The sequence below is a fragment of the Cinclus cinclus genome, chromosome 12 (assembly GCF_963662255.1).
Source record: "Cinclus cinclus chromosome 12, bCinCin1.1, whole genome shotgun sequence".
Classification (NCBI taxonomy): Eukaryota; Metazoa; Chordata; class Aves; order Passeriformes; family Cinclidae; genus Cinclus; species Cinclus cinclus.
In genome coordinates, this window is record NC_085057.1 from 13707444 (window position 1) to 13994763 (window position 287320).

Sequence of the window (287320 nt, forward strand, 5' to 3'; positions counted from 1 at the left end):
CTTTGGAGAGAAGTGTTAAATCATCTCTGCTCTTGGTCATATCTCTATCATTACTGCAGAAGGCGACCAGGAGCTCTTAGCTTTTATGAAACCCTGCCAGACGATTGCAAGTCCCGTTCCTATTGCTAAACGTGGCAGAGAAGTTCCCCAGCACCGGAACCGCTACAATAAATCCATTTTATTTTAGGGTGAGCAGATCCTGCCGCTCGGAGGGAGGAGCCGCCCCGGTACCGGGGCTCTGAGGGGAATCCCTCGGGAACAGGGCACTGAACCTCCTTAATAACAGCGGCTGCTCAGGGGGACCCCGGGTGCAGAGCGGGATCCCCGGTTAGCCGAGGGTTACTCGTTGGTACCAGGGCTGCTGGCAGGGACCCCTCGAGTCCCCGGTCAGTGCCGGGGGCTGCCCTCACCCAGCGCGGAGGGAACACGGGAGCCGAGCTTTGAGGGAACACGGGAGCCGAGCTCTGAGGGAACACGGGAGCCGTGCTTTGAGGGAATACGGGAGTCGAGCTCTGAGGGAACACGGGAGCCGAGCTTTGAGGGAACACGGGAGCCGAGCTCTGAGGGAACACGGGAGCCGAGCTTTGAGGGAACACGGGAGCCGAGCTCTGAGGGAACACGGGAGCCGAGCTCTGAGGGAACACGGGAGCCGAGCTTTGAGGGAACACGGGAGCCGAGCTCTGAGGGAACACGGGAGCCGAGCTCTGAGGGAACACGGGAGCTGAGCTCTGAGGGAACGGCAGCCGAGCGCCGCCCAGCGCCGTCACCGTCCGCTGCCCATGCGCACGGCCGGCGCGCAGGCGCAGTGCGGGGCCGGGCCGGGCCGGCGGGCAGCCATGGTGTACATCTCGAACGGTGAGGGGCCGGGCCGGGGCCGGGGCGAGCCGCGCTGTGTGTCCGCAGCGGTCCGGGGGCTGGGCACCGACCGGGGGGCACCGGGCCCGGGTCCCAGCGCCGCCGCTGCCGGGACGGCCTGGCAGGGTCCGCCCGCTGCCGGCGTCGCGTCACCCCGCGCTGCCCTGCGGCCTGTGGCTGAGCCTTGTCAGCTTCCAGTTCGGATTTTGGGACTCGGACGAGTCCGAGTGCGTGCTGCAGACACCGGGAGCGGCACGGGGGCAGCACTTCGCCGCTTACGGGGACTCAGACGCTGCGCTGGTACTTTGTGTAGGTTTCCTGGACGTAGAGCCCCTGTGGCGGTGCTGATTCCTTTAGTTCAAGTACTCGGGCAATAACCTGCAGAAAATGAAAGTCGCTGCCACGAAGTGCGGTTTCACCGTCCCAGCTGCAAATCCCGGACTTAGCAGATCTGGTTTTATGTAATGTACTGTACAGTGTCACACACTGAACGTCACTGGATGTTTTGTATCTGGATGTGTTACAGGACAAGTTTTGGATAACCAGAGTCGGGCTCCCTGGAGTTTGTCGTCTATAACAGATTTCTTCTGGTCGATAGCAGATTTTGTGGTTCTGTTGTAAGTAGAAGTTAATTATTTTGGTGAGCTTCATTTTAGAGTTGACATAAGTTGACAATGCTATCAGTAACACAACAATAAAGTGTTATATTTACTCTCAAGCATTCAGTATGTATTATGGAATGTATATATTGACTGCATATGTATTATACCAAATGCTTTACTACAACTGTGTGGTTTTGTTTATTAAGCACAGTATACTTAACAAGAAGTGCATGAAAAGTGACACTAACTTACTGGCAGTTCAAAGAAATTTTCTTACATTTCATCTATTTAGATACTGCAAAAAGAAAATCTACACTTTTGTTAAAAATCATCTACTAACTGATCAAATAATTAAACCGTTTGGAGAATTTCTACTGGTGACAGTAGACTATGTAAAAGTAATCACACAACAGTAAACACAAATTTGTGGCCCAAGATCAAAGCCAGTTAACAAACAGAAAGTTCATATGATGTATTCAAGAGTTCTTAGTGATTTCAATTACAAGTTTATACTTTATGCATTTCTTGCATATTAACAAGAAAACTAGATTTTATCGTTTAAGCTTCCCTGTAATTTGGAATTATTTTGGGTTTTAGTTTTTCAGGCTATTTCTTATCTTACAATCAAAAAATTCAAAAACTATAGCTAGCTATCAATTCACATAACTCGTTTTAATTTTTCAGTTTCCAGAGCATTATTCAACCAGATTTGAGAAGAAGAGGCTACACATCTTCCTCCTATTCAGGATACCATGATGGAAGAGGGTATTTTTTTTTTCATATTTACACCAGTTTTTTTCCCTGCCTTGGTGAAGTGACATGAATCTGAGTAGATTACAGTTGTGATTTGCATTGAATTGGGTTGTGCAGGAAGGCTGAAATGGAAGGCTGAAATCTGCACTATTGTTGGTAACAATACATAGCTTTGGACAGCTGCAATACCAGTACAGACCAACACTCTGAAAATATTTTTGAAGCCTGCCTAGGAGACAAGATATACCTTTGGTAAAATTCTTCATTTCTTAGACATGTTTATACTCAATTTACTTGAATTGGTGCAGTCATTTCATGTATTACATTACCTACAGATAAAGCAAAACACTATTATGGGGTATAATTTCTATGAACACTACAGCCTAAGTGTTTTGTAGGACTGTGTAAAAGCAGCAGTGATCTTTAGCGTCACACAACAGTAATGAAACAGGAGAAGATTTTCCTGAAAGTGGGCTTGGGGTTTTCTTACAACTTTTCAGGTGAAACTCTGCTTTTTCAGAGGTTCAGACTTTCTCACTACTGACATTTAGAAACAGTGTTATTGTGTTTCTAGTTGAAAAGTTTAATGACTGTAGAATTCCTTTCTTTTCAGGCCTCCAGCACATCCTCGCCGTAGGATGGGCCGAATAAATCACTGGGGTGGAGGCCCCAGTCCACCACCAATGGCTGGAGGTGGATGAGGAAGGTAATTCCAGATTGCTGTATCCTGCTTTGAAGGATTTGGGTCTTCTTTTTAATTTCAGTGTTCATTCAGAGTTGTTAGAAATAAGTGTTTTGTCCTCTTGCTGCAGAGGTTACCAAAACAAGAAAATAATCAAAATTAATCAGTAACCAAAGAATTAAAGATATTTCCAGTAAAGGGGAGAAAAAGCAAGGGGGGAGGGATGTTAAAAAGGATTTTGGTTTAAGAATGGTGGGCTTTCAATTTGTCTATCAACTTCTGTGCAATTAAAAGTGTGGCAAAGATTTTTGAGCGCAGCTGATAAGTTATTTATAACTTCTCATCTTTTTTGGCTGCTAATTTAAGATCAGATTTTTAGAAAATGAAGCATTGCATTTCTAATAGTTACATGACATGTGAGGAGTTTTGGTTGCAGTCGATATTTCTCAACAGAATAAAAATAAAAAAAAATAAAGTTGTTACAAGACAGTAAAAAAGGGAGGGGTTTTCCCTGACACAGCCATACCAATCTTGAATTCCAGTAAAGTGTAAACATCAGAATTGTTTAAAAATAGAGGTAAAAGAGCTTTTAAATTTCTTACAGCTGCCTGATATTTAATTCTGTTTAGTAATTAGTTTGGCTGCTGGGAGTTTACAGCTGACACTAAGTGTATTTACAGTATGGTTTAATTTACTTTAAGACTTAAGTAAACAATCTTTGTTTTTCATCAGTCATTCCCATGGTTACTATAATAAAAGTTATAAGGAAAAAAATAACCATGCAGGAGGTTAATACCTGTAAATCTTGTAAGAAAAAGTTCATATACCAGGAATCACATACTCCAGTATTTCAGTTCACTAGAACAAGGATGAACTTCTTCCATGTGGGAGAAAAACCCCGGGACATTGTGGTGGTTTTTTTCTTAAGTAGACACAAGACCATCCAAGACTGTGGAGATGGTTTTTGGGTAATCACAGCAATGTGTAACCTGCTCAGAAATAAAGTTGGCTAGTCTTTAGCCTGTCTCATTTAGCTAAATTAAAAACTATAATATTCTTTTATGTTTTTTACTTAATTTTATCTCACAAAGAAACGCCTCTTTAAATGTACTGTTACTACTTTATCTTTTAGGTAAATGCCTGCTGAAGAGGCAGGCACAAGCATACACATCTGCCAGATGAAAAGAAGAAGAGTTTAGTGGAGGACCAAATGGGGATGTGTATGCCTGACTGGAAACTGCTCTGTGATAGAAGCAGATTAATGAAGTTGTACTGGGAACTCCTTCAAGGATCCAGTGTAACTGAACCACAGTTTCATTAAATACATGTTTACTGTCTAAAGTCTTTGTATAGTTTCTGAATATTTTACTGTAGTTGCAAAGTAATAAGTAAATTATATTTGGCTTGTCACAAGTCTGATTTTCTCATCATTTTTAGAAACTGAAAAAAAACTGAAGTACAATATGCTTGCTGCTATTCAGATGAGAAAAAAAAGCAGTGTTTATAGTTGATACAGATGGTCCATTAAGAGTCAAAGCAGCACTTCTAAGAGGTTTTGTATTCACTCTCTCAGGATGAACACTCTGTACTTTTCTGTATTTTCATCGTATTAATAATACTATAAAACTTTGTTTTACAACCCTTGCTTCGCTAAGGCCCCTAATGGGTTTTATAACAGAAATACCTCTTGAAACAGCTTCACCCTCCACTATAAACTCACTGAAATGTATAAACAAATTCACTGTAAAAATGTTGGGGTTTTTTAAGATTAAAATCTGGTGATGCTTTTATTACATGAAGAAAAAAGAGGTCAAGTCCAATACTGACAGCTATCCCAGAATTACTATTTTATTTCAAAAAGCAATCATCTTTTATCTCTTCTTGGAGTTAATTTGGGATTCGTGGGGGGGGTTTTGTTTTGTTTTTTTTCTTTAAGAAAGCTGCATCTATTTGAGAAAAAATTAGTTGACAAGAATCTGGGTTATTTTCCACATCGTGCCACTTCAAATTTTTTACTTAAGCCTCATTAATAACTTCTTGTTAAGGAAATGTTCCTGTTTGACCATCCAGGCACCACTCTGGCAGTAACATCCACACCCCATAAACTGAAATCAAAACTTGCCCTGCTTGACTCCCTACACCCATCACACTCACAGTCAGAGCAGGTTTCCCAAAGCAGAGTCTCTGTCATCCAGATGCTTAAAATAACGTAATCTTTGTGCAATAAGTAAATAACGACAACTGGTGCCTCCAAGGAGGGACCCCGACCAAAGGAGCCCCTGGGCTTTTACACCCCCAGTGTAAGCATAGCAAAGGCTGGGGGTCGTGCGGTGCTGCCGTGTCTGGGTTCCGTCCCCCGGCTGTGCCACAATTCCAGGGGCCCTGTGCTGTGCCAGGGGCTGGCAGTTCTCACCTGGGGCTCCTGCTCTCCGAGCAGCTCCAACTGCAGCTGCAGCCCGGGCTACCTGCACTGGATGTATTCCTTAACACGCGTTAACCCGAAATTAATCAACGATGCCCCTCAATTACCAAGCCGCTCCAGCAGCTCCCACTCCTACCGCACTTACTAACACAAAGTTCCGGTCTTTTAGACTTGGCTGCGTAACAGCAACTTTCAGCCTTTAAAAACCACGCCTCCCGCAGCTCCAGTCAAACATCCTACCTGCACGGTTTATAAAGGAGCTCGCTGCCCACGAATAGGGAGGCCGGTCATCGTCTTTGCACTGTACTCTTCACAGCTGTACCACGTACACCAGCTGTACTACAACCAGCCTTAGTGTATTTTAAGTTGTGGGAGGGCCGTATCGCCCGTCCTGCAGCTCCGCCAGCAGTACCAGCCCAGCCGACAGCGTTTGGCTGGCGCTCCACCAGACCCGCGGCAGCGGCGGAGCCGCTCCCCGGGCTCCGTGCCGCTGCTGGGCTCCTCAGCGCCGGGGCAGCAGCCCCGCACTCCGCTACAAGCGGGGCCGTCCCCAGCGGCGCCCGGGAGCCGCCCGGCCCTCCCGGTACCGGCTCGAGGGGCGGTGCCGGGCCAGGGCCCGCCCGCTTCCGCCCCGCGCCGGGCTCGGCGCCGCTCGGGCCCGGCAGACGCGGCTTCCGCCCGGCCGGAGCATGACCCAGGCGGAGAAGGGCGAGGCGGAGAACGGCAAGGACAAGGAGCGCGACAGGGAGCGCGAGCAGCGCGGCGTGAAGCGGCCCATCGTCCCCGCCGCCGTGCCCGAGTCCCTGCAGGAGGTGAGGCCCGCAACCCGGCCGCGCTGCCCGGGCGCCGCTCCCTCCCCGCTGGGGCGGGCCCGGCCCGGGCTCGGCCTTTTAAAGGTCTGCGGAGGGGGGTGTGGAAGCGCCGGGAGGGCTCCCGGCGGTCGCGGTCTGACTCCGTGCGCGTTGTGCTGCTTTCAGCAAATACAGAGCAACTTCATCGTGGTGATCCACCCCGGCTCCACCACGCTGCGGCTCGGGCGGGCCACGGACACGCTGCCCGCGGGCATCCCGCACGTGATCGCGCGGCGGCACAAGCAGCAGGGCCAGGCGGCCTACAGGGACAGCTGGCTCCTCAGGGACGGCCTCAACGTAAGCCACAATCCGCCTCGCCAAACCCGCCATCCATCGCCTGTTCTGGCCCGGTTTGGTTTGTTGTGTAGCGCGTGTGTGCCCTTCATCCTTCGTGGTTTCCCAGAGGAGATTACATCTCCAGTCAGATTTTTTCTTTCACCGTTTTGAGGACTGTAGACGCTACCTGCTGAAGTCAGTAGGCTTGGAGCAGGCTGTGTTTGCATTTTATTTGATTTGTTTGCAATGAACTAAATCTAAAGAATTGGTAAGTTGAGGGTTTGTACATGTTGATTTCTCTGTGCTGTGGTCTGGTAGCACACTCGGTATTTCTTCGCATGGAATGCCAGCTTTAGGATTACAATCAGACCTCTCTGTTTGCAAATGTGTTCCTTACTAGGTTAGCTTGTGACTTGCGTAACACAGCAAGTCATTTTAGTCTGGTCAAAAAATATGTGTAATGCTCTTATTTGTCATCTAAATCTGTAAAAATCAAATTAACTTCTCTGATATTAAACCTCACCTTTAAATAATTAAGATCTATTTAAACATTTTTGCTCCTACTTCATATGTTTGTAGTTAAATAGATAATGGTCTGAACACATCACCAGCAGTAAAGTCCAGCAGCCGCTAAGAGTCACTAAAAGATTCAACTTGACTTGAATAGATGTTGAACTCTAATATAAAAGAGAGTTTATTTAAAAATAATCATAAGTCTGTTTTGCATTGTACAAACATCTGTCCTTTCTACAGTCTATCAACCGCAGTAATGATTTCATTGTTTTCTGACAGCTTCAGTATTACTAGCATACAGACATGGTTTGAAAGTATTTACATTGCATATTTGGGTTTTTCCTTAGAAACCTGAAAGTACTGAACAGAGACAAAATGGCCTTAAAATGGTGGACCAAGCAATATGGTCCAAAAAGATGTCAAATGGAGCAAGGCGCATACCAGTGTCACCTGATCAGGTAACTCATCTCTAAGGTTGTATTATTTCATCATTCATACAGTCCTTGGGTGTGATGCTGTCCCTCAGTGGACAAGAATAGATGCCCTTTCGAGACTAGATATGGATGGTGCTATTGTGCTACCTAACTCTGAAAATGTGAGAAAATTAAGAGTTAAAATATTTCCTCAAGGGCTGGATTCAAAGAGGTGTTTTATTTTTCTTCCACGCATAAAAAGGTAAAATATTTATCAACGGGATTTGGTTTGGTTACATTTCAGGCCAGGTCATACAACAGACAGATGAGGCCTGCCATTTTGGATCACAGCTCTGGGGCCAAGTGGACAAACACATCAAATCATCCTGAATTTTTGGTAGGAGAAGAGGTAAGATTGATTTTCCTGCTGAATGAGGCTTCATGTGTTTTAATGCAGCCGTTGATCAGTTGCACTCTGCTGTAAGTGAGTATGCACTGAAGGGTGTGTAAAGCTAACCAAGCAAAACTGAGACCCTTTACTGTGGAGTAACTCAGTGTTTGTCATGCAGCAACACAAGAGGGTATCCCCCATTTGCTTAACAAGTATCTTGGATCCCTTGCTGCTAAGAATCAGGGGTTTTGTAGGGAGTAGGTGAGAGCTTTTACCCATAGGGCATAATTCAGAGAAAAGGCAAGAAACTGATAAAAGTATCACTACATGGAATTGCTGCTGAGTAACTTGATAGTTGTGGGCTTCAAAGTGTTTAAATTATTTTCGTTTCTAATATGAGGTAATGGAAAAATATGCCATTATGTTCACTAGATGTCTATGGGTAAGGACATTGAAACAATTTAAATTATGTATTTGCTGTCTTTTTGTTTTAATGGTTTATAATGCCCTGTTACAAAAAAAACTGCTGTACTGCTGTTACATCAATCTGAACTCTGCAGTGTCTTGTACCTGCTTCTGAAATACTTTTCTTTCCAGTTCTTACTCATTTTGTTACTACTTTTTTGGGACAAGCAATGCCCAGACTGTAATCTCTTATTTTCAGGCACTATATGTTAATCCATTAGATTCTTATAACATACATTGGCCCATTAGAAGAGGGCAGCTGAATCTCCACACGGGACCTGGTGGCTCCCTCACTGCAGTACTGGCAGACCTGGAAGTTATATGGTCACATGCAATACAAAAATACCTGGAAATACCACTGAAAGACCTAAAGGTGAGCTGTGTACAGCACACCTGTGTGGTGTGGGCTGTATCTACTCTCCAAGTGTTACTGTAAAAGAAAAGAAACTTGCTGTTGTTGGTGGCCTCTTACTGATGCTTTTCTTAATAAATACTTCCTTTCTGCTGGTGAGCAGTGTTCCCAAGACTTCATCTGGAATTTTGTCCATGTCTTTAAGACAAAAGCTGCTGATAGAACTTCTAACAAGGATGTTTAGTAATCACATTATAGACATTTCACAGTCTTTGTTTGGGGCTTTTTTTGTTGACTGTAAAGGAGGCACCTGGGGAGGGGTTACCTAATACTTGTATAATTACTTATCCTTGCCAAGTAGGTGTTTATCTCATGCCTGATGTACTTTTAAACATTTTAATGGCTGTAGACTCTTGGCACTTACTTTGAACACATTTTTAAAAGCATTAAAAGCCTTCCCATTTCCTAAAATTTTGATTTGTTAGTAACTTGTATATCAAACTTTGAGAGGTGGCTTTAATTTACTCTTCTTGTCTTCAGTATTACAGATGCATTTTACTAATTCCAGACATCTATAATAAGCAACATGTGAAAGAACTGGTAAATATGATCCTAATGAAGATGGGTTTCTCAGGTAAAAAACATAATGAAGCAAGTATTAAATGATTAATTACATAAAAGTTTCTATTTTTTTTAATTTAAAGGCACATTTTTGCACATCAGTCCCAGGTTACCTGGGACTAACACCCTCATCTTTTGCCAATCACATAACTGCTGCCTCTTTTAAAGGAGCAGAATGGTTGGCTAATATTGAAACAAGTTTTTTGGTTTGTGTTATGCATTCCAGCTGTGGATTTCTCATTCAGGCTGAGGTACAAGTAGCAAAAGTCTGACTTCTTAAGTATTTCTAAAATGCATGATTGTCTAGAAGGACAGACTGGAATTTCTGGTACTTCCCAGGTTTAAATATGGGCTCGTGACACAAATGTACTCTGTAAAGGTGGACTGTAGGGAAAACAGGGTTGAATTGGACCTTACTTCATAACTATTTAAAGACCATATCTGAAATGGTAATAATAGTGCTATTTGATTACAACCAGAAAAGAAAGGAAAACAGTTCATGTACATCTGGTAGCCAAGATCCTGCACTATCAGATGAAAAAAAATAATTAAAAATTGGAGACAGTACCTTTAATCTTGTAGAAAAATGATCATTTGACCTGCTCTTAGCATTTTTTCAGGATTTATAGAGCCTTATCCAAGAAAAAAAAAAGTCTCAGAAGTACCCCCCACCCCATCTTCACTACATATACAGGATATCAGTGCAGAGTCAGGCTATTTAAAGATCTTCACAAGACATTAAAATGTCCTTTAAATGTCAGCAACATGACTGTCAAGTTTGGCATGAATTTAATATCATTTTTTCTGTTGTTGCTAGGAATTATTGTACACCAGGAGTCTGTCTGTGCCACCTTTGGAAGTGGTTTAAGCAGTGCATGCATTGTGGATGTGGGAGATCAGAAGACAAGTGTTTGCTGTGTAGAAGATGGTGTTTCCCATCGCAACACCAGGTACCTTAGAGTGTGCAGAATTATTCTAATCCTGGACTTATTTGCATACCCAAGATTTGACTTTTAAAAGGAGACCAAATTTCTATAAATATAGGGGTTTTCTTACTCTAAGGCATTTAACAGAGTCAACTGTCACAATATAAACCTTAAAGAATTATCTCTAAAAGAATAAACCAGAACTGATCAGAGCTAATACTGTGTTCTGCAAACTCTGTGGAAGTCATGATCCCAGGCTGTCTAAAATCTTCCTAGCATTCCTCTCCCTATCACTGCAATCAGCCAGTATTTCAGCAGCTACATAAAGAAATCTTTTCCTTCTCTGCTTTAGGCTGTGCCTGGCATATGGAGGATCTGATGTGTCAAGGTGTTTTTATTGGCTTATGCAGCGAGCAGGATTCCCATACAGAGACTGCCAGCTAACTAATAAGTTGGATTGCCTGCTGCTTCAGCACCTAAAGGAGACATTTTGTCATCTAGATCAGGTGAGAAGGGGCAAATGTGTGTTATCCAAGTGATTTCTTTTTTTTTTTTTTTTTTTTTTTTTCTCCTTTACAGACTGTTACTCTGGGGAGTTTTTTTAGTGAGTCTAAAGTAATTGTAAATATTTTATTCAGGAGAGTACTGCAAAAGCTGTAGAAGCTTTAGACTTGAAATATTTAACTCGGTCTGTTTTTCCTCTAGCTGAAAGGAATCCCGGCCGTTAGAAAGATAATTTCTTTGTTCTTTTTGCTGAAAGAAGCTGATAATAATTGCATACTTGCTGGTTTTCAACTTCAGTTCTGTGAGATCTGCCAGCAGGTCCCTTTTTCCTGCAAAACCCTCACTGTAGAGGCTTAGGCATGTAGAAAGCTGTCTGGCACATCATGCTGCATGGAAAAGACTTTAAAAAACTCAAGAATAGGTAAATAAAATCCGTAGTTAGAAGAGAGTTTTGTTACTTTTTGTTGTTTTCTGTAGTTAGATTATGCAGCTTGATAAATATAAAAGATACTTTTGTTTGTTTCCATTGTTTCTGACTTTAGGATATTTCTGGATTACAAGATCACGAGTTCCAAATTCGGCATCCGGATTCTCCAGCTTTATTGTACCAGTTCCGATTAGGGGATGAAAAATTACAGGTGATTTTTAAATTAAATTACAAATATTGAGCATTCAGACTCAGAGCCTCAATTTGTCAGCCCAGTGCTACTAAGCCCATGTGATTTATGGGTTGTTCTTAAACTATGCTTGTAGATAAAATTAATTCCTATATGGATGAGTGGGCCTAATGCAGCACTGGTGGATGCACAAGACTTTATAAGCTTTAGCCACAATGGTTGTTGCTTTATCTAAATATGATCATTATCATATCTGGACAATAATTATCATCAGTATTTTAACATTAATGTTAACTTTGCAAGTTTTTTGGCTCACCATTGAATTCTCTATTTTTGTAACAAACTGCATTTCAGTACTTATTTATCATACAATGCTAAATTTGTAAAGAAACTTGTGTATTTCTTGGGAATTTTTTTTTTAATTATGAAACACAGAAGACACTTTATTATTTTGCGAACTACCTGGAAACAAAACCCACCTATATTTAATTTTGAGTTGTGAGAGAAATAGAACAAGACTTTTCTTTTACCTGTAGTAAATGCCAAATGAAGGAATACTATAGTAAAGTCATGCCAAATCTCTCTTCAGGCACCCATGGCTCTGTTTTACCCAGCAACTTTTGGAATTGTTGGACAAAAAATGACAATTATGCAGCACAGGTCACAAGGTGACCCTGAGGATCCTCATGATGAACATTATCTGCTAGCCACACAAAGTAAGCAGGAGCAGGTGTGTGATTGCTGGTTTTATTCTTCATTAACTATCACTTAATTGGGGTATAAAATGAGGACTCATTAGCTCATCTCAGAAACCAGAGTTTGTTACCTTGGTCAGAAGTATTAAAGAAAAAAATTAGATAAGTAGTTACAGATGCCTAAACAATTCTTTATTTAGAGGTCTGTCTTTTTAAAGTCTAAGGAAGCTTCATATGATGGCGTTGATCAATTTGACGGAGTTCAAAACAAGCTCTTAGGATGGGAGGATTAAAATGAAAATTAGATGAGGTAATAATGCACGGCTTAACCTTGCTGTGCAAAAAGGTGCTTAGATAGGTATTTGTACTGTTCTGTAACCTGCTGTGACCTTTTTGCATTTTTCATATTTCAACTTGTTTTCTCAATTTTAAGTCTGCAAAAGCTACAGCTGACAGAAAATCTATGTCAAAGCCTGGTGCATTTGAGGGAGAATTGAGAGGCCAATCGTCAGACATTTCAGAGAGGATCTACCCACAAGAAGTAGAGCTGGGATCTTCCCAGGGTGACTGTATGATACCTGGCAATGATTCAGAGGAACCTCTAACTGCACACATGTCCAGGAAAACTGCTATTTCTCAGTTTGAAGGCAAAGCCTTGGGCCTGGACAAAGCCATCCTTCATAGTATCGACTGCTGTGGTAAGAATTACATTTGTAGGAGTTTGTTAAATAGACCTCAGGGTGGAGTTAATGTAACTCCTATATTTCACCAAAGAAATATGTGTCTCTAGGTCTTATCACCTGGAGAGTAGCTACACTGTTTCTTATGCTTGCATCTTTGTTAATGTTTCCCGAGGTACATGTCAAAGGAACAGAAAAAAAAATTTGAAAAGCAAACCTCAGTTTCTATCCGGTTTGACTTGCACTAAATTAATTGTAATGCAAGCCATTAACTTTAAAAAAACATATATAGATTTCTATATATTCATTCATTCCAGCATCTGATGATACAAAAAAGAAGATGTACAGCTCCATCTTAGTAGTGGGAGGAGGCCTTATGTTTCATAAAGCTCAAGAGTTTCTTCAGCACAGAATTCTCAACAAAATGCCCCCCTCTTTCAGAAGAGTTGTTGAAAATGTTGAGGTCATCACAAGGCCTAAGGTAAGGGTTAACTGATAGCTAAGTAGTTAGTAAACTATGGTTGGTTGAGATCTCTGAAATACTAAAAGAAAAAATTATTTCAAAATCCCAGAGTAATTGAATATCTGAGATTTAAGGGAGCTTTCAGCCTATAACATAGCAGTGGCTGGTTAGAGATAGAGATGTAGCAAGAGTGTGAGTGGTACAGATCACTGAAGTGTTCATTAGCTCAAGGCCCTGTTTGTAAAGAAGCAGTTAATACTGGCCCATGAAGGTAACCTGTCTCCCCAGCAAGAAATTGTGATTTTTTTTTTATTATTTTTTTTTTAGTATTATCAAGAGAGTAGAAAAACAGGCATTGAGATTTTCATTTGGCATTAATCAGGCAAAACTTGTAAATATGCTTCCATCTGTTTCAGAGCCTCCATTACTGAAAGCAAGATTTTCATGATGTGCTTAGAAAGTATCTTAAAACAAAAAGTGACTTCTCAAAACTTCTTGAATATCAATTAAATATTTTTATCTCACTATTTTTTCCTGGATAATACTGAAAATCTTTTGTCCTCCCCTACCCCACCAGATTCTAACTGGTGAATACTGTTGGAAAAATAGGATACAACTTTGGAGAACTATGCAAAATGAGACCAATAGTCGTGTACAATCTGTGTTTTGAATTTAGGATATGGATCCACGTTTAATTGCCTGGAAAGGAGGTGCAGTTTTGGCCTGTCTGGACACCACTCAGGAGCTGTGGATATACCAGAGGGAGTGGCAGCGTTTTGGTGTCAGGATGTTACGGGAGCGAGCAGCGTTTGTGTGGTAATGGAGGTGGTTACAGAGGAACCTGTAGGAACTTCACTAAAGATTCCTTTCCCAAATGCCCTTTTTTCCCCAGTGCACACAAACTGATCTTCTGCTGATAGGTATTTTTTGTATTTTATTGACTTCAACTGAGATTTTTATGGAAGCGTTATAAAAAATCAAAAAACTTACTGAATTCACTTGGCTTCAGCTCCCCTTTGTCTTTTCAATTGTATGCATTGAATTCTGCATACCGAGTATCACTGTCTTCTCCAAAGAAACTCTATTTATATGATACAGGTTACCTATGTTAAAATTGCACAGTGTAGGAACTTAAGTTATAAAATATTACATGACAGTTTTAAGCCAAGATTCATGTCAGAAACATGCACACAGAAGCAACAGTTTAAGAGTGCAGCTGTGGATTTAATGTAATATTCCTACTCTAATGTTAACAGGAGATGAAGTTGTTACATAAGTGATCGTTAGGGTAAAAGTGAAATGAACAACTAAAACTACACTCACTGTTTGTATTTTACTTACATAATAAATTATTTTATTCAGTGGGAAGACAAAGAATTTGGAAGTGCAATTTTTTTTCTTGCTCTGTACTTATCAAATCCTCTTGTTAGCTTTTTATTATCCATTTCAGAGTCCACTTTTTTCCCCATTTTACAAAAATCACTATAATACACCCAAAAGACCTAGCTGCAATTCTATACAGCCAGCACATTTTCCAGTCTCATTGCACCTGAGGGCAGTGAGGCTGTGCTCCACAACCACCCTGGTTTGGTCAGGCAGCTGCCTTCAGAAACACTGGACTGAATTGAGTTGAAATATTGAAGCTGGAGCTTCCTGAACAAACTTGAGAGCAGTCCTATTGCAATAATACCTAAAAGGCAGTCTCTTCTATATGACCTTATCTAAAAGGATGCTTGCAGCAAAACTCTACAGAATACAAAAGCTCAAGGACGTGAGAACTCTTACCTCACTCAGCCTGAGATGGAACGAGCTGTCACAGCAATGAGACTCAGTCACAAGCAGAGCAGCAAGGAGAAAATGCATCCTCCAACTGAGTTGATTGTGATGAGCTCTAAAAGAGAAAAAAAATCACTTTGAAGCAAGTCTCTAAAAGCTGTCATCAGTTATCATAATAATACTTAGCATTCTATGGTATTTATGGATTTGTTTATGTGTATTTTAATAGAATTTAGAGAATATGCACACGGAATTACTGAAATTATCTTTTCCAATGTCCATACATAGAAAGTGGGATAAAAAGGAATGCAAAATTATTGATCATCAATGTTGGAATTGTTGATTACTTGATTTACTTAAATTTTCTTCCCTACTTTGAAAGAAACAAGGTATGTCAGTCTGTATCTGCTTCCTGCCAATTCCTCCCATGTTGCTGGAATGTAACCCTGCAGCCTGATGTCTCATCAGTCATTATCTCATCTCCTCTTTCCCTTTTTGTTTAGTTTTACCTTGAGCAACAGCTCCTGTGGTGCAGCATTATTTTAATTAGCATAAAACTTAAAAGAAGGAAGGTGAAACGCAAAATTTACCAAGGCAAATACAAAAAATTCACCTAAGACTAAAATAATTTGTTTTTCCCAGATTTTTGCAGACAGCCAGGGGAAAATTTGCTGAATATACCTGATGAATAGTGCAACAGGAAACAATTAATAGTTTCAGCTTAGTTTGCAGTGAGTACTGACTTGAGAATGATAAATAATCAAGTATCTGTGCATTAAAAAATAGCAAATTCACCTGCACAAAAATCTCAAAATTTCTGTTGAAATGCCATATGTATGATGCAGCTGGTAACAAAGGGATAAGATATCATCACCAATTTCTAGTCCTTAAACCCATGAAATACTGGACACCTGCAGGCGCCCTTTCAATTAAGTGGCAACTCCTTTGATTTTTTTCACATTCCAAACAATGAACACACTTAGAATTTTGTGCTCTACATCTACCCTTCCTTAACTGCTGAAATTACTCTTACTTCTTGAACCATCTATAGTTTTATACATATTTAGTGCATATTTTTATAGACTTTATTTGCTTACCAAATAACAGCATTGAAAATGTACAAAATTATTTCAACTCCACAAACACACATCAGTTTGGTTTCAAGCATTCTTAATCACTACAAAGATTAAAGACCACTTATATCAAGTGCACATTTACTCATAGTTCCACAAGGAACAATTACTCTTTTCCATTAATGAACAATTATTCAGAAGATTGCAGTAAATAACCAAGCACCCAGAGACAGTCCATTATTTTCTTATCTGATTAAGAACAAAAACATTAGCAAGCAACTAAGCTAGAAAATTATTAATGGTTTAATACATTCTGAGAAGAGTGATTAGGAAGGACTTGAAAAAAACCCAGCCCCTACAAGCAACATCAGAGATACAGCAGCAGAGACCAAGATGTCCCAGTACTCTTGATTTGTCTTCATATCAGCTTTATTTCTGCCATGAGCATTCTGAAAGGGTAAACAAGACTCCTGGGTTTACCCTCCAAGAGTAGCACTGAGTCTTCACACACAATCCCTGGCCATTTGTCAGGCGAATTTTCTGAGATGCTCTCACCACCAGCACCAGTTTTAATGCAGTGTAGTCTACAACGAGCACGCACGCCATTAGCATATACTGAAGATATCCAGACAAAGCCAATAACCAAGAGAAGTAACCTATCTGAGTTATACTGTGGAACTATTAGTTCTTCTGCCTACCCAGTGGGAAACTGTTCAGAAGTATGTTTGAACACGCACTTATCAGTGATAAAATCAAACCCAAAAGCCGTCACTGCTGAGGTAAAAAATCCGTCAGCCCAGACGGGCCGGGCGGGACAGCGCATTTGCTGCTCCCATTTCCAAACCAAGGCTTTCTCCTGGAAACACGCGTTGCACAGGTATGGATCGCAATTAAAGCCTTCAGCTGCAAGTTCCAGCTCAACCTTCCGACTTTCACGGGCTGCCCTCGAGCCCTGCGCCCAGTGCTCACACTCGCAGAGAACCCTCCCGTCAGTGCCGGGGATGGAGCGGGGACACCTGGGCTTTCATCCCCAGCCGCGTTGCAGCTCCAAGCGCTCCCACTGGAAAGCGTTTTTGCAGCCGAGGGTGGGGGAAACGATTTTTTCCGCCCCACTAAGAGCGGGGTGGAAAAGTTGGAGCGCTCGGGGAAGGAGCGGGATGGGGTCGCCTCAGCGCGGGGCTGGGTCTGCCCGAGCTCCGCGGCGGAGCTGGGGGAGCCTGACACCTCTGTCCGGGGGAGCCTGACAGCCCTGTCCCGGGGGGAGCCTGACAGCCCTGTCCCGGGGGGAGCCTGACACCCCTGTCCGGGGGGAGCCTGACAGCCCTGTCCCGGGGGGAGCCTGACACCCCTGTCCGGGGGGAGCCTGACACCCCTGTCCCGGGGGGAGCCTGACACCTCTGTCCCGGGGGGAGCCTGACACCTCTGTCCGGGGGAGCCTGACACCCCTGTCCGGGGGGAGCCTGACACCTCTGTCCCGGGGGGAGCCTGACACCCCTGTCCCGGGGGGAGCCTGACACCCCTGTCCGGGGGGAGCCTGACAGCCCTGTCCCGGGGGAGCCTGACAGCCCTGTCCCGGGGGAGCCTGACAGCCCTGTCCCGGGGGGAGCCTGACAGCCCTGTCCCGGGGGGAGCCTGACAGCCCTGTCCGGGGGGAGCCTGACACCCCTGTCCGGGGGGAGCCTGACAGCCCTGTCCGGGGGGAGCCTGACAGCCCTGTCCCGGGGGGAGCCTGACAGCCCTGTCCCGGGGGAGCCTGACAGCCCTGTCCCGGGGGGAGCCTGACACCCCTGTCCCGGGGGGAGCCTGACACCCCTGTCCCGGGGGGAGCCTGACACCCCTGTCCGGGGGGAGCCTGACAGCCCTGTCCGGGGGGAGCCTGACAGCCCTGTCCCGGGGGAGCCTGACAGCCCTGTCCCGGGGGAGCCTGACAGCCCTGTCCCGGGGGAGCCTGACAGCCCTGTCCGGGGGGAGCCTGACACCTCTGTCCCGGGGGGAGCCTGACAGCCCTGTCCGGGGGAGCCTGACAGCCCTGTCCGGGGGGAGCCTGACACCTCTGTCCCGGGGGGAGCCTGACAGCCCTGTCCGGGGGGAGCCTGACACCTCTGTCCGGGGGAGCCTGACAGCCCTGTCCCGGGGGAGCCTGACAGCCCTGTCCGGGGGAGCCTGACAGCCCTGTCCCGGGGGAGCCTGACAGCCCTGTCCGGGGGGAGCCTGACAGCCCTGTCCGGGGGGAGCCTGACAGCCCTGTCCCGGGGGAGCCTGACAGCCCTGTCCGGGGGGAGCCTGACAGCCCTGTCCCGGGGGAGCCTGACAGCCCTGTCCGGGGGGAGCCTGACAGCCCTGTCCCGGGGGAGCCTGACAGCCCTGTCCCGGGGGAGCCTGACAGCCCTGTCCCGGGGGGAGCCTGACAGCCCTGTCCCGGGGGAGCCTGACAGCCCTGTCCCGGTGGCACGGGCGGAGCACGGGAACGGCGGGGCAGAGCAGCTGCCCGGAGACTCCGGCGGGATGGGCGAGGCTGAGGACTTCGCCCGCTGCTCCCCTCGGGCACATCCTGCACTGCGGCCAAAGGCTGCATTCCGAGGGGAAGTCCCAGCCGCGCTCCTTCCCCGCCGCCCGCACTCGCAGGGACCACCCCGCGCTCCGCCCGCCGGGCTGGGCGGCGGCTGCCGAGGGTCGGCGGCAGCCCCCACACAGGAGAGGCCTGGGCTGGCAGAGACGTGGCCCGTGGGTGCCCCGTTCTGCCGAGGGGACCGGGGCAGAGCCGTCTCCGCCTGTTCGGGCGGGAGCGGCCGCGGTCCCGGTGCGGGTCAGGAGCCCCCAGAGCGGGGTCGCGGGCAGCCCCGGACCCGCCGGAGCTCCCAGACACGCTTGTGCACAGAGGAAGGGGCGAGGTAAGTCGGCTTGAGCACTTTCACCCCTGGAAATGAAACTCACCGCTAAGTTTTCGAAAGTGAATGAAATTTTGAAAGTGAATGAACTTTCTCCCTAGCAGGAGTGAAGGGAAAGTTAGTCCTAAACATGCTGCAGCAGATATATTTAAACCTGTTACACAGCCTGCAGCAGGGTAAAACAAACAAACAAAAGGCAAGATCTGCTTTAGCCTGAGGAACTCTTCCTCCTGCACTTTGCACAGTCGGGCCTGAAAGCATTTGGTGGGAACATGAAGAGTTAACGTCCTCACAAAGCCCCATTGCTCTGCTGCGGTATCTCTGGGAAAAGGGTTACGTCTTACATCTGCCAAAGAGGATATTCTTCTTTTTCCTCTGTCAACAGAACAGGACGTAAGTATTTCAGGTACAGTGACCTTCTCTTTTTTTGTTTCGGGATCAATTTAGAAGAAATGGTGTAGGATAGTGCTCATGCACAGGGACCACTGGAAGAGGAGAGTGGATGTGGAACAATACGGCAAAAAGAACTGTGCATTGAAACTAGTATTTCAGTCAATTGAAGCTGGTGTTTTAATCCATTCAATCAAAACATGTGTGCTAGTTTTATATTAAATCAGAGTGATTTAATTTTTGACCTCCGCACTTAGAACAGAAAAGCCCCAAGCTTTGTGAATCATCTACACACTGACTGTCAAAGTCACTTGGCTGTTATGGCCAGGACACTGCTGACTGACTTCACTCCCATCTCTCTTTGCAAGATAAAAATTCTCTCAGATGTTATTCTGTCCGTCCTGTTCCCTTTGAAGTAAAACAACAACATAATGCAAAGAAAACCTTGAAATAACATCTAACTATATAGCTGGAAAACATACGGTGGCGAAGATTTGAAATATACTACTTAAGTTACTTGAAAGGAACATTAGGTTTAGCTTTCTTGGTTGGCTCTTCAACCTTCTATCCCAGACAGAGTGATAGAAATCTATCTGTCTTGAGTTCCTTAAAGAAGTTTTTACATGCAATCCCAGATAGAGTTGCAATTGTAGGTACCCATGGATTACATCAGCCTGATACTGCACTCAGAAATGTGTTGTAATGACTCAAGGAGCCCTAACACCTGGTTTAAGAATTGCACTGCCCACCTCTAAATAACCAGGGTATGAGTAGCTGTATTATTACATTGTAGCAGCAGAATTTTCCTACTAAGATGCTCCTGCTCTCCTCAGTCTTGTACAAACACCAGCCATAAACCTAGCTGAATGGCAGCTTCAGAAACACAAACCTTTTTAAAACAAGCTCCCGATTTTGAAGCTCTAATGTAATACAGGGAATGTATTTCATGTTGCTGTCATATGCATTTCTGCCAGTCTGCCCACTGATTACTGAGAAACATTTTACTACATGTTCATAAAAAGGTCATGATATAGGAGGAACCCAGATAAAGACTTGCAGTAACATCCAGTAAGGTCCAAAAAAACTTTTTTTGTTGGTAGTGAGCACAGAGCATCCCAGTAGAACCACCATGTACAAACCTCCCTACTTCAACCCATTTCCTTTTAACATAACTACAACAGCATTTGCAAGAGTTGGCCATAAAACTATAGTTCCCTACTGGGACGGAGTATCTTTCTCAGATCATCAGGGCCCAGGCTCATATTCTACCAATCTGCTGCTCCTGGGTCAATAAAGTCCTGTGGCCCACCAGTTCTGCAGGGTAAGCACAGGTACTACAAAACCATGACCCTCTTCATCACAACCAAAACAAGCAAGAACAGCTCTACCTTTGCATCCTCTGCTGCATCACAAGAAGCTGGTAAACCTTTTTCCTCAAGAAAGGGTCCTTCGGTAGACTGCACCAGCAACAAAAGTGACGTGTCCCCATCTTCAGCTGGGAACAATTTTGAGTTATCCATGTAAGGAGAATCAGCTGTGTGAACTTGAGGCTCAGACACAACCGCAGCATCTCTTTTTTTTTTTTTCCTTTACAGAACAAATTGTCCTCCATGGCTGGTTGCTCATTTGGAAGTTTTGGGGTTTGTACAGCCCTGAACATGTTTATTACAAGTTTTCCTAAGAAAAGTCAGAGAGTTATGCTTCCTCCCGTCTGTTCCAAGAGTAAAGGAATATACTTTTGCAAATGAGACAGTACATAAAATTGTATAAAATTTTAATTCTACATGGAGAATTTCAGACATTTAGCAGCAATTCACATCTAATTTTGTTGCAAATGAGACAGTACATAAAATTGTATAAAATTTTAATTCTACATGGAGAATTTCAGACATTTAGCAGCAATTCACATCTAATTTTGTTGCAGAGGATTCAGTGTATTTCTGGAATATACTTGCTTATCTCTTTCAGTTGGGCAGTGCTGGAAAAGATAAGTGTAATGGACCCTGGATAAGTTGCTGCCTCTAGAATACATTACAACATCTTGGACAGCTGTCATGGGCCAGGGAGAAATACTATTTAAAGTCCAAGGACATCCCATTTCACTAATTGTTTAGACCAAAAGGAATGGTTTCAGGGGGAGAGAACAGGAAAAATCCTGGCCAGCAGGATCAGTACCTGTGACACACAGAAAATCTGGCACTGAGTCCCTGTTCCTGAACTAGTGTGACAGAGCTAAACCTGTGGTACTTCCTAGGCCCCCAAGCTTCTCTGAAAGTAAAAATTTTGCCATTACTACTCAGCCTAAGGATCTGGTGGTGTTAGATACTCAGAGCACTCTTGCACATCTGGGTTTAGTAGCAAAGTAGAAGGGCAAAGGTGAACAGATTTTGTCTTTCCCTGTGTTAGGAGATACATCTGAAAATCCAGCAGTTTTCACATTAGGGATAGCTGGAAATCAATTTGTTACACGTTTGTTTTGTGGAAAATGGCAGAATGTGCAGTGAGCATACTCATAATTTCCACTGTGAATTGCATTGTGTGATATCCCTGTCACAGACTTACAGAGAAGTTTTTGAAATTGTTGTTCTTAAATTCTCGCCTATTAAAGGTGGATAAAGAGATACTACAAGGAACGCAATAGTTTCCACCTCTTATGGGTTTGGCAAATCCTTGGAAATGTTCATCTGTCTCAGGAACCAGAAGCAAATCAAAATCAGACTACATATAATATAGGATAGTATATTTGACTGCTGCATTGAATGTTAAAAGAATAATAAGACAGTAAATGTTTACTGGTTTATTGCCATTGTTGTTAATTTTTCAGTAGTGAAAATGGGTAAAGTATGCCATTGTCACCTGAAAATGACTGACGTTTTAGAGGTAGCAATGCTTGCATCTTAATTAGTATATTTTGGTTTTTTTCTAGGGTAAACCACTGGATTTTGTCAGAAGTTCTGCAAGACTAACTAACATCAGTATCAGTAAAGATGTCATATTTAATGAAAGGATTTCAATATCACAGTCCCGCGATGTGCAAAGTAGCAGGAAACCTGTTTAAAGCACACACATTAAAGAACACATTAGTCATCAATGAACAACAATTCAAAATTTCACGCGCCTCATCTCAACTGAGCTCCGAAAAGGCAAACTCTTACAATTACATCATTGTAGGAGCTGGGTCAGCAGGCTGCGTGTTGGCCAACAGGCTGACAGAAGACCCGCAGAGCACCGTGCTGCTGTTGGAAGCAGGTCCCAAGGATACCCTGCTGGGCAGTAAAAGGCTGATGTGGAAGATTCACATGCCCGCTGCGTTAACGTACAACCTGTGCGACGAGAAATACAACTGGTACTACCACACCGCGGCGCAGAGGCACATGGACCACCGAGTCATGTACTGGCCCCGGGGCAGGGTGTGGGGAGGCTCCTCCTCGCTCAATGCCATGGTCTACATCCGCGGGCACGCCGAGGATTACAACCGCTGGAGCAGGGAGGGGGCTCTGGGCTGGGACTACGAGCGCTGCCTGCCCTACTTTAAGAAGGCGCAGACACACGAGCTGGGGCCGGATCAGTACAGAGGTGGGAATGGGCCGCTGCGCGTGTCAAGAGGGAAAACGAACCATCCTCTCCATCGGGCATTCCTGGAGGCAGCCCAGCAGGCTGGGTATCCCTTTACAGATGACATGAACGGCTATCAGCAGGAGGGCTTTGGCTGGATGGACATGACTATACACCGAGGTAAACCATAAAGGGCTCTCCCCAAGTAATTTCTATTTCTGCTCCAGGAATAATTTTGGAATGTGCACATATAATCTGCCCTGAATGCCATTTGAGTGTTTAGATTACTGCCCAGCTACGCACTCTGTATTTACACCCTATTCGTTTCTCAGCAGCTTGCTATCAGCGTACTGTGCATTTCATTGCAAGCTGCATTGGTAGGAAAGTCCTGATTCACAGTTAAATTGTGTCATTGTGAAATCTGCTTTGTTAAAATAACACCTTTAATTATTATAGCAAATCGCATTTGCTTTGAACTCTATAAACTCTATGAAGACTTTCCCTCTGTAGGCATCCTGGTGATTATTGGCCAAAATCTGAAACATACTGAGCATGACTGTTTTGATGTTTAATGTAAATATACATTGTAGGTCAAAGATGGAGCACAGCTAGTGCTTACCTTCGCCCAGCCATATCACGCCCAAATTTCTCAGTTGCAGAGAAGACACTTGTAACAAAAATCTTGTTCCAAGGAACAAAATGCATTGGTGTTGAGTATGTGAAAAATGGGCAAAGGAAAAAGGTAAGAGATTTTCAATTTCCAGTGTGAAAGGTATGAATCAGAGCTAAATTATATATATTTTTAAAATATGTATATTAAACATGGCACTTTACTATGCAGAATGTTCTCTTTTTTTAAAGGTTATGTTGTTCCTTAAGGTGTACGATTCCTTGTCAGTTATTTTACAGTAGATTATGTTCCAGTTGTATTGATTTAGAGATTAACTTCATCACCGCATTTCCATCTCCCAGTGCTGAGTGGACAAGCCATAACCTGATGTTACCCAGAGTGTTGTGTAAGAAGTCTGACTGCAGCCTGTGGTTCAACCATGCCCTGTCGAGCACATTGACCAGAGTGCTGCAATGGGGATGTTTCTGAAGAAACAATTCTGGCAGAGGAAAATCTGTAAAAGCCAGATACTGAAATCTGAATGGCTCAAGGGATAAATGACAAATCTTGCCTTATGGTTGGCTGTGCAATGAATATTTCTCAGTTTCAGTCCAACTTCTGCTGAAAATGTGGTTGTGTGGAAGGAAGCTTGAATTGTCATTACAGAACTCTCTGGATAATGGGTTCCTTTTATGCCTCTACCAATCCATTGACTTCTGTAAGACCTAAACCATCCTCATTTCCCTTAACAGCTGATTATGGACTAGTCTGTAACTAGGATGTTACCTAAAAGGGTCTTGTATGTTAATAACCTTAGATATTTAGTCACAAACGATTATAAAACAATTACAGTGTAATAATAATATCCTAGAGAGAATTGAGTAGAAATCTTGGTGGTTTGAGTTCAGTAAGCCTTCTAAAACTCAGCAGACAAGTTCTGTGACTGAGCACCTGCCAAAGTTAAAATGCAGTATAAATAATCTGTTCTTTGATTTTCTAAAGTACAGATCAAATCTGCTGCTTTCTAAGTGGATTGCAAATGATAATCATTTAACCAATATCAAACAGAAGTTGCAGAACCTTTAACTGATTTCATAAGCTATTAGATTTCTGTGAAAACAGTACACCTAATTGCTGTTCTTGTGCCATTATCGAGATCAATTTAGTTGAAGAAAGTCTTGGAAACCCAATTACACATGATCAAAGACTTTCTGAATACTGGACCATTTAATTGCAAAATTCTTCAACTGCTATGAATTTTCATATATACTAATATATGTATGAATTCTACACAGTGAATATACATTCTGAATAGTGAATAATATATATTTATATAATGTACTGCACAAAATACACCTTCAAAGTATTTCCCTTCCTTCCCTCCCCCTTCCACCCCTGCTCCCCCAGCATCAAAACTGCAAGATTACTTTGCTTTTACTTTCTGGAAAATTTTATACCTGTCACGATGGAAGAACTAATAATTTTATTGCATTATGAACATCAAGATGAAGCAATTGACTACATTAAAGTGTTTTTGTTTTTATAGTCCATTTTAGATAGAATCTCTTTTACATCAGTCATCAGCAAAGAGAAAAGATCATCAAAACCTGATTCAAAAATTATTCAAAATCTGTTCACCAGCCAGTGACTTGTTATATGTCTAACACTGAAGTTTTAGAGTTCTCCCAGGACTCCAGTAAACCCTCTCACAAAAGTAGGAAAGGTAGACTGAACATTTCTGGAGTTTTAAAGTTCAGAATCAAGCAGAAAAGTATATATATATTTTATATTTCATATAAAGAATGAAAATGTTTTAATGTATTATAACTCAAACAAAACTAACTAGACTAACTCAAACAAAAGTGTATCAAAGTCACTTTTTCCTCTTAGCATGTTTGCTGTGACATTATGAAAAACTTTATGTGGGCTAGGAATAACTACAGTGCTGACTTTGCAGTGGGTTTAGATTGAGCAAGCATCATTTGAATGCTGCTCTGAACAAACTGGTACCAGTTCTGAATGTACCATAGAAAATGTAAACAAGTTAAATTTGTATAACATATAAAATGCAGGTCTAAGTATTGATTCAAAAGGCTCTGATATGGTGTTTACTAGTCTTAACATACTAATGATTGCCCAGAGCAAAACAATAACAAATAAAAGATAACAGCACTGGCCATCTGTTGGCCATATGAGATAAATAGTCTGAAAATGCTTTTTGTTATTATCACACTTGGATGCTACTGAAGCAACAATCTCATTTGCCATCATTCTGTATAGCTGAGGTGTCATTCAAAAAGGACAGGATTAAAAGTTAATATACATTCCATGCTAATCTGTTAAAACTCTGAGTCAAAGGAAGAGGAATAATTTAGCATCCTGTATCATGACCAGCTCAGGGCTCAGACCTAACCACTTGATGAAAATTCTGCCAGCAAAACAAAATTCAATCTATGCCTGCAGCCAATTTTATCAGTAGTGCTTTAGTGAATGGGGGGAGCTTTTGTGGACTACCATAAGCTAAGAAATCAAACTTTAGCCTTGGCTGAATTAAAAAAAAAAAAAAAAAAAAAAAAAAAAAAGCTCTTGAGAATGTTTGAGCTGCCATGTCTGTGAATTCCAAATCTTCCTTAGGAGTTTCAGTTTTAATTGACAAAGGGTTACTGAAGATGGCAGAGAAGCTTAGCTGCCTGATGTGAGTGCCACAGGTACAGTTCCCCTGGCAGTAGCTCAGGGGCTGGGCTCAATGTCTCTGTGCCATACAGTTTGAAAGGATTGTAAAGATGGGAATAAATAGAGGAATGATCAAAGTAAAAACTTGATTCCTTCTCTCTCTGGAAAATTCTGACAAGACAGGGATACATTTAAATGAGGAAAATGTGAGGGAAGGGTGTCTAATCTGGATCAGAACAGCATAACCAAAGAGCAGTTCCTGATGCTTCTTGCATTCAGCTCAGGCATAATAATCTTAGGGATTTTGTGCTCATTTCCTTTCAGGTTTTTGCCAATAAGGAAGTTATTTTAAGTGGAGGTGCCATAAATTCTCCCCAGCTGCTTATGTTGTCTGGTATTGGAAATGCAGATGATCTAAAAAAACTGGGGATCCCTGTTGTTTGCCATCTTCCTGGTAATTTTATTTCTTCTTTCCTCTTGCTATGGATGCAATTGAACGAACATTAAATTAAATTAATAATGGAATTGAGTTTTCTTTATGTCAAGTTGTGAAGACTGAAGCACATGTTGAAAACAGGTTTGTTACAAATCACTGGAAAGATGTATTGATTTTATACAAATAAGTGGAAGCTAAGCAACAACCTCCTACCCTTTCTTCACCACATTTGAAAGTGAAAAATGCCTTTCTGAAGGGATATTTTTATATTTAGGCAGCACACTTGTCATTAAGAGTTTTGAATTAGTTTTGATCTACAACAGATTTTATAAACTCCCACTGTCATAAACATTCAAATATAGAAGAAATAACATGAACTTTTCCTTAAAGCTAAAGAAGTAAACACAGTATTTAGAAGCCATATCTGGCAATTTTAGAACAACTGATACATCTGCCATTTAACTTCCTATTTTCATTCCATTTATGCTCTGTTTATGTAAAACCATATTCCTACACGAGCAAAAGGCTGATGTGACTGATGGCCTTGCTCTGTGTCATCACTGCCCCTGAAAGAAGTTGGTTTAGTCCCCACTTAAGATGGTCTCAATTTGGAACACGGTGGGTAACTTTTCTGTGTGAAATAACATTTTTTCCTCTCACTTTCTTCTCCCTCCCCCTTTTTACCCTCTGCAGGAGTAGGCCAGAACCTTCAGGACCATTTAGAAATCTATGTCCAGCAAAAGTGCACCAAACCTATTACTCTATACACTGCACAAAAGCCACTTAACATGGTGAGGATTGGTCTCGAATGGCTTTGGAAATTTACAGGTATGAAGCAAAGTATGCAATCACTCTACCACTGACTGATTTAGAATTATGACAGCCTTTTATCCATGAGTTTTCTAGTCTAGGGGCCTTAATATAAAATCTTCCTCATGCTCTGGAAAATAACTGGAACTTGCAAATAGATTTGAACAATTTCTTTTCTTCAATACCAGAATATTTTAAAGTTTTTATATCTTGGGTAATGGAGGAGGTTACTATACACCACTTTTAACATTACTATATCTCATGCAAAGAAAAAATTCTACGTTTGAAAATCAGTGCTATTGCAAAAAAAGATGGAGAAAATATTCTGTTTTAAATCAGTGTGATGCCAATAAAAACATATTGTTCAACTCACTTAAGTTTTCTGCATAATTGTCTCAAAAGAATTTGTTGCTCTGATCAGAATTCTTTTGGCCTGCAAGTAAATGTGAATTGACTTTCCTTAAGATGAGACACACATTTTACAGTACTTCAGTCAGAAGCTGTAGCTTAGAAAGGATCTGTAAATATAATCCTTGATGTCAGTTAATTAGCTTGGCCAAAACTGAGCTCCACATCGCTTGCTGAATTATGTTATTATTTGGCAACTTATTCTGGGTATACGTGGCTTTTTACCATGCAAGTAAATATTGAGGGCTAACTTACAGTTTTAAACAGAAATGAGAATAACATAAGGCACATTGCAGGGCTTTCATCTTCCCCTTCAGGGTAGGCACCGTGGATGGCTCTGCCTATTCCATGTGACTGATGGGATAACTGGAGTGCACGTCATGGAGCAAGCAGTGCAGGAATATCAGGATGTTCAGCCAGTTCCCCTCCACACCTGTTAGGAGCCAAATCTGCTTCTGGAGTCAGACCCTTGGCCTGCCAGTTACAGTGAGATAACTGCAACATCCCATTCTCAGATCAGTGGAATTTCCAAAGTTATGCATATTTACATTTATCCTGGAATTAAAAAGCAGATCAAAGTGATGCACACTGCTTAAACCACGAGCTGTTCGTAATGGATTTACATTCCTTGCAATCGATCCTGGACATATAAATTATTCATAGTAGTGCAACTAAGGGTTAAAAACAAGTGGACTTGTTGCTCTTCTGAGGTATTTAATGGCATCTTCTCTCTCCTTTACCCTCTCTAGGTGAGGGAGCCACTGCCCACTTGGAATCTGGTGGTTTCATCCGAAGTGAACCTGGGGTTCCTCACCCCGACATTCAGTTCCACTTTCTTCCCTCTCAGGTGATTGACCATGGTCGGGTTGCTTCCACAACAGAAGCTTACCAGGTGAGTTGAAGAGAATGTTCCAGTAAGGTTTTGTAGCCATTAGCAAGGAGGTTTATGTTCCATTATAGATGTTGATAATTTGGCTACATACTGAAAAAAGACTCTGTTCGGTATAATATTATATATTATATATGCTTAACCTCCTTCAGTGGGGAAAAAACCACAGCCTTGTTATTTGATATTGCCACAAAAGTTATGTTAGTTTTTATCTCTGGGAAAGAGGGCAAGCACTGAATCAAGTATTCACTCTACTGAAGTGCCCTAGTGTTGTGGGTTAGGACACTATTTTGCAGTGGAACAAGGTGTTCCCTGTTCCACTGCAGTTTAGACAGATGTTTAAGTGGAAATGTATAGAAACACTCATTTATTCACTGGCACAAATCCAAGCCCCTTTTTAAGCTATCGTCTTGATCCAAAACTCTGAATTCTAATTCTGGGAAACTGTCACTGAACATACTTGCTCTTCCTTGTTAATCTCTTTCCTTCAGAGACATAGTAATCTGGTCCAGTTGCTGATTGTATTAGAGTGCTGTGATACTACTAAATTGGAATGGTTGTGTTTTAAATGAAGAGAACACTGTGAATTGATGTGACAGGCATATTTCCTCCCTGCAATAAAATTATATATTTACAAAAGAGATTCTATAAAATGGAAAAAATGTTCAATGGTGTTTTCCACTATCTCTAGTTAATGTTTACATTTGCTGAATTTGTAAAGTCTGTTTAAATTTAAATAAATAAATAAATAAATAAAGCCATGCTGAATTTGGAATTAGATCTGGTGGCATTGTCTCACAAGTACAGTGTGGGTGTTGCAGGTCCATGTGGGACCCATGAGGAGCACAAGTGTGGGCTGGCTGAAGCTGAAGAGTTCAGACCCAAATGACCACCCCATCATTGAGCCCAACTACCTGTCAACAGGTGATTGCAGCCTCTCCTTGCTCTGATGTCAGCTTATTTCCCATTTATTTCAGTAGCTGGTTTTTGTACCTACTCAGCTTCAGAAGTGCTGGTTGGTACATTGTTACTTATTTCTCATTTATAAAAGTCAACTAGTATGAAAAGAGGATATTGTGCAAAGCTCTGTAAACTAGAAAGAATTCCCTGTTGGGGATGAAGTCAGAATTCTCAATATTTTTTGTGTCTTGCTGTTCATTTCATCACTACCTCTGCTGGAGAAGGAATGAATTTCTTTTTCTTCTTTGTGCTGAGACTGTTTTCCTTTTTCTAGACAGTGGGTACAGCAAGAGAAAGTGTAATTCCTCACAGTTCACATCTTTCCTTTTGGGCTTGTGCAATATAAGCGACAGTTTTGTTCACAATGGATGTAAATATCTCTGACTTTGAAAAATATTCTGCTTTATCGTGACTTTCAGCAAGAACAGAGAGACTTTCCTTCTAGCCTTTTTTTCTGTAATGCCCTTTTTTTTCTGTTTTGCATTCTTTATATTCTGGTAAATTAAATGTGTACTTACAATTTTCTTATTTTCTCTCCATACAGAAAGAGATATTTGGGAATTCCGCCAGTGTGTCAAGTTGACCAGAGAGATCTTTGCTCAGAAAGCTTTTGAAAAATTTCGTGGACCTGAAATTCAACCAGGAAATCATGTTCAGTCTGACAAAGAAATAGATGCTTTCATAAGGCAGAAGGCTGATAGTGCTTATCATCCTTCCTGCACCTGTAAAATGGGTCAGCCTTCAGACAGCACTGCTGTAGTGGATCCCCAAACAAAAGTAATTGGTGTTGAAAACTTGAGAGTAGTTGATGCTTCAATAATGCCCAGTGTTGTCACTGGAAACTTGAATGCTCCAACTATCATGATAGCAGAGAAAGCTGCAGATATAATTAAGGGCCTCCCATCACTTCAGGAGAAAAATGTTCCTGTATACCAGCCCAAGACCTTGGAAACACAGAGATAAGTAAATATTCTCATTCTTTCATATTATTTGCTATTTAGGCTTTCATCCACGCATTGGTATCTCATACTGAATATGCCAACATGATAAATATGCAAAATAACATATCCTATTAAAATAACTATTAATTTGAATAATTTTTTGGTATTAGACTACCTACTCTTTGTTTAATCAGCTGGCTTAAGTTCATTTTTTTAGAATCATAGAATATGCTGAGTTTCAAGGGACTAATCAGGATCATTGAGTCCAACTCCTGGCCCTGTGCAGGACACTCCGAGAATCATAAATTTAGTTAAACATGACCTTTTGTGGTAAATTCAAGTTTTCTGTTGAAGAGAAGCTGTTTCTAAATGCCAAGATGGTTGTACACATCAGGCAGAAATACGTGTGTGATTGCACGAGGAATGGAAGAGATTAAGGTGTGCTATTTTGAAAATGATTATGTTATTTGAAGAATTTTAACTGCTATGAGGTTGTTACCTAGGGTAACAGATAATCAGTGAACACCACATCCTGCAAAGAATGGTCAAGCAGTTGTAAGCACTTATGCAATGTCATATTCAGGAGCTGGATTCGTTTGTATCAGAATTCATAGGAAAGGGAGGAAACCTGCATGTGCTCAGAGTTTGTCAAACGTGGTTTTTATGAAAGGAATGCACAGTTTAAAAAGCCTCACTCAAAGTTTGATTTCACTAAGCTGTGTAGTCTCTAACTGTATAGAATTCAGGGAGAAGACATACAGTGTATTTATCCGCAACTTATTTTTCTAAAAACATGCAGAACTGGAGTAGATATTTATAAAAATCTACTAGAAATAGATATTTCTCTTTGTTTTATTTTTATTCTTATTTTTTTTCTTTCCACAAGGAGCTTAGTATAATCCTGCTCACAATTTCAGCTGATGTAGTTGTACCACTCCAAGCAGTAGGAGATCTCCACTCTGTATAACGTCCTTAAAGTGATTGGTCTTGGCAAGATGATTGTTTGCAAAAGATATTTACCAGTAAATATTCTGAATGGTGCCTTGCTATCATTCAAATTTTATTTAGAAAAATTACAACCAAACTATATTTAAAATAAAATGTTACTGAAAATAAATGTGTAAGGTCAGACACTGATGAAATGGGAAGAGTTCTTTTTAAATTAGAAGGCAAATACCTTATTCATGAACCAATGCTATATTTTAGTTAGGACTTAAATCTTTGGTTTTTTAATTTTCAGATGTGTAAGTTAAAATAACTGAGCTTTCATGGCTGTTTCTGGTGTCAAACTAGCTTTTGGGTACTGATTTAAAAAAAAAAAGCTGAAGAAACTGAACTCACAGAAAGAAATTTATTCCATTGATTATTTTCTATTTATTAAGTATTCCAAAGTAATTTCTGACTAAGCAGATGTGAAATCATAAAAGTTTCTGTAGCCTAAGATTGCTCAGGACTTGTGGCAAAGAGAATGAACTTCTTTTCAGAAAAAGAAAAAAACGGAATTTTACACCATTGTAACAGATTGTAGAAATCCTTGCTGACTCAGATGTTGGCTGGAGGGACAACTGCAGATGTTTAAGGCAGATACTTGTACCTGGTGCTGCTCTCTGTAAGGCACTGACTGGAAGCTCTGCTGAAGGAAAGGACTTAATTCCTCAGAGCATTTGCCTAAGCACAAACAAAACCACTGAAGATGGAAGATGACAGCAGTGAACTCTGCTCCAAAGGGAGACAGGTAAACCCTTTCTATGTATGTGATGCATTCTTTTGAAATGAGGGGAAGAACAAGAATATTTCACGTCATAGGTGATCGATTAGCTGAGTTAAGGAAATTATTCATCTGGTGCAACTGTTTGAGAAAAGCATGGATTGTATATTCTGTACCTCCTAATGGAAAATAATTATTTCTCAGCACTTATGCTTGTGAGATTTCTTTTTTTAAAGTACTTAGTAAGTTCTGGTGTCATTTGGAATCCAATAAGGATATTTTAATTTATATACACTGGTGAGACTTACCACAGAGCTGTGCAGTTGAGAAGGGAGGCAATTTGGGAAGATGAGATACTGAAGTTCCTGCATGTGCAGATTTACAACGTGGGTTTCCACTCCAGGCATGCAAGATGGGAATTGTTATTATGCAACTGCAGAGGATTAACCAGCCAGTGTCTTACATAACTTAGCACTGAACATGCACAGACCTCTCCTCTGCTGTTATGCCAAACTCTAAAAAGAGGAGTAAATAGCAAGGTTAGGTATCCGTGTGTCTTATATTCAGGAGATATTGCTGTACTGAGAAATCAGGTAATCAGGTATTTCTTCTGAAACATCATCATCTTTTCTTGCAGTTCTAAGCATCCACAGGCATCTTGCAGATTCCTCCCCTTCCAAACACTTAAACACTTTCATTGCTGTGAACTGCAGTTGCATTATTAATTCCAGCCTCACTGCTGTAGAACATAGAGGCTCCTCCATGAGATTCCTTTGATGCAGTGTTGAAGGATTTGTTGCCCTGGGGAAATCTTTAAGTAGCATCAATTTACCATTAGTTTCTCCTGTGTTGTATCTGGTTGCTGATATTGAATTCCTGTTAATTTTTTTTCTGACTTCCAGCAGAGTCAAGTCTGCTAAAGGGTCTTTAGAACAGGTCTAGGTTATTCTAACACATCCTGTGGAGCACTGGCAGTCTCATAGCTAAAATTATCCATCTTTTACACCTTGTTGGAATGCAGAACACAGGTTGTAATTCCACAGTTTTACCTATTTAACAAAATGATACAGTGTGATTATTCCCAATTCTAGATAATCAGATACACTAGATAATCAATCAGATAATCTAGATAACCCAGATACAAATTCTGTAAATATACAGATGATATATATTATGTGTTCAAAACCAGTTAACTGTAAAAGCTGTTTGATTCAAGGATTACCAGACTTGCCAGCATGGCTTGGACCAGCAATGGGAGTGCAAGAGAGAGCACCAGCATCTCCATGGAAATGGCTTGCTGCAGATGCCCCGGGCTGTTGGAGGTCTCTGGCTGGGGACAATGAGATTAAGAAAGAAAAGTGACCAAAAACATTTCTTTTGTACACCCATTTCAGCTCAAGTTGTTTCGGTATGAGAAGTGCTTTTAAAACCAGCAGAACATAGCAGTATTTGTAAAAATGCTTCGTATTTAATTTATGTAAGATTTTGTACACCATAACCTTAAAAATCCTTTCCAAGTGTCTGCTTTCAATTAGTCTGCAACCAAATTAGGCAGCTATATGAACACTGGAAAAGTAGGCTTGGAATATGCATTTTCTAGAAAATAAACATAGAAACAGATTTTGAGGAATAATAAAAGCGTTAATTAAATAACATAAAATATAGATGCATCATACATAATTAAATCATAATCAAAAGTAATTAAATACTTCTAATAGTATTGTTAAAAATAAGAGAGAACACAAACATATCTTATTACACTATTATAATTTTTAGTCTCAATTCTTCCGTCAGCCAGAAAAAGACACTGTTCAAATACAAATACTTTTTATAGGTTCATTTTTCTGTGAATTTACTTCACTATAGGATACTTACCAATGTTCAATTCTTTACTAGTATTTTCTCTCATTAAATATATCTATAAATGAATTTAGAGTCCCATAAATGATTATTTAATTGTTGAGAGAGCTTCTAGGTTTTTGTACTAGTTACTATGATTGGTAGTATTCTCAGTGTGCCAATTACCACATAATTATGCATATATTGATTACTTGTTACCACATATTTCTGTAGTAAAACTAAACAAGTATTCTTTGAATCTATACAAACGTTCTCTCCTGAGCCAATAACCACATAGAACATGGTCTGCAACTAAATATCCTTCATTGTTTCTTTTTGCAAACAGTTCTCTCATGAAATTTCTTTTTTTCCCTTAAGAGTCTCCCATCACACTATTAAAGGCTGAGGACAAAGAGCATGGAAGTACAGCGAGGTCAGCATATTGTTTTCTGTCTCCTTGGAGAAATCACTAATTAAAAATCCTGTCGCTCTGCTCAGTCTGCCAAGCCTGACGCTCTATCCAATGTCCATGCTGGACAAAATACAAGTCTGAGATTGTTTTTTAAAAAAAAAGGAGGAAAACAAAGTTTAACTTCAGTTGCCTTGAAAGTGGTTATCAGAAGTGGGTTTACCACGGTAGGTAGAACTTGGAAATCTACTCATTTATATTTCACAGGGATAGCTCCATTTTGGCCTCCCAGATTTTGTTTCTGCAAGCTGGGAAAATCTAACAAAGTGAACATTGCTGGGTAGCCTACCCAAGAGCTTCCCAAGACAGCATGGAAATTTTATTTTGATGTTTCAGGGTATTTTAGTCAAATTTTCCTACACAGTTTCCATAGGTCTGTCTCTAGGGAAGTAGTAATCCCTTTTGCACATGAACACTCTAATTGCTTTATTTCTTCGTGCTTAACAGCAACCACTCATAAAAGACTTGCAAAATGTGATACTGAAGACTGATACCCTATTCCACACATTCCCTCCCATTCTTATAACATTGCAAATAAAAGGACTCCCAAGTATAATAAAATTATTACACAGTTTTATTTTGAAGAGCATTTTGCATTTGTTTTAATACAAAATGATGTAGGTCAATAAATAATTTACAAACTTTTAAGTTTTTATCCTGGCATTGGAAATAAGAATGATTTCAGAGGAAGTTTGTAAGCTATTAATAGGAAACTGTCATTATGTACAAAATGTTTATTGACATGTTTTAAACATCACATTTGTAAAAATGTGAACTGGATTGCTATCTAGCATAGGAACTACAGGTAAAACCTGATAAGATAACTTGTTAGAACAAGTCATTGTTATCCAGTGTTAACAAAATAGACAGTAGCTTTCAGGGTGTTTTAGTTATCCTCCAAGGTCATTTCAGCCTCAAAGACATTTCAGGGTTTTACTGCATTGTGAACAATATCGAAGCCTTCTCTTGATTGCATAAAAATAAATCTTTTAAATAGTATACACAGAACAACAGAAAGGTAGAGGCAATAAAATATTGTTTATACCAAGGTTTTTGGTTCTGTCTAGATTCATACTATCACATTTCTTCCCTTTCCAAGCAGAGAAAGTAGTATTGAAGTAAAGCATTTTCATTTACCTGTGAATTATTTTCTGCCTCAGATATTTCCTGGGTCAATGTAGGCTATGGAGGTATTACACTTTGTCAAAACTAATTGTCTCATGACCAGGAATACCCTGGCATGAGCCTGCCAAGTGTTTGGGGTTTTTGCATGGGGTTATTATAAAAATAAAATTAGAGCTTACTTTTCAGTCAAAAAAAAAAGTTCAAACTAGTTTAAATTTTTTACCTTTCCAAGTATAAGACTGAGTAGTCAACTGTGCATCCCTTTTGCAGAGAGATTCTTTTGACTCAGGTATTAAAAAAAAAAAATCTGATCTGTTGCCAAGTTCAAACTTGACACTTTATCCCAAAAAGAGATTTACACTGAGAGGTGGCTCTATTTAAATATTTATGCTATAGATCTATATATTCCAAGTAAAAATACTTCTATCTAGAATTCTGTGGAGAGTTACAATAATTAGGGTCCATAAATATTGCTGCAGTTCAATTACGGTACAATAATTACAAAATATAGAACATCTCTTTACAAATACAAATCATTGTATATTACAATTAATTTACAATATTTTCTACTATATAATTTTTAGCAAACTATCTTATCTAATTCTACTATAACCTGGTTGCAAGTGCATTAGTAAGAATGCAATTATTCCAGTATATTTTGCCCTTAACATGATAGTCATAAAACAGACCATCTGAATGATATTTTCCTATGTAAACTGACGTTACATATGACGGATTATTCTTTATATAACTTCTTTTTCCAACGATCTCTAACAGGTAGATCATGACAAATTGTATTTTAGAAGAGCATTAAGAAAAGAAATCAGGAGGCAAGTTTGAGAACAATGTTAGAATGGATATGCAATGGGTAGCTGATATGCTTTGAGCACTGAGGTAATGACACTACTGGTTGTCATCACTCATCTCATGTTGCTGTTTCCCACACAATCCTGTGGAGACCTGTACAGACATTGTCACTGACAAGATCCTGCTCTGCTAGGAAGGACAGCAGCACAAGGTTGAAAGACAGGCAAGATATTACACCTCAGAATCCTGCTCTAGCCCTCAAAAAACTGATTGTCACAATCTTCTTAGTTTCAAAGTAACCTTATTCCTACAGGGGAACTGAAGATTCTGTGGGAGGAGGCTTGACCTACTGCAGCTCTGTTCACATTTCGGCAACCCAGAGATAATAAATTTATTAGTTATGGCTTCCTTGAGGTGTGACATCACTCATACAAAACTTGGGTTGGTTATTCACTCCAGCTAGTGCCTAGCATCTTAAAACTATGAGGCACTTTTTCTGTTATTAGAACATTTTCCTTGCTAAATACTATAAGCTTGTAATGCATATCATTTCATCAGCTAAGTCTTCTTCGTATCGTCCCATTTCTGGCTCTTCGTCACTGTAGCCAGGACCAAAATCTTGAAGTTCATAATCTTGTCTGCTTAAAATTGGAAACATATCACCATTGGTCCCATTGCTGATATTTCCATTGAGAAGGTTACTTGCTGCACTCTCCATCTCGTCAATAGTCATGTCACATGCATCAGCAATCTCATGTTTTGTAGCTGAAACAAATTTAGGGTCCTTTGCATACCTTCCCAGGCCTTCAGATATAAGAACCTGGCAGAGGGAGGGGAGAGAGTGAGAATGTCAGTGGAATTACAGAACAACAGACAGATCATTGCACTGCTCATAGATGGAAAGCACTAGAAACCCCATGCTGAATCACTTGAGCAGCCCACAGCCAAACTGTACAGGTAAATAACAATTAAATCAACAATGAAAAGCCTGCAAAGCACACCACGATGTGTGATAATGTAAGTGGTGCCACAGTACACCTGACACTTCTTAAGAGATTTGGCAGGAGTCTTTGCTGAACATAATCATCCCACTAAAGACAACAGTTAATACATCTCAAATGGTACAGTTGGAACAATTGCCTGAAATACAGAATTTTATACGTTCTCAGTACTTCAGAGTACATGGGGAAAAAAGAGACTGAATTCCCGTTTGCAAAAACATAACAAAATGTGGTTTAGCTTATAGCAATGGAAAGGAGGTAATGAATGGAAGATACAACATTAACTATGATTCAGAAATGCTGCACACACTTTATCTTCAAATCTTTTCCATATAAGAGGGAATTCTTAGCATTCTTTAGTACACCTAAAAATCAACCCTTGCAGTTGCTATTCTCCTCTGCATTTAGTACACTGATTCATGGAGTTTTTGATTTTTTTATTCAAATTACTGCAGAAATGGGGATTTATTTCAATAGAAGAACAGAAATTACTTCCTTATCGCCATTGTGGAAGGATACTTCAGAACCGATGCTCATCTAGAAAACTTAAATTTCAGAATTCTGAAGTATCTCAAATTCTCTGATTAATCTCTCTCTAGTGTGAAGATCTGGACTCAGCAGAAATCCTTTGCTACACAACAGCTATGATTAAATTCCCCTCTTTACCTAAAACCAGTTTGTGGCTATAAAACTAAGAATCCATTTTCAGAGAGCTGATGTGAATTTTATGTGCTTTTAAAAGTGTACCCTAAAACTGCACAGACAGGCACTCTTGGCTCCTTCAGGGGTTCCTGCAGCACTCACCGCTTCCACCAGGCTGTCTGCGCTCCTCTGCTTGTCACTGTGTTTGTGCCTGAAGTCGTTGGGGATGGTCAGGCTGGCTGGTGTGAATGTCCTGTAGGAAATGTCGGGGTCATCCGTGTACCAGGAGCTCCTGTGCAAGGAAGGCAGGCTGCCATTCATGTGTTCTGTGGAGTCAGCCCTGTCCACCTGGATCAGGGGGGTGTAGTAGGGGGAACGGTCCCTGTTGGGAGGGGTGGCAGGTGGGGTGGCCCAGGAACGCGTTGAACGACTCGGTGAATGTTTATGAGCTTTGCTGGAATCCAGACCTGCCACAGCCATCACCTGGTAAAGGGAAGAATTTTCGAAGTTAGTGATTTCAAATACTCATTTGTATTCATTTCACACTTTAGCAGTTAGCTCAAACCGATTTCTCTGGCAGCAGCTATGTAAAGTTAACATTTTCTGATGTGTAGTAGCTGTGTAAGAGAGGAACAGGACTGAAACTAGTAAATTGGCACAACAAAATGGTATTTTTTCTATTTTATTCATATCACAATTTTTTTTTTGTACAGTATATTAAAGAAAACAAAGTATAGAAACATTCCTTCTATCCAGGACAAGATAGGAAGCTGTCAGCATTTGCCAAGCTGAGCCTCAGAAGGCGTCTATCTTGTACTTGCAAATTGTCACAAATGGAGTAGAGACAGGCAAAGATTAATACACAGCTGCTGTATTATGGAGTCCTGGTCAAAATTTAGGGCATGGAGACTCATTGTGAACACTCAGAGTCAAAGGGGCAGGCAACTCATCCTGTGTTTTGTACCAGGTCCATGTTTTAGAAGCCTTGTTTCTAGCAACAAACACACCAGTACTGCTTCAAACAGTAGTGAAAATTGGGAGTGCAATGTAGAGGCTGGAAAGCTGAAATTCACGGTTAGTTAAGGCAGAGTTTGGGTTTACCTGCTGTTGCATTAAGTGAAGTGGCAAAGCCGTGCGATGGTGGAAGTTAGGAGAGAGTGGGATGTTGTCTTGGCTACTCTGTCGGCGGAGGCATTCGAAGTTAAAGGAAGATCGTCTGTGTGCTACAGGGAAACCATAACTCATTAGAAAAACAAAATATTTTCCATGAAAGCCTATTATTTCCAGAATTCCAGGGTGAGTGAACTATGATACAAATAAAAACAGATCCTCCAGTAAGAAAGGAGCTGTGCTAATAGGAGCAAGTGGCTGGTTATAAGATAAAGGACAGATTAATCATGTAAGCAAAAGTAACCCGAGGCAGAAATCATAGAAGCAACTTAACATGTCAGAATTGGAAGTAGCTGTTTCAGAAAACAAGCTTGTCTGATGCAGCTGACTGGCTCAGACACTCAGCTGCAGAGTTTTGCCATAAACTGCTGCTGAGACTTTCTTCTTTCCTCCCCATGTCTTCAAGCTCTTGATTCTAATAAACCAGATTTCCCAAAGGATTGGGAATTTCTAATTCTTTGGAAGCAATATGTAATATGTAAAGCCATATCCAAGTCTGCCCAGGTTGTCAATTCCTGATTTTTATTTTGTTTCTTAGGACAGTGATCATCCATGGTCTCTGCTATTATGTGCACTTTCATGATAGGAAAGAAAAAGTAGAAATCTGAACTGAATCAAGATGTTTGGCTGATGTGGAGATGTTTCAGCTGATCTTGTTGAAAGCCTGCAGAATGATGGGAAGCACATGGGTATCATTCCCCTGTTCCAGCTTCAATGCACAGAAAGCCTGGATGCTGAACTGCAGCTGGAATCCAGATCCACCAGGAGTTATGGCACCCCATAGTTATCATCAGACACTTCATGCTGGATACTAACAACCAAAGAGCCACTGAACTAAAATAGGCACCTCCACAAGGTGATTCTGTCCAACTAAAGCAAACTTTGTCTCTCTCCCTTGTCTCTGTGGCAAAGCCAAATCCAGGAATGTAAGCCTTAGCTCCTGATCCCAATATGCTAAACGTCCCAATACCAAAATGGATAACAAGCAGCCCAAAAACTCCCTTCATCCAAAACAACGTGCTTCTTTGCACATGCTTCTCTGCAGAGAGGAGGCTGAAAAAAATCTCAGTCATTCCTCAGTACACTTCTGGAAGCTGCTCAAATACTGTGGTGATGAGTTTGGTACAGAAACATCCAGAAAGCTCGACATGGAGCTCAATTTACTGACTGCAGTACTCAGCCAAGGTACTGCATGTTATGTTCACTGAATCAGACGTTAGCTTGAACTGTTTAGTGAAATGCTTCATGTCCGTTTTTCTTCTTTTTTCTTTATTTATGTCAGACAAAGCTTCTTCCCCAGGCCAAGCAGCCTGTAAACTAGTTACAAATAACAGATTTTAGATTCTTTTAAAATCTGCTCAGATACTGCTAAAATCTCTTAACTCTTTTCCTGAATATTACATAAATGGTTATGACAGGAGGTCTGACACTGATTGCTCTTACGGCATTACATTGGTGAAAATCAAGGACTTCCTAAATTACCCTTATGCAACTTTGATCAAAACTAGGTCCTCTTATCCTAGGATATCAAATCTAGTTTCCTGTAGATTAGATAAAAAACATAACTTCCTCTTAAAAAAATGACTGCCAAACACTGTCATTAAAACTTTATCTCCAATCCTGCAGTTAGAGGAAACCTTCAACCCTCCACTCAAAACACTTTCATGGACAGACCCAGGACAATTTTTATATGAAAGTTTTTCTCCTGCAATCTGTGGAACAGACATACAAAGCATCTATCTATTTCTTTGGCTTAAAATTCCTCTGCTATCAGAAAAGCTTGTAGAAAGATGTACAGGGATCTCCTTTCACAGTTTCTCCTTCATCTGATGCATTTCCCTTCTGCTACTGAAAGACAGCAGCGTTCTGTACCCTTCACCATTGTTCAGCTGAGTTATTTACTCTCTGTGGTGCAAGGTTAATTCTGCCCCGTGCCCCTTGAGGGCAGAAAGCCAAAGAGCAGAGAGCATTGCCAGTCTTGTCCTAAGGAGCTGAGTGCCTAAACTGCGGATACAATACTGCCAGTATTACTAGAGAATTGCTTATTTTGTTATATAAAAACATATTTTGCTTCTGCCTTTTCCACAGTTTTCTATAGCTTTAAACAGTCTGAGACCGTACCTCAGATATAAAATGATCTCAATACACTTGAGACAAGAAGAAGCCTTAAAAAGAGGGGTTTTTTTTGCACTTCTAGTGCCACCCCAAGTACTTCCTCTCTGTGAAGTGTCAAAGGTCAAAGACCAAACCCAAGAATGTTGAGTCTGTGCCTAGTTTCACCAGAGGATTAGCTCTGCTAATCTCTGCAATATGGCCTGGAATGTACAGAAACAGAATTTCAGGATAAGAAGCATGACATCTTGTAGAAATGCAGATAAAGTAATACTGTTCTTCAGATAAGGAAAAATCAAGGAATAGATATAAGGAAGAGAAGAAATTAAAGAAAAAGGAAAAAAAGACCATCTGTTGACAACGCTAAATCTATCTATAAATTGAAACATCTTCTCCCTCAGAAGAAACAGAATTTTAAGCAGAATGAAATACCAATGTCAATCTGAAATGAGATGCTTAAAATCCACGGTTTTTTTAAAAGCCTTTTTAAACTGGAATCTGTCTAAATGCATTTGGCTTATTTCAGATTTGCAAACACATTGTCCTTAATGTACTTACGTGGTGGTGTTGGAGGTAGCAGCCGTCTCCTAGGAGATCTTTTTGTATCATAACAGATCTGTGAATCATCTTCCTCAAAAAAACCATGTGGGTGATGGTAACCTTTTGGTCTCTCAAAATCTGAGTCATGGCAGTGATATCTACAGTGGTAATCATATCTATGCCTGCATTAAAAAAACAATAAAGAAAACAGACTTTCAGTAAGTTTTTGTAAACAGTTACAAAATTGCTTTCCTTCTACAAGATTATCAAGTCTACTCTATCTCCAGCAAGATAATTAAACAGTGCATTGTATAATTGCACAACTCAGATTTAAAATCCAGTTTCTGTAAGATGTTGAGAGAGGGCATATACTTTTGTACTAGTACATTTACACGGTCAATTCTCAGGTTAAATTTTGAATCATATTGTATTTTCAATGAATTTATTCTTACCAGTACAGGCAAGAATGCAAGATCTCAGTCACACACTGCTTAAAAAATAAAATAAATACTCTCTTCTACTCCTGACATGCTCTCTTGAGAACCGTGGGTAAAGTGCAGGATCACAGAAGCTTAGAATAGATTTAAGCCTCTTACGTTCTGGATATTCTCATGTTTAAAGTCTGATCTTGGAAGGGTGTTACTTGATGCTAACTATCATACAAAAAAATCAGTGACCTGAGAATTTAGTAAAATACAGCTTTCATGCAAATCTCAGTTTTTATGCAAAGCAAAGGGATGCAGATAAGGGTGCTGATCCAGCCAGAGTTCAGCTGGTGAATGTTGCACATCCTGCAGGAGAAGGAGGAGGAGAATTAAACGTGTCTGGCACTTGAGCATATGAACTTATGGATCTAAGATAAAATTACAATAAATTCCTCTACTTCTGGGCTGGACTTGAAAAAGTTAAAAAATGGACGGAAGTGGAGATTATTTTTGAGATTCTCCTGAATGTATTCAGTAGAAGGGAAATATTCCATCTTTGGAATACTCTCCTACTGATCACTTCCCATTTCAGCAGTTGTGGAGTATTAAGATCATTAGAGAATTTGCAGCATGAGTGTGCTTAGTGAAGCCTTTACATCTACGTACTTAAAATACTGAAATACTTTTGCAAGCCATTTTTTTTTAACAAATACTTTCATTTAACAAATATCCTCACCTGTTTCCTGACAACATACTGTCATCTTCATAATATTCTTCTCCACTGTAATAGTCCTGCTCTCCCAAATAATGATCATCATTGCAATAGTCTTGGACTTCATGTTCTTCCCGGCGAATGGTAGGTCGGCGCCCATCACCAGTGTCAGATCTGTGAGCAGCAACCAAATAGTTGTTTTTTGTATTTATATCAATTATATACTGTTTATTTTATGCACAGTTCTCTAAATGTGCTTCAAAGAAGAAAATAAAAAGACGAGCGTTAACAACTCTCCAGTTCAGAATGTGGTGTTACAGCAGTGCAGAGCAATTCAGTTCAGAACATAAATGATGTATCTGTTTCTTAAAGATGGCCTTCCTGTATTTCCTTATGGTACAACAGAAAAACAGTAAAAGGATGTTCAGTGGAATCAAATACATTCAAGACATTTTTACATGATATACCTTGTCATTTGGAAAAACACAGCCTCTCTCCAATACCTGAAGTTTGCCAAACGGCTCAAATATTAAGAAGTTCTCACTGAGGTATTCAAAAAGAAATCTAAAATGGATATGCAAATCTAGACATTAATAGCACCACTGAGCATCCATTTACCAATGTACTTCAATTAAAACAATAGATTCTGTATTTTAAAAAGTGTCTTAGAAAATATTCAGACAGAAGACCAGGAAAAATTATCCCTATAAAAGGAACTGTACACATTAACATTTATCAAAGCTACCACCAGTGGTTTTTCCAGTCTTGGTAAGTCAATTTTTAACAAGGGTTACAATCAGGTGTGATCTTTAGCCTGTTGAAAACAGCAGCAACCTGCCTGGACTTTCTATTGGGCTTGAATAATTTTGAACTTTACCAAAAGTTTGTCCTTTTAGAACTGGCAGTAAAAAAACTGACTTAAAAATTGTCACTTCAGTTACCAAGCATATGCATTATTATTTATAAAAGAAACAGGCAAGGAAAAAAAAAAAATAAAAACATTCTGTCCACTTAAATTATGTCAGAACAATATCAACTCACCTGATATATGTTTCATAGTAGCGTGCTCTATCCAGGTAGTCCATGAAAATGAGAAAAATATTTTAAGAACAAGTCATTTAGAAAAAATTTTTGGTGATTAAAATGTCTGTGCTGTAGCTAATGATTTCACTTTAAAAAAAAAAAATCCTGCTACTTTCAAATCCTAGTGAAGCTTTATGCATTTCCCATTCATCAGAGCTAGATTTTAAATACAGCTCATACATTGGTAGGCAACAGAAATTGAGATTCCAATTAATTTCACTTGCTCAAGTTTGCTATTAGTGTATTTATAAATTTATTTAAAAACAAAGACATATTTAAGTTTACCTCCTACTGCTTGGCCTTCTACGCTTCTCGTGGTCAGTCCTGGAGTGTGAACGGTAACTGTTTTCAGATCTATGCTCACGATTCCCAAAACTGGTGTGTTTTCCATGGACTTTGGACACGTTGGCATTATTGAGATTGGCGTTTGTTGAGTTTGGGACGTGCTTTCCTACCGAGTTGTGATTATGATGGTTGTGGTACACAGAGTTTCCTGCCTGATGATACATGTTTTTCTCAGTATCACTTGCAGAGGGAATTGAAGGCCGCTGGACATGTAAGGGACGGTGTGTGGTGTTGATTTGCTGAAATGAATCTCGTCTGTCACTGCTAATGTGGTTTATGTGGTTGCCAAAGAGGGCACCATTCCTCTGTTTCAGGGGAAGAGAAAGAAAAAATTATATCAGATAGCTTAACAGAACATACTCTTGACAGTGACAACTTATTTTTCTCTCCTACATGCACAGAAAAGTAGCAATTCAAGTAACCTGTGATTTTTCTTTCTAATTTTATGATGCTTCAGATGGGATCTCCTGAAGTGACGGAGATGTGATCGTGGTGATGACAATATTGTATTTCAGAGTCAAATCAACAGTACGCTGTGATCGTTATTCTTTTCCACACAACTAAAAGTGACATATCCAGCTTTCTCCACATTTTATTATGCAGGAGAAACCTAGATTCCCATACATGAACATGCACCAGCTTCCTCAGAAAGAGATGCGTTTGCTTAATTTTTGGGAAGGCTTTGGTGGAGTTCTCGCCTGCTGTCCCAGAGCACGGGTTTGCAGCAGGTGTCACTCAGACAGGATGGAGTGCCATGCAACAGCTTGCAAGCAAATCCCAGGAAGGGAACATTCAGCTCCAGTGCTTCTGTTCTTTCTTCTCACAGAGGTACAAGAAAGAGTAGTTTCTGTTTGTCAGCCCTGGGAGTGTAATGGATGGTGAAAGAGAGGATGAGGTGCTAAGTTATGACTATGACATGCAGCTCTCTTGGACACCTGACCCAGGTTAGGGAGCCTCCCTGTCTAGCCAGGTGTGGGTCCTGGATGACAGCAGTCTGAGTTGCAGCTCAATCTAGAGAAGACAGGAGGTAATGATGGTTGGCAGAGAAATGCATCTACTGGTGGCAGCTAGGCACTGTCTCCAGTGCCACATCCTCCTTTTTGCAAAGGACAGGAGCAAGCTATGGGGCTTCTGCTGTAATTCCTGCAGAAGCACAATTTTACACTTGCTTCTTCTGAAATGCTTGGGAAAAAATAAGTTTTCTTGCTGCCTGACAAACAGTTTGCAGACTGCTTCTGATTAGAACACCAAATTTACACGTTCACCATTTAGGACTAAATAGCATAAAGAAGAAACCTAATCTTTTTTCTGATTGATTTTTATTGATATCCCTCATGGGATTGAAAATGGCATTTATGTTTAGTTGCCCTCTATGTAACCCCATGCATTAATTTTAAAATACATGGGTCTGTGTCTTTTGTGGTTTGCTTGCACAGGCTTTCATTCTCTTCCTATCTACCTGTGCAGGTTAAAACCAGTCTCAACCTTGCCACTATCAGAATCTGAGACGGCAATTTTCATACCATTTGATAGGATTTGCTTAAGATAAAAAACAAGAATTAATGAGCAAGAATTAGGGGCAGGAGAATCACCCTGCAGGAACTGCTTCCTAAATTTTTGAACAAATGCAAGTGTCCTGATACTACCATTTTTATAGATTTATGCATAAAATATACTTATTTAGAAAGTATTTATATTTTATGATTTTAGGGGTTTAAAAGTATTACTATTACTATATTACTTCATATTCAAGGATAAGGTCATTCTTTACTCTCATATTATACAAAAAACAATTAACATGGCTGTGTTCTGACATTACTTTATAAACATCTTCCTCCTCCTCCTCTGGATTGTTTTCCTCTGGTTCATCATCTTGCAAGTCACAGGATATAGCTCGGCGTATTTCTGGGCCAATATCATGAAGTGTCCTTAGTCCTGCCTAAATCAATGACAATACCATAACACATTAGGAATGCAAATTCTTTTTCGGTCTTTAATTACAGGTGTTACATTTATTTTGAAGGAAAATTAACAGTTTTTGTATCCTGACATCCACAGAGGATGCATCCTGCTGTAAGTTCCTTTACTGTTATTAATAAAAGGTTTATGTATTCCAGTACCACCCTGGTAGTACTGAGGTGATCATGTCTTTATTATCACAGTGTAGGTACTGACTAAAACACCACTGATGTTTATGGATTCCTACAGAAGAAAAACCAAACTTATTAAAAGTTGTAAGTAATCAGCAAGAACTATAATAAAATGCATTTCAATGAGATGTATATTTAATGTTCAAAATATGTTTGCAGCCTGTGTCAACAAAGGAAACACAAGGAGATCTTTGCTATAGCAACAGCAATTTTAGCAGAGCTCAGATGGAAAAGAAAGCAGTGAAATAATTCCAGCTCATCTGTACTGCACTATAATTTGCAGATATTTGGTTTAAAGCTTTAGTTTAGGACAGAAAACCATTAAGTTACAGCAGCAGAGGCACAGTGTACATCGGTTCACATTCCTCTCAAGTTTGCTACCACAGGCAACATTGAGGAAAAGGGATAATGCTGAAAGTGTCCAGGACAGACCTGCACATCAGGGAGCAGAGAGATGTCATACCCCACGCCACGAGCTCAGCGCTTTGTACGGACCTCACTTCACAAAGGAGACATTTTTCCTGATTTAACTCTGGCTGTTACGGTCCAAAACAAGAAGCACAAGCTCAGTTCTTCCCATCAACTTTTACCTCCTCAAGTTCAGATGAAATCCAAGATGTGTGTGTTTAACCCTTTACTACCACTATACTTACACTACTAAAAATCTTGCACTACACTGGCTCAGTTTTTGATTATGATCAAAAAAATCTGATTTTTTTTTTTCTTTAGCATTTTGAAGGATACGTGAGACCCGTCCCAGCACAACACTGACATTGCACATTGTTACTTGCCTGGGGTAGCACAAGGGTGTGGAGAGAATTTTGTGTGTTTTGGAGCTGCAGAAGGAGCAGAGAGACCCTGGAGGACCCCAAATGTGGTTTGGTCTCATTCATGCTGCTTCCTCACACATTCCCAGCAGCATACTCAAAGCTTCTGCTCAGAACAGAAACAGCTGCTTTGCTGGGGAGAAAAATGGCATTTTTGCAGTGTGGGAATCAGAACCTGGAAAGGGATGAACCAAAAGCTTTGAATCTAAATGGTGGAGATTTACTACAGGCTCCACTTCAGGTTTCACTCACTCCAGTATTTCCCTTCCTGGAAATGGTGCCTGACTAATCACATTATCTACATCAATTTGGCAATTCAATTTCCTTCCTCAGGGATGAACTTTGAGAGTTATGCTATAATTGAACAAGGCTCTAAAAATCATTTACTAGTGAGTTAATATACAATACTCATTTCATGAATACACTGTGCTTTCACCTACTTCTTATGTTAATTGCATAGTCAAAACCTCAGCAATGTTGCTAATGTCATCATTTTTCAAGGTGCTAAAGGGAAGCAAAATTAACACTTTAAGGTACAGCTATTCAAGTGGAAGACCATAAGCTTCTATTTATTTAGCAGAGACAAAAGCAGTACTTATTTACTAGAGGACTGCTATTATATTTCGGTTATTTGACCATTAGTTACAAGAGCCACTTGCATTTCATACTCACTTCCTGCTGACTTTAGAGCAAAGAGAACTAAAAAGAGCAAAAAAACCTCTACTGGCTCTTTAACCTTAAAATAAACTGAGCGTATAAAAATAAACTGAGCTTAGTATGAGCAGAACACAAATTGAAAACTGCTAAAATAAGGAAATCAGCATCCAGAAAAGTACCTGAATACACCTACACTACAGCACTGAACATAAGAGACATAGCAAAGTCTTGGTTGTCCAGAGTTATTCAAGCTTGAGGAGCCCAGCTCTCAGCTCAGGCTGAGTGTGCTCCTCTACAGCTGCACAAAAGCTCTGAGTTTTCTGCCAGCCCAGGCTGCCTTCGAGCTGAGCCTTCTGTGAACACAGCAGTGTCAGCAGCACCACACAAAATTGAACTCTGACCAAATCTACTAGCTCATCCTCCCCTCTGCCAAATTGTGACAAAGCCCCACAAATATATGCCTGGAAGCTGAGAAAAGGCACGTGTTTGACAGCAACACACTGAATAGTAATTTAATTTTGATTACATTTCCAACTGCCTTCTGGCTTACTTCTTGGTGAATTACCCCTCCTTTACTCAAGAGAAAGCAGGCAGCCTTTATCATCTCATCTGTCTCCAGTAATGCTCATTTCCAAGTAACAGACCTCTTGCATTTACATGTCAGCAGTGGAAGAAAGAAACCTGGATCACCATATACAAAGGTAAATGTTTACTGCACTAGAGCCAGCAGATTTATTCGCTCACAGCCAGCAGTGAAGTTCTCAAGCAACACCAGTCTACAGAATTGAAATATTCCTCAGTTTATTTGCTCTAATGAATGGCCTACAACAATTTTGTGAACTCTCTCCTTAAAATGACTACTCCCACTTACTATCCCATTTTACCTGTTGCAATCCAACAGCATTCTAAGAAATCTAAGAAATATTTTTATGACAGGGAGCACCACATAATGATATAAATGCTCACACTGAGCTCTTACTGATAAGACAATTCTTCATTAGATCAGCCAGCTACCACTAAAGTGGGACTGACATAAAACACAGGAATTGGTACTTTTATGACAGTAGGAAAATCCCTTCTTTGAACCACACTTAATGTCTTCCACAAACACTGAAGAGGCAACATGATCAAACATTTGGCTTTGCCTTCAAGCTCTTCAAAACCAAAGATCTCTTAAACAAGAGAGCACACGCAAATATCAAACCAACCTTCCCCACACCTTTTCTTCAGTTTACAGGGAAGAAGGGTCCCCCAGACACATTCCCTACTCAATACTGCACATTTTAGTCTACCCTGCAAGAGCCCCGGTGACAATGTAACACACAAGAGAGCAATGGGAGCCACGTCCCCCATTTGTGAGCTTCTAAAATCTGCTACATTTAAATCAGAGATAAAAATGAAAGCTGAGCAGATGAGGCTCACAAAAGAGAGCCTGGATGGTGAATTGTCTACCCTTGCCAGAGGTGTGCTTGTTTCTTTTTCACTAAGGCTGCTAAAGTTCTTAGGATGTAGTTATTACCCTATGTAGAACTTCATAAAACTTTTATTACGTACAGAGATTCAAGATGTGCCACATACCTGAAGCATTATATTATAATGACTTCCTAAAAAGTCAAATTTGAGTGTTATATAGCAATTACTTCCTCACAGTCCTTGACCATGGCTCTAACTGTTCTACAGATTTCACTAGAAGCTTGCAAAAGAAGTTATTCAGACATTTTTTTTAATCCAAAATTTATTTTTTGATTCTTTTCTTGCTTCATCTTTTTCCTCGTAGGTGAAAGATGAGAAGTATCAGTCCAAAGGTTATTTAGCAAAGCAGTGACACACAGAGTGCTGAACAACATAATTACATGAGAAACCCAAGCATATCTTTAATTAAGCTTTCCCCATAAATGCCCAGGATGACTTCAGATGAACATGGTAATTCTGTGCAGCTGTGCTCTGGAGGCACAACAGCAACTGCAATGTTTTCTGGACGGCACAAGGCACTGATACACCAGTGCTGGGTCCTAAATAGCATCTCAAGAGACAATGACTGATGCCCCTGTCTCTGACACACCATTGAGATGATACAGATGTGTTTTCAAAAGCAGAAATAACAGAAATGTAGGAGTCCCTCATCCTCAGTGAGAAAAGATATGATGCGACCAATAACTGTACCCCTAGACAGGTCATTTAGATATGCCTTAAGAGGCTTGAAAAGCACCTCACACCAAAGCATCTAAACATTTGGAAGTTAAACATGTAAACATTTTGAAAAGACTGCTTTTAACAAATGCCAAACAGATTTTAAATCAACTTCCCAAATCTACACTATGCATAAAAGAATAACAGCATTTAAAATATGTCTTATATTAAGAAATCCGTGTATAATGCAAGACTCCAGTCATGACTTTCAGAAAAAAAAAAATTCAAATGCTTATAAATACTGGAAGTACAAAAAGATAATTTTCCCTGTACCTGAACTCAGTCCACTACCATTTTAATGTATGGTCCAACCTACATATAGATGCAGCTTAAGCTTAGTTCAAGGAGTGCAAACACAACCCCCTATTTAAATAATATCCTTGTCCCCTACATTACTTCTAGTCAGTAAAATACCCAGTGTTCCCTCTTTTGAGGTGTCTTAGAGTGATACCAGGAACTCAATGGCAAGCTTTGCTTCACAGACTTCAGAACAATGATGTTTATTTATCTATACTGCTATATAAACTCACTAGATCTGGAAAAAAAGCACAAATGTTAATTCTAAATGCCTAGCTTTTCAGAGCTTCAGAATCCTGGAAGCCTATGACTCTAAAAACATTCCTGCAAACCATTAGATTTATAGGCAAACAACATGTCTTTACTATTTGCTTATTTTAGAGCAAAGAAAACTACAAAAAGTAAAAAACCTCGGAGCTACACTGATACTTTAACATAAAAATAAACTGAGGTTTATATGAACAGAATACAATGACAGAACTACTTTAAAAGGAAATAAGCATGCAGAAAAATAGCTGAATAACCTACACTATAGCAGTGGACATAAGAGACATAGTAGTCAAGCCTTGATTGCCCAGAGTTCTCCATCCTGGCAGAGCCTGGCTCCCAGTGCTGAGCTGCAGCTGCACAAAAGCTCTGAGCTCTCAGCCAGCCCAGGCTGCCAGAGCTGAGCCCTTCTGTGAGCACACGAACATGGGAGCACAAGTAAATGGAACCTGAGCAACAAATTAACCCCTCAGCTGACGCCTACCAGAGGGTTTGGCTTTTTCTTTTTTCTATTACCATTTACTTCTGGGTTAATACGTTTGCAGAGAGAAAAAAAAAAAAAAAAGCATAATTAGTTTGATCTGAAACACGTTTCCAAAATCAGGTTCAGGTCAATAAATCAATGGTTTTATGTACCTGGGATGTGAAAGAAAATATCCTTTAACTTTTATTTGTGTGTATTAACAAAGAGGGCTACACATAAATAAATATTAAATATAGATGTGTTACATAGTTTAAAGTGTTTTCCATAGGAAAAATAGTGTAGAATTAGTTAACTCCCTCTCTGTGCTAGATGAAAGTAATTTAAATTGTTCATGCTTCACTTAACATCTATTTTGCAGCAATGTGACCACTGTTTGGCTCAATACAAGTTTCCATCATTACACAAAGACATCTCTTTCTGACCCAGAAAATTTATTTGTTGTCACTGCGTAAGTATCAGCCAACAGTGCAAGAAAGGCCATGGAAACCCTTTTTGTTGGTGACCTCAGAGCATGTGTAACACCACAAAAAGCTGACTCCAACTGGTCACCCATCATTTCAGAGCCTCTTGCTCTCCTGCCTTCATAAGGGTGCGAATTCCCCTGGGTCTGCAGAAGAAAAAGTGTGAGCTTCCAAGGGACGTTGTTATCGCAGCTCTGGAGATGGTTTTGGTGACAATATGCAAGTTTAAACAAACTGCTGCTGGTTAGCATTTGAAGTGTCCTTTTCTGAGTGAGGAGAAACTTGAAACTTCATGGCAGAAAGGCTTCCTTGACTTAACAGCATGAGCAGATAATCATTCCCTCTTCACTTTCTAGGCTGCTGCCTCCTCTCTGCCATGTACCCAAGCAGCAGCCTGGGTTAGGCTAACAGCAAATGCTACACCCTTGAGCAAAACCTGAGCTCTGCAGAATAAAAATCACCCTGAATGAAGTTACTGTGAGTTAGAAGAGGAATTCCTCCCTGCTGCATGCTCTGGCATACACAAAGCAAATCTAGTTTTGCCAGGATCTCTGCTCTAATTTTCTAATTCAACCCAAACCTCCATTGTTTCTTCCCCTGCATCAAACAAATCTCAAATCCAGTGTCAGGAGCAGCTGCTTCCTTTATTGGGGTTGGGTGGAGGCTCTGGCCCCTAAGCATGAAGGGGCTGCCAGGAACATTCTTGTGACACAATTCACAAATTTTGGGTTCATCTAACCAAACAAAACTCAGGGAAAGGATGCAAGTTTCAGTTGCACGTGTTAAAATGCCTAAGTCTTCATGACACAAAAAAACCTATTCTGTATATTCTATTGTTCATTCACCCTGAAATTAAATGCTCTGTCTCTGAAGATAACATCTTGTAACAACAGTATTTTTACACGTGCTCTTTTGTCAGCCTTCCTGAGACCACAAACTGGATCTTTAGCTAAGTTATGTGGCTTCCAAGGGAAGATTTATTCCCACACCTGGTGAAACAAACTTATTAAAACAATACCTGTAGGCCACCAGAAAGTCTCACTGGACCTTCTGAGCTCACAGAATTTTACCCTGTGTTATCAATTCTCTTCAGCTAACTAAAGACAGTGAGGATGGCTCCCTGTCTTTCATACTACAGTTTTTCCTGGAAGTGCTTTTCTTGCTGAAAACATTACTTTTTATTATTTTGAACTCTAGTTGTAATATTGTGGAGACTTTTTTACAGTTGTAAAAATCTTTTTCATCTTGCATGTAAAAGTTCTTAAATTTTTCCACCTCACTTTTCTGCCTATGTTAGTATAAGTCATTCTATCAGAGGCAACAGCATAAGAAGTGCACGTTTTAAAAAGTTTTAGCTAAAAGAAAGGCATCCAATCTAATATCCTAAGTGACAACTAAAGGACTAGCTTAAAAAAAAAAAAAGGGGTGTAATTCCCTTAGCAAAACAGGGCCTTAGGCCATTTGACAGCTACAGGGTTTCCCTTCAGTATATTCAAAAGTACTGAATGAAACAATTGCAAAAAGCTCAGCCTTCTGAGCATGAGGAATAAAAGAGGGCAAAGAAATTATCTGTTTATAAAAAGGTTGTTTCAGTCTCATAGAACAGGGAAAATGGCAACATTCTTTTTTTTTTTTGCCCAACAGTTATGCTTTGAATTACAACACCAAGGGTTCTGTCACAAGGAGCCTCCTGTCTCAGAGGGGCTGTTTACTCCCTGAAGAAGAAAAGTGTGACATGGCCAGCTGCAGAACCAGCAGGATTGTAAAGGTTAGGAAGGGACTGTAAATCTTGAGAGCATGTTTTCTTCCTCTCTTGCAAGAGATAGGAGATAAGGAAAGCCAGGCTAGATAATGCAGAAACTGCAGGGTTTATTGGATCCTTAGGAACCATGTTCTTCAATGATTAACTAGTTCTTTCATCCCAAGAGAAAGTCACAGGTATCAGCAAACATACAGGAGCATTTATGGCTCATAGGGCTTTTGACACAAATTAGAACAGGTGACATTGCTTTTATCTGCTGGTTTGCTTAAGGATTTTGCAGCATGACAACTGGTCTGAAATGAGTGAGATGTGAGCTAGAATATGAAAATACAATTGCTCTTTTTTTTTTACCAATAGAAGAATGAGATGGCTACAAAGCCTTTTCTTATTAGCCTGGTAAAAGTGCTTTCCTCATGTTATTTAAAGCTCTAAGCAGCATGCTGCAGTGCCACAACAATCATCACAACTTCCCCGAAAAACTGGATAACAGACTGATACTGCATGGTTCTGCTTTTCTTAGTATACTGTTTACCAGAGAGCTATGCAAACATTAATTTACCTAGAGCATTTGAGAGAATAAATGGAAAAACATTTACTATTAGCTCTCCAAGAACTGAAATAATATTTTCATAGTTACAAGGTTTTCATGGATCATCTAACAAAATTTCTGTACTTGAGACACAAGCTGGATCATGTGCCCAAAAATTATGCTACCAAACTGGTTGATGAGAGCAAAGGCTTTTGAAAACTTTGAAGATTTACAAGGATTTAAGCTTTGGACAAGGCCTGGAACAAAGAAACTGAAAATGGAGACACCCAATTTTTATACATTATAAGGACAAAAAGATTCTCTGTGATCATTTTTACTAAACTCCCTGTAACACATCCCACAGGACTATTCTCAGGGCCATTGATCACAAAAAATCAATCACTTGTTGAAGTAGAACATCTCTTTTAGCAAGATATCCAGCTTTGTTTTAAAGCTGCATCCTCATATAGTTAATTATTCTAACAAATACAGCATTATGAGTTTGAATTTGACATGCTGTAGCTTCCAATTTAAAATTATATTATTAATTTATATGCTGGACTGGGCTTTTTTTTTCCAACCATAGGTTTCAGGTCTCTTTGAAATAGTATTTCCATTTTTATTTGGTCAATGAAATTGAGTTCCTACTGATTTGTTAGAAAGGCAAAAGCAGAAAAGAGGAAGATGGGGGAAAGGAAAGCAATAATCTTCCCATTTACTGACCCGGCTCATTTTAATACCATGGGAGCATTGTTTTAATCAGAAAAAAAATGTTCCATGCCTCAAATCCAATTGGCCTTTGCAGATTTCTAGTAGAAATTCATGGTCTTTTTTTAAATTGAAAAATATTTGCCTAAGGAGAGAGGAAGAGCTGAGTCTTTCCATTTTTCTTGCCCTCTGTCTTTGCCATTGAACAGGACCCAGAGCCTGATAATAAACGAGAGCACACTCACATTTGAGAACTCAGTGGTTTTCTCTACATTCTTATGTGTGCAACTGCAAAAACACAAGTTGAAACCTGCAATACTGAGGATCAAAACCAACTCTGACCTCTTTATGCTCAATTGCTTCTGCAGTAAAGAAGCCTAAAAAGTTCTTCCTGAAAATCCAACATCTTTCACTGCCCTCTCAACTGATTACAGCCTTTTTATGAGTTCCATTACCAATAATCTTCTCTTCTTTCGTGGATGCAAATACAGTTCCTACATCCCTGGCAAGCCAAGTGGACAGAAATACACAGCAAGGATCATGGTGAATCTCTCCCTGCTTGCTGCATCTCTTGTGCTTGTGGTGATTTGGAACATGATGGGAGTCAGAGCTGCCAGCAGAGACATTCTTAGGAAATGGGAATGAACCAAATTATCCACTGAACACAACAAAGTTCATTTTGCTAAACTGAAGTACAAACAAACAAGGGTTTAACAAACAGTATCTGAATCAAGTTCACACAGTTTTCTTTTAAAGGAATTTTCAAAACATATTCCTAAATTTTGGCATCAGAATAAAAAACTATCAGAAATATAATTTATAGTTTGTAGCAAACTGCTAATCATTCATTGAAATTCACAAATTCCCAATCCAATAAAAATGGTGCAGTATATGATGTCTGGAATTATTTGAAAACAGCTTTCCATTTGCCTGTTTCAAAGTTCATCCTACAAAGGTACCAGTGGAAAGAAGTGGTCAGAATTTGCTCTTTAGATCACATGTACTCTATGGACTGCTTGCTGCAGGCCTGTTGAGAGACTGAAGGCCAAATCTATTGTCCTGGTTTCCATGTGATAGCTTGTTTTAAGAGATAGACAGAAATGTGTGACATTAATGCAGTATGTTAATACTTCCTATTAAAGGAATCAATGGATGCAAAATTCAGAATTTACAAATAATAAAACATGAAGATACTTCACCATATCTTAAGTGGAAAAGAAAAAGAAAAATGAGAATTAAGAAAAATGATACTGCATAAAAACCTCTTCACTATGAGATAATGCACAGTAGGAAGTTCCCTGAGAATTGGCTTGTAGCATTTTAGGTACACAAGAAATAGAACAGTTAAAGTAAAACAAAGAACATAAATGATAGCTCAGAGCTTTATTTATCCAATATCCAGTCAGCAACTTTAGACTGTGATTTACCTGCTAGACTTGCTAAGAAATTTCATAACTATTGCTACTGTTTGAGTAATCCATAGAGAATAAGTTTTTGCACTTACCTTGTTATAGACAGAACAGCAGGATTAGCTTTTATTTTTCTGATGAATAAGGACCAAAAGTGACCCAGCTAAATAAAATCCTGGCAGCATAGCACAATCATCAACATTCATCTACCTGCTATTTCAAGTAAGCTCACAAAATGGTTAGTTAAAAACAGAAAAATCACCTGCAGAGCAATCGTGGTGTTCTTCGCAGGATATTTCCCCACCAGTCCTTGTTCTTTGCGTTTCTTGAATTTCCTAAAGTAGTCCTGTATCAGGAAGGTGGCATAGAACTTCCCCACGGTTACCTCATCATCTAAATGAACAGACCAGACAGATCTCTCCCAAGTCAGCACATTTATCAATAGCCTGTACACTCACAACTGATCTGGGGGGGAGATGATGGGTGCAACAGGTACTATGCTTTTCCAGCTTACAACAGTGGAGCCTGTAAGGGGCTCAAAAGCAATGTTTCAGCAAGCAGGTTTGGCTCAGTCAGTTAAGTGAACTCCTCCTAATAAAAGACAAAATGAAATACTTTACCAAGACTCATGTACTTCTAAGTAAATTGGAGTAAACAGATTAAATAAAATCTACTATGTGTCAAATACACTGATGTTCATAAGAGTGACTCTGCTTTTTTTTGTCACTGCTGAACCAAATTGGCTTGTCAGTGTATGTATTGGATCAGTTCTGTAACGCTGAAAGGAATAAAAATAACTTCCATCAGTGGATTTAGTACAATTCAAACAATAGGCAGACAGCCAGGGCAGTAAAATGTAGCATTTTTACAGAGTCACTGTTGTGAACAAAATCCAAATTGCAAAGTTTCCAAAGCCCTTGTGAGAACACCAAAATCACCTGGTTCACAGCAGGTTAAGAATGAATGGGCCTGTTTATGAGTCCATTGAATCATTCAGCAAGTTTGATGTCTCAGTGACTAAGGCTTGCCAGAAAACTAGAAACAGTTTTCTATTCAAAAACATTGCTTTTGTTGTCACATACTTTTTTTTCCCCCTAGAGTTATCTGTCATGAAGTTCCATTTCCCTTCCTGCTGTAGTGTTCAAACTCCTCATGTTTTTCAGTATCCAGAGGTAGATTTTGGCAACAGGATTTCCATCTCCTGCTGCACATAAAAAGGGTCTGGTGTGGTTTAGGCATCAACTGTTATTCTGCCCAGTCATGACTTGACTGAGCAAGAAAATCTAAAAAGCCCAGACATATTTTAACACATTTCTGTTAGAAATTATGGGCTTTTTGATTAAATTTGATTCAAAGAGAATGTCCACGTATTTTATCAATCATATATGGAAATATATCTCACTAAGGATAGTATTTGTAGTACTGTTTTTACCTGTATAGACTGTTTTTTCTAATTTAAATTGACTTTGCTTCTTTTAGAGACTTGCTCTCATCACAGAGGGTGGTGAATCTATTCCATGGACAATACTTTTTTAATCCATTTTTACCTCTCTATTAAAATTTATCTTAAAATTAAACCTCTACCATGCAAAATCAGCTCCTCTCATTATAATGTCTGAAATGGGCTGTATGCATGTGAACAAGTAAAACAGTCTTTAACTACAGCGAAAATGCACCCAGAATGTCTTCTCTCAACAGTTTGTCTTTAAATATATCGAAACAAAAATAGTTATAACAGTTGCTTCAAAAGATACTGGTTGGGAGACCAGTCTGTCACAGGAAATATCTTAGCATAGTGAAGAGCCTGCTCTGCCAAACTCTGACAACTCCTCAAGGGTCAGAGCCTCCCAGTTCCTGCTTGGAAAGGAGGAACTAGCAGGAAATCCAGTCAGGAACAGCTCACAAGAAAAGCTTACCAGCACATGGATTCCATCTCGGCAACAAAAAGCTTTTAATTGACTCCATGAATCTCATTAATAAACTTTTTGTGAACATTTGCTTTGATGTTCACCTGTAATCATCCTTTGCAGCTCTTCAGGAGACTAATGGTGCATTGTACTAGGATGAGACTTCTTACACAGCATGCACTGTAAACTTGCCTTCCCTAGTTGAGATCTGCAACATAGCTCTGGTTTAACTCCCCAGATAAGCCTTTCCCCATCCTCCATACTATTCCATTTCAAGTATTTGAACAGAACTTCGAAGGAAGTGAGTGAGCAAATGGCTCCCAGAAAGAACAAGCACACAGAAGTGACAGACTCAATATAACAAACACTGCTACGGTCACACTCAGAGCAGGTCTCACGTCAGGCCAGGACACTGCACCACCACTGACTGTGCCTGGGATGACACCACCTGTGAAATACCAGGGTGCAGGAAGGAAGGGCCCTCGTTGATCACTCTGGACACGCACCAATTTTTCATAAGCACATCAGACAAAGGCACTGCCAGTTTGCTGGACTGTGTGTGCCAGTCTGTGTGCCCACGGGGCTCGTGTGTGTCACAGGCACAGCCAGGCACGCTGCAGACACGAGCACACAGGGACTGATGCCTGGCCAAGGGGAGCCAGCCTTGACTCTGCTTTCTGAGTAGCACACGCACAGCCAGATATAGACAGGTATAGGAAGGCAGCTAAGCATAGCTGATCACAGAACAGACAAATCACTAACTACAATTAGTGATGGCAATAGGAATCATTTCAAAAGGGAGCTCTTGGAAGAGGCAAAAGGTACTAGGCAGGATTAAATGGATTTGCAGGTAGAGACTGGGAAGTTTAGAGAATACAGGTGAGTCCTTAGTGAGTTTTATTTCTCCTGCTCTCTAGTCTCATTTATTCATCAGACATTTGACTGTCATTCTATGTTTTTGCAAAGCAGTTTCACCTTTCTATACTGAAAATGTGTTGCTAACTATTAACAATCTCACTGAGTTATAATAAGGAGTTATTTAATCAGTACCAAGAATTAGCTGTTTATCTCTAGCCCATCTATTTATAATCCAAGGTGGAAAAAGCCTCTGCTACACAGATTATTTTCATCCATTCTTAAATAAGTGTTCTGGAGACAGAGCCAGGACACACAAAGGACCCAGCATTCAGTAATATCAGCACAAGCAGTACTGGAGCAAACTACTATAAAGTGCACCTCTCAATAATTTTAAGTGCAAGTGATTGTAACACATTGATTTTGAATATTTCGTTGATTTATATAGAAGAGAATTCTCCATCTCTTGTGGAGTTATTATCAGCTGTCACTGGTGCTAATTCACAGACAATTTTCCATTGAATATTAAATATCAAAACTAATTTCTACTGTATACTAAGCTATTTTACCCTCCTATGGCATACGAATGTAAAATATCTGTATTCCTCTATTTTCTTAAGTGGTTTACAATATTTTCAAATTTCAGGTAAATCATAGCAAGGTCCACAGAGGAACAAACTGGAACTGAAAATTCATAAGTCTGCAGGACTTCCCAACACATTCCCATTTGTACTGAGTTGCCAAAGCCATCCTATTTGCTACCAATTGATCACATCCAGGTTTTCAGCCTTCCAGCTACACTGAAGAGCTACATTTGCAGAATAAACATTAGCAATGAATTTTAGTATAGCTGAAAATAAATACACAGCTTATACTCAGCAATGAAATGAAGCTCAAGTTAAGAGTGAATTACTACGTGAGATTAGTTCCAGGAATGTAATCTGTACAGGTTCTTTGTCAGATTGATTTAGGCAGGCAGAGCTCGCTATTCTGAAGCATGCGTCTCCATTTCAATAAAAATGTAGGGGAATAAACTTGGCAAGAGGCAACACTAATTCCATGCCACCACCCTAAAACAGAATTGCTTCAGAATATTCGGAAAGACCCATAGTTGAAAGGAACAGAGGCTGCAGAAAAAGCTCAAGCACATAGTTACAACAATAACAAAGCGATTCATCTATGCCATGCAAGCACTTAGGTGTAAGGCTAAAAACAACAGAGTAGAACACAAAAGTTGTTTTAAACGTGCAGTATCAGTTCCCCTTTGGAAAGCCAGTTTAGCCAGATTTTTGGCTTCAGCCCCATTATCCAGCAGCCACCCCACCAACAGCAAGTGGCTCCTCCTAGCACAGAGCTGCTGCTGCTCCTGGGTGATGGCAAGAGCAGTGCAGGCAGTGCTCCTCCTCCTCCTGGCACTGAGCATCCCCTTCCAGGCCAGGGGCTGGAGTCTGAGCAGTCCTGGGAGCTGCTGTAATGCTGTGAAGGTACAATAAACTACAACAAACACCAGGGGATTACAGTGGGTCCGAGGACTGGATGTCTGGGTAAATATACCCTGGGCATTAGTGACAGAGACAGATCCTGCACCTTTAAAACTTGAAAAAGCAAGTAAAAAACAGTCAACCTAAACCTACACTGCAGCGTATTAATAAAAATGTATGTATTGAAAAAGGCTAAATATATATATCAGGATATATATATTTACAAAGAAAGAGTAACATGTCATTTTATTGCATGTAAGAACGTTTAATAAATGTGCCTTGTAGTTCTCACAAATGCTTAGTGTCATTAGAATTCAGATATTTCTTTAAATGGGCCATATTCATATCTCAGTCCTATTGACAGAAATCTGAACCATTTCCATCATCTGTGGAACGGCTCTGGTTTAAAATAGTGAAACTGAGATAATTTAGCTTCTTGCTTTATTAATTTAGCAAAAAAATTTAAGCTGGCAATTAATTTTTTTCCTCACAGAAGTATTCAATATATACAAGCAAATAAGCTATAATGTAGCATAGTACAAAACATGGTGTTTTGCTCAAGGCATTGAAATCAAGCTAGTTTATTTTGCTGAATGATTTGAAATCAAGACTATTCTTAGGTCTAATAAGGTATTTTTTCAAGCAAGTAAATAAGCATACTATTTTTCTCTCTGTCTAGTTTTGATCCAAGCTTCCCTTAGCAGTCCTCTATGTGGTGTCTATTGCAATAGGATATAAGTGTCTCAATATTTATTTTGCTATCTTTTTGTTGTCCTTAAATCACATTATGATTACAAAATTCAGCAGTTTTATTTCTTTGGTTCCTGACACTCTAGAAAGACCAACATGAACAGAGAACAGCACATGGCAGAGTTTATCAGACTGACCGCCAGCAGGAGGGACAACTTGGTCAAGTAATTTCATGCTTGTTTTCTTCCATATTTTTTTTATGACTGCTCTAAGTTCTTCATTGGCTTGCTCCAGGTTACCTGTGGCAAGGAAATGGCAAAAAAAGAGGATGGCAATTATGGTTCATCCAGCTGCAGTGAATGATCCTTTGGTTATTAATTAGCTGTATACAATTAAAGACTGATAGAGATCCTTTAGGGGCAAGCCCATGCTATGTGATGTAGCAGAAAATGCCACAACCAAAGAGAAAAAAGACAGCAAAGACAGCAAATTTCTGGTGCTTTCAAATCCAGCTCTGGAGCACTGCAGAGGTCACAGGTGACTTCCAGACCTTGGCCTCACTCTCTCACTCCTGCTTAAATTGTCCAGAAAGTGATGAGCTGTTCTTTACAAGCCACTTCTTCCTTGAAGCAAAGCTGGGCTCTTATTTACTTAATCACAGTAATTACTCAGTTATACAGGCTTGAAAGTTCAAACAACTGAGTACTGAGCAGTTTTTAATCTCTTGCATTGCTCACACAGCAATTCCTGAGGGGCCTTAATCTAAGTTTGTTATAGCCAGTGGAACCCAAATTCTCCTGAGAACAGTAGAAGAAACAGAACCAAAAGCAGTAAAGGATGGCAAAAAAAATTGAAAACTGTGTAAAAATAGAAATATCTTTGAAGCAACCCACTATTTTTAAAAACCTTTCCCTCTTCAATGTAAATGAAAGAAATCTATTCAACTCATCCAGAACTGGCCTCAACCAGACTGGAAATGTTGCTTTCAAGCATGCAAAAGTTGCAGCTGCTGCACTGTGGGATCCAAGGCACTGAGCTAAAGGTAATGAGGAAGGAGCACCTGTTTGGGCAGGAAGGGAAATTCATTCATTTCTTGCAGTAGAACTCCTGCTGTGCCAGTGCTGCACATTTTTCTCTGACCAGATGAAAACATAGAATAATTTCTGAGATATCTTTGGCTCTGGCCTCACTATTCCTTTCCTTTTTATTTTTTTTTTTCCTAACAAATCATTCCTAGCAACAGTGAATACAACCCATGAACCAAAAGCAAACCGGATCCAGTGAGACCAGGGCAGCCCTACTCACATCCAACAAAAGCAATAAACTGTAACTTTTCCTCATTGTGCTTCCTGACAAGAGCAGTAAAGGCTTTACAGTGAAGAGCCTTACCTTCTGTTTTTATCTTTAGAGCAGTCCTAACCAAAGCAAATAAAGTAGCATTGAACATGACGGTCCCATCACTGTTTAGTGGCATATTCATGGCTACTAACCTCTGAAAAGGAGAAAAGGAAAACAAATTTTGATGCTGTTCTCTTTGAAAACAAAAATCCTGTAACATTAATTTTTGAAAAGCTGATGTATTCAAAGAACAGTATTACTGAGAGGAATATAAATTATGTAAGTTCTTCACAACAAAGTTGAGCTTTCCATTCTGGCTGTGCATAATATGCAGTAATTAAGGACAATATTGCTGCTTTTCTATATTACACATGTATGTTTATACACAAGTTAAAACAGAAGTAAGTACAGAAGATTTCCAGAGTTATTTAATGAGCTAGCTTTCAAACACTGGAGCCCAGTTTTTGACTGTCACACTGTGCCAGTACTAAGGACAAATTCAGTTATTTGAGGGCAAGCACTCCAGCTGCAGTTGTGTCCCAGGCTTCCCAGAGGCTCCTCATGCTCCATAAAGAACCAGAGCACCAGGAGGGAATTGTCTCGGCCCATTCATCCCTCAGGTAACTCTTCAGTGATGTTGTGACTCTCTTATGCCAGCTACACTGAACTGCTGTGAAAGGAGCTTTTCTCTTTGGGTCAGTCCATCCCTGCATCAGAGTTCTCCTTCTAGAGCAGCACTGCTGTGACCCTGTCTGCCAAAAGCACACCACTTCATCTATCAAAACCTTTTCCTAATGTCTGACTTGGATTTTCTTCTATTCTAGTTTAAAAGCATTACTCAATGAGTAATTGATGCTAGCATGTAGGTGGATAGAGGTTTGCTTTAAGTATGCCTTGTGACATTGAATTCCAGCCCAGAGGTTTACATGCCAACTTTACCTATTTATAACACAGATTTACAAGGAACCCAAATGACAGTACTGTTATAAAAATTCTTCAATAAACAAGTTTGAACTTATTCCCAATGAAATGGCTAAAATCTCAATACCTATAATTCTGAAGTCATCTAATAATGTAACAACCATTCAGCTCCTTTGTATAGCTTTGCAATTTTTATATTAAAATGCCATTAATTACACAATTTGCCTAACAGATTCTGTAACATTTTAAATTCCCATTAATTTTCTGTCTTCTCATTTGCTGCTACATACTGTTACACAATGTTATTCACTCCAGCCTGGTTTACCATCTTCCAGTCAAACAAAATCAGGTGAAACCCACCTTGCAGGCCACTCGGTGAGGGCATAACTTGCCAAAACCAAGTGGTGGCTGAATCCGTCTCAGCAATGTCACCACATCAAGGTGCTTTATCCTTCCCCTAGAACCAACACACACCAGTTAAACATCCACTCCCAAAAAATACACCCTGTTCTGCTTGTATTCTTGTTACCAAATAAATTACATCAGAGAAATTATCTAACTTACTTTGCTTCAGGGTCATATTCTGACCATATTCTTTTGAATTCATCCAAATGATGGGGGCCAAGAATAGACCAGTCACGTGTCAAGTAATCAAAATTATCCATAATGACAGCCACAAATAAGTTTATAATCTAAAAGAAAAAAAAAAAGTAATTCAGAACCATCTTCCTTGATTATTTTGAATTTTTATCAATCCAATATATAGTAGCCAAAGAACTCAAGTAAATCAATTGTTTTTGGCAATTTTGTTTGGCAAATACCACTGAAAACATTTGCAAATTTGCTATTGCATTTAACTAACTGGAAGTCTATCAAATAATGACATGACAAGAATGTGGTTCTGTTTTAGAGTAGTCAACTTTTTTGACACAGGCTATAACATGGTTTTGTTTCTCTTCCTCCATCTACCAGCTCCCACTACACCAAATTGAAGAATGGATCCAATACAGACATTATGACACAGTGTGTATCTCAGGAATAGGGTTCAATTTCATGACAATACATTTTGTTAACACAGAAGGTAATACAGAGCAACAGAACATATGTTTACATCAGTTCACAGAATTTTGTTGGACCATTCTCCTTTTGCAAGGAAACACTGTGAATAGAACAAATCAGTCAGCTTATACCAGACACTCGCAGTGAGGAAAAACATATTTAAATAAATATTTCAGAGCAAATAATCAATTTCTGCCACACATTAGGGTGAAAGGCTATTGTTCACTTTTCATGTGCCACATGTGAGGACACTTGTAGAGACACAAATCCAAATTCTGCTAAGTTTGAACAAAACAAACAGCATTGCTACTCAGCCACAGGAATTGCAGCTCCATTATTAATGAATATTTAATGGTACCATTGAGAAATGCATGAACAGCTATGAAAACACTTCTAACTCAGCCTTCAAACGCGCAGCCAACCACCCTTCACACATGTGCAATCAGAAGAAAACCTCACACATGAGAATTTAGAATCATAGAATAGTTTGGGTTCGTAAGAACCCCTAAAGATCATCTACACCAATTCCCTGCAATAAGCAAGGACATCCTCAGCTGGATGAGGCTGCTCAGGGTTCTGTCCTACCTAACTTTGGATATTCCCAGGGATGGGGGTCATCTACCACCCTTCTGGGCAACCTCTACCAGTGTTTCACCACTCTCACTGTAAAAAACTGGTAGAAAATATAGGATTTAGGATTCTGTATGGAAAAAAACAACATTGCCAAAATATTTTGGATATGGGGTTTTCAGTCATTATCTCAACTCACTACTCTTTGTTCAGAAGAAAGCCAAAATGTCAAAGCTCATTGCTGTTAAGAAGCACGAGCTAAACTCACCAAAAATGCACAGAGCATGTAAAAACTGATAAAATAAATGATAGCAAAATTGCTTCCACAGGTGTATTCTTCCCCAGGATTATAATCAGATTCTGGATCACAGCGCTTCCCAGGCAAACATGCCAGCATGATTTCCTGCCAGGCTTCTCCAGTTGCACACCTTTATAACACCACAAAGATAAATTCAGCATTATTTGATCAAGATGGATTTAAAATTTATTCATTTGTTAAATTCTGAGAAAATACTGGAAGCTGTACAAGCACGAATGTGAAGACAGACTATGAATATTTCAGAGCAGGCACTAATTTTAAAAAAAGTGCAGAGCAAGTTTTAGAACTGACATGCATAATCTGACATTACAGACACATTTTATAAGTTACACTAATGCACTAAGGCTTGCATGTAAAAACTGTAACCCCAAACTGTGATTTACAAGTTCAATGCTTATTGCAGTGGAGTTACTGAGCTCAAAAGCAGTGTATGAAAATCTGTCACAAAATTTCCAAGTACATATTTCTAAAAGATGAACTCTGTGGTTGAAGAAATGCCTCTCTCTAATTTCTGCTATTAATGCATTTTTTTCACGGTTCCATAAAGCCTGTGTACAGTCCCACAATTGCAGACTTTTAAAAGACAATTACATAATTCTGACCTCTTTAGCTGTGTTCACTGTCAAAGGCATAAAGTGACTTCTATCTCAGTGGGTGATGCCTTGGTGCCAGATAAGGAATGTCCTGCCAGTTTTTCCAGCCAGGTGAGTAACAATGCACTGAATTACAGAATCTCAGGCAAGAGACCATTCAAGGTTGTCACCTTTAGAGGCATCCCTGTCCCATGTCATTCTTTCCTTGTTCCAGGACATTTTGAAGCACTCCTGACAAACGTTTTTCTTCTTCCTAAATTCTCCAGTGATGGAAATCCCATAATCCCACCCCATTATGAAGCTTTTCCTATGGATCATCTGGTATTTCCCTTCTCCAAGTTACACCCACTTCAGCAAATGTAAAGAACACTTTAATTCTTTATATTTGCAATAACTTTTCATTTCTTCAAATTACCACACAAGTTGCATTTCTAAAGATACCATTAAGGGCAGAGTCTTTTGCAGCTTTCCCAATGCTCAGACAGATTGATATCTGGGCTGACTCGGTTTGGGCACTGCCAGGAGCCAATTGCTGCCCAGAGGAGGAGTTTCACAAGAGCTGTAATGAGTTTAGGTCTGCATCACCTCATTAGAACCTTGCTGTGCCAAAGGACACAGCACACAGCCACAAACAGGAGGTGCTTGTTGAGATGAATTGATTCTCACTTGCAAACACATTTTGCACATTTTTCATAGATCAGTGAAATGGGATGCACTGAGTGACGATTAAGGTTTACTCACCTGAAGAGAAGAAGCACAGCCTGGGGAAAAGTCTGAAAATTGTTGTTTCTGTTTATTTGATTGTTGTCCCTCATGGCCACTTTCCCAAATACCTACAATAAATCACAATTTTGACTCTCGTTTCAGTGACCTGTGCTTGTCAGAGGCTGTAGGTCTTGCAATCTAAACTTCCTTCAGGGTGCATGAAATTTCAAAAAACCACTTTTTTTACATTTTTTTCATGACAGTCATGTAAGTGCAGTACATATATCACATATGCAAGGGAAAAAAAACCAAAACAAAACAAACAAAAAAACCCAAACAAACAAAAAAAAAAAGCCAAACAAAAATACCCAGCACACCAAGTTCTTCTCTCTTGTGTCCTTTGGAATTTCCTGATCAAGAAAATCAGAGCCAAATAAAGATTTCTCCATTACTTTGAATGCTCTGCCTCATACATAGCACCACTATCAAAGGAATGTTTCAATAAGCAACTTAAGAAACAAGTCTCAGAGAAATCTGTACTATTGATTAGGGCTAAAAAAATTCTCTAATTACCTGCATTCCAATGACAGCATAGATGAAGAACAGCATGGCTATCAGAAGGGCAACATAAGGCAGAGCCTAGAAAGGGACAGGTGTATTGTCTTTTAATAATCTCACACCATCATTTCTATTTCTATTTGCAAAAGTAATTTCTCTGTTCAATACTGATTTTTCCAAGGTTTTTCCTCCTATGCAAGTGTTTAAAATGCTACTAACTGTCACTCTTAATACTTTGCTGCATGCAGTGAATACCAGCTTTATTGCACTTTAAAATATTTCTGCCAGCAATCCATAGGGAAGGATCATCTTTAGAATTTTTAATTTTATTTTCGCTACTGATTCTGACAACACAAAAATACTTCATTCTATACAGTTACAGGCTATAATTGACTTCACATTCATCAGTTCTCAGGAGCAATGATTCAAGTATCTGTTTTACTTATGAAATTGGTTTTATGTAAAATATGTGTTAAATTCTTTTCTAGTAATCTAATAAAAAAGTGTGGAAGCATGAGATCTATGCATGTCAAATCTATCCCATCTCTTTTAAACATGCCAAATATTTTTTATGGAAGTACCACAGAAACCTCACCCTAACAGCTAATATCAAGTGTCAAAGAATGACCCTCAGACTCACAGAAGTAATTGGTGAAATTAATTTTGGCATCAGTATGGAAATCTACTTAAAGATGTCGTTATTGATAACTTTAACTTAAAAAAATATTTTTGCATTCTACAGGGTATTGCTTCATAAAATTTGGTGCATAAATAGTTGCAATTATGAAGCAAATTTTAATAAATCGTGCTAACCTGAAATGACTTGATAAATGTCCAGAGCAATGTTCTGATTCCTTCTCCTCTGCTCAGCAGCTTCACCAACCTCATCACACGGAAGAGACGGAAAAAAGTGATGGAGATCCGAGCGCTGTCCTCAGAGTTCTGAAGAGCATCATGGACAAGTCAAACCAAATACAAACTCAAACATGCAACACTTCCAGAAAAAGAACATAAAATGCAAAGGTGGAAGAGGTAAGATTTGGAAATGTATCTTGAGGGCCTGCTCACCTTGATAACCATGATATGGAAAGGAAAAATTACATGCTGAAAACACAGGACCTGTAGAAATGCTTCACACACCACATGCATTTCCAAGTTTTCTGCTTTGTTAATAGGATCGTATTGGGTTTGTTTGTAATAGACTCCAATAGAACACTGACAATGAAAGCAAACCACTGCATAACACCTTTGCAGTCAGACAGGAATGAAAAATACAGAAAAACTTGGTGGAAAAAAGACATGGCAAAAAGAATAAACTCAAGTATAGGTAAAACCACTGGGGTCACTTTACTGATCTTACCCCAGACTCATCAGTTGTGACTGTTTCAGTTGGCTTTGGCTTTAAGAAATTAAGAACATTAAATATTAAAATCAAATAAATGATTAAAAAATTTAGCTTAACCATAAGTAAAATTCAAAACATTTTTAATTTCTAAATGTAAATTAACATCTCTCAAAACTCAATATATGTTCTGAACAAAACACTAATTCCCTTATTAAACCATCCTCTTATCCCCTCCTGTTGGCTAACTCATTCTAAAACAGTTTTGGCCGACTGATAATAAAATCTGCTGGTATAAAACATGTTTTAAAGATTCAATGGAAAGTAAATACAAAATAAAATATCTGGTCCTATGTAGGCTGAAAGAAGTCAGCCATCAGTTTTTGCAGGTTGTATGATATCATAGCAGGAAGCCCAGCTAAATCTCAGGAAAAAACTTTGGGGCCAAACTTGCCTTTCAAGGTCCTTTTCTGCTCTGCCCTTTTTGAAGATTAATTACTCCATCACTGGAATCTAACCATAGTCAAGGAATTGTGTCTTCTATCACCCCAGGACAAAGAAGGACAGACAACCATTCTCAGCCCCATGCCCTGAAGGCTGACCCTGCCCCAGCAGTGCACCTGAGGAGGCAAGACTTGAACTCTCTGGGCACACCTGAGCTGAGCTAACAGGATCAGGCATGGAGAAAGGGATCAGGATTTGATTGATCCCTTTGGAACAGATCTGTGCAGCCCTCAGGAGCCACAGGAAGCAGAGAGACACACACAGCTTCTTGTTCACAAACTGTGTGCTGTGAGGAACATCTCACTTTTCTCCTTTTATTCTCTCTGTCTGATTTTGAAGAAACTTCCCTGAGATCCTAAATGGTCATACACTTTGCAGAGCAGGCAGCAAAGCTTAAAAGACCAAAGTTCTCTGCTTGCTTGTGCAATGACAAACTTGCAGCAGCTTCTTCCAAAACTGGAGTGTCTTTAAAAACATTTATAGCACTAGAAAAAACAGGATTCTGGATGTTAGATCCCAGTGATGGGTCTTACCCTCTTGCCTAAAATATCCTCCTTTTAAAGGGGCACCTTTCAACAGCTCCTGTCACACAGAGCAGCAGTGAACACGATGCCCCCCAGAGCTGCTCCCAGCATGCTGTGGATGCACCAGCCTCACTCAGTGCCACACTTCACCTACTCAAATCTCACATACTGCTGGTACTCAAGAGAAAACTTGAGAAGGAAGGGAAAAGAAAGGAGCTGATTCTGTTAAAAATACATTATGCAAATATATTATGGGAAAGAAAAGCAAAAAGAGGTAGTGTTTTTTAAAAATCAGACTGTTATTAAAATACTAATTGTGTTCTCTATTACTTTTTTTCAAAACATATTTAATGAAAAGGCATCACTAGGGGGAAATGAGGTAAAAATAATAGTTTGTTCAATTATGTGCAAGTTACACATGGATACATTACTGTCCTGCCAATATATCAATATATTCTGAAACAAAGAGGTTTTTAACTGTATAGGGGATTATTACTAAATTTATGCATTAAATTAACCAAAACTCAGATCTCCTTGTTAAACTTCAGCAAGCACAGTATTTGTAAAACTATCTGTAACATCTAAACTTCCTAAGAACTTATATAAAATAGATGGAAAATCTGCTGCTAAGGGAAGACAACTGCTTCATTAGAAATTCCATGTATATTTCAACAATTTGAAATAAGATCATCAAAACATAATTAAGGAAAAATTCATTAACACAAACATCATAAATGTCAAAATATCACAGGTCATGGAAGCTATCTTGCCAAGCTACCTACCTAAATCAATCCCAAACCTGCACCAGTGCACTCTGACCCGCACTGCTACTGACTTTTTAGCACAGAAAAAAAGAAATCCTTTTAATTTGAAGCTTTAAAGAAAAGAGGTTTGATTACACCTTCTGCAGATGAAGCCTGAAGTGTCATATTAACCTCTAGTGACTGACTTATGTTGGGCTTGATACTCTCTTAAATAGTGAGCAAATTACTTAATTTGCTTCGGTATTTTGTATGATCAAAAATGGAACATAGGATTTGACAGATAGAGATCAGATTAAATTACTGTATCATCACAAACTGACACCAAAAAAAAAATGAAATGAAATTTTGGGGTTGGCATTTGGGAATTATTCCCACTGTGTTTTATGGGAGCAGGATGGGGCACCAAATAAGTTAGCATCAGTATTAGGATGGCAATATATAATGGGATAGATAATAACAGAAAAAGGATACTTTGGTCCTCCATATTTTTATTTAATCACTTTTCCAAATGAAAAATCAATGAGTTTGCATTATGACTTGGTTATGAAAAAAATTCTTTAAAGTCAGTAAAAACAACATTTTCTTCATATAACTCTCTGAGTAATTACTTCATTCTCACTTTTAAAAAGGCAGAGGTCATCACATTTAAAAATGTGATCAGTTCTACTGGAGCTGCTCTGGAATGATGATCCCTCGTATTAATTTTTGTCAGGAGGTCACTGGAGGTCTTTGTGTTTGCAGAGTGGTGTATGCCCAGGTCTGGCCAATGCACACTCCCCTTACAAATCCCCCTTTCCCAGCTTCTTTGGGCTAAGAATTCCTGATTGCCTGTTTCTCATGGCTGATCTGATGCTGCTGGGGAGTGTGAGGATGTCATGTGCAGGAGATTACAAATTATGGACACTGGGAAGTGCAGGCCAGTAATGAAAAATAAAAACACTCCCTTCACAGAAAGCAAATTGTGCAATAATGCCAAGGTGGAGATAAATGCTAGGAACAATGTATGAACATGAACTCCTGATACAAGAGGAGTTTTTCCTACTGAGGCTGAAAATATTCATCACTGGGCAAGTGTTTTGGATTTGACATTTTATAGTGCATCCAATTTTTTACCCTCTGGCATTTCCCTCTGCTAATACAGCATCTTCGTTTATCTTAATACCATTTTTAATGAAGCTAATGTAGTCATATATCACAAAAGAAAACTTTATTCATAATTATTTTAAAAGGAAATGCTCATCTGGGAGACAATGTTAGTTAATGGCTATATGTGTCCAGCCAGCATGAAGCTGTGCTCAGATCTGGGAAACTGAGATAAAGATAAGACAATATTCAGCAACAATAACAGAGTGACAAAATCAGAGCATCTGCTTCCTAGAGATAAGGAAAAACCAGACACTCCCCAAGCACACAACCTTATTTGCAGCACCAGTGACATTACGTGCATGTACGCTCGCTAACAAGGGGTGCATTTGGATTTTGTAACTTTTGTAGGGAAGCATTAGAATAGACTTGAGACTGAGGGGGACAGGCCGAGCAGAGGGATGAGATCTGCTGACAAGAAGACAAAAATATTACCTGTGGTCAGACAATCTACCTCCAGCCTCCTCTGCCCTCATTTTCCACCAGTCATTCCAGTGCTACTTGGTCCCAAACGCTTTGGGACTGGTTGGTCATTATTAGGATTATTTGTCCCCGAAAAACTGGGACTGTGTGATTCCTAAGATAACAAGTGTGCTTCTATCTGCTAGAAGTCTGGTAATGTCCCAGCTGGAATAAATGAACAGCTTCTGCTTTCCCTGCTCTGATGACAGACACAGTGCAATGAGGGGAATGAGCACGGACACTGCCCTCATTGTTCTGCCTGTTCTGTCAGCCATGGACCAGTTACACGCAGAGCCCAGGCCAGCAAAGCACTTCACAACCACGTAATTTTGAGCCAATCCTTAAATACTTTGAATAGGCAGTAATATATGATTTTTCTCTTTTACTTAATTGAAGTGCAACAGAACAGTTTTGTTCCTCAAACAATCCCAATCCAATCCGATGACCAACCCAGATTTCTGACTCACTGATTAAAATGTTTGCAACCTACTACCAATTTTGGTCAAGTACTACTGCTGCTTAAGAAAAATTTAGCACATTTCCTAACCAGGAACTCCTTGTTACACAAATGTTTGCAACAAATGTTCAAAATACGTATCCTGACTAAAAGAACTTCAGTGTCAAAACTGTGAACGGTGTGAAACAGATTGGATGGTGCATTGGAAGCAAACTCTGTGTTTAAACAAAAAATAAACATGGTGAAAAACAGTGATGTTAGTAAATGGTGCTGGTCAAAAGCTTCGTTTTTTACATATTGTGCCAAAGGATCCAAGAGTATGTCAGAACAAATGACACATGATGATAATTGTCCTCATCACCATAATTAAAGAAGGAAGCATTTGAGTGACAACACATATGATGACAATAACATATATAGCAAAACATTCAGGTTGCCAAAATATCTCCAGAAATGTGCTGTGAGTCCGTGTGCATAAACACACACAGTTTGTTCTGAGAATAGTTACTGCAATTCAGATGTGAGCAAGAAATTTTCTTCACAGTCTTATCAGTGCTTTTTATATTCCCTGTTCAACATGAACCAAATGCCCATAGACGTCAAGTAATTAAAATTTTAAGTCAATGTGAGAAACCCCTGACAAGATTTTTTATAAGTGCCTCTTCCCCTTTAAAAGATGTATTTTCACAATTCACAATTAATATGTTGGTATTATATGATAACTAATGGATATTCTGTTGTACAATAAAGTAAATAAATTATTTTTCTTTAACATGATGAAAGCAGCTCAGAAATTTATTTCTGGCTCCAAATTAGATACTGCAACACTATATACTTGCAGAGATTTCAAAGACTTCACATCAATGAAAGCAAAGCTGTATGAGAACGTAGCTTCCTGACTGACCCTTAAGCCTAAAGAGAGATGTTTGCAAAACTTTACAAAATGTATCAACAGTATTCCAAAATACAAATTACTAGCTGCAACACCCAAGTTCTAACACATGATAGGGGTGCATAAAGTGATACTCAAACTGAATTGGACTGCTCTTGTTCAAAGATGAATCCAGAATGTCTTACAGGAGGTAGACATGAGGCTTTACTCCACTCCTCCACACAAGCTCAAGACCAAGATTCAAGGCAGATGGATTTTCCTGAGGGGCTCAGGAGGAAGATATAAATTCTGTTCCTTTAAACCTTATTTCAGCAGAAAACCTGAAGTTCTTTAAATGTCAAGAATAAAATCAGCCCCATAGAGATTGCATTAATAATTTCCATAAAAGATGGGGAAAGGGAGCTCTCCATTATTTTGTCAACATTTTGGCAGCATATGAATGGTAAAAGAAACTTAAATAAAAAATGTGAATTAAAACCTTCACAACCACTACTGCACCAATGTGATCATGCTTCTAAGTCATTCAATGTTGGTCATCCAAATGGCTTCTGAGCTGAAAAATAAGATCATTTCTATACAGTCAGGCCGGATTGAAACTCGTATGTTGTTTCCTTTTAACAACTTACTTATTCAGATTTTTATTTCCAATTTATTTCTCTCTCATTCTCATAAATTATATATGCCCCTCTCTCAGACTGGACTGACCACACTTTGTGTCTGCCAATCATTACTCTGCATTTTTAATTGAAAAAGAACCATTTCTATGACCACACGAGATCTGGCATGTCATGTGAAAGTTTCTGAAAACAAAAATCCAAAGAAACCAGAAGCAATTATATAGGTTTTAGTAGTGGTTTTAATTTTTTTTATTGCTATACCACATGTATATTTACTTATATATACTTGCCTCTAATAATTTCTAAAAATAAAATGAACATGAAAACCAATTAAGTTCATAAAAGAAGGAGGCTGAAGGAAGGGATATTAAGAGAAAGAGTAAATTTAAAAGATAATCACAGAAAACTTTTTATTTCCAAAATGTATGCTGCTCTGAGGTGGTTCATTTCTGGAGCTGGTCACTGATCCAGCCCCTAGGAATGCTGAGAAATCCTGTAAATTGCTTAATACATAAAAGACTGACTTCCACAGACATCAAAGATATTCAAACCACAGGAATTTCCTGGATTATGTGGGAATGTGAGGTTACTGGATCAGAAGAATCAGCCTCAGGGAAGCATATATATTCTTATAAAATGTTAATTCAATTAACAACAAAAGAAAAGAGATGACACTTAATTTCCAGTATTTAATAGTGAAATCAAGGCAGCAGTGTACCTAGACAGCCCAATCCAGTCTCCTGTAAAAACTGGGTCAGATGCAAACTTGTTGTTTGCTAGAGGAACTCCCTGGCCTTTGCTCTGGATCTAAGCATCCCCAGCTACAGGTTCAGAAGGATGCTGATGCTTCCACAGCACGGGGCAATCCCATCTGTAACCCCATGGCAATGTTTGGTTCAGGCTAAGGACATGAAGTGTCACATTCATGTCTCCTTTGCACTGCTCAGTCGAGATGGTTCTGCCCCTGCCATTAGAACTGCAGCAAGACCTGATTTTCTGTCAGTGCTGGTGATTTGCCCTGCTCCAAATCAGCTCTCAAACAAGGCTGAGCTTCCTCAGCTTAAGAAGTTTCTATAGTGGGAATTTTCACAGGTGCTATTTCAATCATGCTTGAAATCCCACTGGAAACAAAGTCTTAGCATCTCAGCAGAGATGTAGATTTCCCAGGATCACTGCCAGTGTTAGATAATGAGTACAGGTGGAATGGCACAATTCAGAATGCTGAAAAAATACTGAGGAAAAGATTCTGAAATACTGGATTTGGATGACAGAAATTTACACTAAACTAATCAAGTAAGAATAGTTCAGTAGAATCAAAACAATAAAAGTAAGAATCTAGGAAATTTCCCTGGACACTCTGCAACATTAAATGTTTCATGTTGAAAATGGGAAATCAAGGCCAGAAATATATTGAAACCATAACACATTGTTGACTTGCACAAACAAAGCACAGAAAAGTGGCAAGACCAGAAACAGACAATGCTTAGTACGCAAAGAGTCTGCTGTGCAAAACTAGAAGAAATCGAAGATGAGCATTTTTTTCTCTTGTGAGAATAACACAAAAAAACTAAGAAATGGCAATGCTGGCTGACTGTGGTGTGTACTTATCTTGGAGATTATTAGTTGGTCTCCAGAATATTTTCAAGACAAGTGTGAGAATTGCTAAATCACAGTGTTCTTCACAGCTGACAGCTCAGCAGTGACCAGCTACAAGTAGTGCTGTAAATTAACACTGCCCATACACTGCTGAATACACACACATCTGCTTTGGTCATGGAAGTACCTCTGAGCTATCTTTCTAGCTCTTCACAATCAAATCCCTTTTGCAGTTATGAGGGAAAGCTATTCTAAATAATTGGCTTTCCTATTCTCCTCAGATACTGTGGCTCAGCTACACCAGTGCTACTGTAAATGGAAATTGTGGGTAAAATACAAATATTTGAGCTGTAAGTATAAATGTAGAACATTTCTGGGGAAAAAAAAAAACCAGCCTTAAACTAAACAAAACAGAGGGGGGAAAACCAATCAAAAATAAAGCAGAGGCAGCTTATAAAAATGTGGTCCATGAAGAATAATTATACTTTAAGAAAAGTCTCAAGGGGACACTGTGGTTCTGGGCTGACTGACCCTCCCTGTCAGCTCAAGTTCTTTCAGCTCACAGAAAGATCAATCCCCACAGAACTGAGAAAAATCAGTCTGAAATCTCAAGGTCAGGATAAAGTTCTTCTGCTCTCATGTTTTCTCATTGCTCCTTCATTCTCTTTCCAGAAATTCCATCAGTCATGAGATTATCACAGTTTAACACAAGACCAGGAAGCAGTTTGAAGGTGAATTTGTTGCCCAAATACCTCTTATGTGCAATGGCCATAAGACAAAATTCTGGTAAAAGATGGAGTTTTCCAAGTACTTTAAGAGTAATTCAAACTTCCAAACACTTACTGCAGGATATGAAAAGCAAAAGGACTGGGGAAAAAAATAAATATTCTGTTTTCCACATCATGGAAAGCCTGACTTTCCACATGCCCTTCTTCTGCTACCTTATGAGATATGAATGCCAGCACACTTCCAAGCCCAAACCTCTCACAGAAAAAGAAAACCATCATTTGTTAAACCAAGACATTGAAAACTTACAGAATCTTGAATTATTTTGATCAAGCTACCTACAAAAAGCAATGGGCCTCAAGTAAGATGGTAACATAAGCTTAATTCCATTTTAAAAATATTTTCTGTGCATATATGGAAAAATAATTTTTATTGTCTCACTGCACTGTCTGCATGTGCAACTATAAAAGTATATAAATAAACAACAGCAGCTTGTACAAACATCTGTATCAGTGTTTTGGTGTTTGATTCCAGGATTAAACGTACTTCTCTAAAAAAGGATTTTTTGGGATTAAGTTTACATTTTCTGTATTTCTTGATGACAGCAATTACTTTTTAGTGCATGAACAATTGCTACTTACATTAACTTCTGTTATAGCAATATCAACGACGCTACCAACAACAATTAAGGCATCAAAAGTGTTCCATGCATCAGTGAAATAGTGCTGTTAGGACAAGCATTCAGCAGAAAGAGAGCAAGAGAAAAACACAAACAGAAAAAGAGAAGAAAAGGACAGTGTTATAACACAGAAACACTCTAGGCTTTTCTGATGTACCACTATACAATCTAAGCTTCCCTTTCATAGCTAAAAAGAATTGGTAGAAAAAAAAGGCTATTTATTTCCCATATCAACATAATTGACCTATGACTGGTCTGTACTCAAAACTTTAGAAATATCAGATCAAAATCTGTGACTTGTCCAGATGATGGAAATAGTGGGGAGACAGAGAAAGAGAAGTAGGGACTGGGGAAAGTAAGCTGGGATATACTCACATCAGCTTCACTGAGAACGACGTCTACTATGCTGCCAATAACGATGAGGGAGTCAAACGTATTCCAGGCATCACTAAAATAGCCCTGAACAGAGCAGGCAGGGTGCAAACGTTTGTGATTACACATGAAATGTCAAATATTTGCATACTTCTGTTTAGTTTTGCATAAACAGAAATTAGTTAAACAAAACCTGTGGTCTAATGAGAAAACAAAACAAAACCAAACAATATTGCCTACTGAAGGAAAAGCAACATATATGTGCATGTGTGTGTATATATATAGTTATATATATACATGTACAGACACACACACAGACACACACACACTCTACACATGCAGAACACACCATCAGATAAGCACGATGTTGGCAAGCAAGCCATCATCCAAAATTGGTTTTGGGCTTCTAACGAGGCTGAATAATTCTAACATGTATATAAATATTCTAACCCTAATGAGGACAACAAGATCCCTTTGGTTACATTTCTGTAAGACCAAGCCAATAGAAACCTCCTTAGCATCAAGGATTTTGTGATCATCTTATCTAAGTAATTGGTAAAAATATTCAAAGGGTCAAGTCACATCACTGGCTAAACATGCACAGTTGTTAATGTGAAAATGTGCTAAAGATTAGAGAACTAACTTAATCTTCTATTCATAAGCTAGGTCTAATATAGGAACCCATCCTACATTTGGAGTCAGAGGCTGATTCTGCAGCCAGTGAAGCCAGTGCAGTGAACCACAGCAACCTGAACAATTTCTTAATGCTTTTGGTTGGTGCAGCCAGTCCAGTGTCTGAAAATTCATTTTCATAAATTGCTTCACCACCCTTGCGATGTTTTATACCTTTAAATATATTCCCCACAAGTGTGTTACTGGGACATGGCTGCAAAGGGTTATAAAGGGCTATCATGCAATTAGCTGACTGTGGGCACAAAACTACATGTTTGAGCAGAGAGGTACTTCAGAAGAATCCTCCAGGTAGGTTCCAGTGTGGAACAAATCAAGATGTATTACAATTGTTAAGGTCACTATGGAGACCAGAGTTTTCTGCAATGCATGGCTTTTTCCTAGTTATTATAGAAATCCAGAGCTGCAAAAATCACTGGACTTGCCCTTCACCTCATTCAGATATATTAAAGTATCAGCCTACCATGACTAAGGAATGTGATTAACTGAGAAAAACTGAAATGTACATTTTGTAAATGTACATTTCTTGGTAATTAATTTTAAAATACTAACTTTTAAGCCGCTATTGAAGCTCTAAAATAAGACATTTAACAAGTTTAAAATTACAAATGTGCTAATCTAACCTTATATCTAGTTACACTTTTTTATTACACAGTTTGCTCAAGATAATGTTTTAGCTGAGTAGTTTAAGTTATTACATGAGCTGTTAGTAGAGAAAAGCAAAATCGGTTCCAAAACCGATTTTAGAGTTGGACTGGAATTTTTCTCAATATTTTAAACTGTTAGAATTTCTAGTAATTTCACAGTTTAAAGTAACGCTCCTGAGTCCACTAATATTTGAAAAAAAGGCTTAATTTAAGTGGAAATTTGATCTTGGAGACTATGAGAGAACTGCTACAGTAGACAACAGCTCTACATTTCGTTCTCAGAGAGGAAGAAGGGTCAGGAAAGGCTCATTATGTTTCTAATGCCACTCTTTTATAACACAAATTGCTACAATCATTTCTTTGTCTAAGGAAGGGGCTGTAAGAGGAAAATAGATCAGAGTATTGTTTTCTCTACAGCCCTTTGCACTACTCTGGTTCTTTGGGATTAACTATCAATTCCAGTTTTGGGGCAAAAGCCACTGCTCATGGATTTGGCCTCCTGAAGAAATGCCTCCACTCCAAAGAGCTCTTGCACAATTCCCTACTGCTCCTTCCTTACTCTTCCTGCTCATGGGAACAAGCCATTCCCAAAGCTTTACTAAGAACCACACTGAACCACCCCAATACTGAAATTTAAAATCCCAATGAGATTAGCAGCTGCCAGCCAGAAGCTGCCAGAAAGGGCGCTGCTCTCATCATATTCTTCCTGATTGTTCACATTCCTTATTTCTAAGTATCTTCCATGATTTTAGAATAGCACTATTTTATCTATATATACACAAAATAAGAGGCTACTGGCAAACAGCAAACACACAGTCAGCATGATCCTGAGCTGTGCTATCCATCTACCTCTACAATGGGAACCAAAAAAGGTCCTTCAAATAAAGGATAATTTCAGCTACAGAGAGTTACTTTACTAGACACGCTAAAAGATAAAGCACTAAAATAAAAAAAAAAATCACATTTTGATACAATACAGCTAAAGCATTTTACAGCTAAAATAATTTACACATTCGTTTATTTTATGAAACCTTTTCCATCAGTATAGACAAATATTGTTCCAACTAATATGTAAAGCAAAAGCATACAAACAAAAAACTAAGAGAAAATAAAGATGGTTTTGGAAAAGGGAGGAATGGACAAGTCACAGCAAATAAACATCATGCAAATAAGTTGTTTTCACCACTGCAAGGACCCAAGATCAATTCACTTACTAGCCATCTTTCCTTTTTTCTTACAAAAATCTGATGTAAAACGACATGGAAAATCATTACAAGTTTAAGCAACAACTGACTACCAGGAGGCTGTACATACAGTATGTGTGGATGGATTATTTTTTATTCCATAGCTGTATTTTGTTTTGAAAGGCACTGAACCATGCTGAATAACAGATTTTAGCAAATGTGAAGAAAAACACCTGTTCTTTTAGCTTATTTTATGAAAAATTTGCTCATTGAGAAATGCCAAAGGACAAAAATCAGAAATCCTGGGGAATATGTAGGCATAGAGAATTAGCAACAAAATGTATTTCCATACATCTACCACATAAATATTTTAGTCCTTTTAGTGCTGTCTTGGAAAATTTAGGGCCTCATTCTGCAAAGCCTTTTGTGATCAAATCTCCCAGTCAAGTGTGCCAGACACTCAGCATCACCTTTACTGCTGAGCACTTCTCCAGGTTTTATGTATTTCAGAGCTGGAAGGCAGTCTGCAGTGCCTTGGTTTTACACAACACAATATCATAGGAAGACTATCAATAAGTTTTAGTAGCCTTAAGTTTATATGATCAGCAAAACCAAAAGATCACCATTTTCACAGGACTTTTGTCGACATATTAAGGGGACACTGTCAAGCAGATGAGATAAAAACTAACAGGCTTTTATCCATTCTTATTTTCACAAAGTTAAATGGAGTTTTTATTTGATGCTTTGAACATCTCTGAAATAACTTTTTAAATGAACAAAATTAATAAATAAAACTTTATTCTGTCAGACTAACCTAAAAGACCCACCCACCAGTGACAGACATAGAAGAAATTTATCAGTCTTCCCTCATGGACCCTAAAGCAAAGCATTACGTTTGGTTTCAGATTGTTCCTACTATTATTAAACCTTAATATGAGTTAAAGCAATTAATTGCTGTTTTATGCATGCATCTATTCTGAAATTTAGCTTAAAGACCTTAAAATTCTGCTTAAGACTGCTGGCTGATTTGTTTTTTATTAAAGAACTACGTAATATGAGTTGCCAATAGGTTTTGTTAAAGAGTATCTGATCATTTAAAAGGTTACAATCTCCAAAGAATAAGAGGAACAACCTTTAATATACTTTATTCCCTTCCTACTCATTACTCTCTTCCAAAAGTCTGATAATTATGGTGTTTAAACCTTGTCCTGCTAATTAAAAAGTTTAAGATGTTCTGCATCTATGGGGGACAGAAATTCAGGAAATGAGGCCCTTCCACTGGCAGTGTCTGCTCTTCAAACTCTCAGGGTTCAGATCCAGGGATGTCTCACAGTGAAAGCATCCAGTCAGATAGAAAGCATGTTGCAACAGAATTAAAGCTCAAATTGTACAGAGTCTTAGAGACCAGTTTTAAGACATTGCATTTGCTAACGAGTAGGAAGCCCACAGTACAAATGGAGCACTGTGATTTGTACACTCATGATCAGACCACTGTGTTTGGCATTAGCTGCTATTTCTGACTACAGTCACAAGTGCATGGAGAACCATACAAGGATTCACAATCTTCTTTCAAAAAGCAGATGGTAAAATGCAGCAAAGTCCTCTGTGCAAAACAAGGATATAGAACAGGAAATACAGATCAGGAAACACAACCAGCATACTCATGACACTGTGGTCCACACAGCTGAGCTACCTCCTCTGGGGCCTCATATTTGTGCTATTTTTAATGTGAAACCCTTAGCATTTAAATAAGATAGCTGACACAAAAATACAAATAAATTCATTAGAAATGTACAAGGGACTGGACAGTGCAGAGCGAGACCACGGGAGAGCGGGTTAAACATTCACCCCGAGCTCCACAGTTCACATCTCAACACCACATCTCAAGTGAGGGAGAATTTCTTCACTTCTGCAGGCAAATACGAGCTGCCTTTAAACCAAGTAGCTCAGGCTGTACAGCCAAGCTCAGGACTAAATACAAGCTGAATAAACTGTTCTGTAAGTCTGGAGAGCTGCTGTCCACCTGCTGCAGGCTGACGTGCTGCGAGCACAGAACAGCCCAGCTCAGAGCAGGAGCAGGGCTGCTCACAGAGCCAAGGGCACAGCTCACAGCCACATATCCTGGCTGCTTGAAAAGAAGGGCAATGGAAAAGAAAAAGTACCAGTCTTGGATGGTGACAGCAGTAAACCTCAATTGGCTCCCCTGGACTTTTTTAAATTCCAAGTGTAGCAAGTGAACGCATTTTACTTATTTACATAGCCCAGAGTAAACATTAAATTCATTGTACTAAAAACAAATTAGGCTGTTTTTTCATCATTAACTTCTGCGCTTCATAAATGCTGTATGAAAACTGAAAGAAAAGGTTGCATTAGCTGCCACAGGATAGTTTTATCTTTTTTTTTATCAATTATAGTTAGCAGTTTCTCTTGCAAATATACTTTTGAAAATGTGTCTTCATCATTCATATTGACAGTGTCCCTTTAAAACAAGGAATCAACCACTCAGTGTAGGGCCTTCTACCAAATATTATGTATATATAACTGAAAACAAAAATCTAAAAAGGCTATTGCGTATGTAAATTATTTATGTGTGTGTTTGTAATACTTGGCTATATTTTATAAATTAAAGAAATTATTCTGCATTTTGGAGTAGGAAATTATACAGGATACAGGTCTTTACTTGAGATTAAATTAGTGTCAAGTAATGAACGTAGTACCCAGAACAGAAGACATGGTAATGCTTGTTACAGGAAATGATTTATCTGATTTAGAAAGGGACATTTCCATTACCTCAAAATATTCCAGATCTCATCAACCACTTTGTTCAATTTTTTTGTCTAATATCTGCATTTCATTTTCTGGAGTTACACTTCTGTTTTAATTTCTCTGATAGATAAAGGTAGGAAATGTTGGTTATGTTTGTTCTTTGAATAATATACAAGTGTGAAACTCACAATACTTAATTCCTGTGGTGATGACCTAATTAAAGCATGTCTTAAACTTACCTTGGGTTTGAATGCAATCAGTTTCAAAACCATTTCAACAGTGAACACGCCTGTGAAAACCATATTCATAATATCCATCGCGTCATTAAATAGCTTAGACTGTCCATAGTGCTGTGAATGAAAAATAAGATGTTTAGAAAAGTAAAGGCTTTAAAATATTAAGTGAAAGCAAGGCAGCCTAAGACAAAACTGACAAAAATGCAGCATGGAAAAACATTTTCTGGTAACGTTTATGAAGCACATCTACATTGGTGGAAGATTAGCTGAGTATCTCTGGCCAAGCTTGGAACTGTTTAAATCTATTCCGTTAATGCACTGAACAGAACAAAACTGTCATTCCTCAACATCCTAAGGGAATCTCCAAAAAAGAAAAAAAATTGTTCCCTCAAAAGAGGAGTATTAGGTAACAACATTTCCCCAAGTTTTATATGCAAGGCTTTAAAATTACACAAGCCTGTGTCGCTCCTGCTTAGAAAGCCAAAAGTATGGTAGTCACAAAATAACACAGTGTGTAGGAGGCATATTTTTAAGAGGATAGTACTGAAAAAAGCAGAATGGTTTTGTAAACTGAATTCAAACCATGCTTTTTCTTACCAAAATCTGAAATACTAGGAAAAGAAAGAGACAACTAAATATGTCACAGAAAAGTACTGTGATCAGAAGTGCTTTCTTTAAAATACTACTTCATAAAAAATATACAGGTTACCATAATTTAAAGGCATTATATCACCCATATCCATCCCCTCAATTTATGCCAACAGCTTCAAGAGAGTTTCTGCTTTTCCTACCTGCATAGCCAAGCAAAGAGTGTTCAGCATGATGAGAACAAACATGATGTATTCAAATCCAGTAGAATTCACCACATACCAGAACTTGTACTGGTAAGGATTTTTTGGGATATATCTACGGAGAGGACGTGCCTTCAGGGCATACTCTACGCACTGACGCTGAAAAATAAATACAGCAAAAACTGTAAGACAGTAACTGAGCAGTTAATCAACTCCTAATACAATGATTAAGTGAAAATCGTTAAATATAACTCTCAAAACCAGTCTGTTTACTCAATTTAGAGCCTTTTATTATCAAGCGTTAATAAAGTGCACAAAGATCTCACCAATCCTTACTTGATTATTTACAACTGTATCTAACCATATCCACTACACAGCCATATGCAAAAATCAAATAATGCTCATGGAAATTGTGGAGGGTTTTGCCTTTACACACTAATATATTATAGTGTGTAAAGGTATAGTACATAGCAGGATTCTCAAATCATCTATAAACCTTGTTTTGTCTTTACTCCCTTTTCAACCACCAATGGACCTGCGTAGCACAAAACCCTAGAATTAGCAAAATAAATACTGCAGAGGTGTTACTTCTAATAGCTCAGTTAAATTGCCCAGCAAAATCACATTTGTAGGGATGATGAATATATTATGAGTGCCCAGAACCTCCAGGGCTGGGCCTCCTACTTGTCTCTGGAGGAATTCTTAGAGGCCCTGATTAATGGGGCACATGGTGCAGAAAGAATCCTGGTTACAATCTCATGCTTGGCTTTCTTTAAATGAAGTGTGTTACAGTTAGCCAAAAAATACCTGAAAATTTGTGACTTATGAGTTTCTCAGACAAAGGATTAAACAGTAAATGGGGACAATTTTTTGTAATTTTAATCTGAATATCCCCTGTGAATTTCAAAATAAATTGGTGAGAAGTTGAACATTCTGAACACTTGAACTTTGGACACTTTCAGACTATTCAGAACACAAAAACTATTTTCCAGTTCTTAGTGTAAAACCTGTCTCTGCCTCAGGATAACCTGATTGTGTTCTTATTAATATGACATCAGAAAGTGAGATGCTAGGAGGATAACAGGCTTAGTGGATACCTTTCATAAGAAAAACACTGGTGAGTTGGGCTCACAGAAAGGTACAACAACCTGAATACCCAGTTAAATAAATACCCAGATAGTTAAAAATTGAAATTAATAAATACTAAGCTATATGTTTGGTGCCCTCTTCTGCCCCAAAGCAGAAAGGAAGCTCTTCATGCATAAACAAACAAGGCTACTCTCAAAACTTCAGAATTCATTATTTATTTTAACCTGATTTTTGTCCAGCTCACAGTTCTTGTACTCTTGTTCTCCCTGTTCTTGGAATGTAACAATCACAAAACCAACAAATATGTTCATCATGAAGAAAGCAATAATGATGATATAGATGATGAAAAAAATGGAGATCTCCACTCTGTAGTTGTATACAGGTCCTACATTCTCGCCATTCGAATCAATGGCTTTGTATAGCAGCCTGAAAAACAAACAAAATTTTATCTTTATTACAATTAAAATGAGAAAATGGTAAAAAATGCAGACTCAGGTGACAGGTTTCAGAAACAGTCTGATGTTCACTGTTATCTCCATCTATTTACTGACAGTGCTTGCAAGAATATAGAAAGCACAAGAATCACAGCACACGTTGTTATATTTTTTTTCTGAAAGAATTAAGTTAATGACCCAATGGTTGTGGTTTTCATTAATTGATTTTCCCAAATAAAATTTTCTCATTTAGGGAAAAAGTGAGTGGCAGTTAGCTCTTACTAAGTTTCTCTATGAGTGTACTGCTGCCTGATATTTTAGTAAAAAGTTTACTTGAAGGCCTAAAACTTCCAAATTAGCTTTATTTAAGGGCTTGATGGATAAGCATCTAAAATAGTCACTTCCATTAGTCCTGAAGAGTAGCTTCTTATAGTAAATGTAGCAAGACTGGGAATCAAACAATATTTTAAAGTTCACCATTTCTTTTCCTGAAATATGGGAAAAGTGCCCAGATTCAGGATAATAGGTTTCTTTATTTCCTCCCTTTTCCCACCACCACTTAAAACTGCTTTATTGCCCAAAAATGTCTGGTAAATGATAGTGAATTGTTCTGGAAAATGCAACTCTCATATCAACGCAGTGCAAACATGGGGAAGCCACTCACGCTGGCCAGCCTTCAAAGGTGGAGACTGTGAAAAGGGCCATCATAGCAGACAGAACATTGTCAAAGTTGAAATCACTGTTTTGCCAGACCCTCTCCTTGACCATGGGACTATCAACATCTCCATCCTTATAAACGATGTAAATCCCTCTGTGGGAAAGAAACTGTCATTAGTGAAATACTGAACTGACCTCAGAGCACTATTCAAAGATGTTTCTTATATTCCTCCTGTTTGTTTTATTTCCTTGCTAGCCTGTGTTTTCTGGTGGGATTAAGACGACAACTCCAATTTACATAGCCCTAAATGGCCTGACACGTGCCTGCCCATACACAGTTTAAGTTATTGAGAACGTAATGTGTCACATTCTTAGACCAAAGTTCTCCTCACCGGCATTCCTCGGGGTTCTGTTTTGCCTCATCAGTGCACTTGTAGAATTTTCCCTACAAATAAAAACAAAAAGCAATGACAAAATGCAGAATATGCAAAATACATTCTTTTATACTATGATTAGTTCAGGATGGGACCAGCCCAATTCCAGTTGCAAACCACCAAGAATTCAATCCAGCTTTTGTTTTATTGATGCCCTGTAAGTTCTGAGAGTTTCTTACCTTAAAAAGCTGCACCCCAATACAAGCAAACATGAATTGCAGCAGAGTTGTAACAATCATGATATTACCAATAGTTCTAATAGCTACAAAGACACATTGAACAACGTGCTGGAAAGAAAGAAAAAAAAATATGTTTCAATGCAATTTGTGATGGACTACATACCATAAAAGTAATTTCTGCATTGTTCATTAAAATGACTATTTTTCTGTTGCCAGCATTATACCTAACACGGTGATTTGTTTTCTGAATTCGTCTGTCTGTTCACACAGACCCATCAACATCAACTGGCTAGAAATTACATGGAAATTACATTACACCCACAGGCACTATGGATAAACAACTAAAATGCACTGATGGCTTGGTTCATCACAGCCCAGATCTGCTCTCAGTGGCAGCTCCTGCACACACAAACTGCTCTAACTGTGGCCAGAGCCTCAGCTGGTTAACACCAGATATGCTGAAGGATCAGGAACTGACTTCTGTCCTTCCTTTGTGGATTTCTGCAGACTATTTCTGTTAAGCAAGAATTTTTAAGTGAAGGCGGAAGTGAAGGATCAGGCAATTGGAAATATAACTTTAAAAATAAAAATAAACACCTTAAGTCCTTTTGCTCTGTTTATTGCCCTTAAAGGCCTCAAGACTCTTAAAACTCTGAGAATCTTCACGACTGAGATAGCACTTGATCTAGAAGAAAAAAAAAAAATTATACTGTTAGTGTTAAGGTAATTGATTGTATTACAGATTAAAAATATCCCTGCAAATTCCTGAAATGTGAAATATGAAAAAAACCCCTTCAACTAGAACCCTCAAGATATGTATATAAGGCTTTTTTATTCTTTACTGATTCTTCACCATTAGAAAATAGTATTGACCTCATAAATCCCATAAGAATCATTTTGATTTCTGAAGCAAATTTGGAATGAACAGCTCAGAAGCTCATCTAAGACTATAATGGAGCAAAATAGTCTCCCAAGTATTTTTCAGTGTTAAAAAGCTCTTTTGAAGACACTCTGTAAATCCTGTAAATCAATGAATCCTTCAATTTCCAACGAACCTGAAATCAAAAGATCTCAAATGGCTTTAGTTCTCTCTGTATAAGTAGCTAGGAGTGCATTTTGAGGAACTAAGAGTGCACAGTGTTTTAAAGAGCACTGTGAAACTGAAAGCTTGTGCAGTAGGAGTTCTGGTAGCAGCAAAGTTCAGAGTGGGGAGCAGCTTCCTGACACCCTCCCCTGCTTTCCTTAAGTCACCAAGGCTTTCACAGATTATCTTTAATATGCAAAAACCACGCAATGAATCAAGAGCACATTTAGACTCTTTTCCTGTGTTTAGTGTGACAAACAAAACAAACAACAAAAAAACCTATCCACTACCACTTACAGTCCTGATTAAGGTACAATCTCTCCCCCCTTCAAACACTGTCTAGTTCCATATCCCCACAGGTCTATACTGAAAAACCAAGCTCATAAAATTAGATTGCAGATGTGACAATAGCTGGGAAGAAGGGATTTAAACCTCCTGAAGCTCCAGGAAATACCTGCTGTACCATACATGGTGCTCCTCCTTGTTCTCTTGGTAATTGTGGGAAGTAGTAATTTGTTTCCAACCCATATTAGTAATGAATTACAACATTCCTCATGAAAAGCACTCCCTGTTGCCAGCCCCATCCCTGAGCACTGACACTCCACACCCACACACCGTGGGGGAACAAAAGGAGCTGAAACACTGACTTCAGTATAAAACCCCAGAGCAAAAATAAATCATTCACGTTATAAGTATAGTACTTACTGAATCCCAAATGATACCAGAGAAACACCCACGACCAGCAAATCCAGCAAATTAAAATAATTCCTGCAGAAGGACCCTTTATGAAGGAATGCTCCAAAAGCTGTCATCTAAAAATAGAATTGTTACACACTTAGTCTATATTTCAATTTATTCAAATTCACATTTAGGCTGTTTACAAGACACTTGCCTAGAGTGTGAATGCATACAATACTATCTCACTTTCTAAAATCCTTTGAGATATAAAACAATCCCTCTACACACATTAAACCTTTCATTTAAATCAGAAAAAATTCTGTTCAAGCAACGTCAGCAAATACACTAATAGTTATTGATGTAAATGTTTTATTTTGTGTAAGAACAGATTTTGGACTTTCTCTAAATTTTTTGTTTTCTGTCTCTATATTTAAATGAAAAGAGCTTACAAAGGGGATCTTGCATGCATCATTTGCAGGTTTCATTAGGAGCCAGTGATAATGGCTCTATTAATTATGGCTGCAGCCATTACCTGGGCAGATGGATTTGGGTATCACAAAGCTGGATTTGACTCCTAAATCCATGAATTTAACTTCCTACCACAGTGGTAGCCAGTACCATTTAAAAAATTTACAGAGGAATCAAATTAAACCATTGGATGCACAGACTCACCAGCTGAAGAGAATACTGAATTAAGTCTTTCCACAGGTATGGATTAAGTCTGAAACTAAACTGAAACTAAAACACTGAAACTACAAACCCATAACAAAAATAAGGATACCTCTGAAAAACACCTCGTGGTCAGCTCAGTCATATGAATTCTAATTTCTTCAGCCTCAAGATCCTCTTAAAGAGCCTGTATACTGAAATATTCCTTGTTTTCCATAGGTAAGTAAATCTGATGCCATCTAGAGAATATCCCATATGGACTGCACGTTTTAATCCCTTCACTTTCTATTCTGATCCTCAAGGAGTAGGGAAGAGATTTTATTTTGTTTCCCCTCACAGCAGATTACTGCAGCTTTCAAGACTGTTCCCCAAGGTAGACCAGAGCTACAGACAATGGGCATCTCAGTGCACTGCATCCCTATTCAATGTGCAGACATTTCCTCCTGCACAGCAAACTATCACAGCCAGTAAAGGCTGAACCTCTGCAAAGGAAAGATGCTTTTTTTTTTTTTTAAGCAAAAATTAATTATCTCCTTATTCTATTGTTAAAACCTCATTTTTGTGAGCAAAATACTAAATATTCCCAAAAGCTAGAAGAGTAAAAATGTTAAAGCTTTAATGCCATGCCTATGCCATGGCATGATACATACAACATAGTTGTATTATAAAATTTCCATTCAATTAGCTTGTTCACTAACAGCATACAGAGTCCATCTAAACTCACCAAAATTGGTGGGAGTTGAACACTAAAATAAGCCTGAATACCAAACTAACATCTACCTACAACTACCCATTTACACTGTAAATGATATGAACAGCACACCAAGTTTCATGTAACGACTCCCACAAAATTAAGTCAATACTTGACATTAAAGTACAAGTGATGTGTATATCCCCCCCATCTTCACATGGAGACCCATACTTCAATCTCCACAAATCCCAGTGGAAGTATTGGCTAGAACTCTCTAGTAAATTTATGTGGTGTAGGATCAGAACAGCAGGGGAAGGTGGAAAGCACAAATCCCTAACCTGACCTTTGCTCTGATGTTTTTACCTTTCCCAAATTGTCCAAACGGGATGATAAACTGAAGCCCAGTGTCATGCAGGGTTTACATAAGAGAATTCTCAAATGCTTTGAAGTGATGTTGCAATTCTCCCGTTATTCACATCCTCGTTCATGCCCTCAACACTGTACAATGTAGGAATCCTTGTTTGAGAGCAGTAAGAGCACAGGGAGACTCCCTGCATGCTGAGATTATTCTGGTTTAATGCTTGTTTTTGTACAAGTTTCTTCACTACAGCTGATAATATTGCCTCTGCTTATTCTAATTTCAGTTTCATATATCTTTTGCCTGGAAATTCAGGAATACTATCATTACTGCAGCTCTAGTTTTGCATTTTCTCCTTGCAGAACACAACTTCTGTACAGCTTGGAGATTGTGGGAAGCGCAGCAGAGGACATGGAAGGCCCCAGCCATAAGCAAGCAAAGCCAGAGTCTGAGACATGTTAGTAAAGCAGGCTCTGTGTCTGACTGTCCATGACATTGGCATGGTACAGTTTATTTTCCTTTATGTGTGAATGCACTACAGAGCTTCCTGGAGAAACCAGAGTCAGAAGCATCAACATTTTTTGGCTGTGATGTAGTTTCTTGTTTCCTTGTAATCTTTACAATTCCAGATTTCAGCAGCCCAAGCTCTAGAGTTTCCTGCTTGTCTTGGATAACTCCTAAATTGCTCAGTGCCAAAATCTTTTGCAGTTTGCAAGAATGCTGTTTTGTTTTTTTTTTTTTTAACACATCCAGTTATGCCTCTTTATCCTGCTCTTTGTAATTCCTCTGCCCCCTAGAACAGCACAAATGGAACTGCAGGAACTGGAGAACCTGCCGTTTAGAGCATGTAGAAGTTTACTGACTCTCTTCTGCCACAGGTACAATGATAACATATTTTTACGGCTTCTCAAATTCAGAGTTGATTTAATGCTACAGCTCTTTTCAAATGCTTCATTCTCTCCTTTAGTTTGACCTTTCTCTAGCAGCAAAACCCCTGGATATTTATTTTAGTGTGCTACAAATAAGAATAATCAATTCTATAGCAAGCTTCTCACTGCTTAAAATATGAAAGAAGGGGATAAACATTAAGCCTGGGAGAAAATTCACAAGCATAAAAATAGTCAGTTACTTACAGTACAGCTTATCTTGTAAACAGCCCAAATATTGCACCAATTAGTGTTAATAAAATTGCATTGTGAAGAGTGTGCACAGCAATATGAGCAAAAGCTGGGAGAAGAGATTTTGTTAAGCTTAATCCTCAACTGAAAATGCATAGTTTATGTACAGATTCTTAGTACACCAGTAATTTTTAAGTGTATAAATCAGGGTTACTCAACTAAAAATTTGTGGTGAGAATAACCACAGCATAAAACACTTATGAATCATGTGTAAATCTCTGATAAAACATTTTGCCATTTTCAAATGAAGTATTTTATTTCCTTGTTGAGCATTTTGTTTCATGGCAATGTAATTTTTTTGTTATTTATCTTCTTTACCAGAGTAAATCTTGCACACTGAAAATCTGAGTAACCCCAATAGATATTCTTAATAATCAGTACACAAACTGTACATTAAAATGCCATTTTTTGGCTCATGCATGGGTAATACATTTAAGCAAGCATAATTATGCCTGTCTGTGAATTTAAATGTATGCCCAAGATAAATGCAAAATATCTTAGTGTATAGATAGGTAAATGCAAGATATCTTGCAAGTCCTATTGCAAGAAAATAGTTATCTACTATTTTAGCTCTGTGGATACAGTTCAGCAAAATAAATGAGAAATTACATGCTCCCTCCTTATAAGACTGATTATCTCTTCCAGAAATGCCAGAGCAAGGAGAAGGAAAAGCTCATGCGCAGTGATTTATTTTTCCCTTTTCTGACAACTGCAAGTTTAAAAAGGGTAAAAAATGAATTCTTAAACTGATGTAATGATAAAAAATCAGCTTCTTCATGCACCCAATGGCAAAAAAATGACCAATCAAAACTATGAGGAACTGTCAAATAAAAAAATCCTCTAGTTTAAAAAAGTTTAGCTTTGATCGCTTAGAGAAAAGGCGAAGAACACTTCAAGTGCCTTTTCTTGGCAGGTGACACACAAGGAAAATCCTTTTAAACAAGCTTCCTTTAAAAACCTGTTACCTTCAAAATGATCTCAAATGTAAACATACTAGTGAAGACATAATCTGCATACCCTAGGATCTGGAAGGTAAACAAAAAGTTACAAACATTATTGCTAAAGCTGCTTTTGAGCTAACAAGGATCAATTAACAATGCATTACCTTTAACAGGATTTCAACAGTAAAGATGGCTGTGAAAGCATAGTCAAAGTAACCAAGTATCTGCAAGGTATAATACGTGCCACAGTAAGAAATCCATTTCTTAATAATTTTTACAGCTTAGACCACAAACACAAAACCTGAATTAATCTAAGTAGACAGATGGAGAATTTAGACAAAGTAGTTTAAAATTCCACCTGTTGTTTTTTTTTTTACAGTTTTTATTTGCTTAAAAATTTAACAGATGCCACTGTGCTCAGGTATTAGGTTTCACCCCTCAGTAATTGACAGGACCCAATAGGCAACAATTTTTGACAACTCAGAATTTCCTCTACCAGCTTTCACAGATACTTTCTTCAGCCTTTAGCAGAGATATAGAATCTTAAACAAAGAATAAATATTTATTAATAATGTCTGTGTTTTTTACAAAAGTATTGCATCACAAAATAAAATGTCAGGGGTTACACTTCTAGAGCTCAGATCATCCCACACTCTGCTACATTATACTGTTTCTGTATAGGCTTGTCTAGAGTGTCACAAAGCAAATTAATGAATAACTAATCACTTCAACCTAACACCACAACCCTTTTTTCCTTGAAGTGGGAAGATACAGAAGTGATTTATTTGAACTCACAAGAGTTTCACAGTGATATGAAATTTCTAAGAGTATCGTGGCTGTGGGATTGATTGATTCACTGCTGTCAACAAGCACATGAACAGGTATTTCAGAAACAACCAGAGCTGTGGCCACATCATAACACCTAAACCTGTGAACTGCAGGAGGCTGAGAGTTTAGTCTCAAGGACCCAGCAATCCACCTAGCCAAGAGTTGTGCACAGTAACATCTTTCCTGGGGTAAAACAGCTAACCAAGTGGGAAGGAGAAATAAAATAAACAGATAACACACAAAGAAATTAGTCATGCTAGATCAAGTAAAACGAAATTTTTTTTTCTCCCATATTCCCTTGAATATCCCCTCCTTCTGTGTGGCTGAAAAAAGAAGTAAATATTAAAGCCATATGACAAAGATTAATCAGTAACCAATTCACTCCAGACTTAAAATATTTAAGGGCATTCCAGTTTGTAAACTTTCATTCTGTTGCTGACCTGGCTGATGGAAGGAATGTGAACTGTCAAGGCAGTAAAAAGAAAATTATGCAGGCCTGGGGCCTCTGAGAGTACTTACAAGAGGGCAATGCTTTCCTGAAATCCCTCACAGTTTGTCTGTGTCCCAAACAGAAATAATATTTTCAGTTACCACCACTCCACACTTACATTTTCCCAGTGCTCCTCTAGTTACAAATACAATTATCAGCCCTTGAAGCCATTTCTATAATAACAATTTCAGTATTCTCCACCAGCTCTCTCTTTTTCCTACCCATTAGTGTGATTTATTTATAGGATTACATTGGTCCAGCTTTATAGATATGGGAAGTACACTGCTCTGCTGAATAGTGCATGAAGAGTATCTTTGTGCTTTGGCCTCTTTTTACCCCTGGAGAAAGTTTTAGCTTTCTGGTTTTTACTAAACTCACTGGAAAAATATTCAGAGAATGCCAACAGCCAAAAGAAGACTTTCGGAGGTTGCATCAACAGCAGCAAGAACTGGAGAGACACAACCTCCGCAGCCTCAGCAGACCCAGCTTTCCTGCAGGATGAAGAGTTTCTCTAACTCCGTGACAATCTCCAAAGATCACTTTGTATCTAAAACAGGCGAGGGCTGAAAGTTCTGTCACAGCATCCCCAAAGTCCCCACGGACCCCTACCAAGTTGCACCACCTCAGCTATTCCCCACCTTATCTAAAGCAAACCCAGCTCCCAAGAACGTGAGAGTCTTGCTGCACAGCTGATACAAGTGCAACAAGGCCAACAAAACCTGTGGTCATGAAAGTGCATTTATTTTTATTTCTCTGTCTAACAATTGTGCTTTTGAGTAACAGTTAAGTCTTCCACTAGCTAAGCATTTAAAATGGGGGATTCAGGAATTTGTTTTGGGAGAGCCCATGTGTTTAGTCCCCACATAAACTACAATTTTATTGAGCAATAGGGACATTACTAGAATTAATGAATCAAGGCAAGAGCTGGGCATGTTCTGATCCTCTTCTTACATGTGAGTTTAGGAAAAAAGTGAGAGTTATTTAGTTTCTGATACAGCCAACCAGGAATCCAACTATCTTCGAGTCCAACGTGGGGGCAACTCAAACCCCTCGGAGTGGCCACACGAGCTTCTCTGAGATAGGAGGTAGCACCCTCATGAATCCCTACAGTCACTAACAGGGGGACACTCCAAGTGCCCCAAGACCACATAAGAGAGGCAATGAAGAGAGGACACATCAGAGTCTGTTCCAAACATGATAAACAGTGATAATTTTAGCTGGCATTTTAAAATCAGCATCAAATACTGTGAGGCAGTGATTCAGTAATTGCACATCAGGTACTCCGGCTGCAAAGTAGGAAAAAATGTGAAAATTATAGCTATTACATTTGGGTTGAGAATATTTTATCCTGATACATTTATGTCACAGAAAAAAGCATTATGTAAATAATAAACACTTCTAATACTAATAATGTTACATCAATAAGGTTAATTATCTTTAAAGATGTATGCTTCTTAGAGCAAAAGGAACATAAATGTATAGCTTGAAAGAGGAGAAGGAATGTTTTTTAACATGAAAATTAAAATCCAGGCACTAGGCCCAAAGGATTGTATCCTGTGAGGGTATATTTATCTTCAGACATAAAAATGAAGGGCTTACATTATTTCGAAAAGAGTGGCTGCGAATTGGATCTTCTGCTGCTAAGGAAACACTGCTCAGCATGATGAAGACAAGGATGAGATTGGTAAAGATGTGGTGATTGATAAGTCTGTGGCATCCCACTCGAATTCTAAAGAGAAGATACAAAAATACACCATTTTTGCACACAGAATTCAGCAGATGGTTAATACACAACATGTTTTCTGTTACTCTGCCAACACTGATGGAACAGAGCACCAGCAGTTAGAAGCAATGAAACTGCTGAAGCCATTGGTCTGATTCCTCAGAATGTAAATAAATTCAAAATCCAATTCCCCACAGTGGAGATGCACTTAAAGCAGTCTGGGAGGGGTTGGTTTCCATTGAGTTATGAACACCACAAGTTCCAGTGCTTGTACCACTGTGCATGTACAGTCACAGGTCAGAAAGACCAAGACTAGGTAAGAAATCATTCCAGATCCCAATTTTGATTTGAATCTTACTAAAGTTATCAAAATTACTCATCCTGTGAAATGCAGCTTAAGCTGCAGATCTCATTGTGCTACTTGGGACCCAACTCAGATCAGAATCTCCATGAAGATTTTCTTATAGAATTACAGGACAAGTGGGTGTTGAAGGCTCCTGAGCTGTCAGGCTTTAGCCACATGACATGAAGTGTAACTGTGCATATGCTTAGAGTCACTGAGCCTGAGGTAATCACAAATACAGAGCAGATCTGGGATTAAACTGACAAAAAAGGCAGAATCAGGTTCATAACTGACTAACACTGAAGTTGTCTAAATTCTGCTAAAGACTCAGAAAGTTCTGGGCTAATTTTTTTTTTTTTCCTGATATTAAGTAGATTGGAGTGTGGTGTATCTTAGTTAAGCAAAATTGGCCATTTTAGACCAAGAATACATAGTGTTAGTTGAAGCTGAAAGCAAACTGAAATGTTCAACAAACTTACTGGTTTTGCAACCAAAACATTTTAACTTGATCATCTTCTAAACTTGATGACTTCTACCACTGAAAGGCAGCATTCTTGCATGCCAAGTAAATATTAAGAAACTATTTCTACTGACTAGTCAAGCTTGCTGTCTTAACCAGTGTAGAACCCCAAATGCTCTGGAGTTAGACTAAGTGGTGAAAGATTCCACTGCCTCCCCAAAATCCAACTATTACAGTTCCTGATTTTGTGAAATAATTTGTCTTTATCTTTTTCTCTGATGCTTGTTTGAGTCTGGGAAATGCTGTTACCCTAAGAGGAATACATATAACCTTTCTCCTACTTTTCTCTTTTTCTGGTTTCTCCTCCCCAAAGATTACTAGGGTTACTAGAAATTCTGTCTCATGCAGAAGATATTCAGATTTTTTATATCCAGTGATTAACATAGTACATAGATAATACACCTTAAAGGGTACTTTCCAGATATGTGAAAACTCAGATTATATGTACAAAATGCTTCTATCGTCAACAGTGGGAAGAAAAATAATATATTTTTCAAGTTCTTCTCATTTACCATTTAAATCAGAAAATTTTAGGAGGGAAGCCAATCACTTTTCTGTTGAAGACACTAGATTTCTACTGCTGATCTCCCTGGAAGGAGATCTGTTATTTCACTGTTAAACCTTGATGTCTAAACCAGTACTTTTCAAAATTATATTTACGGGTTGGTGCTGCTGAAAATGAAGAAGGCACTCCCTTCAGGGATTGGTGTTATCTTCTCCTTCATGTTGAGCTCTGATATTCTACGGGGACGTGGGCCTGCTGGCACCTCTGGTTCATCCTCCTCATCTTCTTCATCTTCACCTACTTTAAATTTAACATTCTTTTTACTACAAACTATAAAAATATCGAGGTTTTGTTCATAGCAATACAAAAGCAGAGCTTCTCTGAGAATACACATGGCTTATAGGAAATACATATTCGTGGCACGACTCTAAAAATCAATAAAGCAATATGTGAACATCCAAATGCTGTCACAAGCTCTCATGCAGGTTGTTGTGCATATGTGGGTGTGTGCATGAGTGTCCTGAGGGCATCAAGAGGCTTTGCTGGTCCTGAGCAGCCTCAGCTGGGGACTCCTCCGGAGTCCCAGTTCAGCTCAGCCCCATCCATGCCTGAGCTGAGAGCTGAGCTCTGGGTACTGGGTGAGCGCTGTGCGCTCAAAATTCAGGACAGATTTTTGTGACATACACCCAGACAATCAGGCAAAACTGATTTTTAGATAAGTATGTTCACTGGGCCAAATAAAAACTGACCAAACATCATCAGCCCTGGAATGTCCTCTTTTGCCAAATGTTTGAGAGAAGTTTAGAATTTGCTCTCCCATTCAGGTAGTGCTACTGAAACAGTCCTGAGGCTCACAGTATTAACTCTCAAATGCTGCTTGTACTCTCTAGAAAGCTGCAGAAAAAGATAATACTTAGGCCCATTTATCCACTGATAAGAGAGCACAACTTCACTGACTTCAAAGGAATTGATTCATCAAGAGCCAGTCTGGGATATTTTAGCAAACACACTTAATTGTGTTTCTAGCTAGCATTCACATACCTGGTACATCACAGGGGGGATAGGGATCTTTATCCTCATCCTCTCCTTCTCCATATTCACCAATTGTCACCTACAGCAATGAAAAGGATGCACAGGAACAAAAATGAATTTTAATATAGAGCACAAAGCCCACAGTAAGCAAACCAAATAAGCCTCTGAAGTCAGAGAAGTGAGTTTGCTGAAGCAGAGTAACTCTGAGAACACAGGAGAGCTGACATTTTATTACTTATTACTTATTTTTATAATTATTATAAGCTTTAACAATAAGTATACTTATTATTATTATAAGTACTTGTAATTACTAATTATTATTACTTATTTTTCAAAAAATATTTTTCTATAGTATCCACATTTTTCTGATTGTATAAATCACAATAAGAATAGAACCAACACACTGATAATAGCTACCAAGAATGTATGAACATTCTACTCAGTTTTTATTATTCACTGATCTCATTTGATTTATCAAGCAAAATACCTACAGGGATCCTAAAAAAAAAAAAAAAAAAAAAATCACATTTTTCTAATATAAACTATTTTCTTCTCTAAGAGCTTCCCCCTCTCAGGATATCCTGGAACAAAAAGGATTTTTCTGGTTTACAATATACTGTGAGGATGCAAAGCATCAGAACTAAGTTTCCTTTGCCTGGAAAAGAATGTAGGGATGAGTGCCTCATAAAAATAATAGTACAATGCACAATACAAAGTACTCCCTAGCAAAATCAGTATAATTGCTTTTTAGAAAAGAGACAAAATTTAGGATAAACACCTTACTATCCTTGGGCTTCTTTTGGTCACCTTCTGACTTCTCACTTTTTTTATTTTCCAGACTCTCCTTTCTATAAAACAATACAATAACAGTTACAAAACATCCCATGTAAAGACAGACAATTTTAACTGAACTATACCAATTCATTGAAAACTTGAAAGCCTTATAATAAAATATTTGCAATATTTTGTGAAGCTGCAGGTGTCAGAGCAATAAAATCTACTGCATTTGAATGCAATGATCCATTTAAAAGATTATGATTTTGAATATCATTCCAGAGGCTAATCCCTAAAACATTCAATGCATGATCATTATTCCTTTCTAGAGGGATAAACTGTGCCCTTGGACTCATGCAAACAACTTTCATTGACTTCAACAGGCTTGCACTGATTTCAAAAGAAGGTTTTCTACTTGTCTATATAAGGCTTAGAGAACTGATTCCACAGGGAGCCTTGCACTGGCAACAACAGATAAATTATTGTGCTAATTGCAACAATAGGATTTATTGTGCAATGTTTAAATATCAGTTGGTTTATAAATGCATTCTTAATTCACCCCAATTACTGCCTAACTTTTACCTAAAATCATACTGTTTTTCTATTATTTTACTGTCTAAACAAACCCTCCTATTTTTTTTCCTGAGTCCAGTACATTTTGAAAATGGTAAAGACATTCATATAAAAAAATCCTATGCAAGAATTCATAGTTCATACTTCTTGTTCCCTCTCTTGCTGGTTCGACATTCCCATCTATTTTACCTCGCATTCTTTTTCCTTTCCTTTTCTTCAGCTTCTTCCTTCTGAGCTGTATTTAGACTTTCAGCATCTGCCAAGTTATCCACAGCAATGGCCAAAAAGACATTTAGCAAGATATCTATTTCAAATCATTTTAAGGACATTACGCCTTACCATACTTGTGTGGTTTATTATCAGCATAAACACTGACAATGTGAGAGATATAAAACACATGTTCCCAACCTACAGCGTGGAGGTTTGTGATGCTGGAGTGTAGTGCAAATAACACCCATTTAATGGACCAGACTGATACTGGCTGTAAAGTGAGCAGAGTTCCATTAGGGTCACAGGTTTTAACATAGCAGAATGCTTGAAGTATTTTTTTAAATAAATGAAATTCAACTTCAGGCTAGCTTGAGCAAGCCCAAATATGAAATTGTCTATTATACATGACTACTGTTCAGGCATTTTGAAAAATTCATTTTTATAATGCACTGCCTTTCATGCCTACAACAATCTATATCAAATTCACTTCTTCAGACCGCATCAGTTAATCAAAAACACTGATACAAATCCCATATAGTGCAGAAAAATACAATGGCTAACCCTTTCATCACCTCCTGACCTCTTAAAAACTTCTGGGACTGGCAGTAGTTTGTTTCTACATGGGGCCAAGGAAGCATTTCCAGATCACTGAAGGCAGGGAAAGGGAAAGTTCACCAGACTCCTCTGCCCTGCAGAGGATCCCTGTCTGCTCTCCCAGCCTGGTCAGAGCCCACAGGGCAGCCCTGAGTGCTGGGGATGGGTGGATGGATGGATGGATGGATGGATGGATGGATGGATGGATGGATGGATGGGTGGACGGATGGATGGATGGGTGGGTGGACAGATGGATGGATGGGTGGGTGGACGGATGGATGGATGGATGGGTGAGTGGACGGATGGGTGGACGGACAGATGGATGGGTGGATGGACGGACAATCGCTGCCCCACTGCCCAGACTCCAGCCCTGCACTGCCAGGGGGCACAAGCAGCAGGCAGGGTAAGGCCGTGCTCCCAAGGAAGGAAGAAGGAAAGAAAACATTCCCTGCTTTCTGCCATGGAGGTGACCTGGAGATCTCCTTCCTCAGGAACAGGGCACAAGGAAAAGTCAATTTAAAGGACTTGGCACATGCAGAGAGCACTTGCCCGTGGCCACTTACCCCTTCCCAGAGGGATTCTGTTCAGGTCCCTGGCACACAGCCCCACTCCCAGATGTCTCCAGCCAGTGTAAAGGATACAGTTACCACAGATGAAGAGGATAATGAAATATATACAGACAATCATGCCTGAGGATGAGGGACCACCGTATGCCATTATGCCATCATACATGACAGCATTCCAATCTTCTCCTGTTAGGATCTAAGGAGCAGATATTAGGAGATTAGCAGTAACTCAGCATCAGAAGTGGAAAAACATTTCCTCTGACCACACAACACAGCTAACCCTCTGTATGCATAAAGCAATACCATGCTCTTTTCATGCATTGTTTTAAAATTCCCATTTAAACAAACATCTCCTGAAAGCTTGGGTTTAACTTTAACAGCTTTTATTTTGTGCTATGCATTTATACGATTGAACTTCAAAGGCAAAAATAATAAAAAATTAAATTTTATTGATTTTTTTTTTTTTATCTTGGCATGCCAAAATAACAGCCCTGGTTTTCAGTGAGGCCACATATGTACCAATGCCAAAAAATGTCCATCACTTAAAAATAAAGTTAGTCTGTGTTTTAGGATTCCTTTTTTTTTCTTTTCTTAAATACTGGCCATTAATCTGTACTACAATAAAAATTCTGAGTATTGCAATGCAGGCTTTAGGGGCACTTCATGTATTTCCAAGTACCTTCTTAAAAAGTATCAGTTCTGTCCTGAGAAAACATGTAATACTTTCCTTCCAAGCAATTAAATGGTTGTTTTGGACAATTAAATACATGCCATTTTCTGAAATCCTTTTTTGGAGAGGTGAACTTATCCAGTTAATTCTCATTGCTGGTGGGCACCCAACAGGTTGGTTGCTCCTAAGTGTCTTCTAAAACTGAAGGAACCTTCATTCCTTTGAAAATGAGACAGCCTAAAATCTGAATAAAATCTAACTCAGCTGAATTGGAAAGCACAGCCTTAAGTTTTTGTAGGGGCAATGTCAGTTCAAGTGTGAACTCTTTTCCTCATAAAGAAATTTCTCATTAATATTTTCTTATTTTAAAATTAACTGGAAAGATTTTTCTGCTTGCTCTGGGCAGCCACCAGATGAGACAAAGGTGACAAAGAAACACCAAAGAAACAAAGGTGACACCAAGGTGAATCCTGCAGGGATTTAACTCTGACCTATAATGGCTGAAACCAAATACTGTGGCAATGTACACAGCCAAATGTGAAAATGGTGAGCAAGATGAAACCAAATAGCCTAATTCCAGTATCCAAATCGGGGAAAAGAAATTTTTAAAAAGCATCACAAATAAGTGAAAACTCTAAGTATGTCCCTACCATTTCCCAAATAGCAGACAAGTTTGCCTTAAGATTGCAATAAAGTTTTAATTTTAATGGTCTCTGAAGAAATTAACGCTTATTTTTATGTTATAGTGATATGTCCTCTATGTAAACATGCATTCTTTAAAGGCTTATTATTTTTTTGTGCTTGAGAACAGCTGAAATGTTACACAGCTAATGAAGTTACAGAAAAGAATTTGATCAAAATAAATATAACACTCCACCTCTTTTCCTAGTCATGTGTTTGATGGACAAAGAAGATTTAACTCTGTGAAGTAACATGACAGCTGTGTTGCATAGATAGATCAAAGAAGATACGAAACAAATGGTACAAATGGTGCAAAGTTACTAGAGTACTGAATTTAATGAGCAGAATGCTACTTAAAGCAAACTGAATAAATCGTATTCATGATTTTATTTTCAGGCAATATGATCACTTAAACAGTTTTGTTGATCAAAGGTAAAATGTCTCATACAGGATGAAAGAAAGTTACCTGGAATACAGTTAAAAGGGCTTGTGGAAAATTATCGAAGGTGCTCCGTTTTGTTTGAGTTTCATCAAAATTAAATTTGCCTCCAAACAGCTGCATTCCAAGCAACGAGAAGATTATGATGAAGAGGAAAAGCAGAAGCAACAGTGAAGCAATGGACTTCATTGAGTTTAACAAGGATGCTACCAAGTTGCTCAGGGATGCCCAGTGCCTATAAATTAAAACGCGTGTGTTAACACACACCAAAAAAAAAACCCAAACAACACAGTAAAAGAGCAGTGCGTGATGAAGTATTACAAAACAATTGCTGATCACTCTTCAGCTATCCTTAGAATTAGCAGTATTAGATAATCTTACCTTGTTACTTTAAAAATACGCAGGAGACGAACACAGCGAAACACTGAAATTCCAAGGGGTGACATAATTTCCAACTCCACCAAAATGGTTTCAACAATGCCACCACAAACAACGAAGCAATCAAAGCGGTTAAAGAGAGAAACAAAATAGGCCTGCAGGCCCAAGCTGTACATCTTTACTAACATTTCACAGGTGAATAAAGCCAGAAGAACTTTATTTGCGATATCTGGAACAAAATATTAAAGAAAAAAAAGATTCTGAATTGCCTCGTAGAGTCCATTTTTATTTTAATATATTAGTACTGTACTTCCTACATGAGTCTGCAGCTTTTTGCTTAAAAAGCAAGTACTGCTTTTTTATGTTGACTGTAGTTGATGCTTAAGTGGCAAAAGTTACACGAGGATGTAAAGTTTCCTGCCAGCTATAATCTATTCATCTTTCCAATCTGTTGTGCAGCCCACAGTTCCTCAGCTCACAGCCTGAGTCCACACTGTAACTCAAGCAACCAGCCCACGGCAAGTTCTGCTGTGCCAGTTCCCACTTGCTCCTCATCTTTCAATCACAGTTTCTTGATAAAAGTACAGGTATTTACAATCTAGCGTTGCCAGGTCTGTGCTGCTGTGTTACAAAGCTGTGTTACAGCTATGGAAATCAAAGACCACACTCAGTCCTTTCTTTTATCTCCCTCTGGCTGGGCTGAATAGCCTTCAGACAGAAACAGCAAAATGGCAAAGTACAAAGTAGCCCCTGATAGAATGCAACTATCCATAGTCAAGACCAGGACAAATAAGTTTTGACTGTACCTTGGATCTGGGTCAGCCAGTCAGGTTGATTGTAATGTTCTGATGAGATAGTTAACGTGTTCAAAAAGACCAAGACAATAACTAGCCAATAAAATGTGACAGATTTTACTGCAGCCCTACATTTTCTTCTGTTAAAGCGGTTCCAGCGACGCCAGCGTCGACTGAAAGTTCAAATAAAAATAAATTTTTTATTATTGTAAGGAAAACACATATTAACTTAAGGAGAGTTTCTTTTTTGTAGAAAGCAAGTACAATTGTGTATGTGTGAGCAGGTGTATTGTCATAAATATGTGTATAATACTTCAATAGCTGTGTAAATCATTACCAGTTGCAGATTAGGGACTGCTAACATGTTATTCCTTTTTTTTTTTAATATATTTCCTTATAGATTTCTAAATGTAAAGCACAACATTTGGAGACTCCAATTGCCTGTTATAAAACGAAAATGAAATAATTAGAATAAGCTACATTTAACATTTCACTGGGTAACAAAATAAATCTGTCTCTCCAAGTCCCTATACACTTAATAACAATAAAGAAAAGTCAAAGAATCAACTCAGGATCCAAATTAAATTCAGTCTAAAAATGTAGGCTTTGAGTTAAACCACAAAGAGAATTCTGGCAGGATTAAACAGAATAGGAATGCTGAGGTCACCTTTTAGAAATCTACCCTATAACATCAGTTATTCAGTAATTCCTGGAGATTTCTACTGATGTGCCCTGAAATTGTGTCAGTGGGCAAATGTCTGTGAAATAAATAAGACTGACAAGTTGAGGCTGTACCTAGATATGAGTTGGATTCACAAGTGAGGATATATCTTTGGACTCAAAACTAGATTTCTCTGCTTCACTTCAGGGAACTCTGTTCAAGCATTAACCAAGTTTTTCTTTATGCACCTTAAATTTGTACTTGTAGTAATGGAAATTAATACTGTTTTTAGATATCAAAGTACAAAGATGTTTCAAGGCTTTGTGGTATTCTAGCCATATAAAGGAAAAATATCCTGTCCTGACCTAATTCAGCGTGGCATTCAAGAACATTCTTATCCTGCCAATCCCCTCCTATAAGGGCTGTGTCCATGGCCATCACAGAGATGCCTCACACCCTGGGTAGGTTAAAGTGACTTTTTTACACTTACAGAACTATCATTGAAGCCCATGAGACAAGAACAATAATGGTGGGATATCTCTACTTATAAGACTCACAGGCAGGCTCAAACTGTGTAACTCCAAGTTTTCTAAAGCCAATGGGGCTATTCTTTTAATTTCCCCAAATAGATGTATGGAACCAGTGCCAAGAAAGTATAGCTAACTGGTACATATATGAATGTGTATGAATAACATCGGCATACACAAACAGACAAAAAGAAAACAAAAATTCAAAAATGAGAACAGCAGTAAATTTCCCCATTATATTGATGCCAGTAAAGGCATGTTCCCAAAGATTAACTTCTATTTTGTCTTGTAGTGCAGCAGGTAGGCAAGCTTGCAGTGAAATCATTTTCTGTTTTGATCCAATGGCATTTTGATATAGTGGTCAAAACAATATCCTTCATAAGTTATGGCCTGACTTTGTGCTCAAACACAGTGCACTGACATTGCAGAGTAAAATTCCAGAAGCTGGAGTGAGGATCAGCCCAGAAGAGTGAGAATTGGACCAAGATTTTGCATTTACCTTAGAATGTGATGATAAGAGAAAAATACTGACCTGAACTTGGATTTTGAGATGGTTTGACTAGAAGAAAAGGAAAACACATTTTTAAGAAAGGAGAAAAATTAATTAACAAATTATTTTCCTTTGGAATTTTTGCATTGGCATTACATACACATAAAACAAGCTTTTAACAAAATTCACTGTGAATGCTGAAATTCTTTTCCCTGTTATTTGTTTTCTGAAATACCATTTCTAAAGCCTTACAAATTTTCTCAGTGAAAGAAAGGAAATATCCTTTAAAACTCAGTAAAAAAATCTTGAATAAACAGGTAGAAGCTGCCTGGAAGTCATGAAAATCTGAGCAAATAAAGACTGAACACCATGGGTTATAGAAATATTCCCATATACTTAGACAGTTATTGTCTAAAAAATACACATTCTCCAGGTCATGCACAGTTTAACAGAATTTTTATTTTTACATGTCATTAGAAACTTCCATTCTTTCTTATCATTTTGGACAAAAATTGTATTTTATAAAAGCTTTCAGGAAATCACAATACCACTGCGAGCTGAGTTTGAGTTGTTCTACATCTTCTTCACCTGAGAATTTGTGGAGCGCTTTAACACTCTAATAATCAGTCTAACATCAAACTCCTGCAAGTGCCGTACAAAGCCTGGCTATTTCAAGGCACTTTTGGCAAAATAACCAGCGGGGAAAGAAGGATCCTTTGAAATGCTGGGGTGATGAGGTGGGAGCTCAGCCCCCATCCGTGCACTCACCACAAACTCCCGCAGCACGCCGGGCTCTCCCCTTCCCCGCTGACGTTCTCCGTGTTCACCGACTCGGTCTCGCTGGTGGGCATGCTCGCTGTGGGGACACAAAACTGCTCAGACCCAGCACCAAGCAAGGCACTGCACACCTGGGCTCTCCTGGCCCGTGGCAAGAATGCCTCCAGCTCTGCTGAGAGCTTGGAAGATGTGATGAGTCGTAGATGAAGTCAGACGCTTCATCAGTTGTCCTCTCCCACCAAAAAGAAGCACACGGAATTCCAGAGAGAATGGTGGAGTTTTTTTTTTTTTTGTTTGCTTCTTTTTAGTGATTCAAGGTAATTGCTTACAATTCACTGCAGAATGTCAAGTAGAGGAGCTTTGTACAAAGAGTATGCTACCCCAGCAAAGAAATTAACCTGAGCTAGATTCTGTAACTTTTCACTTTGAGAAGTGTTCTCGCTGATTCCAAGAAATATTATCAAACTTCTGAAAGGAGGAACAATCACACCGTGGTCACACTGACCACTCTTTGCTTTTACTGACATCTTGAATTTTCGAGGCAAGATGCAAGAAAATAAATGTGCCTGCAAATACTGTGTGAGCAGCAGGCAGGAGCATGGGGAATGGGAGAATGGTCCTTCAAAACATGACGAGAATTACTGCTAACAAAAAGGGGACAATTACATTCACCACAGAGTGAATTACCACTCATATAGTGGATCATTACTGAGGGGTTAGCAATTGTAGCTGATGGTTGTTTAGACAGAAGTCATTTTCAGCTGGGTCATCACCATTTGTCTTCAAATCAACTGAAATATAGAGGGAAGACACCTTAAGTCAAAAAGAGTTAGGAAATGATGAAAAGCCAAAGTTTTCATTATGTCCTAGGGGAGAGAACTGGTTCGATGTCTGCAAAGCAAGTATGAAAGGAAAACCTCAAGAACAAAAAAAAAAAAAAAAAAACGTAAATTAATGTTGCTGGTCTATATAGTAGAAATACCATTTAAAGTAGGAAACATAAGAAAGGTGCAAGATGCACTGAAATTACTGCCAAACAGCAAGAATAAAAGAAAAACAGAGCATTCTAAAGGCATTCTGCTGTGTATCTTCCACTGTTTTGATGGTTTGCTTATTTGGTTTATTTTGTTCGGTTTGATTTGTTAGGAAGGGTTAAAGCCAATATCTGTGGACTGAGAGTACTGAGGGAATAGGGGCCACACTGCCAGCTTCTGTCAGGGAAATCTCACTGTTTTGGTAGCCTAAAGGATGACATGAGGTTTAACAATCAGACCCTGAATTTTCTGATTTGTGTACAAATCAGGTACAAAGTGGTAACTGTTAGAAACAGTCTCTCTGCACAGCCTCTGTATTGCCTCAACACTGACATGAAGACAGAGGGAGTGGGAAGTGCTGGTTTGGTTTCTGTGCCCATCAATCCCATCCAAGCTGGAGACTGACAGGTCTGGGCAGGCCAGGTGCTCAGCTACTGTTTGCAACAGCTGAGTATCTGTCCCCATAAGCAAGTCAGTGCTATATGAAATGTTAAACAGAGTGGCATAACAAAGAAAGATCCAAAATGCCCATGCAGGTGTTTGAATAAACAAAGCACTTCAGGCAGTAAGCACAGCAAAACCTTCTTTCACAAGGTTCTTCTGTTCTGATGATTTTTAAAAAATATTACTGTAATGGCTTTATATATTAAAAGTCACTGGTTAGCACCTGCAAGTATCTCAATTCTAATATCATGCTTCCCTTTATAAATCAGTTTTAAAATAATGAATTTTGCTAGTACTGTAAGAACTTCACAGCTTAGAGTAGGAGTTCAAAAGGAATTTCACTCAAAAACAGAGAGAAAAAACATACTTGATGTTCAAATTCAACTATTAAAATTTCAAAGGGTTAAAGAAAAAAATCACAAAACTATTTCAAACATAGTCTCAGGACTGTGAACTATTCAGAACTAAGAATTTTATTATAACATGCCAATGTGTTTTGAAATAATATAAGGGGTTTCCCTGTCTGGTAAAGAACTAAACTGGTTGCCTTGTGCCAGGTGACTTGACTGCTGTTAGAAAACACAGCATTATAGTCAGCTAATGATGAACATTTCATCACTTGTGATGGGCAACTGCAAAACAAGAGTGCAGAAGTCTTGTTTCACACACTGTTAAGAGCTGCCAGGAAAAAACAGCTAGGCCTACTTCCATGATTACTGCATATGTGTTATGTGTCCCACACCTGTATTTCAAATTTATCAACCTTTCCTGCCCCTGAAAAAAAAAGTACCTAGAATCCAGTTCTTCATGAAGTATCACTCCACTGTGTGACAAAAAAACTACATTTCATGCAAGTAATATAAATGCATGTAAAAAGTGAAGTACTGTAATTTTAATTCAAGTCTAGCCTGACTTTATGTGTTAGCCCACAGTAAAAAATAACAGCCCATTTTGAACAGGATTATGTGAAGCAAAACAAAGTAAAAATATCTTTGTCCCTACTGAAGTGAATGTCAGTTCTGCTAATTATTAAATACATCAGGATGTTACTGTGTCTCAGACACCACAGGGCTGTTGCTCCATCTCTATCAGTGACTTGCAGGTGCTGTATTACAAACAGAAGAGGGAAAAAAAAAAAGAACCAATTCACATTAGAAACTCAGCTGTCATTATACTGTAATTTATATGTCAAAACTGAAACTTGACAGAAGTCCTGAGAAAGGCACCGTGTGGAAGTCCAGCTCCAGTAATGCCAGCAAGTCATCAGGTCTTTAGCCAGGAGAACAGAGCAGCACTGCATGTTCACATCCACTCTGCTAATGCAAGCAACCTGCCACGTCTCAAAACAACTCAATTCCACGGCCACAGCTCCATAAGGGCAGTTAGTGTCCATGAGGCAAACACAGCACTCAATTTTGAGAGACTTTTGAGAGACTGATCTCAGCAGGGTCAGCTCTGAAATCTGTACTTACACCCCAGTATTGAAAAGAAAAGATGATGCCAAATTTTCTCTTTTCTTTATTCACCTTTTGCCCTTATTTTACTGGCAAGATTATCTAGATTTCTAGATCTAATAATCTCTTCAATTAAGCTAACTGGTTTCAAACGAAAGAATGCTTGCATTAGACAATATAAGCAACCCATACAGCATGCAGCTTAATACTTTCCTGAGTGGATAGAAAACAGGTAAAATATATCAACTACTACATTTTGCTTCTGTGGATAAGAATATAACATGAGAAAAGCAATCCACTGTATTCACAAGGTACTCTATGGAGTTTTCAGACTTTAGGGAAGGGATTTCCAACTCCACTCCAGGATGCAACATAACTAATGCACAGTGAAGAGCAAGCCACTGTCTATCAGCAGTGATGTGCCCTCACCAGGTAATCCAACAATTCAGTGTCACTGTAGAATCCAGAAGCAGGCTAAACTACAGCCTGAATTACTAAACTGTGGTGTCAAGTATTATTGTTAGAAATGTTTTCCTCTCTAATGAAAATGATGAAAATTTTAACCTGTTTCAACTTTAACTGTACCTTTTCAATCCATAGGCTGATGTCATTTTCACACTGGTGCATGTTGGACAGCCTTGTGGTTACATGTGCTGAAGGAAAAGTGCTGCAGAAGTGGAGTGATTTGCACAGCTCGTCAGTATTGACTACTGCAGAGAATCTTGGCATTATTTTAAACCAGCAAAATGTTGTATCGGTCTTACAAAAAACATCATCTTCTGTGTGCTAGTAACAGCCAACCAATTCCTTGAACTCCAAAATTTTCCTAATTCTTTCTCAGATTAGTACATTAATTTTCTGAGTCCTTTTTACCAAATCTTTGAGGTAGTCAAACAGGAAAATAGTGTGGAAAAAAAAAAAAACAAAGTGACAACATTATTATTGCAAATTCATCTCAGATTTTCCTAAGTCTGCTGTATGCCCAGAAAACACTTCAGAAAGAAGTGGAACTATCTCTTCTGACTGTGAAGGTTCTTGGGGTAAATTTAGTTTAAGGAGAGCCTATTTGGAAGATGTTCTCCATGATAGTGTAGCAAGATATCTTTTATCATAGTGCAGATTTAATGTTGTTGTATATCATTCTTATGGGCTCTCTCTTTTTATAGGCAGTCCATGGAAAAGCATTATAAGGTTGCCTGCATAGCAGTGGAAGGAGAGCAAATTAATCAAGTTTTGTTACAGTAGCATCATTGAACAAGCTGCTTAAAGCCTGAAGGATGACACTGTGAACCTTGGAAATGTTGCACATTCTACACACATGTTGCTTTTAATGGAAATCCAGGTAAAGGGAATACAAAGAAAAATACTTAGTTTGGTGTTTCTAATCTAGAGACAGTCTAAACTTCAACTCCTCAGATCAGCATAATCATCTCATGAACCCGGGAAGAAATAAATTGAGGCCATTAGTTTGTACTTTGAAAAAAACCCTACTCACGAAAGGTCCACCTGCCCTGCAAGGCAGAAGAATCCAAGTCTGTGCCCATGAGTTTGGGATGCTTTTGACTTGCAAGGTCAGGCACCAGTTGTGATACAGCAGCCACTGCCAGCAGGTGACAGCAGGTTTTCAGCCAGAGCCAGGCTGCTTCCTGACAGGTATCAGAACCTGAACCTGCTCCTTCAAGGGCTGTGCTGAAATACAGAGTTCAAAGTATACAAAGTATATGAAGCACAAAGTTCAAAGTTGCAGCTGTTTTCTCACCATTTTTATAGAAAAGAACTACTTCAGCAGGTAGAGCTGAGTGAGCTATCAGACAATGTATGTAACAATTGCACAAACAATTTCAAGCAGACACAATGTACAAAATGAGTCTGTTGGGTCCCAGCAATTTCTGATTTAGTCTTCTGCATTCTTTAAAGTAACTGGATGAGAGTTTTCAGCCTCAGTCTGGGCCACAATAGAGATTTTTAGGACAGCAAGAAAGCCAGTTGGTCAAATAACTTAGTTTCAGGTAGGATTAAAACTAAATCTCCTAACTACTGCAACTGTACTCATGTCAAAACAGGACATTTTCCAGTATTAAAACAGGCAAATTTTAAAATAACTATCACACTCTAAATCTCCTGTCCATCTCCAGTGTGGGTGGGGAAAAGTGAATAAAACAAATCACAGAAACAAAACTATCAATAGCAAGGAGATAGAGTAAAAGCTTGTTGTGTTTTGTTAGAGTCTACATTGTAAGTATCAAAAGTAAATGGTAAAGGTTGTCATCATGATGTTCTAAGCTTACGTTACAATGCATTTATAAAACTTGCAAAATACTTCTATTGCTTTCTTCACACCTAAAACACATCTTTTTGATCTGGTTTATCTGACTTCTGGAAGAGAAAACCTATTCTTCAACAGCAGCCACAGACAAAAACACTTCAGTGGAAATCCAAACGGATTAAACACTCTGCTTTATGGAGGTAGAGCAGCAGCTCGGTTTCAAACATGCACTTCAACCAGCAGGAAGATCTGCATGCACAAGGAGTTCCATGCTACAGAGGGCTGAGCCTCGGTTATAGAAATGCAAACAATCTGTGCTCCCGAAAGCTACCACATCCAATGCAGTATTGGCACAAAGGAAAAGTTCAACTGCAAATCCGAGCACGTTTTACCATGTTTATTGGAAGAACGGCCAAAGCAGCTAAGTCTGCTTTTCTTCTTGTCTTCCATTAAGTCAGCCAGTGTAAGCCCTGGGGAAGCACATGTAATCCCAGCAGTGACGCGGGAGGTGGCAGCAGTCGCAACGCAAAAAACAAAAACGTGTCCGTACACACAACACAGGCAAGGTTAGGCAGAACAAACGGAAATCACCGGCAGCACAACTGATCCCAGCTAAACCCCTCACCTCTCACAGATCCCTTTGGAGCTAAATTCACGGTGCTTTGAAGGCAATGGAAGTTTTTTCATTGGCTAAAGGACAATCAGCTATTGGTTCATAATAAAGACTTCCAACTTTCACTAAAGGCATGTTTGTAATTCTAGTAATTCAAAGGTATTCTGTTACTCAACAGCGTTGAGTACCTGCCCGTTATCAGCAACAGAGATGCGCAACTGTGTAGGAGTCATAAATAAATGACTCAATAGCTTCTCTGATTAAGATTTTGCAAATGCGGGGGGGGGGGGGGGGGGGCATTGCAGTAACCTCAACTACAGTTTTAAACTATTATGTGAGAAACTATTAATCACTGGCTTGACCATCTTTGAAATCTCTATCTTTGCCTGCCATAGGGATCTTCTGTCTTCTGTATCCTAAACTCAGAGCTCTTCTACATCACTGAAGAGCACCCTGGTGATCTTCCATCACCATAAACCAGCAGTGATCTGGATCACCCAGAGGTTTAAATATTCAAAGCAGGGGTATAGTTGCCTAGAAGCCTGAAAATTATTATTATGTCTTGGGACCTAGCTCTACTTCATGCTTCCAAGATGGCTCAAGAAGAAACATCACCAATGTATTCCAACTAAATTTATTTCCTAACAATATCTGAAAGGCAAAGAGGTGGAGCAACTCAGCAACCCTTCCTCCTTTACAGGCTGCTGCAGTTGATACTAAAAATGAAATACCAAGCCACATATTTAAGGACACGTGCATAAATCCAGGAGTGCTAGGAGATTGCCTATTCATTGGGAATTTCCACACAAAAGCATATATATCTGCCTGAAATTAAATTCTTGGCACTTCTCTTAAAACTCTTTTAATTATTTTCCTTCTATTTTCACTCTGCAAGTCTTCCACAGCCTTCAACTTAGCCTAAAATTATGCCTAAGTTAACAGTTTAGACTTAAAATTTCTTTCAAACTCAGTAGCTATGCCAAACATTGTTTTTTATCTGTATGACCTCAAAGCTGTTTAAGGAATGTCAAAGAAAACAGGGTCTTTTGCAGCCTATTAACAAACATCCAATTTGAACAGGAACAAAGAAGGTTCCTGGGACTTCATCTGCAAACCCGGTCCATTGGCACCACAGCTGACATCCCAGTCATCCAACACTCCATGCAACCCCAGCATCACCTACAATTCTACACAGCAGCCTTGGACAAAGTGTATTTACTAAATAAAATGTGCCATCTTTTACATCTCGGGCTTAGGATTTTATACTGCTACTCAAACCCACAGTTTACATACTCCTTTCACACATTAGCAGCAATAACTAAGTATAGTGAACTCTGGCTTTTTTCCTCTGTTCTAGATAAAAATTCTATTTGTGCAACACATTTTCCAAGAGACATAAATTATTCCTTTCCAGTAATGCTGGAATCAACACCAACCCACAGGTTGCCTTCCAGCCTCTCCTAAAATCAGTATGCTTCCAGACAGTAACACAATTCCATACTCCCATACTCTGCTTTTATTGTGAACTGAGGCACTAATAAAATTCTGAAACTCAGATTTTGAAAGACTACTATCTCTGCAATATAGAGATAAGCTTAAAAACAGATATTTCAATATCAAACCACATAATTTTTGTCACTTACTGCACCTGAAAAGCACTGTGAACAGTTCACAATAAATTAGCAACACTATAAGAAAAGGAATGGCAATAATGTGTCATTTCAACACAGAAAATGCTATTCTGAGTTGTCTTTGACAAACCATTTACCATTATAGATACTGTATGGTATCTAAATGGGCACATACCATGACTTCCAGAGCATAAAATTAATAACAAGGTGCTAAGTAGCATTAGAATATATACTGAAATTTAGACTTTAATCTTAGATTTAATATTAAATCAGTAACCACATCCTAAATCTGTTCTCATTTATGTACTGCTCTAAAACTTCTCATGAAAATTTTAACTACTACTCTGCAAACATGAAAAAGAGGCTAAAATAACCCCTGCTAAATTATGACATTCAAATATTGCTGTTACTAGAATTTTCAGATGTATAGAAATCAATTATAACTTTAACAGTTTTTATAGTATCATGAAATTAACTTCTTCTTATACCTTCGGACTTGGGTTAGAAGCACAAGAAGGTCACTACAGGATAAATTACCTGTTTATAACAGCCTACTGTCAAATAAATACATCATAAAATACATTTTTTTTTAGTGTCAAGTGAAAATCCCACAAGATTTCATTTATTGCACACCCAGTTAAGACAAGCAGTAAAAGCCATTTTATATTGTATTCTGAATATCAAAAAAAAAAAAATCCAGAATGTCATTTTCCTACTTCAACAATAACAAAAAATCCCCAGTATTAGCAAAAGGTTATTTCTTGACTGTAGCTTTGGCCATATTTTTAAGCTCTTTATACCATTATTATTCCCCTTGCATGCATGCACCCACAGGAAAACACATTCCCAGGATTTACGATGACACTTATTGGCACATGGCTTCTCTGCACTAACTCTTTCCAGAACACAGTGAACTTTATAAGTCTCAACAGTGACTGGATGCACACAGTGATTTATACATAGACACCCCAAGCAGAATTTTGCTGTAAGATTCCAAATTATCTTCCATGACTCTGTACCTCCACATTAACAGACAATTGCTCTGCTAACCAACACTTCTGCAAGTTGGGAGGGGGAAAGCACAGGACAGGCTGTGTTCCCTGCAGTGTAACACCCCCAGGAGGAGTCAAACTGTCCCCACACAAGTAGAGAGGAAAGAATACATACTGTTCCTCTTGCCTTCTTCATCAGCCTCCTCATCGTTCTCGGGGTCAATGTCTTCAGCCTGGGTTATCCAGTCTAAATATCCCTTCAGATCTTCTTCTAGCTGTTGTTTTTCACGTAGCTTCTGAAAGTCCCCTCGGGCCTTGGCTTTTTCCCTCTCTTTGGAAAATTCTCTATCAAATGCAGATAAAGCAGAGAGAAACCACTGATTGACAATCTCCCTGGCATTTGGATCCAAGTCTTGACACCGCAGATTAACACAGCAACATAGAAAACACAATGAAGATTTGAGCTTTGAAAACAAGGCAGAGGTGCAAAGAAATCATGGCAAATCCCTACTACATTACATCTCAACTTCCAGAGCTTCTATGATTTTATCAAAAATTAAGCAGTATTTTTGACTCAGTATTTTTTACTCCCTTTCCCATCCATTCTCCCCATATAATTATTGCTTTTTCTATACAGACTTTAAAATTGCTTTTATCTACAAACAGAAACTGACTTGCAATAGTGAAGCAATTTCACATTTAAGTATTAAGTTTCAGTGAAAAGCTGGTAGCCAGCTCTAAAATCATTCCTTTCCCAGGCACAGTTCATTGGCCATGTCCAAACATACAGCATTCCAGAACTCCACTGCTGGTCTCTCCTTTAGCTATATCACACGCAGACTCCTGTGCTGTTGGAAAGTTGCTCCCTGAAACAGAACCTAGAATTCCTGTTCTCACAGCTCTGAAACAGAAACTCAATCCTCTATCTCATTGCCCCAATCTCAAGACAATGTGTTGGACTGTCTATCCAGTTTAGTTCATGATTAGGATGAATCCCTAAATTATCATGGAATGATAATAAAAATAATGGAATCATGCTCTTTGATAAGGAGAGTGGATAAAATAGCTTCCTAAGGTATTTTACAACATGAACTACCCCATAAATCTAAGATTCCCTGAATGACATATGGCTCAAGACAATTAACAAGTATAGTCTCCCCACAGAAGTGTGCCAACATTATTACAACTTCTGGTGTGATCCAAATGAGTAACCCCCTCTGCTACAAGGATCAACACATTCCAATTTATCTGGGCATCCATATGTAGCGTTAGGGGCAGGCAAGGATCTTTTGGGCAGTATTTTAAGTACACAGAATTTAAAGTTAAGCTTGTTCTGACTAACATGTTCATGACTGAAGGGTTGGGAGGGACCTCAAAGCTCATCCATTCCATGTTCCTGCTGTGGGCAGACACACCTTCCACTATCCCAGGCTGCTCCAAGCCCTGTGCAAGCTGGCCCTGGACACTTCCAGGGATGTGGCAGCCACAGCTTCTCTGGGCTAGGGCCTCACCACTCTCACAGGGGAGAATTTCTGATCTAAACTGCTTTCACTCACTTTTAAGCTGTTTACCATTTTTTTTATTGCTACTTGCATTCATCTTAAAATCGGGCTTAAGTAAAACTTTAAAAATGGCAAGAGTAACTTCATTTACTATGAATTTGTAGCTCCTTTATTTATTGGAAAAATTCGCTTGAAACTATTCCCTAATTAATGTGCTCTTAAGGGGAAATTTATCAAACCACTCAATAATATCCTTTTTCAAGTGGAAAATACCACAAAACTAGCACAAGACAGAGAAATATTTTAAGAAGGTGCAATGATTAGCAATAAGAATGTTGTCCTAAGAAAACAGAACAGAATAACAGAAAATCTCAGTTTTTCAATATAATATTACAGTTTGGTGACATACACTATTTATTTAGAGTTGCAAAGATATAACCTCACCAGGGGGCTCCTTATTTATTTATATTAGATTTTTAGTCTTTAAGCATGTCAGAGCAAAAATTTAGTGCTTAGAGAACATCAGTAAATTTAAGGTTAAGCTGTTTGCGTACAACTACAGAGAACTGGAGGTTTTTTTAATGTTATGTTGCAGAAGTTACACAGCTTTTGCTGCAAATGCTAAGAGGCAGGCACTACATCTTTTACAGCTGAGGACTTAATCCAACAGCATTTCAGCTTGGCACACGGGGATCATCCTGTTCCATCTGATGGAACTGTAATGAAGCTGAAGAATGCCAATGCTAACTTTGCATTTACTACCCTTCCCCTCCCATCCAAGGAGATCATGCCAGAGGCCATCTCCTCACAAAAAAAAACGCCATTAAAAGAGAGAGCTCTAAAGATCTCTGTGAAAGATAATCTCTCTGAAAAGCCCAGAGTAATTTCACAAGTCAGTAAGAAACTGTTGGGTTTAAGGAATGCCGGGTTTAAGTTTCTCTCAGAGAGAGGATTAGAGACTTTACTTTAGGTCCTTTACACCTGCTTGAGGAAACTCCTGACTCACTTCCCAAGGCAGTATCTTGGGAGAAAGAGCTATCACGGCAGAGTAGGAAATTAAAAGTAACAAGTCTTGCTGGCTATTATCAAGTATTCATGTTTTTTTAATTTAAAGTCCTTCAAGTATTTCTCAGTAATTCAAAGGAAATGTGATGCGGGAGCCTGAAGTAAAACAAAAGTTGCTGTTACTATGTAGAGTGAACAAAATAAATTTTTAACTAATCAGCTGGCAAGGTTGATACTTTGAACAGGACTTCACCCATGGCTGAACCACTCTGACTTCACATTAAAACAGCTGCATGCAGAGGATTGAACTTAGGTTTTTTTTATGTACACAGCTGGTTCTGACCTTTCCCTTTAATGCTGCACAGAAGTCAGATGCTGCCTTGCTGCAGACAACTGCAACTTATTAGTAGGGGGAGATGCAAGGGTGTTTATTGACATTATATTTAAAAATTTTATTTTTAAAATTTGTCTGTTTATAAGGAACTATAAAACATGAGAAGACAATTTTCTTCAGGAGAGGGAAGAATTTGGCTCTATGGTATTTTTTTTCTATCATACCTACAATGAAGGGATATCCCCTAGATACATATATGCATACTCCTTTTAGTGAAATGCCACGCATAAGAAGGAGAATTTAATAGAATTGGAAAGTAATGAGTTTCTTGTTGGCAAAACAAAAGCATCTCTTTTTATTGGCCAAGAAACAAGTAATTTGAAAAATATGATGGAGGTAAGAAGAGGGAGATATGTTGGCTCTTTAAGGTTTCTGACAAAGTCATCTGGGCAAAAAGATACTTGAATCTTTAGAGATACATGGACATTGGCTGATATCCTGGAGGGAGCACTATGGCAGCTGTTTGTGCAGCATTCCATGGCTATGGAGTGGGAAGGGTTGTCCAGGGCAGAAAAGAAAAGCTTTCAGCTCTGTAGGCAGCACAGGGATGTGGCCAGGCTGGTGGCCTGAACTGGCCTCCCTGTCATCAACCCAGCACTCAAGGCCAGCAGCCTCTGAAGCTGACAGGCTCAAGAAACTGCACATTAATTGCAGTAAGTGGATTTAAGATCTGTAAATATTTGGTTTAACAAATGCCTGTGCTAAGAGCTAACTTTGAAACATGCATTTCATTCTGGTTTGATGAAATGACCTGGATTTACATTTGAAAGTATTTTGGACAGGGGTTGCTGCATCTGCAGCACAATAGAAACATCACTTGCAAAATAAAGCATTTGATGAGACTAATTTACATAATCTCATTTACTTTTAGTGATAACTAACCTACTATATAAAATTCAGGGTTTATTTCTGTTGCCCAAAACTTCCTCGTCTCCTAGCAGAAAGATGATCTCATTTCTCTGTTCAGGCACACCACCATCATCATCAATGGTTGTTGAGGCAGAAGCATATAAAATGCAGGGCTTGAATTCATGCTTCAGTAGTCTGGGGTAATCATGCCAGATTTTCCTTTCTTCAGTGGAGTGAAATAACCCCTGCTGGTGTGCATCAGTTGGGAATGGACGGCTTAATGCAACAAGGTGGAAGTGGCAGCAGGGAGTGCCTGCTGGGACTCAATTACATCTCCCTGGTTCTCACACCTTCAGCTACAGGCAGGGTCATATTAACCAAAATCCTAAGGCAATTTATTGAAACGCTCTTGGTATACTCTTCCCTTCTCTCTGTGTATTCACAGAAGTAATAACTAGAGACACCTATACCAGCCTCCTGCCAGCTGAAAGCTTTCCCATGCTAAAGGCCAGGGACATTTCACCAGGGGGCCTGCACAGCACCATGAGTGTTGCTGAAACTCCTGTGCATCTCCAGGCATTGATGGTATGAAACAAAGGGGTGCTTTGGATAGCAAAGCATAAACCAGGACACACCAAATCCTTCCTTAGCCATATTCCTGTCCTTTTGTGTCACTGCAAATGCAGTGGGAGGGAGAGTGAATCTCCTGCAGTACACAGCTCACTGCACACAGGTTATGTGGAAAGTGTTAAGCCAATTCTATATCTAGAACTGCCATCCAGACATCCCAGACTCATTTATTCACAGAGAACAGCCACATAACAACAAAAATGTACTCATAGGAGTACAGTGTTGGCCACCAGACCTGCAGGAGGGGTTTCACACAGTGGTAACCATACCAACCAACAAATTAGCAGAATCAAGTCAGAAAACTAAAACTACTTCAAGTGTACAGCTAAGCACAGACACAGCAGCTCATGGTTGGGTGTAAAGTGTAACAGATGTGGAGAGACATGCAAAAGGTTAAGTAACATCACATCTTTAATTACAAGAGATTTGTATGCATTGTTATCACCCCTTCTTTTAGGGAAAAAACAATTCACAGGCTGAACACTAGAATTATTACTGTAGGACAAAACCAAAGAAGTCCTAGCAGGAATTTTCCTTGAGCAAAGAGCATTGGGCTCTTGATGGGGAAATACAGATTGGTATTACCTACCCATGGCTCTCTCTGTGCAGCTCCTTAGCAATTAATAAAATGTGCAGTCAACAGCTCCAGCAGCAGCTCTGTGGAGCAAGGGCTTGAAGAGCCTTACTGTGCCAGCGTGCCTATGAGTGCTCTGGGATCATCAGGAGGAACAGACAGACAGGGAGCAACAAAACTGAGATCTGATGTTTCACACCACTGTTAATTATATCTGCATATTAAGATGTGCCCCTTCTCTCCTGGGTCAAGAGCCATGTGGCTCAGGACACTCTGGATTTCATGTTAGAAGAAGGGACAGTTCTGCACATCACCTAACATGGGGACGTGCCCTCTCAATGGAGTTTCTGAAACTGCCACGGTTTGTTCTCTGCCAGGGCTCACCACCATGCACCCCCCACAGCACTAATCCCTAAAAAATCTTGGTGTGGTAAGATCAGACAGGACTGAAATAAAATCAGTTCCCTCCAAGTTCTTATTCAAGAGTACAGAAAGGTCCACACTGACTTCAGTGGTTTGTGTCTAAAGCAATGGGTTATTTACTGCTGTATACAGCTGAAAGTATTTGCTGATTAACTACTAGTCAAATATTCAATTGATTGATCAAATGTAACATTTCCTTGTTTTTAATTTATGTGAGTTTTACTTCACCAGGACACAAATTAAATGAGCTCGCTTCAGCTTACAACTTCCTGTGATCTACAGCTGGAATCCCTCCCCTTGTTCTCAATGTATATTCAGTTTATCTACTGGAAGGAATTAAATTTGCAGCAATAATTTTTTTCTATATTTTTCACTAGGCCTTCCTGCTGCTTTAAAAAGGAACACTGTTAAAACCAGCTCCTTTTCCTTTTGCTGAAAGGCTATGGATGACAGTTTACTGCCATTTTCTATTTGCTGCATCATTACTCAAATGTCTTTTTCTGTGATTAGTTCCATATATACTGTAGACAACAGTTAGCTGTATAAGATTATCTGCACCAACATATTTTATGACATTGACAGATATTGCTGGGAGACTGGGGTGGATGATTATATACCCTTGGCTTTTAGAATCACTATGTACATACATTGCAAATATTACTGGGGGAAAGAAGTGGAAAAAAAATTAACATTCACTTAGTAAACCACAAGATCACATGTAGGAGGATATAAGGACATGTCAAAGCTTATGTTTTGGTGTCCTTTTGCAAGGCAATAAACTCAACTTGGAGATTTATTAAGCTGTGTTTGAAAGGTTTTACTTCTTCCCATGGCTATGCAAAGAAATACTAATACCTCGAGCAGAAAATGCCATCAGCAGAACCCATCTCCTAATGATAAGGACTATCTTCAGAAATAGATTATCATGCATCATTAAATGCTATGCCTCTTGATAAGTTCTGAAGTTTCATACTTTATTTCTTCTGTTCATAGCATACCAGTTTAATACATGCTGAACTACTGACATGCCTATATTAACTTCTTTTTTATTTTTATTATTATTTTAACTCTTTACACTTTCAGGATGGATGAGTATCTCCATCCTGATCTTTATTGGTTAACTTTCTAAGATCCTTAACCTTATAATTTCTAACTTTCAATTTCAGGTCACTCTTTTGCCCCAATAGCCATGATATGCTCTGGTCTTTTACGCTGGAATATCTGGAGGAGGCCGGTCCTGAGCTCCCACCTTCTGTGCCTAGTACTTAATGCCTTCAGAGAATTCATGAATTCATTATGTGAATACTTCTAGTGTCTAATACAGAGTAAATAGAGTTTTTTAGAGCATTTTGAAAAAGCTGAATTAACACAAGCCTATGAATTCTCTCCATCCTTGTTATTCAAGGGAATTACTTAGGAAAAAATCCCCACAGTCAACTTCCATGCAGAAATTACAATTTTTACCACATGCAGATTCCATACACACATTGCTTCTATTCATTTACACTGCTGTTATTAAAAAAAAAGAACTGTATTTTTAAGAATGTCACCTTCTTCAGGCAAGACTGACATGGATCTCCAGGAAATACTCACCTTCAGAAAGAGCTAGATGTAAAACAAAAGATCTGCCAAATCATCATTCTCATCCATTTTACAGTATCTAAATACAGCAGACATGCAGTACACAAGAGGCATTACAGAAATACAAAGGGGCAGATGGTCACAGAATAACACAGGAGTGCAAAGAGAATAACTGAATTTTTAAAACAACAAACAAATCAAAACCAGCAAACAGATTTAAATGAACATGGCATAACTGGATATAAAGGAAGTAACACTTTCATATAGAAAAGGTTTTAGGCATTCAGATTCCACTTTCAAAATCTGTATGCAAAGCCATGCTTTTCTAGTACATTGGCATAATTTCTGCATTCTTGATATTTGATTGGTTTAGTAAAATTTAACTTAATGTGTAGATTTATCACAAACCAAGTCTTCATGTAACAGTTTGAAGGGTATAAAACATAAAAGCTGATAACTTTTAAATGAAACAAAAAAAATTTATGTGTTACATATTCAATGCTTGGCTCAGAGTGAAAAATATCTTTCTGCTAAGAAACACTAAAACGTCCATTGGCTTTTACTAGTACATCAAATTTATCCATAAAATTTAGACTGGCTCTAAACAGAAAGCATGGGGAAAATTATTTATATACAACTGTCATATACTGATCAAAATAAATCAGAGGAACAGTATTCCACATTGGCCCTTGTTTGTCATAGTTTCAAACAAGTATGCCAGGACATTCTCTTCACTTCTGTACCAAACATCAGTTTGCTATGATAGGTATCTTTTAGGACTACCTCCTTTGATTTTGTCCTTACACTTTCAATGTCAATCCTTGGTGATATTTATACACCTCAGCTCTCCAGTGTCATTGTCTTCAGAAAGAAAACAAAAAATGGGACTTTTAGGAAGGCTCTTTCATGTATTTAGGGCAAACATGGATTCAGACAATTCATCAAGAACCCTGAGCACTCAATTGACCCTGGCTGACACTACGGCAGCAAAATAAATTTAGCAATTAATGACTTGATGAATATAAGGAGAGTTCACATCCCATTTTTCACTGCCATTTCTGTGCACTGAAAATCCAAGGGAAGCCAGCAAGGATTGTGAGGAGCATTAGAGCTTTATGGATCATGCAAAACCTAAAAATCAGTGCTGATTTCTTGTCTGCAGAAAGGAATCCAAGGACAAGGGGACAACTCTTCCCTGTATTGGAATGGCAGCTAAAAAACTACTCCATGTTGCAAAAAATATATGTATCATAATGTTGAAAACATCACACAGTATTTTAAATGTATTAAATCAAATGTTAAGCTGGTTCATGAGAATACCTCTGAATTTCCATGACTTCAGGAAAAGAAATTAACACATGTAACAAAACATCAGTTTTGGTGTCACTTCCCCTGTAAATTTTTTTCTTTTTTTTTAACAGAAAATTCTGAAAGCAATAACAATTCAGGTCATGGAAGGAAAAATAGGAACACTGATTATCTGTTACCAGACACCTTCATGGGACAGGAAGAAAGCTAATTGATGCTTGTGATGCTCTTAAGGGCCAGAGAAGGAACTGTGAGAGTCTAATCCTGTAATGACTTCAGTGGAAAGGGCAACACAGCAACCTCAGCTAACAGCACCAAAAGAAGAAATAAATAACACTGTAACTACCCTCATTTATCTGTCCTTCTCCTTCTCATTTCATTTCCCAGCTGAAAGCTGGGCCCTTAGTTTTGCAACAATTTACACATTTGTCCTTGGATTAAAAAAGCTGATATGACTGTATAAATCTTGGAAGCATGAGATTAAATCTAAAAATCTGCAGTGTTTTTTTAGCACTACCATTTTTCTTTTAAACACCTGCTTTATGAAGCAAGTCTAACAGTAAGGTAAAGCTTTGCTTTCCCTGCTTTCCTGTGTGCAATAGTAATCTACTACAGATAACTGACTAAATATTTTTTAAAAGCACATTGTAGAACCACTCATCAGAAAAAAGTGCTCTTGTAATGAAGTCACATCAACACCTAGAAATCTTATTTGCTTATCTGAGTTCCAGGAATATAATAATGCCTTATCATTTCTTTCAGATACAATGGATACAATGTGGTATAACCATGAATAGGGCTGCACACACTACCAGCATCCTGATGACAGCATCACCTGCACTGTCAGTCTCCTTTCCAAACAAGGGAAATTCTTCTAGTGGCTAACAAAGATGGCACAACTTGCCTGACATTGCTAGAACAATAATTTTTGCTGCATAACTAAAACCTAATGCATACTACCATAATAATTTTCCTTTCAGGATTCGAATGATAGCTGGACCCTTTTATATATTTATGAAAAAATATATTTACCATAACTGGAGTATCCCAAGCTAAAGTGTGTTAGAAATCAGGAAAATGGCAAAGGAAATAGGGTTGTAACTTCACGTAAGGGGACTTTATAATAAGAAAATCTGAGAAACTCTTGCCATAAACTAGAGTATTAAAGCACATTATTCAGCTAGAACTGACATAGCTTCAGTTCTTGGCTGGAGCCTGGAGTACACAAACCAACAAAAAGCTGTGACAACCTCCCACTGACAGCTAAATTAACATGATATCTTATTATTAATAAATTTATCAGTTCCTGAGCAGGTTGTCACAGCAGTTCACAGCTCTACAACCCAGGAACCACTGAACACTGTGTCAGGGTAGTGCAGCCACACTCTCTGTAAGACAGGTCTTGGAGCACTTATTAAAAATATTTTGAGCAAAATATGTGACTGATAAACAAAAATAACAATTCAACTGCACTATGTCTCTCTGAAGAAAAGCAAAACTGGTCTTTCAGAAAAAGACACTTGTATATAACAGGTGTATATAACAGGGGAGAACATTTGTATGGGTGCACCACCCAGCTCTGTGCACAAAATCCTTTTCCCTGCAGGAATATTATAGAATAAGGAGATTAGTGCCTCACTGAATGAATATTTTTGGCAAGCATGGTGAACATGATGTCAAGACAGATACAAGCACTAGAATAACACAGTTCAATCCAAAGAGCAAACACTGGCAGGATGACATAAAAATCTCAAGTGCATGCAAAAAAGCCATTGCTGAGAAGCTTGAGTAACTAAATGCAGAGGCCACCTTACAAGTAGCAGTAGCATACACAATGTTAACTCAACTGCTTACCCACTAAGTACACCAAGAACCAGGTTAAGTACGAAAAATGAGCCAAGGATGATAAGACTAACAAAATAGATCCATGGCCACTCACATCCTATTGCATCATTTACCTGTAAAACGCAAGGAAATAAGTTATGATTCAGTCATTCATTAAACAGCAGAGTCCTTTTTGCAGCTGCCAGATCACGTAGGTTTGACTCAAAGTTTACGGCTTTGCCCAGATCTTTAAAAAGTGAACGAACAAATGTTTAAATTTACTTACCCAAATTTTGTTGCAGATGTGAGGTTTTAGATGATTAATTGAAATAACATCTGAATGAGTGCATGAGAATTGTTAGCCTTGTTTTATAACTTTGCCAAAAGGACATGAAGAATATGATAGCTCTAAACTCCAATTTTGGTGTTCGTATGTTATTTATATGAGAGCTACAAGAAAACTTTTTGTGTTCTAATTAGAGGAAGAAGCAAAAGAGGTTTATTAAAAGATGTCATCCTAACTGAAGTCTCACCTGTATGGGATAACCTGTGTGTTCATGGCAACTGAATTCAGGACTCTACCTTCATGATGAAAAAGGTGTATGCTTACCCGCTCAATACACCAAGAACAAGATTTAGTACGAAAAATGACCCAAAGATGACGAGACTGACAAAATACACCCATGGCAATTCAAATCCCATTGCATCATTCATCTGCAAGAAATAAGATGATCTTATAGAGTAGATCACTGTATTAACAGCAATGAAGAGTCAGAGAAAGGAGAATTTGATCATTCAGGTTAGATAACATTCTATGCATTCCTTCAGAAATCAAAGAGAAACAATGACAGCAAGAAAAGGCAATGGCCACATTCACTTTGCATTTCCAGCACAAACCCTAAAATAAAATGCTGAGTGAGTGAACCTAGCATCTGGACCAGAAATAATATCAAACATAAATGGAGCACTGCAACAGCTCTGTTCTTTAATGCTGAGAACATGAACTAAATTTCAGATCTCCAATTAAGATGATGATCACAAAGTATATTGAAACATTAGGATTTTTAGTTCATGTATACCCTATCTACATGAATGATCATTTGATAAACAACAATGCATAGCTCAACTGTATCAAGCAGTGTTACTTTTTGTAACACAGAATTCCCGCTGGTTTTTTCCTGAAATAAAGCAGTCAAATACAGCCAGACATTTTAAATCAATTCAAAAATAAATAAATGAGAATGAATTTGTATAAAATGTGTGAACACAACTTCAGGAAAAACAAAATCTGAAAAGAAATTTTAGAAATACAATGGAAACATTCCAGGAAAACTTCTGAACATAACTTGTATCCAGATCAAGGTTGAATGAAATTTAAAAAGTTGCTGCTGAGTTGTTTTGTTGTTTTTTTTTTTATTTAAAGTGAGGTTGAAATCATCGAGCTTTCAATACACTCTTGACAGACTCACACAAGGTTTTCTATAAGGATTTCTCCCACTTGCTATTCTTAGCCAGCTCATCATACCTAACAAAGGATGGACTTGTGAAACATAACCATGGAGATCTAAAATGACTGATTCAGAAAAACAGATATTTTAAAACAGGGAAATTTAGTTTTGTGTGTAGGATTCAGGTGCAAAAAGACATTTTTATAAGTCACAAACAGAATTCTGACATGAGGCTTCTTGGAAATGGCTCTCCTTGAAGAGGAATTATTCTGGCTTTTGCGCTGGATTCCTCTTAAAATGTTCTATAGTCATGAAAATTCAGCAGACAATAAAATTACATATGATACTGTAGAACAATCTAATTGCAAATGTGTTTTCTTTTCTGTGAAGGCTGCTGTGTTTGTTGCATCTGAAATCTGTGATTAAGCTTTGAGTTCTATTGACAGTCAAGTTTGACACCTCTCCTTAACATCTCTGTTGGAATAAACTTACTAAACTTGGGAGCAAACATTTTTCGAAATTACTTTTTTTTTTTTTCCCCCGGTCCTTAGATAATCTCAGTTTCTGCCAGGGGGCCCAATGAATGGTTAGACAGGAGGTTTAATTCTTTGCTGGTTAAGGCCCAAAGGCACTTTTCTTCCATGGTGTTCTATGATAGCAGCAGGTTACACTTACTAAAGTAAACAAACCTCCTAAGTAACCAAACCAGATGAGTTTACACAGTTACTTCATGCACCTTTTAAAAGAGTCTATGTATCATACTTTAAAATGCTTTTTTAACTGAACTGAGGTACTAAAAAGTAACTTAAAATTACACTTGCTACAGAAAAAGAAAAAAAAAATTGAAAACATATTTTATTTGGAATTTTTTTTCTCTTCCAATAAAACTGTGCTTTGGAGAAGTTAAAATAAAAGAGGGTTTTGGCCATTCAGCAAGACTGGGATCATTATCTTCAATTTCAAGAGATCCAAAGCTTTCATTGTTCAGTTCTGCAATACTCTTATGGCAAAGTCTTTCACAATGCTGCCATCACACCTACTTAGTCTCCTGAGCAAAGCTTTCAACAACCCTTGGCACTTCAGGGCCTTCTGTTAAGGACAGTGGCTGTGAAGTCTTGGGTTTTATCACCTACATCCAACTCTGTCAAAGCAAATCCCCTGCATTTGGGAAGTTTGATCAATGAAACCCCAAAGTTAGAAAGTAGAACATTCCATTGCCCAGACTGAATTTCTGCCTTGTCTCAGTGGATGCTGCCCTTTGCATCTTCTTTCACGCATAGGCATCTGGCCTTATGTTTTAAGAATAGTATTTACTTAATGGTTTTAAAAAGCATACTCATAATTATTTTATTACTTTAGAAGCTTGTTTGCTTCATAGACCTGACTCATACCATTCAGGCCAAGTGTTTTTCTAGCAATAACACATCCCAGCAAACATTTTAATTAAATTTCAAATACATCTGAATGCATTTTGCATCTAACAACTATACAATTAGCAAAGAATTGCTTCCAAGTCACTAGAGTTCAGAGTGAATACATAAATTCATCTGGTATTCGTGCCAACATTTTTCTGCTATGCATCATTTTGAAAAAACTGAGAGATTAATATTTGCAATTCTACTTTGAGCAGAGCTCAAAAAACAGAATTCTGGCAGTCACTGCAGTACAGCTCCATGCTCTGCTTTTGCTCATAAAGAGAACATTTTCAGGCAGTCAGGCACTCTGCTAACTTAGTTACCCAGAAGCAAAGCTGAAATTCTCATGCTCTGTCACAAAGGCTCTTTTAGTATGAGCAGTTGTGATTTGCATTCACTTTTTCATGTGCAACATGTAAAAAAAAAAATATTTCTCATTTATGCAGCAGGATTTTAAGCCCAGTGTTTTAGGCTAATCTATCTAGGACTAATTGCTTTGTGAAGCAAAAATTGGAAACTTCAGCTAATCAGTACTAGAAGAAATGCTTCTCTTTGGCAGATGTTGAACTATTTCAAAAGCATTCCATTACTCAGGAACATCTGAACCTAGAAGAATACCTTGGAACTAACCTAAGATTGAATTCCTAAAAACTACTCAACAACTTTACCATTTAGTTCTAGATACAATTAAACTCTAATCAAGTAATGCACTGTAATTTCTGTTCACGAAGTAATATTTCAGATTGTATTAATACCAGACATCAAAGTACAAAAAGAAGTCCTTTGCTTTTGGAAAACTTTGCTGCTCATTTCATGCATGTCAAATGGCATTTTCTATAACTTCCAATTAAAGAAAGATTAAAGGAATTGATTTGCCTTCTGATTAAAAATAGAGACAGCTTGGTTAATATATAAGAACAGGAAAATCTCCATCCTCAAAACCAAGTTTTATATTCATTTGAAGGGATTCGTGCTGACTTCTCACCCAAAATGCAGAATAAGGAGTCAAAGTCACAAATTCCAGATGTGCTAAAGCAACACCAGCAATTCAAGGACATCTCACATCTGAAATCCTCAGCAAAATGTCTGGCAAGCATCTCCTGCCCCATGCCTCAGGGATGCACTGTGCCAAAGGAGGTGTCATATTTAATGGCCCTCAATGGACTTGTTCTGTCTTTTTGAGTCCATGAGGCTTTTGGCCTTCAGAGCACCTATGGCAAGGACACCACCACGCACCATCTTTCTTGCCCCTTGCCTTTTTAAAGATCTAGTCTTACTTTTTGAATGTCAGTTCTCAGCAGTTTGTCCACCACATCAACCAGAGGGCAGATGAGATAGTGGACAATATGAAGGACAAAGGTTTCTTCAAATCCCCTAATTCTGTTTCACCAGAACAGTACATGTGCACTACACATTATTTATTTGTCTCTATGTTTGCACGTATATGTTGGTGAGTCTGCAATCTTGAAGAATTATCTTGAGCTGATTGGACCAACATGATACAGTCTGAAACTGCCTCAAGTGGCATTTGTATGAATTATTTTGTGAGCTGTGCTGCAGCTGGAATCAACTATCATTACAACGCATCATAAATGATTAGACACCAAGACTGAAGTGAAACAGGGAAAGTCAAGTTTTCTGCAGATATAACCTTAGTATTACACAGTAGCAGATGGCAAACTTCAACCTTAAACATGAATTAGAAATCATTAAAATCTCATTTATCCCTATCTATGATAATTGTGAGTAAAATCCTCATATGCAGTTACTTGCAAATCGAGGTCTTTTCTGTACACCTGGTATTCTTTTATTGAAAACTGTTGCAAACTCAATATGCAAACAACATAAGCTCTACCTGGGATTAATGATAAAATAAAACCTCTAATTCTGCATTTGTACCATTACAGATACAACGTGCTGACGCATGAACCTATTTTGATTTTCCACAGTGTTTCAAACCCTCTTAAATTTGTTGAATTTCTTAGCTTCCTTAAGTTGTAATTTTACCTTCCTCTTTTTATAACATGCCAACAGACACATAACTGGTGGGTTTTCCTAGTGCTACCTGTAATCTGCCTCATCATCTTAAAAATTGTTCAGACTGACAAACTCAGTCTCTTGACAGGCGTAAAAATTCAGCAGACATCAGTGTTTTGTGAAGTAGAACTATCTCTGCACTCTTGCAAGCATGGAAGGGAGGTTCACAAAACCCCAGATCAGGCTATTTATTCTACTCAGTGAAGAGCACACCAGAGAGCTTTTCAAAGCTGCCTGGCTTCAAAGGTTTTGTCCGGAGATATTCTTGGCTGAATTGGAGTTAACTTAAAGCTGACTTAAAACAGGCTGTGCTTGAAGCACAGCACCCTCCAGGTTGATTTATAAAAGCATTGAATTTTATATTCAGTGTTCTGGAGCCAAAGCACAGATGTCCTGGTTGGACAGGCTCAGCTTTGTTGTGTTTCTGTCACAGAATATGGAGATGCCCTGGTGGGATGTGCACTGAGACCAGCCTTTGTTAAGCATTTCAGCTCAGCATCACCTGGAAAAATGAGAGTTCCATGGCTCAGGCATCAAGGTAGGCCTAAAGAGAAAGATCCCATTGAGAAGCACAAAATTGTCACAGGACCTAGAGAGCCTCATAGTTGCTTAATCACTTCATAAATTTGGCCTCTGTCTTCTGTATGTAAACTGTACTGTGCAATTGCATACAGGACACAGAAGTGATCCTCTCAAGTTAAATCTCAGCTTGGAAAATGCTGCTTTGGCTTAATGAATTTGCTTTGATCAAGCTGAACAGACCTCATTTTCTTCCTTCTACTGGTTTTATCCATTCATATCAAATGAATTATAAAATTCTGGTATTCCCACAAATCATCTACTCTTCAGAACATGACTGTTTATAAATTCTTACTGTGATTATTTGGAAATTAGTTTAGATGCAGGTCTTTCTCTTTCATTCAGACACTGTATTGTACCTAATACTATTTTAGCTAATTCCTGGTAGTGGCATTCCATTAATCAGCTTACTGTCTTTAGCTGGGTGAGGGGCTGGGCGGAAATCAAGTAATTGTTCCAAGGAAAGCCAAGATGTCAAACGTGACTGTTTAGAAATTGTGTTATCTTTTTCAGATAATTATGCATCCCTGCTTAATCTGCAGAGCAGATGGACAGGACCACAACAAAATGAAGAGCACAACCTCTACAAAACAGTAACCCAGAGAAGGTTTGCTTTGGAGCACTACCAGGTTTAACAAAATCTGTATTCCAGATATAACAAAAAACAAGTGTTTGACTCCTCTCATAAACAGCAGCACATTAATTTCAGATTAACAATCTGTTAGTGTTCGTACCTATTTCTCTGCATTGCCCAAACTTATTTCAAAAAATTTATAAAACCTATGCATAGATTTGGCTTGCTAAACCTAAGGGCTGAAAAAACTAAATTAAGTAACTAATATGATCAACATTGTGTTTATTTTTTATGTAGTTAGGTATATTATATGAAAATGAAAAATTATATATCCACACAGGTGCTCTGTACTAAACACCTTCTTTCTTTTGGAGTCTGCTCTTTTACCTATATATGTACCATACATTATACAAAACTTGGATGGGTTTTATATTTCCCACATACTGGATACAAAAAAAACCACAAGTACAATCCACTTACTATTCAGATAGATGATCTAAAATTATTACCTTCGTTTATGTAGCACCAACAAGCAAAGCCTCAGTACTCAGGAAGATTTAAATTTATCAACTAAATTGTTATCCTGGGACAGACTGGGAACTAGGATTGTTATAAAATAATTCTTGGCTTCTAGTGGCAAAGTTTTTGGAAGAAACTCTGGCTGATGGACTAATGGAGTATGTAGCACTACTCCAAGTTTAGCCTCTATTTCCAATCCAGTTTCGACCCAGTTTTATTTAAAATTTGTGGAGAGAAAGAATAGGTTCTTCTCAGTATTTGCAATGATCTGTGACAAGAAATTAGTTCCATGCTTTGACTGCAGTACAGGTCAGCAGTCAGCTGAGGCTGAGATACCAGATATCCTGTCAAAGTCAATCAAGTTCACCTCATGGGAAAGATATTTCCCTGTGAGTTTGTTTAAAATCCTCCTCAGGAGAGGTCTTTGTGTTAAGATGCTAACTGGAAAAAATTATACTATAATCATATATTGTGAATTTTTCATTTTTTTTTATATCACATTCTTTTTGATCCTAATTTAAACTTTCAGTCTGCATATTCCTTGGCTTGGTAGCTCTATTTGCATATGTGAATTTGATCATTCCCTTTTTCCTCTTTCAGAAATTAAGTTCTGTCTCTTTGGAATCCAAACCTGGATGACTCCAAGCTTTTAATAACAAAGGAATATAAAAAGGTAATTAGTCCAAATCACTATGTAAAAGGCAGGGGGGAGTTAATCTTGATTTTAACATGCAACCAGATTCAAGTAGTTAACACTCAAACAGAAAAAATACTGCCTGCAATCCCTGGCTCTTTAGGGAGATTTATGCAGTATATTACTGCTGGCACCCAAAATTTCTGTCACTCTTTTCCAGCTGTACATCAGGAGTTAACTGTGTGCCTATGTAGCCACGGAAGGCTGGGAGCTCTGTGCACACAGCACAGGGATGCCTTTGGGGATGAGCTGACTTGTTTCACTCCAGAGCCTCCCTCAGATGACCTGCGAGTGGTGCTGAGCAATGCTAGCAGAGCAGCACTAAGCTTTCCCTAGGTACAAAGGAGGAAAAGGCAGGAATAAGTATTTTCTAAGATTTACAGGGACGTTTCCTCACCATTTTTAACATTGCTAAATATCTGCAACTGATTTACAAATGGAAAAAAAAGCAGTGAAGCATTCTTTGACTTCTCTGAGACAATAAGCTGAAATTGATTGCTTTGCATCAAGTATTGTTTGATGCAGGAACATGCCTTCCTTTTCTGCTGGTGGAATGGGACTAACATGGCTTAAATCACCCTAATTAGTCTATTCCCACTATCTTATTAAATCATTCAATTCAAAGCTCTAGACTATTATTGTTTATTTGACTCTTGGACACATTTTTGGAAAAGTGTTTTTAGGAGACTCCTTGTCAGCAGTCCGATGACAGTTCTGATAATACTTCAAACATATTTTGTAATTTTTGTTCATAGCATAATAACACATGAGCCAAGGGATTTTATTGTGCGAGATGCATTTGTAAAACGTTTGTTTTTAGGAAATATCTTTGGCTACACATCAGCTGGTCTCAAGTACACTATATCTGAGTCTACCCTTAAATATCCTTGAATAGGAGCATTCTAAAAAGTGTTGGGAGTAGAGACTGAGCTCCCGACCTGATTGACAGCAATACACTGGCTGTGCAGGCACTTATGCAAAAGTGCATGTAGACATACACAAGAGTGCAGTGCAGCCTGAACAATCTGTGTTACAGAAATGATGGATTTTCTTTTTTTAAGATGTTCTAAGATTCTTCAAGGACTATATTGGGGAATATAAAGTTCAATTTCTTAAACAGAAGACAGGTTCCTACATGCACCCTTTTTTGTTATAAAAGCAGAGGAACAATGAAGGAAGAATTTCTTTGATGATAATATATGTTATTAGCAAAAAGTAGTAACAGTTTTCAAAAGCTGACATACAAGTAAAAGGTATATTTCTAAAAAACTTGCCATCCCTTTCCTCGAACCTTATGTGAGTTTTAGGTACATTTTAGATTGCCTAGACATTCCAAGTAATGATCTGAGTATTTTAAACAAGAATCCTTTGGAGAATACCTTGTTAACATAGCAGTAGGTGCATGAATAGGCAAAACCATGTAAGACACCAATGTATCCCTACTCAGCAATTTTAGCTCGAGTGCTTCAGTCTCAGAAATTCCCAGTTCACTCTGAACAATGCTAGACAGGTATTAGAAAACTGGGGAGCTTTAAAATTGGACATCATCTGACCATAAAATTGACCTAGTAAAGTTCAGTTGCCACTACAACACTTGTCACATCTTTGAAGCAACGGTGCTGGCAACCCACCCCAATGATTACTTTATTTCTCAGAGGTCCTGACCATCTCTCATTCAAGCTACAGTTGGATTATTCAAGTGTAGTAAGTCAAGATAACTTCACTATGGTGAAAACAAGAAGAATTAAATGAGATCACTTTGGTGCTCATGGGAAAATTGGGAGTTTTGCTGCCAGTATCACTGCTTGTTTTCTGTGTTCCCATGTATCAAGTGACACAGCTAAAAATAAAAAGCAATTTACAAAATATGTGTTTGCCATTAATAGATTATACATCGAGATGTTTCAAAGGCACGGGACAAATCTGGAGCCAGATACGCAAAAGAAGATTCGAGTTCTGCAATTCTTGAGAGCTTGCTAGCATAAATTGGAAATGAGGCAAAGAGTACTATGCTCTCAGCTTTAGAATGTGAGCCACAGTGTTAAAAACTTGGGCACACAGAGGCTGCCACTTGGCTGATAACATGGACGGCACCAGGATCCCAAACGAAAAGCATGAGCCTGCATTGAGGGCTCCAGAGCAAACAGAAAGGACCATGAGTGGGAATAAACATGGCCCAAATATAAATGGAGAACAAACGCACACACAATTTGGGAGCACACGTGCTGTGCTGGCTGCTCAGAGCAAGGACAACACCCCTTAACCTCTCAATTCCAACCTTTGGCACTAAGGAGTTGTATTTTTTTTTTTTTTTTTTTTTTTTTGGATAAACGTTGTAATGCCTGCTATCCAGTGAGTTACAAGTAATTAGAGGGAGAAAAGAGGCCAGACAAGGGCACTAAAACCCAGCAGGACACACAGGACTGGGATGTAAACTGGTGAGCAGCAGGATGCCCACGCGAGTCACCACGACCTGAAGGGTGCCCAGCAGCAGCAGCAGAATCAAGGCCTGGACTCACAAGAGATACACATAAGAGAAAAATCATTATTGGTGCTTGCAGAATTTTCAGAGCAAGTTTACTGCCATTAGCCAGGTGATAAAGAGCTGTGCCAGTGAGTGCTGTTGGAATCTGCCATTTTCAGCTGTCATCCAGAATGCCACTCAACACAACGAAAAACACAAAACAGATTTCACCTGCTCACATTACACCTGCTAGCAAGAGAAGCCTACATAAATTTATTTCACTGTTCACACAGTGACCAAGTGAAAAGTGAGAATTATGTGCTGTTTCAAATATTTGTGGGCTTGGTTTTATTTGTTTTGGGTAAAACTCATTCGGTCTGTGTATTAATAACAGAGTTATAAGTAAAAAGCAACCCACAAACCCCATGCACATCGAGCTAAAATGGCTTCCCCAGATTCCTTTGTTACAATTTGTTATGCCCCTAATGCTTTTAGAGTTTTCAAATGAAATTAAATCCTTCCCAATTTTTAGCTAAATCTACCTCATCTTGATCCAGTGATAGAATTAAAACATAAAAATTGTCATTCCTCTTGTCCTCAGCAAGTAATTTCAGTTTGACAATGACCAACTTGTTGGTCTATAAGAGAGAAAGAAGCTGAATTTATAATTGTATAGGCATCAGTTACGATAGATTCCAAAGCCCCCTGAATATCCTATTTTGATTATATTTTACTAGGTCAATAAATATTTGCTTCACTGTCTAATAATCCCAGTATCATTGGAATAAAATGAAAAATGACACCTGTGTACCAGTAAATATATTGTATACTGGAAATTCCTTATAGAGAAAGAAGTAAAAAACATGTCATGCAATTTGTTTTTTCAATTGTTCAAAATTTTCTTATAATTTTCATTTTGTCTGATCATGAAAATATTCAATATCCTATTTTAATGATTTTCTTAATTCTGCTGTCATTGGAGAGACTGCAAAGGTTTCTAAAGGGCAGCAGATTAATGAGGGCACCAAATCCCAGGGGAAAAATGTTTAATTCTGAGATATTCCAATTGTTTCTATATGTTTTATAACATGTTATAAACACAGCAACTCTCCAAAGCTTTTATATTCATTTCCTTTGAAAAAATTTGAAGGAATTATCAACTCCTGAAATGCAGGTATGCTTTTACCTCAAAAGATATTGAAGGTGCAATTTCTTTCTAGATAACCATGGCACACTTTCCCTTTTTGGGAAGAATTAAAATAATTACCATCACCATGAACATAAACCATAAAATAAATACTAATTCTATATTCACACAGTCTCCTAGAAAATTAGGGAGAGTTGGAGTGCAAACTCCAAGGAACAGAAAAACCTTCACAATGGTAAATCATGCAATAACCAAATGTAGCCATACATAATTGTTGGTCAATGTTGAAGGTTTGTGTGTTTCTAGCCAGTTTTTTACCTGATAACAGACAGTGGAAAATATTCATAGTTGCCTTTTTTTTTTCTTTCAATCCTAAAATAATGCCATTTTACCATACTAATTATTTTTAAGAACTATATTCTCTTAAAAACATGCCCATATTCTATACTTCAGTATCACAGATTTTATCTGAGACTACACTCTGTGTTACATGTTTTAGCAATAGCTTATTTCACCTTGATTTGCAACAAATGACCACATCAAATCATATGGTCATTCACTGGATAATACCACATTGTTAAATGCATCCAGCACTCCACAACAGATGCACTATTAGTAATTAATCCCACTTGGCCAGACAAGCTTGAACAAACTCACAAAGTGAGCTGCTCTCAGCAACAAAACCTGAAGTCCCACTAAGATACTCCTTGAGACAACTCAACCCTTTTGAACAGTTTACTAACAGTGATCCTTACCAGTAATCACTTTTCTTCTTCCATACATATTTTCTAACATTTGAACTGTCAGAATTGTGTTTTTTAATACGGCCCTAGTAGCTGCAAAGACTTACTGCTGAGCACCAGGTAGTACAGAATATTCTCACTGATGTTCAGCACCTGTGGGAGGTTCTGCCACAGACTTCTTGAATGGCCTTGGACAAATCACTCAGACCAGATATCAAGATACTCCAAGATTCACAAAACAACATCGTGTCACTTAGAGTGGAATGGGGTTAAGCAGAGAAATGCCTGTTTTTAGGTGACTATTTTTTTAAAAATCTGTGTATCCATTTTCCTCCATTCTTCAGTTTCCCAGTCTGTGTCCAGCTGATGTTGCAAGATTATGGAAGTACCATACCTTACACCAAAGGAGCATTTAAAGGTGAGAATTTACACAGTTAGGTTTTTGAATACCTCTTGCTGCTTCCATGGATTTGATGCCAGAGCCACAGCTCCTGTAAATTTGTAGTTTCTGAACGGTTAGCATGATTTTCAGTCCCCATGGCAAGCAATGTCAGTTGAGAGCTTGCTTTGTTCTAATTTATGTTAACATTGTGAAAAATTCTGCACAAATACTGCAAAAAGAGAGCTCTTAAGCTTAATCAGTGACGACATACTTAATATCTGTAGGCTCACCCGAAAAAATGTTAGTCCAAAGGACATAAACGCAGTTTTACATTTATACAAATGGAATAGGCAAAAAATACCCCTCAAATAAGCAGTGAATAAATTTGTTTCTAAAATGTACTTTTAGCCTGAGGAATGCAGTAACAGTCTGTGACTGAAACAAGAATACAGCTGAGCTGGTCTCCTGCAAAACTCACCAAGATTTCCTGTTAATGGTACAGCTCAATCCCCACTTGAATAGAGAAGCTCAGTGATGTATGAACTTACCCAGTACAACACATCAGTCCATCCTTCCATGGTTATACACTGGAACACAGTCAGCATTGCAAATGCAAAATTATCAAAGTTGGTTATGCCTCCGTTTGGTCCAACCCATCCACCCTTACATTCAGTGCCATTCATGACACACTGACGGCCGTTCCCTGAGAATGCACAAGGTGCTGGATCATCTTCAACTAGTATATCTGGAAAAGAACCAAAAAGGAGAACTCTGAGCCCTTGAGTTTTCAAGAGTTACCCCTACATGTAAGGAAATATCAATGCTATTGTGAGATAAATCCAGATCTCAAGCTGAGAAAGGTGACACAAAAAGAGCTTTGATGTTTTTAGTGTCTGTCAGATTTGGGCCTTACAACCTCAAATATAGGTTAATAAAAATAATTAAGCAGTGGGAAGAAGCACAGTGTAATAATACATCATTTCTTAGAAGCTCCTCATGCTGATTTTTTCTTTCCTCTTCACTGCTGTTACTTTTCTTCATGGCACTTCACACCAACACATGGATCACTAAGGAAAAATGGATCTAATTCCTATAGAGTCATCTTCATGACTTAGTTGAAAGAAAAGCACCTTGAGCCACCAGCTAAGATGGTTTCACTATTTCAGAGCTCTCCCACAACACACACTTCCATTTCATTTTTTCACTGGACAGAGGAACACTGTTTTGCTTCTTCACTCATTTCAGAGCTGCAATCCTCACCACACTGCCACATTCTGGATTTGTCCCTCATAGGTAATGACCTTTATTTCTTCACTACTATATTCAGCTACACACATCAGAAATGAAAACCTATTCAGAGCATGATCTAGTGTCTAAATAGTTTGATTTTTTGGTGACTTTGGTATTGTTTGTTTTTTTTCATTTAATGCACTCTACCTCCAATTGTGAACCAGCGTAAACTGGGGGTTACAATAGCTTTAGTCCTTTGGTCCCTAGTTGTATTTCAAACTGAAATTCCACAGATTTGAAAGGAAACATCATCAAACCCTAATTTTAAAGAACAGTTTAATGACTTACCTGAATCAATAAGAAAACAAGATTTGTGCATTTTTCCAATAAAAAGTTCCAATCCTATAATAGCATAGATTATGATTACAAACAATACCAAAAGGGCAATATGGAGGAGGGGGACCATGGCTTTTATAATGGAGTTCAGGACAACTTGTAAACCTGAAAAAAAAAAAAAAGAGGATATAAGATATGAACCATATTTCTATGTCTTATTCTATAAAATTTTAGTAATTACACATTATTAGGACTTAACTATAAAGACATGCAGAGAAAATAAGATTTTTTAAAAACATCTACTACCCAGAATCATAAAATATTCCTGCAACAAAGATCTTTATAAGAATCTGAAATTTTCTGTCTAATCAGTTCCTCTGTTAATGAAGTTTATATCATAGAAGTCAGTGCTTGAAATGTGTCACAAGAATATATGGGTGCTTCTATAAAGAAAGGGCACATAGTGTGCGCCTGTAGGTCATTTTATGTGACCTTTAAGAAGTTCTGTGCTAAACCAAAAACTTTGTGGCAAATTCTGAGAAATTGTACACTCAGTCAATTGTAGACCGGTCTTCTTACTCTGGGGAGAAAATTATAGTTTACTGGGAAAACACATTTTTAATCTGAACAAACTTAGTCTTTCATCATTCATCCCTTTCAAAACTGCTCTACTTTCTTTTTTGCAATTAAATATTTATCCAAATTTTGGCCTTACCAAAATGACCTAATCCTAGACTAATGAAGCTGCCACAGAACCAATGAGAAGAAAATATGCCTCTTTCTTAATTTGCTAGACTTCCTCTCTGACATTCCATAGGTCTGCTCTGTCCTCACTGAAGCCCTTTTGCCAAAAATCACTCATTTCCATGTAACTGTCCAGGATATAATGCACACAGAATTAACTTTCTTCCTTTGAACGCCTTGGTAATAGCTGAACTGAAAGTCAATACCCTCATATAGCCCAAGTATCTTCAATAATTAATAAAGCGTTAAAACAGGAAATATCAGAAAATTCAATTGCTCTCTTAAACAATATTGTTCTACTTTTTAAGTTTCTTAATTTATCTGTTAGCTCTGCTGAGATACACAGAAGGCATTCATGTGCATTGGAGGGGGCAGGAAACACAAAATGTGTAATCTGCTCTGGCATACACTTAACAACATATAAACTATTTTAGGACCACCTACACTTTCAGATGCAGGGGTTTAGAATAAAAAAAAAATCTGAATTTTATCTTCTGGTGTATATGCATTTTAACATGTAATGTACTTCTATATAAAGCTTCTAAAAAGGAAGTGTATTCCCCTGTCAGTTTATTGAGCTGTGTAAGGAGATCATACACTGACTGAATTCACAATCACTTTTTCAACATGAAATAGGGTATCATTCATCTTGAAATTCACTGTATATACATAGCCAGATAACAAAAAGTCAGCTTTATCCCATCTCATTTCCGTAGTGTCTGGAAGAAGACAGTTCAATGATCAGAGCAGTCACATTCCTGATTGCCATGGAAATAAAGAGAGCAGAGCTTACTGGGCACTCCTGATACGAGTCGGAGAGGTCGCAGTACACGAAAGGCTCTTAGGGCTTTGACATCAAAGCCACCAGGTTTGCCACCTGAGTGGCTGCCACCGTCTGTTTCTTTGGTTAATTGTTCCAATATTACACTAAATAATCTAGAAAACGAGGTGAAAGGTAAAGTCATCATTTCCCATTTACCACACAGACAGCCACCTTACTTTGGAAATCAGTTGAAGTGCAGATCATTCTGCAGAGCTGTTCAGATGTCAAATTGAGAGGTATATTTACACATTAAATCATGACAGACAGAGCTATAAGTGCAAGACTATAATCCCTCTAGAGAATGAGGATCACACAGTTTCAAATAATTTAGTATTCATCTCATATATACAGACTGCTATTTTTAAATAAATGAAGCTACTTTGCCACTTTCGTTTAAACATTTTAGCTTTAACATTTGGAGAATTTATCTTGCCTTTAGAAAAAGAAATAGATAATAACTAAAACCATCTGGTTTAATTTTGGCAGAATATATAAACTCTAGGGGGAATAGCAGTAGAATATTCTACATACAGTCAGAAGAAACTGAATATTTAAAAAATAATTAAAGTTCACCATTTAATAACACCAAAAAGATTTGTTTCTTACACATCATACCTCTGAGGAAAAATATATTCCCAGATGGCTCATTTATTATATTGTAATTTTTCCCTGCAGAAACGAATTAGTCATTCATTAGAACAGTTTGCAAGACAAGACTTTTATTTTGCTTTCCCACTTATAGCAGCAATTTAAAGTGATGCATGTTCTTGAAATCTAAATTAATCTTAGGTTTATTTTAGTTTGGAGCTCCATCTCAGATGCATGGGTTTCTAGACTATCACTAGACCACACAAACTGTGTTATCCTCTGCACAGAGTCTGTAGTTCAATAGTTGCAGAGCTGCACTTCTCCTGAAAGGATTATCCAGTTAATGTTTCACACTTACAAAGGATGCCTGAAATGTGCAGGGTTTTGGTTTGGTCATTAAAATTTTTCACAACTCTGCTTAAGAACTTGGTCATGCTGGATAGTTACTTGAAATCGTGTATTATTTAATAGGTTGCCTAAACCAGATTATTGAAGGCTTTACCCTCCCCCAGTAAGCAGCTGACCCACATCAGTCAATACCCATCCCTAGACTGCTTCGTTCTGCTCCAGAGAGGAACTCAGCCCCAAGGACTCCACAGACATTACAAGGAACATCAGCAGCCCACATACTGTCACACCAAAGCCAGACATTGATACCTGGTCCTGATTCAGCCCTAGAATTTAACAGAAACACAATTGCAGGAAAACAAACACCTCAGTGATTTCAAGAGTGACTGTTTGTGCTTGAAAGACAGACATTATTAAAATCAAGTCTGAATTCAGAGAACCTTTCCAGCCTGCCAGTTCATACAACACTCAGAAAATTAAAGGCCATGGGCAGGTGCTATGAAAGCTTTCTCTACCAGGACCTTATTCTTTCACAGAAATCAATGGAAATTACGTGAGAGACCATACAGCTAAGTAGAGTACTCAGAGTAATTGGAACTCTGATGGGTTACAGGGAGAAGTGACAAATAGTAGAAAGCATCACATTCACAGCTCTGTCATTTTGTGTAGTCCAGCTGAAACCAGGACATATGTCATTCCTAAAAAGCAATTAAGGTATATAACTATTGATCTTCTTTATTGAAATTTAGATTCATATTGCTCTACAGTTTAGCAAAGTTTAAAGGTTTAATTAAGGTCTGATTTTAAAAACATCTCTATATGTGTTTCCCTTTTGCTTGTAGAGATTTCTTTAGGTATAATTAAGATTAATGCAACTGGATTGCTATAGTTTCTGCTGAGAGAACAAATTTCAATACATTCAATATAGGACATCATGGCAGCTCTTCCAAAGTTATTAGAATACCTAATGAAATTTCCCATTGAAGCTGGTCACATAGAATCAGGTCCAGAAGTGATTCCAATATCCACCTTGGGTTATATATGAAAACCAATTTTTCACTGGGCTTTTATGTATTAATTAAATAAATGGGTCTCATGCTGGCTTAATCATGCAGGTTGCGTTCTTACTGAAAAAACAAAAACATTGCTCGCAGTTCTTTCAGTGTGTGACATGTTAGGAAAGGTCCACCTTGTCTTACAGGTAGGCTGATGACAATCTGCACACGAGTTTCTATTCTAAACTTTTGGATCTGAATTACAGCTTAATCTTAGTGTGATATTTTAGGCTTTTGATAAGATATACTCCTTTTTTATTCATATTTTCAACAAATTCAGTGTGACCATTTGACCGAACTACATTTAGCCTCCAATAATGAGTGTTTCAGGAATTAGTGGAAAATTTTTTAGTTATCATGTATTTAGGACACAGCCAAAGATAGAGGTCATGTTAATTAGACTGCTCCAGGGTTACTGTAACTCAGTGGTCACTTGACAAAAGGGAAGAGGTCTATTCAAGTGACTGCTTGGCAAGGCAGCAGAGCTCATGTGTGACAATCTCCAACCTGCCCACCAAGCTTCCCCTTCAGGCACAGAGACCAATCTGCTGAGAATGACCTGACCTGATGAAAGATCTGTTTATGCACAAATTTTAGTCCTGGACCAAAACTGCCTGCATGCCAAAGGACTGGCCCAAATACAACCTTCTCAGTGACATTTACCATCTCATAATCAAATAGTTACAAATCAGGCATTTTCACATATTCACAGTACATCCCCAAATTTAACAGTGCTTTATCACAAATTCTTTTACTTAGCATCTCTTTCCTTCCCTTAAAGCAGTGACAACTTAATAGCAGCACACACTCTAATTTCTGAGCCTTTTCCATCACAGGCAACTCTTGATTCCCATGTTCTAGATGATATATACTTTTAGCAAACAAAATTTACAATACTAGTTAACATTTGCAATAACATATTCCACAACATCTAGGAGATTGGTGAATATACATCTCCAGATGAATTCCCTAGGTGGCTGAAGGTAGGATCTAGTAGCACTACCTAGGATCTAGGTAGGATGACGTAGCACAACCACTCAGATAGAGTTACTGACACAATAATGATTTATCAATAAGTAGGTGCATAATGTAAGTTCCACTCTTCTGAACCTGTGTAAGGCCCAAGCAGTCCCTTCTCTGGGGCAAAGAACAAACTCCCCAAGGTTTCCTGGTACAGCAAGGTGCACAGAGTAAAGAAAAAAAAGGCATTTTTAACATACATTCTACCCCAGGCAAATCAAAATCATATCTGTATCTGGGGCCTGACATGCAGCACCCAATTTTACTCAGATTTTTGGAATATCATGGAATCACTGTTAATTCTGTCTCCCCAACCATCCTTCACTTTGAAACATGTGGGTCCTCCCAGAGGTCTTTGTGAAACAGATGAACTCCACATAACTGCAGTGAATGGTTAAACAAATAAATTAAATAATAACGTGTGGCCCTTAACAGACTAACATATGGAAAGGCACCAGGACTTTACCTTGAAAAAAATCAGATGGAAAAGTTTCTGAAAAACAACTCTGGAAATGTCCAGCAGGACTCAGAAATCCCTGGGAACTTCTATTATAAATGCAATGCAGTCTATAGCCCCAGATAGCACTGAAAATTTTAGGACATTTTGAATTTTCTTCACTCAGTTCATTCTTTACTTCAAATAAACAAATACAGCATAGGCTGCTACTCAGAGTCAATCAGGTCTATACCTACCTCATTGTAAAGAAAAAAAATAAATATTTGTATAATGGAAGATAAGCTACTTACCCTACTATTACTATTACAAAATCCAATAAATTCCATCCATTTCTAACATATGCATTGGGGTGCAATAATAATCCATATGCTATAATCTTCAAAAATGTTTCAACTGTAAAAATTATCAGGAAGGCATATTCTACTTTTTCCTGTGAAAGACAAAAAAAGTACAAAGAAATACAATGAATGTAACAGCTCTTTTTACTACTGATTTTGCAACAAGTGGGTACTGATTAGGACGAAGGAAATACCTTCATAGCAGTTTTTTTCACAGGTTTTAATTGTATAGCACTTAATGATAACTGTACTGGACAAGGTTATAATTACAAATTGCATGAGGTTTTCTTGTTTACACATTTTGTGAGAGGAAAAAAGCTGTTTTTGCAAACATGGAAGCATACTATACCTTTGTTTAAGCAAACAGACCCATCCAGGTCAATAGGAATCTCTGCATTCTATATTTTATAGATATATTATTTAATATTCTTATTAATTTTATGCTGATATTTATTAAATATTTATTAAATATTCTTATTGTTTAATATATAATATTAAAATAGTCTATTTTCTATAACCAGAAAATTCTGTGGGACAGAGCACTAGAAGTATCCTTGGAAGGTAAGCAGTGGCATACATCCTTTCACTATTCAAAATGTTTTAATTGTTTAATATTAAATTTTACACTGTCCTGCAACTTTTTAATCTTGAATTATTCTTTCCCTTACACATCACCAGAATTTCTTTTAAATACCCTACTATGTTTAAACAAATGTTAAGGTACTATACCACCACCTCATATCATTGAGGCTCCAACATCAGATTTGATGGGTTTTTTTAATGCTATTAGTTTCTGCATTTTACCAAAATTCTTATTTCAGAGCTATATACTGAATATCTTTTCCTAGCTAACTAGATACTCCAGAAAGAAGAAACCCAAAAAATATTATTAGCAGTCTTGACTTGGTAAATTGAAAAAGCCACCTCTATTAAAACAGAGCCATTAACACCTCTGTTCTTTTTATCTTCAGACATTACCATTTCATTATTTTCTATAATATATTGTTTAGTTATCTTTTACTACTCAAATATTACAGCCAAGAATAAAAAGCACAAAGAGTATGATTCATTTTTTAAACTTGTTCAGGAACACATGATGCTGCTCATTTATCACATACAAGGTTAACCACATGACAGTAACTGCTCTGTCAGGATTACCATCTTCTACTATCATTACTCAAATAGAACACCAGCGTCACACAAAAAAATACATTATCCTTATTTATTACACACAAAAATACACATTCCTTATTTGTCACACAGCTTGGCACTTTCTTCCGCAGCCAAAGGAAAAACCAGACCTTAATCATTTGCAACTTAAACAAAGGTCCTAATAGTCTTATGTGTGAATCTTTAATTTGGGCAGCTAGATTTCTTATCCTGCCAAAAAGGCCATTTAGGACGGTTATGTATAGGATGTGATACATCCACTTATAAATCTGACACTGGTGACTTGAGAGAGGCACAGGCTTATCAGTAAACTCCTCTCCAGGTCTTTCCCTGCAACAAGCAGCACCCTGGGATCACTGTGGCAGGTGAGGCTCTCCTACAGCAAAGCAAGGATTCCTGGATCTCATCTCCTGCTCAGCTCAGTCCCATATCCCTGCCTTTCCCCCCCTGTTTTGAGTACACTTCATAAACACTATGGAGCTTCATCCAAGACTCCTCAGCTAATTTCCATTTTGGGTGAAATCTTCCAGCCCAGTGAAACCAATGGACATCCTCCTTCTCCTCAAACTTCCTAATACTTCTTTCAAAATTGTCCCTTCCACTTACCCATCAATTTGTCACCAATCAATGAGGACAGCTGCTAGATTAACAAGAGTGAAGTGGCCTCACACAAGAAATGTGAATGTCTCGCGCACCAAAATCCATCAGATCTCTTTGGCTGGAGAGCACCACAGAGAATACAGTAATATCAATTATCAGCATTCCAGAGAAACACACTCAGAAATGCTTCAATACAAGAAGTGGTACCTCATACACATTCCACATAACAGCTATTTCTGTCTCCCTGCATACAATTAAATTTGCATCTTGGTTATAGGAAGAAAAATAGAAAAATGTAGGAAAACATAAGGAAGACAAAAATATTATGGTTGTAATTTTGCAATGGGCAAAATATATATCAGAATCATACTAGTAAAAAAAAAAAAAGTGAGACAAAAAATATATGTTTCATACATGCCAAATTCTAATATCTTCTTTACTTAAAAGGGTGGGACCTTCTGAGCCAAAATAACCTCATGGGTCCCTGTGTCCAATGTCCTGTTTCATAGGCAACCATGTAATTTAACTCCATCCATTAAAGTACCAGTTCCATACTAAAAACCACCTTTGCTCTTCACTGTTTCCCTTCAAAAATGTCAATGCTCTTCTGCTCTTGGCCACATACCAGCCCCAGTGCCAAAGTTATACAACTTCTTTAATGGTCACATAGCCCTGCAGCTCATTTTAATGGGACAGATCAAATCTGTACAGCTCTGCCCTATCATTTACCATCCATCCTCAAAAAATAATATTTGTCTCAGTCCTGCTTATCTCATTTCTTTTATGGAAGCAGGAGTGTGTCTTATTTCCTAAGCATAATTACAAACTTTCCATTAGAGCCATACAGAATGTAGGACAACCTCGTTTTTAAACCCACCAGTGGGCTTAAGTGTGTGTCACTTCACAGATGGACCATAAGAAACCTTGACAGCTGCACCAACAGAAGTCACATGAATCTCAGCAAGGAAAATGAGAAATGCTGTACCTTGGGTTAAATAATCCCACACCAATATGGGCTGAGAAAGGAACTGGAAGTCACAGTGGGCACCAAGTTAAATATGTGCTCATTTAAATCAGACAAATTTCATATCTTCACTCTTTCATTTTTCCTCCCTTCCTGCTTTCCTCCCTTTCATGTTCTCACACACTCTACTCATTTATTTCTTTTTAAAGCACAACCCGTGTCATCCATGGAGGCCAGACAAATGACTTGGCCCCACAGTGAACAACATTCAAAGTACAGACTGTGCTTTCTCTACAGACTGTTCAGCTCTTTAATAAGTAGGCAGCCAACAGATGTTCTCACACAAACTGCAGAGCTGACTACCTGCTCACCCTCAGGAAGGTTCTGGAGGTCTCTTCTCACACTTGGATCATTTGTTGCTGGTCACTATCAATATCAATTTTTGCCTCTGCAATCCTGATACATATTTGGCCACATACTACTTTGTATGTCTAGAGCTTAAGCAACCACTATTCTGGAGTAAATAACATTTAATTTTCAGTATTAATGAAAGAGTTGTAGAGGCAGGGTCAATTTGGGAAAAAAACTAAAAAGTAAGAGATAAACTCAAAATACAGACTCAAGACTGCAGTTTTAGCAGGACATGATGCACATATTTATCTGCTCTTTTTTCTCCACAGTGGAGCAACCATATTTTGTTCAAATCAGTTGATATCTTTAAGTGAACACTTAATTTCATTCAAAATGGAAGTAGGAACATTGAAAAGGAAGGTAACGAAACAAAGTAATAAGGAAATACCTAGAAGGATGAATTGAATGCTTGCAAAAGAAAACCTCTATTAAAAGAAACCAAGAAGGCAGTTTTGGTTAAAGCAGAATTTGCACATAATTTCTAATATCTATTACTGCATTTAGTTTTACACTGCATCATAAAATTAGCAGAAAAATGTGACAGCTGTAAACCTAAAGAAGATACGTAGCACAACAATATGTCTGCATTCTGAAGGATCTAATCCTGAGGCTGTATAGATTAATAGTTATTTGTTCACTGATTTGATAAAGCTAGGTCATCTCTCCTTACAGGCAGCTGATTCCAGCAAGGCTGTCTGACACTTCTGTTAACACAGCTCAAAATCTTTCCGTCTCAGCAATCTTTTTCTGAATATATGATGCAACAGGACATAAGATAAACTGTCTTTCTCATGGAATCCATGGAGTTTACCTTTCATATTGGTCATGGAGCACAAAAAAAAAAAGCTACTCTTACCCTATAAGTTTAGGTGGAACCATCAGAACGTCATTTTCTCAAAAAAAAAAAAAAAAGTCATTCAAGCATTTGCTTTCTTATTTTAAGTAAATCAGCTTAGCAGAAACCCTGTTGCTCAGGAAATCTTTTCCCCCCACCCTAGCCAGATGGTGTACATTAGTCATCATTTATTATCTTCATATTTTCAAAATCTCTGAAAGAAATATGCAAAGCTACAGCTACATGTCAGAAGGTGACCAAAATTCTGCATTTATGTTAAGATGTTTCACAAGATAACTGTTTCAAAATTGTAAGCCATTATTTTGCAAAACCTTGATCTGTTATGCTAGGTAATTAAGTCTTACTATACCAAAACTTCTATTCCCATGACATCAGAGATGGAAATTACTTCTTAACCGAAGGAATGCATTTCTGCATCCAGACTAACAAACATGCACTACAGTAAAAATTGCTTAGCAGATAAAGTGACTCAATTTAAGCAAATTAAGCAGGGTGATCAACTTTCTGAAGTTTAGACACAAGATATTTGACATCATTGATTTATAGATAAAAAAAAAAGAAAAACCAAATGCTGTCTAATAAGCTGTGTGACTGATGTTTTGACAACATATATATAGGCATTTATCTTTTTGACAATCAGCCATTTTTTCAAGTTCTGCCACTGGGAAAACACTCCATCTATAAGACAGAAAAGTAGCTTGAGTTTTGAACATTAAAATACAACTATTTAATTTTTCACTCTGTATGCCTGTATTCCCCTGAAAATCATCCATGACATGCAGCACAGTAACAATTGAAAAAGAGCAAAATAAACCTATTTACTCCCACGTGTGAAAAAATGTTATAGCAGTTTCCCAATACAAAAATTAAACACAGATTTTGGATCCATACACCTGGCAAAAAGAAATCTATATCCTTGCCTTTATTTCATCAACTTCAAGAGCAGAAACAAAGTAACATACTGCCAGGTTTAGACATGGAAATTGCTGTCTATTAGAAGAATTGGAATTATTTATCACTCAGAAATTTGGTGATAACTGTTGGATTAACTGTGCCTTTAGATACATAACAACGAACAAGGAGGGTGAGTTTCAACATTTTCAGGATTTGTGTTCTGATCAATCCAATTAAATCATATTCCACCATCCTCATCAGCCCTGACCCACTGGAGGGAGTAAAATCTTGCTCTCTACTTGTCAGATGTCTGCATTGCTATCCTTGTAGTAAATGCAGCTTTGCTTCAGACAGTGCTCTGCTTCAACTTTAGAAAATATAATTATGTACACATAATTATACTCCTTTAATATAGACATGGGTAAGAGACATTGTTCCCAGACTTCAAGTGCACATTTCATGTACATGAGACCCTTTTATGTTTGAATACATTGAAGACATGTAAAATCCAGTGCAAGACCGGGCAGGAATTTGGCATAAGGCCCAGAAACATCTCCAGTCTTTTGAGGAGCTTTATAGGAATCCATCACATTACTGCAGATCCAGATGCATTTTGGGCTGGTGCATCTGATGTTAAGGCTGACACTTGAAAGTCAGCACCAAGTAAAAACTCCATACTTAAGAGTAGAAATAAGTAGGTGCTACACAGCAAGAACATTCTTACACCAGCTCAATACTAAATGAATGGGGTTTCACATTCCCAGTACCACTGCCAAGCTACAAATTTCACTCAATATTTTTACTGTTTTCAAAGAGAACACAAAATCCTTTTATCTTTTTTGGACTGAGCATTCATAATCCCATGGTCTGGGCGCAATTAGCAACAGTTGCACTCTCCAGATCTCAAGCAGGCATTTGTGCTTGCAGGAACAGAACATGCAATGTGAGCATCTCAAATACTGAGCACAGCAAAGGAACAAAATGGATGTGCAAGCTATATGCTGAGGTGTAATTAAAATTAACTGCAATTAAGTTTCCTTAAGTCCCATTTTATCAATGCAGTCTGAAGGAATTTGAATAACTCACATCGCTGAAATAGTATCTCAAAGACAGCTTTAGTTTTACTTTCATCTGACAGGTTCTGGCAGCCAGAGGTAGATGAATAAGCACAGCATATTTAACACTGATTACTTTTTTTCATTATTTCCTGCAATCACTTCCTCTAAATGCACTGTAGACCTACATTCCATCTTTGAGTGCGATTGCTTCTCATATTCTTAATCATGTATTTTGCATTTTACACTGTAACACAATAATGGAGACGTAAACACCTCTGTTCTGTAAATAAGCATTATAAGAGAAAAATGTTGCATCCAAATCACAATTTTCCATACAGATCACAGGCACCTGTGTGGAGCCACATTGGTTTTATTCATGTAAAAGTTCTATTTAGTACACATTAAGTAAGTATTTCCTGTTCATAAACAGAAAAAAAAAATATCCAACCTCTTGGCTTTTTCCTGTTACATTTAGGCAAAGCTTTGCTCAGGAACAGCTGAGGAAAACACCAGACATCCATTGTGTGTGTACATTATTAAATCCAGTGCTAGCACTGTCCTGCACACCCTCCTGGAGGTACAGGCAACCCTTCTGCTTCATATTGCTTTGAAGAAATAAGGAAAATGGTGTGATATTGAAAATTTGATCACAGACAACTAAAAGCAAAACTGAACTCCTGCAAACTGACCATCCACTAAAAAATGATCAAGAAAGGGCCCATGAACCAAGCACTTGGCAGTGACTGCATTCTTGCAAGGTGTGGAAGGCAGGTTGTAGAAATGCCAGCAGGCAATGACACTTGACCTCAGTCCTAAATCCCCTTGAAGACTGAAGATAGTGTTCCAAAGAATTGCACAAATGAAAGCAGGCCAGCTAAGCAACAAACAATATACCTGGAATCAAATCCAATTTACTTCAGCATCTTTCTGCCCCCATCTAATTGATGATATTCAGGAAAAGAAGACCAGCACAATAAGTGGAAGAGAATATTGGTGACATATGTATGCTCTCATCATTTTCCTTACATAGTTGAACAGAGTCAGTGTCAAGTGATTAATTAAACCTACATCTAGTCATAAAACAGCATTCATTTTAAATACACTTTGATACTTACTAACAATTTTATTTTTATAAGGTACCAGGTATTAGCAAGAAACCAGGGTATGAGAATATTAGTAGGTCTAAGATAGTTTAGTGAACATATTCAAATTCTGAAAAATTTGAAAATAAAGAGAATTTTGCAATCCTTATATATTCATTCTGACCATGCAGAAACCCACAAGTAGAAAATAGACAGAAGCACTGACAGCATTAAGTCCTCTACTGAATTTAGAGCAAGGTAGGTTTAAAAAAAAAAAAAAAAACCAAAAGCTGAAAGAAATTATTTTACCTTAAAAGAGAAAAATTGCAGAAGAAAATCTTACCAATCAAATCAAACTGTAATTATTTTGGCATTTCACAATGAAACAGGTGAAAAAAATCTGCTCTAAAATACTCCTGTGTGAGCTCTTCCTCTTTTTTTTTTCTGCTAATCATACTTCATAAACAGATATTGACACCACTTACACGTTTCTTAAAATGCTGTCATTAAAACTTTCAGTTGTCATAAAAAACTTAATTACTCTGGTGATGCTGCAGCAGCCTGGATTTAAACCTACCCCACCTACATTACTACTTGTTACCTACTACTAACAATATCCATTTTTTTCCCTGGTTTTCCAACCCATGTACTTCCTTCTTTAACCAACACAATCCTGAAATGCACAGGAGTGGCTCTCACACCAGCTCTGGTCACTCTGCACTCTGATTTTCTGTAGGTGAGCTTGCCAAAGCAAAATCTGTCCCAACAGACCAACAATTCCCCGAGTGGCTCTCAAGGAATATGGCATCCCAAATGAAAAAAAAAAAAAAAAAAGGGAAAAGACCAAACAGGTAAGGTTTTTTGTGTGATAGCTATCCATTCACAGTTCTGTAACAATCCAGTGCTGTGTTTTAAGAATGTCAAGGGCTTTCTGTAAAAAAAAAAAATAAATAAATAAACAAAAAAAAATTAAAACAATCTGGAGAACAGATTGGGTCCGTAGTTCAGCACTGAACAAAGACATTCCTCGAGTAGGTGTTTTTTCCCTTGATATATTCATCTGATTGCAAATCTAATTTCCATTTTCATTACGAAAGAACCAGACAAAACTGATAGAACAGTTTCATCACAATGCTTTACTCATTAATCTGTCAGATATATGACTCCATTAGTTCTTTGCTTTTGTCAGTTTAAGAACTACAGAATGATTTGTTAAGAGCCTACCCAGTGAGATTATTTGTTTTTCTGAATACCTTAAGTAAGGTAGAAACTTGCCTTATGTAAGCCTTAATAATTTAGCTTGGTGGGGTTTGGTTTGAGTTTGTTTCATTTGTTTGGTTTTGGGGGTTTCTTCGTTGGTTGGTTTTTATTACAGTGGAAATGATTGAACAAGCACCCACCAATAAGGCTTACAAAAACTCAAACACACTATACCTTGAGGTGAATACAAATGGAGGACATGGTTAGGCCTGTTACTTCATTGGAATTTTTCTAATCATCCTTCTCAAGTTCCAAATGGAAGAACCCCAGACCAGTGGTCAATCTGGGAGCTATGTCCTACAGTTGTGGTCTACTACTGCCCCTGCAAACCAGCAGCAACAAGAATATTTTCTTCAACCCACTCCTTTTGGAGAGCAATCAACTTCCACGACCAGGACTGGGTATCTGTATGAGGACTGGCTAGAGAATTAAAATATTATTTTAAAAAAATCTCAAGGGCTTTAAAAAGTACTGGAGAATGTGAATCCCTTACATTCGTGTAACAACATTAAGAAATTTCTTCAGAGAAATCTGTATTTAGTTCTGACTTCCTTTTTAATACATCCTAACATCAGCTCGGCACTAGAATTTCATACAGAGAACAATGAATGCAATACACGACGTGGATATGATGATTCTATACTGAGATAGGTATGATTGCTAAATAAGTTCCAGTGTGAAAGATCTAATGCCTTTCTGAGAACTGCATGTTGCACTATTACCTCTTCACAATCCATTTCTTTTTGAAAGAATTTTTTAACTCCTTAGATGCACTTTGATTTACTCTATGTATTTGTGAACTGGTAAAACACAGTAATGCACTAAAAACCACTCCAACAAATCTAGAAGGACTGTATTATTTATGAGCACACAACCTGCCAGAGGACTAGAAGTCATAAGCTACAGAAATGTCAACAGCAATGTTGCTGATGAAATATATTTTCAACTAAAAGAGAAGGCAGGATAGAATATTCCAGGTAGATGCTGCCCAGAATAATGTAAGGACCCAAAAAATGCATTTATCCAAACTGACAGGAGAATGGTCTGCAGTAGCCATGAAAATGTTAAAGCACAACTTTATCCTTGATTGTCTCTGCTGATCAAGTTCTCCTCTGCAGTTTTCTTCCTGTGGCAGATTTTGAGCCAAATGCTTGAGGTATCTATTTAATAAAAATTTCATTTAACAGTCAAAAAATCAAATAATGCACTAACAAAAGACTTTATTTTGAAAGAATATCTCATAGTGAATTCCAGATACATGAAATAAAATGTGGCTGTAGAAACTGGTATTTCCCTGCAGCAATAAAATGCAGGAAGAATTCCCATTCTGTGCATCCACTAAGTATTCAGATAATTACAAAAGGGAAGCCCTCTATGTCCTTTCAACTTGAACACAAGGCTAAACGAACATAGAAACATTTTCATCACACGTGAGGATTAGATTGCTCTGGCTGTTCCATAAGAAAATTAGGATTTGCAGAGAAAATACAAGGAAAACCTGCTCTTTTGCCATGACAGTGTTTGGAAGCCCTTTGCTCCACTGCAAATATAGAGCTCATGGACAAGTAATATTAAAAGGTGGAATGGCTCTCAATCAATACAGAGGAGTTGTATGAAAAATTTAAAAAACAGTACAATTAAACCAACAATTCTTATCCAGTCCACAAACAAGACCCATGATACACCTGCTTTAATTTCAGCAGTACTCAGGTACAACACTGATTCACTCTTATGAAAATTCATTTAAAATTCAAACATTTAGCTGGTTTCTAGAAACAGGACCACCAGGAAGCTTTCCTGTTTTCTTCATTCTAACCATGGTAGAAAAGAGTTCAAAGTAACCCTAAACATACCAATATTGAAATAAAAAAAAACCATGGAATACTACTGATATCCACTGCTAAGGTATCAGGAAAACTTGTCACAGCAGAAACAACTGAAATGCACAAATAAAGTTGAAAATATTCTCACTCATTTCCTCTGATCTTCAGATAAAACCTTAGTGATAATAATGTTAAACCCTGATAGAAAGGAAAATATGAGTTTGCCTGCCCTAAAGCCACATTTCTTGCTTCTTTATGGATGAATCAATTTTCCCTTTATCTTGTGGAATGTTGCTAACATAATTTAGGGTCTCTCCAGTACCTGCTACAATTACAATTCCAGATTCTGCAAATGCTTCTAAGTGCATCTTTGTAATCTCTAAATTACAATGCAAAATCATTTTCTTCCTTTCATTCCCATACCAATTGGCATCCCAGGAGATGTATTTAGGTTTTGAATGTCTTATTTCATTTTCCACTTCTCCACGCAGAACACTTGATCAAGAAGATTATTTTGCTATTATTCCCATCTGAACTGCATCTAAGCCTATTTTAATTTATTCCCCTCTCTGGAATATCAGTTTTGATTTCCAGAGAACTCACTGTCCACAACAATATATTCCTAAGTGCTCTGTCATTGTTTCAAGTTCACTTCTGTTATAAGACAGTTTGAGTACACCAACACCTGCTTTTCTCCATCTATAAAAACTGCTTTCCAGCTGATATAGAATGCCATAGTCCCTGTAATTTTCCTCCCATCTATTCAATCTAAAGCACAGTTACAAACAGTGTTCTTCAAAGTAATTGCATGAAACAAGAGCCATTGGAATGACAGAGCCCTTTTGGAAAAATTAGGCTTTCTCCCTAAAGCACCCAACTCTCTCCTATCCTCATGTACACAAGAAAAAAAAATACATTATTTTGTTCAGATAAAAATCCCAGAGAACAAGAGCCAAAACCAATTTTTTTTTTTTCTCTTTCAGCTATATACACAGAATTTTAAAACCAAGTGTTTACTGAAAGTCAAGAATCATGAAGGTTGGAAAGGACCTTCAAGATCAAATATCAACCCACCACCACCATAATCACCCCTGAACCATATTCCCAAGTGACACTTAGAGATGCTGACTCCACCACCTCCCCGACTAGTCTGTTCCAAAGCCTAACCACTCTTCCAGTGATTTTTTTCCCCCAATATCTAATCTGACTTTTCCTGACCCAACTAAATGGCCATTTCATCTTGTCCTTTCTCTTGAGGTAGAGGACAACAAGCTCTTCTAAGGGAGTTGTAGAGAGTGATAAGGACCCCCAAAGCCTCCTTTTCTCCTGACTAAACAACCTCAGGTGTTCCTTGCAGGACTTTCTAGACCCTTCCCCAGCTTCACTGCCCTTCTCTGGACACACTCCAATGCCTCAATCTCCTTTTGAAATGAGAAGTCCAAGACTGGACATAGGCTTCAAGGCAATTTGATTACCTAAATAAAGATATTTCACAGCCAGAAGAGCTGAACTGAAAATTCTATTAGTCTCCCACTGTTTCAGTGATTTGAAGACAGCTATAAAAACTATTTGATTCTACTTCAGTCCTTAATGGCCTGAGAATTGCTGACATATGGAAGTCAGGTTATACTGCTTATTGGTCTTTAAAATGACCACTGAAATGCTTACTAATATTTTCACAGTCCAATACTACACATTGAACAGACGGTGAAAACACTGGAAAAATGAAGGACTGAAAATTAGTCCTTAACACGGGAGGAAGACTAACAGGAATTTACACTCCACTTCAGAATCACTTGGGAGTCAGCAACCACCAGTTTTTATTTCCTTTTGCAAACTGACCATTTGACATCACAAGTTTTCTAGTCTGATTCCAGCAGCAGTCCCTCAAATTTGAAAAGAGGGTCTTCATCTCTGCAGAAAATTGCCCAATACTCTGCAAATCAAGTCCTCAAAGTGCAACAAAATGCTTTAATTAAAGCTATTTCCTTTACTTAGTGCTGTTTCTAATTTATGATTTGCCAAAGGCACTGTTTTACTCGTGTTTCAATGGAATACTTAGCATAGCATGAAATACATGGCATCTCCTCTGTAGCAAAAGTGAAAGGTTGACTTCTGCCCTGGGCAGCTTTTTTTTTTTTTTTTTTTTTTTGTGAAAGCTTAGAGGTGGAAACTGAAGCATGATAATTGAACCTTGAAGGAAAAAGTAATGACATTATAAGAACTGCTTCAGTCAAGAGATAAATATCCTGTGATACGATATACTTAATTTGTACAAATAAATTAATCAATAAAGATTAAAAGGTAGTGATGCCATAAAAAATGGGACATGTTGCACATGCTGACAAACAGTAGACCACACTTAACCATTCCAAGTAATGCTGCAGGTTACTCTTGGATGAAAATTAAAAAGATAATTCATCTAATTTTTTTTTAAATAATTCTGCATTTACATTTATTATACAGGGCATAATTAAAAGGTGGTTTTCATATTCTCCAGTGCCCAAGGTATAAACCCAAAAGTGCCAGTGGAAATGACAAATGATGTAATAGAAGTGTGTAAAACCTGAGGCAATAACATGTTGCAGTCAGACCCCAATGGCTCTGCTCAAGCAACACACACATTTGCACTCAGAAGTTTCGCCTTTTTTTTCCCTTTGGTTAAAGTAACCACAGCAGCATTCTCCTAGTGAGGTGTGTCAGAACTAATGCAGCTGAACGTAGTTCTCTGTAATTGAAAGTAATTCATGCTGTCACATTTACTGTAACGAGAGGTCACATCTCCGGGGCCATAAATGTTGTTCACATTAATCGTAACTGACACCTTCCTCCTCCTCCTCCAGGGAAATTCAGCCATATTACATGGCTTCCTTCACATTCTTTTGAAGCATCTGAACTTTTTTATGTTTGGCTGGTTTTGTGGTTTGTTTTGGGTTTACTGGCTTTTTAAGCTATAAGAGGCAAAAATACCAGCAACAAATTCTGCCTTGTGCATGGTGATAAAGTTATCTCACAGAAAAGTATGTAACAATAATTATAATTACCCCGATCTCCAAAAATCCTACAGATTACTATAAAATATGACCCAAAATCTGGCTATTGTGGAAAGAAACAGAGTTCTTGCATTATAAACACATATAGGCCATATTCTAAAAAAGGAAGTAAAATACAACACTCTATAATGACCCCCTGACTACATACATTAATTTCTTCCTAATATTTACATATATTATGATTTAGGAATAATAAATCCCTAAAATAAACCATATACTTATTTTGGAACATTTAAATTCCACGATGACATGCCAGGGAATAAGCCCGCATTCTCAACTTGACTATATATTTCAAACCTGATAATTCAACTAGGACACCATTTCCTTTTTAAACATTAACTATTTATTTGGGGGGGCTTGTAGCGTGTAAGTCTAAATCTTTTGGTCTCTATTTAACAAAGCTACACACCCAAAGAAGGCCCCTCAAAGCACTGAATGCATGTACACTTTGCAATGACCACAGTGTACAGAAAGTGGAAAGCTCATCTGCATGCTTAGTTTATCCTGAATTATAGTTAAAAGGTGAAAGATGCTGAAGAAGGAAAAGTACAATGTCAAAACACACTGGCAAGAGTACGATGTGCTTGTTGGCAAAACAGTAATGAAAATTTCTTACTTTTGTTTTGGTTGGGTTGACCAAGAAACTGGGTTCTCTCCTTAAAAATTAAGCGACGTCTTAACTCAGAATTAAAAGCTCAGGGTTTGGTTTTTTTCTAACAGATCCTTATGGGAACACAAAATATAAGTTTTCATTTACTCACAACAACTACTGATAATATTAATTATGAAAAGTTTCACTGATGACTCCCAGAATTATGTATTAAAGAAGTGAAGAACATAAAAATAGGAGCACATACTCATTTCTATAATAGCATGAAATAATGCTATTTTTTGAAAAGCAGACTAGCCTTAAAGTTACAATTACTTGAAACTGATCATAACTCCACAAGAAAATCAGTTGTTTGATTTCCTCTGGCATAACTCTGTAACAATGCTAGTGAAACCAAATAAATTAGATGAGTATATGAATTTTTGAAGAATAAGTGTTGAAAGACTCCAGACTCACTATCACAGAACACAACCCTTTAGCCATAAATAAAATTGATTCTTTCAGAGACCAATTTTTCTGCTGTCTGACAATGTCACTTAATTTTGGTGAGGCATTCAGCAACCGTGCAATTTCCTACAGTAGCATTTGGTGTAGAGACACATAAAACACTGCTGTGAGCCCTGCAGTAAATGTTTGCTGAACAACCTGAAACACCAAAACAACAAATGCACAACCTCACTGCAATAAAAAAAAATCATATTATATTTGTTGTTCTTACCCATAATTAATGTTAACTGTCATATTTTTAGCAACATCACTCAAAATTTCTCAGAAATAAATCTCAGTTTTGCTTCCAAGCAGGTAAGTACTTCATGTTTCATTATTACCACACTATTGCATAATATTTGTCCTGCACCAGTACCTACAACAGCCTTGATGGTGCTTTTTGTACCAAACACTAACAGCATGGATAAAAACATGATTTACATTTAAATTAGTTCCCCATCTCAGCCTTAACTGCATTATAAATCCATCAGTTTCTTACTCTGTAGAAAGGCATTTCAGCACTTCTGCCCAAGTACCTCATTTATTCCTAATTTCCAAGATTATCATTAATCTATATTTTTCCAATATATTACCACTTAGGAAAGCAGCTCAAAACTCATAGTGAAACTGTGTTACAAAAAAATCATCATTGCTATTAATAACTCAGCACCACAAAAAGTATACATAATTAAATAACTATGGGCTTTTCTAACTAGGGAACTGACTTTTACTTTAGAAAGACTCTTTCATGTTCTAGAAAGAATAAGTCAAAGTAAAAATAGGTTTAGATAATAAGACAAGTACTCTTATTGAGTCCTATGAAATAGAGCTACTCAAAGCAAGTCTATTATTTGCTTCGGACTCTTCATATACTTCAATAAATCATCAATCACTAATTTCAAAGATTTTGGTGAAAAGAAGCAGCAGCACTAATTAATCAGACCGCCTAAACTATGAACGTGGTTTTGCAGATATTCTAAAGCTCATTTTTGTACAGTAATTTCACAAGGAGTACACGGTCTAACACTTCATAGGATTGGGTGTAAATCAAGACAACATTCCAGGGAATTCAAATTTTTGTCTTTTTCCTACTTTATTTCTTCCTTCTTTCTGCACTCTTTTCCAGCAGATTTGACATCACTGAGATGTGAAGTTGTGGGGCCAAATCCTGCCAAAACTGATGTCCTGTTCACTCCTACTGGAAGTCTGTTCCCGTATCTCAGCCCTCTGGCATTTAGAAAGCTCTTCTAATCACTAATATAACTTTACCCACAGCTAGTTGATACCCACTTGTTCTGTGCCAACACTACCCTTTAGCTAGAGCAGCTTTCCTCTCCCCCTCATGTTCCCCCACTGAAATTCTCTCTCATCCTTCGATTTTCCACGCCAAAAAATGTCATGCTGTTAGTTCCCTCTTATGAAATAAGTTTATTTCACACAGTCATCCTATTATCCTTCCTCTGCACCTATTTATTTGAATTGATCCAGAAGAGGATGATTAATTTACCCTCTGCCAGAAAGCAATTTCCACACTCTGACGAAACATGCACATAAATCATTTATGTAACTTTAAAATATTAATTTCTTATATGTCTGTTTCTATGAATCTCTTTAAACTCCATACCTTCAAACCTTAGTTTAGATTCAAAATAGTCACTACTTGAACTCCACCAGAGAATCAACACTAGTTTCTCCATTCACATCTGATTGAATTCCACTGAAATCCACTACATTAGTTTTTTAAGCTCCCCAGACTTCCATTTCAGTAGGGCAACTTCAGTATTTCTCATTTCTATATAAGCACATACAGCTTCTTAACATTTCACATGTGGGAGCTCCTTCCATAGGGATGCTTAAAAGACATCACTTTTCTTGGAGAGGAAAAGGATTATTCTGGCAGGTTCACATAAAGTTGTCTTTTCCCTTGTTACGTAAGCCTTGATGCCTGTGCTCTCAAGTATTTATCATGTCCAGAGTTAACCAGCATTGGCTTTTAAGTCAAAAGGAGTAGGCCTGAACCCAGAATCTGGAAAGCATCCAATTGTAGTAATGTTTTCTTTGGATGAAATATGTTGGACAAATGTAAAGCCTTTTTGCTACTGTTGCAAAATATGGTTGGGTCTTTGGGCTACACACTTTGTCATTTAGATTCTGTGACAGCAACAAGCCATGAGAGGAGCAGAGAGAAGTTAGTCAGGCAATCAGCTCCTGTGATTATTAAAAACTTGACATTTCTGTAAAAAATACTTCACACTGAAAATAAATAATTTTCTTAACCTTTACTTCCAGTCTCCTAAAAGCGTGATTAATCGGGGACTGTGCTCTGAAGCTGTTTATTTTTCTGGTTCTTACTACATGTACTGTCGCAGGTCATTTAAAAAGCTGTCACTTGTTCTTTCCCTGGCTCTTGAATGTGCACCCTTTCACCTTAACTTTCCCAAAAAATAATACACCTACTTCAGACAGAACCATTCTGATAATAATTAGCCCAGGTGAAAGTACATATTTTGAAAGTTATACCATTAATTATTACAACTATTAACCCATCTACTAAACAGGAATACCAGAGTACCAATGACATTTTGTGTCTCAATTAGGTTTTGGTTCATTACATAAGAAAGTGCAGCACAGTTGTGTTATCAAATAAAATTAAGTTACAGGGCATATTTTAATTCTGAAGAATTATGTGTTCAGACATAATTTATTCTCCCACACTGGAAAAGCATAAAAAGTCTCAAGAAAAGGCCACTACAGGTTAGTTGAGCTTCTGAATGATCCAGGGTATTCTCCAGACCAACACCCCCACCCCTGGCTAAGCAGAACTCTGCTTCGTTGGAAGACCTGAGACACCACAAGCCAAGTCTGAAGTCAGGCAGTAAAATATTAGTACAGTAATGGCACAATGAAAATCGCTTGACACCCTCAGGACAGAAAACTGATACTAAGCTTTTATCTCCCTAGTTTCTCTTCACCTCCAAGTTTCACCAAAATCCATAAAACACCAGCACAAAGCACGTTTGCAAAGAGGAAACTAAAAATACACCATAATTGCTTATACACATTCTTGAGTGTGCTTGCTCTAAGCTAGAGAATAATACTTTGTGCTCACTTGGTGTGATGTTACTTTTGGCCGTCTACGACAACAGCTATTTTATTTCTAAACTCCCACTAAGCTTCAATCACATTTGTTAATTGGTTCAATGGAGTCAAAAGTAATTATACACATGTATAATATAAAATGCATCAGGGACAGATGCATGAAGATGTATTTATCTTATGAATAGCAAAGTGACCATAAGATTAAAAGGCAGATTAGTATCAAATGGATCTAGCTGAGAAATAGCCTTAAAATGGTAGGAGCAAGACACCAGCACAGGTTGATAACCTGCATGCAGACTGAGAGGGCATTCACTGACTCTGCAGCTGCACTGATCTTCATGCCCAAGCAGTGAGCTTTAAACCCACCCTGCATATTCTGAAATGAAATCGCTGGTGGCAGGGAACACCAGGTGGACCCAGCAGTTCGACAGCACCTTAAAACCTGGTATTGGCTGGCAAATCAAGCAGGCTGATCCCTGACAGCATTCTGGCTGTCCAGGGTTTCTATCCCAGCATCCAAGAATTGTCTGCAGAAATACAAACCACACCACCACATACATGGCAGGGATGGAATCGGACATGGCAAAGGAGAGCAGGAACCCAGCCCAACACCACTCTCTGGAGCTGGGCCACCTGAAAGGCTGCTCTGTGCAAATTCTACGTGCATCTTGTTTGCTTTAGCATTTCAACGGTAGCTTAGAAAAAAATACGTAACACACAGCCTGTATATTATGGACTATATATGCACACAGCCTGCAGTCTGCTTATATGTAGCATAGTTTGTATACAGGTAATGCACAGACTACTAAAAGGAAAGTGCAGCACTTTCCAGTTGCTGTAACTGCAGTGCCTCCTCACAGCAGCTGTGGGGAGAAAGGGAGATTTCAAGCCAAGCCCCTCAGCTGGGCTTGTTCCCAAATGCATCTAAAGAAAGGATAAGAAGAGCATTCTCCTGCCCTTCAAAAACCAAGTAGGTCGATATGACCTGGCTGTGTTTCCTGACATGTTTATGCTGGCCAACTATTGCAACCCACAATGAAGACATTTCAAATATATATCCATCAGAAACTTCTCCATATGTTTGCTGCACCCTAACATATAGGGCCAGAGGAAGCAGGCAGAGGTGAGACACTGAAACTGAAAACACAGAGCTATTTTTATTTACATGTAAATTATCCCTGCCCTGTTATTAATCTAGACAATATCTCCTTGCCAGACCAACATAATGCTGATGAATATTTCTTTTTTAAAAAATTCTATTTCCTTAATTTTTGCTTTCTACTATATTATCTTTGCTGTTTAAAAACAAAAGGTGAAAATAAATCTTCTCCACTCCAGATGTTGTTAACATTAAAATTACATCACTAACATTCTAGTCACAGAGATTTGCATGAAGTCTGGTTTTCAGCACAAAAATGGGCATAAAGTCTGAGAATCCTGTGGGTGCTCAGTTTAGGATAAGCACAAATACAGAAAGCTCATGTAGGAAAAGATTAATTGAGGATTAAAACTTTGAAACATAGGTGAAGAGAAGGTTAAAACACGATACAGATCCTATCACCTTTGAATCATTTGTTTAAACTCAGTTTAGGTGCATAAGGGTTGAAAGTGGATTCTTTGGATGCTCTTCTGCAGCTCCACTATAACCAACCACCACACTCACAGCAAATCCTACCATGAGTGCCTGCAAAACAAACAGCTGGACAATCTGTTTGGCAGAAACTGTGAAGCCAACAGCTTCAATCTACTGACTGAACTATGGGTGGAGCTATTTTCCACTTAGCAAATATTAAAATTAACTAAAACTAAAATATTAATATATACACTGAAGATCAGATACTGCATTTAGCTGTGCAAAGATCCAGATTTGGTGCAGGTAGAGGACTAAAACTTGAACTGAAGTGGAAATAAAGGACTATACCTACACTAAAAAAGGAAGTAACTTTGTATATCATAATTGCCTATTTTCTGTTCTTCTATGAAGCATGAGGAATTCAAGGAAAGAGTTGAATCCTTCCAGTATGCTGAATGAGATCTGCCCTAAATTCTGGATCACAGCAGGAACCATGTAATCCTTACACTGCGTCTACTTGGAAAATGTTAATTTAATAAAGTTTAGGTCAAGTTCTTCAGAATTCATCCTTGTATCTGTCTTCAATCACTTGCCCAACTAGACCAAGTTCTTAGTAGATAACAGTAACTACAGTACTTGAGGCTCACAATGAAGCATCTGACAACTTGCATGAAGTCTGCCTGGATAGTATCATTTTGTAGATAAGGAAGTTCAGTCTGCTTCAAGCAATAAATTCACTTTCTATAAAGAATGCAGATGGCTAGATACCAACAGGATGAATGCTCTACTGGCCTTACATGAAAGATTCAAGCAAGCAGTTACTCTATTCACCAGCTATGCAAAAAATTTAAATTTTTTAACATTTAATTTGGAAGAGAGACTTTATTACTATGGGATCACACACCTAAATACATATTTCACTGTTTCACTGTAAAAAAACTGCATTAGTTTTTTTGTGTGCTACCTTACCTCAACTTACCAAAAAGCGCACATAAAAACATTCATAAAGCCATGATTAAATTTAAAAATGTAGTTTAAGACTTTCCACCCCTCAGTAGTATTACATACACTGAGACTACATCCTTAGCTTCATGTAGAATGGATGCTCTTACACTGATCGTAAAATCACATAGCAAAAAAACCTCAAAGTGTTAAACTGGGATCCTCTGCCCCTCAATATTTTTATAACTACCCCACAGGAAAGCATTACAATACCTAAACACTGAATGCTCTGCAGCACTTGTGTAGTCATTACAACACTTTGAGTCACTTGACAACTGTACATGATATTTGCACTTCCAGTGACAGAAGGAACCATGATAATGTACTTGCAATCAAACTGGCAACACCAAAAATCAGTTCCAAATTAAAAGTCATTAGCCTACAAAACTTGAAGACTGAGGAGAGGAGAAAGAAATATTCAAAAATATTCATTAAAATGTTGTGCCCCAAAAGAATTATTTTTACTGTGGCTTTTGGGGAATATTTTTGTAACATTTTCACATTCCTTCATTCAAGCTCCAGAAATCCACAGCTGGGAGACCTGAACTCACAAGGCCCCATGTTCTCCTAAAATTCTGCTCAAAGAATCCAAACCCAAGAAAAATCAGGGGGCTGAGGCTGTACATTTAGAGCATTCATGCCAGTTCGCACAGCAGTAAAAATTTGATTCACGTCACACATGGACACGATCATGCCCATCTTCAATTATTCGACATGGAGCTTATTACAAAGTTAGACTTCTAGAGCATGTCAGATACCTTAATAGGCCAAAGAGGCAATACCTGTGATGGGTGAAGTCTCACTGCAAATTCCATCAACTGAAAAAAACATTTACCAAACTTGAAAGAGCTGCATGAGTCTGCACAAGTTGGGACTACTATTCCACGTGCACATGACATTTCTGGTTTAGCACTTTCAGCCCCAAACCAAACTCTGTTTGCTAGATGTTGATTTGGAAGCTACGTTTTCCTCAGGCCCTCATTTTACATTAATTCTTCATACAATGAAATACTTATGGTTGTACATTCAGCCTGCAACAAGATAAAAAATTACTTCCATCTTTTTACTCTCTTTCTCATAAAAACAAAGACATTTCAACTACATGAGAACATACTGGGCATATGTTGATCCAGTTAAGTAAAAAGATTCATTTAAAACAGCTGTGAGGAGTCATTTTCACACAGATTTGTTCATTGATTGGTCTCCCCTCACACTGTACAGTTACTTCAGCACAGTCCAAGCAGAAAAACATGCACTGGAGGATGAAGGTAATGCTCAACTAAGCAATGAGATTGAAAACTGTTCATCAAGCTAAAATCTTACATATCCCATCTTCAGAGGTGGTGGGTGGGGGGAAAATAAAAATAAAGAAGGAGTTTCAGAAGAATAAGAGTCCATACACAATATAAAATTACAGAAGTGTAACAGAAGACATATTTAACATATTTATCAGGGAAATTGCTGAAGAAGTATCAAGGGTTAGATCCTCTAAATAATTTTAGCAGAAGGAGAAAAGCAAAGTCAGCTTGATACCAGACTTCATCTTCCGGGAAATTGAAGAAGGGACCATGGAAGTTACCAATAACAGCAACACAGCTAAAAGCCCAAGCAGAAATTATAATTATCTGACCTCACACAACAAATGCTTAGAGTGGTTTTGCCAGCCTGAAATAATGACTGCCAAGGCAACCCAGGGAAACATTTTATAATCAGACTTAACTTTATAGCTATAAAAACAAGAACAATTCAACTCCATTAATAAAATCTCCCTTCCTTGGGGCCAAAAAGCAGTGCCCTTCAAGCAACCTAGAGGAAAGAAATTAATTTATGAATAAAGATGTGTTCCTTAATAAGTTTAGTAACTCCAAACATACGTCTGACCAAATCTGCTCTTTCTTGTCTGAAATCCTATGTAAACTTGTCAGAAGAAAAGCACAACACATGAAACTGTGCTTAAGTATTAAGAGTGAATACCAAAAACTGATGTTATTCACTAAGGAGCTGGATCAAAAGCTCTGACTGGTTCCAAAACACAGTTTTTCTTCAATTCCACAACTGTAGAATTTTCTTCTGCCCTCTTTGTGCAGCGAAGACCATCCCATCCAGATTACAGGCTGGTCAGATGCACATGGGGCATCTCCTATAATCACTCCCATACTGTTGTGGTGCTATTGCTCAAAGTTTCTACCTCAAACTTTGTACAGCTTCACTATCCTTCATTAAGATACTCAGTATCACTATATCCAAAAGGTTTAGGACCTGGACAAAAACAGAGTCATAATACAGCCCAAGTGTTTCATGGCCTATCCAGGACTCCTTCAGTTCTATTAAATGCAGGCATTGACACATGCTAAAATGGCCTTCAGAACTCTAAAACAGGATACACAATAACCTACCTAAAAACAAAAGTAGAAAGAATTACAAGATTAGCAAAGAGCTGCATGATAAAATGAGAGGTAATGCAATTAACGTTAAAGAGGATACAAATCTATCTCTAACTAGACTAGGAAGAAAAAGAAAATCTGATTAGTGAAACAAAACGTAATGAATTAACACAGTTAACTGCAGTCACAACTAAGTCAGCCTACACAGAAGCAAGTTTGGAAGAACTGAATGAGCCTACCATAATTTTGCAGGCAGTAATTTGCTCTAGACAACATCACAAGATCTAAAGTACAATGGGAACAAATTGGATTAGCACCAATTGCAAGGAAATCAAATGCAGGCATGCCCAAAGAGGAAAGAGACATAGAAATTGCTTCCATAGATTATGATTTTCTTTGGGACTGCAGAGATTAACCCATCTTGCTTCAGGGGAAGATTAAAAGTTTAAAAGAACCTAGTTTTAATAAAGAAAAGTGAACATTTTTAGGAAGACTTTAAAATGCATTGTTAAGAAAACGTGATGAGAAAGATTTTTACAGCTCAGTTGGAAAGCAAAAGTTAGAATAGACAAGACTTCGACCAAATTATTTTTTCTTTGAATTGTCCTTCCATTTTTCCCCACAAGTCCACAATACCTGCTCCTGCAGGTATTCCTGGAGGTAACCTTGTCCAATCTTCTAATCTCATAATGAAGAGCTCCACAAAAGTTCCACTTTACTCAAGCATAGAGTTCTTTGCTTCATACTCACTGTACTTAAAATTGCACCATAGAAAATCAAAAGAAAAAAAAAAGTAACTAGTGGCATATGCTGCATGTTCTCTTCAAAAACAAATTTTGCACTAGAGTATTTTGCTGTAACAAGTTTGTTACAGATGAAATAACCATGTTTTTAGAACACTGATAAATCATTTGCAGCTTGGTTATACAGTGCTGATTTTATTTTTTTAAACTAGCAAAAACTGTTGAATATTCTCTATAGTCATGCTATGGAGAATGGAAAAGGAGAGTTCAAGAACGCAAAGTCATTTTAGGTCTAACAGTTCACACTAGTGAATCAATATTTATGTCAAATGGCTTGAAGAAAACAGCTTAGTTGGTTCAATAGTTTATATAATTCAAACAAATAGATGCTTTTTCTACTAGATTAAATTTTACTCTACTACAGTTTAATGAAGGTCTCTTAGCTATAGCATTTTTTCAAAAAATTCTTTTAATGAAGATATTTTCAGTAAAACTAAAAACACAAATATAAAATTCAAAATTGATCAGAATTAATTTCTCTTATATCTGTGTCATTAAAATATTAATTTTCTAATACTGTCTCTTTTTCCTGCAATGAATACCCAAGTACAAATAATCAGAAAAATCTGCTCACAAATGTGATCAAAAGACTGTGGGGATGGTTTGGTGAAATGGATACAAAATAAAGTCTCTGTAGGCTTTGCCCAGCAGTGAAGTCGGCAAAATACATGGAAATCACCAGTCCCCGGCAATTATTTGCAACATATTTAAAGCTTGTTGCCTAAAACACAGCAGGCTAAGAAAGCCCTTTCAGGAGTAACAGAGTACGTGTAAATCACCTTCTGCTTTCAGAGGCTTCTCTTCTCATACAGCAGGATTCTTAATTCCCTCCTTACAGTCATGGAATAACTTTCTAACGAGAATTCTGGCAGGACTTTAGAAGGTCATGAGCCTCAAACTATTTCTTGTTCACTACAGACATGTTGCTCAAAGAAAAGTAACACATTCTCCACTGTGATCACAGTCCCTTCTAAGGAAATGATTGAGAACATGTTGGAATCCTAAAATATTTAACAAGGATGTATTTTAGAAGCTGCTGCTGACAACTTTACTATTTCTGTGAGTATGTTTTACAGCATGAGTTCCTTCCAGTTTTGAAATATTACTACCTTATTTAGGAATACTGAGATCAAAATCTTACACAGGAGAAAAGTTCCTAAACTGTACAGAATGGAATGTAGGTAAACGTTAAATATTCTTTCATTACCTGTTATATGAATTTTAATTTACAGCCTGATGACAGAAATGAAAGCTTCAAAGGGCTGAAGAACATCAGTACAAGTTACTGCCTCACTAAAATGGGTAAAAACCTCAAAAACCTGTGCTTTATCAGCACGAGGGCAGTGCAGAGAAACACACTCCTGCCAACACCTGTTAGGCAAGCATTCATTGAATGATACCAGTGTTCACAAAAACCCCAAAACTGCATACTCAAAGTCTCTATCTCAGCATTGTTATATTTTTCATCATCTAATTTGACTCTAAGAAGTTGAACAAGTCACCTCTCATATTTCTGCAAATATACAGATGCATGTCTGTGTACATATTACATAAAATATCCCTGAAAACCACCAACAAGCTAAAGAACACTGGCAATGGCTGTATTAACAGCCGTGTTTTCAAGTGGCCATGGAAAAAAAAAAAAATGATCATGCACCTGAAACCAAACAGGGATCTGAAATTTCTTTGTTTACATTTATGTCCTACTCTCACTTCCCTGGTCACATTCAGTAATAATATGGTCTAGAAAATTCTCATTTCCTGATAACTGTGTCCAAAAAAGTTATGCTATTTAATCTACACTTTAGAATACCTCCAGAGTAAAGACTCCTTCCTCTGTCAACATATTGGGGGTCCATTTCTTTTCAGTACTATGTAAGAACATAAATATCTACTAAAAATAGTTCAGCATGAAGATGAGTCACATCATCATGTCCTTGGAGACCAATTAAAAGTGGAGTCATTCTGATCAAGTGTTACAATAACCATCTAATCATCAAAACAAATAAAATTACACCTTTACTAAGTACTATTTAATGCAAGAACAGCTGGATCATACCTGAAGTTTTAAAAGGTTACATTGAGTTAGAAACAATGTCATTACTTACAACGAGTTACACATCACAATAAGGCTTGAAATATGGGTTCTCACTTTTGGAAGGAAGTTAAAATGTGTGTGGGACATGAACTTAATCAAATTTTGCTAAAGATCCCATTTATCCCAAATCATTTGCTGCATATCATGAATGAGAAAAATTGGCAGGAGTAGGTATTGCTGCCTTTGGGAAGGAAACCAAGCAAAGACCAGTTTTGGGGAGAAATTTTTTTGACCTTGGCTCACACAAGTCCATAGGACTGTGAGCCTGGTATCCCATGTGTAAGGCTTGTGAATAAAAATGCCAGCAGAAATATTCCAAGCCATAAATCTCTCCAGTTAATACCAAATGCCCCCAAAGAATGGTTAGAACCTGTCCATTGGAGGCAGGGTGATGAAAACCGGACACTTCCCTTAAAGGATCAACTTTAACCCTCAGATTAACTGGAATAAGACCAAAGAATATTATCTGGGAGCCATGAGCAGATACAGAATGATGTCAAGCAGTCGCTCTGCATTTTACTTCTGCCCAAGACCAGAAGGCAAAAGATTTTCTCTTTTAATAACTCAGTGAAAAAAATCTGATACTTAATGAGTAGAACTCAGTTTTCAACTCAATTTTCAGAAGACCAATATGTATTTTGTAGTGCCTCAATTTCAGATATTTAAAATGAGCAACCACCTTTAAAAAAAAATTCTTTTCTTTGCAGAAACCCTGCTCACAATATTTAATAAACAAATCATTGATACCTTACAAGTACATTCCTACCCAAAAATCTAATTTAAGGATCTGCATTAAGACCTCTTAATGAGCCTAGCCACAACTGAGAGCCCAACAGGCCAGCATGCTTTCAATGAGCTCCTCTATCACAACTGCCAAAATGAGTGAAAAAAATCATTATTAAAGCCTTCCCTGAATTTCCAAGACCATTCCACAATATTTAATATATGTAATAAAATCCTTCTTTTTTTAATTAATTTCTTCAAACTTAACAGCACTTCCTTATTTGGAAGGGACATGGAATATCTACATGGGGTTCAACAGATTTATAAACATGTTTTATTTGACATTCTGATAGTCACAATGCTTCAAACAAAAAACAGCAAAAAGCCATCTAGGGAACAACTGAAAAACAATTGCCAAGATTTTTGACTGTATTGCCCTCTTTAAAAACTTGTGAACAAGTTCAAGAACTCTTTGTCTATACTAACGCTACTATAAAAGACTAAATCATCAACGAAAAAGAAAACTGTCAAGATTCAATTACACTTTTGTGAACTCAATATGACAAACTGTTCTTGTTTTTTTCTCAATCAATATTCTGTCATTATTCAGGTCAGAAAAGTTTTTCGGATACCTCAATTTAAAAGAACACCACAATAACCAAGTATTTAGAACAAAACTGGTTGAAATGGATTTTCACACCATTGTGTGCCCATAGACTGTGCTTCTGTGCCCATTTACATTTGAATACTTGTGCTGATGACTAAGCAAAGTCCTATAGAAACTGTCTTATTTAATAAAAGCAGTTCTAGCAATTCTAATTAGAAGCATTTGTTATTTTACAGGGATACAATTTACAGTAGGGGTCATAAAACAAATCACGATAAAAGCCAGGATAATGTTCCTCTACCAGCTCAGCTTGATAGCTATTGTACACATGAGTTAATATTTAAACTCCTTCTCCAGCAGGAATAGTCATACTCCTGCTTTAGCTCTTTTCATGCATAGAGAAAAGACAAAGGTAAAGTACTAAAAGTGGCCAGTCCAGGTTCAGAATTTTCTTGGCTGAGCTCTTGCTACAACACCCATATTGCTGCCTACAAAATAAAGTGTAGAACAGTTAAGTAAAGTTAACTTGGCATAGTTGAGCACTAACATGAGCAGTTTGGGGGCTTGCATGTAACACTAGTTAACACAAAGCTGAAGAGAATACTTAGATGGGTAGCACCTTCTCCTGACCATCTCTTCTCTAAATTCAAATTAATACAGGTAGTAAATAAAACCAGGTATCTTTAAGTGTGACCTAAAATATTCTGAATCAATAAATGGTTAATAAAAAATAAGCTTGCAATTAAATATGGAGCATATTATTCCTAAATTAGTAAGGTATCTATCAACATACATGTCTACCTAACAACTCAGTATAAATGTGCCTTTTCTATAAAATTCTTGATTTGGTCATATGTTCTACTCATTTGCCTACAGTCCAAACATTTTATACATATGGAAGCACAAAAGTACCTTAGAAAATCCAAGGGATAGCAAGCAGATCAATTCAAAGATTTTTCCTAATCTGGGCTAGACCAAAAATATACAATGAGATTACAAAATATAAAATGATTACTGCTGCCAGAAAACAAAATAGGTGACCTACTTTGATAAGAACAATTTATAGTTCTTAAGTAATTAGTAAATGTAATAACACTTGAAGAGCAAAGAGTCATCTGTAACGAAGTAACATTTGAAAACTGCATCTAAAGCAACTTCCCTTACATAATTAATATGGGCCTGCTTCCTAGATTAGTACATCCACAAGGGAAGTTTTCTTTATATGGAGCTCTGATTACAAGATTGCAGGGAAGCTAACGAGTTCCCAGGGCATGTGACTTTGGCATTCATTGTCTTCGTCTTCTAAACCTCCACAAGGCAAATTTCTACAGAGTACCTACTGAAGGAGAAATGCAAAGTAATTCAGACCAGAACACATTTAAACAGTCTTGATTTACCATGTCACTAGATAAAGCAATTTTAAACATAAATCCCTGAGAGTCTTTAAAACGATGCTCCTGCAATTTCTTAGCTATTCATTTTCAAATATACAGAAACACGAAGCTCAAAGTATCCCAAAATGTGCATTTCAAGAGCATTCAGAAATCAGAAAAGGATTCTGTTCCATAATAAGAAACATGCACGTGCCATGCATAATCTTTTTTCTAGGTTAGCAACACATCCTCTTTCTCTTAGATTAACTATTATTAATAGTTACCACTTGTATCACAGTTTCCTAATCAGAAGCTTAGTAATGCCTCAAAGCCTATAAAGGTCCTACATGGAATTATTGTTTCTCTTTAAGATGCAAAAGTGTTTCCTCCTATAACCATGTGCTGGGACCAGAATCCGGAGATTCTTATTTTCAGACGTGATCACAATCAAAAGATTCATGCTTCTCATTCCCCCAGTACATGTTAAAAGAGTCCATTCCAAAACATTACATAATTAAAAGATACTGCAGAAGGAATGACAGTTTTATACATTTTTGTGACCTGTGCTAGCGCATATTTCCATTGATCAAAACCTGAAAGTCTTCCTGGAAACATCAGTTCTTTGCCAATAAGCCAGATGAGTTTGGATTCACATGCAAAATATTCTTACAATTTTACAGTAGCCTGTGATAAAACCAGGATTATATAATTGCATTCCTGGTGACTGGCTTGCAAAACCATAAACAAACAAAAACTGAAACAACAAAAGCAACAAGACAAACAAAAAATCCCAATTAAAAGAGTGCACTCCATTGAGAGCAATCTAAACTGCTGCAACAGCTGCTGTCTTTGAACTGCTCAAACTTCCCTAAGAAATGCTTATATGCTCTGTAGAAATGCAATAACTTCCTCACCACTTTTTTTTTTTTTTTTCCAATCACAGGCTTCTTTCTTCTTTTAACTTCTTCCTAATTCCTTCTTTTGACCTCTGTATCAGACCCAGAATTAACTGAGCTGATAGACCTTGTCAAAATAGAAAATAGAACAGGATCTCTTGTTTTTCAACTCACAGTGATGAGTTATTTGGGGTTTTATAATTCACAGTAAAAAAACAATGTCAGAAGCTTTGGGTAAATATAAAGTTGTAACACTTTCCTATACAAGTCTAGCATCTTACAGAAGGGAACTCCAACTTTGCAGGGTGTTGTGATCTTACATGAGGTGCAGTTCAGTTCCTTAAAAAGATAGCCTGACCAAAAGGTTAAAGAAGAAAGAAATTAAAATTCTAGGAAAAAGGTGTTCTGCCAGTGAATCACCATGCCAGGCTGCTATGACACACTTTCCAGTCTAATCAACTTTACTTTTAATGTGATTTCTGTAATTGTACAGAACTTTATAGGCAGAGTCTGTACCAAGTATTCAAAGCCATCACTTCCCATCTCCTAAGAAGATCCAGCATGTGAGAATGCATAAACCAGAACCATTTTAACATTAATATCTTTGTCCACTGTCAGCAAAAATTGTATGGATCACATTACTTAAACACAAGTTATTCAAGATGATTCATTCCTTCTTCTGATACAGAAATTCCAATAGCAGACTTCTAAATATAGATTCCCAGTAGTTTCCAAGTCATTTTGGAACACACTTGAACTTGAACTAGAGCTACTGGCATAAACAGGCCTAGGATATTTATTTGGCAACAACCACAGTATTAGTTATAACCCATGTTTATTGATCTGTACCTTTATTCCGGTATAACAAAACAATTACTTGATTTTTTTATCATTAAAAGTGTAAATAGGCATTTTAAAAATCCTAAAGGATAATGCTACTAAACTAATGGCATTCTTAATCAGTATTAATCTACCTGGTTATACTAAAAAAAAATGGTATCTCAATTCTTCAGCAATATAAAGCAGGTTCAATACTAATTATTATTATTGTATTAACAAACTGTCAACTAGTCATAAAACATTTCAGTATTTTCACCCCCTATTACTGCAATAGCATGGAAATCTTCTACAGAGGGGATATATAGCCCTGGTAAGGTCACAGAAGACAATTTAGGGACTGTGTTTATAAATACTAGGTACTATTTTTTTTATTCAAACTGAAATTTTTCAAGTTTTAGTTTTTTCAGTACTCATTCAGTCCACAGTCATGCATACCACACACACAGATTTCCTCTTTTTCCTACAAAGTTTCAAAGTTTCCACATTTTTGTGTTCTAAATTCATCTGGTGTAGTAAGATGGACATTTATTAGTGATCAATATTCCTATTATTCTTGACAGAGAAAAGACACTACTTTTGAGAATGGGCTTAGGAAGCAGTTCTCTTCTCAAGCTTATATTCTTCTTTTACTCTCTGTGACACTAAAAAAAACCACTCAGTTCAGACAAGAACCACTCTCAGCTAAGGAATAGCTGGATAAAAAAAAAAAAACAGGTCTAAATAATTTACTTGCTTGAAGAAAAATCCTGTAACCTCATTTTGTTTGTGAGAATTTTCATACAGTGCAGCCTTTACTCTGTGCATGTACAACACTTCATAAGGACAAAAAACCACAGTATTTGATCCAGCAAACAATCATGACAGCAATCAACAGGTGAGAGGACAACATTTATTTTGCTTTGGGCATGGACCTTCTGTTCCATATGTACATCCAAGCCTCTGACCGCATCAATAAAGAAGTAAACAGAACCTGATAAATTAAACACAACTGTATATAGGAACCCTGTTTTATTTATCATCTTAATCTCTTTTTTTTTTACTTTTGTTGGAGAAATGAAAATTAATACTGTTTGAGCAGCAAAACACTAAAATTGCTGTTTTCTGTCATTTTGTGTGAGTTTTAATTTCTTTAGAAGATGAAGAATCTGATTATCATATTAAAAAACTATGACTGTTGGCAATTTTAATTTAGAAAACTATTGCAGCAACACTAGGAAGTTATAGAATTATTCAAGAATAACATTGCTGCTTTGACTTAATATTCAAGTAAGGAATCTGACATAATCTAAGATTCAACTGTTCTATTAATCTCTGGACATCTCTGAAGAAAATCAAGGTTGTTGCCTAAAAAAACTCTCAGGACAGATACCTGCACCACATGTTACCCATCAGCTATGCAAGGATCTCCTGGGTACTCTGAAACCTGTGTTCAAAATGAGAACACGTAGGCTGAACACGTCAGATTTCACTGTATTAGCAGTTTGTTCCCATTTAATATTTAAATAGTTAACTAGGAAGTTTTAATAACTTTATTGGCAATGCTGTGGCAGAAAATATTTCCCTCAGGGAGCTGCCCCTAACAACACGAATTTGGCCATGAAGATATGCCTGCAAATCTGTGGGAAAAGGACAAAGATAAAGAGCAAGAAACAGGATTATCTTCTGCAAACTACACTTGCTGAGGGTCATTCTCTAACCAAGCTCCACATGCAGACACTCCTGCATTAGAGTGTCAGTGTAAAGGACTGCTCCATTTCTCCTCCCTGTAGTGACCTGACCCCAGAGGCACCGACCCAAAAACACATCCAGTGTTATCCCTGCCAAATCCTGCAGCACATCTGGGAGCAACAGTTCCAACCTCACTGGATCAGTTCTAAACTCTTCTTCGCAGTTCACACACAGGCACCGCACTTCTAACGTATAACTCTTAGTAGAGAAAGAATTTATGTAACATGTAATATTGTACATTTGTACACCCAGTAACTACTGCAAGTGTTTGTAAGCACGTGCTCCTCCGAGCCTGCACACCCCTCACTAGTCCCCAATGGTTTCTGATCAAGGAGAGTTTTGGGAAAGCAGCTGCTGCCAAAGTAACTTGCACAGCTCCTCACAACCACTTCTTTGGAGGAACATTTTGGAAACTGTACGGGTTTTCAACCAACAAAAAAATTTAAATTACTCTTATAATTGGAACCCATTCTCATATACCAGCTTCTCAGGATTACTCTGACTTCTGTCACATCACAAAGGCAATTATAGCCCTTTAAACACAGTACTGCCAATGACAGGGCACATGCTCTGTACCCAGTGTGCTGGGTCTGGATCAAAGCTTGTTTCTATCACCTGATGCTTTCCTTTCACTCAGCTTAGCTCAAACAATTGTTTCTAACAGCAGGTAGCCACGCCTGGTTTGGAGTGGGACAAATCAATTGGAGGGTAATGGAGAGCAAAGAATATGACTTTTGCCAAAATACAGGTTATATGTGGTGTATTTTACACAGCTTACAGACCACTGAAGAAAGAACAAGATCTGAAAGTACAAGCAAGCTCGTAAAAGTGATCCCCAAGCAGATACTGGAACAAAAAGAATCCATCAAACAGCCCCCAGCTCACACATGAAACACCATGTAAGCCTGAGCTCTGCAGTCCCAGGGAGAACTGGCCCTGCCTTGCCAGTCAGCAAAAGTTTCAGCAACACACAGAAAAGTGTCCAAAGCCTGACACCCCCAGTACGTCAGTATCCACTTTTCAAATGTAATAAAAACATTTACCTAGCACAGAGGAACATGAAGAGAAATCAGTAAGACCTTATTATACAACGTATTCAGAAGATCCCTGGTAACACATTCCAACTCTGCACACTTTGCTTCCATGACCAAAAGCAAGCCCATGGTGTGTGGGCACACACCTCCACTCTCCAGGTGCTGCTGCAGCACACCAGCAAAACCCACAGCTCTCCACGGGGGCAGGGAACACATTGCTGCAGCCAGATCAGCTTGCAGTACCACAAATTAAATTTTGGTACCATTTCAGAGAGGCTGTGCCTTGCTACCTAATGAAGAGCACTCATATGAAGTTTAAACAGAAACTGTGCTTAAGATGCATTATTGATCAGAGAGTATCAAACTGGAGCTGCTTTAGATTACCAAAACCACCCCAACAAGAAATGTTACTGGTAGTAAACCATTCAGAAGCAAGATCTAACAGGAAACAGATTATTACACAATAACTTAAAGTTTTATGTGCCTCCTGTAATTAAAGACTAACATTTTAATTAAACACAAAACTCGTGTCCTATTTTTTCCTAAACCTGTTTAATTAAATACACCTTAACAATGAAAAAGCTCTTCTGGTTTACTACTAAATCATTAGAATTCTGTTACACCAAAGGAGAGACTAGTGGCAATTTCTCATTAGGAAGGACAATTCAGTTTCTCATGTTTTTCATAGAAAGGTACAAAGCACATTCCTTTCTGGTACAGTATTATTAGCAATGCTTTCAGTGGTACAGAAACATCTTTTAGGTTTCCTTTCCTCCAGAAGCATCAGCAAAATAAGACCAGCAACACACATTTTTTCTGTGTGATTTGCTTTGGCCACAGCTTTGCTGCATCAGCAAAATGTCACTAAAACAATACAAGAACAGCAACAGCTGATCACATCCCCTTTGTGCTGCCCACATTATACCTCAGCTTCCTGTCACCCTTGTAGCTCTCTGATGCCTCAAAGCCTCCTAAGTGCTCCTCTGCAATACCCCAGACTGTCACCTCTGTGATATCATCTTTGTGAGCACAGATCTCTATTCCCAAGGCCCAAGCTTCAGAATATACACTGCAAAGATGAGGAAGTTATCCTGATGATCAAAGGCATCCAAACTCACGAGAAGTGTGCCTGATAACACCTTTTATATTTTATGATATAGGAGCTCTCGGATCTCTGAGAGTGTAGTAAAACCCATGTGCACATTCACCCAACCACAAACAGCAGATTTTTATAACCAGACACGTCAGTGAGTGGTGGCAAACACAGCTCACAAAACACGTTAGAGACAGAAAAGCTTTCCCCTGCTCTTTGCTAAGTATACAGGAGATCATAATACCATTACTGACCTCGACCTCTGACAATGTCAACAGAGAGCAGATGCTCTATTACTGGCAGAGCACTCTGCTCTTTGAGGTAACAGCAGCTTGACTCAACACGCTTTAAATGACATCCACACTTGTCACATGGAAGTATGCAGATTGTTAGAGGCATTTGTCAGATTACCTTAAAATACCAAAATAGAGAAGCTGCTCCTAACTGAAAACCTCACATGTTCAATAATGCAGAAATAAAATAAAATAAACCCCAAACAGGAGACTTGAACTCACCTCATTGCATTCACTTCATAGTGAATTTTTCACTACAGGGTAAGTTAAATTCAATAATTAAATCATCTGTGTGCATTGAGTCTTGGGGGAGCAGGGGGAGGGAGAGGAAAAAAAGAACACACTATTTTTCAGCTGCTATGTGTATTTTTTCCTCCCAAAGCCAGGGCTGAATTCAGATATAATTCTAGAACTGCAGAATTATAGTCACAATCAGTATAACTAAAATAAGAACTTGGCAACATGTCTCTTCATGCCTTGTATGGCATTAAAGGTACCATCTGTGTGCTTAACAAATTGATAATAATGTCTTGTTACCAAATGTTGCATGCTCATGTATGTATTAAGGCTTCTACTCTGCAAATGCATTGAAGCATAAAAAGAGACATTAATTCTGAATTACCTGAACTAGTACAATTAACATTTTGGCCATGTGCTAATGTAAGTACCATTTATCCACAAAACAAACAGTCCACAGAGGGCAAAACAAAAACAAACAAGAAAATCTGGGTTTCCATTTCCAGAATTTTAGTTCTTTTTCTTCACCCATTCTGAAATTGCATTTCTCCATTTGAAGGACCTGCATTAAAACACCAATATAAATTTATTGGAAAACTGTAGATTGCAATCCATTATGGGAAATTCCATGCAAGTCCCTTGCTCAAGTACTTCTGTCTGCTTTGGTCCTAATCCCTGCTGCTGCTATGTGATAATAAAGTTCTCAGCCTCACTCCCCTCCTGTGCTTCAACAAAAGGAGGGAGGATTCTGGTTGCAGAATCCCTCACAGAGGAGAACAGTTGTTAATACTGTATGTCAAATGTGGAAACAAAACATCTGGATCCAGCTGTAGAGCAAAAAGGAGACCCCCATTCAGTGGATTCTTAGCTGTCCATCACTGCCTAGTTTAGGGGGGGAGAAAAAAGTGAATTTATTATTAAAACTATTTCAGTTAAATTCACTTTGAAACATGAGGGTAGGGAAGAACAGTGACAGATTGCCTGGAAGATAAGAGAACAAGTTCCCTCCAGAAGGGAAGAGGAGACGGAGACAGGAGCTAATGATGAACCTGGTTTTTAATACATTTCTATATGTTTTTAAAACTACTTATAGCATCTCATATGAATAATGAAACATGACTTCAAATCTGAACATCAGTCCTAACAGGTTTCTAAAACCTCTCCACAAGTTTATACACAAGACCTTTATCCCACCTTTGCCAATGTATTCTATTCTTCCAGCTAAAGGTCATGTTAAATTTTAGAAGTGTTTGGGTTTAAGAAAAAAAAAAAAAGTAAGGCCTTCCATAAGACAGCATCTGAATATGTTATTCTAAATATGCAATCATAAATGCTTTATGTAACACTTGCATTTATAATAGTCATGATGCAAATAAGTCCTAACCTTTTTGACAATTCTGAATGTCCAAAATTTCATAGGTTTTTTTTTCTTTTTTTTTTTTTCCACCTCAGCCCCAGAAAAACAATTGAGTCAAGATAAGGTCATTTAGTTTGCCAAAGTCAAAGCCAGAAGCCAGGCAATAAGTAGTCTTCACTGCTAATCAAAATCCTTCCACATCCCTTGTTTCTCAGCTATGAAACTCTCCAGATTACATTCCTGAATGATCCATGGATGGAAAATTTAATGGTATAATATTCATTTACTCTCCTGAAGGGTAACCCCCCTTCCTTGTTGTTAAAGTAATGTCACATCAAGCAGTGAAGTCAGAAGAGTCACTTCACTGTGTCATCATAAAATAAATAAAAATAAACCATAGCACAAATGTGATATTTATATAAAGCAACCCAAATCTATGCTGGCATACTTGGGCCTTTTAAATTGAATTACAATTGTTAATAAAGCCAACACCAACAAAGACTTAGTTCAGACAAGAAAAAATATTTTTGTATATAGACATCTCATGAATAAAGTCTTAGTTTATATGACTACATATGGAATCAATCCAGGTGTTAATGTCAAAAGAAACAACCTCTCGTCATATCAAGTAACAGAGTTTATATAAGAACATAGTTGCTTCCTGCTACATGCCATGTTTCTGATTAATACTTAAATACTATCAATATTAAGATCTCTGTTGTGCCTTTCAACACTATTCATTAAAAACATTTTCATTTCAACAGCATCATGAACAAAATATCCAAGTTCATTAAATCCTTGACTTTCAAACCCAAAAATATTGAACACAATTCTCACCAAGTATCCAGGCACAAATTTAACTTTAGTAAGAATGTTAGGTTAGAAACAATACATTCTGTTTGCTCTGAATTCATTCACAAATAACTGTCTCAGGCTCACCTCTATCACCCTTCAATTCCTTATCACCCATTTATAAGCTCTGCCCTCTGTTCTGCAAGGAAACCTCATCATTTTAATTATTTTTAATGCCCTTGAGACTCTGCACATCAGATTCCCTGGCTGTGCAGGCAGAGTTCTCTTGCTCAACCTTCTTAGTCCCAACCTCCAATGTGCCAGAAATGTCACTCTCCAAAGACACAAAAGAGCTCCATTCTTACATCTCCATTGCATTAGCAAGTGAACCGATTTTTCAGGAAAAAAAAACACACACATACACTGCTACTTTCAAATTCTAGAAGAAAGTACCAAAATTTTTATAAATATTACGAATCAGAAAGAAATCAAGTATCAAAAAAAGAGTTAGGAAGTTAATAGCTAGTGAGTAAAACAAAAACTGGGACCCCTAACTCACATGCACACAAAGCCACCTTAGGTGGCACAGCTCAACACCTGAAATCTACAATTACATTAAATCCTGCAAGTCCAAAAGCAAATTCAACACTATAATCAGAAAGCACCTACACCTCGAGTCTGGCAACATTCTTAATAAAAGACAGATAAAATGATACAACACCATTCCTGTGCACTGCCTCCATTGTCAGTCAAGTAGCCACATTTTAGTATCTTTCCATCCCTCCTTACCCTAGCTGCAGGTTTGGGTACTGAAACCCACTGAAAACTTGCATGTCATTGACATTTCAACTGTTGAAAGGTCATGAGCCCCATCAGCCTGGATAGCTGAAATCAACTGGCAAATTGAAGGCTATAGCACTAAGACAGAAATTAGGACTTGGAATATGCATTTACTAGTGACTTTTTAAATCCTCAATTATATAATTTTAGAATAGACTACAGTATAAAAGCACTTGCTTTATGAAGGTCCAGCTAGGAGCTCCCCTTTGCAAATCCCTAAAACTCATGTTGAATTCAACATATTATTGCCCTAATTTGCTGTATGAAGTTATTGTTTAAAATATGACAAATGCATCATTGTACCACAACACATTTTTACCTAAGGATGTTCCATAAAGCAACCAAAGTAGCAAGCAAGCTCTGTGACACTAGTGTTGATTAAAGGTGGTATTAAGGACCTAATTTTAGAAAAAGACCCAAAGAAAGAATCATAGGACACATATAAGCATCTTGACTTTGTATAACCTGGCCTTTAACAGATTTTGACACCACAAAACAAACATCTAGCTATAGAAACCTGATCTTTCTTTACAAGCCATCCAGAAAAATCTTCATGTGGGCCAAAGCTCTGACCCGAACTAAAATTTTGAAAGTGTTCTGGTCCAAAGCAAAAAGCTTTGAGACTACAATTTCAGATAAATGAGTTCTATATTCACCATTGGGTTTATTGCATATGACCTTAATACTAATTCCACCCAAAGCATCCACTAAGGACTCAGCTATTTTCTTCCCTCTCTGCAGCCCAGACAATACTGGATTCATGCATAGAGTTTAAATCCAAGCTCACTGTGCAAAGCAAGGGATAAAGTGACTTTATGGTAGCTGAGAATAACACTAAAAACCTTCTGCCTTATTCTTCCAGAGGTAGTCAGCAGCCTTGCAACAGATAACTAATGCTAATGAGACACAGTAAATCTTCCACACTTTCATAGAAGGACAGGCAACAAAGCAGGACTTCAGCATGAAAGAGCCCTCTCTTTAATGATTTTTGAAGTATTTATCAGCAATGAAAGCAACCCTGAGCGTGCCTTTCCCAGCTGTTGTCTCCATCTGAAGATAAAAAAAGAGAGGTACAGCTGACTGATGAACTAAATGAAAAGGCTCTTCTCACAAGTACACAAACTATTACAGACATCAGCCTTCAGCACAGAATCGTTTTCTACTTCAAACAAAGAGGACAAGCTGTACTATATAAAAATTACGGTATCAACTTCAAATGTTGAACTAACCTGCATTTTGGAGGCTGACAGAAAACATAAAAGCACAATAAAATATCAAAGTGCTATCAAACACACTAATTTATGCGACTGAAAAATGGTGTATGACTTCCAAAATGTATTTCCTCATTTTCCTGCACCTCCACAGAATCATAGAATTGTTTGACTTGGAAGGGGCCTTTAAGACCACCTAGCTCCAACCTGCCTGCCATAGTTTCACTGGTTTTGGTCAAAATGAGACCCCATCATTATGAGTCCATCCTGCTGTAAAGGTTTTTGATGGCTGTTTTACAATATGCTTATGTCAGCAAGCACCATCCTCACTGTTGGCTGCCAGCACAAATGCATCAAGTGTCTGGAGTTCCTACAAACCCCATTTAATTGAGCTGAGCTCAATCTTTTTATCCCCACAACAGGAGGACATGAGATGGTGCTGAAGGAGAACACACACAGTTAGGTTCCCAGTTTCCTCACCCATGTCCAGGTGGAAGCCTGTGACCTGTGTAGGACAGGAAAACCATGACCAGCTGCTCCCAACCTGCCCCTGGGGGCTCATTCTGGGAGCTTTCCAGAGAGACCCCAACAGAGCAACTGTAGGCATCCTGCATAGAAGCTTCCTTTTAAACTCCATCATGCCAATATTATTTTGCCAAAGTCCTGCACGCTCACAGTGTGGGCACAGCAAACAGACCCAGTGACTCTGACTCCTGTCCAGCCTCCTAAGAAATGTGTATTTAGAAACAAGTAAATTTACAGAAAAAGTCACAAAGCTCAGCTGAGAGAATCTGTGGCAGACACTCATCCCTGAGCCTGCTGACCTTAGACAAGCAATGTAGCTGCTCATCAGATGCCTCCTTACTTAGGAATCTGCACCACTTGGAGACAGAGTCTCCTTTGGGAACTCATAGAAGTTCTTATCAGTGATCCAAAAGCATCTAATGGAAAAAGAAATTCCTGTAGCATAGTTTCATCTTTACTGTACTGATTATTACATACTCCAGTTGAACAGCAGCAGCTAAAGAGAATTCTTTCCAAAAGAGTGGAATAAATCTCCCACTTAATTGAGTTACATTAAACAATTAAGGCAAGGGAAAGAATGCATGGAGGTGTGCACAAAAAAAGAAAAAATCCCAGGGTTTTAGCTCCTAGAGTTTGGAAGACTTTGAAGTTAACAGTTTTACAGAGGCATGCTCTCAGATGACTGCATCCCTTGCTTGTTATCCAGCTTCTCTGCTCTATTGCAGCTGCCTTTCTCAGTCAGTTAACTGAAAGGTTCTGCATAATAGAGAAATCTGAGAAGAAATAAATAGGCTGTCCACTCCTCCTTAGCATCTAGGAGACCTGAAGGCTAACATAACTGCTGGACAAGCCAGGAGAAAAGTTTGAGTGGAATCATCTCTACTCACTAGCAGGACAACGCCTCTTTTCATATCTTGGCTGGATATTTATTAAAACTAATGCAACACTGCAGACAGACAACATTTGGCCCAAAGGCAAAAGAAGGCCCTGATAATGGAGGCTGCTCCCCAGAGGAATTTCCATTCCTCCTTACTGAAGTGCTCCTATTAGCAAATATAGCTAATATTGTAATAATGAAAAATGTGCCTGAATAAGATCCCAAACCTCTTCTGATGTATAATTATAAAGATTCCATCAATGTGTACCTCATAAAGAGACTTTAGTCAATCCCACTGGAAAACAGAAGTGTGATGCTATTGTTGTCATCATCATCTCTTACAGGACTGAAGAAAAAAAGCCCCATGAATCAGAGTTGAAATACTGTCCTTTTCCTGCCTTCAAGACTACTACAAAGATTTTTATTTCTAGGAAATGAAGAGCGAGGAGAGCTTTCCAAACAAAAAAAAAACCATGTTTTTCCAGCAAACATGTTTTGGCACTGAGTAACTTTAACATTAGAAAACAAGTTCAGTTGAAGTATAATGTCTTATTTTCTCCTGCATACTCCCATGCTTACTTGATTGGCTAATTCACCATTTATCAGGTAATGAAGACAGTGTAATAGTTAATTTTGTTTCTGCTGCCTATTGTTGAGCAATTTCAGTCCAACCATGTTTTCCTCCTACTTCAGCTGAAATCAGCAGCTTCTTTTACCATCTTTCAACATTAAGAACGTCATTGATTTTTTTTTTTTGTATATGCATATTAACTCAGTAATCTGGTAATAGAAAAACTTGTTTTCAAGAAAACTATAAACCAGTCAATTAAGGTACAAAATTAGACTAAAATCTTGGTACAAGAAAATAAAGCAAGACGTTGTTGTGTCCACCACACATTTTGATTTGAGAAAATTGTTTGGATATTCTATAGTTTACTTCATCACTGCTGGCTGCCTTCTTCACAGAGAACACCAGAGAATGTGAATAAGTTTATGGTAGCATGATACAGAATATTTTTCTATTTACTAACACAGACTAGAGAGATACTTATAATACTGTGAGACACTTTAATGAGAAATACTGCATGCAACAGTGTACTTGGCAACAGCGTTCTGAGCCAGTGTTATGTGTTGGCAGTATGTAATGTGTTACCACTGCCAATACTGCACAGAAATTATATTTAAATATCTGGAGATAAGCTGATTTACCTAAAGTCATTACTAAAATCTGTCTGAGACCTGCTGGCTTTAACTTCTACCAAAGAAATGACTCGGAAGTGCTGCAATGAAATGTTTGAATAAAATGAGAAACTTGGGGCAGTGTAACATCTGAGAGGCACAGCTGACACAGCTTTAAATGCTGTTGTAACCTCCATGTGCATATTCTGTTTACTTGTGGTACAAAAGTAGATATATTATTATCACAGCTCCTACACTTTCTCAAAATACACCTTTCTTACCAACCCTTCCATTATACAAGAAATACCACCACAATTCAGAATCTCAGCAGCACAGAACATGAAATGTTGGGGGCTAGTTGTAGTATCCAAAAAGTAACTTAAATTGGAGGCGTAGCTGAGGGGGAGAGAATGAGATTTGTATAGGGATCAAATTTGTTGTTGGCTTCTGTTTAACATCTGACAATTTTGTCTACTTTGAACTTCAAAGTTGCCAAAATAAGTATTACAATAAACAAACAAAACGCTACTGAATACACAGCTTTTAAAAGGCACCTGCTAGCATAAAATACTCCATCAAAAATAGTATCTGTTCCTGAATAAATAGTATCTATCCAGTACACACTAAATGACACTAGAAATGCTTCACAGGCAGGAAAAAAGCCCAACAACATTCTGGTAACCCAGATGATTACTTGGTAAATACTGGGTCAGACTCAATCTGATGCAACTCTCCAGTGTGACACAGTGTACATGACAGCACCTCAGATCATCTCTCCAAGCAATCAAAAAGTCATCATGTCATGATGTGTTCTGATTCAAAACGTTATTTCTGAACAATACCTTCACAGCAATGACTGCATTCTAAAGTTTTACTTCTAGACAGAAAACATAAATATCTACTACAGTGATATAAAAGGATAAAATAGCTTGTCAAAGGAGAAATGGAAAGAGTAACAAAAAAAATTGCAGGTGAGTTGGAAAGTGCTCCACCATCAGGTTTTTTATAGGCAAGATGTTAGAACATTTGTCTCTGCTGAAGCATCTTTAGAACCAAAATGACACCAATTTAGCACAATGACCAGATTATGTTCTCTCAAAACACTTAAACAAATAATGGTGTGAACTGTCTCATCTAAAGCCACTGAACACAAAGGCCCTACCTCTGGCTCAAAATTCTTGAGCTGAGGATTACTGGATACGAATTGGGCATTTATTTTGTTCCCTAGACATCCTCTACTGGCCAGTGTTAGAGCCAGGATTGAGGGGTTAATCCTACAGTATCACTACAGCTGCCATAATTTGCTGTACCTACACTAAGGATAATCTTGATAAAACACAAGTTGCTTCTAGCATGCCCAAGAAAATTTTAGGGCACAGATAATTCCTGACATTTAGCTTCCAAATAATTACAGTGCTTCAAAAAAAAAAAAAAATCACCTTCTAGATCTTTCCAGAGGTGTGCATGCTTTCCAAATTTACATAAAACCCATATATGCCGACTAGAAACCTACAGCTCAGAACGAACACATTGCTCTATTTTAGGCATATATACACACACAGTATTGTAAAACAGAAAAAAACTGAGTGCTTTGCTTGTCCCCTTTGGAAGATCTGTGCCTGCCCAAGCTGAAAAGGTCTCCAATCACTATGCACAATTAGGACAGCAGAATACAGGCCAGATTTAGCCCTCCAAACAAAGAATTTCTAAGCATGTCTTTGATTTTTATTTTTTTCCTGTGATTTGTCCAACAACGAGGTCACTGCAAACCACAGAGAACAGATTTTAATGCTTGTTACAGCTTATACAAAGCCACAACTAGCAACTTTAAGCTAAAATATGTGCTATTTTTCTTAACTCATGCAGAGCATGCTTGTATAGATATAGCACCAAATTATCAAGTAATCATCATCTGTATCAGCGGAAAATAGAGCAGCATCCAACTATTACTGAAGTTGTGGGAAATCATTCACCAATTTTAATATATTTCAAAGTGTTATTATTTTCATCATCAAAATATCACTGCTTATAAAAGTGTTTTAGTATGGGAAGAAAAACTGTATTGGGAAAATAGAATAAAACGTGCCATGATCCAACTGTTGTGGTATAGTGAAGATGCATGCCACACACGGCTAACTTACAAATGAGGGAATCAATCCTCATAAATGTTTATCAACCTAACAGCTACTGACAGAGTAAATTCCATTATGAAGTCATGGCATTCATAAAAACATTAATCCGCTCTGATTTTTGCCTCTGATTTTTTTACAGACCTGCTGCAACATGTAGCTATTTATAGGCTTCCAAAGATGAGTGAGTTCTTCAATCAGACAATTCCTGAGAACCACAGCCTTTTGTCATCGGCCTTTAGCCTTAGGAAAGAGTTCACTAGATGCAAGAAAAAGTATCTGTAATGAAGTTAATACCACATATGGCAACATATTAAGTTAGATAAGCTGCTTCTGATTTGAAAACAGGTACAGTAGTTAAATTACCAAGCTGGATACTTCAAAAGGCAGGTTCTATGTATATATCTACACTCCCGGCTTGGCTTAAAAAAAAACTAAAATCCCTTGAGACTCTGCATCCTACTTAGAGTTATAACAATTCTAACATTTAATTAATTACAATTTGAAAGCTAAAAACTTCTCTGCTCCATGGGAGTCAAGTATTTTCATGTGATCATAAGATCACAGCAGTTAATCACTCATTAGCTCAGTCATTATATTTTTAGAGTTCATGGTTAACACCTCTTATCTGCAAGTAAAATGCATTAACTTAAAATGCAAGGAGCCATGAAAAAGTGGCATTAAGATCCTTCACCTTGCAATTGGGGCTGTCTCAGAACACCACCTAGTCATTTCTAATCAAGTCAATACATGAAAAGAAATACATAAAACTCGATCTTTGCATGAGTACACACAATTTTAAGATAAAAAAATCTGTTTTGTCTTCTAGATAGAATGAGAATGATAAGTCCTTTTAACTTCCCTTTCAAATCCAAGTTAAACGCCTCTAATTACCCTTTTAATTTTCCAAGAAATAAATATTCCACCACAAACTTAAATTTGTAGAGTAATATTCAAATCCAAGGATTCAACTTCAAGGATTTTCTTTCATTCCAGTAGAACTTTAATATGCACTATTCATGGCTGCAGCCACAGCAAGGAAAAGCAAGGCAGCATTTGAAGTTTTGAACTCTTCTCTAAAATACAGTCAGAGCTTGATAGGGAACATCCTGAACTGTCTCTGCAAACAGTAAACTCTAGACTTGAAACTCACCAGCTTTATTACTCATGGTTACTCCTCCAAAGTCTTAGAGGAGAAAGGATAGGATGTGCTGTTATACCCTAAAATTTCCTTCTCTTCAGGCACTGCAAGGAGGTTCTAAACTGTGCAGGAATAGCTGATGTTCAAGGTCCCCTGCTCAGAGCTGGCCCTGTGCTGGAGTGTCTGACACTCTGAATGTTGCCTGTCAGCTGGGGAAATGCCTCCTTCAGACAAATGTGAGTCCACATATCTGCCTTTGCCCAAGAAAACAAAGTTTCTCTATTATTAGTGACCTCTCGAATAGCCTAGTGAGCAGCAGGCATCAGCATTCTACTCTGTAATTATACAGACTGTAAGTGTGCACACAATGACTCTGAAGAGACACCCAAATCCTTTAAGTTCATTGACAGCTGATGAGGTTACTTTTCAGTTCATATCACTCAAGATCTAGCTCTCAGAACAACAGATAAGCTTCCCAATATCCATCAAGGTTAAAAAGTATATTATTATGTGAAAACATCAACTTAGGGCCTCCACTACCAGCTTTTTTCCTGTGAAAAATAAGAAAAAGTGGAAGAAGAAGAATTCAGCGGAGAACAGCCTGAGTACCTGGACCTCTGGCACCTTAATTAGTCCTTCACACTTGCCAGAGACTTACTCTGAGATAACTGGCTAATTATAAGACATATATCTCAAACACAAACTCTTCAAAATTCCATATGGGAAACAAGAGTACTTTTCTGTGTTGTGGGATAAAGTGGACACATTCACTTGAATTTAATAGTTCAAAGATTTAAGTAAGACTTCCATGGGTTTACACTTTTTCTTCCTCATTCTGCAAAAATGTGGTTTACACAGCTGTTGAAAAATTTTATAAATCTCTTCTAGAGAACAAATCTTCTTCACATGACAAATATCCATCTCACAAAAAAAAAAAAAAAAAAATCTCTGAACTCCAAAGATCCCAAATCCAAAGACTGAATTACCTACATGCAAACTTTGTTCTTTACTAGAAGTGAAATTTTTGACTAAGAACATTGGAAGCTTTATACTTCTGTAAAAGGAAATTCAGTGCTATTTCATTTGTTTCATGGTTGTGAAATACAACAGTGAGGTATTTCATGGTTTTAGTAGTATTTTACAAAGTCATCTATCAAAGACTATAGCATCACTGGAAGTGTTTAAGGACAGGTTGGATGGGCTCTGAGCAATCCCATCTACTGCAAGGGGCACTGGGACTAGACCATCATTAAGGTCCCTTCCAACCTAAGCCAAGATTGTGATTCTGTCTTTTTATTGCTAAGCGATGAAACGCAGAATTTAAAGTAACATTTCTGAAGACAGACTCTTGCAATTCAAAAACACCTTCAGTGGTACTATTCCCACCAGTTGGACAGCTCCCATTATTTGTGAACACTGAAAACATCACCTTCTCTTTTGCCATGTGCAATTTCTGCTGAATGGGGTGTGGCCTGTCTTGGTTTCATTGGCAGATCACCTGTTCAAGGTATCACTGAACTTCCCAATTCAATACTGAGGAGTGCTTTTGCCACCAATATAACAAATAGAGGCTTAACATTAGCATTTGCAGATACACATAAAATACCGTATGGAAGCTTGCTGTATCTTCTGAGACATCTAACATTAACTCCCCCAAATTTCCTGTCCTACTGCTGTTTACCTAAATGTCACTGCTTTTGCTGCATCACTATGGGAACAGTGGCTGTTCCTTCTGTTCCCATACTGCCACTACCAATCACTTTTTCTTCGCCAAAATTTGCTGCCAAACACTCTATGTACTCAAATTTAAAATATAGCCTCTAACAACAAAATTCTCCAGAAAGCAGTCACCAGAACATCAGCCAAATCATTTCCAGATAAAGTAACTGTTTTAAGAAAACTCCCTTGATATCATTCCACCATCTATACAAACCCTATTTACCATATCTGGATCCTTCACAGCCTCAAACTTACTTTTCCTTTCAACAACCTTTTAAAGAAGAAAGCTATTTTATAGGCAGGAAACTAAAATTCTAAAAATATTAATATTCTGTCCAAGAATACCAAGAAGCTCAGGGCAAACTAAAACACCTAATGTTCATCACCGAACCTCTTGGCTAAAGCCTTACCTATGCTCTCTTATCCTTTCCCTTATGGCACCAAACTGTTTGACTTTCTTAGCCCACATAGTTCAGTGTTCCTTTTAAAGAAAACAACCAGTTCTGTAAGTATGAAAGTTAATAAAGCCTGATCCCTTCAGCCTGCCATTGTTTGAGTTTTGGGATAACAAGTGGCCTGCATGTGGGGGAAAGAGGGAACACAAAGTTCCTCTCCCTGTTCTCAAAAAAATCACATAAAAATAACCTGGAAATGTTTGTTTCTGCTTTATTTGGTTGAAATCAGATGATCTCAGGAGCTGAAGCTAAATCAGCAGGCAATGCATTTTTCATCCACACTGATATATGCTCTCAGCCATGTAGTGCTTAGAGAAAACAGATGTGGGAAGCAGTCAATAGTCTTGACTACAGGAGACAAAGTCCTTTACAGAAGTCACAAGGCTAACCCATGCTGACAGGCCAGGTCTGTGCATGCTCAGTCTACCTGGGCTCAATCTGCATTAACTGTGGGTGTTAAGACTGCAAAGCCTCCAGTGAGTTTCTGAGTTCAGGGTAAGGTCTTCTTATGGCATTAGGAAAGCAGATGGCACAAGTGCCCAGCTTAAGGTGGGCTGGCACCAACAGCCCTGTGACCACACAACCACAGCACTGGCCAGCAAAACAACACGGCCCTTGCCAAAAACATGGTTTAGTGACTTTCACTTAAATGAGACTGTTTCATTATGCTTAAGAATAAAATGTAAAACTTTTTAAGTACCATTCAACTTGGTGCTAGAATGGAGGAAAGCTTTCTGGTCTACACTGTGCCTTGAGAATTAGAGCAGCTGAGGCACTTCAACAGGAACAGAGCCAGTCACAGACTTTGTGTCTGGAGCTATTCATCTCTAGCTTTCAAACTAGGAGTCATCATTTAATACCATGAGACCTGTAGGTACAATTCAGTTAAATATTGTTCCTTTTTAACACTGAGTTTTTCATTTTGTTTTTCTGAAGTCAGTCATGTCAAGAGATTTTGAGACCTTATTTTAATAAGTATACAAGAGGTACATAATTCTGTAGGTTGCTTTCTTTCAGATTTTTCCTTTGCTAAAGCAAGAAATACATTTCAAAATAAGTTACTTGAATTCAGAAGTATTAAGTATCCTTGTGATGAAAATAAGCATATAATCACTTAAATATCATTCCATGATGAGCAACATTTATGCCACACATCACTGGTATGTGTTTTAAAAGATTCTGGATGAACACATGGAAAAAAATAAGTAATGACATCATAATAAGTCCAACAGAGTGAAAACTGCACTAACAAAATGTCTGATAAACATAATACAGCTTTGGGGTATTTGCTACTCAGTTCCTTGGAAGGACTGCATTTGTCTGATTAGCTGAGCTGCAGAAGATGCCATCTTGCTGGAGGCTGCTGCACTCTGCAGCCACTGTCAGCAACCCAGAAAAGTATAATTACCAAACTACTGAACCTTGTTAAACACTTCTCATGCTCATATTCTTACATCGTAAAGAGATTTCCTTTGTGCTGAACAAATGTAAGCAGCTCTGTGGGCTCCTTTGAACCACGGATCTCCCACAGCATTTCACTGAAATGCTGACTGGTAGCTCAGCACAACATACATAAGCTGTCAGGTGTGATTAAATTCAACATATCACCTGGTTTGCATCACATGAGAAAAGGATAACTAAAACAACTGGGCAAATGCACCTTTGGGCTGAACTACTTCCCCTCAAATTAATATTTGATGTATCTAAATTACTGGAAAATTTTCAACAAAAATTAATTCAGAGACTAAATTCTGAGCTTCTGTAGATTCTCTGTCTACTGTGATCCCTTCACCTTTAACCAGTCAAGACAGATCATGGCTTGTATTATGTGATTTATCACATTAACAAATTGCAAGATTCAAGTCCTTAATAACAGCATCACCCAAAGGTAGAATTCTACAAATTGCAAACTGGTAACAGCTCTCTACCCCCTTGAATAATGACCAGTGTGAAAAAATCATAACAGCAACAGAGTTAGACACTGCCCAAACTTCTAACTATGCATCTACACCAAAAATGTACTGGCACAACACCTTTTAATGTTAAAGAAAGGGGGCGGGGGGGGGGGGGGGGGGGTTGGAAATCTTGATTCATAACTAAAATCCATGAAAAATCAATCTGCCTAAAATTTCAAAGTTCAATCAATCCCTAAAAACATTGAAAAGTCAAATTCTGTATCATGGTCAGCTGTGCTGACTTCATTGAAAAATCACTGAATTATGAGCATTCATTTCAAATCTTTATTTAAAGCTTGTTTCAAATGTTGAAGTCAAGAAGCTACATTTCTGAGAAATACCACACTGAATAAAAAAAAAAAACCCACACACTCTAAAAGCCCTTTTCTTCATAAAAATAACCATGAAGAAAATCACAAGCAATTGTAACTACCTAATTGGCTTTACCAAGTGAATTTTATACAAGCAGAAAAACCACTCAGTCTCAATCTCTTCGGAAGCATGCAGCAGGGAGGAAATACAATGATATTCAATTTGCAATTCATTAAATAAAAATGTTATCACAAATGATTACACAATGACCAAAAAAAAAAAAGTTCCATCCTAATTAATAATCTCCCACTATCTCTATCTATCCATTTAACCTTTCTTTGTGGCCCTATTCTTCCAGATGGCCCTGCAAAAGAAAGGTTTTGGTACATGACAGAAGGATAACCAAGTCTGAGTTCTTGCAAAATGAATGGTAAGGCAAATCACACATTCAGTTAACCATGACTGAAAACAGTTTGTCATTAAAGCTCACCAGATTAGAAACTGCATTTCAGTTGATTTAACAGCTACATGAATCTTTGGAAGTACTCGGGGACCAGCTTTCTAAAAGAGCCCAGACCTACTCCAGTTGTGCTCAAATTAAGCAAGCCAGCCTTGACCAGCACTTTCAAAAATCAACTCTGTGGCATTTCAAGACACAGCACTCACACACAAACCATGGTAAAAACAAACAGTTCTCAAAACCTAGAATACATCTAATGTGAACATCTTTTAAAAAGAAAGTAAAAACCCTTACTCTGCATAACCTAGAGTTTTAAAGCAGGGTTTATTAAAAAAATCCAAGTAATATTCATGGCAATCTGTGTAAGGTGTGGCATTAACACATGGCAACATGGAAAGTTTTTCAATTCTATGGTGTTCATGTTTTCAGTAAAACTGTCAGAAATTGCTTTCAGGGTTTCCTCTAGCATAGCAGCTATTGTCAAGGCATAAAACCATAACTAGAATTTTGTTCGATGTACATATTCAATATTGGAGTAAACAAGTAATTCACATGCTTTCTGTAAAGTCAGTAAACTAGTTTTATCACCAGGATTTTTGATGGGTTTTTTTCAGAGTGTTTCAAAATCTACTTTTACTCTATTCCAACAGTTTGCATATAAAGTACAAACTTCTCCCACTTATCTTAAATGCTCAATTCAGATTTCAATTACAGCTATTTTAATACCGAATTTAACTATTTTCCCCACTGACCACTCAACTGATACAGTAACTAACATGATTGTTCTATGTTTTTAAATGAACACGTTTATGTTTATTACAACCAATCTATACTTCAACATTTCACAGGCGTATCTTCATCATGCAGGGAGTAAGGGGGAAAAAAGAGTGGGGAATAACTGCTCTCCACAGCATAAAGGAAAAAACAAACAAACAAACAAAAACAAACAACAAAAACCAAAACACCAGTCTTCTCTACCAGTGCAGCACTATTCTGTTTGGGGAGACTGACTTTAGGCTGTAACAGAAAAAGAACTCATTCTGGTGTGTGCTCTCTCCCCAGGCAATTTGCCAGAAGTGCACTACCAGCAAATCTGTTTAAGGAAGACAAGCCCTTAGTAGGAATCCCCACAGGAGCAAGCTTGCAACTTTGAACATGGAAAGAATATTTCCTTTCAAATGGGAATGATGAAGTACATCTTTTTGTAAGGCCTTTTGGTCTGGACAACTGGGAAGCTCTGTCTTGCATTAAAAAAAAAAAAAAAAAAAAAAAAAAAAAAAGTTTTGTAGTGTCATTAACTGAAACCTGTAACACCACACTGCAAATCCTCACATACCCTTCTACTCCAAACAGACATTTTAGGACCCACAGCACAGATTAAGCTGTACTGGGACACACAAACTAAAGAGAACAAGGACTTGACAGTGTTATTCCCAAACCTCTGCAACTCCAAATGGCCTTTCTACCAGTTAAAAATTGCCAGTCATCCTGGTCATATCTTTCCTTTGGGCATGTTCCTCTTCCTAAATCAGAGTGTGAAATAAAAATTCTGTTTCATTCACGGCTAGAGATGGACTTAATACACATAATTATATCCACCAGAAAAATTCAAGAGCTATGTCATATTACTGGGGTAGTGCAGCACAGACAGTATAGGCTCAGGAACGTACGAATTGTCATCTGCATGGCAGAGGTGTGCATTACAATGTGAAGGAAAAAAATTAATTCTAAATTCAAAATCTGCATTGAAAAAAAGTAATCCATAATAATTAGCTAATGCATATTACTGAAGTTTTGGACTGACAGTAATATTAGACAAAAAATATAATTGAACTAGGAAGATAGGGATGAGTACTAAATTACAATATTTAATAATCCCCTTGCAGAAAAGTCATCTATTAAGAAATTCTTGCAAATGTGCAAAGGTTACTTACTGATCCAGTCTATCTCACCTAATAACCACCAAATAACTTCAATAATAATTTTCAGAAGGATAAGGCATACTGTTCGTGTAGTTAAATAGTCATTTCATGGGTTTTTGAACAAGAACATACATGTCAGGGTATCAATGTGCATGAAAAATAGCAAAAAAAAATTATCAAAATGGTCCCTCAGAGCACTTGCACACAGACAAAAAATACTGACCCAATGTGTGGGGATTTATTTTTTTTTCAAAATTGAACTAATGACTTTCTCACAGGTGCCTCCTATTCACATACAGACACGTAAATAAATTTCACTGATTTAAATCAATGCACGATGTAAAATTCCTGTGATATATCAGAATAAGATCCTGTATTTTTGAATCTCTCAGATGAAACGTAATGATATTTTCTCTTACAACAAATTAATCTGTTATCTTTAATATGGGTAGCTTGGCTAAGTATACACAAGTCATTATAAGGTCTCCACCATGTTTTCCCAGGCAAAGTGAAGTATTTTCAGCAGAGTCTAAATTATCTTGCATCTTTCCTAAAAGGTTTACTTGGGTGACTTCTACACCAGCTAGCAGAGACATTAGGAGAAGGCATTAGCTAAGAATCCAAAGATAGAAAAATATCAGAAACACAGTATCAAGAAGTTATTTAGATTGGAAGATTTTCTAAGTGAGCGGAAAGAGAGCCAGGCCTTAAAGACCCTTGAGCTGAAAAAGTAAACACAGCAAAGACCGTAGATAAACACAGAAATCCTTCTAAGATACAACATCGAACACTTAGCAATTAAACAAAAAATCTTTAGAATTGTTTACTAAATGAGATTAAAATTTAAAGAATTCTACAACAATGTTTTCAGATATGGAGGAAAACTGGGTGCAAGGTAAAAACCTTTTCAATGGATGGATTAATTAGTCATGTGGCCCAGAACTGAATGAGTCATCGAGTTGCTAATGAGATAAGGACAGGAAGCCTGACACCTCTAAGTCAAGAGTTCAACCGGTTCTTCTCCGAGCACTCTCCTGCTGTGCCCTAGATTGAAGGCACAACCCTGGCTATCCTCCTGCTGAAGGGACTCAGAGCCATGTAAAGCTACTTACAGAGGAAATCTTGGCCTGAAAGTAGGACACAAACATTACCTTCCTGTAGCAGTGTCCCCCACCATGGCTCTCCCAGTCCCTTTATCCCAGCAGCCTGGGATAAAGAAGAGGCATCCAGGACCATCAGCACCTGCCCTGCCAGCACAGGCTGGAGAGAAAATGCTGAGCACAGAGCCCCACTGAGGGTTCCCCACAGACAGTGGTACTCAGACAAGGCTCAAGAATCCTGTTATCAAGAGCACAGAGACTTCAGTGCACAAAGGGCCCTTAATATCAATTAGAGGCAAACTCTTTACTCATGGGACTTTGTAAATTTGCTGTAGTTTATACAGCTGGGTCTCCTGTCCCCTGAATCTGCTGTCAATCTCTTCTCAAGTCGAACAGCATCACCACACAAACCTTGGGGGTCCGGTCACAGGAGATGCAGCACAAAGAAAGAATCAACTCAAACTCCAGGGGTGTCATTTTCAGCAACTCTGGATAGATGGATGCCTTCTTAGAGTTCATCTTTACTTATCGAAAAGAAGGAATGAAAAATAATAACCAGAAATGTCTTGTCCACAGCCAGAATCCAGACTTGTGTTGTGCTGGTCTGCCAGCACATGATAAAGAAAGAAGCCCAGTGCAAGTCAGGGCAATAGGAAAGGCAGCAGGAGGCAAAGCACAGAACAGAATATGGGACACCAGGATGATACCAGAAACGCAGGTGGGAGAAGGAGATAGAGAAAAGCAGGCTGTACAAGAGGAAAAACAGAAGAGAAAACAGAGGGAAGCCAGAATGTAGAGGCAAAAGATAAGAAATAAATGAGTGGGAAGTTAAAGACAAAAGACATGAAGGGAAATAACATACCACAGGCAAGGAAAAAAAAGAAGACAGAAACAGAAATAAGATATGTATACAAGAAGCCCTTTCTGCTAGAAATTGCTTCTTATCAAGCTCAGACAAGAAACACTTCCAAAGAGAAGAGCTCAATCAAGCATGGAAAGTTCGGATCACCTGAAACTCCTGAAGGCAGATGAAAGAAACTACCTTCAAATATGAAGCATGATTTCATCCCAAAGCACATTGCCCCTACTCTGCTCTAACAAAAGACTTCTCAGTTCAATGATAGTTTCACCCATCTACTTGGAGAAGAACAGGACCCGCTTCTGTCAGTACATTCAATAATTAGGGACTAATTATTAATGAAGTAGAATTCAGGCTTAAGTTCATCAGTCCATACTGCAGTCCATGCAAGACACAGCCATGAGAGAACTACTCCAGTCAAAACACAGAAAAAATACTCCCTCCTCCTGCTTCTCCCTGCACACATCAAAGACACATCAAGGTGTTTTAGACAAAGGATTACATAAAATTTCCCAGAGAATACAGGACTGTAACACTTGGCAAGTGGTCAAGCACAGCCCAGTCTGAATTTGATTCTGCATTTCTGCTTTGTTTGAATGCATTGTTCTGTATCACTTGCTACTAACACCTCTTTCCTGACAGAGAATAAGCACAACCATTAATCCATTGAGCAAGGAGGTAGCTGTAGTGCACCCTTGATCCCAGAGACAGGCAAAGAAACAAAGCACAAACCAAAACTTGCGCATTCAGAACACAAAAAGACATACCAAAAAAACCTAATGAGACTCCTATTCCTACAACATCACGGCTTATTATTACCATCTGCTTAATTCAGAAAAAACCTTTTCTTGCTTCCCTAAATTATCATAAACACCACATAGCATGCTGCTGGCTCTGTTACAAAAACATTGGTGATCTCAACTTGCAAATCAAAGACAAATGACCGACAGAGAAACAGACACTTGAACCATCCTTGCACTATCAGGTTTCTATAAACAGTCTACTACTCCAAAAGGAAGGGTTTGGAACCCTCTCACAGACCTTTATGTTAAGATAAAGCCATAGGATTAAAGATAGACTTATTTCCAAGAATAAATGATACCCAAGATATGGTCTATTTTTAAAAAATACCTAAGTACGCATACATTTGGTTTACTATTTCTCTTAAGACACATACACCTGTTTCTTAAAATGTTTGTTATATATTTGGTTATAAAATTTATTTTGCCATTACTACTGCAACATATAACTGACTTTACATTGGTTAGGCACCACATGTGGAAGCATTAATAAGAAAGGGAGAACAGGGCTCACAATCAGAGTCTGGGTGGTAGATACAGGGTCAGTATTTCACTGGCTCAGCCACAGGAAAAGACAGACTCAGAAACCCTCTCAGGTTTCTTTTACAAGTCTTGGAAACTCCATTATGCAGACCCTGCCTTCTAACCTCCCACCACAGAGAACAGTGGATACCTGCTCTGCACATACATCCTTGCACTGGGGTTGCAGCTGCAAACTTTCCAAGTCATAAAGGATGAATACTTGGACTGCTCAAATTCTCACATATGTACCTTTTCATGAGCCCAACCAAAAATGGAAAAGTTTACATTTCTAGTTCCCATTTACCAGTGTTCCACTGGTTTTTGCTCTCATATCATTGCTTTCTCACTCTGAGGCTGATTACAAATGGTCTATTTTGTATTCAGAGAAAAATCCCACATGTATAAATACTTCATTTTTCTGTTTACAAATTTAAAAAAAAAGCCAGTTCAGCTAGCTGATGGAAAGCAATTAATCTACTCAATTCAGTGTAGCAACATTGAGAGAACCAAGTTAGATATAATATCCATATGCAAACCAAAATTTGTGAAGCTGAACTTGAATTAAAGCCAGAGTGGGGCAGTCTCCTAGCAAGACCAGAGTGCAGGGCTCAGGTCAGGCATCCACGTCTGCATGCAGGGAGCCAAAACCCTGCCAAAACCTCTAAGGTTCAATGATGGTTAAGATACAGTCTGTTCACAAACCAGACAAAAGATCTGAACATTATTAATAATCCCTGCTCCCACTGTAAGACAGTCCTCTCTCCAACACTTGTTGACACAAGCACTTCAAGCAGCAGGAAACACAGGATCCAGCAGGTTCCCCAGCAAGCCTCAAGGTTTCTACCTCAGCTTTTCTGCTATATTCCCTCATAGTGCACTTAAATCCACACAAACCAAGGAAAATTGTCAGTGAAATACCAGAGGAGAGACACAAACCCAGACCACTGGTTAACATACTTCGTGATAGAGAACCTCAGTCATAGGAAAGGCCAATGCTGCTTATTCCAGAACTATTTCTTTTATTAGACTGAACACACAGCATCTGTCTGCATGCTCCCTTATTGAGTTTAAATCTGTCCCAGCAGCTCAAAGTACACTGCCAGCACAAATTCTGTTCCTTGAGCAAACTTAGTGGAATGACTCGACTTCAGGATAAACAGGATGCAAATTTAAATGTGAACTTGAGATCATTTAAATGGCCAAGAAAACTTTTTATACAAATAATTGGAGGGGTTCTAGAACCCTTCTACTTAAAATAGATAAGGATTAAGAATCTCTCACATTAAGGAGGGAAAAAAAGACAAAATATTATTGCTTAGACTAGCCTGGCCACATTAGATGAAAAAAGAAAAATCATCAGGGATGAAAATGCCCATGGTCTTTCTAAATACGAGCATGTTGTAGAATTGAAATTGGGTCAGACCAGACAACAAGCTACCAAAACTAATGTTAGAAAACATTTTTCAAAATGATTAGCCTCTGACACAAGTGACTACTTGACCCTTTTCATGTAATGTTTTCTGAAATCAGTTATTAGCAGATCTCAGAGTGGATTGACAGATATGAAGATTTGTGCCCTGAACATCACAGGGGAAAAAAAAAGAAAGTCTGTTGTTTGGCTGGATACACAGCTGCATAACTCTTTCTTTACACTGACCTGAGTTATTCTGCCTTTCATTAGCAATTTCTATTGTCCATATTTACTTAATCACAATTTAAAAAATTTAAAATGGGTCATCTGCACAAAATAATTACATTTAAAGAAATAAACCAATACACACCATAAATTATAAAAACATGCTTATAAAATAGAAGACCTCATATCAACCCTAATTTTCCAGGTAAATGAATCCAAAATTACCTACTTCTTGGTACCCAATTCTTTATTCCATGAACTTTCTTTCCCACCCAAAGAGTCACATGCAGATTATGAGTGCACAAGACCACTCAACTCCACTATTTCAAGACAGAGTTTAATATAAACAACAAAATCATGGCAATGTAATTCAATATTACCCTTGAGTAATAGCTTTTGTAAGTTTTTACAGAATTAAAAACAATTAGTTTCCATTTTACCTATTCAAGCACAACCCTAGTATACTATTTTCAACCAAAGAAATACATCTCTACACACCACTTACTCCAATACCATCCCTTTTTTGAAGGGATTTATACCAGTAGCGACTACTTTGAAAATTCACATTGATGTTCCTATCATTTTAAAATATATTAAAGCAAAAATTCTCACCATCCTCTCATTAAAAATTAAAATACCCAGTAAAATAAACAGCCAAAGAACACCATTAAAAACTGCAAACAGAACAGACAAGTACACTAGAAAAAGCAGTAAACCTTCAAGTCTGAAAGAAGTGTCAGGAACAGTAACAGACAGTAAATATTTGTAATCAATATAAGCAATAGAAACACAAATTAAAAATTTTATACCACGAAAACATATGATCAGAGCACAATATTAATGCACATTTCTCTCCAAAGAATTTTACTGATTAAAAACCTCATTTTCAACACATGACAAAGTAACACTTAATACTGGGGGAAAAAAAAGACCACAAAGTAATTCCATATACACTTTATATCACTATATACCAATTTCTTTCACTGAAATTACCTGCATTTAGTGCAGTCTCAAATACTGGCAGTTAATCACGTTAAAAGCATAGCAAATAAACATGAAATAAGAATACCAGAGTACTTACCAAATTATGATTAGTTGAATTAGAATCATCTTCTGGGAATGGGATGTAAACAGCTAAGGCCACACAATTGGCAAAAATAGACAGTAGTATAAATATGTCAAATGGTCTGGAAAATCTTGTTAAGGAACTCATAACTTATGAGTATGTACAGACTTAAGTCTAGTCCTCCTTTCAGCTTCAGCAATGGTAAAACAAGTCTTTTCTTTAAGGCAATATTTTGACTGGTAACTCTGACAAACACCCCATCACCTTTAGTTAAAGCACTATATATACCATATTATTTTCCATCACAATGATCCTTCAAAGTCCTCTTCCTTTTGAAAAGAATGAAAACTATTACTCATGCTGTCACAGAGCACTTTAAATTAAATTCCAATGATGATATAATTATCTGCTCTTAAATCAACACGCAGGTCATCATAATGGGCAAGGAATAGTTACAGAACTGTTCTATCTTCATATGCAGGTCTCATTAATATACATTTGTCCAAAGTAGGAAAATCATTTGAACTATAGTTCATAGTAGGATAAGAGAAAGATTCCCAGAAAACCACAACTATTCTCTTATAGGAGAGCTAGAAAGCTGTACAATTGACACAGGAAAATTCTGAGCCACTCCATATATGACAGTTGTATTCCTGAATCCTGGCTTTGGCCAGGACAGATGAAATTTTAGGCTACAGACTTCCACACTGACAAGAGATGGACTGCAGCTCTGCTTTCTATACTAGAGCTGGGCAACGGCAGTGGGAACCTGGAGATACCTCCTGTCATCCAGAAAAAAAAAAAAAAAATCTTCCTTTTCTTAAAATTCATGTATATGAAGCCCATCCCTCAGTTTGTCATTTATTTCCCTTTCCCACAAGGTATTTTACCATTCTCAGAGACCAGAAACATGGAGGTACTGAGATGAACATATCTGTAGAAGTTTGGAAAATAAGTACTTTGGATCTCAGCTATGATTTCTGGCATCCTTTGTTGCTTTAGATGCACAACTTCTGGATTTATTTCCATAAGAGTCCCATAAAAGACTGGGGTAAGAGTACAAAACACATTTAAAAGCATATTTTTGCCAGTTTAAAAAGTTCCCGGGGAGGAGGGGGGAAGTCCTACAAAGCCCACATGTCCTATAAGATGTGTTAAATTTGGTTTGCTGGCCTATAAAAAAAGTTTGTCACCTTGAGGGTCACGTTCATGTCTACAAAGCAGATCAATATCAACAGCTGCTACATTGTGCACAAAAGAAAGTTAGAACATTTTCCAGAGTGGAGCGAGCAGTTGATATCATCACAAAACTGACAACCTTGTTTTATGATGTGGTCTTGCTGGGACAAATTCTCGCTGAGTTATTCCAGTCCAGATCCATAGTAATTTCATTTACCTGACCTTAGCCAAGGAGAGGCCAATTTACTGAAATTAGTTGGACTTGTACCAGTTTAAATGAAAGAATGAAGAATGATGAAATGAAAGAAGAAGCCATTTCACTATCTTCAATTTGCAATTGAACTTTGTACAAAGAACTGAGAAACACCAACCCTATAAATGAGTAACAGCACTTATTGCCAGGTTGGCTGTTCTGTTTATAGTAACAAATTGAGTTTTACTTCAGTAATCTACTGTCTTGAACAGCTGTTTCCCATTACAGGGATGTTGCCATGGCTATTAGGCTAACAAATTTCTCCTTGTACCTCAGCAAAACTATTTTCTATTTCAAACCTTTTATTGCTAATTAAATAATATACCAAACCAACATGCTATCCATTCTGTCAGAGGAATGCACATATTTCTACATCACAACCAGTGAACTAAAGGAAAAGCCATCCTTCCCATCATGAACACAAGGCAGCATCTCTCATCTCACATCTAGATGTACATGCTTCCAAATATTTTTGGTGGTAGACCTAAGTTGCACAAGCTCAGAAGATTATTATATTTCAGACATTTATGAGTACTTAGAACATTTCCTTGACTTAAGTATAAATCTTCCCTAGTTTTAGTACTGGGAAAAATAGTCTTCTTAAAAAGATTTCTGCATCTAATTCACTTGCCCTAAAGGCAACACCCCAAATTCCAATACGGAAGATTCAGGGTTTACATCTTTGGCCATCTCCCTAACACTGGAGGGTTAAATACATTCCCATCCATTCTTCCTTATTTGGAAAGGCAAATAATGCAATGCAGAGATTTGCTGGAATATAATGTTAGCTTGAAAATACTCCCCCAGCTTCTCCCAGAAAAAGAGGAACAGCTATGAACTCTCCTCTGACTTTGAGCTACCTACTTCAGTAAATGATATTCTGTGTCAATATGACACAAGAAACTATCTTTAACAGCAACTGAAGCCAAATTAACTCCCATTGACATTAATGACAGTTTTCCACAAGTACAAGTGATGTAACATCTAAATTGTGACGCTCCAAGAGATTCTGTCATACAGTCCCCTTTATACAATCAGAAAATGTAAGAAAAACGCTTAAAAGCCAACTCCGACAAAGGATACTTCCATTCTACTAGACTAATGCAGGCTCTTCGTATTGGATTGTTGAGGGATAAACAGAAAAGGGCACGGGGTGGCCGACTATTGGACGTATTACCCTGTTTTTTGCTCTTGGCATATTGCTGGCGTTTTCTTTGGGACAGAGATCCTACAGGCTGGGCTGTGGTGGTACTCATGTTTTGGGCAGCCTTTGCTTGTCTAGCAGCATCGATTGCAGCTTGCCAAGAGAGAACAGTTTGCTTGGATGGTGCTGAACTGTTTGACTGAATAGCTGGTCCGTCACCAGGGAGAGGAATCCTGGTGCTACTTGCATAGTTCACCTCTGTAGGACAAAAGAAAAAAGTACTCAGTTATAATTGTTTTCCACTAAAACAGGTCTAATCCAAAAAGATTGTTTTAAGACCTCCTGGCAGTGTGATGTTGCCATTACATATACAAATATATATGCATATGCTTGTACTATGGCATCTGCAATTGAATGGGAGAAAATATGCACAGGAATCACGTTTACAACTTCAAGATAGATCTAAGTATTGAGACACAAACACTTCTCATTTTGATTCTTCCACTTACAACGTCTTTTTCTAACTGGATGGAAGCCTTTCTGTCCTCAAGTTTATTCAGTTAAAACATGTCTACCCCTTAAGATCAAGTTTGTTGTAGCACCTTAGCATTTACTACTCTCTCTCTATTGGTCAAGAGAATAGTTGTTTACAATTCTTACATATTGTTCAATTAAGAATAAGCAGCAATGTAGAGAGGTAAGTCCTGCAAGCAAGTTAAATCTTGCCCCGCTTTGCATTCTCAAAGAAAAACGCGTGGATGCCTCCCACAAGAGCAGATGCAATACTGTCTGCAATAAACATGTTCACAAAGCTCTGCTGTCTTCTGCACTAGGAATCACAACCATGAACCCATTGTAAAAGGATAAGCTTTGGTTCTGTAAAAGGATGGTATTTGGGTTTGCTCCTTAAGAGAATTTAAAAAACAAACTGCGCCTTCCAAATAATAATTGAGTGCTCTTTATGCAGATGACAGCAAAGAGGCAAAACACCACCTCCTCTCAAGGATCCTTCCTCGCGAGCTCTCTGACTAGCGCAACAGTCTACTCCTACATGCACCTGTAGGAAGGAGAGGCTCCTGAGTGCGATTCAAAACTTGATGCCTGGGTGGGGAAAAAAAATGGAGGAGCGGCACGATATACGTGCTGGGAATTCGGGCTAGCAAGAGAGATAACTGTGAAACCGATCTACCCAGGCAGGGGAGGAAAAACATCGCTCCCCGTCAAGCAGCGGAGAGGCAGGGAAAGCACAGCCCCCCGGCTCCAGACGGGAGGCACGGACCGCGGGAGCGCCGCGAACGCGCGGGGACGAGGCCGGAGCCGGAGCCGGTCCCTGCTCCGGGGGGGAGGGAGCCCTAAGATGGCTCCCCGGGATGGCGGCGGGGAGTGGGGGGGTCACGGCGGGGCCCCCACGGAGCCGCCGCGGGGAGCGGCCCCGGCTCGGCGAGCGCTGGCCAGCGGCGGCGCATCAACAGCTGGGTGACACGGGGGGCAGAGCCGCCGCAGGGGCAAAGGTGGCACTGCTACCTCCAACATTTTCCCAAAGCATCCCTGCTCCCCCTGCCGCCCCCTCTTTTTTTTTTTTTTTTTCCTCCCCCACATTTAAATGCAACGGCACAGCCATCTCTTCCGCCTGCCCTTCGGGATGTCATGAAACGTGGCTCGGCGCAAATAAACCACCCACCTACCCATCTACCTATATAGCCATAGTCTTTTAAATAGATCCCTGAAAGGGAAACAAAGCCCGGGTGACTGCGTTCCTCGGGGGCAACACTAACTTGCTGCTGATTGAGGAGGGAGGAATTATTTATAAACAACAGCGGGGGCTGTGGCAGCGCCGGAGCCCGTCGGCGGAGCGGATTAACGCCGCGGAGCCCCGCGTCTCGCCCCCGTGCGCACCGCCGGGCAGGGGCCGAGAGCATCGCTCCCCGCCGCCCTGCCCTCGGCCCCGCCGCGGGGCAGCCGCAGCTCCGGGCAGGTTCAGCCCCAGTCACACACGGACGAGGCAAACGCAGCCCCAGCCGCGTCCTCCCGCAGCTGATATTAATGGCCCCAGGACAAGGGACAGACGCGCATAAATCCACTCGCACGTTGGTCACACGACGAAGGCAGCACCTTGTCCCGCCTTCGTATCATCCCTTGCCCTTCCCGGTCCCCCTTCGAACACAGCCGCCCGTTCCCTTCCCACCGCAAACCGACCCCATCCTCAACCCCTTCTCTAATCCCACCCCCCCCCAATCCCCGACTCCCAAATCCCTCATAAATCCTCCCCCGCGCCCTCCCTCCCCTCAGCCCCAAGCACGCCGCTGCCCTTGGTGGGCGCCCCGGCTCTTACCTTCAGGGTGCTGCTCGGGCTGCTGGTGCATTTTTCTCACTTTCTCCAGTGTGTGAGAGGAAAATGAAAAAAACAAAAAAGGGCAGAGACGCCCCCCAACCCCCCCCCCCGAGCCAGGTGCGCGCTGCCCGTGCGCTACCCGCTACCCGACCCCCATGGTAGTGACTAGAGACGTGCGAGGGGCTGCCGCTGCTCCTCCTCCTGCCGCCGCTGCTGCTGCTTCGCCGCTGCCAAATCCCTCAGAGTTTGGGCCAACATGACACTCACATCCGGGTGACACGGGATCTCTCCATCCCTAGCAACCCGGCTGCTGCTGCCGCCGCCGGCTCCTCGGTCCCCTCCTGCCGCTGCCGCCTGCTCCTCGGTCCCCCTCCTCCCTTCGCCGCCTGCTCCGCCTCGGCCCCCTCCTCCCGCTGCCGCCGCCCGCCCGCTCGCAGTCCCCCTCCTCCCGCCGCGGGCTTTAACTCCCTCGCTGCTGCTGCTGCCGCCACCTGCTGCTGCCGCGGCCGGGCGGGGGCGCGGGGTCGCTCCGCTCGCCCGGAGCTCCGGCGCGGCGAACGGACCCGCACCTGGTCCCGCCCGAGCCCCCGCCTGTCCCCAGCCCCCTGCCCAGGGCAGGGACGGGGCCACCGGCCTCGGCGTCAGCGGCTTTAGCGTCCGCCTCTCCCCGCGCTCCGGACACCGCGTCCCCGGCTCAAGGCTCCCGGCCGCTCCGTCCCTGCCCGCACCCTCTGCATTCACCTCCAGGAAAACTCCCGAGTTTTTACCAACCCCGACCTCTCCGCTGACCTGTTGAAATGCCGTCATTCTGACTTCAAGCTAATACTGGGATCTTTAAAGTTTACCCAAATAACTAAATAGGCTTTGAAAAATAGAATAATTTTGGCGGTACCTTTCACTGCAGAGCCCTCAAATATTCATTTAGGTTTTGTCTTGTTGGTGGTGAAGCTACCCCACAAGTGCCGTGTACTGATACACGTGGCTGGAGGGATCGTCAGCTGTTACCACAAAGGAGAAAACTCGGGACAGCCACCTTCCCTTACGGCAAGGCAGTGTTTCAATCGCTACAAAAAGCGATTAATCAAGTCAGGTGAGAATTATAGACATAAATTTCAATTTGAAACAGAACGGATGCTTCAGAATTACAGTTTGTTTTCTGTACAATGAAGGTTTATCCATATTATTTAAGAGTATTTCACTGTTTCCTTTGAACAAGCCACAGTCAAACTCAGTGGGTGTGAATCCTTATCTTTGACAAAAAGTGGTATCTTGTTAAGAAAAATCTTTTCATTAAACTATTTCTACTACACCTTTCCTCTGCCACTTTCCCTATTCACACATCTACCCGCTCTTTCATCCATTCTTCATCCACAACGTTCTCTACCTAATTAACAATAAATAACATCTACAGACAGTAATTAGAAGAACAGCAATAAAGCCCTAATACTCCTGATATTCTCAAGGGAATCCAGTGAAGAACGCCCAGCCAGCAGTTGTATAAAAACCTCTCCATTAGGTAGAGCCTACCCCTTTTGGTTTTACCTTTGTTAATTAAAGAAATAAAATTTAAAAAAAAAATTAAAAAAAAAATTTAAAAAAAAAAATCAGTAACGCTGATTTAGAGAGCAGCCTTCTACAGAGTCTTCTTGACCTTGGGTTCAGAGCTTCCTCTTTTCTAATTTTCTGACCTGACTGGCTCAGCTGTTGCAGGTTTGGTTGATTTGGGAAGGCACCACACCCTCTTCACAGGTGTCATTATAGCGCAGGTGTTTCCAGTTTCAACAGTCTTAACATACTTAGGTACTTGCCTTACATGTCCAGAAATTAACGAGGACTTCTACTCTTAACAGTCAGATGCTTAGGTGTCAAAAATGCTTGGTAGATTTCAAAAGTCTCTAAATCAAGATTAGTTACCTAACAACCACTGCAGGCAGTGAAGAAGGCAACTCATATGCTTAGCAGGAGTTAGTGCCTAACCCAAGTACCTAAGAAGTATCTTGGCAAAGCTGGACTCCAGCAACCAAATTTTTTTTTTTTAAATGAGGTTTATTAATTTAAACACTGAGGCACTACTGAGAAATTCATATCTGATAAGGCCTGGATCCAACACAAACAAAAACATTCCCCAAAAACAGCTGCTTCCCTTGCAAAAGTTTTCATAAGTTTCCTGATTCTAGCCTCACCAATGTCTATTTTCCAAGCCCCAGTCCTTATAACAACCAGCAATATGTACTGGAAGCTACCGAATACTCCTCAAAACCAATAAAACCATGAAACAGAGAGAAAAAAATTTCACAGTTGGTCCAAATTTGTAAGCATATAGTTGTGCATATTTCAAAAGCTAACTGTCCCTTTATTGCTAGATCAAAGAAGCTACTATATTTTCAAATCAAAATTAGAGCTAAAAAGGAAATGCAAGTCTGTCTAGAAACTTTTGAGGAAGTATTAATGAATACTGATAGTCTTTAGTTGCAAAAGTGCTAATTACTGAAGCCATCAATTCTTCTCTGAACAGCTGCTTTCCCTCCTAGAAATTGGCGACCAGTTGTTTCCCTTAGAGTGCTTCACTTTTATGTCACTTTGATATTGGTTACTCATTCCTGAATGAAATGGCCAGCATTTTGTGGATGTCTTAGAATATGTCCCAGCTACTATAACAAGAGATGACATTTTGAATGGAGGTAATCGTTTTCCAGAGAAGAAATACAGATGTTCCCATCTGTCATACCTCTGTGCCACACTACACTCAGTGTACCTCATTCCTATATTATAGATTGGCAGAGTAGGGACTAGATACATTCAATATTATAATACATTTATTGAAGATTTCCAACTAAATTACCATCATTCCCCTCTTGGTAACATTTACTGCTTCTCAGGGATTTATTTTGTGTAAGGGAAAGAGGCAGATGAAGAAATTGCCTCTTAGGGACATCATAGGAGCAGAGTCCATTATGAATTTCGGGGTGTTGTGCAGAAGAATAAACCTGCTTAACCAAAATTTCACACACTATGAACTTGTGGGGTGGAGCACAACAATACTGTGCAGCAGATCATTGCAGGAAGCAAAAACAAATCCAGTTACAATGCATCTGGGAGGAACTTACAGAACAAATATATAATTTTATAAAAAATGGGAATCTACAGAAGTAGCCTCATCCTTAACAAGGGAGGGATTCTCACTCATGTGGGTTAATCCATTATTAATTCTAATAGTCCATCTGAAGTTATTACTATGCTAATATATACTAAACTATTACTATTACTTATTCATGGCAGGAATATTTTAAGGAAACATGGCTATGTTGCAAACAAGGATTTGAAGGATTAATTCTTGTCCATGTTATGCACTTCCTTTTAATTTTGTATATATTTCCAGGTGCATCCTCTCTTCTTGTCTAAAGACTTATTATTTTCATTCTTATTTTTTCCATCCTCGCTCTAGAACTTTATAGAATGGTACCCAGATAGCAAGGAACAACTGCAAACATGATTTTGAATTAAACACTTTCTTTTACATGTCTGCAGCTATATTTTTCATTATCTCTACATGCAAGTATAAACAGTGTAATCTGCTCTGAACACAGTGAAAATCTGTCCAATTTAAAATCCAGTTGGACTTTTTCAAAACAAATTACTAAGAATGTAATGAAATGTGTTTTCCTGACTAATTAGATTCTTTGGCTTTGTGTGGCTTCAAATTAGGATGCTATTACTCAGCAACACAGTTTATGTTCTTCCAGTAGTTCCTTCTTCCAGCTTCAGTTCTTCACTATTTTCAGTGTTACCATATCTTTTCACTAACTTGCTTCGACTGAAAATACAGCTAATTAAAAGTTGCTGGAGATTCCATTTTTCTTTGTCTCAAAGCTTAACTTCCTAGTAGTCAAAAATCAAGAAATCATCTTCCTCTTGTTCCCCTCTGATCTACAGTCAAGGATCGTCTTCACATTTTTCTCCAGGGATCCCCTGTTACTAATAAATACTTTCCACTCCATGTGTTATCCACCTTCCAGAGCTCTCGCACACCTAAACCAGTTCTGCTCCTTTGAGGCCCAAGTGCTTGGCTTTGGTGGGCACCAGAGCAGGTTTCCAGACAGAAATTATTTCCAGCTCTATTACTGTGCTAGCAAGGTGAATTGAAGTGGTGACAGAAGGACTACATCACCTTAAATTTAGAGTATCCATATTTAGGATAGAAAATATTTAAACTGTTGACTGCAGGAACACATTTCAGACTGTTATTTAAGTAGATTCAAAATTTTCTCTCAAGAGTTTCATCTCTATTTTTAGTGCTCGGTAGAATGATGATTTCACAGATGGGCAACATAGCCAGCTACCAAAAAAAATTCCACTACACATAATTGTGCTTGAAAATGTCACAGCAAAATGGATGGGTGACTCACAGTATCAGCACATGTGCCTCATGCAAACAAATAATTTTTATATATACAAGCCACACTCCAGGTTTTTTCAGAATGTTCTGCCGGTGGCTTGTGATGGAGTTTCAAAACCCCACACCGGAGGCTGGAAGACTACTAAAAACTGCGCAGACTTTAGACAAGCAAACTCATTGGCGTGGGGGCTCTCCCCCGGCGCCTGCAGCAGACAGGAGCCAGGCTCCGGCAGCGGGGGCGGCCGCTCCGACCGCCTGCACTGGGAATTCCAGGATTGCAGCCCCGGAGCTTCTCCCACCGCTCCCGGGGGAGCTGCCCCGGGCGCTGCCCGAGCAAGGAACACTCGCTGTAGGGCAGAGTCCTGGGCTTCCTACAGAAACCCTTTGATGTCTCCCATGAAAGCTCAAATGAACCCTTTCAAGTGTAAACTCGGTTTGCGCTTTTAAACAGACTCTATCTGGAAGTCTTTTTTGCCAGAACAAGTAAAATTTATTAGCGCTGTATGAAATATTAACAAACTGACACAGGTATTAGGGAATATGTAAAAATGCACATGTTTTAACATTTAGCAGAACACAGAGTGAAATCAAATTCTCAGGTTACTAATAAAATCCTTCAGTTACTAAACATCACACATTACCTGGGCTTCAAAAAATGTTTCTCTCTTGGCAGATAGAAGAAACTTGAATTTAGCAAATTTCTCTGTAGGACCTTTCCTAAACAGATTTTAAACATTACTTTGAGAGACATTCCTTGTCATAAGAAGACTACAGCTGCACAGCTGAGCACACCAAGGTCAAGAAATGTCCTACTTCATTCTGGGGCTGTGTCATGACAGGGTTTCACATGATCCATTCTGCCTCTTGCAGAAATACACACTACACCATGTGCGAGACAGCCAGAAATTACAGCCAGAAATGAAAGGTAAATATTCATATTTATCTTTTCAAACCTTTAATTAATTTATGTATTCAGCAATGGATACGACACAAAATGTATTTCAAATTCATTTTGTTGGAAGGTAATTTTCTACTGCAGCAAAAGCACACAGGATTTCTCCATACTTGTTTCACAATGAGTAGGTCTAGAAATAGGCACAAACTGGTTTTAAAGTAGGAGTTAACAACTGTAAGAAGAAAGCTTTCTCTCTGTGCTAAATGGTACCTACTGGGGAAAATGCAGTCATGTCTCTTTGCTGGCATTGGCAGACCACACTGAAACAGGAACCACAGATAATGAGAAGATCACAGGCATACAGAATGAGGGGAGAGACACAGTAACTGCATAAGAGAATGGGGGAAGCAAATATACAGTACTACTGAGGAGGAACACAAGTCTAGATTTTAGAACTTAGAGCAGGTGTTTAAGGTAATTTTTCTTTAAAATCTATCAGTCTTACAAAGAGATCCAACAAGCTGCTTTACTCACAGGAGTAAAATATTGCAGTTAAATAATTTAGGAAGCGTTGTATAATCTCAGTACCAAATGATATGACAGTAATTTTTCAAGTGCCTCACCAGGTGGAACAAAAGTCACATAAAGGTCCCATCTTTGGCTTTAACATTAACACTTTGAATAAATGATCAGTCTTTGTTTTTATGAGTATCTAAACACATGTATGAGTAATGTATTATTCAAAAATTCCTTTCCCTGTCTCTCCAAATGCTGTAGGATGTCCAGATTTCTACCCTTCCAAGAAGTTTTCTTCCTGGCTTTATGGTGACATTCAACAAAACACAGGACCATGTCAGGTCAAACCTCTGACAACGGTGTTTTCACTGGAGTTCAAAGAGCTTGAAAGGACAAAAGCATAAATGAGGAAGCAAAGCAAATATCCCATCATATCAAAGACTTTACTGTGTAGCTCTTGACAACACAAAGACCAGATTAATAGACATGGGAAACAAATCCCTATAGAAAAGCGCAGAGGGTTCACGTTAATAGTAGACAAGGCAACAGAGGAGCTTTCAATCAGTAATAGAGGAGATGCAAATAACAAAATTCCTTCAGCACACCACGGACTCTCTCTTTATGTATTTCAGTAAGCAGGTGCAATTACTGAAAGGGGCTTATGAAATACACTTTGTCATTTAGAGGGTTTGGGGATTTTTCTGTCATCAGAGACATCACTGCCCAAGCACATCAAATGAGGATGTGCTGTGTTTAATTCCATGGAAATATTCCAGGTTTGCATCGTATTAATATTTCTAAAACAACTAACAAATTCTATCACACTTGCTTTCTTCTGCATGCCCTTGAAGCTAATTGAAAATCAGTGAGTGCAGCCAAATCTCAATATTTTATAATCACCTGCCTCACACAGTTGGCTTGTTGATGCAGTTCTCTTACAGCTTTGAATTTATGTGTAAGGCTCCTTTCAATGACTGTGGAACGGATGTCTCAAGGTAGGGTGCCACTTCCCAGAGAAGGGGGTGTATCCCACCATGGATAAGGTCTTGAGACAGCTGACAGAACTGTCAACACACTCTGCAATTTCAAACACAACAGAGCTCTCTTAGACATGCAAAATAAAACTTTAGATCAAGTGGATTATGTCTTGGGGCTTTTCCAGTTTGTTATTGTAGAGAATTCTCCAAGCATTTCTCTGGGCAGGAACCTAGCTAGGCAAACATTGGACACTAATACCTTCAGTCATTTAATATACACATTGCCTTTTTTTTTTTTTCCCTGGGGTCTTTATTTCCTGTCTAATAAAGGGATTATTCCTGAAAATGACTCTCACTAGATTCAGTAAGATTTTTATCCATTTCTACATCTGAAAGGTTTGCATCATCAAATAAGAAACTAGAGATTATGGCTATGAAAATATGTGAATAAAAGCAAAGGGACAGATGCCGAATCCATAAATATTACTAAGGCATAATCTGTGTTTGCTGTTCCATACCAATACACAGTTAAAAAAAAAAAAAAAAAAAAAACACAAACAAAACCAACATAGAGTAAAATCTCAACATTTATTTTCAGCTTCTAGCCGATTTAGTAGATGAGGGGGTTTTGTTTTTTTCTATACAAAGGCAAGTGATTGAGCTTATTTATGGGAATATTTTAATTCTTTAAAGATACAGACTGCTTCCCCTTGCCTCATATTGAATTTAGAAAATTGTAAACAAACTAAATAGTGAATTTCCCTTAAAGGTTCAATTTAGATAAGTTGATTTAGGTTTAAGGGCTCTGCAAAGCTGCAGCATATTTTGACCTACTTTGTATACAATACAGTGGGTTAAATAAGACTTGATGACAGTGAAATAACTTTTATCATTTTTAGCCCCCTGAGAGCTAATATAGCTAATATATTAGCAACACAAACCACATGTGTGTGCCCCACATATATAAAATCCCATTCTAGTGTCACACAGTATGAGCAGGTTACAGCTGTACTTTGCATCTTCCACAGTCTTTCATAAATTCCAGCAAAAATATATTTAAAAATTCAATGTATAAACAAAGTTGAATGAGAAAAACACATTTCTTTTAAAAATTCTAGGAAAGACTTTGTCTCAAGCATCACTATTTTTGAAATTTTTCTGTTTCAGAGGAACCTAAGAACTGCTTTAGCCCTCAGTACACTGTGTTCTCAATGGAAATTCAAATGATTGTGACCTTGCCAAGGAGATCCCTGGCTAACAATACAGTTTCTTAGCATCTTGCAGTCAGGCATATACTCTAAGGTAAATTAAAGCATGTCAGATATTAGACCAGCCCCTAGATATAATCTTGGATTGCCAGAATGTGAAGACATCCACTAAGTACCTCTTTCCATCCATGCCTTGTCTCCATAGAGCAGCTCTAATTGAAGAACAAACTGTAGTTGAAAGTTTTCTTTCATAGTGGAAAGGAGAAAAAAGAGCTCAAAAATATTTCAGGCAGTTTTGACAACAGGAAGTTTAAAAAAAAAAAAACGAAGATGATATACTGCTTTCAGTACTTGGCACAAGAAAAGGTGGCTAATGCTGCCTTCCCCCCCCCCTCCCATATTCCTGAACTGTGGATCTCACCTGGGAATGCTCTGAGGGAGGGGCTGAGGAACACACAGCTCCCATCCACCCACACACGGACACTCACTCCAGTTAGGGAGTAGCTGATTAAAATGAGGCATTAAACCATTCCTCATTTGTGGCAGTGAGGCATGGTGCTGCGATGCCCGGGAGGGAGAGCTTCAGAACTCTGGAGAAAGCAAACTGAACAGGGACTTCCAAAAAGGGTGGTTGTGAGCATATTTTTTAGAATAATAAAATGTTCAGCTACATTGAAAACATAGGGAACAAGCTATACAAAAACAGACAGGAAAGCTTCATTAGGCTGAATTTTTATCAAAAGTCTACCCTGTAAACCCACGTGAAACATTCTTTTTCTCCATCCTTCACATCTAATTTTGTTTTCAGATAAAATATTACAATGTTATAACTTCTTCAGAAACACAAATTATATTCAAATATGAAAGTTTGGGGTTGGAGTGTGCACAGAAAATGGATTTGATCTTGCCTCTGATGGAGAGGTGCCCACTATAAAACTAGATGCCATATTTCATAGTGCATTAGCTGACACACTCTGCAGAATGACAGCGTTTGGCTTCCTAGAAATACAGCACATAATCTGAAAAACACAGCAGTTTATTTTTTTACCTCTGCCTAAGCATCCTGCTTACGTACAGATTTACCTTTTGGCAAGCAGAATCTGTATCTTTTCAGTCTGTGCCTGTTGCATCACCAAGCACCACCTTCTCTGCTGTGCAAATGAGCCAGCAATGCAGCACTGGCCTGGGGGCAAAGGCTGACTCAGAACCACTGAAGCCAAACATCAATGCTTCCCCGAAATAGGCAGACACTCAATATCATCGACTTCCATGAGATCTGGTATTTCTTTCAATCCAGCCATATCCAGTGGTAAATAATGGACAAACCAGGAGTTGGGGCAAGGAAGGGAGGGCAAAGGATTGCAAGAGCATGAGAAAGATCAGCTATTCTAAGCATAAAAGGATGAGACTGATGTGGATGACTAAGAGTTCTTGAGGAAAAATAGAGGGTATATGACATATATAAGAACACGAAATCCGAAGAGGATTAAGAGAACTATGAACTGGAACTGAAAGGATGCAAAAAAACCCCAAACCAAACAACAGTACTGTAAGGCTGCCAGAACTGACAAAGTGAGAAGACTGCAAAGAAAAACAATAAAGGATCTCAAAATACTTAAGTGATGTGAGGATTAACAGGGAAACAGCTCCTGACCTGTTAAAAGAACCTGTGCACAGCAGGAGTTAACAAAACAATAATATAAAGCCAGAAATGTAAATGCCCACTTCTATTCAATATCTACGCAGCAAAGAGAAGTGAAATGCCAGAAAAGAGAACACAGCTTGCAGAGGAGGACACTGAATAAACAAGATTTTAGGAAGAATAAAATAAGTTATAGCCTTAGTGCCATCTAGAACAACCAGTAACACAAGGAATCAGTGAGGATAGATTATTTGCAACAAATATACTTAAAATGTCAAACAAGAGTGACCCTTTAATGGTGATTTTGCAGAAAGAGCTCAGGCTGAACACAAAAAGTGAGTGAATGTTACTCCAACCTTCAGAAACAGAATTTGAAAGAGCTGGGAAAGCAAAGACAACTCATTATAACCTAAGTGGCCATTGATCCTACTGATATTGAAGCAGAAGATCAGCAACCAGATATGGCATTTGGAGAAATAAAAAGTATTCCACAGCAATCCACAATGGGACATCCTTTGCAAATATAGGAAGTTTCAAATTGCATTTTCCAACTTTACTTTGAAGTTAAGTCAATCTAAGGCAACAGTTTGCAATCTTCCTTTGATTTCTGTCTTTTTTTCACAGAAACCAGTGGCTCACTACTTAGGCAGAACCAAAGCAGAGTAGCAGTACCCATATTTTCAGTGGAAATCTTACTAAAATCTGACACCAGGTGTGAGAGAATGGATGCTTCAGAATCTGTCATGAGCCCTATTTCAGCACCATAAAATAACCCCAAAGCTGAAAGTTCTTCACAACAGAGTTATTTATCTTGTATTCTACTTATTTTTTGCATATGAGGTCAGCAGGCTTATTCTGCATCAGATCACTGGCCTTAGAATCAGCAGCATGAAGGAAAGAATCCACTGATCCTCTTAGATTCACAAGATATAAGACAAAATTGAAGAATGTAATTTTTTTTTTTTTTTTTGTAACTTAAAGTTAATTTAATTAAACCCTTTGTATCAAGTAACTTAGTCAACCAGAGAAAAAGATAAGCATGTTCCTTCCTGGCTTCTCCACACCTGAGCATGTAATAACACAGTGTAGCTTCTTTTATTAATTGACACATTTTCTGCTGTGAAGAGGTTGTTGAAGTAATGTCTGAAGCCTAAGAACTGCCAAAAAAAGGCTGCATTAAAAATACATTTTATCCAACCATTCTCTTAATAAGATTCAGAATACTTCTGCCCTCTCACCGCTATGCAACCTGCATTTCTTTTCCTCTACACATACCTCATTTTCTGAGTGCACATTCAATCAACCTTGTAGATTTTCACCTTTATGTCATTGAATGCTGCCTAATATAAATGTCTGGACATGCTTCTTACCTCCTGCCTGACCTTCCCCTGAGTGCCTCCACTCTCCAGTGTTTCAGGCTGTGCTGAAGCTACTACAGATGCTCTATCTGATGACATTACATCAAAGATATCCATGCCAAAGCTCCTTGGCCACCAGCACCACTGCTGATGTCAGCATAGCTGGAAGAACAAGGCTAGTTAGCTAATTGCTTTACAGAGCAATCACGGGCAGTGCAGAGCTTGGAGCCAAGTGTTTTGCTGGGGCAAGCAGGCAAAATACCATTAAGGCACCCTGGGCCAAAATTCCCCCTGCAATGACAGCCAGCACAGAGGTTTCTGGATGTGCTTATGAAACCAAGGAACAAGGTTTCTGCAGGTCTGCATCCCACATAAGCACAGCAGTAATTGTCTGATTTAATTACAATCAATCTGATCATTTGTGGGCATCCCTACACAGTAACTTTCATTGCTTTGTATTGATTTTATCAGCATCACGAAAGGTTATGCATTTAGGATAAAATCATGGAATTTCTGAAACCAGAGGGAGCTCTGCTGCTAATTTCAATAATGTTAGGACTTTCCGCTGCAGGAACTATTCCAGCAGTGCAATGAAGATTAAATGAAACACCTTGATGTTAGGCAGCAACTCAGTGCAGTAAACTTGCAGGTGGAATTCAGATTCATATTTTTAATAGTCTTATTTATATCAAAGATTATGTTGCATAAGATTTGTCATGATAGATTCTACACACTATAAAAAACACCTTGATCCTATGGTTTTCAATAGAATCACTACTACAAGTAATTGTAAACACAATAAATCGTCCAAAATTATTATTTAAAGAGATTAAAATTGCACATTTTAATATTAAATAGTTTTTCATGGAAAAAGAGAAGGGAAAATTTAAATACCTCTAAGATAGATTAGAAGTGGAAAATTATGTGAATGCTACTGGAGTAATTTACAGTAATTTAAAGACATTAAAATGGGTGCAGAAGTAGAATCAAATTTGTAAATATAAACCACCGAATCTTCAGGAAAACACATTGTGTTGAATAAAGTAATACTTTTTATTGGAGAAACAGTCTTCTAATCATGGTACTTCTGCAATGAAGTTGAAGCCATGAGAAACATCAGAGCTCAGTTTTAATCATCACCTACTATTTAACATGGGATGTAAAGTATTAAAGTAGTAACTCTCTGGAATTCTATAGAGAAATCTAAGAGACACCCTATTCATTTTTATGTTTCCTAAGTAATGCTTTTCCTTCTTTTTTAATAGAATGAATACTTTATTCACTATACAGATGCACTCACTGTGCCAATATATTTAATCAAAGCACTAATAAAATTAACATTTAATATTTTTTTTGCATCTGTAACAAAGAATTAATGAGGCACCTTCAGAAAAGTCCTAAATAGTCTTTTACTTCTTTTATATTTAAAAATGCAATGCATACATTGATAAAAAAGAATGCTCTCTTGAAAGATCTTCTGAACTCATAATCAACCCATGACAGTTTTGAGCTTTCATGAGCACTAGTTTCTTTTGCAAATTACTTAAATAGCAAGATGTTTTAACTTGTTTTAACTTGTCAACATTTGACTCTAAACAAACCACTATAAATCTTCATGCACTAATACAACCTATCACCCCAGCTTGCACTCCTGTGTGCAGGAATTCCAGTGCTGCAAAATCATCCTATGCTCACTGACTGCTGGATTAAGTAGTTCAAGAGAATAAGTATTCAAATTCTAACTGCATACAATTTAATTCTTACCAAAAGAAAATCATATTTTAAGTCGTTCTCTACTGCTACAGGTTTTTCCTTTTAGATGTAAAGCCTAATTATATAGAAAAATTTTTCAAATCTCAATTACATGCTTGTGGTTTCATGATGTGAATGATACAGTATCAGACATTATTTTTGAATTTTCCAAGGACAGTCTCCCAGCTTGGAAGGAGAATTCAATAATAAAATTCAGCTTTAGAGGAAAAAGAAAGCTAAGTCGTGCCAAACAGTGTAAGTGGAAGGACCAAAGTAATTTTATGTATGTCAGCCTGACAGTGATCCTGGGCAAAATAATAAAAAAGGCAGCAGTGGAGTTTTTAAGTAACACTAAGGAGGTGACATGATTTGTACAAGTTGGCATAGGACAATGGAAAATAAATCTTTCAGACCACCTTGCCAGCTTTTTCCCTTTGAGACTAAGAGGTGTCTTGGTAAAATTGTATTTAGATTTCTCTCTGGTATTTGACATGTCCTTTTGGTAACTAAGGCAGGATGATATCAGTGAGGCATACAATAGATTAAACATTGTCTGATGTCCCTTATTTCCTGATGAAAATGCAAACTGGGAGCCTGCAAAGGACTGTGCATCACTATTTTCCTAAAAGCTTAGTTCTGTCTCAGTCATAGCCATTGGACATACTACAATGACTCATTCAGAAAATTACATAGTTCAAAATAGACAGTCACAATAGTCTCTCACAAGTCCAAAATCTCTATATAATCTCATGTAGAATCACTGTTAAGTGAAGATCATTCTTTCAACATCTTTCCAAGGCACAAATCAATGATTCATGTATCAAGTATCACACATTCAAATGCTATTACTGAAGGCAGAAAAGGCTGTGGGCAGGTAGGATTATGCTGTTTTCTAAAAAATCCTGAAGTTTCTTCTTTAAGGTAAACATATATTTGTTTGTATTCTGAATTTCAGACATTAAATAACCTTAGTAACATTATTAATTAAGAAAGAAAATGAGAAAGAATTAATAAATCGGTATATTTATATTATATATGTATAATATTTTTTATATTATATCAGGTAATTCAGTAAGTCTGATAGATGTATAGACCTATATTAATGCATCAGTATCTCAACAGAAACCTTATATTTCACTCTGAGTAAATATATTCATCTTCTAGAAAACACAAATCCTGGATCTTGTAAGATTTTATGGAAAGTATTCAAAACCAACTAGGGAAAAAAGGAGGTCAGTTCTTGAATAGAGCTCCTCTGCTCCTCTTTAATGTCTACATTAAATCGTTTTAAATCTGCTAAGCAATCAAATATTTGCCTCAGCCTCTGGAACTCTGGGCCAACAACAGATATCCACTACAAGAGCCAAGCACATGAGGCCACGTAAGAAACCTTCTGAAGTAATTTCCATGTGTGTGCAGAAGCTCCCAATGTGCCTCCAGGAAGGACAGGTCTCAGACAGACAGTGTCTCACTCACTCAGCTAAGCCAGGAGGAAGCAGAAGGGCTACAAGGCATCAGAGGCAAGAAGCAAAAGAGTTATGAGCATCAGCCCAAGTAAACCCTACTGCAAGTACCTGTGCCTGTGTGCTCTGTTAGGTTACAGCACATTTACATTTGGGAGGAGATAAGAAGAGCTTTGCCACGAGAAGGTATTTCTCTCTTGTTGAATTGCCTTGGTTGAAGAGGTTTATATCTAGAAGGCACAGACCTCCAGAGCATTCAGCAGGGAGAGCTTTCCTTCCTAATAGCAGCCCGTTACAAAATCATTTTGACTTTGGTAGGTTTGCAGGTTTTCTACTTTATTCATGCATGATTTAATTATAGAGTCTATATCTACTCTGCATTGTACTTTATTTACTCTGCCTCCTTTTTAAAAAATACTCTCTTTAAAGTTCTGCTAGATTTGCTGTGATTACCTTATTCATTTGGGGCAAGTGACTCAGAAGCAATTTGTTCCCAGTTCTGGAAGTCAGAGTATAAACTGGATTTTTGCAGGTGCCTGCCACTAAAGGTATGGCTCATGGCTTTGCTGGAGATTGCCTGCATTTGTGATTTGAGATTTACAACTGAAAAAGGTGCTGAAACAGAGAGAAAGGTGTCAAAGCTGGGACATTCTCCTGTAGTGCTTAAATTGGCCACTTTACCCAAAGTGCTGAAGACACAAACTGATACACCTGTGAACATTAATGCTGAGCTAGGTTAAATTGATTTTTTAAAAATCATGCGCTATGTATTTATTATACATATTATACTTTTCTTAAAATAATATTCAAATACAATTTTCACCAAAATTATCACCACGCACTGAGTGCAAAACTAACTAGAAATAGCTTCTTTATATTTACCAGTCGTTTAATTCCCTCTACTCCTGAAACAGCCAGAGAATATAGTGAATTGATTTCCAAAAAGTAGCAAATTGTTGCTTTGTGATCACACCTTTTTCCTGTCCCCAAAACAGCAGCAATGCTACTTCATATGCTACTACCTACTCTCATTTCCAAACTCATATTTTAGTAGTCACAGCAATATGCTTTTGCAGAAAAAGTAAAAGAGATTTTACTGAAGACATCTTTTTCTAAAAGGTTTTTGCTGCACAAATTCAATAAAAATCTGTGAAAAAAGAAGCAACTATTGAACTTCACATCATTTCTCATAAACGTTATTCAGTACTGAAAAACTGAAGTAATAAAACTTTAGAAATAGGCTTAGGCAGAAAGTAGTTAAATATGTGCAAGAGTAATATAATGTGACTAAAGTACTCCTTAGGTTTCTGTCTCTGGTAATTTTTCACACCATAAACACTCCTTTCTTTAAAAAATAGTTTCATCGATGATAAGGAGTCAATCAATGTGAAGAGGATTAACAAAGTGGAAGCCAAAATAGGGCTGCTCGGTCTACTATGCCTTTAATTTAAGAATTGTTGTGGCTGTATATTTCACATTTTTCAACCACAGGAATATCCCACCAAGCAATCTCTGTCATCTGGATACATCATCAGTCCTTTCCCATTGACAGAGCTTGTGTAAATCTGGGAATTAACTCATAATTGCAGGGTTTAAATTCTCCTTCAGCTGTTAAATACTATTTATTGTGAGTATCTAATCATTTTAGAGTATTTTTAAAGTAGATGTCTATGTGTTTTCCATCCTCTTTTTCTATTCTTTCTCACATTAAATAAGACTCACATTCAGTTTAGTGTATTTGACAGTATGACTGTGAGGGAGATAATAAACCCACGTTATCATATAGCCAGATCTCAAAAGAAAAATATCTCTCATATAAAGGCACATAGATGAATGAAATTTTGTTAGCTATTAAATGGTTTCAGAAAAGTTAAATAACTATTTATTTTTCGTGCCCCTCAAATCCTCTCTACTCATGGTTGCACTTTGTTAGGTCACTCCCCAACCGGCATCCAGAACAGCAGCTACAATTGGCAGCTCAGTGTGTTTGTGTGTGTGATTCTGGTTTTAGTTACCATGAGAAAATGATTTCTTCCATTTGGTTCTCTGAACTTTTCTTCATGCACATAAAGAGAAGCCTTTACCGAAGAAATTAAATGTTCTTGCTTAGTATAGTTCCTCCTGGGTTTTATCTGGACTAGGAGCGCATGCAAAAATTTAGGATTAGCTCTGACACCAGTGAAGCCAGTTTCAGAATTGGCCATTTCTATTCATCCTCTTTCTGAACTGGGTTGAGAACTAGGCTTAAAATTCCAATGGACATTTGACTTGGAGCTCACCCTGGACATTAGTCTGGGATGGGAATACAATGTGCAAACTGTGCAGCAGTCCTGTGAATTCAACTTTTCTTAACTGCCTGAGAGGAATGTCTCAAAAGGTTCCCTGAGATGTTTTCTTGAGCTCAGCTGATGAAATAAAGCCTGACCTGAATAAAGCCACTGTTTATAATCAAGAAAATCCAAAACTCTAAAGAATTGTATTCACCAGGAGGTGGACTCTCCCTTCAGTAACAGAGTGACCACAACTCATCACTGTGACATCGCTGGCACTGAGAGGTTCACTACATGTAAAAAAATAAAAACGTGAAATAATATTTTTTTTTGGTTTTGGCTGCTCACAGAATCTATTTGTATGGCCACCCATCAAGACACAATAGTAAAGCACAGTTCCACAGAGAAATGAAACAGATGTTTGCCAACTGACATTTGTGAGTCAGGGTACAGCTTGAATGGCACTGTCAAAATACATTTTCACTTTCATGGCCCAGGAGCACAAGAGTGACTTGAAAGCTGAACCATCATATTCTGCAGGGTTTTCAGTCAGAATACTATCAAATGGGTGTAAAAGATAAAACCAGAGCTGAAGCTCTTATGTTTTCTCAAACATAAAGCACTAAGAATTTTATCTTAAATTATGGCATCATTAGGAAAATTATGTGGGTTTACTTCCTTAAAGCTGGGCTAAAATATCCATACTGTATGTGTGAAAACAACACAGCATTCCAAACTTTTGCACACTACATACAGTACACAGTACAACAAGATTAACAATTAATTTATTAAATTACCTTCTAAATATAAAAACTAGAGGGATTATATTTCATGAGACAAATAGCTGTATGAAGATTTACCTCTAAAAAATTACAAAATTACCTTAATCTGCCTGCATCATCTGAGAATGGTGAGTGTCTGTAAATACAGGAGCTGTCACCATATCACAAGTTTTATGCACTGAAAAAAGTGTAAGCAAGTCTGGGTTTGAAAATGAAACAAATGGAATTTGTATGAGACTGATTCTTAAAAACCAGGAAAAGATTCTGAAGACAACATTTGCCACAAAACTGTATTTAACTTCAGAACATTTGGGATAATACGTATTTAATTTCAAACTATACAGAACAAATATTTAACTTGTTTCTCACACATCAAATACATACTTGTCAGAATTAAATGTTCTGAACAACGAGTATCCTTCTTTTGTCATTCTGCACTGAAAGACCTCGAAACAGATGGATATCAGGTCTTCACTGGGAAGACAGAAGAGTCTCAAACTCTTCAGGGAGTGGAAAATAAGTTTCTCAGTGGTGGTTGTCTGGGTTTCCACCTCTGCCACCAGAATAATCTGGAACCTGAGTGCCACTGGTTCCCCCCATTCCTTCACAAGCATATCCTCAAGCTGGTGAGGAAATGGTGTGGTCTGACCTACAAGATCTTTCCCTCACTGAAGTTTGCAATTCTGTGCTCTCTGCCGTGATGATGAGAGAGCTAATTTATGAATGGCTGGGTCACAAGAGAATTAATGTACCACAGCAATGGAGCACGATATGCAGATCGGAGAGGGAGGAAGAATGTGGAGCTCAGCAAATCCCATCTTTCTCATATAAGCTGATGCTCAGCTTAGAGAAAAACCATACTAATGATGCAGCTGATGTCTTGTTAGAAAACATCTGAACTGTGACCAATTTTTCTTGACAAGAATTTTTATTCTGTATAAAAATGAGATGCTTAGTCATACAGAAAATAAAGACTAAATCAGTGATGTAATTTCATTCAACGATGGAATTTCAAAAAGGCTGAGATTTTTATTTTATTATAAAGAAAGCCTTTTAACAAGTTTATTGAATCAGCCCATTAATAAGTTCTTTCCTATCAGTATCAAAAGAGAAGTGAGAGCACAGTGCCTAGAGGATAAACAAGGATATAAAACCTTTTCTCACTCTTTTAAAATTCAAAGTTTCCATGTCCCTGCATAAGGCTGTATGTGCATGCTCATGCACAAATAAAAGTGACAAGTAACAAATATCCTCAACAATTTTTAGCCTCTTGCTGTACAAGAATGAAGGGCAAATATAGAAGAAAATGTAATGTGTCAGACATCAACACACTTCTTCTCCCTGCAAGATAGATGTGAGTTCTCCATAGGGAAATCTGCAGGAAAGTAATTCTTAGAATAGAATGCAGACTTGCTGATGATTTAACATATAGATTTAAGTGGGGGGAAAGGGAAATGAGCTAAAGTAGTTGGGACAAGTTTCAAGTTGGTAAGTGAGCCCTGAGAACAGGAGGCAGAGGAAGTGACTGTTGTCTTCCACAGGTCTTGGCCATAGTCCCTCTGAAAACGAATTTGTATTTTCCCTTAGCATTCAATGAAAAGGAGGCTGTCAGAAAAAGGTCACTGGGCAGAGGTGGCTGAGAGTACAGCCACATACCTGGATGCCTCTTTGCAGAGCAATTCTTCCCATGGCTGTCTGGCTAAGCCACATATTTGGTGTCTATATAACCAACACAGATTTACACATTGCCATAAATATCAGAATTTCCTACTGTCAAATATTACCTCTGTGTGCAGGGATGAAAAATTGCATTACTTCTTGAGAAAAAAAAATATATATTTATTTATATATACATATATATTTTTTGTTTCCTATAGCTTTCCACTTGACTTAACACTTTGAACTTCCCATAAGCTATTTGGCTAAGTGGTATAAGGGTCAAAATGTCTAGAATTTATTACACTTATAGTTATGCTGATATTTTTGGAAGTTTTCTTAATGTTTACGAGACAATCAATAAATCAATATTTTTTATACATCAGCTTATATCTGTGCCTCAAAGAGCAATCAGAATGAAATCAGAATAATTCTTAACACTCAAATCATACTATTCATTGCATAACTTGGGTTGTACACTCAAGAAAATAAGTGTATCTATCTCCTGTATGTATTCTCAACACAGGAGTCACTGAGATAATGTATGTGCTCTGGAGGTGCTGTAAAACTGCAGTGATATACTTCTGCCAAGGGGCAGAATTCTTCATCTCACACTGCAAAACAAGAGTCCAGAAAATCATTCAAAAAAACCCACACCTGGATTTTATTACCATTGCCTAGCAGGCTCCTAATCAGAAAATCTTTGGACTCCCATGTCTTCTTCTAAATGTTTCAAAATTATGTACAAAGATGAATAGATGGATTATGCTTCTAATCCTTCTTTTTAATATTAATCAAAACCACTGCATTATACACAGAGATAAGATGAGGCATTGAGAAACAAAACAAGTTTTGTTCCTACCACAGGTCTGGGGTAAGAATAAACTTCCCAAATTTCTGCCTTTCCTTCATCTGCTCTGATCTGCCCCAGAGTACAATGATGGTAAAGCCCAATAAAGCAAGGAGGTTACTTGGGGGTTTTCCCATAAATTTTATTTTGCCCATATGCATTATGACCAGCAGAACATTGTCAACAAAGAGCACAGAAACCTGTTTTAACTGAAGAGTGAGACATAACCCAGAGAAGGTTGTTATCATCTAGTTTGCAATTCTGATCCTCAGAAGCTTCTCCTGATGATTTTTTACCTTCTTTAATCAAACTTGACTCAGAGAATAATGATATCACCCCCACTGCTGCTGTTCTCACTGTTATTAGCATTGTCCCTTAAAAGAGTGTTAATTAATAACTGGTTGTAGCTGTCAGCTCAAGAAATCAAGTTGTTACACATTGTTGTAGGGACAATGTGTGTGTCTTCTTTACATAGTGAAATCTTGAAAGACCAAGGGGAGTTAGAGAATGATCTGAAGAGTTTGTGCTGTTTCTTATGGAAAGCAGCTTGCAGCAGTGTTCCCCAGGGCTGTCCTTTTATTAACACAGTTCCAGGAACCCCACAAGTCATACATACTCCAGAGAACCTGAGAAGTAGGTCCAAGGGCCCTGATATAATGTTGTTGTGTGAGAAAAGCAGAAAAGAAAATGAGAGCTAAGGTAGGTATGATGCACAGTAGTCTCTGTGAATCAACATCATTTCCATACAGTAAAGCAAAGGAAAAGTGGGAGGATTTCAGACAAAGCCGGTGAACTTTTGAGGCATAAGCATTTTGATTCAAAGGTCATAATAAAGGATGAGAGAAATACAGATCTCACAGTGATAGGGAAGCACAGGAGATCAAAGGAAAGCTGGTACCCTAACTTTGCTGACAGCAATGAGTTAATTTGTTGCTGGTATGACACACTTGAAGGGTCTGCCTCAATGATCCTGCCAGAGCTATTCATTCCCTGTAGGCAGGTCTAAACAAACACCATTCACTAGTTGAGTCAATCACAAAACAAAGGACAATGATTTCACCACTAATCTTTCTTTCAATAGACCAGATTTGTAGAACAATCTCAGCTCAAAAGGACCTCTGAAGTCACCTGGTTCGAACCCCTGCTCAGAGGGACCATTTTGGAACAGGATGCTCATGGTCTTGCACAGTCAAGTCTTCTTCATGTCCAAAGATGCAGATTTCTTTTGCCCAATGGGGAAATGGCGCTGAGCTTCGTGAGGCTCATATCAGCCGATGTCTGTGTGCTGTTAAAATCCCTCTGCACGTACATCTGGTTTTATCTTTTTAAATATATGCATACCATTTTTACTTTGTTCCAATTACTACTCAGTTAATCTCAGGCAGTATGGGAAGATGTATGGTGAGCTAAAGGGATTATAGTTCCCTCTTCTTCAGCATTACCTGGTCACATGGCAGAAGAGAGCCACACATCCACCCACGTGCTGATTGCAGCTGAAGAATCAGGCAGAGGCGATTCCTGGAGACAAATCCTTGTCTAGTGTAAAATAGCAGGGCCTATTCAAGATGAAACAGCTTCTGCCATTTTAGAAAAGCTAGAGATATCATCTATAAAAAGGCATCTTAAAAATTTGTTTCTGCTTTCACTGAAATCAAAGGAAAACTCTACAGGATTGTTACTTCCATAACTGCAACATCAGGTATATGCAGACAGGGAATGGGCACTTCAGTACAGATTCATATCTAATTCATACCTTATTTGTTCTGTATAATGTCAGAAATGTTTTGGACATCTGTTCACACAGAAATGCACATGTACAGCTTCAAATGACTTACTGGCTAAAATATGAATGTCTACAACATCAACTATCTCTTCTTTACCATGAGCTGAATTTTCTCACTCTTTGAGGTTTCATTCTTTTCACATTTACAATACAAAATGCGCTGTTTCTCCCATCTCAGAGGACCCTGGTCTTCCCTGAGCCAGTGTATATAAAAGAAGGTGTAGTTAGAGGGAGTAATCACAGTGGTCAAAGTTGATGCCAGTGCTGGAATGGCACTGCAGTATCGACCACCTTGCTGACAGTGTTCTTCTTTCTCAAATCTTAAACTTTTCCACACCTCTAAAAAGAGGAAGGTAGTCCCCAGAGAGGAGTCCTTCCACCCCACTGAACAACTCACTTAACTGCACAACTTCTAAGCCATAAACCACTTGAGTAATCCCACTGCTCAACACGGGATAAAAGGAGAAAATAGCATTAAAGATTTAAAGTAAAGAACACAGCAAACTCAAATGATAGCTGCACCATTCACGTCATTACAGCTAGGGGTTTGTCAGCATATTCATTATAATGCTCATTCCTCTGCTGTCACTCCAGGCTAAAATTTGGCAGAGCATAAAACTTAAAGCCCAGATAGACACAATAAGAACACAGCAAAAAGTAAAGCAAAGGTTTCAAGGACAGCACCCTAAGATACCTTTACGTGTCAGGAACAAACAGTATATTACAAAGCATGATGCAAGAAATTAAGCCAGGAAAACTATCTCTTCTCTCATTATGATAGGATTGAACTGGAGGCTCAGTGACATATATTGTTATGAAACTCCTATGAATCCAGAAGGGTAAGTATTAGTATGGTAATTTCAGATAAATTTATGCTGCAGTACAAGGGAAATAAATAAGTCAGAAAGGAAAGGCAGACCACACACAAATATTACATCTGAACAGAAGAGATCAGACTTCACTTTGGGAATGTGAGAAAATGTGTCTGTTTGGACTGGTTTGGGGTGCCAAGTGCCACTAATGTGAGCAATTGCTCTCAAGCACTGTAGATACCTTCCTCCCTGCCTCCTTTCAGCATTGAGATTGTTGCTCCAGCAGTCCAAATGTCCAAAATACAAGCCAGTGGCAATCCTTACATTGTTGGCATGAATTACTTGCCCCTCAATTCCACCTCCTCAGCTCCTTTGTCTGCCCAGTACCCATGTGGATACAGAATGATCCAGAGTAAAGAACTGAGACCAGAACTAGGCTATGACAGATGTTAGAGAAGCTTAGGACCACTTCTTGCAGTAACAGAGATAGATAATGCTAAGTGCAAACAGATTACAGTATTACAGATTACAGTTACCTGTTTTTCTTTTTTTTTTTTTTGGTTTTTAGTTTTTAATAGGGTTGATTAAAAGAATAACAAAGATAAAGTTACTACTGTACAGACTTAGTGCATTAGATGGTTTATCATTCCCTATCTTTGTCAGTTGGTGCTGTGGGACTTAGCACAAGACTTTTTAATTTTGTTTCAGCATCAATGAAGATACTTCTTATCTTTAAAATGCACTTAGAGATGAACTGCACTATCTATACAACATATGATTGCTATTATTATCTCAGTAAATTTTAATGAGGATTTGAAGAATTCCAGTAAGTCAAAAGAGACATTGCTTCTTTCCCCTATTCAGAATTAGTTATAACAATGACTGTAAGATAACAACTATATAGGTCACCTAATCCCACTGACTTCATTAGGGTCACATCTCCCTTGGCTTCCTAAATGACTGAAGGTTTGGACTGTGATATTCTCCCAGCAGCTTTTGAAGGAGGGCAGCTGTGCATCCTTCATATTAAACATTCAAGTGTTTGAGAAACTCTAAGGCAGCATTCTTAGAGAAGTGCTACTACTGAACATGTGAAAACTACACTGTGCTCATCTTAGGGGAGTTCTGATGGCTGTAAGAAGCAGAGTGTTAAAACCAATGTTAAAACAAACATCTGCCCACACAACACCAGTTTAATTTGGTAGTAAAAGCATTGTAGTAATTTACAGTGCTGGTGCCTAAGAACCACAGCTCTGTCATAAGTTTATCAGGTCATGCATGCCTGTTATAATATAAAATTTATTGTTGTTTATCACAGAGAAGAGGGGGAGCTCCACTCTCCTGCTTGCCTGTGCTGTCAGGAAGGGCACACTGCTTGCATAAGATACAGATCACACATTCAAAAGCATTTTCCTGGCACTCCCAGTCTTTTGCCTTTGTGCAAAATGCTGATGCTTCTGAGATTCAATGATTTAGCGTGTCACTGCACTGGTATAACAGATGGCACAGGAGAGTAGAATGAATGAACAATGACCATGTTTCACTTTGTTCAGTGTGCAATCCTTCAACACTCCTGATACAAGGTATCTATTATTCACTCTTTTTAAATCAATCTGCTCTCTTTGGTTAACACTGCCCAGTTAATAGTGAGATACATCTTTTGAAAAATTAGGTAAAATGCGAGTGCAGCATGAAGAATTAATGGGAGAAGAGTCAGGGCTTTTTAAACCTGAGGTCCTTCCCTTGAAACAGGATGCCAGAACACTGAGTAGTATCTTCATCGTGTGTCTGAGCACACAGCTCCCTGAATCAAACCCAGGTATTTCCTAGTCCTCTGCTCCCAGGCCAGCTCTGCAAAGCACAACCCTCCTGTGCCACTGCAGTCCCTGCCAGCACCTCAAGCCAGGTTTTACAGGAGGTTAAGCATTTTCGAGCTTAACATAGACTTTGTGATTTATACAAAGATCAAGCAATACAAGGATAAAACTTACAAAAAGTAAGAAAAGGAGAGAAAAGGTTGAAAGTCTTTAAAGCAGCATTCACACGGGTGGTTTATTTCTTTATCTATCATATTTATCACTAGGCACAAGGAGCCAAGACGGTGGATTATAAAAACCTGCTCTCACCCACAGGTAAATCAGAAATAGCTGCTATATGAAATGCAAAGGATAACCTCTCCTCTCCTGCGAGTCAGAAATCATTGATATCCAGCAACATTTTGTCAGACCTCAGGCAGCTGTTTCACATATTTCAGTGAGTACTGAAAGGAAAGAGCGATACTCTTAAAGACCAGTGTGTATGTTAACATGGGAAGTGGATGTATCAGGTAGAAAATAAATTATAAGCTCTTTAAGTGTAAGTACTAAAGCATCAAGCTATGAAAAGCACTGCAGTACTCTATAGTAACAGGCCAAACATTACAGTCTAAAAATGTTACAGAAATGTTTACATAACCAGATCTAAGAACCTAATCCAATGCTCACAGAATTCAGTGAGACTAAAAATCTTGATGCAGCTTCTTTTTTTTTCTTTAAATAATCCCTTGGAAGTGTAAAAACAGTTCTGCTCTATGTGTTTGGAGACCAAAGGTTTTCTGATTATAAAAATCCCAGAAAAGCTATTATTTTCTGAAGCTACTACTGTCTCTGAAAATTAATTAACACTGGCTTGGTTTAGTTTTAAGGTGAAAAGAAATATGATTTTTTTTTTTCTTGATTTCCTTTGATTTTAACCAGTGTGTTACTGATACACAGTTCTTACGTGCTACACATTTCTTCTCATCTGACAGCTCTCATGCTTTGATCATCAAGATGCAAGAGGAAGCACGCTGTGTAATAAGGACACAGATCTACTTCAGGGAGCAGTGTGGCAAAACATGCTTAGTTAGGGAAATAAATTTCCCTTTGGGAAATTCAGATATTTCGAAGTTCATTTCCATCCATAGCAGATAAAAAATATTGAAACTCCAAAATGTTCAGTGAAATGGAGATTGCACTGTCTTTTAATTTGGGAATATCAGCCAGGTCCTCTTGAAATATTTTTACAGTAATATTGAAATATTATAGTCCAGACAGCTATAGGTTTGCACAAGAAAAAATATCCAAATGAAAAATAGAATTACAGTGTTCAATTTCCTTCTTAAAACGTTCTGAATGGTTTCCATACCAAATTCTTCTTGACAGGTTTCTGAATTAGGTCTTTTTCAAGAGTAAAAAGTCTTTTTGCTACAGCTTACTGGAAATTTCAAATTTTATCAGCTTTCAAAGGAGCAGTAAAATAAGATAGAATCACTGAAGCTGTCCTGACTTTCAGGAATGTGTCTGCACTTGCACATATTTTATAAATCATGCAGCTTGCATCTGTGATCCATGCTCAGGGAGAGAGGAAAAAAAAAGAGAATAGAAACAGCTGCTACTATTTTAATGCCTATATCAAATTCAAAGAATATGAAGTTTAAAAGTGTTTAAAAAACAATGAAGTGGGCATTTTCTAAACTCAATTTTATATTAACAGAAAAAGTCATTACAGTAACACTCTTGAAAATATATAAACAAATACGGTGTTTTGCAAGATTCATCCTTGTGACCTTCTAGAGACCTAAAAGTTGCTTTTATTCCAAAAACAGCTTCCACATCACCTTTTTTTTCTCCATCATTTTAAAGCCTTAAATGACCTCCATCCAGTCAGAAACATATCAAATTATGCAGTACCTATTGCTGTACTGATCTCCCAACCCCAGATTTTTTTTTTTTATTGGAATTCTGAGTGAACAGAAGACATTCAAGCATGAAGTCTGGGCAAGGTCAGCATGCTCTCTGCCTGAGCTGGAAATTATGTGGGAACTTCCACTTGGTTGGTCCCAGTGCAGTTTCAAAATAGTGCAAAAGGGATTTGAGAGAAGCAAGGTCATGAAGAACACTCATCCTCAGCTCTGCAAGGTGGGAATCCTCTGGTGAAAGAAAGGCATTATCAGCTTCTCCTGCAATGCATCCAAACTCATAGCAGGGAAAGCCTGGTACATCCAGGCATATGTAACAGCAGCAAAATGACCTTATGGTGGATGCTACATCCATGTTTTGTTCCTGTCCAAGTCTACCTGTGGCAAGAGGAAAAGGAGCCAGTTCCATGCAGAATGCAGGGATGGAGCCATTCCACCTGCTTGTGCACAGAGAGTGACAAAGCAGAGCAAGTGCCTGTGAGTCAGGCTGAAGTGCAGATACTTGTCACCAAATGGATGAGGGAAAATGGAATTGAGGACATAGTCTTGAGCTGCACCAAGGGAGATATAGGTTGGATATTAGGAAGAAGTTTTTCACTGAAAGAATAATAAAGTATTGGAATGTTTTGTCTGGGGAGGTTGTGGAGTCACCATCCCTGGATGTGTTTTATTAAAGACTGGATGTGGCACTTGGTGCCATGGTCTAGTAGAGATGTTAGGGCATGGGTTGCACTCGATGATCTTGGAGGTCTCTTCCAAGTTGGAGGTCTTCCAGCTTGGAGGTCTCTTCCAACAGTAACTCTGTGATTCTGTGATTTTTCACAATAGTTTTGCAATCATTTGAAAAATTATATTAATTTCTTCCTGAAGGTCATTAGATTAGTTCTAAGTGTATGATCTATGAAGTAGATAGGAACTGAAGTGAAAAAAAATAGGAGCCAGAATGCCCCTTCACATGGAGATTAAAGGTAATTTAACCTCTGCCATCAGTGTGGAGGTTGTGCAGTTGTAAATCTCTCACATCCAACCCCGTAGGACATCCTAAACCAACACCATCTTAAGGCTGATCCCTCAGCTGTGGAAATGGGCTGGTTTAAAGGCATCTTTGATCCCCTGACAAATAGAAAGATCTTGTTGCCAAAAAAAAAAAAAAACAAAACAAAACAAAAAAAAAAAAAAAAACACAACTATTAAAAATAGATATGGGCCAAGACTTTGAAGATAATCAATTCAGTGGAGGAAAAAAAAGCCTCCTAGGCTTTGACAGGTCTTTCTCATTCATATGGAGTGTCTGTGCATCATAAAATGTATCAGTCAGCATGTCAGTACTAGTGAATAATGAGAAATACAAGGGAGAAGTCAAAGCCTGAGAGCAAAGGACAAGGAAAGTTTCAATGACTTTTCTATCTCTCAAGTTTTAGGTATGCTTTCTAAAATATCAGAATTAAAACTGAGTTACAAAGTCTATTATGTACAAATCCTGCGCAACATCAAATATAAGGAATCCACAAAACTTGCTTCTCTCAAACTAATAATCTTTATATATGCTGCTGAAACAACTGAAAGTGTGCATCCAGCCAGTGTGAACAACCCAGGATGAAATAAAACTTCAGCTTCTTTTGCAAAAACAGAATACAGCAACTCCAGTGGTCAGTGAGGTACATGAGCTGCAATAGTGATGAACACACCTCCAGACCTTCCCAAAGAGCAAACTGGACCCTCCATCTGAAAGCCTGCTGAATTCAGTAAAATTCTTTATCTGATTCCACTTTCCACTCAACCATTTAATTTTAATTAAAGCAGTCCAAACAACACTTAATAACATTTTAGTAAGGAGGTATTTATAAAATAAGACAGGAATCATCATCATTTTAAAGTAACATTACTAACCTCTTCTGCTTCAAAAACTGACTACTCCATTAAATAAATTTTTAAAAATATGTTTATGGCACCATGGGGTCCTGCTTCTCCTTTATCATTAAGAGCAGTTCAGTTTTGCTGCTCATATGAAAAATGTTCTGAACTGACTCAAGGTCCAACCTGCTAAAGCCCAAAGATGATCTGGTCTGTGCTGCCCACACCTTTTTACAGACCCATATTTCTGCTCTGTAATAGTTTCAATCCTGTTCTTTAATACATTTTGGTCCTGGTGTGAGTTAGTTGCCTTCATTATGAAAAATTCCTTTTCAGTGCTATTTACTGCTTTAATATTCTAATATTGTTGGATGAAACAACAGCAAAACTTCCCTACCATAAACACCTATAAAGAAGGGGTAGGTGTTTAGTCAAGGAAGAACTAACAGACAACAAAATATATCATTTAGGTTTTTGCCTATTAAATATGAATATCTAAAATGATACCTTTTTTACCATACACATTTCATAGAAAACAAAGTTTCATGATTTAACAAAAATTCAAAATGCAGCAAAAAGCTTCTTTAAGGAACCAAAATGTAAATTATTTTTAAAAATAAAAAACAGAGGGTTTTTCATTCTTTTCTATGGCCATACCATGAAATACAGTCATGTACATTTAAACCAGTTACTAAGCCAGCTCCCAGTTTTATTATACTTGCTTGTAATGGGGGTCTCTTCAAATTAATCTACAGCACAATAAACTATTCAGTACACTAAAATGTGGAGTTAAAACTTAAAAAAAAAAAAGCTGCAACAGATGAACCACAATGCTGTGTAGAATAATGTTTCAACACTTGTTAAAGTGTTGAGTTTTGAAGGAAGCATGCAGTGGAAAGGAGTACCCAAAAATAGAAGTGTGCTTCCTCCCCACTCAGCAAATCCCAGTGTTAAAACTGACTCTCAGTAATACCTAGGAAATACCTGGGCATGCCTTTTGTGTACTAAGATGTCTTAGATGTGCTGCCAGGACTGGTCTTAAAGCAGAGTTAAACCCAACCATCAAATCTACTGACCTCCTATTTTCACAATTTATATGGTAGTATGTTTTATAGATCAAAACAGAAATCGTCTGATAAGACATTAAAAGTAACAAAAAAGCCCGTGCTTTTTTTACAAATTGCTGAGAAGAATGACTATGATACAGAGCCTCTCTTTTCAAAATAACAGCTGCTTGTACCCTGCAGGAAAGAGAAGAAAAGAAATTGGGCTTTTGGATTCCAGCAGGGGTTCAGCAAAAGGGATAAAGAGCTGGCAAATTTCAGAATGCTGCCTTAACACATACCTGCTACCAGGAGATGTTCTGTTTGTAAAACAGCAAAAATTAGGGGAGGGTGGGAGGGCGCAATGGTGTGACTTGAACTGACAAATGAGGTGTTGATTCCAGGCCATATGTAAGAACAGTCACAGAGTCCATCTGGTCTCTGAGCTGCAGAATAAAGCCTCCTTTGCTCGGAGCACTCAATGCAGCACACGCATGAGAATTCAACTTCACCTTCCTGTGATTATCTTAGTGCATTCCCCAGCAAGCTTGTCTTATCCACTAGACAGCTGCCCAGTGATGCGGGCCAGCCCAGCGCTGTCCCCGAGCCAGTGGCACGTTAATGGACAGAGCTCCACACGAGATGTGACAGGGCAGCAGAGTCCTGGGTTTATCTTGCATTTCCTCGTCCTCTTCCCGAGCCACTGCACAAGTGTCAGCACTTAGCAGAGCTGATTGTCCCTATCTAAGCAGCCTTGCTAAGGCTGTGGCAGGGATTCCTGTTTGAAATGCTATTCTGCATTCCAAACTAGACCAAGATTGCATTAACTGAGGAAGAAAAGGAGAGTCAGAAACTCCTGTAAAATTATGCCCACATCCTCACTTGAGGAATAACTGGATCTAATTCACTGAGCTCTGTGCTCCAAGAGAAAGGTGTGAGAGAAAGACTGGTAAGCAATTGAGAATATATGCCCTGTGCTTCTTTACATCTCTTTTGCCATTAAATATACCAAGTAATTAGTGCTTTGTTATAAAATACTGTTGAGGCTACCTGAATAGTCTTTTAGTTATTTAATAAATTACTCAGCAAAAGAGTGAATTTAGCCAGGCATCCACTGGTGAGGAGACTGCTAATTAACTGATATCCAGGCAGGCAGCAATTACCCTTCTCCTCCCAGACAAGAATATCTCTACTCCAAATATGCTTTGGGAGAGAATCAAGAGCTATAAAATATACATCTCTTCCAGTAGAAAGCAATTTGGAATGGCATAGCAATCAACCTAAAGATTTCAAATTATGTGAACTAAACACAAAACAAGATGAAATAAAGAATCTGTGCTCTATGAAGAGAGTGAACTGGCTTCAGAAATAAGTTTCCAGCTGGGACCAGATTGCAAATGCCTTTATTCACTCTGCAGGAGTGGTTATTCACATGAACAGTCCCTGCAAAGCCAGGGAAACAAACTCACATGAGTATGTAGTCACAACTGTGAACATGGAGCTTGCCATCTGACCTCCAAAAACAATAGAACCTTGTGATTCTTTCACTGAAAATACCACAGGTACCTTGGGGTTATGTTTATTTTCCCGAGACATGATTTTGCTGTCATTTCATGTATCACATTTTAGGAGGAAATTATCTGATGTAATATTAATTTATGGAGAGTTTTTAATTCTTACACAGTCGGTCAAATTTCCAGGTTGGTACCTCAGCAACAGATTTGTAGCAAACAGGATGCTGGGTTTTATCAGGCTTGTACTCCTTTTGGATGTTCAGCCATAAGGCAGATTTGCCATGGCCACCTGGGGCTGAGGCTGTGCTGGTGGGCACCCACCCACCTGCATATCACACAAGCGTGAGCACAAAGGAAACCAAGAGACTCCCCATGGTGCACAGGAATCAGGAATTCCTGGAAGAGTGTCCAAACAGCTCTGCATCCTCCACTTAATGACCAACAAGGGAAGGGATGCATTTAGAATCGAGCTGTTCTGATTACAAGAGTTTTACGTAAAGGCAGAAAAAGAAATGTAAGAAGTACAGTTGGTGCCTAAAGGGAAAATTTCAAAAGCACATATAAGATTCAAGTGCCAAGATGCAAGAAGCTGTTAGAGCTAATATCCAAACCTGGAATCCAAGCCTAGGACAAGAGGTGATCTGGTTCCCAAAGGCCAGCAGTTAGGCTAAATACCAAAGGTCAAGAGCCCAAGCCAGAAACCAAGATACAAGTCAAAGGTTAGGACTGAAATAGGTCCTGGATTCAAGCCAAAATGAGCATTTTCAAATAGCCACACACCTCAATTACTGAGTAGTCAGTGAACAGATTTAGATGCTCCCTTAAACAGCACTGGTGTTGGCACTGGGAGCTTTCCCAGGCTGACCACAGTCACCATGGCTGTGGAGTTGCTGAAAGGGTGTCAGCCCAGCCACCACCAAGGTCACTCTGAGTCAGCCAGATCCAGACTAAAGCTGGGAATAGCTCCCCTGGATTACACAGATGACTGAAGCCCATAAGAGCCACAACTTATCTGCAGTTTCCCATTGGAAAAATTAAGTTACACAGATTTGCAAAGTTCCTTTCTTGCATAAGCTCAGTGGAAATGCAAACAAAGGCAGTTCCAAATGAAATATAAGAAAAAAATGGGCCCCAAAGAGACTACAGAAGCCTCAAAAATCCCTGAACTAAGAGATCTTGTTACAGATCTACATTTCAGTTGCCTTTTTCCTCTATTACCTTTCTCCTGATTATAACAGAAGACCTGCTGCTACTGTATCTCTTTGCCTACATTCAGATAAGCAAGACTTTCACCTCTGATAATTTTACAGGGTAAACATTTTCTAGTGTTAGCTTATTTATAATGAGAAATGGGGAACAAAAGTATCAAAAATAACCTTCTAATGTATAAACTAAAATAATAAATTCATCCTAATGTCCCATTATATGCCTCATTAGCACATCCTCTGGAGAGCACTTGATGGTTTTGGGAGCATTTCAAAAACCAGCACAGTGCTGCTTAAAACTACAATTAAGAGAAATATTAAATAATAATCTCAGTGAACAGTTTGCAAATAGCCCATATACCAGAATAAGTTTTTGCAAACATTAATAATTAAATTCTGACTAGAGATGCAAATGAAAAATCATCTTAAAGAAACAGAATATAGACTATTTCCTTCTCTTCCTCTCTGACTTTTTTTTTCAAGGTTATAAAGAACTGATGGGGGTTTGAAGTAAGTTTAATAAGTCTCTCTGTTCTTCTGACATGATGGCAATAAAATACCATTGTACAAGTACCTTCATTGTTACACATTTTTTTTTTCTTTCTCAAAGTGTTTGACAAAGTGCCCTCATTCTGACAGTCATGCTTTCCTGGTAAAGTCAGTTTTTCAGTTACTAGCTTTCACTTGCAGTGGATTTTGCTTAGTGAGGAGCCTTTAATTATTTAAACTCAAACAAATAGTTTCTACTCTTCAAACCTCTCAGCAGTTGGCTTGGTGCCACCAAGACAGCACTTTGCAGAAGTGTGACCACTAAAGAAGCACCATGAACTAGGCAAGAGCCTATAAAGGGAATTTCTGAGGCTGAAGAAATGCAAAAATCCTGATATTACACAATATTAGGGGGATTTTCTAAAGGAACAAGAATAACCCTTTTAACTTAAGCATTCCCAACAGTTGTTTGTAAGCCAACAGCATTGCCTGGCTCTCGTGTCACAGAAGCTCATGAATCACACAGTGACCCTGAAGTGCTAAATCTTAGAAGTTTACACAGCCTACTTGGCCAGCTCCCCACTACAGCTGGAATTTAAGACCAAGTCCAAAAAAAACAAACACCAAAACAGAATATAACGGGAGACATTTACCAAAACATATGCCCATGTTATTACCAGTCAAACAGTCCCCTTCCCACACAAATACATTACAAAGACATGCCTGGTTTTGGGTCCTAGATCTTCCCTCAGCCTGAGCTCCCCTGCTACTCCTGTGTGGATACTCTTGCTACCAAGAGCAGGAGGCAGAGCCAGTTTACCTCCTAGACATAACCACCCCTCGATATTCACGTAACTAACCCATCGTGAAAACAGAGTTGTTCAGAATTTTTCTTAATCCAGGAAAGGATGCCAATTTTATCTCAGAGAGAAAGCATTTTACAGAGGCAATGTTTTTTCTCTGTTTTGGTAGCTGGTTTTGAGTCTTTTTCTGTTAGGGTAAATGGTGGGCTCCGGCCATTCCTGCCCTGTAGGACAGCTCATCACTTCTGGAATTCAGTTCTCCTGGCTGACAGGTCTTTTTTGTCATGGAAGTGTCAAGCTGCCTAACAACACCCCGTCTCTGTCTGAGCAATGTCAGGTGCACACAGGGACAGGGAAAGGCCAGCATGGCAAGCCTCACCTCCCCATCCCTGATTTCTGTGCCAGCTGTCAGCAGCCACAGATTGCACTCAGGGGAGGAGGAGGAGCTGGGCAGGCAGGCAGGCGCTGTGTCACTCCGGGACTGCAGAGCCCAGCTCAACCTGCCAGCTCTGGAAGGTGTCACACCAGAAGGGAAAGGCAAGAGGAGATGTGGTCCTTCAGCTGTTGGTGCATATGTGCATTGTTTACACTGCAGCTCTCAAAGTCTGTTACATTTAATTGTTTTCAAAATCACATGGTTTGTACAGACTTTAGACGAGGTAGCAATTCTGAAAATGAGAGCTAGTTGTACTGACATGAGAGTCTTGAAAGAACCTATTAGATCCTGTCATGAAAACTGGTACTCAAGAGGTCTTGAAATAATTTGAGATTATTACAATCTATTGGAGAGCTGTTCATCAGCTTGCCAATCCTTACCTGACAAAATATATTACCCCTACACAAGCTCTTAATACTCAGCATTTCCATGCACTAATTCCACATGCAAAAGTAATTTAATTGTGATGCACCACTGGGAAAAAATTCTTGTCTGAATGCATGGATGGTTTCAACATACAGCTTATTAGTTATTTATTTTTTCCTTTGAAAACACGCCAAAGCAAGCAACCTTATTTGTAGATTAATCTCCCAATTTACACTTACTTTCCAAATGAAAATTCAGGTAATCTGTGCACAGGATTTTGTAGCAGATTCTGTAGGAAATAGTCGACTATCATTTCTCTTTACACATGTAACTGCATACAACCCACTTAAAATTAATTAAATAAGACACTGCTGCTTTTGCTGTTTAATACCTCATTACTATCAGACCACTTATTTTCTAACCCCAAGATCAAGGGACATGAGGTCCCAAAACTAAAAGCTGCAATCGCACTTCTACCACAGCCTTTCAGGTCTGAGCTCCAGCCGTGTCTTAGCTAAGCTCTGTTCCAGTTTGGTTGCGAATTTCCACAGCACTGTGTGTGAATGCCTTCCCCAAAATGCCCTTCCTGTGCCACTCCTCACACATCTTATCCACAGGACTCCCCTGAGGATCTTTATCACACAACTTTATGGCTCTTTTCTGAGTGACTGCAGCAAAGGAATTCTCCATCAGCCAAAACTTAATTGGAGGAAAGAGGCAAATTAAGAGGTTAGGATCCCATCCAGTTTATTTCCTTAGTCATGATGTAACAGAGCTTCCCTTTTCAGTAGGTGACCCCTCCCCACCTCTCCCAGCCTGCCCTCCTCACCCCTTGCAGGAAAGTCATCCAGAATGGGTGGCTCTACCTCAGAACTCGACTTCAAAGCAGGAGTACATTATGGATTCTTGACTGCAACTGTCAGAGGCAGAATTTAGCACACGACACATGTTCAATTCTCATGGCTTATGTCACTGGATACTCTTGGACAAGATACATCCTGGAGAAAGCAGCCAAAACAAAGAGCAAAGATCTGTGTGCACACAGCAGGAATTAAAGGATGCTGTGCTCCAGGCTCTCACTAGCCCTGTGTCTGCTCCTCTTTGCAGCCCACAGAAGATGAGACCCACAGAAGGTGTTGGCTGACACTGAGGGGCTCCAGGACACCCACCCATCCACAGCAGAGCTCCAACCCTGCTCCTTCATCCTGGTGACAGCATCTGATGCAGCTGCTGCCCTCACCTTCCACTGAGGTTCTGTGAGCCTCCAGCATCCCACCAGCACTGCCCTGGATGAGTGAAGTATCACCAGAATCCTACTGCTTATATTGCTCCTCAGAAAGCATTCCAATGAAATTTATGATGATGAGTGAATACATTGCACTCATTTTATGGCTGGGAAAATGAAGGTGGAGAGAACTGCAGTGGTTTAATAACCTCTAAAATTAATGCAAGTTTGTTGATTCCCATTCTTCTGACACTGGAAAACCCAAGAAGCATCAAAAGCAGCCCAAACCACCAGACTGTTTTACATTCTATTTGTTTCCAGTCATGTCTGAAAAACTCTAGAAGCTATTTACTCTCAGAATCGTGTTGCATCTTCTTTATTAGTACAGTACCACCTCAAGAAAAGCCTATTGAAAAATACACATTTGCTCATAAAAAATTAATCCAACCTATTTTGGAGATGATTCCTCTCATATGGGCATATTTTGCAAGATAAAATATTTTAAAATAAAATATTAAAATAAAGTATTAAAACAAAATATTAAATAAAAATACCAACAAATAAAATATATTAATAAAAATATTAACACATTTTAAAGTAATTCTGACTGGCTATTTTACAGCAAGGCTTCAGAGATAAAGCAGCATAGAAACCTACATTTTAAAATTTATGTCCCAGCATTTAAAGGGCCAGATACATGGAGCCATCAAATATGGCTCAGAAAAAAAAAGGATGCTTTAAGAAGACAAAAATATAAGTACCCAATAATGCCATAAAGCTGACACAGTATATTTAAGGTAGATCACTCAGTAATTAAAAATTGGCTAAGTTAAAAACTAATACGGTTCTACTAAAGTAGCTTTCTCAAGGCTCAGGGTTACTACTATGATGCACAATTATTCCTGATGTATTTCTCAATGCTGTACAGAGAAGGACCTTGCTAATCTCATGTCTGGGGTTTTTTTAAACTGTACAAGGAGGCCTGGAGGAACAGGCTACTCTGCTTGTAATAGTAATTGAATTTTTTTTTTCCTAATGTTATTATAACAATAAAATAGCAACTAGGTGCAAAATGAAATAAGCATTTGAAAATCAATGATGGTGCACTATTGTGACCAATGACTATTTGCAATGGAGCTCATTTTCAGCAATGAAATTAGCACAGCCTAATATATTCAACAGCAGGCCTTGAGGCTACAGCCAGATAAAATATCTCAGAAGTGGCTAAAGATGTTTGCTCAAAGCCCAATGTGCTACATTAAGCACATCAATCAGTAAAAGTTAGGCTGCATACCTGCATCTAATGGACTTACAGAGGCTGCCACCACTGAAAGGCTTGCATTCAAAATTAAGTTGTATTTCTCAGGAAATTTTCTCAGGAAAAACACATTGCTGTATATTATGCAAAATGCAGAGTCCAAGAATAATGTTTTCTTTTGACTTCTGATTGATATCATTTAAAAACTTCTCTCATTACTGTCAGTGACAGATTCTAACTAAGGGTGAACATGATATAATTTCGAGCTGAACCTCTGTGCCCTAGTTTAAAAAAAAATAATTTTACCTGTCTAATTTCACTACCTACCTTCATCAGAGAAGAGCTGTCATATTTTGATGCAAATTCCAGCAATTTACATGTTTTAAGATGGCAGGCAATGTCTTCCCAGAAAAACTTGCCACCCTTCACAATATCCTGTGAAATGGCAAACCAGGTTAGAAAGATAGAGGAGATTGGATTACCTGTCTGCACCAGATCATTGTTTCTAGGAGATAATCCATAAATGATTAATCCTTCTAATGTTATTGAGCAATGTAAGGAGGGCTGCCTGTGACCTATTTCACCCTCTTACATTGTTGTTGTGGGAGTAGCTTTACTGCATAAATAAAATCGAGTATTTTCATTCTTTTGTTTTTATTGAATTGCAACTGTAAGTTAATGACTTTTCTCTGTTTCTTTCAATATTATATCAGAATCTCTTGGAAGGATGATAAGTGTTTGTTACACTCATATCCAAAATGTCAGTGGACACATAGATGGCTAACTGCTGGTTTTTTGTAATTTTCCTTGTACTTAAATTACATTATTTCTGAAAGTGCTGATGTTTTTAATGTTTCATTCTTAACATTTTCTAGAAGACTTTTCCAATTGTATAAGGGGGGGAAAAAAAGACAAATGAAAGTCAGCTATTCCGTCACAGAACCATTACTGCAATTATTTCATGGTAAAGAAACTTCTCATTAAATTCACATTTCAGTATTGCAACAGCTGAGAGACTTAGATGCTATGCAAAGTAGTTCTGTGTTGTCTCTGTTTTAAACAGATTATAGAAATAGGAAAAAAATCCCATACCTACACCTGGGCAAGTCAGTAGTCCCAGAACAATCTTGCTAAGCCTTGTCACTTCCATGTGATGATGTTGCTAAACCTGGAGTCCCCACACAAACCTAACCCACCAATTTTAATTGTTTGGATTAACTCTGCTGTCCTGTAGCACTGTTAATACGTAAAAATTTTGAAAACTTTCCTCTGAAGGAAGAAAAAGATTTTGCTCAGCTAAAAACAAGTATCTGTCACCATGAATAAGCAATGAGGTACCTGTGGCTACAGCATTAGTGCAGAGAGAGCACTCTTTGGAACTCCTAGGAAAGGATGCTGATCCACTTGGCCCTCCAAAGAGCAGAAGAACTGCCAGGGGAGGTAACTACACAACCTGAACAGTTTATAATGAATGAGGAAAATGCTCAGGTAATGCCACCTGTGAAATAAAAGGATTTTTCAAATAAAATGTCAGCACTTCAAAAATTCTAGCATCCCTTGTCCCTTGGTTTTGTTTTTTGTTTTTTAAGAATTAAAATGCAAAATAAAAATCCATTAAGCTTTTAAGGAGGTTATGACCAGGACATTTTGTCCTCTCTAAAACTGAGCCCAAATAAACAGTCTGTAGAATTACAGCCATTATCCTGAAATTTAGGGTATAGATAACAATGCAATTACTAATCAATAGCCCAGAAATTGCCTCCAATTACAAAACAAGGAAAACATCTGCAAACAAGCTAATAGAAGTGTGTTATTTACAAAACAGCTCATGAAACCAGGAATTTCTGGCAATTGTTTTGAGTGGAAAACTGCAAAGATAATATATGAGCTCTATGAGTCACTCAGATTTGCAGGACTCACTGGACTCTAATTCAGCCTGGAGTAATAACAGGAAATGCACTGGCTGCACTTCTCCCTCATCTGAATAGCAGCAATAGATCTTTTGCTGAGGATATTCAGCCCCCAAGGGTTTAAGAAAGGACTGAAGAAGGAAGACTTTTTCTGTAGGAAGTTTAAAGGAGCGACCACAGCCCAAATAAGCTTTGGGACTACATCAGTAATCTACTGTGTAAAAAAGAGGGCCCAGAAAAAAAGTTTGCATAACAGAACTGCCAACAGCAGAGCTACAGAGACCCAGCCATGGTATCGCAAGCAAATGAAAGAGAGGGTCTTTATTACTTCATCTACCTTAATATTAACACATATTAAGTAGACATAAACCTCAGCAGTACAAGTGAACTATAAAACATGTTGTTCTCTTTATTTGTTGAAACACAAATGGGATCTGTCCCACTCACAGCAAAAACACAGAAAGTGCATCATGTGCATCATCCCATTTGTGCCTGGCTCTGTGCAAGAATCAGGAACAGGGAGTGAGAGAGGAACATTTCCCCAGCACAGCTGCACAGAGGGCCAGGCAGATTTGCACCACACAACACTCACAGCACACACCTGAGTAGCTACAGCTTTCCAGTGTACCCTGAGACTCTGCCTGTGTACACACACTGCTGTGCTTCCAAGCTGAGGAGGCAGATGACAGGCCATGTGCCATTTCTGATCAAAATATTTTATTCCAATGCAACAGGGGTGAAGACTGGCACAGAGAATAAACTCACTGAAATGCAGAACTGGAATTAGCAGATGAAGAAAGAAAACAATCCAGAACCAGAAACAACTGCTTTCTTTTCTTTCTTGCTTCTCCTGGTCATTCACTTTTAATGCAAGATGAAGCCAAGGAGTTTTCACAACTGACATCTTGCACAGCAGAAAATTTCTTTTGCCAATAACTTTTTAAATTTGAAAGATACCTTTGCTTTACAGTAATCTTGCAGAAAGGAGCAGTTTTAGGCATTTAAGATGCCATTTAGAACCAGTTGAAAAAGCTTTTATATTTTCTTTCTGTTTCGGTTGAGTTCTTAAAATGTTGTTGCTCTATAAAACAGTTTTCAAACTTTAATCTCCTCTTATTTTCTTTCTTTAATATAAACTATTAGTGAATAATAAGATATTTTTAAACAAAGTATTGCCTTTAAAGGTAAACACTACTGAACTAGTGAAAAGCCAAATTTTATAGGTTAGGCTCTCCTGTGGCAAAACCATTAGAAGGACATGGAGAATTTATGGAGCTCTAAGACATTCCATATTACTTCTGTTGAGGTTTTTTACTGATGCTTATGCTCTGGGGTTCAAGGGTGAGTTACTGGGATGTAGTTTTGTGTCTAGATTACTTTTTTCCTAAGAAATGCACTTTTACTTTATACTAGAACTGTTTCACACCAAAACAGGCACATTATTTTTCTGCCCCAAAAACTTAACAGTTTAAAAAATTATATTATACTGGAACTTGGTATTTCCACTTCTTGTCAGAAAGACTTTTCATGGAACCACACAACCGCTGGATCCTTGTTTATAGTTTGTGCATTAATGTCAGCTATCATGGGAGAGGACTACCCTGTAATGCTGTATTAAAATCAGAAGTTTGTCCACCTGCAACAAAGAAAGAGCAGCATGACCTGCAGTAATAGAGAGCATAGCACACATTCTCTACATTCTCAGGAGGGTCAGAAGCTTGCCACAAACAATATTTTGTTCAGAAATTTACAGACTTGTTTTTTTCTTGTCAGATTGCACAAAATGCTACAAAGGTACTTGAACCTGAATGATCTTATCTTTGAAGTAATTAACTCCTTGGCCCTGATGAGTATTCTATGCTTTCCTGTTCCTAAAATCACCAGTAGTTGAAAAACTGCAGTAAAAACCTCAGTGCACTGCATGTTACTTTGTTCTTGTTTCAGCAAACATAGATATGTACTACATAGCACTCTACTTCTCATATGTCCTATGTACCTTTATCTCTGGATGTTTACTATACCTGAAATAAATATTTAAAGCCCAAATTCTTCTAAAATACTGAAAATTCCATATCCCACTGCAGACCCCGAAATACTGATATACCAGAAAATGACGGGAGAAAACAGCATCACCCTCAAAGTGCTGCAAGATAATTCCTGAGCCTGTGACCCAGCTCATCACACTTCACAAGGCATCCTGCAGTGATCTCCGGAGTCTTTGGATTACTAATGGCGTAAATAAATAACAGCAAGATGCGAGGGCCAGCCCTCAACCCTGCCCACGCGTGTCGGCCCAAAGCCCACAGCCCTGCAAGGCCTCGGTCGCCGGAGCTGCGAGGGGGGAGCGGGGACCCGGGAAAGGGGCCGCGAGGTCCCGGGTTGAGAGGAGGGACCCGGGAAAGGGGCCGCGGGTCCCGGGTTGAGAGGAGGGACTCGGGAAAGGGGCCGCGGGTCCCGAGAAGGGACCTGGGGAGGGGCCGGGGCGGGGCGGGTCCCGGCCGGCGGGCGGAACTGCAGGCGCGGGCCGGGCGCTCCAGCCGGCGGCGGGGCCGGGTGCACCGGTGCACCAGCGCGGCTGTTGCCGGTCCGCGGGCGGGGCTGCCCGGATCCAAAATGGAGGCGGCGGGCAGAGCGGGGCAGGAGATGAGCTTGGCGGCCCTGCGGCGGCACGACCCCTTCATCACCGGCATCGCCGACGTGACCGGCCAGGTCGCGCTCTACAGCTTCAGCCCCAAGGACAACGAGTGGGTGAGTCCGGCGGGGCGGGCTTGGCCTGGCCGTGCCCGCGCCCCGGCAGCCGCCTGGCCCGGCGCGTCCGCACGGGGCCCGCGCGGGGCTGCGCTCGCCCAGGGACAAGTCTGGGGTTTGGGCGCGTTCTCCGCGCTTGTATTGGGAGAGAGGAGAGAGCGAAGGAAACGAAAAGGCGAGAGGGAGAGGAGATAAAGAGGTGGAGGAAAAGGGGGAGGGAGAGAAAAGGAGAGGAGGAGGAAGAAGGAGAGAGGAGAGGAGGATGAGGAAGAGGTAGAGGCGAGGCCGTCTGTGCGCTCGGGGAGGCAGCGCCGTTCCCTACTCGGCAGTGCTGGGGCTGGAGGGCGCTTTGGCATAGGGTGGTCATTGAGTTTTTCTCTTTTTTAATCGTACTTTGTTGTTGTTGCTCGTGCCTGTTGCGCAGAGCCCTGATTCGGGAAGAGGGGGATTCAAGATATATACGTGTTCGTCATTGCATTAAAAGACAATTTTGGCTTTACCACCGTGTTCATCACAGAGTAATAAAAATGGGAATACGGGGAACTTCACGTTGTCCCGTGCAGCCCTGGGGCTGCACTGCCTTTCTGCGCTCCTGGGTCACAAGCCCGTGGTGAGGGTTGCTCTGGAAGCTGGAATCTGACGCAGAGCTATGGCCCATAGTTCTGCCTTGCTGTGCTGTTGTTGCTGTCCTTGGAATAAAACAGAAACAAAATTTCTCTGATATTTGGAGTCTGCCCCGTCAGGATCAGCATGGGAAGGTTGTGAAACACTGTGTATGTATCACATCAGCAAATTGAGAGAGTGAGCAAAGTCTTTTGGAAGTGGATTTAACTTCCTAATCTTTCTAATTAAAATAAAAAATTGGTGGTTTCTGAAAATATATAAGCATATTTTTAGACCTGTGATGTCAAACCTTACGGAAAGATAAGGATATTGTAAGTCTCTGTAATTAAAACACTGTCCAGAACCTTCATAACTATGTGAACAAGCACATGCCTGAAGTGTATTTGTTGCCTTTTGTAGGAGAAAACCGACATAGAAGGGACCTTATTTGTGTATAAAAGGTAAGGGTTGGTTTGGGTTGGTTTTCTGGGTGGGGGCGGGCGCGGTGTAGCAGTAGTGATGTTTGTTTTCCTTCCTTAAGAAAACAAACTCCAGATGACTTCCTTCAGAGCTTTCATGCTCATTTTTTTTTGCTTGTCCAAAAATTAACTGCTGTGTACTCATTCAAAAAGAATAAACTCTGCACATGGGTGAATAACTCTGTCAAAAGCCCCTACAAGTACTGCTGAGAAAGCATAAAACTTGAATGCTGCATATGTACCCACATCAAAAACTGGTTTATTTGTCTTATTTTATTAACCCAATAGCATTTGTTAATGCATTGAGTTTGTTAAGTGCCAAGTCTCCCTTTGTCTCCTAAAATCCATAAAGTTGATTATGAAAACAATAGAGATGAGAAATTAAATAATGTGTTTTAATTTACTCCTGGAATGTGGCATAAATTTTTGTAAATGGATGAAGTTGCCCAAAAACTGGAAATCTCATTGTGTTTGGTTTTGGGGGCTATTTAATTCCACATCAAAACCATGGAAATTTCTTCTATAAGTTCTCTAGGATAGGTAGACAGGGTCTGGAGAAGAGCCCACACATACAATCAGTCATGAGTTCAAGTTTTAAATTACAGGCAAACAAAAAAAATCTAAATGAAATAACACTTTGTTGAAGGTAAGAAATAGAAGTAATGCAGACTTAAGCCACCCTGAAGCAGACTGTCATAATTTGGTCATTACAATATTTTATCCTGGGCCCTATGTAGGGAAGTTCCTGTTACTTCAGCTCCCAGCTTGGAAATACTTAGAAAGTTAATACTTAGAAAGTGAACCAAATTTAAAAAAAAAAAATCGAAATAAGACCCAAAGCAAAAGCTCTCAATGTCACTAGTTGATGATTTCAAACAAGTTCTGTGAGATGCATTAAGACACTTGCTTGTGATGGTAATGGTTGTTTACCCTGTCACTGGAAGCCCTTGACAGATTTTGTCAATCATTAGGTAAAGGTGGCCACACTGTTACAGAAATCTTTATATTTACCAGCTAATTGTGTCCGATTTTTAGTCTGCCTTTCATAGTGCTGCTGTTGTTGATTGTACATCAGCTTACAGGCACAGCTGACAGGACATTCATACAGCAAGAGAAAACAGGTCTAAAACTATCTTGAACTTTCAGTGCTTGCTCTGTGTTTTCTTTTTCCACCTGGTGTCCAGCAAAAATCTAGATCAATAAAAATTGCTTCACTAAGCAATACAATTTGGAATAATTTACTTTCAGGACACTGAGTTAAGTCCTTATTTCCACAGTTTCGCTTTAGGAAGAAATTGCTGTTTATGGTTCCTCCTGCAAGTGTACTTAGTGCTGTTTAAGACAGCAGCTTTTTTTTTATTGTCATGTCTATTTACAGTAAGGTACTGGTGCTGTGTAACTGGTTTGGTTTTTTCCCTCTAATAAAAAAATTCTAAAATGCCTCAAAACGATCTTATGTCAAGTATTGAATACATTTGCATTTTAATAGAGGACCTGCCCTAGTTTTTTTGAATAGATTTTTCATAGGCAGATCTTTGATTCAGCAGTTTAACAGTGTAGAACTGTAATGTTAATCCTAATCCTGCTTTGAGGTAAATGTAGTTTGAAATTGAAATTAGATGGCATGCCAAGAAATGGCATAGAAAAGCAACTGTGAGAGCTTCAGGAATGCTAAAGCTTCACGTAATAAAGCAATGGAAATTTGAAGATTAATTCATAACATGGTTTCAGAAAATTACTTCTGTTGATGAAGGTATTAATCCTTGGCTTTGTTTTAATTGACACAATAGGTCAGCTTCTCCTTATCATGGTTTTACAATAGTGAATCGACTGAATATGCACAACCTGGTTGAACCAGTAAATAAAGATTTGGAGTTTCAGCTCCATGAACCTTTTCTTCTCTACAGAAATGCCAGCTGTGAGTATAACTTTCTCTAATCCAAATAAATGTCAGGTTCAATTTTCTGATTACTGTGATGTCCATTTCAAATATAATGTAATGGAGCAGGTTCCACTGAAATACCTGATGATGTTTTCTGTCTCCAATGCTAAATTTACTTAAGTAGTTAGTTGTTCTATTATATTATGATCACTGCCCGCTTTCATTAAAAAGAGAATAGACTACCAAAGTGCAATATTGCTCTGGTCTTTAATTAATGATCTGATAAGTTTAATCTAAATACGTCTCCCTCCTAAACCTGTTCCCTTGAGTTACAGATGCTTTGGCTTTGCTTTGATGTACCTAATGGACCAGTTAAATGTTAATCCCTTCCTTTTTTTCCCTTGGAAGGCCTCTGGGATCTGAAAAAAGTTGTTGATTCCATCATGGTGGCACATAACAGCCTAAGGCACGTGGTCATCTCTGTTTCATAATCTTAACAGTCTTCCTTCCATAAGTGTCACAAAGAGGAAAAAATCAAAATTGGTCAGTAAGTTGAAAAGTCTAGGAGGTTGGGGAAGTGACTGGCAACAGATTGGGGAAAGTACTGTATTGAGTTGGGTGTTTAAGCAGATTGCCTGGTTTGGAAGGAAGAGGAGCTGTAGATGGAGGTGATAAGGATAGGATGGATCTTAAGGTGTCAGGCAAGAATTGCAGCTGTGAGGTTGGTGACATAAAGGAAGCAAGAAGTTGATTTATTTGTTGGAACTGATCATACAAGGAAGCAGGAGCTGCTGTAGAATCACCATGGTGTGTGACAGTGACTAGAGGATCACTTCAGGGAAGGAATTACAGAAGCGTTTAGGTTGGAAAATGCCTTTAAGATCATCACACCAAATGGTTAACCCTGCACCACTAGCCCACCTCCCTCAGTGCCACATCCACACATCCTTTAAATACCTCCAGGGATAGTGGCTCCACCGCTGCCCTGGGCAGTCTGTTCCAGGGCTTGACAACCCTTTCCATGAAGAAACTTTTCCTAATATCCAAGCTAAACCTGCGATGGCACAACTCTTGGCCTGTTACTTGGGAGGAGACCAAGCACCACCTTGCTACAACCTCCCTTCAGGTGGTTGTCATCAGAGAAGGTATAGGTTGTGAGTAATCATTAGAAACCCCTGAAGCCAGTTGTTTTCCTTTCGTTGATAAAAGCTCTCTTTTTCCTGTGGGACACAAGTGTGTAAGATCTGTGGGAGGCTCATGGGTTTAGGATAGAGATTACATAGAATAGTACAAGGAAGGGAGGAATTCATACAAAGTTGAGCAATGAAAAAATTACAGACTGGATGTGGGAATTGCATTCTGAAGTAATCAGGAGCATTTTTTCCCTCTTGTTTCTTTGCCACTGACTTTGGTCAGAAACTATCCTTTCTTTCATTACCCCATCCTGTCCTCAGTGATTGCAAATTGAAGATGTCCAGTGCAGTTAATGTGCCATTAGTTACTTTCTCAGGTGCCACAAATAAGCTGCAGATGAGTTTTTGTGTCCTCTGAGAATGTTCATTTTGTTCAGATACAAGTTTAAAAGCATTGATTATGGCTTCTAAGCTTTTTATTCCTTATATATTCCTTTTTAGTGGTATGCATTTCCATACCACTAACTCCTTTACGTTTTGCATTAAGCTGTTTTGTTTTGGATTATTTTGCTTATTTAAGGTTTTCCCAATTTTCTGTCCCCTGAAAGAGTTAGAAAAAAAAAATATGGTTAAATAGTGTTAAAACTGTTTATCTCTATTTGCATAGTATTTGTGAATTTTCAGACAAATTTTAACAGGTGTGTGTTAAGTTTGTCTGGGTAGATCAGGGAATTCTTGTCCAAGTTCTCTTTATGCGGAAGGATCTCCACTTCCACTCAGTTGCCTGCTGGCATCAAAAACCTTTGCATTTTTGGAACCAATTCAAATCAGAGGTTTAAGCCACTGGTTACTATAATGTGTATCTCCAAGGGCTTAATGTCGTGTGTCTCTAATGGCTTAAGGTGAAGTTCTTCTGAGATCCCTTAATGACTGAAAGAGGATGTGCTGCTGGTTTGTGTAAGGAAAAGCTTCCTCTTACACAGCCCTGTGTCTTGTAGAGTGGCTTTTATTGTGTCTTTGAAGAAATCTGCTGTCATCATTAGAAACCCTTTATGAGTAAGTTGCCCTGTTAAGGTTGCTGAGTGATGGAACTGCTGACTCTGTTTGCTTAGCTTACAGATGGGTGATGGCTCAGACCATCCAGTAAAAACCTGAAGTCTTAATAATGCTGTTGGCAGAGACAAACCTACTTTGTGCCTCTGTAGTTACGTTGTAACTGGTTCAGTAACAAATAGAGATTTGTGCTTCACCAGGGCAGGGTGGAAACAGTAGAAGATGATAAAAGCAAAATTATGCATTTGGGGAAGGTTCCATGTCAACAATATTTATATTCAGTGTGATACTACTGTTTTAGACTTCATATTTTCACTTTATTCTGGGATTCTGTCTTGACTTAAGAAGATAGTGCAGCAGATCAGACCTCTGGTGTTTCTGTCTTCAGCAGCACAAGAGCTGTTCTGAGGACAGCAATAACCTACTGCAGTCCGTGCAGAGCTGCTAATGACTTATGTGAGAAACTTTGCAAGCAGTCTATAAACTTCAGTTTTGCTTGGCTGGAGGCTGTAAGAATCATTTGCCTGTCATACTAGATCATAATATTTTGTAGGGTTTTACTATTCTTTTGTAGTTTGATTTCTTCTTAAACTCATACTAAAGAATTGTTGGTTTGCTGCATATCAGAACTTACTTTAAGCCGTAGATGTGAGATTCTCTATCCAATTGCACAGAGGAATTTTCATACTCTTAGACCAAGACTACGTAATTGCCATTTTATTCTCATGAGAAATCACTGATTTTCACAGCTCCTGGTTGGGGGGAGGGGGTCCTCCCATTTTTGCAGGGTGGGGCATAAAGGAAACTTCATGGGCATTCTGGAAGGAGAACAGATACAGTGCCTTTCTTATATCTGCCTTTTGCTGTTCTCTGAGTGAAATGGAAGACACTTGGGTCAATTTGGTTTTCATTATTCTCTGAGGTTTCCCCCCAGTCCAGTCCTACCTTTTTCATATTTCAGCTTTTAATGTGGAAATCGTTCCTCACACATATTTTGTTCTCAAAATTTTTCTGGCTACGTGATGTGATTCCAACCCCAAAATAATACCGAACCCAAAAAGTTGGATATAACACTGCCCCAAAACTCACACTGCTTATTTGTGTGGCATAAGATCCTGAAGCAAAGATAAGAGTGTGACTAAGAAGCTGTAAGACATTATACCACTTGCAGTGGTAATTAGAAGAAAGGTATTCTTGTTTTCACTGTTACAAAGAATTAAGGAAAGCAAATATCTCCAAACATGAGAAGATCAAGAAATTTCAAAATTGAAGAGATTGTTTGACTTACTGTAACATATTTAAATTTAGAATTGCTCTTTAAAAGGTAAAAATTTTGAGAAGATACATCATACTTAATGTACCATTTATTATTCCTTAGTCAGGAATAGGTATTGCTGGGTATATTTGATCCTTGTTGAACTCTCCCTCTGGACACACACACATTCTTTGGAGAATTCACAGTATTTGTTCATGAAATACTGAAGCCCATTGACTTTTTTTTTAAATGAACCTAAGCTTGTTTTCTTTTGTCTGTGTTTTGTGGAAAGCATGTCAAACTGGTTTTAAAAAATGCATACAGTTCAGCCGGTAACAGTAATAACAGTGCAGTCTGAAATTCAGTACTTCCTTTCAATCTGTAATGTGAGGATCTGGAGCTGTAGGTTAATAGTTTGCTTAATAATTGAGGAAAATTAGTCCAAGTTTTAAGCACTGGTGAACTTACCTCCTAAAGTCTGCAGGAAAGATTCTTCTGAGCCTTTCTCATTTATAACTTTTTCTTTGTATCGGTGGTGTTGGTCTTGATTAAAAGGGGTTTTAATCCAAGCCAGTTCACTTGGGAGGTCAGGCAGGCTGATTTCCATGGTGCTGAAAAGACAGATGTTTAGCATAAAGGTTGGGTATTAAAATAAATGGTCCTTGTTTGTTGTGGGTTTTTTTGTTTGTGGCAGTGTGGTGTTTTTTTTCTTTGCTTCTTATTCCTGTCCAAGGTAAGAGTTAGTAACACAAAAATAATGGATTTTGGAGAGTTTATACATTTAAGTGGAAAACTCAGTTAAAAGTGCTGTCTTCTAGGCTTGTTGTATTGTTGACGAAAACTTGTATCCTGAACAGCAGAAGTGAAATGAGTTGCATTAGAAGTGTTTCAGAGAACTCCTGACTGGTTTCAAAATTGGTACGGGAAGTCTCTTGTTATCACACATGTTCCATTAAGTGTAACATATCTTTGTGATTGCTGAGGCTGCCTGGCTCTCCAGCAAGCACATTAACCCACTGGTTTAGTCTGAGATAAGAAAGGAGCCTGTTCTTCATATCTTCATAGCAGAGGAAGCAAAGCAAACCAGGGGAAGGGAGGAATGATTGAAAACTGTAAAGAAGTTTCTAAAAATACATCGTTTGACCTGAACGATGGTACTCTTAACTGCAGGAGGCTTTCTTCTGTGGTTTGGGTTGCAAAGCAGCAATCCCTCTACTTCCATGTAATACTCAGATGGCAGTTAGTTTAAGTGTTCCTGAGCTTGGATGTTGTTTGGCACCTGCTGAATTACCCCATGCTCCTGCTAGTGGGATTGTGCTGTGTGATATATTTGTGAAATGGCTTCAGGTATTCAAAACAGTAGAGAAGGGAGGAACTTTTTCCATTCATGCTAATGGTTTATAAGTCTGTAGTAGGCTAATAACTACACGTAAGAAATAAATATGAAGAATGTCAGTGATCTAGAGCTGAGTGACTGAGGTGGCATTTCAGCTGACATTGCTCCTAGAAGAAATGCAAGCTTTAAGAGAGAGAGCTTCATGTCATTTTGCCTTAGACTCTGTTTGAAGTGTAAAATGATGCATATGTGTGCTTTTCTTTATGGAAGTGAGATTGTTGTTTTCTACGGTTACATTATAGGAGGGATTTCATAATACGAGCACTTTTCGTTCAGGAGTTTGAGACACTTCCAGTTGTTTTGCTTCATTGTAGGGCAACATCTAAATTGGACCTGTAATATGAAACTTTTCTTTCCTTTCTACCAGCTCTTCCAGATAATTAAGGGAAGTTTTAAACAAATCATCTCTTTGAATGAGTTGAAGATGTATTTATACAAATGGCTACACTGCCTAGGGGAAGGGAGTGTCAGTGCCTGGAACTGAGAAACTGGCAGTGCTGATGAGTCCATTGTGCACTTCCTCTGGCACACATTCCATTCTAAGTTTTCCCTTCCTGTGTGTCCCAAGCTTCTTGTGGCCTTTTGTGAACCTGTTGCAGAAACCAGGATCAAGGGTCTGGTCTGGACTAAGATGTACCCAGCTGACATAGGGGAGAGGGGCCCTTTGGGGGTACAGTGGGCTAACAAGGTTGTGGCAGTGTGAGGGTTGGGGCACTGCCTCTTGCTGCTTACTTAAAATAAGAGCTGAAGTGAAACTACAATTTGGGAATGCAGCTTCATTGTATATTGCCTTAGGTGAGGCTTCTGTCTCACAGTGACTCCTGGCTATTCCCACTCTTAATCCAGATTATAGAAGAGTCCAAGACCTTCCTTTTGGTATTATTCAGATGTTAGGCTTGAGCAGGAAGTCTTCCATAATCCTTCTGTCTCTCAAAAGCTCTTTGCTTTCCCATTTCAGTTTTAATCAGGTTTTTAGGGTTGATCCAGACAAGTTTGGAGAGAAGTTAAGTGTTATGTGTATAGATAAAACAGTGTTTCTGACAAAAATTATGTATGTCAGAGAAGAACACAGATGAAGAAAATGGATGACTTTTTAGTTTTATGAAACCTGATTTGTCTGTGGTATAGGTTACTCATTACTTCAGGGGTGTCAAAATGCATTCTGATTTCTACTGAAAGATTTGCTGATGATGATTACAAACTACTATTACTTGATTGCTAAACATGCTGCTCAGCATTCAGTGTAGAAAAGCTGGATGGAAGAATGAGTGGCTTCTGCTCACTGAAACTCTTGCAGCAGAAAGGTGCCATCAGACATAGGAGGGTTCAGGTAATATTTATGCTGGGTATAGCAAAAAAATATATTTTAAAAGAGCCAGTAAGAACCAACTCTGTCTTTGCTGTAAGGATGTTGTTAATTGAAGGTGCATGTATGGAAGGAAGTACAGTATATATATAGGAAAATATATATTAAATAGTAATAGTAGTGCTATTGGGGGACACACTTCTGGGGAAGGGAGCTGAACTGGCAGTACAGGAGGTCTCTTGGGAAGAGGAAGGTAAACATTCCAGCCTGTTGGACTGTACATACATTAATGCCAGAGTTCATTTGTAATCTGCTTTGCATCTTTGTAATATTGTGTAAAATTGTTCTGCAGTGACTCCCTATGATTGCTTGGCAGTACCAAGTGGAAAAGTGCCTCATGCTCTACGCCAAAGTGAGATTTGGATCTACTTGTGGTCTTTCTGGCAGAATTGAGTGTGACTTTTATCATTTTCCCTTTTAGATATTATTATAAGTTCCTTATCTTCATTTCTTCAGCAAGTATGCTTTTGAAGCAGCTTTCTCCTCTTGGCAGTTTGTCTGATAATGAGGTCAGGGAAGGGAGAGAGCTTTTCTTCAGTGCTAAAGTATGAGCTACTTCTTTAGTCATATAGCATACTGGTGACTTTGTAGGTTTCTGTGCAGCAGAAAATCCAGTTGTATTAAACTGCAAAGTTTCATAGAAGCATTTCATAAGCATTGGTTACATGTATGAAACGCATTTTTATTGGATTGTGACTTCTGTGCATTGATTTATTTGTTCACTGCTTGAAAAGCTTTGTTATCTATTACTTAAAGTGGAACCTCTAATGAAACTAACACCCAAATTAGTACGGGTGTTATTTAATAAGATAAAGAAAAGCCAAGAATTTCACCTTGTTGTAGGTCATTCTTCTAGAAATGTGATGTGTACTTGACTTCTTAGGGATTTTGGCCCAACAAAGTACACCTGGGATAAGTCAAAGAGCCAGAAGAAATTTGGTGAATAATTTCCCTCTTTGCCATGGCTTGACATAATTTTGAGTGGGTTTTGCTTGAAGGTTTTTAGTATCTTGTGGAGAGAAAAAAAAGTGAGTCAAGAAAGAAAAAGAATTTCACTGTGAAATAAAAATCTACCAGTAACTGGAAACGGTTGTGTAAAATTTTTTAGACAGTCCTTTCCTTCACTTTAAGTGTATTTGTAATCAGTGATTTCAGCTCCATTAAATAATTGACATGAACTGCAGTACGAAGATGAGTTTTAAAAGGCTGAAAGAATCTTTTTCAGACATTGAAATACTTCAGTGGTAACGTGTCTAAAGTGTTCAATTGCCTTTGATGTTCTAGCTCTTTATGCATTGACAAACTTCACAGATGAATTAAGATTTAAAATAATCTGCCTTGTGAGCTGGATTCAGTACAATACTGAGAGGAGTTGTGGAGCTTTGTGGCAATAGTGCAGCTGGGGGAAGTGAGGAGAGGAGCTGGTTTGTGGGTTGAAGGCCCTTGGGAGGATTGCTGGGGAAGGAGCAGCTCCTGGCACTCCTGACAGTTTCTCCCTCTGATGGAGGCTCAGTGGTCGAGCTCCAAGTCTGCAAACTTTCAGTGGAACTTTACTTATTCTGAAAGCTAGAATGAGGCTGTCTTGCTGAGCTGGAACCCCTTTGCTCTCATTGCTTTGTCCTTGATACCTTCAAAGAGCAGGGGTCACTACAAGTGTAGTTTTAAGCTGTTCCATGAATGTGACTGTGTAATGGGAACTTTGGTATTGCTTCCTTCTGGAGAGAGAACCTTCCACAGAGGCTCTGACTGAACTGTCGTTCTATAATTCAGATGTTAATGTTGGTCTTTGACAAATTTAAAAATCAGTGTTTTGTTTTTTGGTTTTTTTTTTTCTTTACATGGATTTTCCTTGTCTTAGCTTAAATGAGGAAGTCTGTAATTCAAAAAAAGAGGTTGCAACTGTAGTGAGAAGGTACCTGCTGGTTAAAACATTTTCATGCCACTTTCATTTACAAATAGTTTCAAGATTCTATAGTTCTTCCATTTAATCTGACTGAAATTGTATTTATGTTTGCACATGTGCTATTTCTGATTACTTTATAAATATTAGGTGGTGACACACAGTATTTCAGTGGAAATTGGTGGAATTCATATGTTGCAGATCTAATAGACTACTTTTTTGCTATTGAGTTAATTACTTTTTTCTTTGTTTTTGTCTTACACTTGCTTTTTTTCTTGTTTTCTAGTGTCAATTTACAGTATTTGGTTTTATGACAAGAATGACTGTCATCGAATAGCAAAACTCATGGCTAAGTAAGTACTGGGGCCTTATTCTGTAAGCCTTTTGGAAGTTATTAAGTGTTTCTGGTTTTTTTCTTCACTCTCTTAAAAATGGAGGAATACAACATTCTTGTTCATACAAGTTTTTTTTTTGACTAATGAAGATTACAGTTTTGTTTTTAAAAAAACTGCATCATTAAATTTTTAGTTGAGTGATTAAAAATGTGCTGAAGTATTAGTTGGCATTCTCCAGAGAAAGCAAGTGTGAGCACTGTGTATTATTTTGTATTCTATTTTGTATAGGGTTGCTGGCAAAAGATTTTCTAATGCAGAGAGTGTAATGATAAAAATGATGGTTGGGGATTTTTTTGTTGGTTTTATGGTTGAGTTTCTTGGAGTTTGTGGTTTGTTGGGGTTTTTTTTAAAGCTTAGGTATTATTCCTGACTAAAGCAAAGAGCCTAAAGAATAAGAGGAGAACTAGGTAGAAGTTTCTAGAATTATAGTGCGTTTAGAAGAATTAGCAAAACTGTGAAATAATAAGAGCTTGATGTTCCTAATTTCTGGATTTTTTGATGGTTACTCTTGTAGAGTAGATGTACTGCCCATGGTACCTTCTCATCCCTCATTCTCTGTTTGCTCCTCTTTGCTGTCACACTGCTTTCCTGATCCCTCTTAGGTCTTGTATGCCTTCAGCAGCATGTCAGGGCTTGCCAGTCAGGCCATCCTGAAGATTTGCACAGTTTAATTACATGGAAATATAATAATATTTAATTATATCAAAACTAGTCAAAATATAGGTATTTTAAGCTGAATTCTAATTTCTTTATGTAGGGGGTTTGGTGGCGCTTTTTTTTTTTTAATTATTATTTTTGCACAAAAGCACTGAGAGACAACACAAATGACAGACATTGGTACCGAGATCTCTTTCTAAATTCTTTTTTCTTATCCTGATAACCCCATTTGCCACTTTTTTCTTCCTAGTTATGTTGGACTCTACTGTTATTTGTTTTGTCCATATCTAAGGATTAACTATAAGGATCAATGGAAAATAATAGTATGAAACTGACTCTTGCATGTTGTTACCAAAACAAATAACAAAACATGTACTGCCTCTCCTCTTTATAAACAGAGCATCAGAAGGACATGGCTTTCTCTTCTAATCTAAAACCATTAGGTTTTAGATGCTTGAAGTGTGAGAGAGATGAACTGTTTAAACTCTACCATATTCTTATTCTGTCACACACAACTACAGTGCAGATCTGGGTTTGAGTCAGCAAACCTTGAGTCCACTTAGTTTTGAACTGGGTTAGTCGCTGCAGCACAAATGATGGACTACAAATATTTCAGGAGTCTTAAAAAATGTGATCAGGTAGCAGACTAGTCTAGCCATGGCACAGCAGTCCATAAAGCACATTTACCCCTTTGGCTGCTTTGCAATATTTACATTTTCTTTGAAGAGTATTTATTTTGTTCTGTAGTTTTTTGCCTTTGGGGTGGAAATTTGGATTTGCACCCTTTTGTTAAGGTGAGTTTTTCTTAATCACTGATAGGAAAGAGTGCTGTCTTTATAATACTTCAGCACCTTAAAAACATAACCATAAAAGGTTTCAAGGAGATTTGCATTCTCTTCCCTGCATTTGACTTGACCTTATTGTGCCAGACTGAGTTAACAAGATTGCAGGCCATCCATTTATATTTTGGTGGCTTATCTTTGAAAAGGAAAGTAAATTAGGCTTTGTAATCACAGACTTCACTTCTCACATTCTCTCCCTTCCCCTGCTCTTCTGTGAGGTTGTGCCAGGTATATTTTCAATGCTGTAACTCCGGATATTCTTCAACAAACTGTCACAGCAGCTACTGTGTCCCTGAAGGAATGTGTGCCTCTTCCACTATCTGATATAATGGGAAGAAACAGCAGGCCTTGCTTAAAAAAGATTTAATCCTGGATTGCACACAGAGCATGTTCAGTGTACAGATTTTCATTCGTTGACTTTTTTTCCCCCCAGGAAAGGTATTTAGGTATTTGATTTACAGATTTTTTTTTTTTTTTAAGAATTCTAGAATTTTCTGAAATGAAAATAATTTCTTGGGAGTTATTAAACTTCCTGATTTCGGAAACAAATAATTTGTATCAAGTTAAGATGATTGATTTAGGGATGACCTTTCTAGAAGTAGGGCGGAAACTGGAGGGCTTGAAATATTTGAGAAAACTATTGCCTTCTGACCTATAAGTTGGTAGGAAGGTTGTTTTTAGCTTAGTTTATAAGTTTGTTTTACTCTGTTTCAATAGTCAGACCCAAAGTGGCTTCTGAGATACAGGCAGCAGACTGGAATCTCAGAGTTCTGGGGATACAGTTTCATGTTTTATTCCATCACTCCCATTGAAATGTAAGGTGCGCAAGGCAGAAGGTAGAGTTTGAGTTATTAAACAATTACCTAGATGAGAATTGTAAGTCTTCAAAAAGAAACTTTTAAAAGGTAACAAACACTTCATAATGAACAAGAGAAAAATGTTATGAAATGTTTTTCAGAAATTTTATGAAACATTTCTTGAAATGGATTCACTGCTTGAAGGTGTTCTGCTGTGAATTCAGTGAGTACTGTTTTCACAGGAGGACATTTTATTGAAACCTTCTGGGCCAACTAATTAAGGCAGAAGAAGAGTCTCAGAAGTGAAGCCTTTGCTTTGCCTGCCAGGCAGCACGTGTGACTTCACTTGCCCAGAATCTTCCCTTTAGCTGAAGTGGTTTTTTTGGATTTTTTATACAATTATGCTGGCACTTAACATCTCAGCAAAGCATTCTGATTCTCTTACCTTGCTCTTTCTCATCATTAGTTTTGGAGTTGAGTTTGGAGAGGTCCTAAGCTGGGACTGGGTGACCAGGTGAGGTGCTAGAACAAAATGTTCTCTCAGGGTGTCACCATAGAAACACTTATGGAGTATTGAGCTGCTTCATCCAAACAAGCACATGCTGCAGTTCTCAGAAATTATCAGGGTTACATTGGCCTCCCTGTTGTGAGTTACCTTGCCAGGTGACTGCTGCTTACAGAGAAGGCTGGAAGTAAACAGCAGCTGGTTAAGTAACCAGCTTATGTGATGAAAAACTTTGAAAGCAACATTGAATTGTTAAAAGCCAAATCTCACCCTTTTTCAACTAATGACAACTAAACTCTAGTGAAGTAAAGAAGCTTGGTAGCTAGAAAACTGTGAAGAAACTTCCAAAACTTGAACTAATTTTTCCTCAGAAATGTCAACATAGAGGTCCATATAAATAATTATAAAATCTAGAGTTTGACCTGAATCCTAACTGACCCAAAGAAACTGAAGACTGGAGTGATTGACACTTTCTGTGATTGTTGTGATAGCACCTCTTGGCTCTCCCCTCAGCCATCAGTTCCACAGCATGAGAATTCTCAAGTGACATGCTAGCTCCTGACTCTGTCCTGTTTACAGTGCTTGTTTTTTCTTAACATATTTGATTAATGCAGGCTTAAAAAAGAAGGGATTACAGGCTGGTGTGTGTTTATTTCAAGAGGATAAGCTTTAGCGCATTGCACAGCCATGTATATCTTGTGAACTGCATATGGATTAGGAGTATATGCTGCTTTTACTTTTATTAATGAAATGACCAGGTACACATCAGCTTCTTGCATCTCTTACCTTCAAATTGAAGGTTTTGGATACTTGAGGCAGGCAGGGGTAGAGTAGAAGTGGTGAACCATAGGCACCAGAGGCCAGAGGAAATGCAGGCAATTGGAATGACTGCAGGGCAGCTTGAGAAGGAAATGGTTTGCTGTTCTTTCCGGAGCCTTAGATGGGGGTGTGAGGGGTAACTTGCTCTAAGTCCTCTTGCAGGCTGATTCCAGAGACATCTGGTGTGAGCCAGCTCTCTTCTTTCCTGCTGTCTCTGTTGCATAATGGTAGACCTCATCCTAAACTAGAACTGTTTGGTAATAGATTTTGTTGAATTACATGGCTTGACTTGGCTAAATATGGAAAAATGCATGTTAGGAGGTAAAGGGTAAAAGTTGTATCTTTAGTCTATGGTGTAAAATGTGCTTTTTATGTATCACATGGTTGGATGTCCACTTTTTCCATGTAAAAATGTCTAAACATAAGTTTTATAGTAGTGTTTACTGTAGGCAAACTTTGTGAGAGACAGATCCGTGCTCTGTGAATGGGAGATAAATCACCCAGATCATTTGACAATTTGTCTTGTATAAACCTTGTAGCAAATGAAAACTTGTGTGAATTTGGTCAGCTATGTGTTAGGCTTTTATTCAGGCAGAAAAATGGGTTAATGTGCTGGGAGTACTTTTTTTTCTTTACTGCTTTTTGCAAGATGTTAACTCTAGTTAAATTTTTAAATCCTGTTTCTCCTTTCCTTTTACAGAGTAGTTGAACAAGAAGCTCAGAGGTCGCATCAAGTTTCCCAGGACAGAAAAAGTCCCAGCAGGACCAATGGCTGCAATGAAAACAGGCCCATTGACATCCTAGAAATGCTTAGTAAAGCCAAGGATGAATATGAACGAGTAAGTAAAAGGTCCCTTGTCTGGAAACGAGTTTTTAGCACATCAGCTGTGCTTTAAAAGGTGGGCAGTCTCTGCAGTAGTTCCAGCAGCCTTGTTTTCAGACTGATGTGTTCTCTCCCTCAGGAACACTGTACTAGGGAAAAATTCTGTGATTTCAGGCAAGATGGATTGAATTCTGATCATGTGGTTCAACTTGTAGTGTAGCAGGGTGGACCCATTTTATAATGATTTCTCCTGCTGCGAGAAAATCTTGTCTCTGGGAATAGCAAATAAAAATTGTGCCCAACAGCATCTGTCTTTTCTTAGTCTCAAAAGATGTCTTGTGGTGTTAAGAGTCTGAGTCACTCAGTACATTTGTGGACTCTATGAAGCATATTTCTTACTAGCTGTAGACTAAATGTAACAATACTGCTCCTTTCTTTTCCCCAGTTTATTATTTCTGTCCTGTTTACTGTTTCTCCCTTTAATAAATGAATTCATCTCAGAAGGAAAAGTCTGCTATCCTTTGCCAGTGCTAAATTCATGAGATTACATAATGAGGAATGTTAGTTCTCTTAGGAAAGAAATACTTTATATAGTAGTGAGGACCAAATTCATACGTGCAGGGTGAATATAAAGGTAATGTGTGGGAGATCCAAAAATGGAAACAGAGATTCTGAACACGCCTCTTCCCCAGTGTAATAATAATACAGGAATGTGCCATAGTAAAGCAATGTGTGAGTATTGCATTGCAGAGCCATGGTGTGGCTTCTGTGCCTGTGCTGCTGGGAGAAGAGGGAGCACACTTGTACAGTGCTTGACTCCTTCCAGGAGTTGCTTGTGCAGCAGAGTTCCTTTGAGTACTTGGGATTTGAGTCTTTGTGAAATTCTAGATGGTTACAATACAGTGTGGAATGAGGAGAAAAGAGTAAGCATGTTGATTAAACTTTGTATGAGCCAGCTTAACCTGTCACTGTCTGATGTACATTGAGGTCAGGTCACTGTGATAAACAATACAATATCTTTGACCCAGGCTAGATGCTAATTTCTAGAGATCACTCACATGTTCTTTTAATGCTTTAAAATACATATGAAAAAATGAATTCTGAGTGTGTGTCAGTGTTTTCTGTATGAAGGCCAGCATTGTGCAAGTGGCAGCTTTTGTGAGATCACAGAAGGAAACATCACAACGTGCGTGATTCATCTTTCAGTGGTGTATCAATTTAGACAGATTAGAAGAAATTGAAGTCTTTTTGCAAAGAAGGGAGAAAACCCACACCACAGGAATGCATTGCTTTGGTAGTGCCCTCCTGGGTGTGATGAGTCCTTTCTCCCTTTGTGTCCTTGCAGTATTGGATAATGCACATTTCCAACAGATGGCTGTTGGATGGATGGCTTGGGATATTCCAGCTTCTCTTCTTATGTTCAGGTCTTTTTCATATGAGAGTACTGAAAAACCTTTGCTAGAAACAAAGTTCCTAAACAACATGGGTGAAGCTCTGTAGACAAGTAGAATTCTGATGAACAGGAACTGGTATGCAGATATTTTAATGGACAGACAACATCTCTGGTGCCAGTAATACAGCAGTGAAATAGTCAGGGCCATGGGCTACAGCAGAGCTACTTCAAAATTGGGGAGTTTGTATCTTTATTTCTTCTTGTTGTATATGAATGTGTTTCTTGGTATCTTTAGAATACCAGGGAAACTGGAATAATTATTTCGTTTTCCTTTTGTGTGTACATGAGCAATAAATGAACCTGTTCATGGTGATGCCATCAGAGCCTGATGTGACTGCAGTGCTGTATAGCTGTCAGAAAAGCAGAACAGAACAATTTTGGTCACGCTTCAAGCAAGCTTCTTTGGAGAATGTTCTTTTGACCACCTCAGCTTTAGCAGCAAACCCGTGGCACATTAATTTTGGAGCTCTTGTAGCCAATGTGTGCCAGTGTTAATGTGATAAAGTAACCAACTTGTTTGGAAGATGGTTTCTTAAAAGATCTTTCCTGTTATATTTTTTTTTTTTAATAATTTTATGGCACTTGATAATTATGCATGAATTTGTATTTAGGAGCAGAAAGTACTTATCTGCTGGTACATTCCAGATGGATCATACAGTAATCCTTGTGTGCAGCCCACATGAGATTGGCAGAGTGTCAGCATGAGAAGGGGGCAGAGGGAGCGAAAAAGAGATTTGTGAAGGTCTGAGTGATTTAATCTAGGATTCCAAATCAGCTTAATCCTTCAAATACACACTACATCAAGCCCATATGTGAAAATGAATGAACTCTGAGTTGTTTTTTAATGAAGTGAATGGATACTTTTTATAGTGTGGTTTTGTGTGTGTATTTCAGTATAAGTAGGGAAACATACTGCAGCTTATCTTTTAGTGAAAACTCTGCCTTTGCTGATTTTATAACTAAAAGGCCACCAGTATTTCAGGCACAAGGAGTTTTGACCTCCAAGTCAGTGGCTAAAAGTAAGTCAGAAAGATGCAAGAGTCTTCTCTCCTCTGTCCTTAAATTACAGTATATGGGCTTGATTTTGTATTTATTGCTTTCAATTAGAATTTGAAAACAAAAGAATAAAGCTCAGATTGCTTCTTAATCCGTTGCTAAAAAGTTTAACCCATATTTTATTGCTTTGATTAAAATACCAGAGCAATCATCATGTATTGTGCCAATGGTTAAGCTCTGTTGTATGCATCAGGTGTAGTTTACCCATTGAAAGCTGGATTATTCTATAGTCTGGGTTTTTTCCACTGGTGATTTTAACAGTAATAGAATATCTGTATTTGTTAATTTTTATGTTTTTTGAAGGTGAAAGTCAACTCCATCTGAAACATACTGTGCTATAACACAACTCTCTTGCCTGCTTTTGTTTTGTTCACAGAAAACCAAATTAACACCTGAAAAATAAGTGTACATGGATGGTTAAATGTGGTAGAAATAAGTCAGTGACAAGCTGTCTTTCCATCTACTTAGACTGTGTTCTGACAGGATTTCTTTTTCTAAGCAGTTCTAGTTTGAGTTCCTGATTGAATGAAGTGTAGCAAACTTCTCTGTTAGTGGCCAATCATGATACAGGTTGTGAAAAGCCCACCTTTTCTTTAATGTATAATTTTCATTCTTGGTGAAAAAGTATAAAGCCAATCGTACTTTATTGTTGTTTTTCTTATAATAGTAAAGAGTAAAAGCCTTATGACTCCATACCAGATTCTGGATGTCTTGATAGGATTTTTATGTCCCAGGATTTGTGAATTCCAGAGTGTCTTACAAAAATCAGCACTTTGTACATCATCTGTATTTCAGTCTCAAGTGCCATGTAAACAGGACTGTATAGTGGGTAAACATAGACTAAAAGTCATGTATTTATATTTTTTTTCCCATTTTTTCCCTCCTCAGAATCAGATTAGTGACCTAAGTATTATATCAAGTTCTGGAATGCAACAGAATTCAAATCCTCCAAAGCCAGAAAGCACAGAGCCTTCAGAACAGAAATCTTCATTACAAGTGCAAGAGCAGGTATGTTTCATCCAACCCTAAATGAGGTGGGTTTTTTTAATTAGGTACTTTGTTTTGGTACCAAAATTGATTTATTTTTTGTTTTTTCTTGAAATGCCTTCATTGTTTGCCCAGTGTATTATCGTTCAACAAATGAGCTTGAAGACTTTTAGGAACCCAAATTCTGTCTTATGACTTAGCCTCTTATTTTTAAAATGCTGTGTCTACACTACTGTAAATATCCATGTTTAAATGGGCCAGCTTGGCTTCTGGAAGAAGTCAGCCCTGATAATGTGTGGGATGACTCAGAGAGACAAGAAACAAGAGATGACCATGCCCGATGGTCAGGTCTTTCACTCAGGAACTCAAGCCCAGGTCTTCTGTCTCAGACATTTACTGAAGGTTTGGCTTTGCTTCAGAGCCACAGCTGTGGTCCTGCACAAGGGAGCTGGGGCTTCATACAAGACTTTGTAGAGAGAAATTTAGAACACAATGTAAGTAAACTGCAGTGACTGAATTGCCTGTAACAGGAAAGGTCCGTGGGCCTGCTTGCAGTGCCACCCAGTGGGCACGGGTGATGCTCCTCGGAAATGTCCCATGGAAAACTCTTCTCCCTGCCATGGTTCACAGGGGTGCTTCTGATGCCATAAATCACCGTGCCTGAGAAATGAAATCCCCTAGGAAAGCATGGGCAAATTTGCACTTACTGCTTGTAATAAAATGCACGGTTTGGAGGGGTAGTTGTAGTTCAGGTTAGGGCTGGGGCTGGCAGCAGGGATCTGATTTATGGGTAGGGTAGTAACAGTTAATGAACTAAAATGAGGGGTGAGGAGTTTGCTGGGATTATTTCTATCACAGCCCATCCAGCCCTGAGCAGCACTTGGTTTTAGGGACAGTGATGGAGCGACCTCTGGCAGCCAGCTTTGCCTGCTGCACACCATGCCTGGAGACCTGGCACCAATGCTGCCTGAGGCTTTGCTTTCAAAGCACATATTTTCTTTGGGTCACTCCATGTAGAATGTACAAAATCAGCTGAAATGCTCTACTTGACAGTGCATGGAATTGCAGAACAGGAATCAATTAACTAGTAAAGGAAGAACTGGAAGATAAGATTCTAACAAATTGCTCTGAAGTAATTAAAGGGAAGTTGATTTATAGAACGTGTAAAATGTCATATTTTTCATTCTGTTGAGCTATTTTAAATAATAGCTACAGAGATAGTGGAAAAATAATTGGGTAACATAACTGAGAGCTCTGTAAAGCCAGTTAAATGGGTTCAAATATATCTCGAATATGTTAGTTCTGAGACACATTTTTAGTAACATGGACAGCTGAGAGACTCCTGGAATAACATTCCACTTCAACTATAAAAGTACATTTTTAATCTAATTAAAACAGATGACCAGTGAAATCACAAAATAGTGTGCATATGATAAGTACAGTGAGATTGCTAAATTCCCTCAAAAATGTCACACTTGCATGTTGATTAACTTAATCTCATCCTAGAGATACCACACATTTGGGAATAAAAATAAATGTCTTCTGTATAAAATTGTGTAGTTAAGTGTTTTATCTTGGCAATTCAGAATTAAAATCAGTTTTATCATTAAATGCTTCTGTGCCAGCAATCTGCAAAACTGAACCAGAACACTGGTACTGAACCATGAATTAGAAGAGCTGGGACTATAAAACTTAATTTTTCTGAAATAATTTCTGGAGAAACCTTCTGAGCAGCAGCAACAGCATTCTATTCCTATCAAATAAAGTAATTTTGTGGCCTTTATGCAGCCCCTGCTGATTAAGGTCTTCATAAACACAGAGTTGATGATATGCTCAAAGTACACTTCAACCAGACAAGGCAGAAGTGGGGTTTTATACTCCATGCTGGGAAGTAAGTTGGTGTTTGACACTGTCCAGTCTGACAGGGCATGGTAGAGATTTCAGAGGTTTATTATTGACTATTGTACTGTATTAATAAAGGAAGGCTGGTCAATTGATTATATTGAAGTGACAGCTGAATTTGAAATGGTCTGGAACAGTGATTTTTCTCTTAATGGAATCTTTATAGTTGAAGGACAGGTCTCCAGGATATAGGATCAGTAGAAAAAAGTAAGAACAACTTTCTAGGAAAATATTCCTAGCATAACTAACAAGGTTTTATAAACTATAGAATGTCCCAGCCCCAAAATGAAAGGGTGCCAGACTTTAACAAGCTAAAATTGAATTGCAGTGACAGTAGAGATGAGTAACCTGGGCAAAAGACAGTGTTGGGCTGTTTGTGTGGTACCTGTGCTGCTGTGCCTTGGCTGCTGTTCTCTGTGCTAGGGAAATCAGAGCCAGCAGAGCAATGTCATGGTGCAGTGGTTGTCATTGTGAAGTAGAATCTTTGTTTAGACATTCCATCAGAATACACTGGAATTGTGCTTCAGGCCATTCAGTCTTCTGAACAGAATGTTGTATTTCAGTCCAGCTGTTTTACATAACTTCTGGTCCTGTGCAACCTCAAAAAAAAAAAAAAAAAAAAAAAGGAAAATTTTGAGATCACTGGTGTTAATAGCTGTTTCTTTTCTCTTTACTGAGACACATTTTAAAATATTTTCAGCAAAATATTATATTCTTAAAACCATATTTGTCTAACAATGGTCAGTGGTGTAGGCTAGATGTGTATTTTTGGGAGAGACTAAAGGACTGGTAGATGTGTGTACATATAGGTACTTTTCAAGGAGGTCTAAGTTTAGGCTTATATAAAGCGTTACCTATTGTAACATCCACTGCACTAGGGCAAGGAAAACTGTCTGGGCAGTGTGCTATTAATTCAGTTGTGCAGCTTCTGGTTTTTATGTTCCTTTCCCTTCTTTTAGGCCATTTAACTATTTCCAATTCTGTAAATTCTGTGATGATTTTTCAGCATGTATGTTTTTCCCTCCAGTTTCCTGAAGTGCTTTGTGTGGTTAGGGCTGATGGATGGAGGTGCCAGGTTCCTGACAGAATCCATAGCCATTCCCCCTTCCTGACTACTACTGCAGAGGCTGTCCTGAGATGGCCATAAGGAAAAGCCATACATAGCCAGGATGTTCCTCATAAATCAAATTAATTTCAGAATTCCTGTGAACAGGGCACCCTTAACACCCAAACATTTTACATGCATTTGACCTAGTTGTCTCTCCTAACTTGAATTTGTAATAGACTGTGTGAGCTGCACAGTGCTGCGTCTAGTTCTAAACTCAAAACTTCCTTCTCCCTTCTTTCTAGCTGTTTCAGTCAAGGCAGAAGCATCTGACTTTGGAGGAACTGTTTGGAACCTCTGTCCAAAAGGAACAGCCTGCAGCTCCATATCCCAATCCAGAGAGAATTGAGAAGCTGCAGACAGATGCATCTGCCAGAGAGCAACACAGTTTGCTTTTGCCTTTTTCCTTTGACCAGTCACCAGTAATGCAACAATCCCTGGGGAAATCTGAAAGTCAGAGTGTTAAACCCAGTGTCAATCAGCAGGACTGTTTAACACCTATGATAATACCTCCAGCTTCAGTTTCCCAGCCTGATATGAAAAACGTTTCAAGCTATTCAGTTCGTTTAAGCCCTGTTCTTAATTCAGCCTCAACAATGGAAGCTGCCCCTGCTCAGATGCTTCCTGGCCTCAAACAAAGCAACAGTATAATGCAAGTTATGCAGCAAGCTGCCAAGCCCATATCCCCACTGGTGAATCAGCCACCAACTGAAGTGAACCATGCTCCACAGAATCTAATGGCTGGCCAAAGCCCGCTCATAGCACCCTTGACTACAGCAAACACAGCAACTGTCTCAAATGCATCTCATACAAGTGTTGATCTTCTCCAGAAACTCAGGTTGACCCCACAGCATGACCAAACACAGCAGCAGTCTCTCGCTAAGACTCCCTTAACACCAAACATCTCTGCCTCCGTTGGCCAACTTGCAACACCAGAAAGCTTCAAAGAGTCTCACAGTAAGCCATCAGCCTTGAACAGCAAGATAATCTCTCCCCTTCAGGTATTCTGTGAGCTTTGATATCGTGAAGCTTTAGACTATTTGTATTTTGAAAACTGTGCTGTTATATATTAGCTGTTTGAAGATAATGAAGGACTTCCACTGTGTGGTATTGATATAATGGCTGTTAGAAATCCAGTTCCATTAGTTTTGTATCATTAGCATCTGCTGTCAGTGACAGACCTGTCTGTAGAGGAGGAGATTTTTCAAACTGCTGCTGTTAGTGGGTGAATAAGTGCTAGAGATTTCATCTGTACTTGTGTCACAAAAGTACTACTCAGAGCTGGGGATCTGAGAAGGGACAGAAAGTTGCAGGCTGAGCACTGTGATGAGAGGTGATGTGGAAGTCTAGCCTGTACCTTACTTGAAAGTATACAAATAACAATTTCCTTTTTCTGATTGTTTTGCTTTGAGTGTTTTGTACTCCTTCAGTTTTGACCCACTTCTTCTGTGGGTACCTGTGGGCTACACTGAGGTATGGCTTTATGGGTTTGCCATAATATTGAAAGCATAAAACATAAATTTAGATTTTTCGGTTTTTTCCAGCTTTGCTTTGATTATATCAGTTTTACAAAATCGATCTAATTATATCTCAAATCTGTTGAAATTTGCATTTTTGTGGCTTTCGTAAAAGCAGAGAACTACCTCTGGAAATTGAGCTGTGGACAGTAACCTGTGAATTTTGCCTTTTTTTTTTTTTTTTCCTTAACTCAGACTGTACAACAAAACAAGGAATCAGAAGTATTTCCACAGCCGAAAACTTTGTCTAAAGCAAGTCAAGTAAGTGGATAAGTACCTCTGCTAATTGGTTTTAGGGGTTTTCTTAGGGGGGAAAAAAACCCAGCTGCAGTACCCAGTTGATATCTCAAATAGTCACTGCCCATATTTAAGGAGCTGATGTGAAACAGAACTGTACTGAAGGAAGGGGGAGTTGCTGTTAATGCACTGCTCTTGTACAGTCCCTCTTACTGCTGGTTCTAATGTGGAAAGGAAAACACATTTTTGGATTTGCAGCCCTGCACTGAGTTTGCACCATTTGAACTGGGGTTTTTTATGTTGCAAGCAAGGAGTACTATTGCCATAATATTGTAGCAGGGCCTATTAGCCTTGGCCCAACTGTTGAGCACCACAGAGGCTTAAAATGCAATCCTTGCCTTACTGTGTCTCAGTTTTCCTGAGATATCTTGTATTTTATGAAAAGATACAAAGCAGAAAAAATTGAAGAGAAAAAAGAATAACAAGTAATTGCTAGTGCAAAACTTGTAATAGCAAGTTTTAGCAAGCTAAAAGCAGTTTTAAGATTCTTAGAACTGCCTTGGGTAACAGCTTAAAATAATGTCAATTTTAAATTTCAGATTGCAGTTGCAAAATAACTTGATAATAATCAAGTGTCCAAGAACTGGTTTTAATTACCTTTTTGTTATATACTCATTTTAGGACACCATCTGTATTTTAATTCTACTTTTCTCTACTCACCCACTCCATTTTCAGATCTCTTGCCTCATTCTTGTCAAACTTACTCCCCATGAAAGCAGTTTTAGTAGCATGCCCAGAACTGATTATGAAGGCAAAAAAAATTGGCCCTACTTGAAGTAAAATGCAGTTTTGGTTACTGGGATGCTAAAATAAGCTCTACAGTCTGTTCATGACCCAGTTAGTAAATAATTATCTAATTAAAAGCATTTTATATGGATTTGGGAATTTTAAAAAATATCTGCATGTTGTGTAGTAAACTGTCAGTTTAAACACATTGTCTTCAGCTGAAATCCCACGCTGTGAGTCTTCACAGTTTTGACTACAAGAAAATCAATTTTCTACTTCTGCTGTTGTTGATGTTATTTTATACACATTAACTTTAGATGGCTTTGGAGGGCTTTTTCCTCTGAAGATTGTTGATTATCCGAGGGGAACTCCTTTTGCTGACATATCAAATGTCTTTACAAATCACATTTAGTGTTGCGTTTCTTTGGAGTGAGACTGGCTTGTTTATTTTCTTTTTTTTTTTTTTTTTTCCACCACACTGGTCATCCTGGAAGCCTGGGCAAGACAGGAGATCAGGAGATGTCAGGGTTACTCAAAGAGGATGTTTATTCATGTCCAGTTGATGCAAATGTAATAGTCCTATAAATGTGCAATTTATGTTTAAAAGAAGAAGTGGTGAAGGCAGTATGTGCGTTTTTGTAGTGAAATGGAAACAGACCTGTGGAATGATGAGGTGGGAAGATGGTCCTCAAAATATTTCCATCCCACATCCCCCCAAGGGAAAACAGAATGAGAATGTTTTGGTGTACCCCAGTGCTTTAATTATAATTTAGCAGTCTCTTTAGGTATGTTTCAGATGCACTTCAAATTTGAAGTAAAGTGTTTGTGAGACCATAGAAGTGGGGGTGCAGGAAGCAGGACTGGTCTTTCTGAAAACTCCGAAGGAAAATAATTTGCAAAACAGCTACAAGCTCCTTTGATTACTTAGGTGAAAAGCTCAACTTTCATTGTATGTGTTATGTTCTAAAAACTCTGGCAGGTAGCAACCACATGAGTAGGAAGGAGTCTGCATACAAGAATGTTTAAGGCTGCCACTTTCTTCACCTTTGAAAATGAGAAGCACTGTTGGTACTAATCTTCATAGGTAGATATTTCTTGATTAAGAACAGCTGTTTTGCAATAGCTGACTGAATAATTGTGGCTGCAATTTATTTCATTTTCTTCATGCTCATCTCTCCAACCTTTACAGCATCATTCATTCTTACTGAACACAGTGCTTATTAATTTTCTGTTCTTTTACAGGTTGCGCCTCCGCAGTTTGTTACAGCCACGACGACAGTAACGCCTTCAGTGCTCTTGTCTCCAAGTGTGTTTCAGCAATCAGCTACAAAAGCTACTGAAGTGGAGAATAAAGCCAGTTCTTCTTCGCCTCTAACACTTGGAACAACAGAAATTCAGACTACACCTCCTACTGTTCTCAGCAGGTCTCAGCTTCAGGAAGCACTGATACATCTAATAAAGGTAGTGTCTATACAGAGCTCAGTTTCTGAGGGATGGGGTTCCCAGCACAGAAGGCAACATTGACAAATTCTGTACCCCTGTAACTTCTTTTGCCCTGAAAGATTACAAAATATGTTCTTTTCTGTTGGAAGGGGCAGATTACTCCACACTGTACACAGAGCTAACGCAGCTTGCTCCTTTTGGTCAAGATGTGGAAGACTTAAAAGTATAGAGCACCTGGCATGTGTCCTTTCACATCCTTATAGACAAGTGAGGAGTAACTTGCACTAGTAGACGCTGATATGAGAGGGGAGTTGATTTTGCTGCCTTTGTAAGTGTTCCACTTCCCCAAAGAAAGCTTTCCTGTTTTCGCTTCCCTAAAACCTTTCCTCACCTTTACTTTTAGTGTATTTCTTTGAAATGGAAATTGCAAAGTTTTAGCTCTGCTGTTTTTGGGGACTAAAAAGTTCTGTTGAATTAAATCTGTGATGTTGGAAGCAGCTGTGCATTGAGGTGACTTTTGACTTCTAATGTCATGGTGAAGTTGCCATGAATGACAAACAGTTCTTTCTTAGCTCAGGATTCTCTTGCTCAGTCCATGCTGGTGTTAGGAGACCTTATACCCAAAATGCAAGTCTAAAAATAACAAACAACATCTTTCCAGTGACCAAGTTATTAGGACCAAAAAGGTCATTAGCAGATCCTATTATTAGGTTGCCTGATGGATACAACCTTTTCTTCTACTGGTGTTTGTGGGTTTTCTAATTAAAGACTTAAAATAATCTTGGAACTGAGCTCACCTGCCAATATTCTGAGTGTTGATTTTAGAGAGCTGACAGGGATATTTGTCTCCAGTCAACAGAGAGAAAGCTGAATGAAGACCAAAATAGGCATATCCTGCAGCATGGGAGTACTCACACAGCACTCTAAAAGCAGGATACCAATTGCTGGTCAGATCTTGTAAAGAGAGTATTACACCCTCAAGCTAACTGATTAGATACCAGTTTTGTAACTTGTCCTTTGAAGGAACTAGACTCAAGAAATACCTGGAAATGGTGTCCACAGATTAAACCAATTCACTTCCCAGTCATGCTTTGCTGTGGGAATTCTTGCAGAGCACACTGCAGTCCCATTTGAGTTGGGCTGCCTGACAAACAACATCACATCTGGCACTCAGGCAGACTTGATTTGGGAGCCTGTACACAGAATGGGATTCTTTGTGCATAGGACTATGGTTTGGACTCTGGAGGGAAGCAAAATGTGACCAGGCTGACACAGTGACTCGTGTTTGTCTGAGCATCCAGAGTGCCTAGTGATGCCTTCAGCTGCTGCCCAGCTTCATGGGTCACAGCCTGTGTGTGTTCCAAAAGCACGTTCTATGCAGGCCTTTGTCCTGCCCTTATCAGCTGCAAGGAATCATTATCACAACTAAAGTGGAAAAAAAGTCATCTTTTTTTGCATCTTTTCACTAATGTTTCTGATGTGTTTCTATTTTTCCTGCAGAATGATTCCCGTTTTCTCAGCACTATCCATGAAGTCTACTTGCAAGTCCTCACCAAGAGTACAGACAACATTAAGCTATAATTGAAACTGAATCTACTTAAAATATGTTCATTTTAGAAACAGTTATGCCTCATCTATAAAACTAATATTTTTGTAAAAGAATATTTAGTTTTAAATGTCTTGAATTTGAACCTGTTAGGAAAGATTATTCCTTAAATACTTATGAAAGTAATGTTCTCAGAATGATCTAGGTTTTCACTGTGATCATCACCAGCAAACCTTTTTTTTATTGGGGAGGGGACTTAAGTTGCATTTGAGCTCTCATTAGCATTAAGTGAATGTGCAGATATTTGCTCTGGCTTTCATTCCTGGCTGTATTCACTGTTCAAGGATTACAGACTCAAAACTATTTCAACCAGCAAATTCACAGTATAGTACACTACAGCACACCAGAACCAAATGCAGTTGTAGGAACCTAGTTCCAGTTTGAAGGACTAAGGGAAATGAGAGCAAAATGCCTTGTGATTAAGCTGGCAGGTGTGGGGAAGGAAAGGGTCTGGAAGCCAGACCACTGGAGCTAAATCTTTAACAAAAGGTCTAAAAACATGATTAGCTCAGTACATTGGTAGTCTCTAGCTAACACATGTAAATTCATCCTTCAATATTTCATTAGTCTTGCTTCAGTGTTACTGACATAAAACACCCAAGTGAGTAAGGCCATTTTCTTTAAAAAGGCAAAATTTGAAATATGCAAGATCTTCAGTGATTGAACCTTTGTTTTTTTTAAGCAAAAAAGTAGTTGCATGTAGAAGTTCTCAAATTTCTAGTTAGGAGACCACCACTTGAAGACTCTCTTCCTGTTCCGCAGTGTTTGATAAAAATATTTTGTCCCCTTTTAGCTTAAGGATGGACCACACGATAGTTGGCTTTCACTCAGTTGTGTTGGAACTGCAGTGTTGAAAACTATGCAGATGGGAAACAAATGCATGTTTTTTTTCTGTTGCCCTCTCCCCACATTATTAGTGCATACTTCACAGTCTGAAGTTTATATAATTTAAATATTACTGCTTTGTATCTGTGATTTAGTAAGAGTCACTGTTCACTAAGAATTTAACTGGGTACTTTGCCATTTAAAATCAGAGAATTTTTAATTATACTTTTTTTTTTTTATGCTGCTGTGTTGGTTTATCCAAGGGTTGTATTTATTTCTTAAAGGCATGCAAAGGTCATTAATCTGAGTTCAGGTCCCAACCTTTTCCAGCAATAGTAGTTTTAAAATATGTTCTTTTCAGTAGAAAAGTGTTGGGTTATTGAGTCAAGAGATAATCTGTAGTGAGTTGTGATGCACTGCCTCATTCTTTTCTCTCAAGCACTATTGAAATATGAAGAAAAATATTGTTTGGCTCCTTACAACATATATGTATGCATAGATATCCTAAGGATTAGTTAATGTTGATGTAGTCAAGGTGCATGGCCATTTCATTGGAAACTAGTAATTGAGCTTTAATTGTGACTTGTTCACAAAAAAAGGATGTTTTAGATACAAATATTTACGTTTTTAGGTATTCGAACTCTTTTAGGTTTTTTCCTAGCTTTTTAGTGGAAAATATATTTTGTTTAGCACTACCTGCCTTCTGAAAAGCTCTTCTCAGCCTTTTATTCCAGTGTTTCCAATTAAAGTATGTAGTATATTGTTTAAAAAATGTTCAAGATTCAGGGAAAGATGCTAATGTGCATTCATCAAGAAATATATTGAATTTAATGGTAGCATTTGAATTCAGCAATACAAACTCAGACTTCTTAAGGAAGATAGGAGCTTCTTCCATAAATCCTGGAGTTACAATACTGTGTATGCACATACAGTGAGACTTGAGTCAGATTCAAGGTCTAAACTGACTTTGTGTTGGGCTTTTTAGGAGAAGTTTCACTGGAAGGGACAAACCAGGGAGCACTTCCTCTCAACAAAAATGATCAGTCTAAGCCAAACAGAGGGTTACTCTTACCTAGATTTAGCAAAGATGACAGAGTCCATAACTTCTCATTTCCCATGGACAGCTTCTGCTTTCTTCAATGAAAGATTTGATAAAGGTTTGTAGGAACAGAAATGTTGGAAGCTGATAGTGCACATTGGTACCATTCACTAAATACAGTCATATCCAAAGATCTTCAGAAATGATAGGAAAGATTGTGTTTTGAGTTCTTCAGCCATATACAAAAGTAATAATACTTTGAATATCCTTAATTTGTGAGGCTTCCTGGGCAGATGGAAACAAGCAGTTGGCAGATCCTTACTTCACTTTGGTTTTAGAGTGTCCTGATAGCAGCAGGTCAGTGGTTTGCATCCCTGCCCAAACTTTCCAAATGAACTGGCAGAGAACCAGAGTAGAAATCGTGGTGCCCACAGTGAACTTCACACCTTGAGCAAATGCATGTGTTTGTTCCAACCTCTGCGTGGGGCCAGCAGATACAGGAACCCTCCACTACAGAGCTGTGACAAGTGCCAGGGGAGTGGCTCTAACAGATAAACTCCTTTAATTAAAAGCTCATTGTAAAACACAAGCTCAATTACAGTGTAAAAGCTGATTGTTTTTAATGTGGACAGTGTATTTAAAGACCTTTTTCCCTAATTTTTAAAAATGTTTGTGTAAGTTTGAAATGACCAGCTTGTTGAAGTGCTTGATTTGTGTTACCTGCATGTAGGGTTAACCAGTGTGTAGCAAGTTACCTTGGGGCATCACAGGAAATTATTGTGACCATTTTCAAGTGATTTTTTTTTTTTTTTTTTTTTTTTTAACTGCTGGCTTAATGGGGATTTTATCTATTCTTTCTGGGAATCAGAAGATGACTAGTTCAGACTACACTCCTCAGTTATTATCTGAGCATGATTTTTGTGGCTCACATTAAGTTACTTTAGGTTTGAGTTTGGATTTTTACTTTTTCCCTAATCAAAGACAGTTTTAGCACCTACAGCTGCTGAATTGTTCAGGAAAATCGAAATTCTCAGTTTTGTAGTTAGACTTTATCTGTTGCTATTTAACAATGCAAAGTTCGTATGAAAGGTGCCTAACAGGTGTTAACTTTAGAAGCAGAATATCTTTCCAAATTAAACAAGATTTGCAGAACGAGTGATAAAAAAATTCAAGTGATTCATCCTGATTTATTATGCGTAACTCTTGTGTATAAATACTCAATATTTAAACACTTGCTGCTGGATGTATCATTTTTGCTTGCATTTCTAGTTGCTTCATTGTGGTTTATTTCTGAAATCCATTATGCCATGTGTAGTCACTGATAGAATTTCTGAAATGCTTTGGAAAGCAAACTTTAATTTGGGACTTCTTGGTTTTTAAAAGTATTCTAAGCAAATCAGCCACCTTTTTGCCAGGTATTTGGGTTGCTTTGTACAGCATATCTTAACAAGAGGAATGTGTGCAATATGTCTCACCTCATGTTTGTCTGGCAATGTTACGAAAATGTTAAGATGCAATATCTTCCTTTCAGTTCAAGTTGGAAAAGTTGCAGTATCTCTGATTTGGTGGTGTATTTATTTTTATCTATTCAGTGTATGGGCATATGGTTAGTTAGTTTTTTTTTCATGTACATTATGTGCTTTTAGTAATTTCTGAGTTTTATCACTTCTGCATATGCACCAGTTGTAGCCATTTGCATGTTCTTTCAATATGAAGACCGTGGGGAAGGGGGGCTTCAGGAAAGATTTCTGGAAACCGGAATAATTGTAAGTCAAAAAATGTAGATACTGCATCATTAACGTTTTTGGTATGGTGTGGGTTTTATAGCACCTATGTATGTTTGCAGTTATTAAGTTATTGCTTTAATGTTTAAGAATGAGCATTTTTTTCATCCAAAATTTTGTATGTTTGCAAATATATTTTTGTAATAAAACTTCAAAACAAATGTTTCAGCACCTCCTAAAATCTTGTGATGTTTCCTTTTATTTCTAGAGTTCTATTAGCCTACCAGAAGGTTCTGATTTTATTTTAGGGTTAATATTTTCCAGAGAAGAAACTCAAATTCCTTATTCCAGTTTGGGGGGTAGAACCAAATTGTATTTGTCCACTAAGAAAAGGCAACCTGACTGCTTGAAGGGTACTGGGGAACAGCCTCTACAAGGCCCTCTGCTGCTGTCAGCAGCCTTGTGGTTTGAATTTGATAAACAGATATGTCTCCTGTCACATTAAGAAATGCAGCTGCACTTTCACTGGCTTGTAAGTACAGCTCTGTGTTTAGTGCCTTTCTATATCACTTTTTTTATCGTATGTCCTTTCATCCATCTAGACATGGCGTTTGATTCTCAGTCCAGTCTTGATCTAAGTCCTTCTACCATGTCTGATTGATGCCATGCAAATGATTGATCCAAATTTCACAAAGTAAAACACGGAAGCTGAAGAGTAAGAAAAGCATAGAAGTTGATCTTGAAATTGAAACAAAACCTTAGGCCTATGACCCTAAATCTTAGCTAGATTCTTATTCCCATTCTAACTACCCATAGGAGTTGGTGATTGCAGGGCAGGTCAAATGTCAGGGGAGGCCACTGGAGAATGGCATTTGTTGCCCTGATGGTTCATACTGGACTGATGCCTGTACTATGTCTTCTAATAGAAGACTGCCATACAAAACAGGCACAGAAGTCATGGATTTACTGCAACATAGTTGATTTAAAAAAAAAAAAGTGGAAAACTGCTTAGAATCAAACTTTCAATTCTGGAATCTAGATCTGAATTCTGTATTAGGTGTGTTGACTGGTCAATATCAAGAATATTTTTTTTTATTCTCAGTGCCATTAATCTGTCTTCTCTGGTCCAGGTATTCCTCTTCACTGTTACTTATATGGAATACCCCCCTTTGGTTTGGGAATAAGGTAATGCTTCTGAATTTCTCTGTGTAGCTCCAGCTAAACCAGGCACTGTACAAAATGTTTATGCAAACCAAAATATTTTTGGCCTCTTGATCCTGTGTGCTCTACAGTCGTGTTTTTTGAAAGTTATGAGAGCATGAAGTTAATCCCTACTATGATGGTGGTATGTACTGGATAGAATCAGGGAATAGGCTTCCTAAAGCTCATCCTCTAAAATTCAAATTTAATTTGCAGGCTTGCAGAATGAAATAAGTTGTAGTGCATGTTCATGGGCCAAATTAATTGAAGTTAGTGGACTTGTATTTGGTAAGGGTTCAACTACACTTCCTTCTCACTATAGAAGGTAAAATAGAGAGCAAGAAACCTGTCATTTATACAGTTTTTTTTTCATTTGTTCATAGGAGGCCTTCAACTTACTAAATAGTCTTTATCATGGCTGAGGTAAATTTCTCTTCGGTTTAGTTTTCTAATCAAAATATTAGAAGTTATAATGTATGTTACTGAAAGATATTTCCAGTGCCCAGTAGTGGAATTTTTTCACCTATCTTCACACAACTTCAGGTGTGAATCAGCTCTTTTCTATCTTCTAGATTTTGATTGGGGGATTTATTTTTTGACCTGAGCTACTAATTTAGGAGAATTAAACTTCTGTGATAGACCTGTATCTTAAAATACAGCCATGAACTGTAAAGCTCATTCTTGCCAGTTATGCAACAATTTTTCACTTCCTTTTCATAAGACACTCCTAATCAGGCTCAAAAAGCACTGAGAAAAGAGGGCAGTGAAGAGAGATTTTTATCAGTTGCTGCATTTTTGAAAGAGCACCAGCAATAAAACAAAAGGGAAAGGGCAATTGAATAGAAGATTCCTGAGAAGAAAACAAGAGGAGGAATAGCAAAAGAGTTCAAGTAAATATGAAAGGGGATGTTGTAGAGAGAAAAGTATGGCCTGTGAAGGTATTTCCTGAAGCACAGAAGAACTTAACTTCGAGTTTTGTTTCTGTGCTGGAGCATGTCTTCAGGTATTCTCAAAGCTCAAATGCAGATTGCCTGTAAGAATTCAGAGTATTTCAGGGTGTGTTCAGAAAATGACGGGGTAGGCATGATCTCCTTGCTCTAATTCTTTAGGTCTGCTGAGGGGTTTTTTTAACCTCTGGTAATGAGGCAGCACAGTGGAATTGACTGATCACACAATTACCTAATTTTTGTCTTTGCTTGGTGGCCTCCCAGTTTAAAATTACAGTTTAAAATCTGCTACACAGAACAAGGCTGCTCATATCTAGTTGCCTTTTGTCTTTCATTTTAAACAGACCTTTAAAAATATTTCTACCACAACCCATTTTTTAGAATTCAGGCAGGTTCATTTTACAAAATCAACCTTGGAAAATAAAACCACAAAAGAATAAGCTTTATATGCTGGCTGAAATGAAAGCACTTGCCCTTAGGCCTTTCTTGGAAACACACAGGGATGTGATGTAAATGCATGAGTTTTACTTCTCATAAATAAGTTAAGAAGCTTTTAAGAGTATCTACAGAGCAAAGATCACCTAGCTTGGCTCCTGTATACAAAACTCTATGTTGGTCTTATTTTAGAAAGCATATGACTTGATACCCTGCTCTTCCTTCTTGTGGTTCAGAAGAGGGATGGGAGTGGCTTAGTAGGTTATCCAGCGTTCTCCTGTAGGTTTGGCATTTATGGGTGATGCTGAGTGCCTTCTCTGCTTTATGTTCTAAGCATCAAACTAATTCACTTCTGTCCTCTGGCATCACAGTTCTCCCATGTAACAAAACTGCTGCAAAGGAAGCTTCTGTCATCTTAAACTCCCCACAAGAATTGAGGTACAAGGGTGCATTTAAAGCCTGCAGGACCTGGATATGTACAGTCTCTTGTTGTTTATAGCAAGCCCTGCTCCTGATGTGATCTTGAGGATGGAAGGCACAGGGTGACCATTATAAAGAGAGAGCTTTACTTCCCAATTAAAAGGAAAATCCTGCCACAACAGAAGCTTTTACAGAAAACAAAAAGGTTTCATTAGAAACACATGCAGTACTTGTAATAATGGTTTGAAAATAAATTAATATTATTCAAATATGAAGATAGGTGTCTGAGGGAAACTACTAACATGACAGACATATGTGAAAGTAAGGTATATTCATAGTCTGTAGTGCGAGCCTGGGCCTGTGATGTAGCTTTATCTGTAACATAATTTTGGATGAAAAGCCTGATCTTATTACTGTTCCTATACCTGTTCTCATGCAGTACATATAATTTCTTACAATTACCAGTGGTATGATGCACAGACATTGGAGATTTTTTAGTTTTCCTTTTTTCTTATATTCATTAGCAGTTAAATAACATTATTACTGAAGATGAGCTGTTCAATCTGTTCCATGTCTAACTGAAGTCACTCTTTTTGCATGTGGAAGGATATGCTGGTGGTGCATAATGAGAGAATGCTCTGGCATCAATCCATTTCATCCATTCTTGAATTATTTCCTTCTCAAAGGGCTTCTAATGCAGCTCTTCTTTCAAAGGACAAGAACAGTCAAAGTCTGTTGTGTTGCAGAGGTCAGGATGAAGAGGGTTTTTTCACTTTCTCTCCTATGCATTACAGCACAAATCCTGCTTTATTTGGACACTACAGCTGTCTTACACCTTCTTTCTAAATGTGCACACTCTATGAAAGCATTACAGTTTGGGAGATTTCGCTTTGCGCAAGTTATCATCATAATCCTTTTAATGTTGTCAAATGCAGTTAATTGAATACAGATATCCATTTAAACAAAGACTAAAGAGACTAATAACTTCTGAGCTTGTTTGAAGAGCATCATAGAATTTGAGTCAAGAATCAAACAGAGAAAGCAAACATAGTGAAGTACTTGTGGAACATTTATGTCTTCAGTAGGCCTTTCGAGCACAGATGCAGGAAAAGGCCTCAAACTCCTACTGCATAAGTATTTCATATTTATCATAGCATAACTTGAAGAAATAAAGTCAGATTATAAATTTAAATAGTTTTGTAAATAATTTCATTAACGGTTATACTAAACCAATCCAAATACCCCAAAATATTGCAATATTAGCATTACAGACTTTGATTTAAATACTGTCATTTTTTGCAGTGCTAGTGAAAATGCTTCCCTAAATATCATCAAACAGCCCACACCTAGTTATTGTGAATTCCTTTTAACTGTGTGAGACATACAATGCTTTGGTTTTTCTCTGGCAGGCTACATGTTAGAGAGACATAAAAATGTCTCATTGTGTAAGACTTGTCCCAAGTTATTTGGTTTAATCTGAGTATTTTTCATGTATCATAAAATTTGTCATAGTATTTTGGAAACTTTGCAATTTTTGGGTTGGATATTTTTTATTTTTTAGTAAATGACATTTTCATTTAGAGGCAATATAGAAATAATTAAGGTTTAAAATTGTTTTTTTTCCATTATTTGTCTGCATGTAACTCAAAAACAATCTGTTCTGTTATGAAGCTTTCCATACACATTTTTCCTTTTGTAGACAATTTCGTCATCTGAGGAAAGGGTTTTAGTTGAGTTGAACTATGAATCTATTGTGTTTGTATGTGTCTTGTCCTTGTATCTTGCTTTTACAAACTTCAAAGGTGGATGGATTTCCCTTCTGGATGTTTCTGATCAGGTGCTGCACAAGAACCTTGCATTTTCCAGGTTGCTGGTTAGAGCTGTTTGCAGTCTGTGTAGCACAAACTGCTGTTCTATGGCAACTAAAGGATGTTGAGAGTGTTTTTCATGCTTGAATGGGATCTGCAGAGCTGATCATTATTTCACAGCCTGCTGAATATTCTTTTCACAAGGTGTTTACTTGAGTGTGCACTTGTGCTTGTCTAAAACCACTTGCTATCACTGATGAAGGAATAGAATTTATTTTGAGTAAGATGTGACTCAGTAAGGACTGAGTCTCTGGGAAGTTTGCAGAACCAGATTTGGTCTGACAATGCACTGCATTCCCATCCACCAGGCTACAATGATTGGAATTCCACCACAATTCCACTGTGAGTGGAATTCCACTTTTCTTTTTTGCCAATGAAATTAAACCTGTGCACTATATGGAGATGTTTAGGATTAGCAAGGTGACAGTTCAGGACAGCAGTGACTGGCAATTCCAGTTCAGTTTGGAATCCATACAGTGCTCAAACTGCAATTGCACAGCCTGCTGGTCTCCTCCCACGCCTCCACACATTTTCTTTATCACTACTGTTTGGATTTTGTAGTGATGAACTCTTAGTAGACTTGGATTTGGCAATCTTTTGAGAACAGCTTTTAAGGACAAATTGGGCAAGCAGCCCCATGGTAGCAACTGACCTGAATTCTAGCAGTGCTGAGTGCATGCACCTCCTGCTCTGGTAAACAGGGTTGCATGTACTTATGTCAGCAGTGCATTTTTGCAGTATCTCAGCAAATGTCAGTCATACTGAGCTTTCATGCTTCTGCTGCACATAATGCCCTGATGCTGAAACATGGACGAAAGGATGGAAAAATCCATTTATCCTGTGTATGTATTTAATAAGCTGTCTAGTCTAGTAGTTAATACTGAAGCTAACGAGATGTGATTGTATGTTCTGAAGCAAGACTGTTTGTCCATACATTTGCATCCTTGTTTTAATCACATTGTACGTGGTTTCAGAGGTAAGTCCCAGGAATGCGGAAGAAATGTTGACTCTTGTATGCAATGTATACCATGACTTCAGCTATTGCTTTACAGTCCATCACACTTGGTCAGAGTTGCAGAAATAACACGCTTCTTCAGTAGATCAAAGTGGAGGCACTGACACAAGGTGGAATTTCATCCTGTGAAAGCTTGAGCTGCTGTTTTAACAACACAATACCACGATAAGCACTCGGTGATGCAGCACAAGGATTCAGGGAATGGAGGGGGAGTTGTGGGCAGTGATGTCCCAATGACATTGTCTAAGCTAAGTCTATCTTAAGGTCTTTTTACCATTCAGATAACAACGGAGGAAACAAAAGAAGTTGTGAGCTGTAGTAACATTGGACTGATCCAGATCACCACCCTTATTTTCTTACAGGAGGGAAACAAGAAAGCACCACATGTCCAGCAAGAGAAGGCACTTGCTAATATTGCTGCTGTCAGTACACTTGGAAGCTATCCTTACGAGGCAGTTCAAGAACACATCATCACTATGATCACAGAGACTTGACCACAGGCCTTACTCTTCAGTCAAAGAATGGAATCAGCCTGGGCCAACAAAGGCAAAAGCAAGGCTGTGATCTGGCCAGTTTATATTTAAAGAACTGAGAGACAAAAGAGTGGGGAGGGGAGCAACTGAACTCCATTTTCCTTAATTGTCACCTCACTTTGCCACTACCAATGATGTATGCAGAGAAGAACAGTAATAGTCTGGCAATGTTTACATCTTACTTACACTGTATAGACAGAAAACAGGGAGTAAATTAACCTGTTAGAAGCAAAAACTTAGTGTAGAAATTACTTCATTATTTTCCTGATACCTGCTTCCATTTTGATATTTTTCTCCTGTGTTTGTAAGTACTAACAGCCATCCAGAAAGACAAAGTAACCATATCTCTAAAATAAGCTTTTTGTTTCCTGATGCAAATCTATTTACAAAGTTTTTTGAAATTTTTTTCTGCAGCTGAAATTGGATGCAAAACCCTGTTGTTCTTAATGTATATTTGAGCAGTACAAAATACTATGGAGTTTGGCATCATAAATGTGATTTCACTTGCACTTGGCCTCATTTGAAGAATTTACTTTATGCACCTCTTCTAAACCACAGATTAGAGAAGACCAAATTATCCTGCCTAACCTCACACAACTGACATGAATAATGCCATGTCAGTGAGATGATGGTTGATCCAAATGTCAACATCTGTCTAAAGAACAGTGTTTAAACAGCAGGGGTGGTAGAAAAATTGTCATTCCCTTCCTCAGTGCAGCCAGTATTTTAACAACTGCTCTCAAATCAGTGAGCATGGTACAGAGCTCAAGCTAATAAATGCTGCTGTGCTGCTAAAATGGTTCTATGGCTTTGACTAAATCAGCAGGTAGGAGATTCCAGTAGAGCAGGTCTATAGAGCACATGAGAAAGTGCTGAGGACTCCCCATCTGTACAGTAAAGGAGTTTAAATTCTGCTCTTGTCTGTCCTGTTGGACTGAATACTCATTAGCATCTGGGATGTATTAGCTTCTTTCTCAGACTGAATCTTCTGTTTCATCTTTATTTGAAAGGAATCCAATTCATGAGGTCTGGGACTGCTCAGCAGAGAAAGCCAGAGCATAGCAAACCAGGAACAATCAGGAAACTTGATCTAAAATGGTGGCTCAAGCTTCTTTAGTCTTACCTTCTGGCCATATGGCTGCAGACAGAATCAAGTGTGCTGTTGCCTTGAGAAGACTGACAGATTGTGGAAAGGATGCAAGGATGGACAGAGGAGAAGAGGAAAAGTTGTGCAACATGCTCAGAGAAGTTGATCACCCTCACTCTACAAGATCAGTCTGATTTTAGGCCTATTTGAGGCAATGGCACAACCAGATCCCAAGCAAGATATTTGCTGGTGTGTAGCATATGTAAAGTTCATTTAAGGATCTTGCACAGGGAACTTAGGTTTAATTTACTGTTACATCACCAACAGTTAGGGTAGATTTTATAGTTTAAAATCTGCAAAGGAGAAGACAAAATCAGTATTTCTCATAGATGCTACTTGTAACTCTTGAGATCTTTCATACTCTCCCACTGGCAATATTCCTTTGGGCCTCAGAGCTCCAGGAGGACAAAAGAAGTCCATACCCTGTTGTACCAAAGTGGATTTTAACAGGGATGTTGCAGGGAAACTGCTGCCAGGAATGGCTGTTGATTGTCTCCCCCAAGTCTGGCAGGCCTGTTTCTGTTTCCTCAGCTAGTATCTCTTTGGAATGATTCCTGCACTGCTGGATACTTTCTAGCTATCACATGTTACTTAATTACCAAGCTGCTGTTTAGACATGGTGCGTTACAAGGTGCCTTTCTGTACCCTGAGAAGAAACTTGCACAAGGACCCTGAAAGTTCATTAATACCCTCATTTCTTGGCCCTCTGCTGTGCCACTGAAAGCTCCTGGCATTACAGCCCATGTCATCAGAGTTCCTAAATTTAAACCAAGGCTTGTGGGATTCTCATCAGGCTCTTCTGCATCCCGATTTTATTGTCCATATTATTTCAGAGTGTATTACTGAAATTAAAAGATTTGATAACTGGTTCTGAAGAAAGGAAAAAAAAAAAAAGTAATTGGCCTACCCTACCCAATTTTTTTGAAGATTGAATACAGATTGGAGCAGATCAAATGGCAGTTGCAGCAGTTAACCTTTGTGTAGTGCTCTCCAGAACAACCTCTGCACTTTGCTACTGTCAAGTCTGGTTGTTTGCCTCTGTTTCATCCTTCCTGGCCTATTTCCAGTCTAGTTTTTCTTCTGAAGATTTCTATTAAAAGGATTTTCAAGAAGACAACTGATGGAACAGTTTAAGAAAACAGTTGAACTAAGGGAGCGGTGTCTGCTTTTATTTCTTCTAATAAATTGTTGGTTTGTGGAAAAAAGTTTTATCCTACCTTGCTAAGAGTTCAACATGCTACTTCCTCCTGGCAGTTTGCCAAGTGAGCATGGCTGAACGCTCTGTACATGGAGGAGGTTTCCTCTGTCTCTGGAACCCAAAGTCTGCAGAGCCTTGAAGATGAAGGTGTAGCAGTTTTAATGGGAGTGGTTCAGTGTCCTCTGAAAGTAACAATAGCATCAGTTCACTACATGTAACTAGGATATTTTAAAATCAATACAATACAATTTCTAGGATGAACAACCAGTGGACAGAACACTGAAATACAGGAGTGCAGTGTAGGAATACCAGGTTTAATGAGCAAGATCTGAACTATCTTGGAATCATAGAATCATCAGGGTTGGAAGATATCTATAGGATTTTCAATTCCAACCTTCAGTCTAGCACTACTACTTTTTTGTCATTGTTGCTTGATCAACCTTTTCTTTTTGTTTCTAGATTGTGACTTCTAGTGCTTCTAGATTTCTGGTGACTTTCTAGAACAAATATGAAGTACTTTATTTGCCTATCTAAGTCTAGTGTTAACATCATAGTGTTCAGAATTGCTAGAAAAAAAATGTATTGGCTGATTGATGGCTGGTGACGTCAATATTTTATGAAAAAGTCTGTGTTCACCAGATTTTTAACGTATATTTTGGAAATAAGAATTATATCCTAACAGAAAGCCGCATAAGGCAAGTCTGCTACTGTTTCTCCTATGTGAAAGAACCAGGTTACTATGAAGCTGTGGGATACTGTGACATTATTTTAGAGACAGCAACAGGGCGGGGTGGAGACCCTCAGCAACAGCTTTGCGGAGCAGGCATTGAATCAAACATGTCGAGGGAGGGGATCCTGCCCCTCCAGCCGGCCCTAGTGAGGCACATCTGGAGTTATTTATCAATTCTGGGCTCCCGAGTACAAGAAAGATAAGGTACAACTGGAGAGGTACAGTGGAGGCCACAAAGATGAGGGATCTAGAGCATCTCTTATGAGGGGAGACTGTGGGAACTGGGCCTGTTTATTCTGGAGAAGACTGCGGGGATCTCATTAATACATATAAAGATCTCACACAGGTACCAAGAGGATGGTGCCAGACTCCGTTCAGTGGTGCCCAGCAACAGGACAGGACCAACGGCCAAAACTAAAACACACGCAACGCCACCTCAACATGAGAGAGAACATCTTTAACGCTGAGG

General features: G+C 38.5%; 5 protein-coding genes across 7 annotated transcripts; 4 read left to right on the top strand and 1 right to left on the bottom strand.

Moving 5' to 3' along the window:
* The first annotated feature begins 779 nt into the window (after positions 1-779).
* On the top strand, positions 780-2920 carry SELENOK (selenoprotein K). The gene is made up of 4 exons (XM_062500618.1): positions 780-855; positions 1382-1472; positions 2142-2222; positions 2824-2920. Exons 1-4 carry the CDS (start codon positions 780-782, stop codon positions 2918-2920), a joined length of 345 nt encoding a protein of 114 aa, XP_062356602.1.
* A 3080-nt stretch (positions 2921-6000) lies between these two features.
* Positions 6001-14452, top strand: ACTR8 (actin related protein 8). 2 transcript variants are annotated; one of them, XM_062500830.1, is made up of 13 exons: positions 6001-6126; positions 6292-6462; positions 7302-7412; positions 7672-7776; positions 8423-8596; positions 9116-9209; positions 10014-10146; positions 10475-10628; positions 11169-11264; positions 11833-11973; positions 12372-12636; positions 12936-13099; positions 13758-14452. In XM_062500830.1, the coding sequence occupies exons 1-13, from the start codon at positions 6004-6006 to the stop codon at positions 13899-13901; spliced, it is 1875 nt and encodes a 624-aa protein (XP_062356814.1). In that variant the 5' UTR covers positions 6001-6003; the 3' UTR covers positions 13902-14452. The 2 variants fall into 2 exon arrangements, with proteins under 2 accessions (XP_062356814.1, XP_062356815.1); XM_062500831.1 differs by lacking the exon at positions 6001-6126 and having other exon boundaries at positions 6355-6709.
* A 7743-nt stretch (positions 14453-22195) lies between these two features.
* Positions 22196-30512, top strand: CHDH (choline dehydrogenase). The gene is made up of 7 exons (XM_062500870.1): positions 22196-22943; positions 23354-23505; positions 26371-26500; positions 27176-27310; positions 28450-28592; positions 29411-29513; positions 30094-30512. The coding sequence occupies exons 1-7, from the start codon at positions 22196-22198 to the stop codon at positions 30510-30512; spliced, it is 1830 nt and encodes a 609-aa protein (XP_062356854.1).
* A 6452-nt stretch (positions 30513-36964) lies between these two features.
* Positions 36965-204875, bottom strand: CACNA1D (calcium voltage-gated channel subunit alpha1 D). Its single transcript, XM_062500851.1, has 51 exons — positions 204845-204875; positions 202452-202770; positions 199952-200057; positions 142982-143121; positions 139194-139336; positions 137669-137821; positions 136639-136835; positions 124119-124222; positions 114174-114343; positions 111155-111232; positions 105556-105643; positions 104830-104856; positions 103122-103282; positions 102319-102544; positions 101965-102172; positions 100223-100343; positions 98967-99081; positions 98209-98278; positions 97440-97509; positions 96554-96698; positions 94907-95036; positions 92154-92213; positions 92014-92073; positions 88180-88286; positions 86988-87075; positions 86391-86498; positions 86170-86222; positions 85785-85931; positions 84911-85112; positions 83598-83756; positions 82810-82920; positions 77287-77370; positions 76874-76957; positions 68566-68604; positions 68019-68147; positions 67221-67286; positions 66684-66775; positions 65299-65458; positions 63966-64093; positions 63762-63858; positions 62532-62634; positions 61340-61441; positions 56472-56602; positions 46288-46407; positions 44409-44773; positions 44082-44108; positions 43065-43214; positions 41922-42085; positions 39183-39304; positions 38244-38564; positions 36965-37258 (listed from the first exon to the last, which is right to left on the bottom strand). Exons 1-51 carry the CDS (start codon positions 204873-204875, stop codon positions 36965-36967), a joined length of 6675 nt encoding a protein of 2224 aa, XP_062356835.1.
* A 40763-nt stretch (positions 204876-245638) lies between these two features.
* DCP1A (decapping mRNA 1A) lies at positions 245639-277562 on the top strand. 2 transcript variants are annotated; one of them, XM_062500742.1, is made up of 10 exons: positions 245639-245773; positions 246797-246837; positions 248646-248773; positions 257127-257193; positions 261556-261694; positions 265076-265195; positions 268427-269182; positions 269894-269959; positions 271964-272182; positions 273665-277562. In XM_062500742.1, the coding sequence occupies exons 1-10, from the start codon at positions 245639-245641 to the stop codon at positions 273743-273745; spliced, it is 1752 nt and encodes a 583-aa protein (XP_062356726.1). In that variant the 3' UTR covers positions 273746-277562. The 2 variants fall into 2 exon arrangements, with proteins under 2 accessions (XP_062356726.1, XP_062356727.1); XM_062500743.1 differs by lacking the exon at positions 265076-265195.
* The last annotated feature ends 9758 nt before the right edge of the window (positions 277563-287320 follow it).

Coding starts and splice junctions, on each gene's coding strand:
- ACTR8 (XM_062500830.1), top strand. CDS start 6,004: ATGACCCAGGCGGAGAAGGGCGAGGCGGAGAACGGCAAGGACAAGGAG. Junction 8,597..9,115: donor TACCACTGAAAGACCTAAAG/GTGAGCTGTGTA, acceptor TCTTGTCTTCAG/TATTACAGATGCATTTTACT. Junction 11,265..11,832: donor TAGGGGATGAAAAATTACAG/GTGATTTTTAAA, acceptor ATCTCTCTTCAG/GCACCCATGGCTCTGTTTTA.
- CHDH (XM_062500870.1), top strand. CDS start 22,196: ATGTCATATTTAATGAAAGGATTTCAATATCACAGTCCCGCGATGTGC. Junction 23,506..26,370: donor AAAATGGGCAAAGGAAAAAG/GTAAGAGATTTT, acceptor ATTTCCTTTCAG/GTTTTTGCCAATAAGGAAGT. Junction 27,311..28,449: donor ATGGCTTTGGAAATTTACAG/GTATGAAGCAAA, acceptor TACCCTCTCTAG/GTGAGGGAGCCACTGCCCAC.
- CACNA1D (XM_062500851.1), bottom strand. CDS start 204,875: ATGCACCAGCAGCCCGAGCAGCACCCTGAAG. Junction 139,337..142,981: donor TTTGTAATAGTAATAGTAGG/GTAAGTAGCTTA, acceptor CTCGTTTTCTAG/ATTATTTAGTGTAATATTGG. Junction 86,223..86,390: donor TTGGGGTGCAGCTTTTTAAG/GTAAGAAACTCT, acceptor TTTTATTTGTAG/GGAAAATTCTACAAGTGCAC.
- DCP1A (XM_062500742.1), top strand. CDS start 245,639: ATGGAGGCGGCGGGCAGAGCGGGGCAGGAGATGAGCTTGGCGGCCCTG. Junction 257,194..261,555: donor ATAGCAAAACTCATGGCTAA/GTAAGTACTGGG, acceptor TTCCTTTTACAG/AGTAGTTGAACAAGAAGCTC. Junction 269,960..271,963: donor CTTTGTCTAAAGCAAGTCAA/GTAAGTGGATAA, acceptor GTTCTTTTACAG/GTTGCGCCTCCGCAGTTTGT.